Raw genomic sequence first — 288,358 nt, 5'->3', positions numbered from 1 at the left:
CTTCTCTTCCAAATCTCAGAATTATGCCTTCCACAGGTCACACGCACAATGCCAACACCATCCCTCTGAGCCCTCCCCCTCACCCCTCCAGGCACACAGAAAAACTCTCTGTGAATGCCCACACTTTCTTCTTGCCTGCATCTCTCAGCTGGACTCTCCCACATTGTTTAAGACCCAATTCAAATGCCACCACCTCTTAGAAGTTTTTTCTGACCACACGGACAGGTTTGCCATCCCTCCAGCAGGGTTATAAATGCACCCGGTGAACCCCTCTGTTTTCTTTGCTGTCACACTGCCTACCACTGTCTGGTCTCTGGTGAGTCACTCCAGCCAGTCTGTGAAACCCTGCAGCTGGCACATGGAGGTGCTTAGTAATCATTTATGGACTAAGTGGACAGATGAACTCTTAATGATGTTATTTGTGAGTAAAAGTCATGTGCAGTGTTGTTAGCCACCGTGATGTTAGCAGTTGATGGTCCCCATTGCATCCCCAAGCCTAGTATATGTAATTCCAGGAGGCTCACCCAGCAGGCGATCTGATGGAGAGGAAATTAGGTTTCCTGTCCCCACCAATACTTCCCTTAAGGGGAACAAAACATGAAGTTTATAGGCTGAGAGCCACTGACTCCTAGCAACTGGGTCCCCAACATTGCTTGCCTTTAGAAGTTTGGCTCTTTCTGTTCTAAGACTATTCGTGGTCAGTAAGCCTGACAGCCACACCCCAGAGGACATTGAGAAACAGTACTGCTGTCAGAAGGAGAGAGACCCTCGGGTGGCTTGTCCAGCCAGGGCCTGAGCAGAAGAAAAGCAAGGGAGCCAGTATCACGCAGCGGCAAGGTGCCCTTTAGCATCAGGAGTGGGCTCAAAGAAATTAGTGGTTTAGGTCACCTGGTGAAAATAACGAGGCTGACCCCAGGAAACACTAATTATAATCAGGTCAGCAGGACTCTGTTAGTGAAAAGAGATCTATGCAGCCTCCTGACCTCTATTCGGATGGTTATTTGCTACTTTTGCAATGATTAGCAATTGTATGCCAAGCACCTTCACAGGGGGTGAAACATCTTTCTCACTAAACACTAGTTTATATTAAAAACTACAAACACCAGATGAATTGGAAGTTTAACAGAATTAACGAGCATGTCACAAAATTAAGTTTTATCCAGTCCAAATCCTTCCTGCAACAATTATGTTCCGGAAGGGGCAGGGAGCTTGCAGTTATCAAATAAAACTGGCTAAATAACAAAACACAATTCTCCCCGTGTCACTGCCTCAAATTTACTCTGCTGTTGCAAGATGTCATGATAAAGGTGATGGCAATCTATATAAAATATTGTTATTGGAATAGTCTTTGAAAGTTGCAGTGCGACTTAGTCTTTGCATTTGTCCGGTGGTCCCTGAGGCCGGGCTGGACGTCTGGCGCTTTGGCGCCCCCTAGCCATCCGGCACTGAACAAGTTTCTCCAACTGTAATGCGAGGGAAAAAAGAAGAAAACCAAGAATAAAACATATTTTTTAAATCCTTTCCAAAAAGACATTCTTTCTTATCTTCCCCTCTCCACTCTCCAGATGATAAAGCTGAGTAAAAAGTGCTACACTAACTAGTCAGTCCAGGCTCCGCTGTAACATTGCACTAACCAGAACTGCAGACCTGCGACCTCAAGAATTGCATTTGATGCCGAACCCAGCTCTAATTTCAGAGTCAAGGTCTCTGCAAGTATTTAAGGAACGGATGTAAACCTGCGGGATTCGTTTTGTTTCCTTCAATTTTTCAACGAAATCAGAGATCCTGTTCGTGAGTGTCAACGCAGACACTAGAAGGAGGTGATACAGGAGAAAGGAAACAGCAAGTGACGATTATGGCGCGGTTTCCTGTAAACAAGGTTGAGTGTAGCCACAGCCTGAGCACTGTGGGGGAAGAGCTCATAAGATAATGACAGGGCTGGGCCTTTGTCACCCTGGGACCCTCCATTGTCCTTGTCTTTGGTATCTTTTTCTTTGTAGAGATCCAATTATTTATTTATTTAGTACAAGAGGGAACGAAATTGGTCTTTCCATTCCAAAAGGAGGATGTATAGATATGTATAAAAGGAAGATGTATAGACATGGGGGAAGAGGTGGACAGGGGAAAAAGGGGAGAGGACCAGAGAGAGAAAGGGAGGGAGAAGAACAAGAAGAGACACTGGGCGAGAGATCGATTAGGAGAGACAGAAATGATGAATGAAGATTAACTTCACCCAAGGCTTCATGCTGGAGGGGAATGGAGGAGCTCCTGATTTGTTGTTGCTACCCCAAACTGCAAAGGACTCCTTCAAGTCACCTATCCACCTCCTAAGGCAAGCGTCCAATTTCAATAGCGTTCAGGAAAGTCTCCTCCCGCGGAGGTCTCACAGCTTTCCACTCCACCCCCACAAACTCTTTGGAAAAGCGCCTTGAAAAATTTAATCCTCAATCCAATCCTGGACCACCAGCGTCCTCTGTTGGTCACCGAAGGGAGGGGGTGTGCAGACAAAATTGAAGACGCTCGAGTGCCAGAGAAGACCGACAGGAGTTACAGCGACCTCAGCGCGCATTTGCGCCCCCGAACTTTACTGAAAAATGCTTAGATTGCAGAGATAAACGAGAATCCCAACACATCAAAGAGAATACAGTATTACGAAGTCGCCTTCAAAAAATGACAATGAAAATTGCCTATTTTAAGGACTATTTGGTTAATTACGCTTCAGCAGTGCCCACTTTATTGTCTTTGCTATTCTTTTGTCGTGAGTGTAAACTCTATTTGAAAATGTAATCAGGGAGAATATCCCAAACAGGAAGAACAGTTGTCATTTAAAATAGGTGAAAAGCCCTGCCTTAAGGACGCATTACCTTGCCTGTCCACTCTTAATTGGGGACTTGCGGTGTAGCAACACGTGTGAGTTTTCTTGTGTTGAGAAGCAAACCTCGAATGGGGCAAAGGCCCCGGGCGCATCTTTAGATGCGTATTTGTGGGCCCCGGGGACATCTTCAGATGCGTATTTGTGGACCCCGGGGACGTAAACAGCCCAGTGGGTGTAAATTAAATCCCGCCTTGGCTCCCTGAGACCCAAATGTAAATCAGAAATGTCCCAAGACTTCCCCTGCCAGCGGAATTAAATTTTAGAAAGCTCCACAAGGTACACACGAATGCGGAGCCATGCATGCCAGTTTCCTCGACACCGGCTCGCCGCAGGGCGACCTCACCCCGAGAACGGAAGGGGGAAGGGCGGCGGGGTCAAGGAGATCGGGGGTGCTGAGTTAGCCAGGAGTGACTGGGGTGACCGGGGGCACTGAGGTGGCCTGGAGTGCCGAGGTGACTGGGCACATCTTGGTTCCTGTAGACGACAAGGTGACCCGGGCTCCGGGCTTGCGCAAGAGGAGCAGGTGTCCGGGTGAGTCGCGAGCTGCACGCCCCCGAGCTCGGCCCCGGCTGCTCAGGGCGAGGCACGCGCCCCCGCAGCCGTGCCTGCGCCGACCCGCCCCCCTCCCCAACCCCCACTCCTGGGCGCGCCGTTCCGGGGCGTGTCCTGGGCCACCCCGGCTTCTATATAGCGGCCGGCGCGCCCGGGCCGCCCAGATGCGAGCGCTGCGGCTGGGCGCTAAAGATCGGCGGCTGCCTGCCTGGATTCCACAGCCTCGCGCCGCGTACTGTCGCGCCATCCCTGCGAGCCCCGGCCTGCCAAGCAGCGTGCCCCGGTGGCGGGCGTCATGCAGCGGGCGCGACCCACGCTCTGGGCCGCTGCGCTAACTGTGCTGGTGCTGCTCCGCGGGCCGCCGGTGGCGAGGGCTGGCGCGAGCTCTGCGGGCTTGGGTCCCGTGGTGCGCTGCGAGCCGTGCGACGCGCGTGCACTGGCCCAGTGCGCGCCTCCGCCCGCCGTGTGCGCCGAGCTGGTGCGCGAGCCGGGCTGCGGCTGCTGCCTGACGTGCGCGCTGAGCGAGGGCCAGCCGTGCGGCATCTACACCGAGCGCTGTGGCTCCGGCCTCCGCTGCCAGCCGTCGCCCGACGAGGCGCGCCCGCTGCAGGCGCTGCTGGACGGCCGCGGGCTCTGCGTCAACTCTAGTGCCGTCAGCAGCCTGCGCGCCTACCTGCTGCCAGCGCCGCCCGCTCCAGGTGAGCCGCCCGCGCCAGGTGCGCTGCTCGCAGCAGCCCGCTCACTGGCGCGGAAGGGCCTGGGGGTTGCTGGGTGCCGCTGCCGGAGACTCGGGTTTTCTTCTCACTGGAGATAGTATGTGGGGAAACTGAAGGCGCTCACCGGAGGGACCCTCCCCTGCCGGCCCTCTACTTGCTTGATTCTCTTAAGTGCAGAGTACTTGTAAATTGCAAAGCGCTTTCAGTGAAAATGGGTTAAAGGTTTCCGGAGCTGGGGGGAGCGGTACCGACGTTTAGCTCTTGGAAAGATCCTGGACACAGGAGATTCTCCTCGCGCCGCACGGGGGTGTGGACCGCAATCCCAGGGATGCTTGGGGATGGGGACATAGGCGGATTTGGACCAAGGAAGGTGGGCAGGTAGGTTGTAGGAAATAGTACCTCTCTTTTAAAATACTGACTTTGAACAGCCTTTTTGTTTGCAAAGCGATATCTAGTCCCGGTGTGTCCAAAAACAAGTAAAGTGGATTCGGGTTTTGGTATCTTCTGCGGTTGGAAAACCTGAAGTTGAAAAAGAAGTAACTTCTTAAGGTTACCCAGAGGCCGCAACAGAGTGTAGGTTTGAACCCCACGTGCCACTTTTAGTACCATACCATTCTTACAACTCAGGCCACCTCCGCACCTGTGCGGACCTCAAACAAACGTCCAGGTGCGTGGCGGGTGCGGGCAATGTGGACTAAGTCAATTTCAATGACAGGGAAGGGAATTGGAATCAGTCCTAGGGCTGTCTCCCTTCTTAATCTGAAATGGGGGGGAATGAGATGTTAAGGGGAGCCCCAGAAGAGGAAAAATGCAAACATTTGGCAGAGTTACCCTCTTGGCTCAGCCACTACCAGTCTATCAGGCAGGCAGCGACTCTGGTAAGGGCATCACATTGTTCCCTTAAAAAAGCGGGGCGGGGGGGCGGGGGGCGTTGTTTAAGTGGATTTGGCAGGCGTTCATCTTTCAAGCATTCTTAGCCAGCCTCACTTAGTTATATGAGGAAATAAAGTTCCTGCCTTGCACAGCTGAAGGCTGAGAGAATTCTCCCCATCCTAATCCCCCCAACTCCCCAACGATCACGTTGGACAGATGTCACTAGGCAGGCCCCCATCTAGGGCTAGCAGGATGAACAGTCTCTTTATAATTTATGTAGCTGTAGAGTTCCATACCCAGGTAAAGTTATTTTCTGGCTAGGCAAGGCTGGCTCTGTTCACCCCTGAGAAACACTGGATTCATGGAAAGGCAAGATTCCAGATGCCTGAAACATACACTGGCTGTGGTCAGCTGTTAAAGCTGCTGGAGGCATTTGTCTCTCGGGACAAAGTTATGTCATTTGCCAAGTGTTGTACATTATTGTGCATGTTGGGGTGTTCAAAAAGTGATCTTAGAAATACCGATACACATTGTCACTTAGGCTTCAGCAATCATGATTACCGTCTTAGTAGCTCTGTTGTATAGGTTAATGTGAGCTATAAGATTATAAAAAGATCTAAGTGACTTCTAGAATGCATTTGACAAAAAAAGGTGAATTTGTGACAGTCAAAAGTCACAATTATCTGTTGCTTAAATAGAACTGTTTTCTCTTCATGCCCTAGTCTGCAGCCCAGGCATTAAGAAGAAACCAAGGAAATTTAAATTACTCAAGGTTCTTGGAAAAGAAATATAAATATGTTTATTTACATGTTCTTAGAATATTTACATTCTTAGTATCTCTTTTATCTCAGTATTTCCTTGAAAAAGAAAGAAAGCTAAGATTAAAAGAAATTGAAACCAAATCCTCACAGGTAGGGCGCTCCTCTGCGAGGCTCTGGCCTGGACCCTGGGAATGTGTGCTTCTCAAGGCGTGAAACCCCTTGGGGAACTTTACAGCAGGACCTCAGTGAGCTGTTTGGTAGGTGAGGAAACTAAGGCCCTGGTGAGTGACCTGCCAGTAGCCACTTCCAGGGGAGAGCAGAGCATCTGCAACCAAATCATTGCAGCCCTGGTAGCTTTCTAGAATAGATTGTGGACCAGATGGGCCACCTGAGCTCCCTGCTAGGGTTACACATTATAGTCTTGTTTGTTGTAGTAGAGAAATTTCATGACTCTCAATTGTGGACTTAAGCCGAAGCCCTTCAGAGGTCTGTGCTGGGCTGAGCTTGGCATGGTCCACAGGCTCTGGGAGCATGGGCTCTGAATGTAGCCTTTGATCCCCATAGGGGTCTTACAGCCCCTCCAGGTTCATTCTGAAAAAGGAATGGAGTGAGAATCCTGCCCACAGATCCAGTCTCGAATTTAGTCATATACTTAAAATTCTAATTCAACTGTTAACATTCCAGCATCTATTTTAAGTATCAGACTTTCTTCATTTAGCACTTTTTATTATAAAAAGGAGATCTGCTGGAGGGGGATTTCTCCTACCCCATCCCCACCCAGGGAAAGAAAAGCTCTTTGGCACTTAGAAGTCTGAGCTGTGAGTGGGACTTTGGCACTGTCTGCATCCATGTGCTCCTGTGCTCACCAGGGATGAAGAGGACTGACTCAGGCAGGTACCAGCAGGATGCACAGGGTCTGTGTAGACCTTGAGTTTTAGAGATGTAACGGGGACCTAGAAAACAAGCCACCAACATGCTTGCATGATTCTGAGCCCCTGAGGCAAAACGCTTTGCAGGTAATAGTTCAGTTTTCCCATCTGAGCTGGACACCAAGCTCTTATAAGCATGTTTACCTGATAGCATTGAGGACGGTACTGGTCAACCTCGGAATTCCCATAAGGGCTTGTTACAACTCAGACTGCTGCCGCCACTCCAGCGTTTCCAGAGTGGAGAATATGCATTTCTTCCAAGTCCTCCAGGCTGCCGCTGCTCCCACGGGTGGGAGGACCACACTTGGAGTTCACTGCAAAATTTCTGAGCCAGCGCCGCAGCAGCCTCCTGTGACTCGGGTCTGCCCCCTGCTGGTGGAAGATGAAGCATACTGCCTTCACCTTCTACTGAGGGGCACTTAAGCATTTGTCTGCCTTCTTTAGTTGCAGCTACTTAGGAAGAGCCCCTGTCAGATTGACTTTCAAACAGATAACTTCTTGAGGTAGAGCAACTACCATGTAGCGAGTGGTACTATGGACTAATATTTCATCGAGGTATTTTTAAAAAAAAACTTATTTGGATTGTCAACTAATATTGTCATTTACATGTGACCTGGTTGCAACATTAAGATTTTTAAAAGACTGTTGATAGATGTTGATGACTCTCACGTGTTTGTCTCCCTTGGGCGTTTCAAGGAAATGCTAGTGAGTCGGAGGAAGACCGCAGCGCCGGCAGTGTGGAGAGCCCGTCCGTCTCCAGCACGCACCGGGTGTCTGATCCCAAGTTCCACCCCGTCCATTCAAAGATAATCATCATCAAGAAAGGGCATGCTAAAGACAGCCAGCGCTACAAAGTCGACTATGAGTCTCAGAGCACAGATACCCAGAACTTCTCCTCCGAGTCCAAGCGGGAGACAGAATACGTGAGAGCTTTTCCTCTTGTTAAACGAGGAGGGCAAGACCTGCCAAGCCTGGGTACTCAGAGCCTCTTGAGGGCAATTCTTACTCAACAAGCCCCAGCATCTGGCAGATGGGTGGGCACTCCCTAGCCCCTCTGTGCCTCACATCTCTCCTCTCCTTACATAAAGAATATTGACCCTTTTGGAGAATCTTATGAGGATCAAGCTGAAACAACACTCTTAAAAGCATATGGGATGTCATAAAGACCTCTAGAGATAATGAAAAATATTCTCATAAAGATAGTTTTATTTTATTTACTTCATCCTCTGTGCTTGTTGACCTGCTATTGGTTCTATACCAGCTTCTGTGACTTACTCTGGGAAGAGCAAAAGGGAGACAGGGAGTGATGGTTAGCTTATTTGAGGGACTTTCTTGCTAAATCAGGCATAAGGTATCTGAGGAGCAAATTACAGGTCCCACTTTGGGCAGTCGTGCGGCATTGTAAGATTTTTAAAGCACACATTCTAGAGTAATAACCATGACTGTGTTGCTCCGGTCCTTCCTGATCCCCAGGGTCCCTGCCGGAGAGAAATGGAAGACACACTGAATCACCTGAAGTTCCTCAACGTGCTGAGTCCCAGGGGTGTGCACATTCCCAACTGTGACAAGAAGGGATTTTATAAGAAAAAGCAGGTAAGTGAGGTCCTCAGTGTGTTTTCTTCCTCTTCGGGTTCTGTTGACGCAGAGGAGAAACCCACCTCACCAGCCCCAAGGCTCTTCTGGCCATAGCTCTAACTCTGAGCCTGTGCAGCGCCAGTGCCCAGGACTTGGTGCCAGTCTCAGGAGGTAAGACCAAGGGCTGTTTTGACTTGTTGCTCTGAGTGCTGCTATATTGGCCATAATCCTCAACCCTAGTGCCTTTCCACCACCCACTTCCCGCTCCTGCCCTTTCAGTGGTTCACCCACAGGGTGGACAAGGTACTGCCCAGGGGCACCCTTTATAAACTGCAGGTGAACATGTTGACACATTTGTTAATGCTGCGTCCCATTTCAAACAACTATTACAGTCAGTTTCCAAGAAGTGTGACATGAGGTCGTACCACAAAAAGCTTACCTTGAAATCCCACAATTGTCCCCTTTTCTACTGATGCCTTCCTGATAGTGAGCAGGTTGCAATATTAAGATTTTGAAAAGACCGTTGCTAGATGTTGATGACTCCTATGTCTCTGTCTCCCTTGGGCTTTTCAAGGAAATGCTAGTGAGTTGGGGGAAGACTGCAGCATGGCCAGCTTGGAGAGCCCAACCATCCCCAGCACACACCAGGTGTCTGTCTTACATGGAGGGGATGGAACTTGAAATCAGACACTCGGTCCATGCTGGGGACGGCCAGGCTCTCCAAACTGGCCATGTTGTGGTCTTCCTGTGACTCACTGGCCTTTCCCTAGAAATCCCAGGTGAGAAGAAGGCATGAGAGTCATCAACATCAAACAGCAGTCTTTTCAAAATCTTTGTATTGCAACACAGTCCTATTCCTGGAAAAGGAATGGAGTGAGAATCCTGTCTATACATCAGTCCCAAATGTAGTCATATGCCTAAAGTCCCAATTAAACAAGCTGAAAATGATCAAACAAATTTAAGGTATAGTAATATGAAGCTGTAATAAATATGCTTCTGTAGACTTTGTGTTATGTGATGGCACTGTTTCAATTGGCTTTCTAATTGGTATCTACAGAATTGGCCTTCGGAGACCTAAGTGAGCCACAGTGGCCTCAGGGTGACCATATACCAGGATTCGTAGTAGTGGCCACAGTCAGAAAGCCTAAGCTTTCCTCCATTGCCATGGCTTATTTATACCCACATTTTACATCAGTCATTCATTCAACAAATTCATACTGAGAAGGTGTCGTGTGAGGCTGGATGTGGGCTCCAAAGGCACAGCTGTGGCATTCCCAGGCAGAGGGGATATTCTCAGTCCCACATTTGGCAGAGAAGTCGGCAGGCCCAAGAGGTTCTGCAAGGACTGGTGTCCACCTTACACTCCTAGAAACACAAAACTGCCCCCACCCCCGCTTTCTTGGAGAAGGAACTTACACCTACACGCATGCACAGGTACACAGTCAGCGGGCCTAGGCATGCGTGGCTCTTACGCAGCCTTAGCTGAAATTTCTGTTATGCTTTCTCAGCATAGCAGAGTCATGCTGGCAAACCATCATGGGCCCTGGTCACCGACCTGACACCAGACCCAGGGGCGTTCACCTCTCTGTCTTCTGTTTCTCTCCCACAGTGTCGCCCTTCCAAAGGCAGGAAGCGGGGCTTCTGCTGGTGTGTGGATAAGTACGGGCAGCCTCTCCCAGGCTACACCACCAAGGGGAAGGAGGACGTGCACTGCTACAGCATGCAGAGCAAGTAGACGCCTGCCGCGAGGGTGAGCACTCAGGAGGGGCAGCCTGGGGCTCCAGGGCCTCACTGTCCTTGGACTAGCCTCATGGGCTGGGCTTGGCCACCAGCCCTTCCCCAGGCTTGCAGACCCAGGAACTGCAGCTCAGGGCCAGAAAGAGCAAAGCAAATAGGACAGAGCCCTCAGAAGGGTGCAGGGAAAGGGAGACCCCTTCAACCCAACCAAACAAGTGTGGGGAAGGAGGCCGGCCAGTGTGCCTCAGGGATGCTCTGCTTTATTTCAGACACCTCTCAGCACCTAAGCTGTCATTCATCCACATGCAAAGTGAAGATTTTCAAAGTTAGGCTTTGCCCGTGAAGTCTGGAGGTCCATTTATCTTCACAGGGAAACTGTTTTAATCCGCAAGAACCTGCTACAGATACGTGTATCTAAATTTAAAATGTGAATGTGAGACAGCTGAAATAGCTCAGTTGGGAGAGCATCAGTCTGAAGATGCGGCTTTTTTTTCTGTAAAATATATTATGAATGTTCTGTTAGTCTGTGGCTAATATAATTTTAATAAAGTTCATTTAAATCTGGTAGAAAAATGAAATTTTAAACAATCATTTTAGAGAATGCTATTATACCCAGTATTCTGTTTTCTTTTAATAAATGAGGGAACTATTGGGGGAAAGAAATAAATACATTTTCTTTCATTTTATTAAGACAAATTTAGTAAGCAAAAGAAATTTGCACGTTTAGTTAGAAGGGTTTCTTTCTTCCTTACAAGTTGGAAAAACATAATTCTAATTTGAGGGTAACTCTTTGACAGTGAACCCTGTGAACAACAGATGGTACTTGTTGTTGTGTTTAAAAACATGGGTTGAGACCCTAGCCCTGCACTTGCAGGCCTAGTGCCATTAGCCTGCAGGCTGTGCTGGATATCTCAGGGCAAGAGTTGAGCCCTTTTGATTTTGGGGGGATTATTTCAATATATTTCTTTTTCTTTTTGTTTTAGTTAATGTGGAGCTCAAATATGCCTTATTTTGCACAAAAGACTGCCAAGGACATGACCAGCAGCTGGCTACAGCCTCGATTTATATTTCTGTTTGTGGTGAACTGATATTTTTTTAAACCAAAGTTTAGAAAGAGGTTTTTGAAATGCCTATGGTTTCTTCGAATGGTAAACTTGAGCATCTTTTCACTTTCCAGTAGTCAGCAAAAAGCAGTTTGAATTTTCTTGTCGCTTCCTATCAAAATACTCAGAGACTCGAGCACAGCACCCAGACTTCATCCCCCCGTGGAATGCTCACCACATGTTGGTCGAAGCGGCCAACCACTGACTTCATGACTTAGGCGGCTGTGTTGCCTATGTAGAGAACACGCTTCGCCCCCACTCCCTGTACAGTGTGCACAGGCTTTATTGAGAATAGGGAAACCCTTACACCCCGGTCATCCGGACATCCCGACGCATGCTCCTGGAGCTCACAGCCTTCTGTGGTGTCATTTTTGAAACAAGGGCTTGGGTCCCTCAACCAAGAATAATGTTTATATCTTCATTGGCCTGTACTGCTTGGGGACTATTGGAGAAAATAAGGTGGAGTCCTACTTGTTTAAAAAAAAATATATCTAAGAATGTTCTAGGGCAATCTGGGAACCTATAAAGGCAGATATTACGGGCCCTCCTTTTCAGGAACCTTCCTGAAGACGTGGCCTAGTTGAAGGCCCAGGATGGCTTTTGCCATGGCCCCATGGGGTAGGAGGGACAGAGGAGAGTCAGCCTCCCCATTCAGAGGCATCACAAATAATGGCATGATTCTTCAGATGATTGCAGAAAATAGTGTTTCATAGTTCAACAACTCAAGACAAAGCTTCTTTCTGAGGATAAGCTCTTTAAAGGCAAAGCTTTATTTTCCCCTCTCATCTTTTGTCCTCCTTGGCACAATGTAAAAAGGAATAGTAATATCAGAGCAGGAAGGAGGAATGGCTTGCTGGGGAGCCCATCCAGGACACTGGGAGCACCTAGAGATTCACCCATGTTTGTTGAACTTAGAGTCATTCTCATGCTTTTCTTTATAATTCACACATATATGCAGAGAAGATATGTCCTTGTTAACATTGTATACAACATAGCCCCAAATATAATCAGATCTATACTAGATAATCCTAGATGAAATGTTAGAGATGCTATATGATACAACTGTGGCCATGACTGAGGAAAGGAGCTCGTGCCCAGAGGCTGGGCTGGTCTCCCAGAGGCCAAACCCAAGGAGGTCTGGCAAAGTCAGGCTCAGGGAGACTCTGCCCTGCTGCAGCCCTCGGTGTGAACACACGCTGCACAGAGGTCTCCTTGAAAACAGAGGGGTCTCAAGACATTCTGCCTACCTATTAGCTTTTCTTTATTTTTTTAATTTTTGGGGGGAAAAGTATTTTTGAGAAGTTTGTCTTGCAATGTATTTATAAATAGTAAATAAAGTTTTTACCATTAAAAATAAAAATCTCTTTCCCTTTGTTATTGACCATCTCTGGGCTTTGTATCACTAGTAAAATAATCCTGAAAGGGGAAAATATTTTAGCTGTAGTGGGAAACTTCATAAACACAAACGTTTCCCTGCTTTCCTCTCTAGCAAAAGAACCCAAGTCAGTTTCCATGGCTTTGTGGGCAACCTATGGAGGCATTGGATCATATCCGCAAGATGGTCCAATTCTAGGAGGTTGTATTGTTGGGACAGTCTGTGGCCCAGGTTTGATCAGGTCAGCAATGTGCACCTATGTGACTGGTCCTTGCCTTTTTGGGGTTGTGCCCTGTATTGTTCCATCTAACACTAGCAGCCGTCCACGGACAAGCAGGGAAGGACCAGAACAGACACTCAGCAATTAAGTCTCATGCCCTTTACTGCTGTGTCCCCTTCCCATCTCCAAGCAGAGAGTGGCCCTTCTCTGCTCCAAGTAGAAGTGGTTCTGGGATCTAAGTCCCCTATCTGCAGCCTTGGAACAATTGTTACTTGTCAAAGCCACTTTAGACAAAAACACTGAGCCTGTGGCTTCAGGGCATCCAAGGATAAATTGCTGTCGAAGAGTTACCTCCTGTCTAGCACCATGTCTGATTTGTTGATGAAACATCTAAAATACCCTTATCACATGTGTTGTATGTGATGAGCAGCAAGTTGGTTCTGTAAGTGTTCAGAGGATGGGGATTATGGGGTGTGGTCTCAGGCTGATCACATGAGAAACCAGGAAAACTGAGAAGGCAGGCCCCTTGGGGGTGCTGTGACTGCAAAGCTGTGAAGATGGAGGGAGACAGTGAGCAGAGGGAGCCCATTGCAGGGAGCAGTCACCAAGTGCTGTGGAGAGTTATGTGGCAGAATCCTGGAGCACCTAGGAAGCGAGGCCAAGTGTCTGGAAATCCAGGCCCAGAGCATGGCAACCCCTTGGGAGCTGCTGAAGAGCTATGAGCTGCAAAATAATGCTTGCCTTCTAAGCCCACTAGGTTTGTTTTCCTGGGAGCCACCAACTCATGTGCCCTTTCTTGTCCTCATTTCTTAACCTCTAACTTCTGCTGCTTCCCACACTTCATGATGATGCATTCTATGTGTCAACTTGACCGGGCAATGGGGTGCCCAGATACAGCATCTGTGAGGGTGATACTGTGAGCATAGTATCTGTGAAGGTGTTTCCAGATGAGATTAGCATTTAAATCAGTGGACTCAGTAAAGTAGATTGCCCTCCCCAGTGTGGGCAGGGCAGCATCCACTGATCCATTAAGGTTCTGAATAGAACAAAAGGCAGAGGAAAAAAGAATTTGTGCCTTTTATCTGCCTGCCTGGGCAAAATTGCACCACCAGCTTTCCTGGTTCTCCAACTCGCAGGTTACAGATGATGAGACTTAGCCTCTATACTTATATAAGCCAATTTTTTGTAATAAATCTTTTTTGGTGGATGATTAGAGATAGGTAGGTAGGTAGATAGACTAGATAGATGACAGATTAGATAGATGATAGATAGATAGATAGATAGATAGATAGATAGATAGATGATTGATTAATAGATGATAGATATAACCTGTTGGTTCTATTTCTCTGGAAAACCCTGACTAACACAATACCTATGATCACCTATTCCCTCTAAATGCTCTCCTGCCACTTCCAGTAAATACCTTAAAATTGCATACTCTCATTCTCCTCCAGACCCTCCAGTTCCTCTACCTCCCTGCCTTGGCCTCCCAGGTAGACTCATGGGGCCTCTTCTGATCCTCTGCTATCTTCCTCAACCAACTTCTGCTCCCTCAGACTTTTGCTTCCACTAACCCCTAAGGTCACATGTACCCAAGCAACCTGCACACACACACACACACACACACAGAAATGAACAAGTAAGGGTGGTCTCCTCCATGGGAGTCAAGGCAATGCAGGTGCTACAACAATAGCTTCCTAAGATTCAGTTATCAAATCAGCACACTTTAGGAAAAATAACAATCACCGGTGTTAATGAGGGTGTCCTAATGGGATTCCAGGTTCTCTGCTGTGGCAGCCTGTCTAGAGGGATGTTTCTGATCTAATCAAACTCCTTGAACTAGTCATCCCACTGCAGAAAGAAATCCCACAGGCATCATCAGAGACATGCACAGACAGTTAAGTACAAGGGCATTTTACACTGAAATGCATTGGTACAAAGGAATATTATGCTACCACTAAAAATGTTTTTGAATAGGAGTTACAATAAGAAAATGTCTGTGGTGGGCTAAAAGAAAAGCAGAATGCAATTATATTGCGTACACACACACATGAAACCAAAATGAAATACATCAAAATATTAACCATGGCTATGTGAGTGTAGATAATGTCCTTGTTTTATTTCTCTTTTGATACAATCTCAATTTCCACAGTGAACATGATTTGTTTCTTTTCATTCAGAAAATCTTGCTGCATTTGTTATGCCCCTGCCTCTACTTCATGACTGAGCAATGAGCTTACATTTCCATCAGCCCACTGGTCATCTCCAAGAAGTATGGGTGTCTCCTACAGCCCTGACCTCCTGGTCCAGCCACCTTCCCAAACCTTGGAAATTGTCTTGGCTTCTCTCTTTGTCCCACATGCAGGCATAATTCTTTATCCACTTTTTATACTCTAGAAGGGCACACAGCAGTGAACAAGCCATATAAAATCACTGCCCTTGTAAAGAAAGACAATAAACAAGATTAGTCAGTGGGATAGATAGGGTGCTCAATAGTGTTAAGTGCTATGGGGAAAAAAAATAAAGGAAAATGTGAAGTGACAAGTATTGTTAGTGCAGGGGTTTTTTTTCATCTTCTCTCTCTCTCTCTCCTTCCTTCCTTCCTTCCTTCTCTCCTTCCTTTCTTTCATTTTTAGAGAGGTTAGCCAAGGAAAGCCTCATTCAGAAGGTTACTCTTTTGTTTGTTTTTAATTGACAAATGATTATTTGTACATATCTATGGGGTACAGTGTGCATGTGTATAATGCATGTATACATTGTATAATAAATCAAGTCAGGGTAATTAGTATATCCATCATCTCAAACATTTATCATTTCTTTGTGGTGAGAGCATTCAAAATCCTCTCTTAGAACTATTTTGATATATGCATTATTGAGGAGCTCTCATGACCTAATCACCCTTAAAGGCCCCACCTCCTACCATCACATTGGCCATTAAGTCTCAACACCCAAATTTTTGCAGGGACACATTCAAGCCATAGCAGTATGAAATATCCAACATTTGAAATGAAGAATAAAGCAGATGGAATTTTTAAAAATGATACAGCTAGGCCAGGCACAGTGGCACACTTCTGTAATCTCAGAATTTTGGGAGGCCAAGGTTGGAAGATTACTTGAGCCTATGAGTTTGAGACAAGCTTGGGAAACATGGTGAGAACCTATCTCTACAAAAAATAAAAATAAAGAGCCAGGCATGATGGTGTGCACCTGTGGTCCCAGCTGCTTGGAAGGCTGTTGTGGGAGGATTGTTTGAGCCCACCATGTTTGTGCCACTGCACTCCTGCCTGAGTGACAAAGTAAAACCCTATCTCAAAAAAAAAAAAAAAAAAAAAGAATGGATACAGCTAAAGGACAATTTAGTAAAGGGGAAGAACAAGTTGAGGAACTCTCTTAAAAGGAAGCAGAAAGAATAATGACTGGGAAATACAAAAGATCAGTTGAGAGAAATGAAGGACAGAAACAGATATAGGTAACAGAAGTCCTAAGAAATACCTAAAGAAATTACAGAGATAATTTTTGCTAGGATTGAAAAAAAAGGAAGACTTTATATTGAAAGACCCCATAGAATGTAAAAAGAGATCATTTCAAAAGCATTGCTTGGTAAATTATGGTGAAATCTTAAAACAGCAAAGTTTCAGCACAGAAAGAACATACCACAGAAACCACATTTTTAAAGAGTGACTCTAGACACAGGAAGATGAGGGAAATAATTTAGAAGCTAGAGTTTTATACCCAGCTAAACTGTATTTAAAAGTGAGGGCATGATCAACTATTCTGAGGCATTGAAAATCCAGGATGTTTGCCACACAAAAGAAGCACATTTAAAATGTTTTTGAGGAAGACCTTCTATAAGAAGGGAACAAATCTTGGAAATGTTGAAAACATGTGTTAAGTGAAAGAGAATAAATAATGTGGTACACCAAATTTCTAGTGGGTACCAAAAACAGCTTATCTAGTTTAAAAAAAAAAAAAAAAAAAAAAAAAAAAAACCATAGTCAGAAATTTATAAATACAAGGAGACTAGGATAAACAGAAATAATAAACCAAAGTGACATGAAAAGATTCCACTGTCAATACTAAAAAATTCGTGATCCTTAGTCGGGGAAAATGCTGCCCCCAGAGGACAACTGGCAATGTCTGGAGTCATTGTTAGCTTTCACAACTTGACAATGTTACTGGCATCAAGGGGATCAGGGATGCTGCTAAACGACCTACAATGCACACTAAACCACCACCCCCAAAAGAATTATCCCATCAAATTGCCAATAGTGCCAAGATTGAGAAACCTACATTTAAACAGATGTTAAAATTGACCACTACAAAGACAGATTTCATGGCTAAAAATTACATATTTTATTACAACAGACAATGATTGAAAGAAAAGCGATGGGAAAACACATATCAGGCAAAAATTATTCAAGACAAAGCTGGTAGTTATTTATATCAGACAAAACAATTTTAAGACAAAGAATATTTTCATAGAGTTAGAAAAAGTTACTACAAAATAATAAGAAGATAAGTTAATCAGGGACATTTAACAATTCTAAGCATGTGTGCACTTAATAAAATATCTTCACACTATTTTAACTAGAATTAAGTTAATTATAGGAAGAAATTTAAATGTTTGCCCTGTTTTCATTATTGATAGTTAAAAAGACCAAAATATCCATAGGGATTTAGAAGATCTAACAAGCCTAATCAAAGGAATACATTTAGAGCAATTAAAGAATGTATGTTCCTCTCAAGAACATAAGAAGAATTTTTAAAAATCAATTGCATATTAGATCATAAAGGAAACTTCAAAAATGGAAAGAATAGATGCCATGTAAACAATATTTTATAACCACAATGTGATTAAATTTTAAATTAATTACAGTGATAATCTTTGTAAATTCCCACATTTTAAAAAATTTAAAAAGCACACAGATAAATAATAATTCAAGGTTAAAGGACTAATCAATACTAAAATTAAAAACTGTGCAGAAATTTAAAACTGCCTTGAAATTCAAACTCCCTAGATAATGCTAATGATGATCATGAAAGCAAGCAGGATCTGAGGTTCAAAGGAAATAGAAGCCTAAAGCCTACATTAGGTGAGGACAGCCTGAAAACTGCTAAGTGATCACCTCAAGGGGTTAGAATCAATCCAAGTAAAAAAGTTCATAAAACTAAGAGTAAAAAGCAATAACAGAGGAAAAAGAAAATGCAATAGAGAAGACCAACAAAACCAAAATTTGCTTCTTTGAAAAATCTAACAAAATAGGCAAAGATTGGAAAAGCTATCAAGAGGAAAAGTTACCATTATTAACATTATCAGTGAGGAAAGGGATTTGCATAAAAACCAGAATGAACAGATTAGAAGAAAATATTAGCAAAACTATTTATTATCAAATTTGAAAATGTAAAAAAGGTGTAAAATTTCTTAGAAAATATTATTTTCGGGAATAAATTGAAAGCATAAATATTCCTGTAACTATGGCACATTTGAAGAAATAGTTTAAACATTCTCACAAAGAAAACACCAAATTATTTAAGTTCTACCAAGTACTTGAGAAACAGATCATCCAATTCAACAAAAACTTTTAAAGAAGCTGTAAAAGGGAAGACTATACCTCAAGTTATTCTACAAAACCAGTATAACCCCAAAGCCAAAATCAAGCAAAGACAAATACAGGCCTATTTTGCTCATCAATGAAAAACCCCAAGGCAATTATTAATAAAGCAAACTCCATAGTCCCTATTAAAGGTATTTCAGTATTTCCAACTTGGGTTTACTCCAGGTTATAAAATAATTTAATATTAGAAAACATATGTATGTCACCTATTAAAGAGAGAGTGATATTTAATGGAAACAGTAAAAGCAGTTTACAAAATTCAACCCAACAAAAACTGTTAATAAATTAAGAATGCAAGGGAACGTCCATTATCTGATGATGTGTATATACTGAAGAACAAAACCCAGCAAGCACCATTTTAATGGAGAAACATTAGAAACAATCTCTTTAAAATAATAAATCAGACGAGTATATTCACTCTTACCATTTCCATTCAACACAGCATGAGAGAACTGAGCTTGTACAGTAAGACAAAAAAGAGACTTGACAGTTGAAAAATACTGTCACTACTTGCAGATATTTACATGGAAATTATAACAGAATCTACAAATTATTCTAAATAATAAAAGTATTTAGCAGTATGGCTGGGTATAAAAATACGCAAACATGAATTTTATTTCTATCTACCAGCAACAGCCAACCAACTATAATATAAAAAAAGACAATGTAAAATTATCTCTGAGAACATGAAATACCAGCTACCTTTTCCCTGCCTGGGCCACTCTGAGGTGTGACCCTCCCTATCTTGATGCATTGAGCCCAAGTCACCTTCTGTGGTGTTCAGTGTGGCTTGGCCTGGCTTGGCCTTCCCACCTTCTGGGTCCCATTGCCTCATAACCATATTGGTTTTTCATGAGAACGTTTCCTAGTAAGTTGCTTCCATGAGTCTTTCCCTTGGTATCTGCCTTCTGGGGATCGAATCTAAGAAACACATGTATGAGAATATTTTTGCAGCACCGTAGACAATTTTTTAAAATCTGAAGATAACCTAGCTCCCATCATCAGAAGCCTGGATAAATAAAGTGTGGTGTATTTTCAAGAGAGAGGACCCCGTAGAAACCTAAATAAATAAACAGCAGGTGCATAAAACAATTAAGAGACTTGTAGCTTTACAGCATCAGTTTAAAAGCCAAGTCCTTCAAGATCACTTTCTGCATGGTACACTTTTTATGATGTTAAAAACAATAACTAAAATCATCTAAAATAAAAATATATGTTTAAAAAATAGATATAGATAAGATAAAACATACACAAAGAAAAGCAGTGAGTGATTAATTCCATATAGGTTGTCAGAATTCTGTTGTTAAGTTGGATGGGTAGTTGATGGGTCCTTATTGCACTATTAAAAAATAGAACAAGTAAACAAGAGAGGACCAGATGTGGCTCAATAATGAGAGTGTGTTATAAACCAGTTATGATCAGCTCTTGCAGTTGATTAGAAAGTGTTCAAAAGAGAATAGGACAGAAGGTGGAGTCAGCAAGTACAGGTGATTCTTTCCAGAGGTTGATTCTTTGTCCCTTGTGTACCCCAATCTGCCTCCTTCTACTTTGATCTTCAGCATTTGCGACATAAATAATTTAACCAACTTCTGTCTAGCTTTCTAGCCTCCTTTATTTTCTCAAATCCCATGACAATCATTCCTTTCAGAGTCTTCTTTCTAAATCTCGACACTGACAGAGTTGCTCCTACTGAAAAATCTTTCTTTTTAACAGATTTATTGAGACAGAATTAACATAAGATTCACTCATGTTATGGCTTTTAGTATAGCTTTAAATGTACAGCTGTCACCACAGACAAGTGTGGAACATTTTCATCACTTCACCAAGAAACTCTGAACTCTTTATCAGTCATCCTCCATCCTCCCTCTCCAGCCCTAAGCAACCATTAATCTACTTTCTGTCTCTATAGATTTCCCTATTCTGCACTTTCCTGTAAATGGAATTACAATGTGTAATTGCGTATAACTAACTTCTTTCACTTAGCATGTTTCCAAGGTTCATCCAGGTTGTAGCATTATCAGTTTTTCATTCTTTTTGATGGTTGAATAATATTTCATTGTCTAGGTATACCACAATTGACAAATGTTTATCTATTTGTCCATTGATGGACATTTGATTTATTTGCACCTTTTGGCTATTGTGAATAATGCCTCTATGAGCATTCGTATATAAGATTTTGGATAGACATACATATTCATTTATCCTGGGCATATACCTAGAAGTGGCATTTACCCAGGAGTAGAATTGCTGGATCATTTGGTAGCTCTATGTTTAATCATTTGGAAAACTGCCAGACTATTTTTCAAAGCAGTTGCACCATTTTACAATCCCACCAGTACTCTAGGAGGGTTCTGATGTATACAGATCCTCATTAACACTTATTGTTATCAGACTTTTTGGTTCTAGGTATCCTAGTGGATGTGAAGTGGTAACTTTGATTTGTACTTCCTTCATGGCTAATAATGCCGAAGACTTTTTCATGTGCTTATAGGCCATTTAATACATCTTCTTTGAAGAAATGTCTGTTCAGAACTTTCGCCTATTTTTAATTGGGCTGTGTGTCTTAATATTATTGAGATGTAATTGTTTCTTATGTATTTTAAATGCCAGTCCCTTATGAGATATATGATTTGCAAATATTTTTCTCTTTCACTTTCCTGATGGTGTCATTTGAAGCACACAAGGCTTAAAGTTGAGGAAGTCCAATTTATCTATTACACTTTTGTTGCTCATGCTGATGGTATCATATCTAAGAATCTTTGCCGAGTTCAGAGTCTTGAAGACTTACCTCTATGTTTTTTCCTAAGAGTCTTTTTAGTTTTAGGTCTTACATTTAAGTCTTTGATGGATTTTTGAGTTAATTGTTGTTATGGTATATAGTAGGGGACCAACTTCACTCTTTTGCCTATGGATCATTTGTTGAAAAGATTATTGATTACTTTTGGCATCCTTGTTAAAAATCAGTTAATTATTAATGTATGAGCTTATCAAGGGACTCTCAACTTGTCTATCCTTGTGCCAGCACTACACTATGTTCATTACCATTACTTTGTGGTAATTTTTGAAAACAGAAAGTATGAGTCCTCCTACTTTGTTTTTTTCTTTTCAGAATTGCTTTGGTTTTTCTGGGTTCCTTGCATACATTGTGAACTGTAAGGTCAGATTGTCAAAGAAGTCAGCTGAGATTCTGATAGAGACAACATTTAATTTGTAGATCATTTTGGGGTATGTTGCCATCTTGACAATGTTAAGTCTTCTAATCCATGAACATGAAATATTTTCCCATTTAGTTAGAGCCTCTTTAGTTTCTTTCGGCAGTGTTTTATAGTTTTCAGAATATACATTTTGCACTTGGTTTTTTAAATTTATTTCTAAATATTTTATTCTTTTTGATGTTATTATGAATAAAATTGATTAATTTTATTTTCAAATTGTTTATTGCAAGCATATAGAAATACAATGGATTTTTTTAATCTTGATTTCATATCCTGCAATGTTGTTGTACTCATTTATTAGTTCTAATGGACTGTTAGTATATTCCTTCGGAATTTCTAAATAGCAGATGGTGTTATCTTCAAATAGAGATTCTTTTACTTCTTCCTTTCCGATCTGAAAGCCATTAATTTATTTTTCTTGCCTAACTGCCCTGAATATATCCTTCGGTACAGGTAGAATAGAAATGGCAAAAGCAGATATCTTTGTCTTATTCCTGATCTTAGGCAAAAAGCCTACAGTCTTCCATAATGTCAGCTGTGGGTTTTTCCTAGATCTCTTCTATCAGCTTGAGGAAGTTCCCTTTTATTCCTAGTTTGTTGAATATTTTTATTATAAAAGGGTATTTTTGTTTGTCAATTATTTTCTGCATCTACTGAGATGATCATGTAATTTTTGGGGTTTTATCCTATGATTTATTAATTTTATTAATTAAATTTTAGATGCTAAAATAATACTATTTTAATTAATTAATTTTCAGAAGCTAAAATAACTTTGCACTCCTGGAATAAATCCCACTGATCATGGGATGTATTCCGCACTGATCAAGATTCTTTTAATATGTTGCTGTATTCAATTTGATCACATTTTGTTGAGAATTTGTGTGTCCATACTCATAAGAGATATATGATCTATACTTTTGCTCTGATGTCTTTGTTTGCTTGTGGTATCTGGGTAATACTAGTCTCATAAAATGAGTTGAAAAGTTTTCACTTTTTATATGTTTGCCTATCTCCAAGTTCACTAATTCTTTTTTCTGGAAGTTCAAATCTACCATGGACTCCTTTTAGTGAATTTTGTATTTCAGTTACTGTACTTTTCAACTCCAGCATTTCCATTTAGTTCTCTTTTTTTATAATTTTCTGCATTGATATTATCTATTTGATGCAACATCATACCTTTCTTTACTTCTTTAATCATGTTTTCCTTTAAGTCTGTGAACATATTCATAATAGATTTCATATTCTGAAATCTATTTTTGTTAAATCTGGCATCTGAAAAGTACTTTGTGCCACTCGGTGTTGTTGTTGTTTGTTTGTTTGTTTGAGACGGAGTTTTGCAATTATTGCCCTGGCTGGAGTGCAATGTCGCAGTCTCGGCTCACCACAACCTCCGCCTCCCAGGTTCAAGCTATTATTCTCTAGCCTCAGCCTCCCAAGTAGCTGGAATTACAGGCATGCGCCACCACAGCCGGCTAATTTTTTTTTATTTTTAGTAGAGATGGGGTTTTGCCATGTTGGTCAGACTGGTCTCAAATTCCTGACCTCGTGATCCCCCCACCTCAACCACCCAAAGTGCTGGGATTACAGGTGTGAACCACCGCACCTGGCCTGCTTTTTTACTAGTGTATAGGATCTACTTTACTATTTATTTGCATGCCTCATAATTTTTACTGGAAACTGAACATTTTAGATGATATATTGTAACACTTCTGGGTCCTGGTCTCTCCCTCACCAGGGCTTGGTACCGTTACTTCTTGCTTGTTTTTTAGTAATTGGCTGAATTCTTTTAGTGAAGACTATTCCTGCGCGCCACCCCCAGGGTTCAGCAGGTGATGTTCCTCCTCAGGCTGCTTAGCTATGGGTATGTCCACAGGCACCCTGGGATGGCAGTGGTACAGGTAGGACTCTCTTCCTCTTCCCAGGCCATGCCCAGCTATTAAGCTCCACTGGTTACCAATGGCCTCCTGTATTGTTTTCAACAATTCCCTGGGCATAAACTGTACCCAAACTGTACCCAAAAAATACAGTCTGTATTCCATACTGTAGCTCATTTGAAGGAATAGTTTCTGAAGCCAGAGTTTGATATTTGTTCTGATCCCAGAGTCTGATATTTGTTCTGGTCCCAAGAGGACTCCTCCCAGCTGTCATCCCTCAGTTCTCTCCTGCAAACTAGCTGGGCTACAGTCTAGGCTGTATCTTCATTAGATCTATACATCCCCTTCCAATTGTCTGTCATTACAATCTCCATTTTCTTGAGAGTGCCTATAGATTTAAACTTCTCCAGGTTCTCCTGCAAATGATGTTGGTTTTCATGAGAAGAGAAAGGAGCTACCTGTTCCATGTCCTGCATCTCCCTTCAAGTGAAAATCTCTGAGTCAGGGCTCTGGACTGGGGGTAGGGACAATGACAGTCTTCTCTCTAAATGATTCCCCTGCACTGAGAGCTAAGTACTTCCTGGAGGGGGTATCATATCCTTTGGCTTGCCTCTTCTAGTGTGAAACCAGAGTCAGGGCACGGGAAATAAGAGCCCTAGTGTTCTCGGTATGCCACATCCAAGTTAGAGACTCCATTCCATGAGTTGGGGCTGGGCAGAAGTGAGCCCCCTTCGACTTCCCCTCCGCTCTTCTCTTCCCTTCCCCTTCCTTAAACTCCCCACCTCCTTGCTCTCGACTGTACCTGTCTGGAGCTTACCTTAGCAACAGGTAGCTGGGGGCAGGATGAGAGACACTGAAGTCCTGACCCTCCTGGAAAGACAGCCCGCTGACTGGCAACTGGGAGGAGAGGGAGCTCTGTGTTCTTAGCTGCACCAGTCTGGAGTGCAATCTCTACCCACCGAGCTTAGAGGGGAAGGGAAGAAGGGATTTTGGTTCATATACTACACTCTTATCTTTCTTACTGAACTTTCACAGATTTTCTTGGGTAGATGTTTTTTCACTTGTTGTTTGCCTTTAGAACCATTTTAGGACTCTTTGAATGGTTTTGTTTTGTTTTTTAATATTTTTCACCAGTTTTACTAGGGAGCAGGTTGGTGAAGCATCTCACACTGTCATGCTGCCCCCAAATCTTAAAAGTTCCCCATTGCCTTCCAACTAAATCAAAACTCTGAGCTTGACATTTACAGCCCATAGTGGAAACTCCTAGCACACCTCACCTCTCATTAATGCCCAAAAACATGCCCTGTGTTCTCACTACACCAAACAGCTTACTAAACCCTGCATGCACAATGTGCTCTCTGGTTCTTGTATATTCCTTTGTTGAAACTAGTCCTTCCTCCATCTTGCTCAGGTGAGCCATCCTATCTGCCCATCCTTCAAAGTCATGGCCTGAAGGCCATTCCTCTGAGAAGCCCTCTTATCCACTGCATACAGAGTAGTTTTTCTCTCTCTCCTCTGAAAACCCCAGCACTATCTCAGTATGTTTTAATGGACTTGACTTACTTTTGTTGTTGTTATTATCTTCCCCACCTCCTTCTCCTACAACTACCAAATCCGTCAGAAGACAGATTCTTCCCTGTTTGAGGTTGTCACCTCCCTAGCACTTATATCATGAATAACATTCATTAATTATTTTTTAAATTTTAATGCATGCGTGCATAAATGAGATTGGGTAAATACAGGGCAAACCAAGAAGGAACTGCTGCAACAGTCCAGTTGTGACATGGTAAGAGTTCAAATCAGAGTATAAAAAGACCAAGTAAGAGTCATTAAAGAACAAAATCAGCAAGATTTTGTCTCAGTTTTAGAGTAGAGGGAGAGACTACAAGGAAACATTAAAGCCAGGGAGGTACTGGATAATTTTTCACTCTCTCTATAGCCATGATGTGTGGATAATTCTGGATTTGAACACGTTTACCTTGCCCAAAAGTTTGCCAATGTCTGTCCATCTTACTTGCTGTCTTGCAAAACAACACCATACTTCAACATCTTCTCACACAGAAGAAGGGTTGTGCTGTAGACATGAAGTATGGAAGTTTGGAGAAGAAGCTGGTTAGAGGGCTAGGAGTTCAGATTTGACAAGTGGAGTTTCAAGAGAGAGAACAATGACCAAGTGGAATATCATGTGGGAAAAAAGAAATTTGAGGTGAGAGTGCAGGACTACTGAAGGCTAGGTGAAAGCTCTGAGAGTCCAAAGTAGAACACCAATGCAGGAGAGGGTTAGTATGTCCCATTGTGAAGGAGCACTCTTCTTTCAAGGAGAGAATGAGTTTTTTTGTTTGTTTGTTGTTTGTTTGTTTGTTTTTAGTATTTCAGCTAATGTATGTGTCCTGTAAGCATTTCCTGACATTCGTACCATTCTAATAGGACAATAGAGTAATGGCACTAATGAGATCTTTCAGACTAAATATTGGTCCTCTATCATCTCTGGACTAGAGTGGCAGTGACTCACAGAAGCTCCTACATTTTCCAAGATGCCACAGGGGCAGTCTATATTATTTCTCCTAGATCTCCCAGAGCATCCTGCTCTGTCCTCTTGTCTTACATCTCTGGTGGAAATCCTTTGCACCAACAGTACACAGATAAAGGAGGGCCAACCATTTTGTCTAGAAAAGTGGCTCTAACTCCAAGTCACTCTTCTCAGACCAAGCCAGTATCTCTTCATTCTCTTTCCAAGTCCCCTTCCAGATGGAGAGACTGAAGCTGACAGCATCCTTCCTACTCAGCAGTGGTACTCAGCCCCTGTACCATGCTGGGGACACAACTCACATTGTAGTCCCTGTGAATGCCCTATCCTGGAGCCCATAGAACACAACATGAAAGATGCCCCCTGGAGTTTGCAAAATCTATTGTCTTGGCCAAAGAAGCAGTAAGAGAAAGGCAAAGTGTGAGTGCACATGCTTCCTGTGGAAGCCAAAGAATTATTAAGAGAAGTAGAGCAATGGTTTTCAAAGTAGCCTCAGTAAAGTCTAGAGCTTTCAACCAAAGGCCTTAAGGACAATTGTTAAGGTGAGTCTCTGAGTTTCACCATGATTTTTTAAACATTTAGTCAAGTATTCTTAAGTACAATATAACAAGACTTATGAAATTAATTTTATTTTCTAAAACTTTTCTTCTTGTCATGACATTTTTAAATACCATGTATAAATACACATAATCAGTATCTATGTAATGACTGTCTATGAGAAATTCTTTGTTTTCTATTTCTGCTGTAAATGTATTTTTCTCATATAACAGTACTGTAACTAAAAGATAATTTTTATAGAAGGAAGGGAGGGAGAGAAGGAAGAAAAGAGAAGAAAGAGGAAATGCCACCACAGCCCTAATGCTCCTACACAAACAAAGCTAAAATCTGAATGTTTTTCAGCCTGTTGTTTTTCCACTGCAGAACCAATGTAAAACTACTAGCAATGTTACTATAATCTGGATCTTAGCATTATATCTTGGTGATATAGTATTCTTTTTATACATTGTTGGATATGATTAGATAACATTTTCTCAAGAATTTTTGCATCTATATTGATGAGAGATACTGATCTGTAGTTTTAATTTCTTTTAATGTCTCTATCTGGTTTTTGTATTAAGGTAATACTGACCTCATAAAATGAGTTAAGTGTTAATTTGTATCTATTTTGAGAAAGAGATTGTGGAGCACTGATATCATTTCTCCCTTAAATGTTCGGTAGAATTCACCAGTGAAACAATCTGGGGTTAGTGCTTTATTTTTGGAAGACTAATTATTGATTTAATTTTTAATAAATATCATTCTATGTAGGTATTTATTTCTCCTTGTGTGAATTTTGGTAGTTTGTGTTCTCAAGGAATTAGTCCATTACATCTATGCTATCAAATTTGTGGGTGTAAGGTTTTCATAGTGTTTCTTTATTATCCTTCTAATGCCCATGGTACTAGAACTGATGGCCTCTCTTTTATTTCTGATGTAGGTAAAATGCGTCTTTTATTTTTCTTGGTTAGTCTTGCTACTGGTTTATCAATTTTATTAATGTTTTCAAATAACCATATTTGGTTTCATTGATTTTCTCTATTGTTTTCCCGGTTTGGATTTTATTGATGATTGCTTTATTTTATTCTTTATGCATGCCTTAGGCTTAAATTGCTCTTCATTCTCTAGTTTCCTAAGGTGGAGGTTTAAATGATTGATTTTAGATCTTTCTTAATTTCTACATGTATTTAATGCTATGAATTTCCCTGTAAGCACTACTTTAGCTGCATCCCACAGGTTTTGATAATTGTATTTTAATTTTCATTTAGCTAAAAATAGTTTTTAATTTCCCTTGAGACTTCTTTTTTAACCCATGTGTTACTTAAAAATGTATTGTTTAATCTCCAAATATTCTGTGATTTTCTAGCTATCTTTCTTTCTGTTACTGATTTCTAGGTTAATTCCATTGTGATCTGAGAGCAGACATTGTTATTATTTCTATTCTTTTAATGTGTTGAGATGTGTTTTATGGCCCAGAATGTGGTCTATATTGATGACTATTCCATGCAATCTCGAGAAGAATGTGTATTCTACTGTTGTTGGATTAAGTCATCCAAAGATGTTCATTATATCCTTGATTGATGATGCTGTTGAGTTCAACAATACCCTTGCTGATTTTCTGCCTGCTAGGTCTGTCCATCTTTGATAGAAGGGTGTTGAAGTCTCCAAACTATAGTAGCAGATTTATCTATATCTTTTGCAGTTCTACTTGTTTTAGCCTCATATATTTTGATATTCTGTTATTAGACACACACACATTAAGGGTGATTGTGTCTTTTGGATAATTGACATCTGCTTCATTATGTAATGCCTCTCTTTAATGCTGATAATTGTCTTTGTTCTGAAGTTTTCTTTGTCTGTAATTAACATAGCTAATTCTGCTGCTGTAATTAGATTTAGGGTAATATATATTTCTCCATCTCTTTACTCTTAACCTATAGTGTCATTATATTTTAAGTAGGCATCTTATGAACAACATGTATGTTGATTTTATTTTTCATTTTTTAAAGCACACAGACAACCTCTTTATTTTAGTTGGGACATCTAGTACGTTTAAAGGGAGTACTGATACATTTTGTTAAAGCCAACCACATTTGTAAATGTCTTCTATTCATTGAATTATTATTTGTTCATTTTTCTTCCTTTTTCTACCAACTCTGGTTTTAATTGAGCATTTCATATAATTTAATTTTCTGTCCTCTCTTACATATCAATTGTATTTATTTAGTGGAAATTATAACTGGTTGTGATAGTTAATTTTATGTGTCAACTTGGTTGCACCACAATGACAAAAATGGGGTCAAACATTATTCTGGATGTTTCTGTGAGGGTGTTCTTGGATGAGGTTAACATTTAGATTGGTGGACTTTGAGTAAGACAGATGGCCCTCCGTAATGGGGGTGGGCATCATCCAATCAACTGGAGCCCTAAATAGAACAAAAGACTGACCAAGCAAGAAGGAATTCTGCTGGCAAACTGCCTTTGCATTCTAACCACAGCAGTGGCTCCCTGCTGGGTCTCCAGCCTGCTGACATACCCTGTAGATTTTGGACTTCCCAGCTCCATAACTACATGAGCCAGTTCTTTAAAATAAATATCTCTATATTCACATCTCATCGGTTCGGTTTCTCCAGAAAATCCTGACTAATACAGATTTTAGTACCTGGAGTGGTTCTAAAGGAACTCAATCTTTTTTTTTTAGATTTCAAAGTATTTATTTATTTATTTACTTATTTATTTATTATTTCAGTAGATTTTGGGGAAACAGATGATATTCGTTTACATGAATAAGTTCTTTAGTAGTGATTTCTGAGATTTTGGTGCACCCATCACCTGAGCCGTGTACCCTGTACCCAATGTGTAGTCTTTTATCCCTCACTCCCCTCCTGCCCTTTCCCCTGTGTTCCCAAAGTCCATTGTATCATTTTTATGCCTTTGTGTCCTCATAGCTTAGCTCCCACTTATGAGTGAGAACATACAATATTTGGTTTTCCATTCCTGAGTTACTTCACTTATAATAATGGACTCCAATTTTATCTAAGTTACAGCAGCACAATGCACAATTGCAAAAATATGGAACCAGCCCAAATGATGAGTCTGAGTGCTGAGTTTACGGCCCTTCAATCAACAAGTAGATAAAGAAAATGTGGTATATGTATGCCATGAAATACTGCTCAATAACAAAAAGGGATGAAATAATGGCATTTGCAGGAACTCAATCTTTTTTTTTATATATACTTTATGTTCTAGGGTACATGTGCACAAAGTGCAGGTTTGTTACGTATGTATACATGTGCCATATTGGTGTGCTGCACCCATTAACTCGTCATTTCCATTAGGTATATCTCCTAATGCTATCCCTCCCCACTCCCCACACCCCACAACAGGCCCCGGTGTGTGATGTTCCCCTTCCTGTGTGCAAGTGTTCTCATTGTTCGATTCCCACCTATGAGTGAGAACATGTGGTGTTTGGTTTTCTGTCCTTGTGATAGTTTGCTGAGAATGATGGTTTCCAGCTGCATCCATGTCCCTACAAAGGACATGAACTCATCCTTTTTTATGGCTGCATAGTATTCCATGGCGTATATGTGCCAAATTTTCTTAATCTAATCTGTCATTGATGGACATTTGGGTTGGTTCCAAGTCTTTGCTACTGTGAATAGTGCTGCAATAAACATACGTGTGCATGTGTCCTTATAGCAGCATGATTTATAATCCTTTGGGTATATACCCAGTAATGGGATGGCTGGGTCAAATGGTATTTCTAAGGAACTCAATCTTAAGGGTGAGTTTTCTGAATTGGTTCTGGAATTTCTGGAATTGGCTACCTATTTTGATTATATTTAAAGACACTAATAACTGCATTTCTAGTAATAAAGAGAATACTGATAGTCCATGGCATAATGTTGCAGCAGAGATACACAAAATATTACCATTGGATATTCTCAAATGCTTGTAAGAGGCAAGGATCTGGGTGACTATGTATACAGTATCTTCAAACATTTTTGTCTAACTAACAAGCGTAATGACATTGACTGGTTGTTTCTAATTAAGCTGGATAAAGTGGGGAAAGAAAAGGATGAGCTCAGGGATTCAAATTCCCAGCTCAAGCACTATATAAATGACCTGAAAGCTTAGATATCTACTCTGAAGGAGTCCCTTGTCTCCTGTAGCTCCAAGACCAGGATTGGCGAAAACGAAACCCTGTGAGTGACTTACAACAAAAATTGAATTTCCAGCCTCCACTTTTAAAGTGCTTTCTGTTAAAGTGAGGGCATTGATAGGGAAAGAACGGGATCCCGAAAGTTGGAATAGAGATGTATGGGAAGACCCTGATAAAGGTGGAAACACTGAGACAGTAATTTCTGCTGAGTTTTCTTTTCCAGTAGAAGCAGACTCTGCACCCCCATCTGAGGGGATAAACTTTGTATTGCCTGAGGATACTGTAATGGCCTCCCCTGAGGCAGTTGCCATGCAAGACAATATTGCTTCTCCTCAAGACTCACCCCTACCACGCTTCTTTGGTTCTAGACCAGGTCCCATAAGACCCTTAAAAGTAAGGTACAAAATGTAACCCACGAGGAGGCACACCACATTCCAAAAGAACTACTTGAATTTTCTAATATATATAGATAGAAATGCAGGGAATATGTGTGGGAATTGATATTAGAGGTGTGGGGTAATAGTGAAAGGGACAAAAAGTTGGATCAGGCTGAATTTATTGATATACGCTTACTAAGCAGAGATTCTGTGTTTAAGATTGCAATTCAGGAAGCTAGAAATGGCTCCAACAGTTTATTTAGTTACTTGGTTGAAACATAGACCAAAAGTAGCATAGACCAAAAGATCTTGAACTGCAATATCTGCCTTGATTTACAGTAGAAATGAACTCAAAGGCTTAGGGACACTAGAAGGAATGTCTAAGGAATTGAATTAGAAGGAATTTGTTATTTAAGACCTTCTTACCCACCATGGGCAGGTCCAAAGGGCACACCTTGTACCTTGATCGTGAAGAATACATTTGTGAGGGGAGCCTCAGCATGGTAGAAGAGCTCTGGCATTGCTCTTCTCTGTAGGCCAGACCGTACAGTTGGAACCGCAGCTGCTGAATTGGGAAACATAAATGCAATGGAAGTAATGAGATCCCAAGGGTAGCAGAGACCAAGTGGAGGCACTCAACCAACAAAGGCAAGGTAGGTGCAGTTACTCTAACAGACAGCAGAGCCAAGGCAGCACTCAGAATAGTCAGGCTCCTGTGGATATATGGTGTTGGCTACTTGATCATGACATTCCTAGAAGTGAAACTGATAGGAAACCTACTAAATTGCTATTGACTTATATAAGCAGGAAAGTTCAAGGACAAGTGAACAAAAATCTAATTTGAATCATCAAAACAGAGGGTCTTGGCATCTCAATCAATTCTCAGGCCAGTTTATAGACCTAGAACCCCTTGAATGAAGGGGGAGGCTGGGCCTCCTTGAAAAAGGACCCCAGTACACTGTTGAAAATATTTCTCCCAGTCTTCTCCAAAGGGATCTAGAGGCTTTCACCAGGGCAGTTGTGGATTGAGGGAAAGGAAGTAATCAGACCTTTCAGGAACTACAGGGTACTGGCTCTGAACTGACATTGATCAGTTCAGAAGCAATATTGCATTCCCAGAGAGATGGCAGAAATTAGTGCCACCATCAAGGATTTGAAAGATGCAGGAGTGCTAATTCTCACCACATCCCCATTGAACTCTGCTATTTGGCCTGTGCAGAAGACAAATGGATCTTGGAGAATAACAGTGAATTATTATAAGCTTAATGGAGTGGTGACTCCAATTGCAGCTGCTGTGCCAGATGTGGTTTCATTACCTGAGCAAATGAACAGACCTCCTGGTCCTGGGCTGCAGCTATCAGTCTGTCCCTGTCCCACATCAGTCTGGCTGCTCCTCTTGATGAGTCTGAGTGCTGAGTTTACAGACCAGCCCTATGGGCATGGCAGAGAGGATGGCAACCTGGCAGCTGTGGGGTTGGAGTGTTAAACGGGAGACCCAAGATAGGGAGCTGGAGCTCCAGGAAAAAACAGAATGTCAGGGAGGCCTCCAGCCCCACAGATGAGAGAAGCAGCCTCCAAGAAGTGGCCTGGGGCAAAGAGAAGTGTGGGCTTTCCCCCCGACAAAGAGTAGGGGGAGTCCAGGAGACAGGGCTGGAGGCAGCCAACAGACCAGGATGGAATCCCCTGCGATGAGCAAGGTGCCAGGAAAGATGTGGAGGGGAGGAAAGCAGCAGTCAATAGGGTGCTCAAGAGTTAGGAGGGGCAGCGTTGGGCACACCAAGCAGGGCACAGTGTTAAGGAAAAAGAGCTCTGAGGAGCAGAAAAGAGAGCTGCAATCAGGGCTCAGTCATGGAAACCGAAGTGACAAAAGGATGCTGGGAGGCCTGTGGAAGAAGGAGGCTAGCAGAAAGGGAGGGCAAGCAAGGGAAAGGCTAGGGAGCAAAACAAGGAAGCACTCTGTCTTGTGTTTAAGACGAAAGAAACCCTGTTCCTATTTATAAGTTGAACGGAAGGGACAAACCAAACCAAGAGGAAGAGGCTAAGGACCCTGGGGAGGTTGGGGACTAAGGAGAGGTGGGACACAGGAATGCCCAGCCTGCCCGGGCAGAGGAGGAAGGTCCCAATGCCACTGGGAAGTGGAAACCCTGCGGCAGCTGGGACAACATCTAGGGTAATTGGGACAAGGGGCTCTGCGGACCCAAAACGCCATCTTGATATCACTAAAGCACAAAATGTATAAGGAAGGTGAGGGTGAAGGACAAAGGGATTTCAGAAACAAAGATAATATCACTAAATAAACATCCACAGACATAACAGTATATCCATGCAGAATATTTATTGTAAATGTTTCCATTATAGACACGTGTTTAACAACATATCCAGTGTACATTTTAACCGGTGGCAACATCACCACAGGTAGCTTTGATTACATAATCAACACTTTAACTTTTCCTACACATGTATATCAAATGTGAATGATGGAATATACAAGTTAACTGTCCTCCTTTAAACTACCTGAAAAACTACTCCCTCTTATTTCATTTTGCATTTTCTAGGCAGTATTTTTCCATGATCTTTAAAAACAGACGCAGGAGCTTTGGAAGAACAGAAATGCAATTACTTACATACGATATGATGAGAAGTGTTTCATGATATACAAGTTGACATAGTACAAGTTATTAACATAGTACAAGTTTTTACTGTGTAGAAAAAATAAACTTACAGTGAATAAATAAACTAACAGCTTTATATATCAAGTTATATATGGAGTATAAAAAGTAGTTATATATATATACATATACATATATATAAGTGTGTGTGTTCTACAGTATAAATATACTATATACTTAAATATTTCGTGTGACAGAACATTATTTCATCTGTTTTCAGTTTTGTACATTAAAATACGTCTGGCAGTTGGGGTCTCCCCTGATCTCTGGAGACCCTGGGATCCTCTTCCCATTCCAAGGGTAGACGCACCAGCAGAGCCTCTCCTCTCCAGCCAGGGATGTCTCACACTGCAAAGACAAGACCAAGGTCAAGAGCAGCAGATGACAAGGTGACAGGGGAATGTAGAGTCATAGCTGGCCCTTTTTTCAGTGCAGCCAAGCACTGCAGAGCCAAGCCAATAGTCCCGGCTGTGAAACCAGCTGCCAATGATGCCGGTAAATCTCACGCCCTCCTGGTTCTCATCATAAAATAGAGACAGTGACTGAGTGGCACATGCAATAATGACTTCTTACGTGTGTTAAACAGCACAGCGTGTGCACAGCTGTCTGCTTCATAGCCCAATGTCAGGGGAGCCCAACCCAGAGGGAACATGTCACATGTGTACCCCACTGTGCATTGCCTGTGAAGCAGGGCCTAGTCCTCAATTTCTCTCAATAAAATCTACAGAACCTGTACTTCACTGAGGCTTAAAGCACTCCTCAACATGAAATCTTGGTCTGTTTGATCTCATTTATTATCTGGCAGGCCACAAAAATGTTGTTGTGTTTTATTAGACAGTTCAGAGAGAAAGTGTAAAAGCTGTACAAATAGATACTTGCTTTTCTATGTTAAGTATGTTCCCTTACTCTCTTGTATAAGTGAGGAACCTGAGATCCAAGCATTATGGGGCCTAGGAAAGTCTTCCATAGCTATTGGCTTGCTGAGTGATGGAGCTCAGGCTCAGCCCCAGGGCCCCTGGTCCAGTGCAGGCTTTCCTCCTCTGGTGGTGACACATTGACCTGTTCAATAGGCTATCTTCGCCTAGATGTTCCAGGTTCCCAGAGGGGTGGATCTGGCTCAAGACAACCAGTTCTGGTGTCTACTTTGGAGGGGATATTCTTTGCCATGAATGACCATGGCTTGGCAGGAATGTAGGGCAGGAGTCCCTTTCACCCTGACGACACACACTGGCAAGGCCACCTACCTGTCTGCTGTGATAAAATCCATTCTTGTTGCAGTTTGGCAGGTAAAATTTGGAAATGTCCTCTCCTGATGTCTCCTGTGCCTTGGTTAAACTCTCTACGACTCTGTAGAGTTCTATTCGGCAGGGCTCCTAAGAGAATAACTTTACATTAGTATATCTAACAAGACACGGTGAATTATCAGCTTAGACAATGACAGATGGAAGAGGTTTTGTAGAAGCAGGGGTGGCCCTATGATCTGGCCATGGGGACCTGGGACTAGGTGTCATGTGATGTGCTCCCACTGGGCCTCTTTTTCCCACCTGTGGTTAGTCTGTCTTGAGTTGTTCAGATAAAGAACAAGAACACCATTCTCTCCCTCACCAAACACTCTCCCAACACCTGCACAGAAACATCCCCAGGCAAGAACCTCACCAACACCACACAACTCTTCCCAACTCCTCCTGCCACCTACTGAATACTTTGGGCACCCGCCATCTGGTTAGAAGAAGAGTGGGCATAGCTCTTAATTAAGAATTTAGCAGAAGAGATTTCTAGATTTTGAATAACTTTCCTCTGCAATCTACAATGTTATTTTACATAAACTAAATCAAGTGAGGATTAAGGCATTCATTTGGATAATTTAACAATTAACTTTCCTCCATTTATCGTTATTCTCAGATTAAATTCCAAAGTGTTGAGAAAATGGTTTAATCCTCCCTTTTTCTGGGAGGGCATGTTTGTGGAAGTAATTTTTTTTCTCAAATCAAGTCACTCCGACTTTGATTCTCTGTCGCCCTCAAGTGGTAGAATTCAAAACAGACATTAATTAAGATAATGGGGAGTTGATGTTTGGGAAGATGAAAATTCTGAAGGTAGATATTGGTGGTGGTTGCAGAATAACGTGCATTACTTATTGTTACTTAATGCCACAGAAATCTATGCTTTAAAATAGTTAATGATGTATATTACTTAATGCCACAGAAACCTATGCTTCAAAATAGTTAAAACAGTAAATTTTATGTCTTTATTTTGACAATTTTTTTAAAGGGAAGCAAATGATACAATGGAGGTGAAAGCAGTCAGGGCCTTGTACTAAGTTTTGGAACAATGTAACTCAAAGCTCTGACACCCTTATTTAGAGAGGAGCTCAGAGACATGAAGTAACCTATTATCAGGAACTACATTTTCTTTGCATCCAGTAGGCATCTCTCCTGAAAGTCCTTGTGTTCACAGCTTGAGAAAGTTTAGCTGAGAAATGGCCACTAGGTTTGGGGGGAAAGCATTTCTTTCCAGGACATCAGGACCAGGAAGGAGTGGACCAGGTCTGCTTGTCACAGCCAACTCAAGCTACAGCCTCTGACAGGAGAGTTCCCACCACCCACCTGCTGGGCCTCACCTTCCATTTTTTGACGTTGGTGACATGGACAGCCTTCGAGCTATCATAGGTACCGATGGCATCCCAAAGAGTGGAATGATCCTCTTCAGAAGGGGCCATCAGATGGAAATTATCCAGGAGCTCCTCCTCAGTTATCTCTGTGCTCTCTGGGCTTTCAGGGCTCCCTGCCAGGAAACATTGCAGACCCCATGAGCCCTCCCAAAGCATCCGCACCTCCGGGCCCCCACGAGATCACTTCCTTCCCTCAAAACCAGTCTGGGCCATGAGGACGGCCACATTCCTTAACCCGATTTTCACTGACTCTCACTGTAAAGGACCTTGTAATGGTTTCCAGGAAGAGAAATGACAACAGCAATGCCAGCTCTGTTCCTGACAGTTCTAAGTTTTGGGGACTGGCAAGGATGCCCCACGTTTCCGCTTTTAAAGCAGCAGGGGAGCAGAGCAACAAACGCATTTGCTGAGGCTGAGAACAACCCCAAAGAAGCCAGGATTAGAGTTCAATTCCTAACCGCATTAGTGGGGCGCGTCGTAACCTCAGCTTCCCCATCCTTAAAATGGGGATTTTACTAATATCCCTGAATGAACGGTACAGTTCATCTAGAAGTGGAGTCTAGAATGCAGCTCTCCTGACCCAAAGTACTACCCTCTTCTATTTTGGGGCCCCTGCCTTCCCACATCCTAAGGGACTTCTCTGCAACACCCCCAACCCACCCTCGTGCCAAGAGGATCTTGCAGATAGAGTCCAAAGGTGCATGAACAGAATCAGAAAACGGGCTGTAAGGGACCCCCTGTGGAAATTCATCTCCTTGAGGATCAGTGAGAGGACTCCCTTTCATTTCCTCTAAAGGGCAGAGAATCCGCAAGGAAACCCTGTTGCCTCCTTGGAAGGGTCACTGACTCTCACACACTCACTCTAACACCCTATCAGGGTATGGAAGTCCTGATTCCTCCGAGAATGGCACAGGACGTGCAAGCAGCCCAGATGAGGAGATAGGGGCTGGAGTAGAGAAAGAGGCATTTCCTCCACTTCCCGCTACAAACAAATGCCTGCTTAAATCCAGGAAAGAACCTGATTGTCATGTTCTTAGGGGGCAACATACACATCAAACATTGTTTTTCTATGGCAATGAATGGAAGTGAAGCTTTTAGCCTCAACTCTCACATTATGTTCTGTAAACATCTGGGTAGCACATACTGTATCCAGGACGTATATTACAAAGGACATTCCAAACACCTCCTGGGGAGGCCAGCAGGAGGGATTCCCTTCTTAGGCCTTCCCGGATGCTCCAGCCACTGGGGCTGCCCACGTGCTGGCAACGAGACTGGTGGGGGACCCAGGGTGGCAACCCGACTGAGGAAAGCAGCCCCACCGCCTCCCTCTACTCTTGCTGTCTGGGTATCTAAAGATCACTGGGCTACGACGAGGGCCAAGTGCGAGCTTCCTCCTTGAGTCTCCACTAAGCTATGTGTGCCCTGGAACATCTTCCTTCTTTTCCCAGGGCACGTCCTGCCAAGACCATGCAATGATCGGTCTCCACTCCAAGCTCCTTCCCCAACTACGTGCTCTGGTTTCAAGCGCTAATTGTGGACAAGCCCCTGCCCGGCTCCAGCCCCACCCAGTAGTTAGGGGAGTGGGGACGGGAGGTGCCGGTGGGCCAGGAGGTGCCGGGGCAGGGGCGGGACTGTGGTACCTGCAGCCTCGGCATTGGAAGCGGAGGCGTCAGAGTCCTGCACGCAGGCGCCTTGGCCGCGGGTAAGGGCGTGCAGGGGTTGCTGCTCCCCCGGCAGCGCGCGGCAACTGAGTCCCCGGGCGCAGCGTGCAGTGGCCACGCCGCACGCGGCGCCCAGAGGCAGGGCGCACATCGGGCAGCAGCCGCAGCCCGCGGACCGGGTGACTTCCGAGCACGAGGCGGGCACCGGCGGGCAGAGAGCGAGCTTCTCAGCGGAGCAGGGCGCGCACTGCCACGGAGCGCTGGCTGTCACGCCGACCTGGACAGTCAGCAGGAGCAGTACCAGCCAGACGCGAGCAACGGGGACCTCTGACATCTCCAGGCGCGGGCAGCAGACAGGAGCCGAGGCTCTCTGGGCTGGTGGCGGCGGGCGGTGGCCCATACTCTGGACAAGCGACAGTGGAGCGGTGGCCAGTGCTCTCTGGGAGGGTGGCGGCGGCGCGGCGGCAGATGCTTGCTGGATGGGATGGCGGTGGCCGATGCTCGCTGGACACAGCGCGCGCCTTATAAAGGGCACAGGCCGCGCCACTTGCACCAGGAGGTTAATGATTGGCAGCGCGGCACGCTAGGAGCTGAGTGTTCAAAATAAGTTTGTTTTGCTAGTGCGCCCAAGGCCCTACGCAAACCGCAGGTGGGAGGAGGGTAAACGGTTTTGATTTCATACTGTTTGTCCTGTTGTTAGGGGGTTCAGGCCCTGAGTTAAAGTCCAGTTCTAACAAGTGCTCAGCTGGGAGGGGGATGGCGTTTGTTTTTGTTAAAACGACAGCCCAGGCCCAGCTGGTCAGGCTCTTTAATTGACCCAGAAAAAGCCCTAGAGATCTCCTGCAAAGCGTCTCCTGCAAAAATGAAAAACTCCTGGGTAACACCAGCCCACCCAGCAGTTCTCAAATGCAGAAACCAAGGTCCCGCGTGAGGAAAGGCGAGATGGGGTTAGAATCCGGGTCTCTGCAAGCCCTAGCAGGTTAGCTGTGGAAAAGCCCAGAATTGCTTCTTTCTGCAGGAAAAAGTCTCCAACCTGCAAAGAAAACAAAAACAAAACAAAACAAAAAAACACAGTTCATCCTAGGGCTCTGCCAAGCTCCCCAATCTCACTCTACCTCCAAGAGCCTTTCTCCTCTTTGGAGGGGCAGTTAAGAAGGTCTAACAAGGCCTTGTCAGCAGTGGAGCCAGGATCCCAGGGCACCTGTGACTTTCAGGCACAGGCCAGATATTTATCAGTAGCAAATGCAATGGTTTTCTCTTTAGTTAAAATTCTCATGTATTGGATATTCTCTTTCACAAGAAAGAAGTCACAAGAAGAAAATCCTTCAGAGAAAGTTAGAATCACGCTTATCTCCAGGAGTTGCAGGCTCTCCCCATGACTCCCTCCATGGCCTTCCAGGGGAGAGCTGTGATCAGGGAGCATGCCACGCTCTAGGCCTGCCCCTTGGCCTCTCCTGTGATCCCCAAACCCCACATTTTCCCACCCACCTGGCACCATCTTTGCCTCCCATTCCAGGCACAGGCTCTGGGCTACTCTACCTCCAGGCCTGGGCCTCCTGTTGTCCCTTCAGATCCTTTAGGAGTGGTGTTGCCAAACTGGGAAATTGGAGGTGGCTTGTCCAGCCCCTTGCTTTATAGAGGAGAACACTGAGGCCAGAGAAGGAAGGATATTGCCAGCTCCAAGTCACAGAGGCTATAATGGTGCATCCTGAACAAGAATTCACTTTTCTGATGCCCACACAGTCCTGCTTACCGTAAGCAAGCCCTAAGTAAATGCCTTTCTCTGTAATCTGGCTAAAACACTCTAAAATAGTAGAGCATTGCTGAATCACCTCAAGCGACAGTCATTCTTACTTTCAAGGAAATGATCCCTGCCGTGCCCTTCAGGGCAGGTGTAAGGGCAGGTGAAAGTAATAACTGTCCTGAAATTCTGAAGCTGGAGCTAGAGCGGTCTGCTCGAACAATGCCACCCTCAGCTGTTTATCCTACAGATGATGAGACAGATGTGAGAGATCATTTTAAACTTATGTGAAAAGATACACGAGCCAATCCCTATCCTGAAGCCATACTGCAAACAACCTAAATGCCCATCTCTAGGTGCTGGATACATAAATCCTGGGGCATGCTTCCACTGGAAGACAGAGAGCTATCAACAAGAAGGAGCAACTCTGATTTTCTGATAGGGAAAAATCTCTAAAATTCAAGTAAAGTGATTCAACTTAAGTAAAATCTCCTAGCTAAGTACAAATACTTAGTGTGGTACTGTTTGTGTACAATAAAAATAAGATGAGTGTATGCAACTGATTCTACATTTATTGCATGTTTTGGGAGGAATACATAAATTGATAGCAATGCCTTCTTGTGGGTGGTGGTGAAAAATGTGACTGAGGGACAGACTGGTTTTCCTTGCATACCCTTTCTTAACCTTCTGAATTTGTAGATATACTTACACTGTCTATTACACTATCAATCTAAAGAATAACCAAGGGGCCGGGCGCAGTAGCTCACGCCTATAATCCCAACACTTTGGGAGGCTGAAGTGGGCAGATCACCAGAGAACAGGAATTCGAGACCAGACTGACCAACATGGCAAAACCCCATATCTACTAAAAATACAAAAATTACCCGGGCGTGGTGTCAGGCACCTGTAATCTCAGCTACTCAGGAGGCTGAGGCAGGAGAATCGCTTAAACCCAGGAGGCAGAGGTTGCAGTGAGCCAAGATCGTGCCATTACACTCCAGCTTGGGAGACAAGAGCGAGACTCCGACTCAAAAAATAAAAATAAAAAAATAACCGAGTTGAAATTAATTGATGACCTCCTTTTCTCACCACTTTCCTGTTTCTGTGGCCTTCGGAAAGTGACTTGGATTTGCCAAGCTGGCTTTTGTTCTACCTCTAAAATCTCCAAAGAGTGATGGCCCCAGCATCTCCTGCAAAAATCAAAATAAGGTAAGTGAAGTCATTGCTGTTGGAAGTTTATGATTGTTTGTCATTATTTCTGTACAGAGCAGAGTTTGGCATTTGGTAAAGGAACTGACCAACAGTTTTGAATTTTTTGACATTTTTAGGGTAGATCCCTAAGCAATTTGATTTCCAGAAGAAGAATGTGTGCTCTGGATTTTCTCTCTGACTTCCTCGGTTTGCAATCCGTGCCCACACCTGAAATGTTTTCTTAATGAAACACATGAAAGAGGCAATTCTTTGGTAAATATCTGGAGGCCACCTGCTGCGTGCCAGGCAGTGTACTTGGCCCTGGATTGTTGTGCACTTGCTCAGCATTCGTCCCACCCATCCTCCCTGAGGTCTTACTTCTCCTGCATGTAGTGAAAATTCGTGCCCTCAAGGATCGATTTCCCAAATGTTTTCCTTGCTTGCTTCATAGCGACAGCAAACCAAACAGCCCCCAAACGAGACAGAGCTCTCCTCCTACTCCTGACCCTCTGTCAACACAGATGGAGCCAGGCCCCTCCCTACAGGCCTGTGTAAGCCGTCTGTCCATCTGTCCATCGTGTGTGGGAGTGAGCAGCCCTGCCCTGGCAGGTCAGAGTCACAGCCGATGATGTGACTGCTCACACAGCCATTTCTGGAAACATTCGTGAATCCCCAAGCCCCACTGCCCCCTGGCAGGGGTCACAGCCTGGCCTGCCTTTCTCTGTAATCTTTGGTGCTCCCAGTGCTGACTCTCATGGCTGGCTGGGGAGGCTGGGGAAGCCTGACCCTAACCCCATGACTTTGGTCTTGCTGTTCTTAGCGCCTGAACTTCCATCACCCTATTATGCTCATCAAGTCCATGGTCTCTTCCATCCATTCCGGAAACTCTTTCTTGCAGGAATCTATCCTGATATCCCCCACCTCCTACAGCTGCCCCATCAGAATGAATTGCTCTTCCTTTCAGCTTCTCCATCTCAAGCTCCCAAGCTTCTGTCTGCATTCTTTTCCTCACCCAACAGTGACCGCAGTGGCGTGGAGGAGAGGTACTCTTCCAATGTGGGGCAGGTACTGAGCTAGGTGTGGGGGAAAGGGGTGATGGAATGCCCTACACTGAGCCACAGTCTTGCCCTCATTTAGCAGGATGATGGTCTGTCAAGGGCGGGCTACTTACAACCTACCTAGGATAAGTGAGGTGGGAAGAGACAGTAGATCTATTTGTGTCTGGGTATGTCTCCATAAGCTGCTGGCCATGGCTGGTCTTGGAGGGTAAGTGGCCTTCCCCCAAGCAGCAAAGGAATGGGGTGTTCAATGTGGGAGAATAGACATGATGGTGGGGTGATGGCAGACAGGTGGGAAGAGTGCAGTGTGTTCAGGGAAGAGCCAGTAGTTCTACCTGCTGGGAGCTGGAATAACAGGCAGGGAGTGGCAGGGGAGCAGGCACAAAGAGGCCTGGAGGCTGTGCAAAGGGGTTTAGACTCCTCGTTAAGGCAGCAGGCCACCACCACAGGGGTATAAGCAAGCTAAGAGAGTGGACATCCTTAGAAAGGAAGTTCTGAGTCAGGCACAGTGGCTCCTGCCTGTAATTCCAACACTGAGAGGCTGACATGGGAGAATTGTTTGAGGCCAGGGATTTGAGACCAGCCTGAGTAACAAAGCATGACCCTGTCTCTGTGAAAATAAAAATAATTAGCCGGGCATGGTGGTGCATGACTGTAGTCCCAGCTACTCAGGAGGCTGAGGTGAGAGGATCACGTGAGCCCAGGAGTTTGAGGCTACAGTAAGCCATGATCACACCACTGCACTCCAGCCTCGGTGGCAGAGTGAGACCCTGACTCAAGAGAAAAAAAAGAGAGAGAGGAGAGAAGGAAAGGAAGAAGGAATTGAAGAAAAGAAGGAAGGAGAGAGAGAGAGGAAGGAAGGAAGGAAGGAAGGAAGGAAGGAAGGAAGGAAGGAAGGAAGGAAGGAAGGAAGGAAGGAAGGAAGGAAGGAAGGAAGGAAGGAAGATTGGTTCTGGAAGATCACCAGGGAGGGAACCGGCACCTGGGGACCCCTCATTTCTGCACCCCTTCCGAGCATGAGCCACACACCCAGACAGAAGCTGAGGATTGGCCATGAAGAAGGCAGAGACCCACCCTCAAAGATGTAGAGGGGGAAAAATAGTAAACAAATACTTTAACAAATGCACTGCAGCTTGTGATTAATGCATGAAAGAAAGAAAAGAGCATCAGGAAGGGGACTATGGAATGATGCTTCAGATGGGATGGCCCACATAGTGACCAAAACTGGTGAGAGGAAGAGTTAGAGACAGATAAGAAAAGCCAGAGAGCTATATATGAGGTCCAAGCCTTGGCTAAAGGCCCCTCGGACTCCCTGGAGCCACCTGCACAACCGTGTGCTTCTTTGGGAGTCATCAACGACTCTAAGGGGCCTTTGACCACCCAAAGGATGAGGACCATTCTGGGTTCAGTTATATCTTCATGGCACTACTCCTTCCTCCTATGACCCCTTCTCCATCCCTGGGGACCCACCATAAATGTCCTCGCCTCTGCACAGCCTGACTTCAGTGGCCCCCTGTGCATTCCTGATGCTTAATGTCACATTGGGTTATACTCATGCTGAAGAGCTAAAATAAATGCTTATCTACGTGTGTGTGTGTGTGTGTGTGTGTCTCACCTGGTTTAGTGAACAGGGGACAAGCACATAGATGTCCCTCGGTCCAGCACCACACAGGCACCAATAGGTGCCCCATGCCCATTTGATAAAGAACTATGAATCCAATTTCACAGGGCACTGGAATCAGAGCTCGAGAGCAGGGAGGGGAGGGGGAGCTAGTGTTTCATAAATGTTTACTGTACTGGGCATACCTCATGCCAAGCCACACAAGCCAAAGTTGCCAGTAGGTCTCATCACCACCAGCTGGAGGTGAAGCCCCTTCTTCACCCAAATCAAAGCTTTTACCCTTCCTGCCATACCATACAGGCATTTTATATAGGCTAGAACCAAAAATGTCTGTATGTGCAGGGGCAACTGGGAGCATATTTTGGGAGGCAGGGATGAACGGGGGTTGGGGTAAGTGTGGAAAGCTTTCAGTGCTAGACGTGGAATTTGTATTAAATCAACTGAGCAAAAAAAAAGGTGTTAAATCAGGGACCAGGAGACCACCTGCTTCACTGCAAATTCTCTGTGCTGCGAAGAAAAGGAAACCACTATCAGTGATTCAGAAAAGGTGAGAGACACATAATCATAGCAGTCCCATTGTGTCACTCCAGGGGGTGCCTATGAATAGGGCCATACACGGCCTCTGCCAGTAATTTTATGGCACTTCATAATCCATCTGTCTTTTCGTTGTGGGAACTGCAAGAACAAGTGTTGACCATTGAACTCAACAACTCAACTCTGACAATTGTGTTAGCCCGTGAAGGGGAGGTCATGAAAGCTGGGAAGTATCAACAGCAGAGCAGCTCTGGAGCAAGACTGTTTGTTTTTGTGCCTTAGGTTTCTATGTCCTAGCATGCTGCATAAAGTCCCTGGCCTCAGTTTCTTCACCATAAGATGGGGATGATGGATGTCTGGTACAAGAAAGCACTGCATGAACAGGAGCTATTGTCATCCTGAGCTGCACGGTGGCTCGTTACTGCCAAGGGCAGAGGCTGGAGAGCCTCTGGGGTGGTACAGTCACACGGGCACTTCCATCATCTGCTCTTCCCAATCCTGCCTTCATGCAATGTGCTGCTTACTCACCAGCAGCTGAAAATTGGGCAATCGATGCTCTGAAAAACAATACAAGAGTCAAGGGCAAAGTCAAACTTTCAAAGGGAAGAAATGCTGCAATCCAGGGACACCTCAGAAAGGAAGTTGTTTTTCACATGGGGGAAAAAAAACAAGGTGATGTTTTGCTTATGTTCCATGATCAACACAGGGGATGATGTAAATCTGTGCAAAGGCCCAACGTGCTGCCCTTATCTCCCAAGCTGATGAAGGGCACCGCTTGGCAAACTCATGGGAAAGTTTGAAAAAATAGCTCACGCCCACACTCCCCACTAATCAAAGTGGAAAAGTCACCTAGCTCTTGTCACGTCAACAAAACCCAGTTTCTAAACACAGGAGGAGGACAAATGTGTCCAGGCAAGAGCCTAAGGGGCCCTGTCAGAAGACCAGGGTCTGAATCTCAGTGTTGGTAGTGGAAGCCGAGGCCATCCTGAAGCATTTGCATTCAGGGTGCTGTGGGTTGGGTGAAAAAGGGCAGGTGCTCTTCATCTTCATTCTGTTGTGCTTCCCCCACATCAAGGCTGCTCAGGCCACAGACCCCTCCTAACCACTTACCTCTGTGTAAAGTGGGGTGGTTTAGACCAGGGTCACTCACTAATTGGCATTTCTACCTAGATGAGTAGAAAGGCCCATCCCCAGGCCCTACACCAACCCCAGACTCTGGCCTCTGGGGGCACATGCCATACTCTGTTACTTGGCAAGCCCCCTAGGAGAATCTGTTGTATGCTCAACTCTGAGGCCATGAGTTCACAAAGCACTTCTGGGCCCGCACTTACACAAGAAAAGTCCATAAGAAGTGAGAGATTAGGGTAATGGATACATTTGAGGGAAGAAGTGAAGAGGCAGAGCTATCATTGCTGTAGCTGGGTGGTGAGGGCCTGGGTGGTGGAGGGAAATGAGGAGGAGCCACCAGGACACCAGAGTTCCCTGTTGCTCACTCCCAGGAGACACATGCATCTCATTCCCCCAAGAATCTTTGCCACCCATATACAAACTAAGATGATTTGGTAGATGACACTTACCTGGACCATGCATGGGCTTCAGGAAAGTCACGACTCTACTACGTTAGGCATGGTGTTGTTTGATTAACCCTGAATTCACTAGATTGTGGTAAGTGTCCATCATTTTGATGAGGTGAAAATCCCATACCAGGTTGGCCCCGTGAACTCACCCCATGAACCCCATGGGGATTCTCTCAGCAAGAAACCTCAGTGTGCTTGTGAGGCCATCAGTCCAACGCAAACACCAGGGCTGCCACTCACCCAATCCAATCCACAATAGGTCACCCCACAGGGGCAGCATGCCTGGCTAATTTTTGTACTTTTAGTAGAGATGGGGTTTCACCTTGTTGGCCAGGCTGGTCTCAAACTCCTGACCTCAAGTGATCTGCCTGCCTCGGCCTCCCAAAATGTTGGGATTACAGGTATGAGCCACTGCGCCCAGTAGGTACAGTAATTTTAAACCAATACTGTGTTAGGTTATTTTGTACTTAGTTGATTATTAATGAAGTTTATAGTTAATATGGTTTGGCTCTGTGTCTCCACCCAAATCTCATGTAAAGTTGTAATTCCCACTGTTGGAGGACAGGCCTGGTGGGATGTAATTGGATCATGAGGGCAGTTTCTAATTGTTTAACACCATCCCCCTAATGCTGCTTGTTTGAAAGTGTGTAGTTCCTCCTCCCCACCACTCTGCCAGGTGAAGATGGTGCTTGCTCCCCCTTTGCCTTCTGCCATGACTGTAAGTTTCCTGAGGTCTCCCCAGAAGCAGAAGCCTGTTCAACCCACAAAACCATGAAGAGATTAAACCTCTTTTCTTTATAAATTACCCAGTTTCACGTATTTCTTTATAGCAGCATGAGAATGAACTAATACAGAAAATTGGTGCCAGGAGTGAGGCATTGCTATAAAGATATCTGAAAATGTGGAAAAGCAATCCAAAGATTACTTTGGAACTGGGAAAGGGGCAGAGATTGAAACAGTTTGGAGGGCTCAGAAGAAAACAGAAGATGAGGGAAAGTTTAGAACTTCCTAAAGACTTTTTGGATGGTCATGACCAAAATGCTAATACTGATATGGACAATTAAGTCCAGGCTGAGGAGTTCTCAGATGGAGATGAGGAACTTATTGGGAATTGGAGTAAAGGTCAATCTTGCTATGTTTTAGCAGAGACTAGCAACATTTTGCCCCAGCTCCAGGGATCTGTTAAACTTTGAACTTGAGAGAGATGATTTAAGGTATCTGCTGGAAGAAATTTCTAAGCAGCAAAGCATTCAAGACATAACCTGGCTGCTTCTAACAGCATCAGCTCATATGCATGTGCAAAGAAATTATCTGAAGCTGGAAATTATTTTTAAGAGGGAAGCAGAGTGAAAAAGTTTGGAAAATTTGCAGCCTAGCCATGTGGTAGAAAAGAAAAACCCATTGTCTAGGGAGGAATTCAAAGCTGCAGAAATTTGCATAAGTAAAGATGAATCAAATGTTAATAGCTAAGACAATGGGGAAAATGCCTCCAGGGCATTTCAGAGACCTAAGAGGGCAGCCACTCCCAACACAGGCCCAGAGGCCTAGGTGGGGCAAATGGCTTTGTGGGCCAGGTCCAGGGCCCTGCTGCTCTGTACAGCCTTGGGACATGGTGCCCAATATTATAGCTGCTCTAGCTCCAGCCATGGTGAAAAGTGGCCAAGGTACAGCTCAGGCCATTGCTTCAGAGGGTGTAAGCCCCAAGCTTTAGGGGCTTCCATGTGGTGATGGGCCTATGTGTGCACAGAGGGCAAGAGTTGAGTCTTGGGAGCCTCTGCCTAGATTTCAGAGGATGTATGGAAATGTCTGGATGTCCAGGCAGAAGTCTGCTACTGGGGAAGAGCCCTCATGGGGAATCTTTATTAGGGCAGTGTGGAAGTGAAATGTGGGACTGAAGACCCCACACAGAGGGCCTACTGGAGCACTGCCCAGTGGAGCTGTGTGAAGAGGGCCATCACTCTCCAGACTCAAGAATGGTAGATCCACTGACAGTTTGCACTGTGCACCTGGAAAAACTGCAGGCACTCAATGCCAGCCTCTGAAAGAAGATGATGGGGTTCAGCCCTGCAGTCCCACAGGGGAAGAGATGCCCAAGGCCTTGGGAGCACACCCCTTGCATCAGTGTCACCTGGATGTGAAGTCAAAGGAGATTATTTTGGAGCTTTAAGATTTAATGACTGCCCTACTGGGTTTCAGACTTACATGGGCCCTAAAGTCCCAATTTCTCCCTTTTGAAATGGGAGCATTTATCCAATGCCTGTACCCCCATTGTATCTTGGAAGTAATTAACTTATTTTAGTTTTACAGGCTCAAGGTGAAAGGGACTTGTCTTGTCTCAGATGAGATTTTGGACTTGGACTTTTGAGTTAATGTTGTAATGAGTTAAGACTTTGGGGGACTATTGAGAAGGAATGATTGTATTTTGCAATGTGAGAAGGGCATGAGATTTCATAGGGAGCAAGAGCAGAATGATACAGTTTGGCTCTGTGTCCCTACCCAAATCTCATGTTAAATTGCAATTGCCAATGTTGAAGGAGGGTCCCAATGGGAGGTGATTGGATCATGGGAGTGGTTTCTAATGGTTTAGCACCATCCCCCTAATGCTGCTTGTTTGAAAGTGTATAGCACCTCCCCTTCCTCTCTCTCTCTCTCTCTCCCTCTCTCTCTCCTGCTCCACCATGTGAAGACAGTGCTTGCTTCCTCTTTGCCTTCTGCCATGATTGTAAGTTTCCTGAGATGACCCCAGAAGCAGAATCCTGTACAGCTTTCAGAAATATGAGCTGATGAAACCTCTTTTCTTTATAAATTACCCAGTTTCAGGTATTTCTTTATAGCAGTGTGAGAACAGACTAATACAATAGTTTTTCCCCACCCTGTGGTGTTTTACAAAGAGTACTGGCCACTTGTTTACATCCTGGGGTCAAAAGCAACCTAGAGCACGCTGATTGTGTAGAAAACAACATGTTATCTGTTGTGGTGGAGTTTCCACAAAAACATATTCAGTGGAAATGGGGGCAGAGAAGGGAAATGCTGGTGGAAAATCATAACTGTAACAATGTGAGTAGAAGATGTAGTGACAGAAGGTGCTAAAAGTTGTTGAGTTTACCACATGCCATGCACTGTCTTGAGGATTTTCTACACCTTATCACAAGACCCAGCAAGGGGCTCTCATTGTCCAGGGTTGTGTGTCCCCTCCAAGGCCCATGTCAGCAAGATGACAAGAGCTGGGCTCTGAACCTAGTCCTGCCACCACTGCCACAAGCCACTGTATGTAACCCTAATGGGGTTTCAACATGGCTGACTAACAGCCATACCCAAACTGGCAGCTTGGACTTGGATTGCATATGAATTCAGAGCCCACATGTCTTGTGCAGTGAGGGGTTTGGGATTCTGTGCTGCAGAGCTTTCCTGGGATCCAATGAAGAGAATGTGTCGGGCTCTAGGCTCGGACCCGGGAGCTTGCAGGCACATGCATGGCTTCTCCCCTGGTGGCTATCCAATCATGGCCATGACAGGAGCTGACAGCTGCCACCCAGTGCCAGGTTAACACCACTCTGTGGAAACACACTTTGGTTTCTCAATTATATTATTCCCATACGCAAACAAAATATCCTTACACCATGCCAAAACCAGGATACCTATGTGCCAGGAGATCACAGAGACCTGAGATTCAGGAGGTCAGGGCGACCCTTAAATCAGGAGGTCAGGGCAACCCTAGAGTCAGGAGGCAACTCTGGGGACTTGGAGGTCAGAAAACCCTGGGGTTGGCCTGATGGGCAGAAGGGGCCCTGGGGGTGGCCTGGCTAGTTTTGTGCTGCATTTTGGGAGATGAGATGGGGTCCGGGCAAGGTCCTTAGCAGCAGTGTGATCTCAGGCAAGTTGCCTGATAGCTCTGTGCCCCAGTTTTCCCATTGGCAAATGGAAGAGCACCTGCCACAGCAAATTTTTCTGTATCAGTCCTTGTGATAGAAAATAATTACACTATGGGAGGTCAGGGTTCCTCACCGGGGAAGAGGGTTGTCATGGTAGTTATCTGAGATCCTGTTTTCTTCCTTGGGCTCAGCCCTGTGCTCAGGAGGGCCCTCTGGGAAAGTCATTGTGATTTCTTTGTCCTCTACAAGATTCAACATGGCCTCACCCTGATGGCTCTCTGATGCTATCTGCCCCTCTCTCCTGCCCTCTGACCCCTTCTAACCAGGACACACTCTGCTGTCCTCTGACTCCCCAGCATACTCTCCCAATTGTAAGGTCTGACCCTTAATTCCATCAGCAAAGTCTCTTTTCCCATGTGACAGAACAGATTCACAGGTTCAGGGGAATGGGGCATGGTCATCTCTGCAGGCCACTGTTCTGGGGCCAAGTGATACTTCTGACAAATACTTTCCAAGTGCATCTGTTTCATCCTTGCCTGGGACTGTTAAGGTCTTACGACAGGGAATTTCGACTCCTACACTTTCAAAAGTAATTCAGGACTCCAGTCTAAGAACAAACCACTCTGTCCTCAGTCACTCCCAGGTGGCACAGTGCAGGGAACAGAGACCTGAGCAGGAACCGGGACCAAGCAGCCCCTGCTGCTTCACTCCAGTACTCTGGACAAGCCTCTCCCTTCCGCTGCCCTCAGGTTCCCATCTGGAAAATGAATTGACTGTGCTAAGGGAGCTTTACTTTCAAAAACTCTTATGCATTAGGTGTTGTTTTTAGAAAAATGTGAAGCAATTAAGTGATATTAAAGTTTATCCATCATCCTGCCATCTGGATATCACCAATGCTACCATTTCTGTGTGTCTCTTTTTGTAGTATATGTGTGTACATATGTGCCTGTGTCGATTTTGTTCTTTTCTTTTTTTTTTTTGACTGAAGCCTCCTCCTCCCGGGTTCAAGCAATTCTCGTATCTCAGCCTCCTGAGTAGCTGGGACTACAAGTGCACACCACCATGCCTGGCTAATTTTTGTATTTTTAGTAGAGATGGGGTTTCACCATTTTAGCCAGGCTGGTCTCGAACTCCTGACCTTAGATGATCCACTCGTCTTGGCCTCATTCTAATTTATTTCATCAGTGTGCTTTTCCTGGCTCTGCACCCTGCATCTACTTGAGCTCTTAAAGGTAACACTCCATGGCTACCAGTAACAGGAAATAGGGAACGACTCAGTTTGATTATCTCCTGACATACTCATACAAGTGGAGTTGCTGGTTCAAGGCCATCCATACTTTTAAGTGTATCATACGTTAACACCAACTTGCACTCCAGAAAGGCTGTACCCCAAGAGCCCCACCCCCAGGGTAGAAGACTTTCGAGCCACCCTCAGCACTTGAACCTGGGGCCAGTCACCCGGCTGTGTTGCTCTGTGCCAACCAGGACAAGCTGGGATGGGTCTCGTCGGGGTCTGCTCTCTGACAAACCCTCTCTAGCGCTCTCTGAAGCCTCAGGAAGAACCCATGATTCAGGGATCTCAACCTCTGTTGCCACTTATTGTTCTGAAAGCAAACAGTCAGAGGGTGATGGTGAGCATCCACTGCAGGCCTCAGCTCTGCATGCTGCACACAGGCCTGGGTGCTGAGAGCCCCTTAGCTCTGCAGCCGTGCCTCCTCATTCTGGTTCCTATGTGCAGATGTTTCAGAGCTGGGAAAGCCCTCACATAGTATTTCATTTTACAGAGAAAGGAGAGAGCCAGAGACAGCATTCGTTCACCAAAATCACACGGCAACTTAGTGGCAAAATTTAGAAAAACAATCCAGAGTAGCAAGGGTTAGAAAGCACTTATTTTGGAGTCAGACGGTCCTGGGTTCTTGTCTTGGTTCTGCTAAATACCACTAGGTGAGCTCCAGCAATTTGCCCCACAACTATGGGCTTATTAAAATAGGCTTACTGGCCGTACATGGTGGCTCACACCTGTAACCCTGGCACTTCAGGAGGCCGGGGCGGGTGGATCACGCAGAGTTCGAGACCAGCTTGGGCAACATGGCAAAGCCTGTGTCCACAAAAAAGTACCAAAATTAGCCAGGCATGGTGGCACACACCTGTAGTCCCAGCTACTTGGGAGGCAGAAGCAGAAGGATCCTTTGACCCCGGGAGGCAGAGGTTGCAGTGAGCCGAGATCACATTGTATTCCAGCCTGGGTTACAGAGCAAGGCAAGACTCTGTCTGAAGAAAAAAAAAAAAAGGTAAGTAAATGAATAATAAAATAACATAGGCCTACTAAACATTTTGCTTTGGGGTTGTTAGAAAACTGAGATTATGTCTAAGAACAAACTACCACAGATCATTCTAGTCATTACTAAGCTTCTGAATTGCTCTTTTTAGTTTTATCCTCCAAAAAACATAAGGCATGGTTAGAGATTACTATTTAGTATAGATCAGCTTTAGTATAGATTGGCAAAGATTAATTTACCATTACTCTGTGGCACGTGTTGCCTTTCATTCATGCAGTGGTTCCTAAGTGGACCTGCAACAGAGCAGCACCTGAGAGTCGTTAGGTGATACCAATCACGGGTCCCTGCGCAGGCCTGCCCAATCAGGAACTGGGGCTGGCCCATCGCTCCGTGCTCTAACCCGCCCTCCCCTCCCGAGGGTTCTGAGCAGCTCAAGTTTCAGAAGCACTGAATGAAGGACTGGTAAGCAGTCTTCTGCAGAGAAACATAAATGGCTGTGGGTCCTCTCAGATTTTCTTGATATGGAAATGTGTTTCTTTTTTTTCAGTTGCCTTGTGGATTGAGTTGGGGTGGTTATTGCCATTCCTTTAGGTTGTTGTGATGATGCACATCAAACAGTATTTGGCACAGGTGGCTTATTGCTGGGGGCTGGGCGGGGGGGCCACAAGTGCCCAGCCAGCCTTCACTTCCCGCAGGCTCAGGTGCACACAACAGAAACCAACAAGGGGAAGGCCTAGAGGGCAAGGAAAACCTGCCCCACACCTGCGCAATGGCGTGGCCATCAGGCTAACTCGGGCTCAAGTGGGCTGCTGCACACCTGCCTGGGCCTAAGTGGGGACACAGCAGGTATTTCTCAGCGCTGAGGGCCACAGGGTGAGCGCTACAACTGCCCACTTGGAAGCCAGCCCCAGAGGCAAAGCAGGATGGAGCCTGGGGTGCAGGTAGGTGGGGAGGCGTGCAGCCTGGGAATGAGATCTAGTTGAATACAGTAAGAGGTGGTAGGTGAGTAGGAAGAGAAGGCACACAAGGCTGCCTGAGCAAGAGGTTGGGTGAGGACTGGCTTTAGGCCTGGCCCTGTCCTGAGCTGGCACAAAGCTGTGGCCTGGTCCTGCCTGCCTGTGGGTTGGGCAGGCCAGGCACTAACACCCTGGGGGCCTCGGGAGCCTTGCCCAGAGTCTCCTCTTGATGCCCATGTCATGGCCTGCAAGAGAGATCTTCTGCCAGAGTCTCTGGGCCTCCACATCTCCCCAGCCTGGGCTCTGAGGCCCCAGGTGTGTCCCAGGCCCTCCAGGTTCCCCAGAGCCCATGCACAATCTCAGTGACATCAGGTGGGGTCAGGCATTGTCCTGAGACACTGGGCATTGGTTCTCCTCCATCTCCTGCGTTGGTCTGTCTCATGAGGCCTTTGGAACCTCAGCATTAAGAACCACCTTAGCCACAGCCCTTAGGGAAAGCCAGGCCACCAAGGGGACCAGCAGCCCCAGGGCACAGTGACAGGACACCTCATGCTCTAGATGCAAAAGGAAATGCCGTCTTGCAGAAGTAGATCACAATCCGACCTGAAGTTAAAACCTGTCCTTAGCACCCTGCGTTGCAAACAGCTCTGGAGCCTACAGCTCCACCTGCTGGATGGAGAAGTAACTCCTCTCCCAACCCAGCCGCCCTAGGCACCCCATTCCTAGTCTCCCTGTGTCTGGGCTTCTTCGTCAGAGAAGTAGGGATTCTTTTTCTATTTTTTATTTATAAATAGAAAATGCACGTGTAGGGTTTCAAAAGTGATCAAAAGTATAAGAGCATAAAGTTTCAAAAGCATAAAATGCACACTGACCGCTGCTGTCCTCCAGCCCTTTCCCCACCATAAGGAAATGTTGTTTTTAGCTGCTTCCAATATCCTTCTACAGAGTAACTCTCTAGAAGGGGACTTGGTGTCCAAATAGAATACTAACTTACAAATTCGAGTGCTACCAAATTGCCCTCCATAGAAGATGTTTCAGTTTTCCAATTGCCTTCCACAGAAGATGTTCCAGTTTCCTCTCTGTGTTATCTAAAGTTTTCATACTTCTAAATTTTTGAAGTCCAATAGATAAAAACAAATGGGAATTTGGTTTCATTTTGATCTGCATTTTTATTACTGAGAATGAGGTTCAGAATGTGTATACTGAAGGACCAGTTTCTATGAACTGTTAAGAAACTTTGTGGATTTATCCATCAGGTTGTTGGATGTTTTTCTAAATAGGAAGATTCATTGCTTGTTTATCTTTTATAGAAATTGTGGTTCATCTTTTATCTTTGCATTGGTGTATCTTTTTTCTTTCCTTTTTTTTGCAGAAGTTTTTGTAAGTTTATATGTAGTCCAATTCTTTTCTTTTATGGCCTCTATGTTGTGAGTCATAGCAAAGCCTTACATAAGTTTATAGATAATGCACTGCTAGTTCCTTCCAATACTGTTATGGCTTTCTTGTCTACATGTAAGTCTTTAATCCACTAAGAACCTGAATTTGTTTCAGATTTTTAAATTTTTTTTGTTTTTTTTTTTTTCTGGTAATTTGTGAATTTTTAAAATCTTAGATTCCTTGTCATTTATTTTAGTGTAAGCCATGAGTTAGAGGGACTTGGCTTTGCTGTTATTGTTTTTTTCCTAAGTGGCCAACCAGCCAGAAAGAGCATGTGATGAAAGAGAACAAAAACACATTCTTATCATTTGAGATGTACCTTTTGCCAAATGACATCGTATGCATGTCTGGGTCATCTGTTCTGGGCATGTATTTATAAAACAATACTAAATGGTTTTCTCTGTAAGCTTTCAATATATTACAATATTTTATCAGAAAACATCAAATTATCAACATTTAATTACTGATTTTTAGATCACTTTTATAAATAAGTTAGTTAAAAGTAGTTTCTGTTACTAAAAATATACTTGTATTACCTTGCAGTTTCTGTTTGATAAAAGTCCCAGTCTGTCTTCTCACCCCCATTTCTTAACTTTACTCTGAGATCTCGATCTCTTTTTTGAAGCTGAAGAATTTAAAGTCTTTCCAAGTGCTGATTATCCTCCAAGTAACAAGATAATCTTCTATGGGATTTTGATTTTTTTTTTTTTCTTCCCTGTGATCTAGCATGGGCTTAAAAAGGTGAATTAGTCTCAGTTACTGCTTTCTGTTTTTCTATATTTTTTTCCTAGGATTTCACTCTATGAATGTTGATGCTGTATTGTCTGTAATCATAACAGCTATGCATTTTGTTTTTATTACACTATGCTTCCAGTTTTGGTCTTGTTTAGTGTATTTTGCCATAAATTCAACCTTTTCCAATATAAATATTGATGTCCACATTTTTTCATTTGTACTTCTATGGCATTATCTTTGCCCATAATTCTACTTTGAAGCTTTCTGCAGTACTTTGTCTTAGATATGTCTCACTGTATGCAATGTGTAGTTGGATTTTGCATTCTAATCCAATCTCAGTGTTTTAATAGGTGAATTTATTGTTTGCTTTTATTAACATGACAAATGTATTTGGCTTTTAGTTCTTTTAGCTTACCAAAGGAGTCATATCGATGGTAAATAAATACGTGAAAAGATGTTCAACTTCGTTATTCATTACAGAAATACAAATCAAAACCACTATGCAAGATGCTGCTCGTGCAAATGAGATGTCACTACTCGCCTGTCAGAAAACTTTTTTAAAAATTAAAACTTGGCAGTGCCAAATGTGGGTAAGAACATGGAGCAACTGCCGGCTGCGGTGGCTCACGCCTATAATCCTAACACTTTGGGAGGCTGAGGCGGGTGGATCACCTGAGGTCAGGTGTTCAAGACAAGCCTGGCCAACATGGCAAAACCCTATCTCTAAAAACACAAAAATTAGCTGGGTGTGGTGGTGCATGCCTGTAATCTCAGCTATTCGGGAAGCTGGGGCAGGAGAATCGCTTGAACCCAAGAGGAGGAGGTTGCAGTGAGCCAAGATTATGACCACTGCACTCCAACCTGGGTGAGAGAGTGAGACTCTGTCTCAAAATAATAATAATAATAATAATAAAATGTGGAGCAACTAAACTGTAAAGCAGCAGTTTTTCAACTTGCCTGTACCATTGTTTCAACCCACCAGCAATGTAAGGGGTGCTGGTTGGTGGGATGGAAGCATGGTGCAGGCATGCTGGAAAGCAGCTTGGCAGTTTCTGATGCTGACTCATGCTCTGGAGTAAATCCTATCCTTCAGGTTATTCGGAGTTCACACAAATCCATTTTTAAGGGTTTTGCTGAAGGAAACAATGTACAAAATAAACATACCCCCAAGAGCGACACAGTAGAAGCTCTGTAAATGGTCATGATCAACTCATCATCCCAAAAGGAGGAGGCACTCCCTCCCTCCTTTCCAGCCAAGCCTGAGGGGTTTGGGATGTGAAACCAGACCTCCACAGAACAGTTGTTCCTGGGGAAGCCTTGGTTTCACCAACTCCAGTTCACACCTCATTGTTGCTGCTTCTGTTTCAGGCCAATAAACCTTCTGGGTTTGAGTATTTCCTTTGGTGACTTGACTACAATCATACTTACCTCATAAGAATGCTATAAGAAATCAATGAGAACAGATTTTAAATGTTCCAGCACACTGTACTGAATAGATGGTTCCAGGAAGAACCTTCCCTAGACCACATTTTTTTTCTAACCTCTTCTGCCCTGGCCTCATTCTAAGGCCTTGGTGGGAAGTTAAACACATAGCTCTTTCTATACTGTCTCATTATGCCACATCCAAATATTCTATTGTGCCTGTTTTGTTCACAAGAGTCAGTGGGAAATCATCAAAGATGTGGAAAACTATGTAACAACGTGTATTATGATTCCATTTATGCAGATGCCTAAGTTTTCTACTTTATATGTGGAATGCATGTATCATATTTGCTTACACGGAAATATGCTGGAAGGAGAGGTAACACGTTGCTAAAGGAAGCTACCTAGAGGGAGAAGGACTGGAGAAAGGTTAAGACTGGACTTTCAACTGGACTTTCTAGTATAAGTTGTTTGTTTCTATATTGTTTGACTTTAACAAGATGATTCGTGTAGAAAATGAGAGCTGTGTTTAAGTGCTGCAGCCCCTTCCCCTGAAAGCTGAGGGGAGGGTGGTTGAGGAAGGGTCCCCCAAGAGTGGATGCAAAAACCATGTCAGAGTGCTGGCTTTGAAGTATACAGAACTCATCTCTTGGGATGACGTCAGACTCTTTCCATTCTTTGTCCAGCTATCTGTGCTCTGAAGAGTGAGGGGAGCCCCGAGGCCTCACATTGGGGGTGAGGCGGGGGAAGTCACAGGCCAGGGACTCTGGCTTCTCCTTAAATGCAATTTTCACTATCTCTATGTCAGCCAGTCCCTAAGATGGCCATCGGTGACCATCACAATTTGGTAGTCATACCTGTGTGGGGTTCTCCCACATTGAAGAAAACTGACTAGTGCAAGCAATAGGTTTAGCAGAAAGGAAGGAGTGTGACTTCTGAAGTTCAGTGTGAGTTCTGAAGTTACAAACACATTGCAGCCTCCATGCTGTGTTCTTTTGGCCCACTCTCCCTGGAGGAGACTAGTTCTGTATCTGGAGGATACTCAACTAGCCCCTGGAGAGGCCAGGCAGAAATAAACTGCGGCCTCCCACCAATAGCTAGCACCAAATTGCAGGGCATGTGGGTAGTGAGCCACCTTGGCATAGACCCTCTGTCCCCAGTCAGGCCTTCAAATGAATGAAGCCAGTACCTCAATGAGAGCCTCATGGGAGACCCCAAGCCAGAACTGCCCAGAGAGGCTGCTCCCAAATTCCTGACCCATAGAAATTACAATTACAGATGTCTGGTGTTTCTTTTTGTTTGTTTTTGGTTTTTTTGTTTTTGTTATTTTTTGGTTTTTTTTGAGATGGAGTCTCTGTCGCCCAGGCTGGAGTGCAGTGGTGCAATCTCAGCCCACTGCAAGCTCTGCCTTCCAGGTTCACAGCAGTCCCCTGCCTCAGCCTCCTGAGTAGCTGGGACTACAGGCGCCCACCACCACGCCCGGCTACATTTTTGCATTTTTTTTAGTAGAGACGGGTTTCACCGGGTTAGCGAGGATGGTCTCGATCTCCTGACCTCATGATCTGCCTGCTTCGACCTCCCAAAGTGCTAGAATTACAGGTGTGAGCCACGGCACCCAGATGTCTGTTTTAAGTCACTAAGTTTTGGTGTATTTGTTACCCAGTAAATAACTAATAGACTTTCCCACCACTTTGGATGAATATTCCTAATCCATCTCAGGTTTAAAGCAAGTGCTCATCTATCTCTTTGTTCTAAGAGGAACTTAGCTCTCTATTACTTCACCATCATTAAAATGCTTTCTAGCTGTGCCTCCCCCAAAATTAACTACCACATAATCCTCTCTGTGCACAAATGCGTACAATAATTTAGCAAAGTGGTGATGTCCTTGAACTTATGACACAGGTGACAGCCCAGGAAGAAGCCACAAGCCAGTCCTGAGCAGGCAGACTCCTAGGTGCAGTCCTCAGGCTTTTACCTTAGACTGGAGTGGACCTGTTTTCAGGAATGCTGATGTGCTTTTCTGAGTCTCTCCCAGGTACATTCTGCATTCTTGTGATTGCTGGCTCTGTCCAGGCAATGGACATGCACTTGCTAATCATACACTATTGGCAGGCATGCACCAGGAAATGTCAAAATCATTCCATTTTTAACATTCTCTTCTTTTAGAAAAGTTCCAGTTTTTTCTACACCCTGAATGACAGTGGCTTCCTTAATAGATTTAGGATGTCATTGCCTGCAGCAGACATTGTAACTGGGCACTGTTACTCCTACTACCAAAAAATAAATGCAGGAAATTGTTCCATTCAAGTGGGATTAAACATAAAATGGAAAACCTGGTATTGCTTTGGCAGTTACCTCAATTGGTAGTAAATCAGCCAGATGTGCAGAGATGCCAGTTAGGAGCGTGCATGTGTGTCTGAGACACCGAGAGATCATTACAAAGCAATTGGACAACTCAATCTGCTGTCAGGTCACTTTGACATGGACAGACTTCAAGGGGCACTGCAGAGGCACATACCTTATGGTGAACACAAATGTGCTTGCCGGGTATAGTTCATCAGTATCTGAGAAAAGGGTGTGAGTGCAGGAGCATGATCCACTTAAGGCATTCTTTTGGAAGAAAACATTGACTGTGATGGAATTGCTACAGTCCCTCCTGGGGCTCGGGGTTGGGATGTTACCTCCAGGGCATATACCACCTACTGCGAGCCACCTGCCCAATGAGCTTCACCTGTTCATAAAAATACTACAATATCTGTCAGCAGTTTTACCTTTTTATGTTGTGAGTTGACAAGTCAGGATGATTTCATTGACAACGACTTACAGATTTTTCCTGTTGGAAAAAATTTTTTACCAGAATGTTATCTATGCTTCAATCCTGTTCTTGAAAAATACATCTCTGACGCTTACTGTTTTGACAATAATAACATCCATGAAAAGGCAAGCACAGAGGGGTGTGGTCTAGCCCTGTGCAGGGTTCCATCTCAGGGCCTGCAGTTCTGCCCCTGTGTTCTGCACACTCCCTTATCTGGGTGACAACTCAGGTCTGCCTCATGGGGCCGTCATACTCAAGTGAGAATGTGCCTGGGGTCAGAGTTTAATGCCTGTCTCAAGGCTCCCCACGACCTTCTAGGACTCAAAACTCTGTTTTTACTTTGCAGGATCCAGGATTGAGCTCCTCCGAGGATGACAGCCTCTTTCTAGCGACCAGCAGCCCCACCTTGAGAAAGCCCCTGAAACACAGCACCCCTGAGGAGGGAGCCCTGGGTGGGACCACAAGACCATCAGGAGGTGCCTCCTATCTCAGTGGGTCCCCAGTGCCTGCACACTTCTCTCAGGGCCTTGCATCCCACCCGGCAGGGGTCAGCCCTCCAGCCACTGTCAGGAAAAGGAGGCTTTCTACTATCTGGGCCTCCAAGGAGTCCAGCTTGGATCTCTCAGCTCCTGGGGAAGAGACGCCCACATCAGCCTTGTCAGCCCAGCAGCAGCAGCAGAAGCAGCAGAAGCAGCAGAAGCAGAAGCAGAAGCAGAACCAGAAGCAGCTGCAGCAGCAGCAGCAGCAGCAGCAGCAAGAGTCCCTCCGGGCAAAGAGCTGGCATCAAAACCCTGGATTGCCTGGGATCCTGAATACAACTGGGAGGAAGAGACGAGACCCGAAGAAGCGGGCAGCTGCGGTATGCATTATCCCTGTCCCTGTCCCCATCCCTTACCCCCAGGAGTTCTGAGTCCCTGTGAAAGATTAGGAGAGGGGGCACTGCTTGGGCCATGGAGCGCTCAACACCCTCCTTCTCCCAATTAATGCTCCCATGACGTGGCACCAGGGGCCAACACACTCATACTCTGCACATGAGGTCACCTGGGACAGGACCAAGGTCGTCCAGCCTTTCTGACACCTGCTGCTGCCCTGTCCCAAGATAGCTTTCGGCTCTGAGGGCCCCTGCGACTGATGCTGCCTGTGGTGAACGTGAGCTTCCTGGCCTCGTGGTCTGGCATCCACACCCAGGCTGCCACTGGCTGACTGCTTTGTCATTGCTCTTTAGCTCACAGGAGTCTGGGTGGTGACTCTTTCAGCTTTGGGGGCTTTGCAGACATATCGGGGTGACAGGGAAGGCCTGATATGTCATTTTGTTACAGAGTAGCAGAAAACAGCCTACTCTATTGAAACTCTGCCTCGCTGTGCTGAGTCTCTGGGCATCTTCCTATGCTTTGAAGAGGGAGCTGTTAACATTCCTGGAGCACTTCTGCATTTCTAAGGCCCTGGCTAGGGTGGCTCTGGTGTCTTCCCGGGGGCCACTGTGACAGGGATGTCCCACCTTCACCATAGCCAGGTTTGTAGGCCCTTGCCACAGCTGGAGAACTAGCAGGGCACACACTGTCCGAGACCCACTTTTGTCTCTCAGAGGCCATCCTCTTCCTTTGCTGATTGGAGATGCTGTGAAGCTCAAATGACCCAATGAGAAGATGATTGCAAGGGCTCTGATCCCCAGGGTAGCAGGCAGTTGGGAGGTGCGCTGGCCCTCTCCTGGCAGAATTCTGCCTCCTCGCCCAGTTGCTGGTTTAGCCTCTGACCTTGTTCTGGTAGCTTCCTGAGAAGGGGCACTTTTCCGGCCAGCAGGCTGGGAGCCCTTTCTCAGAACCGGAAGGCCCTGTGTGCCCCTGTCCCCGACTCCCACCTGCCCAAGCCTCTCCAGGTCCCTTTTGTGGTTCTTGGTGGTGCTGAGTTTCATTTTGGAGTGAGTAGTCTTGCCTCAGGTGCTGGACACTCCCTGGGCCCGTCTGATTCTGTGAGACCTTCCCATACGTTTCCTTCCTAACCTCGGGCTCTGTATTCTTTCTCTGTCTGTGATCCTCTGCAGTTGGATGTTGGACATCCTGATTAATTCTCCGAGTTTGTTTTCTATTTGCTATTTAGCCCTTTCTTCTACTTTTTAGGAGAGTTGCTCAGTTCTATCTTCCAAAGTTACTGCGTGGTGATGTTATTTTCTGGGGTATCCTCCTCGCCACACTCCCCCACGTTCTTTACCCTGGCTTGCTTGCTGTCTTCTCTCACCTTCTGAGGGTGTTGATTTTGCAGTGGATTTTTCCAGCCTCTCTTCCATGCCCTGCTGTCCTGTGGCTGTGCCTGGCTGCTGCCTCCCGATTTGGAGAGGCCATCACGGGGCTGGGTGGGAGTTGATGGAAAGTCCCGACTTCTGAGTGGGAACTGTCCACCAAGGGCCACCCGGGGGTTAACTGCTTCTTCACTGCACCGTATCTGCCACCTCTTGCTAGTCAGCATCCTCATGCTGCCAGGGGAGGTGGGACTGGCTGGGGTATTCTGGGAGCTGAAGGTAAGAAGGGGTCTGAAGGTCTCACCATGGGTAGAGCTTGTGGGGAACAACAACTCACGTGGAACCCATGTTGTGGATGCTCCCAATGGAGCATCCCAGCTGTCCCCAGCTGAGCCTGGATCCCCACGAGGCCCCTCTGTATGATCAGAGGTTATTGCTTCTTCCTCAGTCGCTGTGACAAACTGAGTTTCTGGGAGTCCAGACAGGCAGTGCCTGTACCACACAGCCCTCTGAGAGCCTCAGCTCTCAGCAGCCTCCCTGGAGGTCACCCTCTGTGGACGGACATGAGCGCTGGGCACCAGGAAGGCAGCCCCCACCTCGGGGGGGGGGGGCACTGGGAATTCACTGGTCCTCCTACCAGATGATCACCTGATCTTGCAGACCCCAGCCTGGCCCTCTCTGCCGGCCAGCAGTAGTGTTTGGAGCCTTGGCCACTCCATCTCTGCTCCAGGACGCCCCCTGGTGGCTTCTACTGGCTTGGGCTCAGGCCTTCAGCTCTTACAGCTGGCCCTCTGGAGGCTCCTCTCATTCCTTATTCTCAGTCCCGTGGGTTTGCTTCTGTCTTACACTTTGGGGGCATTAGAAAGATGCTGACCACTGACCCACGGTGGGCCTGCCATTGTTGACCAGTGGACCCCAGTCACACTCCATGTGATCTGGCTCAGTCATCCGAAATCCCCAGGTTCCAGTCTCTACTCCATCCTGGCATTGTGTTTAGTGTCAGGAGTTTACCCATCCTCGTCTTCCCTGTGCTGAATTGGGGAGGCCTCCTTTGTTCCCTGTGCAGCTGCCCTAAGCACCCTCCTAGAAGAGGGGGCTCCAGAGAGCACAGTTACAAAATCCCATCTAGACTGACCTATGCACCTGCTCCCATGCAGGCTTGTCTACTCCATGCTCGCAGCCTGTCTGCCCCATCCCTGGCACTTTTTGTTCCTGTCCCCTCCTTTGTCAGACACCTCATCTGTACCTTACCCCATTCATCTATACACTCATCTGTCTCCACACCAAGCGTGGGCCCTCTGGGTGGCACAGTACCCCATATGAAGTATGTTTGAAGCACATAAGCAGAATTATATAGGGTTGGCTGGGCCAGCTGCAGACCTTGAGCAGGCATTTATTTTCTAAAGCACATTTTGCAGCAGAAGAGCTTGTCTCCAGTAAAGATGGATGCTGCTATGGGGTGATGCCTTTCCTTTAAACAGATGGAGCGAGTGCGACAGTGGGAGATCTACGTGCTTCAGAACATCGAGGAAGCCACCCAGCACGAGCTCACCATCGAAGACGACTGAGTGCTTGGTGCCAGGACAGGAAGGCAGGGTGCTCCAGAGCTGCCTGCCTCGGACTGGCTTAATCGTCCACATGGTGCCCTCCTTGGGCTGGCCCCCAGTGTTGCTGCCCTTCTCCGTAGGGTGAGAAGAATGGGTTTGAGAAGATCCTGTTACTTAGATTATAAATGTGTTTGTGGGAGGCACTGACATTGAGGAGGGTCAGCAGAGGTGGCAGGTTAAAGAAGACAGAGCTCTGCACGGTGTATAACTTGAGCCCTGGGTTTTCTACTGCCCAGTTCTAGCCTTGGGGACAACTCTCTGCTTGTCTGAGCCTCAGCTTCCTTACCTGAAACATGAGGAAACCCCATCCCAGACTGATGAAAAGAGTGTGGAACTGATGTCTAGGCGATGGCAGCCGTAGCCACTCAGCCCTCTCAGGAAAGAGTTGGGCCAATGCCCTGTGAGCATATTTGGGATAGCAGGATTGAAGGCCCGAGGCAGGAACTGGAAAGTAAATCTCTGCACTGGATGGTGGGTTTCCAGCCCTATGGTCACGGTGGTCTCATTGGAGCACCAATGGTGAGGGACGTATGTTTCCTTCCCTTATGTGGAGAGGGACCAGGTTTTGAGAGGAGGGGAGTGCCCATAGTCCCACCCATGGAGGGTACCTACCTCTTTCCTCAATAGGCTGTAGGAGAAACCAGACTATGGGATCCCAGGATGTTTGTAGATAAAGACAAGCTCAGGGGAACTCAGAGGCTAGTCCACCCACACTGCATGGATGGGAAGGCTTCAGGAGTCACCACACCTGGTATCAGGGGCAGGGTAGGTATTCTAGTGAGCCTGAAATGCTACTCTAGGAAAGCCCCGAAACCGTAATTCTCACCTGGAAGGCATTCTGGAAATCTGAGGATGCTGGCTGTGCTTGTTTTAGTGTGTGGGGCTAGAGGAACTTAACCTCTAGCAGTTGCATGGGCCAACCCCCTACACTCTCCCTCTCCAATGCTTGCTCCCTGCTTAACATCAGGGTCCCACCCAAGTGATCAGTAATATGAAGGTAATACATATTGTAAGGAAGAAGAAAGAGATGTCCAGGCAGCTTCAGTTTAACACAAAGCCAGCATCAAATCTCCCAAGTACAGGCATCTTAGCAAGACCTGTTTGTGTGGACATGTTATGGTTACTAAATACAGAGCTAGTGTTTATTCATATAAATGTTTGCATCCTCCACTCTAAAATGTTTGCTTTTTTCTTCCTAAAAAGAATGTATACATTTCCAGCCTAGTCCAACACTGCCTCCCTTCAAATGTGTGGCAGGTGGGCTGGCATTTAGAGTCAAAGTGAGAAGGGGGCAACCCTTAGATGAAATCTCAGACTGGCTTAAAAGATGGGACATAATAGATTCTAAGGGCATGTGAGGTCTAGGATGTTCAGTTTTAAGAGACAGGTGAAAAGTTTAGATCTGCAATGTGGGTAGAAAATATTCCTGATCAATAATTTGGGTTCTCCCTGGAAACACCCACATTTCTTTGGAGGTTTCCAACAGAGAATGAGATTCTTCACAGGAGGGATTAGATATAGTGGCTGCAATTAGATAGTAACTTCACATTTCATTGGATGTTCTATATGAGTGATAAAAATTTATTTACTGTGTAGTGTGTTTAAACATTTCTAAGTTTTATGAACTAGTTTACTTTTTTCTTTTTTTATAACTATTATAGACTATTGGGTTATAAAATTATTCATTTAAAAAATGTTTATTTTATAAATTAAAGAGTACAAAGAAGCAGAAAAAAAACTGCCTATAATTGCACACCATAGAGATACATGCATCAGAGTAATTCTTTACAGTCTTTACTATTAAAAATAAACTGTTTTCATGAGAACTATTCCCGTGGTCTGTGTTTGATGCAAAGTGATTCAGGCATGTAGTCATGTGAATTCTATCTCGTTTTTCAAAGAATGAAATTCAAATTCAAAATGAGACACTGGAGGAAGAAAAATAATGTGAGTGACTCTGGGGAAGTGTGTCCTTGAAAGATGGGGAATTACCAGCACTCAGAAGAATGTTTTCACATATAAGACGATTTCCTACACATCCTGCATCTTCTACGTATTAGCAAAATGTACTTACTATGTTTTTACATATTTGGAGTATATGCAGTTATCCATAGGCACTCTAAAGTGTTCAGAATGCAATCTCTTGGATATTTCACAAATAAGATGGTGCACAGCGCATGTTCCATCCATGGGAAGATACCTACAGGAAGCAGTTAAAGCCAGAACAAGTCTTGCTGCCCCAGCGCCTAGACATGCCTATGGAACTGAGTCTCTGGCTGCTAAAAGCTTTCCAAATTCTTGGGGACAGGAGACGAGAAACTTGGAGACAGGGCATTCTCAGACTGAGGGACGTGGGGAAATGAGTGCTGCCTGCTTATGTTAGACATAAGGCAAGATTTCTAAATTAACGATCATCTTTGAGGAAAATAATAAACAGCTAAACAATAGCCCTGGCAATGACACCCACAATGCTCACTTAGAGGTAAGCATAATGTAACTTGCAGCACTTATTTGGGATAATATAGATCCTAACTCTCACTGTGTATGTGAACCCGTATATTTTGCAGAAAATGAGATTTTGAAACCTGTCGGGCCTCTGAACCCAAGCTAAGCCATCATATGCCCTGTGACCTGCACGTATATATCCAGATTGCCTGAAGCAACTAAAGATCCACAAAAGAAGTGAAAATAGCCTTAACTGATGACATTCCACCATTGTGATTTGTTTCTGCCCCACCCTAACGATCAATGTACTTTGTAATCTCCCCCACCCTTAAGAAGGTTCTTTGTAATTCTGCCCACCCTTGAGAATGTACTGTGTGAGATCCACCCCCTGCCCGCAAAACATTGCTCCTAACTCCACTGCCTATCCCAAAACCTGTAAGAACTAATGATAATCCCACCACCCTTTGCTGACTCTCTCTTCGGCCTCAGCCCGCCTGCACCCAGGTGAAATAAACAGCCTTATTGCTCACACAAAGCTTGTTTGGTGGTCTCTTCACACGGATGCGCGTGACAAAACCTATGAGGAAAGGAAGTGCATTCTTGTACAGTTTCTATTCAACTTAAAATGCCCACAAATTCCTCTTTATTGATATCAAACCCTTTATCCCTAAAATAAATATCGTATTTACGCACAATGCCTAAACCCTTCTGCCTCCTTGTAGCCAAGTGTGGTTCAAAGACCTGATTTCTGGGCACTGCCAGCACTGCATTATATGACACACCTATGTTATGTGTTTAAATCATCTAACTATCAGTTTTCTATTGTATACTACTTTCTATTAGTGTTTCTGTTACATTTTAACTTTTTATGGCAACATAACAAATGACCACAAATAGCACTCACAATATCCATTCATTATCTCACAGACCTGATGGCTCAGCTGGGTCTCTGCCTGGGCTCTCTCCAGGTGAGACGGTGGCTTCTTACCTGGAGAATCTGGGCAGGAATCCATCTCCAGCTTCCTTCAGGTTGGCAGGATCCAGTTGCGTGTGGTTGTAGGACTGAGGTCTGCTCCCTGTTCCCCTGCTGACTGTCAGCTGGGGGCTGCTCAGCTCCCAGATCCTGAAGGCTGCTGCATTCCTCATCACCTGACCGCCTCAATTTTCAAGTCTCCAGGGACTGAACAAAACCTTTTCAGGGTTGGCATCCCTCTGACTGGCTGTTCCTGCTGCCAGCAAACGTTCTCTCCTTTAAGGGCTCATGAGAGGTCCAGCGTGCCAGATCACAGAGCCCATTGCACTGTTGGAAGTGGTAGTGTCTCATCCCACTCACAGCTTCTGGAGACTGGGGGCATGGAATATAGAGGAGTGTCTTTAAAATTCTGTCCAGCACAGTTCCCAATTTTTCCTCATTTTAAATACCAGTGATAACCTTTGCATTAGAAAACCTCGTACTTGTGTCTACCAATTTTGTTAGATAGGATCCAGAAGTCGACTGTGTTAAAGGATGTGAGAGCTTTATGGTCCCTGTTATGTTTCAATATGGTCCCAGGAGCAGTGTCCAAGTGTGACCTCACTGTCATTTCGCCAGCATTATTGTCAGAGGCATTTAAACCAGAGCAACTCCATCTTAAATAGGAGCTGGGTAAAATGAGACCTGCTGGGCTACACTCCCAGACAGTTAAGACATTCTAAGTCGCAGGATAAGACAGGAAGTCAACACAGAATACAGGCCATTAAGACCTTGTTTATAAAACAGGTTGCAGTAAAGAAGCCAGCCAAATCCCACCAAAATCAAGATGGCCACAAGAGTGACCTCTGGTCGTCCTCACTGCCACCCTCCCACCTGGGCCATGACAGTTTACAAATGCCAGGGTAATGTCAGGAAGTCACCCTATTTGGTCTAGAAAGGGGAGGCATGAATAATTCACCCCTTAGTTAGCATATAATCAAGAAATAACCATAAAAATAGGCAACCAGCAGCCCTTGAGGCTGCTCCATCCATGGAGTAGTCGTTCTTTTATTCCTTTACTTTCCTAATACACTTGCTTTCACTTTACTATATGGATTTGCCCTGAATTCTTGCGCAAGATCTAAGAACCCTCTCTTGGGGTCTGGATGGATGGGGACCCCTTTCCTGTAACATAATACATTTAAAACATTTGGCACATTGAAAGATGACTGTGGTCCATCATTGTTTTCAATTTGCATTTAACAGTTTCATTGAACATATATATGTCCATATGTTTTTTGCTTAGTTGTATTTCTTTCTCTGATAATTCTGAAACTGCTTCTGAAAATTCTGTCAGAAAATTATGACAGTGAAAGAGATGTGAGCTAACCCACACCCCACCTTGCCTTTCCCTTAATTATTCCCGGGCTATTGGGCCAAGCTAACTCTGAGAGATGTGGTTTTTTTCTTCTTTCTTTCTTTTTTTTTTTTTTTTTTTGAGAAGGAGTCTTGCTCTGTCACCCAGGCTGGAGTGCTATGATGCGCGATCTTGGCTCACAGCAACCTCTCTCTCCCGGATTCAAGCGATTCTCCTGCCTCAGGTAGGAGATTACAGGCTTGCACCACCATGCCCGGCTAATTTTTTGTATTTTTAGTAGAGACAGGATTTCACCATGTTGGCCAGGCTGCTCTCCATCTCCTGACTTCAGGTGATCCACCCACCTCAGCCCCCCAAAGTGCTGGAATTACAGGCATGAGCCACCATGCTTGGCCAAGAGACAGTTAAGCTATACTTTAAATGATAATAGGCCTCCCCCTAAACTCAGCTGCTTTTGTAAAGCTAATGGGAGGCCATCAGGCTGGGGGTGAGGAGAAGAACCCAGGTCCTGCTAAGGTGCAGACATAAACGAGTGTCAGCTATTATTCTGGAGGTTATAAGATACGCACCTTCCCCAATTACCCCTGCAAATCACACCACTATTGTAGATTGACTCTTAAGAGTATCTTTTCAGGTTTTTTTGCATGTCTGACATCCATGGCTCCACTTGGACCCACCAACCCTGTTCCTATGGCTCCACCCAGAATCCATTCAGCCTAGAGGACAGCTCTGACCCCCTGTGATTTCATCTGTGTCCCAATCAGCAGCAAGTACCTGTTACCTCACCATCCCTACCTCTTTCCCCAGACTGCCTTTGAAAAACCTCTCACCTGTGAGCATGAGATGATTCCAGTGCAAACTCTGTCTCCCATGTGGCATGACTAGCGTTGGGTCTTTTAAACTCATTCTCTACTACAATGCCACTGTCTTTATGCAGCAGGCAGGAAGAACCTCAGGTGGTTACGATTCCGTATGTGCTTTTTGAATATTTTTCTACTGGACTATTGCAGTCTTCATAATGATTTTTTTACTTCTCTTTATTAGGAATTGATTTCATTTGAAATTGAAGAGACAATCAGAGAAAAACTATAGACCACATATGATGGTTAATGTTGTATGTGCTTGGCTGGGCCATGGGTCCCAGCATTTGATGAAACACAGCGGTAGATGTCCCTGTGAGTAGATGTTGCTTTGAAGGTATCTTTTAGATGCAATGAACATTTGTAATCAGTAGACTTTGCGTAGGGCAGATAGACCATCACAATGTGGGTGGGCCTCCTCCAATCAGTTGAAGGCCTTTGAAAAAAGACTGAGATCCCAAACGAAGAAGGAATTCTGCCTCTAGACAGCCTTCCAACTCAAGAGGCAACATTACCCCTCCCTGGGTCTCTGGCCTGCTGGCCTTTCCTATAGACTTCAGACTTGCCAGCCCCACAATCATGTGAGCCAATTCCTTAAATTCTCTGTCCTGTTTTTGCCCCCTCTCTCTTTCTGATAGCACACACATGCCCTCTTGGTTCTGTTTCTTTGAAGAACCCCAAGAAAACACACAAAGGAAAAACAAGCAGATAGAAGATTCTTCAGTGACAACAATGGAAGCCATCTTCACCATTCAACTAAACTTGAATGGGATGGTATTATCAAACTTTAAAAAAAAAAGTTTTCAACTGATCGTGTAATCAGTTTTATCCTTTAAGACAGGAGATGAAATAAAGTATTTACAGATGAATGTAAAATGAATTTATCATTGCATCCTGAGCTACAGTAACTTCTGAGAGACCAAATAAGCAATACTATCTCAGCAAGATATTCTAAGATACAAGAAGGACTAGTAAAATGGAGAGTCTATATTACATTTTAAATATTATCTAAAATGTAATTGTGAGATTCAAAAAGGCACAGGACAAAAACATTGGATAGGAATAGCGTGTAATGGGCTGGGCATGGTGGCTCACAGCTGTAATCCTAGCACTTTGGGAGACTGAGGCGGGTGGATCACCTGAGCTCAGGAGTTCGAGACCAGCCTGGCCAACATGGTGAAACCCCATCTCTACTGAACATACAAAAATTAGCCTGGCATGGTGACATGCACCTGTAATCCCAGCTACTTGCGAGGCTGAGGCAGGAGAATGGCTTGAACCCGGGACGTGGAGGTTGTAGTGAGCTGAGATCGTGCCCCTGCACTCCAGCCTGGGCAACAGAGCCAGACACTGTCTAAAAAAAAAAAAGGAAAGAAAAGAATAGTATGTAACGGGGGTTAACAGTTCATGTGTGGTTTAGTCTAAGTGAGGTCACATAGTATTTAATACTTTAAATAGTAAAACTTCCCCCAGAAGGTATGTGAAACACGCAAGAATATCTTCAAAACATCCACATAACCATTTATTTTTCAACTGAAATGGCCACAGAGTTTAGTCAAGCAATTTTTTTCCTTTATTTTTGTTAAATAAGATTCCAGAAAGTATAGTGCAAACACTCAGTAGAAAAGTTGCAATTAAGAAATGTACATTCACATTTAACATTTCAGTCCATTCACTTTTTTAAAATAAAAATAGGACAAATTATTCAATTACTTGTCTCAATTTAACAATCTTGAAAAAGACTGGAAGGTACTCTACAGTGTTCAGTTGACATAAAAATAGACCCGTATTGATCATACAAATCTATCATGAGAAGTTACCCAGTGAGAGTGAGTTATTGTAATTCTGAATGTAGTCATCGTGTTTCTCACTTCTACAGAAGCATCCTCAGTGAGTTGTATTGTGCGAGAAAATGACACCCTTGCCCCCATCACTCTCCATTCCATAGAGGGACACAACCCTATCCGGCCAAACCCAGAAGGACGCAGGCGCTGACACAACTTCTCTCAGACAGTCGAGAAAATCCAGAAGTGGGCTTTGGGCTTACCTTAAATAGGAATGGAATCTACCACTACCAGATGGTCAGAATAAGGACATTATTGTTTGAGCGGGGGGTGTGCAATCAGTATAAATGAAGATGGCAGAGGAAGAGGAGTGATGACTGAAGGGAGGTGGTGCATAATAAGTGCATGAGCTACACAAAGCTCAGGCTCCACGGGCCTCGCCATGGCTCCCGGGGATGCTCTGCAGCCAGTGGGCAGATGACCTGAGGTCGGGCCTGGGCCTGTCCCTTTGTGCATGAGGTGTGATTTCAAATTCAAACTAAGTTCCACACCATTAGGAGTTTTCACGGCATGCAGTTCCCGAGTGCAAATGGCTTGCATATGTGTAGTTTTTACAGGTGGAAGGCAAGACCATACATCTCTCCCACACTGGGCATGTGCCTCCTCGTGGACAGTTGTATGCAAGAGGCGGCGATGGGCTCCCTCAGGATCCCCCAATGTGGGAATGGTCCCCTGAGACTTGTGCTTCATGTGCCTGGGGCCCAGAGTTGGGTGGGGGGTTGCTGGTGGGAGGTGAGAAACAAGTTCTGGCTGCCAGCTTCCCACTGCGCTCACCTGGGAGGTGGATACCCACAGGCAGGGTTCTCTGGGCTACTGTTGCACAGTCCTGCATGAGATATTTACTCAGTCCACAAGATTTGATAGATCTCTCGGGAGTTCGTCTAGGCTATTATCTCTGTTTAAACATTAATTCTCAATAAGTGTCTGAAAGCTCTTTTGAAAGCAACCTATCTGAAGGTCTGAACCGCCCGGTACCAGCAGGAACCAACGCCCAGGAGAGGGTCAGAGCACATGTGCTCTGGTGGTTGTCAAATATCTCACCATCCATCATAAGCCCTCTCTTGCCTTCTGAACACTCCTGCTGAAATCGACCCTTTGAACATCCTCTAATCCCTGGGAAGGCACCCGGACCCACCTATACCTACTGTCACCAGTAGCATATGACAATAACATTAAATGGCCTACAGCAGAGGAAGACGAAAGTAGAAGTAGCAAATCCAACCAAGGACCTTCCCATAGCTCACAGAACTGAGCAGGGAAGAAATGGTGTGTAGTTTCAGGGTGTCTGGAGGTGACACCATTTCTTCCCATTTGATGTCAGAGAGGCCTTACAGAAAAAGATGGCAACAGCTCTCCTTAAGGAGATCCTGTGTATGTGAAATTAGACACAATGACAGGTTTCGCTCAAATATAGTTTTAGAATATAGTCTGATATGACAAAGTAGGGATTTTTATTTCCTTGCTGGAGATCAGTTGTTAAAGAAGGAGGAATTCCTTTTACCCAAAAGGAATTGCATTGCTTTAATTTAGCAATGTGAGGCAAGGCCTGCCAGTGCCAGTGAGGACTTGGGCACCTGCTCTGAGGGCGGGCAGCTGGAGCAACTCACCCATCACGGGGACAGCCTTGGCTGCATTCAGAACCCACCTGCTGAGGTGGCCCCTTGCATGTGGATGAGCTAGAGTTCTCCATCAAAACCAACACAAATTTTGCAGATGTTGCTGTTAGCAAAGAGGCACTAAACATAATGAAAAACACAAGGGCTTGGAACTGGATAGAGCAGGAATGGAACCCTGATCCTGCTTCTCAGGGCTGTGTGACTTTACTCAAGTCCCTAACCTCTCTGGGCCTCAGATTCTTCACTGTCAACATAAGGAGTATAATCGTACCTTCCTTCATGGGCTGTTTGAAGTAGAGAGTGAGGTGAAGCACACAGAAGGTGCAGTTACTGTAAAGCCCGACTTAGATACTAATGACGAGTGTTTCCTTTATTTGTGGTCACAGCAAAAGGCCCACAGAGACTGTGGTAACCAGGCGGGAGAGTCATGAGCGCCCTTCCCCTGCGGTTATTGATGTATTAATAGAACATATTGAATCTAGTGACGGGTAGAAGGAAATTCACTAATTTCACAAAGAATGAAGGAGTTGTACCTAAAATGAGTGACCCGTCAGGTACAAAAGATACAGCGTTAGGTCAGGTGGCTGCCACTGTGGTCAATTTTCTGATTTTCTTTTCTTTTTTTCTTTCTTTCTTTTCTCTCTTTCTCTTTCTTCTTTCTCTCTCCTTCCCTCCCTCCCTCCCTCCTTCCCCTCTCTCCCTCCTTCCTTCCTTCCTTCTTTTTTTTTGAGACAGAATCTTGCTCTGTCACCCAGGTTGGAGTGCAATGGCACAATCTCGGCTCACTGCAACTTTCGCCTCCTGGGTTCGAGCGATTCTCCCACCTTAGCCTCCTGTGTAGCTGGGACTACAGGCTCCCACCAACATGCCCGGTTAATCTTTTTTTTTTTTTTTTTTTAGTAGAGACGGGGTTTCCCCATTTTGATCAGGCTGGTCTTGAACTCCTGACCTCAATGATCCACCTGCCTCGGCCTCCCAAAGTGCTGGGATTACAGGCATGAGTCACTGCGCCCAGCCTGATTTTCTGAGTTCAAAGATGTTTTTCCCAGTCCATTGTGAAGCACAATCCAAGAAGGCCACCTGTCTATTTTTGCTCTTCCACTGCAACAACTGAGAGAGACGGAAGCTGACAGACACTCACTCAGCTGGGAAGGCCTGGCCTCCAAATTGGCTCCCAGTAACTGGAGGGGAGCTGGAAGCCCGAATTCCTGCAGCCGTGATCACCCTGAGGCTCTCTCTACAGCCTCTGTGCACGCCGATAACCTAAAAGAAAAAAATAACCAACAAAACCAAAGAAAATGGAACCTAGTTAGTGCCTCAATGCCCCTGGACTTCAGTGCTGATGTAGGAGATGATAAAGTTGACTTGATGTCTGAGATGCTGCTGCCCCTGCCCAGACCTTCTCCTCTAATAGCAAGGATTTTCTGAGGGAAATCACATCAGGGCACTCGGGGATGGTTTCCCCAAATGCCCTGCGCGGCAGTTTTATCTGACTGTATTCAAATTTAATTTTGTTCCTCATATGAATCCCATGAACAAATGATTAATTTTCATTTGGCTTATGCTACGCAACACACAGATGTGCATGACACACACGACAGAAACACGCGTTCACACACATAATGCAGGCACACACATTAAGCATGGCCTCTAGTGGAGTATCTATTTTTTAAGGTAGTGAACAGAATAAATTTTCAGGGAAATTTAAAAATACAAATATATGCATCATTTCACAATGGCATGTTGTTTAGGGAAGTCTAGCCCCAAAATGTGTGGCACACCTGAAATTGAATCTGGTGTTTATGGAATGGACCACGGAGGTGACAGATATCCTCACATCCTAGTACAGGATCTGCTTTCACTAAGTGTATGAACACACAGAAGGATAAGGCAGGAAGCCCCAAGAACACGTTCCAGTGTGTGCCCCAGGGCACCCCTGGGTGAGCAGAGGGCTCCAGGCTCCCCACCGTGTCTGTCTGGGGCTGTGTTCATGGGCACTTGGCCCTGTGTGGGAAGAATGTCTACGTGCAGGAAGCAGCCGCCCTGGCTGGGGCTCTGCCCCCTGCTGCTGTCCCCCAGCCCGCCCTGTCTGCCTCCAGGGACCCCTCTGCCTTCACAGCCCTGGGAGCCCTGCATCCAGCGGCCCACGCCCGTGCTCTCTCCCAAGGGCAGGGCCTGCCCTTCAACTCCTTGCTGTCAGTTCACACAGAATCAGACACTGCAGCTTACAGACGAATCCTGTGTGGCATTCATTCCCCAATGGCAGGGCCTGACCACACTCAGATCACCCAAATCCATCTGTAGAAAACCACAACTATGAGAAGAGCCTTCCTTCTGCTGAGCCCACTGAGCCTTCTTCAAAGTCTACCCGGGGCTCCATCCTGGCCTGCCCTCCATGCCACGGGAGCAGTCCTCAGGCCCTGCCCCTGCTCCTGATGCCCCCACCCAAGGGGGCTCCTTGGCTCCAGCTCCTCCCCACAGGTTCAGTCCAGCTGGAACGCTGGTCTCAACCCACCCAGCTCAGCTTGACTTGGTGGGTGCAGTGAGCGCCAGGACTGAGAAAGGCTGAAGCAACTCTATTTCCCCTACTGCCCATTTTCGCCAACTATGGGCACCTGCCTGCAGCATCTCCTGCCTGGTACCAAAGAGCATGGAATGATTTGTGCACCGATGGTTATTTGGGGTATGTGACCCCTCTCTTGGTCACCCCCAAGCTCAATTTGAAGGCCTGAACCATCCAGTTTGACCTTTTCACACCCAGGTAAGCCTAGCATGGGGACCCCAGGCCTGAACAGGTGTCCTGTTCAGGGGGCTCTTCTACCAGGATGGTACCAGTGTTGTGGAAGGTGAATGGGGACAGCCTTCAGAGTGCCACCATTTCCTTAAAATGGCCTATCACAGGTAAGCCTTGATATGTTATCCTTTAGACTCTGCACCAACCAACTGCAACGTACCACCGTTGGTCAGTGTGAGGCCAGTACTGAGACTCATCAATCGGAACAGATCTTGGATGGAGTGGGTGCCTTTGCCTCGTTCCTTCCTCATCCAAGCAAGGGTGTGGTGACAATGACCTGACCGGGGTTTAACGCCGGCTCTGTCTGCTCACCAGCCCTGGGGTGCTGAGCTCGGACCAGTCCGGGCAGCCCAACCCACAGGAACTGAGGTTTCAGAGCTGGGTCTTCGGGAAGGGGTGGGGGCTTTGGGAGTGGCAGCTCCCCGCCTCCCACCACCCCAAGCCAGAGAATGGGGCAAACTTGCATGCGTGGCTTATCTCTAAATTACCAATCTGCTTCAGACCAGACTCATCTCTGCAGTATAAAGTTATTGCTTCTATGACAGGTGTTCCAGAAGCCCTGGTGGCTTTAAAGTCTGAGAAACACGGGCTGCCAACTTGGGTTGCTGGGTCTGTGGGGGCGTCCTCCTGCAGGATACAGACACCCCGCAGGTGTGGACCACCCGGGCCGGCATGGTCCCTGCAAGTGACTGGAAGCATTCCAGGGTTGTGTTCTACTCTACGGCGTCAGGCGTGAAAGGCATGCAAGGGTTGCGAGGGGAGCACACAGGGTCATTTCCAAAGGGCCACAGCATGGCCAAGCAGGGGCTGAGGTGGGTGTGGGGCTTGTCTTCATTTTTGGTACGAGTAAACAGGCAGCACCTGTAACTGGTGCACTATTTACAAAGCCTCTTCAATAAATAATTTAGAGAGAATCCTACCCGAATGGCTCTAACATTTGTACATGAATATTGTACATGATTAAAAATAAATAAGGCAATATAATACAGTTTTCTCACAAATAAAAAGGAAGTTGTTTTTCACCAAACCCCAAGGAACATTATGGCTAAACACAGTTCCTGAACTCCCAGGAGGTGGCTGGGGTTTGGAGTTGCTGATGATGGAGATGTTTGCCCCTGAAGTGGAGACCTTGCCAAGCCTGCCATGGGGTCCTTTCCAGAACAGTCGTGAGCCCGGAGACGGGAGCATGGTCCCCGCGATGGCCTCCTCTTGCTGCCCTAAGTGGCCACATCTTGGGCAGCTTCCAGGATGTACATGTGTGACCTCGCAGCTCTGTGGACCCCAGGCACGGCACAGTGTGGCTGGCTCTCTTCTCAGTCTCACAGGCCAAACCAAGGTGTCGCTGGACTGGGCTCCACTCACGCCTGGAGGCTCTGGGGCGAATCTGCTTCAGGCTCACTTGGGTTGTTGCCAAACTCAGCTCCTTCTGGTTGTGTGAGCGACACCCGGCTTCCTCGCTGACTGGGGCTGGGGTTGTCGAGTAGCCTCTGGTGTTGGCTCCTGGCCCCTTGTCTTTAAGCCAGCAATAATGGCACCATCTCTGTGACACTTCGAATCTTTCCTGGCTCTCCTGCCTCCCTCAGCCATTCCAAGGGGCCACCGAGCCCACCCAGATAATCCAAGTTCCCCTCCCATCCTTAGATCCCTGACTGTAATTCCACCTGCAAAGTCCCCTTTGCTGTGTAACAGCACCCGGCCCCAGGGCTTAGAACTGGGGCATGGACACCCTTAGGGTTCACACCTCTTGTCTATCCACCACCTGGATGGCCAAAGGTGGGCAGCGGCACTGGGGGCAACAGGATTGGCTGGCCAGGGGCTCTGCGCCCTTCTCAACAGCTCGTGGGTCAAGGACAGCAGCACGATGAGCCGGGGGAGCCAGGGTGGCCACACTCACCACCACCGCAACTACACCCTCATGGGCTCCCTGTGGCTCCTGTCTGAACTGACTGCTTCAAATCCGACTGGGATAGACAGAGGAGATGAGAAAATCCTAGTGGAAAGGGGACCATAAGGACAAACTATTTGTCCTGAAGAGGGGAAAGCACTGGAGCAGGGACAAGGCAGGGCCTGGAGGAGGGGTTGACAGCAGTGCCCCAGCCAGGTTCTCAGCCCACAGCCGGCTCAGAAGGACCCTGGGTCCTCAGGATGAGCTCAGGAGCCCTCAGGAGCCCTCGATGACAGCCTGGAGATTCCACATAAACATAAGGTCCTGTGGATGCCCTAATAGCAGCTAGAGGCCCTGCAAGCACCTCCTTCTGCCCCAGGACCTCACAGGAGCCCAGCCCCCAGCGGCACAAGATGATGCCAGAACACCAGGAACGTGAGTGGGCAGCGACATGAGGACCACCCAAGGAAAGTAAAAGGCGCCCGAGCTCTGCCTTCAAAATCTCCAGTGGGGCCATGGGCTCAGCCTACCTGTGGGGTCATGTGGCCTGGCCTGGGAGCTCCCTGTCATAGCCAGGGGAAGGTGCTGGAAAGGCATTGGTCAAAATCACTCTGCAAGAAGGTGTCTGGAGACCATCCTGCCTCTTGCACCATCACAGAGGCCACAGCCCTGACCAGAGAGAAAGAAGGGTGGACAGTACTCCCTACAACCCTGTCTAGACACCTAGTGCACACCCTAAGGACAGGCAGACGGAGGCCCCTACATGCAGCCTCTACCCACCTCCCCTGCCTAAAATCATCCACCCTGCCCACCTCTGTCTGGACTCCTGTCTCAGCTGGAAGTACCAGGCATCACTGCACTGGCCACCCTGCAAAGCCCCCAGGGTCTAGCCTCCCCCAGCTATGGCCCAGGCACCTGCCGCCCCCACACAGCCACACAGCTGAGGCAGGGTCAGGCCCTCCCTGTGCAGGGGGCTGCCTCTGATGGTAGCAGCCAAGGATATCACCCACCTGTGCGAACAGGGATTAGCCTGCAGCAGGTCCCACACACGGGTCTACACTCCAGGGAAGGAAGTCTGGGCTTCTCTCTGCTCCTATTCTGAAAAGTCGGGGCCCTCAGGAAAGGGTTACAGCTGTTGAGGAGCAGTGAGGAGGGGGACCCCCAACCCTGCTGGCTTTGAGCAGAGGCAGGGCTCAAGCCTCATGTGCAGTCCACGGAAACCTCTCTGACCACACCTCAGAGCAGTGGGTCTTTAGATGTTCCCCTACTATGGTGCCTACCCAGAAGCTTCCCTCCCACTTCTAGCCACCTTCCTCCCTGTGACCGAGATCCAAGGTTTCTACACGCCACTGGATAGTCCCTTCCCACTGGCCCTCCTGGACCCCTGTCCCCCTCATCCTCATTTTCATCTTCACTGTGACTATTTAGACATGCATGTGGGAGGCTGTCAGACGTCAACACGATCACCTGCAGTCAATTTCCCTGCAAATTACAACAGGGACACCTGCACTCACACACATCAGCCAATTCTGAAACTTCGTCCTGGAGGGTTGGTTCTGCTGGAGAAACAGCATCTTCCATCATGGGTGTGAGGGCCGCTCATATTCAACAGAAGTGGAGCCTCACACTGTTGTTGCTAAATGTAAAGGATCCAAGACGCCACAGGGAAGGGAAGAAATGACACCCTTCGTCTTCTCTGAACAAACACAGTGCCGGTGCAGGATGGGGAATGGCCAGGTGTTTTAGGAGCTGGAAGCCATTGGTGGAGGGGTGGAGAATGCACAGGTGCAGCAAGAAGCCGATGCTGGCCATGGTTGTGGAGAGGGGGTCACAGGGCCCCCTGAGAACTCCAGAAGACCTGCCTCTGGCTCTTAGCAAAAAACCACGCTTGAAAGCCAGCAGCCACCACTATCCATGCAGTGAGAGGCAGCTTCTCAATTCTCCCCAAACCGTCCAGTTCAAGTGTGGACAGCTCTGTACTGTGCCCGTGGTGTGAACAACCCTAGGCCTTGTGACCTTCCCAGAGAGGCCTGACTTTCCACCCTGGCTCTTGAAGCCTCTGCCCAGGGCTGGAGCCACCTGTATGTCAGGTCCCACCTAGGCAGGCTGGACAGGACCGTCTCACGGCACACTCTTGCAGAGCTCCTCGGTCGCTCTGCCAGCCACACCTCAGCAGCTCTTGCTGTAACCCTGGTGGATGCTCTGAAGGTCCTGACGTTGATGCCGACCTGGCCAAACCTGAACAGGCCTTCTGGAAAGAAACAGTGCTCCTTACGCCACGGAGGGAGGGGTGGAGTGACACCTCTCCAGGGAGGCCTGGAAGTGTGTGCAGTCGGGTGTCCTCCCCTCACCGAGTAACTGCTGTGCTGCATCTGCTGGGTGGTTGGTCCTCGGGCCACAGGCCACGCCTGGACAATGCTCCTCCTCCACCCTGGCCGCTGGCTCCATGCTCTGCTGGTCTGGCTGGTCCTGGTTGGAGCCACCGTGGCCTGTGTCGCCCCCGGAGCATTCCCACCCCAAGTGCACCCCAGAGGCCCACGTGGGCTCCACTAAGCCTCCTTCCCAGCTGCTGCAGAGGACAGATACTGGCCTGGGGAGTGTGGAGGGAGCCCAGCCCTGACTGAGACGCCAGGCATGGGGCACACCGGGGGACGTCTGCCCTGAAGGCCAGCTCTCCCATATGGACCCATTTTCCGATCCAAGCCCAGGGACCTGATTTGGGAGCCGTTTCCATCAGTCCTGCCTTCTAGAAAGTATGTCAACATCTCGCCTTTGCCCTTGACACTGACTTTGCCTCGGCACACAAAGTGGTAGGGGCATCTTCTCAGCAGCCGGTGGACTTCCTCAGTCACCTGTTGATGGAGAGAAGGGAGCATTACTCCAGGGCAATGAGGGGGACTCCTCTGGGAAGAGACCAAAACATTCCATCCTGCATCTGTTGCTGTCCACCCTGACTGCCCAACCCTGGCACGGGGATGTGGCTTTCTCAGCTCAGCCTGGCAGCCAGGGCCCCTACTCTTGCTGAAATCGCTTGGGTCACTATGTAAAAAAGACACTGCCCTGCAAAGACAACCCAGGGGACTCAGAGGAGTCTGAGGGACCAGCCCCAGGGGAGTCTCACAGCCTGTTCCCTGGACAATAGGAGGAGGCAATGTTCAATGAGCCGGAAAGGGTGGCCCAGGGAGCGCCCAGACAGGCAGGTAGGTGGACAGGGCTTGCAGGGACCTGGCACCAGGGTCTGGATGTAAGCTTCCATGGTGGCTCCGTGTACTCCATGCCAGAGGCTGCGTGGGACACAGCTCCAGATGCTAGAACAGAGAAGAGCAGGGTTGACTCTCTGGGTTCAGGGCTCTTGGCACCTCAGCAGCCAGGGACATTTACAAGTAGGGCATACAGAATATAGGGGGCAAAAGGTACACCCCTCAGCTGGAAGGGGCAGCAAAGAGTAGAGTCCAGGGCAAAGCCTGACTTCCAACTCACTGCTGGGGGCAGTAGCGGCGGTGTCGGTGGGGGTGCAAACCATACAGTTCACAGGACCCCAGTGCAGCTGCCTCTGCAACCCTGAGTCAGGGGAGGGAGGGACCAGCATATGGAGGGCAGCGAGCAAACCGTCCAGAGAAAACAGGGACATTTCTTGACAGGCTCAAAGAATTTCTGCTTCGCAAAGTTAGGAAAAAGATAAAGGATGAGAAAATAGTTTCTACTAGATACAATCAGTCCTGTGAATAGAGGACACGATTGGTATCTCTGCGTTATGTTGGAGGTGTGATCTTGGAATTTCCTCTCCCCGCTGTCTCCCTGGCTGCTCCTCACTCTCCTACACACAGTCCCTTCAAGCCCTGGCATCTTTTGTTAAAAGAACTCAATCCATGCCAAGCCCACCTTCTAACGCCCAGAGCGGGGCAGGGTGGCCCCCGTCAGTGTGGCAGGGGAGGCAGGACAGAGGCCCTGTGAGTGCAAGGGTGACATCCTGGGCAGCCAGGAGACACCTGGCGGGGGATTGGACAGAGGTCACGAGTGAACAGTCTGTGCGTGAGGCAGGGGCAAGATAGGACAGTGGCAGGCTCAGATCTGATTTTAGAAACTTAAAAATGCAATGTTGGTTCAGGGCTGGGGCCAGGCTGGGGTGGGCAGGATGGGGCTACCATGAAGTTCTCCCCTGGCAAGTCCGGTTTTGGGGGAATCCTGCAGAAGAGTGCAGGATACAGTCATGGTAAAAAACAAAAACAAAAACAAAACAACAACAACAACAAAACCGTGTGTGTGTGTGTGTGTGTGTGTGTGTGTGTGTGTGTGTGTGTGTGTGTGTGTATACAGCACAAAGTTCTGGAGGTGGACGGTGGTGATGGCTGCACAACCATGTAAATATACTTAATGCCACTCAACCGTACACCTAGCAAAAAGATGACAAATTCTATGTATACTTTACTGTGATAAAAGAAATTTTGAAAAAGAGAATGCAGAAGTGCAGCACTGCTCCACGGAAGCCCCGTCTACGTTCTGAGCAGGAGAGGAGAGCTCCATGAATATTTTGGCCTACCTGTCCCTTAAACTGCCCCTGTGAATAGCTGCTGTCACATGCCTGGGGGCCAAGCCCTCCCTCCATGGCCCCTGGAGGCCTGCAGTTCCCAGGGAGGGTGGCTGCAGGGCTGTGTGGCCCTTCACAGGCTCCATCTTACTTGTAAGGGCTTCATTCTGGTGGTCCTCAAGACCGAATCAAGTTTCAAATTTGTTCTCAGGGAAATCCCAGAAGCCGAATAACACTCCTCCACACTGAGGAAAAGCAGAGGCTGCTGCCTTCTAAACCTTTCCATGGCTTTTAGAGGGTGTCAGCCCACCTGAGCTGCCCACAGGTTCCTCAGATGAGGTGGACACGCGTAGCACCCTCCCTTCAAACACACAAGGAAGCCCTTCCTTCCCATGGCAGCCGGTGGAGGCTGGAGTCCTGGGATGTGCAGCATGAATGACAGCCGCCAGTCTGCTGGGACCAGAAGTGGGACCCAGTGACTCAGTGCTCCCACCGCTGCACCTGGTCACTCAGGAGCCAGCCCCTGAGACTAAATGACAAACCAGACAGCAAAATCAAGATGCCCGGGCCAGGATGCCCTCCAGAGCAGACAGACTGAAATATGCAGCTCTTTCTGCCCTGCCACGTACAGGCTGCAGACTGGGGATTCAATCCTGGCCCCCTGTGCCTCAGTTTCCTCACCTGAAGAATGGGCACCCATGCCTTGGGGGTTTCTGGGTGAACTGACCTGGATTCTGCCCTGGACCCCTGTGCTGTCCATCCGACTGGCCACGTTGACTGTGTTTCCCCAGATATCGTACTGGGGCCTGCGAGCGCCAATCACTCCAGCCACCACGGGGCCAACATTGATGCCTAGAAAACAGCCAGCGCATGACCTGTCAGTGGGAAAAGTGTAACTCACCCCACCAGGGCCACCAAATGCACCTGATGCCGCTCCTGGTGGAGAAAAGGTTGCTCCTTTCAGGGCTTTGTTTCCTGGGGTCACCTAGCACCAGGCTCCTTCCTGAAGCATCACATACAGCACAACAGAGAGGCAGCTGCCCTGCTGCACAGGCTCCCCTGGGCAGGGTCCCCTCACGACACTGTCCACTGCACTGGGGAACAGCACTGGCTGTTCAAAACGAGTCCTGATCCTGAAGAAAAGTCCCCTTTCCTGGAATAGCAGCCTCTGTGCTGAACCCTGCTAGTGGAGCCACTCAGAAGTGTGACCTTTCAGTATCTGGGATTACAAGGTGTATCCCCAACTGCATCCTCTCTTGCAGAAAAATAGCGGCTCCGGACCTGTTCTCGGAATGTGACCTTATGGCTATTTTAGAGTATGGGTCCCAGAACTACGCAAGATGGTGCAGAATGCTCTGAAGGGAGGAGAGGAAGTACCTTCTCTTTTTGTAGCTCAGTGTCCAACTGGCCTCTGGACAGCTGCAGACCAGCTGGACAGCATTGCAACAACCCAGGCACACCCGAACTTGAGTCACTCCTTGTGCAACTTTCCGCAAAGCACTCACCCTCTCTGAGCCTGGTCTTCCTCCCCTGTAAGTAGGGCACATACCAGCCTGTGACGCCCGGCCCGTCCTCGGCAGGACAGAGAGGGACCAAGCTTGCTGTCAGCTCTCCTGTTACGCCTGCAACTGGGGCTTTCTGGCCTCGACCGAAGCCACTTCCTATCTTCCCCTTCTGTATTTGTGGACTAATTTTTCTGAGCTTGTCCTAGAAAATTCCTCCGACGTTCTGGGCAGTGGGGAGCTGGCATGCCATGGAGGAGCATGAGAGCAGGGGGCACAGTGGTGTGAGCTGGGGAAGGTGGGCATGGGAAACTCAGAGAAGAACCCCAAAGGGCCATTTCCCAGATGGCTGGAGCTGGTGGGAGTTGGCGAGCACCCTCTGCTAACCCCAGACGCCCCACCCACATAAAGAACACCAGGCTAGCACCAGCCTGATGGGCAGAAGGGCCCCGAGAGATCCTTGTCCAGCCCCACTGCATGACTAGACACTGAGGTGCAGGGCCGGGCTTGCCAGCCGGTCCTGTCATTGGAAAGTGAGGAGCAGAGTTTCCCCGATTCACCAGCAGATCGATTTCCAGGTACATCAGTAGCTCTGCTGACCAGAGCCCAGGGCCCAGCTGGCTCACTCTGCCCCTGCTCTGTGGCCAGACACCATGCCTGAAGCCGAGCTTGCTTTTCAGGACATCAGAACTCCACGTGCTCTAAGTGGATCAACCACCACCCTTCACACTCACACGTGGCTCCAAGGTTTGTTTTTAAGGCTACTGGATGTTTGAATTCTAAAACAACCACGAACCTCTAGTTTAACTGTATCCTGGACTAGTAGAATTTTTCTCGTAAACTGTCTACATCTCAAGAAAACGTGAATTTATGATTTAAAAAAAACCAACAAATCATAGTTTTATAAAAGTTAGAAAGGAACTGGGGCATCCAGTGGTTTTTCTTCCTCACGACACAGGTGAGGGAAGGAGCCCGGAGAAGACACAGGGCGGCCAGAGTCCACGCAGTGGGGCTCCCGTCAAGGCCTCTTTCTGGACAGCCCATGTGGCCTCAACTATGTAGCTGTGGCTGGTGAACAGGGAAAGGGGCATTTTATTTCAGCTAAGTGTGGACTTGGAGGAGCATCTGAACGTCTCCAGGATAATCAAGATTTCTAATGTGTTTCCTGAGCCAGACGATGAATCTTCAAAGTCCTAAGTTACTTTCTGAAGCATCTCCACTTCCACCAGCAGCTTCCAGGGGCAATTCCGTACACAGGTCCCCATGCCCTCCTGGGCAGCACCACCCTCCTTCCTGTAAGACCAGGGCACCTCATCAGCTGATCCCACCCCTAGGTGGGTATAGGAAGGTGTTCCACATGGATGGACAGGATAGGTTTAGAGTCACGTACCAACTCGGAGGACAAAGTCATTGTAAGACTGGTAGTTGATTTCATCCAGAACGTCAAACATCTCAATGGCAAAGTCTGCCAGCGTGCTCAGGTGGGAGGAGATGGACTTCTTAGCCTAGATATAAACAGACAGGGTCATTACATCTGAGGGGCACTAGGCAAGAGGGAGCCAAGGACCAACCTGCAATAGCCAACAGCCGCACTCTCAGGGGCAGGCATTCTGGGTGCCTGGCTATGGGCACATTTATCATTCCATTCTACAGGGAGGAGACTAAGGGAGAGGCAAGGTATTGGCCAAGCCCCAGCTTCTGAGGGGCAGAGACAGGGCCCACCCAAGGCTGCCTGCAGGAATGGGGTGGGGCAGCCCTTTTGAGTGGGAGACCAGGTGCTCACTCTCCTGCTTGGACAGCGTTGCTAATGCCCATTGCAAATGAGCAAAACAAGGACAGAGACGCATGCCAGGGAGTAGGCAGCTTCCTTCCTTGAGATTGAGGCTATATCCTCCGGTACATGTGTGACAAGGTCCTTTCTCTTGTGAAACAGTAACAGTTGTAAAGTCTCTAACTTTTATTTTTAAAGGGAATTTTATTAGTCTTCACAATCAGGAAACTAATGCTTTTTAAAAATTAACAGATTTTATTTTTAGGGCAATTTTAGGTTTATAGGTAAGTTGAGCAGATTATACAGAATTGTCATATATCCCTTCTCCCCAGTTTCCCGTTGTTAACATCTTACGTAAGTGTGACACATTTGTTTCAACTGATGAACCAATATTGATATATTATTAACCAAAGTACATAATTTAATTAGGGTTCACTCTTGGTATTGTCCATTCTATGCATTCTAAATGCATGACATGTATCCGCTATGACAGTATTACACACAACAGTTTCACTGCCCTGAAAATTCTCCCTGCTATCTGTTCATCCCGCCTCTCCCCTGACCCCAGCAACCACTAATCCTCTTACTGTCTCTACCGTTTTGCCTTTTCCAGAATTTCATATAGCTGGAATCATACCGTATGTAACCTTTTCAGACTGATTTATTTTAAGTAGCCAAGTGTATTTAAGGTTTCTCCATGTCTTTTCATAACTTAATAGGTCATTTCTTCTCACTTAATAATATTCTACCTATGGATATACCAGAATTTCTTTATCCATTCACCTACTGAAGGATACCTAGTTTGCTTCCAGTTTTTATTATGAATAAAACTGTTATGAATACTCATGGACATAAGTTCTCATTTCATTTGGATATATACCAAAAGTGCAATTGCTGGATCATATGGTAACATTATGTCTAACTTTGTGAGAAACCATCCAACTCTCTCCCGCAGTGGCTGCCCTATATTGCATTCCCGCCAGCAATGAAGGAGAGTTTCCGTTGCTTCACATCCCCACCAGCATTTGTCTTGTCAGTGTTTTGGATTTCAGCCCTTCTAACAGGTATCTAGTGGTATTTTATTGTTGTTTTCCTTTGCAAATCCCTAAAAATATAAGATGCTGAGCATCCTTTCATATGCCTGTCATCTGCATCTCTTTTGGTGAGGTGCCTGTTTGAACTGTTTGCTGACTTTTTAACTGTTGGGTTTTCTTCTCTCTCTTGTTGAATTGTAATGGCTCTTTGTGTACTATAGATACAAGTCCTTTATCAGATACGCGGTTTGCAAAGATTTTCTCCTAATCTGTGACTTGACTTTTCATTCTCTTAACAATATTTTTCATAGAGTAGGAGTTTTTAATTTTCATGAAGTCCAATTTACCAATTTTTTCTTTCATGAATCATGCTTTTGGTGTTGTATTTAAAAAGTCATTGCCAAACTGAAGGTCATCTAGATTTTTCTCCTATATTATCTTCTAAAAGTTTTGTAGCTTTGCATTTTACATTTAGGCTTATTATCGATTTTGAGTTAATTTTTGTGAGGGGTGTAAAGTCTGCATCTATATATATCTATATAAATATATATATATTTTTTTTTGCATGTGGATGTCCAGTTGTTTCAGCACTGTTTGTTGAAGAGACTGTCTTTTCTCCACAGTGCCTCCGCTCCTTTGTCAAAAACCAGCTGACTATATTTCTATGGGTCTATTTCTGGGCTCTCTAGTCTGTTGCACTCATCTATTTGCCTGTTCTTTTGCCAATACCACACTGTCTTGATTACTATAGCTTTTTAAGTCTTGAAGTTGGGTAGTGTCAGTCCTCCAGCTTTGTTCTTCCACTTCAATATTGTGTTGATTATTCTGCATCTTTTTACTTTCCATATAAACTTGGGATCATTTTGTCAACATCACAAAATATCATGGTGGAGTTCTGATTGGACTTGTGTTAAATCTACAGATCAAATTGGGAAGAACTGCCATCTTAACAATACTGTCTCTTCCTATGCAGGAACAGTGACTCCCCAGTTACTTAGATCTTTCATTTCTTCCATCAGAATTTTACAGTTTTACTCATATAGATCTTGTATATAGTTTGTTAGAGTTATACCCAGTATTTCATTTTTTGGCTACTAATATAAATGGCATTTTGTTTGTAACTACAAATTCCAATTGTTCATTGCTGGCATATAGAGAAACGATGAACTTTTATATATTAACTTTATATCCTGGAACCTTACTATAATTGCTTCTTAGTTCTAAGGGAGGAGACCACCCCTCATATTGTCTTATGCCCAATTTCTGCCTCCAAAGAAGGAAGTAAAAACTAAAAGGCAGAAATAAAATCCACAAGCAGATAGTCCGGCGCCACACCCTTGGCCTAGTAGTTAAAGATCGACCCCTGACCTAATCGGTTATGTTATCTATAGATTACAGACATTGTATAGAAAAGCACTATCAAAATCCCTGGCCTGTTCTGTTCCGTTCTAATTACTGGTGCATGCAGCCCCCAGTCACGTACACCCTGCTTGCTCAATCGATCACAACCCTCTCATGCAGACCCCCTTAGAGTTGTGAGTCCTTAAAAGGGATAGGAATTGCTCACTCAGGGAGCTTGGTTTTTGGAGATGTGAGTCTTGCCAAAGCTCCAGCTGAATAAAGCCCCTTCCTTCTTTAACTCAGTGTCTGAGAGGTTTTATCTGTGGCTTGTCCTGCTACAGTTCCAGGGGCTTTTTTCTGTTATTGTTGTTATTAATTCTTTTGGATTTTCTACATATACAGTCATGTCATCTGCAAGCAGATTCCTTCCCAGTCTGTATGCCTTCAATTTTCTTTCTTGTCTTACCGCCTTCCAGTAAAACGTTGAATAGAAATGGTGAGAAAGGGTATTCTCACTATGTTCTCATCTTAGAAAGCATTTAGTTTCCCTCCATTAGGTATGTTAAGCTGTGGGTATTTTGCAAATTTTTAAAAATCAAACTGAGGAAGTTGTCTTCTATTGCCAGTTTACTGAGAGTTTAAAAAAAAAAAAAAAAAAAAAAAAAAAAAAAACCAGGAATGGGTGTTAGACTTAAATAATTGTTCTGCATCAATTTATATGATTATATAATTTTTCTTCTTTATCCTGTTGATTCGATGAATTTCATGAATTCATTTTGGAATACTAAAACAGCCTTGTATAGCTGGAAAAAATCCAATGTGGTTTTAGTATATAATTCTTTTCATTCATTACTGAATTCAATGTGCTAATATTTGTTGGGGGGTTATACATTTATATTCATGAGAAATACTGGTCTGTAATTTTCTTTTTCTATAATGTCTTCGTCTGGGTCTGGTATTCAGGTAATGCTGGCCTACAGAACGAGTCAGAAAATGTTCCTTCTGCTTCTGTCTTCTGGAAGAGATTGTAGAGAACTGGTGTAATTTCTTCCTTAAATGTTTGGTAGAATTCACCAGTGTATGCATCTGGATCTGGTGCTTTCTGTTTCAGAAGATTATTAATTATCGGTTAATAAATCTAGATCTATTCAGAATAAGTATTCGTATTTATTCACAGTTCTACTGTGGAAAAGGAGAGTGCAGGGCTGACGGGAGAAGAAGAGAGGGGGCAACTAGGGAGGAAGGTGGGGGCTGGTGGGGGAGGGACTGGGCTGCTGAGGAGGTGGGCCAGTGGGGAGGGTAATGGAGCAGAGAGGCAGGGTGAGGGTTCTTGGGGGAGGTGTCTAGCAGGGCAGTGCTGGGGCTGGAGGAAGCTCCAGTGAGCAGCCTTCTGTGCTGACTTTCCCTAGGAGATTGTGTCTGGAGAGAACCAGCCACGGAGAGAACCAGCCACAGACAAAAACAGCACTCAAGCTGCTCCCATAATCCAACACAGAGGGCAAACAAACCCCAGTGTGGAACCTACCCAGGGTCCCAAAGCAGTTTAGGGCAGGGCTGGGACCCAGTCCCCAAGCAGGCAGCCCCAAGCTATACTCACCTTGGTCCCCGAAGTAGGCGCTAGCCCCACAGCGGCCATGTAGGTGCTCCCAATGGTCTTGATCTTCTCTATGTCCTTGTAAAAGTCTTTTTCCATGAGCTTTGTTTAAAACATAAAACTGTTAAACATGACATAACATTTGAGAAAAGTTGCTGCAGCCATCAGCCACCAGGAGGAACAGCAGAGCCAGTGAATACATTCAGGAAAGCAATGTGTCTTCTTTGCTTTGGGCAGACAAGTTCTAGGACTACGCTGGCAAGAAGAGGTGAGTAAGGACGGTACAGGACACGTTCCTGTCCCCAACAGGTGAGCTCGCAGCCACCAGGAGAATCGGGTCCAATGACAAGGGGTGGTGGGGCTGCCACAGTGCCTGGCTGGCTGTGGTGGGGGCCTGGAGACACCCACCTGCCTGCTCATCTGTAGACAAGGGTGCCCGCCCGCCTGCCCATCTGTAGACAAGGGCCTAGAGGTGCCCACCTGCCTGTCCATCTGTAGATGAGGCTGCCCAGCCCTGGCCACTGTAATGTCCCAGCCCTGACATTCACAACATGGAGGACAAGCACCCAGCCCCACCCGGTCGCCCTGGTCCCCCATCCTAGGGTCAAGACCCCCTTCTCTCCTGTGAGAGTTGGTCTGGATCCCAAAGGAGACAGAATGCCTCTTCTTCCTGGGATTTGCTTTCTCTCATTCCAGCTACAAAGAATGTGACATATTTTGAGACACGCAGGATTTAATTAGGTGAAGGGGTACCCTGGTCACCCGTCAGTAGGATGCACCAGCACACCCATGTGGGGTCAGGATGGCGATGCAGGGCCTCACCTCGTCAAAGTCGGCAATGATCTCGTTGAGAAGCCGCAGACACTCCACCCCCATGTTGTTGCCGTCCAGCTCGATGTAGAAGTCATTAAAGTTGGGGATGGAGGCAAACATGACGCCCACCTGGGAGTAGGACTGGTAGTAGAGGTCCTGGAAGTTCAAAGGATGGGTCAGGAAGGGTGAGCCAGGCAAGCGCCGAGGGCGTGGCGGGAGTAGTGCTGGGCTAGTGCTGGCCAGGCGCAGGCTGGGTGCTCACCATGTTCCGAGGGTTGGACATGAGGAAGTGCTGGGCGACGTGGGCTGGCAGGAGGTTGAAGAGGATGCGCCTGTTGTCCAGCTTCACCTTCTCCATGTCCTCTCGCTCCTCCTCTGCCTGGGGCATCATGAGCCTCCGTTAGTCCCATCCACTCATGCTGCCTTCACTTGTCCCCACCGCACGCTTCTTTCTAAACATCCAAACTGGACTCCAGGTGTGCTGATGGTCTACACACATGCTCCTGTCCCTCCTCCCCACTGGATGCAAGACTAGATCCATGTTACTGGGTGGGGAAGATCTGCTGATGTCTGCCTAAGTCACCACCTCATCTGCCAGAATATCCAAAGGACAAACTACGGCTTCACCTCATTTCCAGGGTCTGCCCTGCCCTCCGCTACTTCCTAGGGACCAGATGCTACAGCAACTCTTTCTCAGGCACATGCCCATCCACAGGCTCCACCAGCCCCCAGGCAGCTCCCAATGTGCCCTGCAAGGCACCTGTCCTAGAATGCCTCATGCCCAGGTGGGGCAGACACCTTCCTAAGGCTCCTGTTCCCTCTGGAATCTCTCTGGTCTTCACTAGAGCCCACATCCCTCTGGGCACTGAGACAAGTAGAACCCTGCAGGGACCCAGGGCAGGGGCAGATCCAGGGCCAATGAGCTCATCTGAGCGCTGACTTCCAGCCCCCTGGGGCAAGGAGTAAAGACCCCAAGGGTCCCACCATGGGGACACGGCAGAGCAGATGGCAGGAGCAGGTGAGTCCCAGCCCACTTACTGCTAGCTGTAGGACCCTGCAGAGACTGATTAAGCTGACAACAAAGGCCCCATTCATGGACCACTGTGAGGGCTCAAGAAGTGCTCTTGGCAGGGCACAGCGCAGCCCTAGGAGGCAGAAGCCACTGGGGTCCCTGTTTTCCCTCACACAAAATCCAACTTCTGTAAGGAGTGAAGCTTGGGGAATATTCTAAGTATGTGTTAGAATTTATGGAGGCATCAAACTCTTGAATGTAGTAAAAACTGTGCAATGACTGCCCTTGTGGAGCGGCCCATGGCCTGGCCACTGCAAGCCATGGTTTGGAGGCCAGCTCCCCTGGTTCATGTGCCCCTAGCTGACTGGTGACCCGGCCAGCAGATGCAGCCTCACTGTGCCATGGTTTCCTTGTTGTAAAATGGGTGTAACACACCCACTTTTAGAGGGAATACTTGTAGGGTTGTATTTAACAAGGGATGAGGGGACAGCACGCCCCACAGTAAGCCTAAAGAGCACAGCTGCTTTTTGCAGTACTGATATTATCAGAGCTGAGTTGGCCAAGAACATGCCACTAGACTGCACACAATGATTCCACCAGCTTCCAAGGATAGAGGTGAGGAGGCCCCGAGCCTTGAGGGCCAGGTACGAGGATGGGGGTGTGTGTGAAGCCAGGCAGGGCATGCAGGGCAGGCCTGGTGCAAGTGTGTTCTGGGAAGACAATGCCAGTGAATCAGGGTGACCCATGGAGACAGACGGCGCCAGCTGTTTCTTCCTGTCCCTCAAGGAGCGTAGACCAGATAAGGAAGAAGCAGATGAAGAAAAAAGAAACCGAGGGACCATCACCTTCCCGGTCAGACCAGAGCTGCAGTCTGGCTGCCCAGACGGGCTGGAGCCGGGCTCTGCCCACGCAGCGGCTATCTGGGCATGGTGCTGACTTATGCTGGGTCATGCTCAAAGGTCAGAAACCTTCAATTTCCAGCCTCAGATGGTCTCTGGCGCTGCTTTCAACTCAAGTTCCCATCAATAATGACATTCTGGACAAACACCTCTCTATAGGACCCACATTATTAATTACGTGTTAACACATCAGGCTCCAATATACACAAAAGAAAGGTTTGTAAAGGGTGACATAAACAGAAAGTAAAGAATATTTTCTTAAATAATAGCTTTGTTTTATTTATTAGTGGCACAAAAATTTCTGCTCTCTCCAAAATACCATTGTTAACAGTAATAGTACTTTAGTGAAAACAATGTAACTGAATATGCTTTGATTAAAAACCATAATCTAAGTTTATGGCACTGTGAATAAAAAATTTGCATCTACATTCTGCTTATTTCCACATTTGGATTAATGGGCTGTCAGAGCTGCTGTCCTTCCGAAATTGTCATATATCTCTTAATCCATCCACAAATGCAAAGGTCTTTGTTGAAATTTGACTGGGAAACATCCATCTTTCCCTGTGCCACTTATTTTCATGAACCAAGCACAAATTGTATTGTTATATATTTTAACAAATGTGATGAAAATCCACTGAAATTCTCAGTCTATAAGATTTTCCCACCAGGAAACTCTATTTTTAAGAAAGAGTAGTGGGCACCACACATTATTCCTGTCAACAAAATCACGTGTCCATCCAACCTCCATATTCAGAATGTTCTCTTTATGGCAGTTTCTTTCAAAAGGCATTTCCCTTCTCAAGTGTCCTTCTGTTTCAGAAATCACTGACCAGGATGCCTCTAGTGATAGTTACATGATGCCTCAGAGAGTTCACAGCCTACAGTGCTTGTCATTTGGAAAAGAGAACAAAATAACAAACAGCATAACTTGGCAACTCCCCGTGTGCCGACATGTGCTATGAGTGACTCCCACAGTCATCCTGACAGAGTCTTCTATCTAACTAACAAGACCAGTAACCCCAGAACCTGGAATCAATAACGTGTTTCCTACAAGGGAACAGCCAAGGGAGGGTGGTCCTGTCCTCATTCCGTCTCGGAAGTGATGTCCCTGCCTCCCTCCTGCAAGTGACACAGGGCATCTGGCCAGTGTCAGGTCAGCACTGCCAGTTCATTCTTCAACATCAGGAAAGAACGTTTCTTAATTCTCAGATACAATCACTATAAGTAGACTTTCTGATGCCCTCTCCCCAAACCTCACTGAACCATCTGGTGTCCTGAGGTGCACACACCCCTCTTTGCGGGCATCCCAGGGTACACAAATACCTCCTTTTGGGAAAGTGCAAAGGGAAAGGAACTTCTCCAAGCATAGCAGCAGCTAAGACAATAGTCTTCAGCCCTCAGGTTAGAGGAACTTAGTCTCTAACTTTGGGGCTGAAATGCTTCATGTTCAGCTTCTTTGACACTTGGTTTTCCCTTAAGCAAGAGGCACTCTGTGACCCATGCCACCGGGACACAGGAAGATCAGAGCAAGCAAGTAAGAGGTGATGCACGTCTCTGCATGGTGTCACTGCTCCAAGGATGGATGAATCCTGAGATTCAGGGTGGCCCGCGCTGGGCAGGCTGGGCAAGGTGCATGTGTCCAGAGTGGCCCCATAACTGTCATCAAGCGGGCAGAAACACCAGAGGGGTAGAGCTGCATGCCCTGACCCAGTGAGTCTCCCCGGAATGGATGCCAGTGGTTTCTCTCCTCCCTGCAGGGCTCTGGGGTAGAAGTCTCTAAGGCTCACCACTGACTTTCAGGGACCAAGAGGATTGTGCAGACCCAGCCCCTGAAGACCAGGGAGACCAAGGGGGGGCTTCCAGCTGGACCCTCCGTGGCCAGCCTCGACTTCACAGCCCCCCTTCTGTACTGCGGGACTGAGGAAGCTCCAGTGTCCACGGGCCTGACTCTTGGAGGACAACGATGACATGATCCTCTCGCTGAACTGCACCAGACATGTAGTGAGAAGAGGACTCGCCCTCTCTGATGAACACTACTGACACCCTCAGACCTGCGACTGCAGCGCAACCTAGCCCAACTCAAGAGTGCCAGGAGTAGGCAGCAATTCTACAGGGCTGAACTCTGGAATATTTCCCACTTTTCCACTCTCCTTCCCTCCCATGTAGTTAGGTCCCTGAGGTGCCCCTATCGACTACCAGCCTCCCACCTTCCCGTTCCCCAGCAGAGGTGCACGACCACCACATATTCTCCACCTTGTCCGCGGCTCTCCCTCTGGCTGCTGGGGAGGCTGCTTTGATATCTCCCTCAAGTATCAGTATTCCAAGAAGCATTTTTAGGGGTAATCTTACCTCTAAAGTAATTAATGAATCCAGTCTACCTCATCTCCTTGAGCAGTTATCTGCATTTCCTTGAACACCTCACAGAGATGGCGGACTCACTACTGTACATGTCAGCTTCATCCAGCCTCAAACTCTCAAGCCGCTGGACAACATACGTTGAATGAAAATCTCCCTCCCTGGATCTTCTGTCCAGAGGCCCTGGTTCTGTCCTCAGTGTGCTCCAGAGACCAGCTGTACCAGGATGGGAGGACTGAAAAGGCCTCACCTTACGTCCTACTTTCAGTTTCTTTGGTCACTCCTCTTACTGGTGACTGGTCTGAAGGTCCCTCTCTGCCTGGATGTCCAGGCAAGCTGGGCTGTGGCTAAGGCCTCTCCTAGGCAGGGCACTGGGCAAGGCTTTAGCCAAATGTAGGGCTCCCAGCAAACTCCCCAGGCCTCTCACCATGAGCTGGTATTCAACTGGCTGTCCCTGCTCTGTGCTCAAAAGACTGTACTTTAAACACAGAATGACCGTTGTTTTATTTTGTGCAGTTTTTTTCTATCAATTCAGCGGCTGCAGTGAGCACAGAACCTGAGCCTACCAGGGTCCCTCTAGGGCCAGCTCCTAGCTCTGTGTTCTCAAACCGTAGGACCATGGTCATGCACGAAAATGACCAGCTTGATGGGAGGATGAGGCATGGAGAGAGGTCTCAGCTCCCACTGAGCTTTGTGCGGCCACCTCAGGGACCACATATCATGAACACATGTCTGCTTCTCACTAATTATTTTTCCAGCCAGCGCACAGACTTTACAAGCACTGTTTACAGCATGGGGCAGGCTGAGTGTGGTGCAGGTGTTCTTAAGCTGAACACCAGGGCCTCCAAGCCAGCGTCCTTGTTCACCCAGCACCCAGTTCAGCACTTCAGACCCACCAAGTCCTGCCAATGCCATCCCCTAACCCCAGGCCTCTTATGCAGGCCCCTGCTGCCTGCTGCTCCAATCAGCTCCACTTCCCTTTTAGCATAGAACAGATGAAAAGCTCTTTTTAGATCAAAAATGCATTTCATTAAGGCTTCATGATGAGAAATGTGATTTACATTATTCTACTACATTAAAGAGAAATCTCAATTTTAAATTTGAACAATTAAATGAATTAAAAATGTTATCCCTGACTCTAATTAGACAATGAGAGAATAAACCTTCAAATGCTGTAGTTACAATGTGTGGATGCAGGTATGCACATGGACATGTTCACCCTGCCCTGGGAAGTCCATGAGTGGTGTGTGTGTGTGTGTGTGTGTATGTGTGTCTGTAAAGTATGTGTGTTTGTGTGTGCATGCCCACATGCATGTGTGGTTTCTATAAAATACTTAGCATCTTGTTGCATTTCTCTTTCCAAGAAATAAAAAGGCAGACCACAGCCCTCATGATGTGTTTGTCCCATTCATGGCCCCGTGGTGTAAATGAAGCTGTGGTGATGTCATAGCTGGGGGAATTGGAGTTCACGAGCTGCATGGCAAATCAGCTCTAATATACCAGGACTATCCAACATCCACCCCCTACAGAAACGCTGAAGCCGGCGGTGGTGAATGCAGAGGCTGGCTCTGTTTCTGACAATGAAGTCTTTACTCCTAATGAGCTTCTGAGCTGAAAGTCTTGCTGTGCTGAAATGCTTGGTAGTTCTTCATTTCTTAGGATGAGTCAACATAGTAGTTAAAGGCAGGGCTGTGTCCAGTGTTTCAGACAGGAAGCAAGATGGGTATGCCACTTTAAAAGGTAAAGAGGACCAGGCGCAGTGGCTCCTGCCTGTAATCCCAGCATTTTGGGAGGCTGAGGCGGGTGGATCCCCTAAGGTCAGGAGTTCGAGACCAGCCTGATCAACATGGAGAAACCCCATCTCTACTAAAAATACAAAATTAGCCAGGCGTGGTGGCACACACCTGTAATCCCAGCTATTTGGGAGGCTGAGGCAGGAGAATCACTTGAACCCGGGAGGGAGAGGTTGCGGTGAGCCAAGATTGCGCCATTGCACTCCAGCCTGGGCGACAAGAGCAAAATTCCGTCTCAAGAAAAAAAGGTAAAGAGAGCTCGCGCTAACAGTGAAGCTATGAGGCTGCAGTGGGCGCAGCTGGTCCTGCTCCTGGGAGATCTGCTCTCAGTGATCCACGAGGTCCACCCTCACTGTACACGGAGGGAACCAAGGCTGGGAAGACAGCATCCAGCCTCCATAAGCAGAAGACACACTGTCTGTCTATGAAGTGAAGGCCCTGTGACAGTTCTCTTTCCTAGCTTTGAATTTCCACTTACGCCAACATAAAATGTGGGGATAGGATCTGCCGGAAACTGATCAAGCTCAGTTTCAGTGACTGAAGTTTCCAGGGTAAAATGTCAGACATTGAAACCAGAGAATTACCGAAATTATCCTTTACAGAAAAGTCAGCATTTCTTGGGACAGTGAAAGGCCTGGTCCAATGCTACCTCCTCCAGGAAGTCCTCCTTCAGCCCCTTAATTAGAATAAATTACTCCTTTCTGAGGAGCGAAAAACACCTGCCCAGGGTCTTCATGGCATTCTGTCTTCCACTCTCCTTATCGAGTCTCCTCTCCTCTCCTCCCTTGACTAGCAGCAGCAGCAGCCTGTGGGCATGTCTGTGTTAACTCACCTGCAAGATGCAGCAGAGCCTAGGGAGAAGCACAGGCCTCAGAGCTGAGGAGGCCACTGTGAATTTACCCACTCAGAATGTGAGGGAGGCCATCCTACAGGGGAGCACTCTGAAGCTGAAAGGTCCTGGGGAGGGCTGACAGCCTGGCCCTGAGCACATGTTGCCAGCACAAGCTCCCTTGTTTCCACAACCACTAGCCAGGCAAGAGTGGCCCTGGTCACTCCACATGGACACTAACTGTGCTAAACATGTGTGTCTTTGTGATTACAAACGTAACACAAACTGTTATAGAAAATCTGGATTTTTCATTGCACACACATACAGAAAAAACTGCAAAGCAGCCACACGCCGTGATGAAGAGATGTCCTAGGGGATGTCTCGTGGGTCTGCTGTTTCAGACAGCCTCTGGTACCTTAAAGCAGAAGGATCCATTTCCTCATCAGAAAGTCTGGAGTTCCCCACATTTCTCTATCTTTTCGAACCAGGGAGGAATTGAGGTGCTATTTTCCACACTCTTGAGAACACTGAGGTGCCTGCATTAGCAGAACTGAGTTCTGTAGGCTGGTCATAGATAAGCAAAACTGTGCTGCGATCAAGTCAGGGCCTGCACGTGAACTTCACATGCTCAAGCCCAACACGGCATTGAGACACACCACAGACATCTTCTTTCTTGCTGCACGGTGACTGCCACACTGCCACCACACTGCTCTCCACAAACAGTCCACACTGTGGGCAGAAAGCAACTTCTGGGGTCTTTGGAGCTTTTGCTTTATGTTGAAGTTACGCTGGGTCCTTCTAACCCAGATCTAACCTTTCAGAGAAACCCTCCACCCACAAATGCATATGAAATCTTGACTGCTGTGGAGGGAGCAGCATAGGCTTCAGAGCTGAGGACTTCTAATTCTTGGCTGCGTTCACAGGATTCTGCCTAAAGACAGCTCTCACCAGAAAGCCATTCCACTCTGGATGGTACTTAACTTGGCAGGAGAAGGCTTCTGAGACATGCTCTGCATGGCATCCATGAGAGTGCCCATTTAGGGTTTGGCAGATTTCGGTTCTGACCTTTGGCCATTTACTTTGGCCCTCACCTGTTACATGGGGATAATGACCAGTTTTGGGGTCAAAGACACTTAAATGGCCACATGAAGTTCCACTTCTGGAAAAGATGGAGTAACGGGGATTCAATTTGCCCTCCTAGGAGCAACAAGCAGACCACACAAACTATACAAAACAGCAGCTTTCCAAATACTGGACAGGAGGCAATGAAAGATAGCGATCCTTGAGTGATGGGAATAAGTGATGAGGCCTACAATGGCCCAGTATACTGCTGGGAGAGTTTCCAGGCCGCAGATAGAGGCAGTGCATGTGGAGCCTGGGGGTCTCCCAGATTTGACAAGGCTAGGGGGCTTGGAAGCCCAAGGCAGCTTGAGTTCAAAGGGAAAATACCAGAGAGAACAGAGTGTTCGGGTCTCTTCAAGTCTCTAGTTGAGTACTGATTAGCACTCACTTGAGATCCAGATTTGGTAAGTCTTTGTGAGCGTAGTATTTCTTTTATTTTGAAATATTCAATTGACAAACAAAAACCGTATATATCCAAGGGTTTTGGACAAAATTAGTCTAACAATTAATGCTTGTCTGGTTGCCTCAGGAGTGGACACAATTAGTCTGAGAATTAATGCTCCTCTGGTTCTTCTTAACAAAGGCGAAAAGCAAGACCCAAAGAATCTGTATCCTTCCCTGTAAGTTGTCAATTTTATTGAGATAAAACTGATTATAATACTTCCCTGTTATTTTATTCCTTAAACATTTATAGAAACTGGTCTCTATTATTTAATTTCTTCTGATTACTTTTGGTTTAATTTCCTCTTTTCTGGCTTCTTAAGGTGATTTGAGAGAGTCCTTTCTTCTTTTCTAATATAGGTGCTTTGTTTTATACATTTTCCTCCATGTACTGCTTTAGCTGAACCCCACAAATGTTGATCTCATATGTAGTTTCATTTGGCTCATATTACTTTCTAATTTTCCTTTTGATTTCTTCTTTGAACGAAAAGTTATTAAGAAGTACATTCTTCAGTTGAGGATTTCTCAGAGATCTTTCTGTTATGGACTTCTAATTTAACTATATTGTAGTTAAGGAACATACTTTGTATGATTTGAATCCTTTTGAATTTCTTGAGATTTGCTGTATTGTTCATATTCATGTGTCCTTGAATAGAATGCATATTCTGTTGCTGTTTGACGGTATGTTTTATAAATGTCAATTAAGTCAAGTTGGTTGACAGTGTTCTTAAGTGTTGTAATCCTCACTGATTTTCTGTCTAGCAATTCTATTGCTTTTTGAAAGGGATGTTGGAAACTACAACTATAATTATAGATAGAAGAATTTCTTGCAGTTCTATCAATTTTTACTTTAGGTATTTTGATGATCTGTTTTAGGTACATAAATATTTAGGACTATGTCCTCTTGATAAATTGACCCCTTTATTACCCTTTAACATTACTGAAAGACCCTTTTTTCCCTTTGACCAACATTTAATTTCTTGCTCTTGAGATCCAGATTTGGTAAGTCTTTGTGTGCTTAGTATTTCTTTTATTTTGAAATATTTAATTGACAAACAAAAACCGTATATATCCAAGGTGTGCAATATGATGGTTTCCTATATGTATACACTGCATAACAACTACTACAATCAAATTACTTAACACATCTATCACCACCCACAGTTACCATTTGTGTGTGTCCAGGGTTGGGGGAGTGAGGACACTTAAAATCTACTATCTTACCAAATTTCAAGTACACAATACAGTATTATGAACCGATTTTTTAAAATAACAATAAAAACAAGCATCTCAGGAGACAGACACACTTACCCCACCTAGCACTCTACCCTTCCCTTGGCTAATTCCTACTCATCCTTTAAGCCTCAGGGGTGAGGTATTATATTTAAATGATATCACATCCACCTGCCTGCATCAGGGTCCTGTCTACATTTTACATGGCACGCCCTTCACTGTACTGAAATTTTCTGTGGCTTGTGTTTGATTCCTTTAACAGCCCATGAGCACCTGAGGGCGGGGGTTACACCTCAACCATGTGAGCATCCCCAGCACAGGATTAGGTCTACTTTGGTGCCCAATAAGCACCTGTTGGATGAGGCAGGTGGTAACACTATGTGCATAGATAGGTCCAGAGTGGATGCCTGCCAGAGGCTGAGGGTGCACTCTCAGATGGACAAAGGGTGTGCTTCCGGTGGGTGTGGGGCCTGATGGATGTGGGGTCCTGAGGTTACACACCAAGGTTTGGCTCCTTAGGGGTTTCCACAGAAGTGTGCTGCAGGATGCAGCTGGGATACATCTGGAACCATTTGTCCCTCCATAAAAGCTGTTTGTGAGGATGTACTCACCCAAAGGCCAGATGTGAAACCTATGGGCAGTGACAGAGAACAAGATGACGACTAACAAGCGTACAACATTTCGGGATCCAAGAAGCATGATGACCATGGCTTTATATGACATAAACTCCTCCACAACCCCCTGAGACAAGTGTTACTGTCACATGTGTGAAGACAAGTGACCAGAGTAAGAGGTGGAACCAGGTCTCTAACTTGGCTTCTGCCACCAGGAATTCCATGTCTGTGCCATGACCACATCTTAGGAAACCTTCCCTCTAAATGTTAATAATGGCAACTGCAAAATGGGAATTACCATCGAATTAAGCATTTATTGGTAGAGAAATAAGTTGTTTTAACTGCATTCTATACTAAATAGCATAAACATTGAAATTATAATTGCCATGATGATTATCTACTGAATGCAAAGAAAGAAATGACACTGGAACAAAAGCATACAAAAGTTACAGGCAAAGAGGCTGAAGATGCCTCCCAAGGGAAAAGCCTGTTTGTGCAGGTTTGAACAACCAATCCAGTCTCTGTAAATAATTAACCTACCTAGTGTTTGGCCTGGCAATTTTGCAATAGTTTGAGGCACTCTAATGTTTGTACTACATACCTAAATGTCCAAGGGCAAACAGGCAAAGTCTAGAAAGTTCTGTGTTTTGCTAGGGTTATGGGAAAGCAGGTGGCATTTGTTGTTACCTATCTGCAGACAAACATGGCAGTGGACTCCATTTGGGCAACCCTTTCTTGTGACACGCATGCACAAAGATCCGCAGACTTGCCCGGGCTACCCCAAGGCCCAGGAATGCATTCTAGCCCTAAAATTACTGGTATGCTCACTGGGCATTGCTAGGGGGTGTCACTGGATGGAGAACAACATGGCAGGGTCAAATATTGCATTTAATAACATTTAAAAGAACACCAAAGCCAAGAAAAAGCCATGTCAACCCAGATGAGAGAAAATGTCTCTCCCAGAAGTATCCCTCAACTGGAAGAGTCACAGCCAAGGCCCAACTCTGCTGTCTGAGAGAGAAGCCAATCAGGCACCCTAGTAAATAACCTAGAAACCCTAGATCTCATGGGCCCAGGCTGTTCCAATCGTTCTAGCTCATCCCAAGTCCATTCTTCTCAAGCTCTGAGTAGGTTTTTGCGACTAAAAGATCTGAACCCGAGAGGCCAGCTGACGGCTGGGTCAACATATCCTCTCAGACCAGCCAGCTGGATCACCCTGGATAGCCAGCCGGAGCCAAACTAAGACCAAATTCAGCAACACAGCCCATCATAAAGAGGCTCTTTTCCCATTACCTGGTGTGGCTTTAGCAAACTGCAGCTGGCCAGATCTCCCTTCTAGGGCAAGTATGTGCTGTATCTGCAGTCCATTCCCCACCGGTTCTGTCCCAGGGAGGCTAGTCCAAGGACTCTACCAACAGGGTCCTGGGCCTCCTACTTCCGGCCAGGTTTGGCCAATGGGGAGCAGGAGCAGGAGCAGGGGCCAGTAGCGAGGGAGAAGAGCATTCCCGGTTCTTCTTGGCATGGTTGCTGCGGACTGGCTGTGTCTCTCGGCTGAAGGTGGTGAATCCTGTCAGGCAGCCCTCCCTTTTCCCTGATTCTAGGGCCCGTTCCCACTGTGGCTGCCCCGGGTGCCACATCAGCCTGGGGCACTCCTGTGCCTGCCCCTGTCTTTCAAATAGTCCAAGCATCATCAGGGCTCCTGAACTCACCCCGTTAGAGTGTGCCCTCTGCTGTCAGCCCAGGCTGTGATACATGTACAGCCCCCTGGAGACCCACTCTGCACCCTCACTTGATGGCCAACTGTGGCCAGACTCCATACGACCACTTCTGAGGTGCCCTCCTGCCAACCCCTGATCATGCAAGTTGCTTTCCTCAGGGCCCCTGTGAGTCACAGGACTCCCACCTGCCTCCTGGGCTCTGTGTCACACTCCACTGTCAGACCACCTTTGGAGACAGGGATCAGGGCCTATCGTCCTCCCTTTGCAGCTCTACTGCCCACAGGGGGCCTAGAGGGAGCAATGGCCCCTGTGATTGGGCTCTGACTCCTCTTACAGTTTTTGCTGAAGAACTCCCTCTTTCTGCCATGTTCCTTGTCCCTTTCCCCTCAACCCCATCCCTCATCCTCCCGTAGCTGAATCTGAAGCATCGCACAAGGCCCAGAGAAACACTGGCTCTTGTCCAGTATGCCTGGCTTTGCTTCCTCACAAACCCACTGTGGCCGCAGTCAGGCCTTCTGGTGTGAGCACTCACTTCCCGCCACAGCCTGCATTCCTCTGGTGATAAGTCAGATTCAGATGTTGATACGGTTTGGGTACCTGTCCCCGCCAAATATCATGCTGAAATGTAATCCTAGTGTTGGAGGTGGGGTCTGGTGGGAGGTGTGTGGGTCATGGAGGCGGATCCCTCATGGCTTGGTGCTATCCTCACGATAGAGTTTTCGCCATAGTCAAGAGTTCTCGCATGATCCGGTTGTTTTAAAGTGTGTGGCACCTTCCCCCACAACCCCTTGCTCCTGCTCTCACCATGTGACATGTATGTTCACGCTTTGCCTTCTGCTATGAGTAAAAGCTCCCTGAAGCCTTCCCAGAAGGCAAGCAGATGCTGGTGCCTGTTGGTACGGCCTGTAGAACTGTGAGCCAATTAAACCTCTTTTCTTTATAAATTACCCAGTCTCAGATATTCCTTTATAGCAGTGCAAGAACAGCTTAATGCAGATGTATTTATGCCCCCACCAGGGTCCCCTCCCACTCCACAGCAGGAGTTAGGGCCTGTTCTGTCCAGACAGCCCTGCTGACAGCAAGCCAACCACACAGCAGCACTTCCCCAGGAGGGGTCAAAGGGCGAGGATTCTCAGCAACCCCCGCCCACTCCGGAACCTGGAATTCAGGAATGCAGTGAAGACAGCGCCAGATCATGAGTCCCTCGGGAATCTGGGTCTTCTCCACCTGCAAGGCTAGCTCAGAGCTCCATCTAGTAGGATACAGGAATGTCTTCTGCCCAGAACAGGCACTAACTTAATACACAGGCTGAAGAATAAATGAAATGGGAAAATCCACAGACGGGGTAGACTGGTAGTTGCGTAGGGTTTGGGGGTTGAGGAGAAATGGGGAGTGTTAACTGATGAGGATGGGTTTCTTTTGACAGAGATAAAAATATTATAATATTGATTATAGTAATGGTTGCAGAACTGTGAGTATACTGAAAACCACTGTTCACTAAACAAGTGAATTGTGTTATGTGAAATATATGTCAACAAAGCTATTATACAGCGAAGGAAAAAATAAGCCATGTTTTTCACCAAGCATTTGTGAACACATGTATATAGATACACATACAGACTGTGTGTGTGTGTGTGTGTGTGATGTATGTATATGTTCTTTCTTTTGCTTCCTCAAACCAACAACCTAATTTCCATCACTTTAAATATGCATCCTGCCCTGTCATGCTGACATAAACCCACTGAGATGCTTCTGTCTTTTCCAGATGAATAAAACTAGAGGAAACAACTGTGTTCATTTTTTTTCATGAGTGATAACTTGCCTCCGGATGCTCCTCACGCCTACCCTTCACCCTACTCTAACCCTCCCTCCCAGAAAGAGATCCCCCAAAAAATGGCTCACCACAGAGTAACAGGCTGCCAGACAAAGGGCTGCTCAGCCTCACCAAGCACCTACTTTGCACAAGGCCTGTGGCCAAGGACATCAGGAAGAGAATTTCAGTTATTTCTTGCACACCTGGATTAGGGTTCTCACCCCATTTTACTGCTGAAGCAGAAAGACAGCTTGACCTATCACTGGTTAAAGTCACACAGACCCTACATGGAGTTGCCGGAATTCAGGACGAGGACTACCTGATGCCAGGCCCAACCTTTGTCACCCCTGCTACTGCTGACCAGGGTTTTGGTCACTTAACTGCATGGCTTGATGCCCAGTCAGCCTCAGGAACAAAGACAAGAAGTTGACAGGCTTCCCGACTCCAGCAGCAAGCTGGTCCTGCTCCCACAGTGAGCCCTCAGCTGGTCCTGGCCACGCTTCCTCCTGGCCACCCTCTGGGCTGTGCCTGTCTCGTGTCTGCACCCCAACTCTGGGCAGTGCCTGCCTTCAGTACTGGCTGCAGAGTAGGCCTAGGGTGAAAATGCTCCTGTCCCGCCTGGCCCCAGACACAGCGCTCTCCACGGGTTCAGAGCCTACCCAAAGGTCACACAGATGGCAGCTAGATCCCAGCTCAGCCACCTTCTGGCTGCCTGACTCTGGCATGTTACTTTAGTGGCCCCTGCTTTCTTGTCTGTAATTCCAGCTCCTAGGCAGTGCTGTTCTGAACACTGAATGAGATCAAATAGCTCCAACAGTGAAGAGCTATTCTAAAGGTGTCAAAATAAGACTATCTCTTGCTAAAGCTGATATTCATCAGCCTTCATTCCCGATTTTCAGGGGAGGAAACCTAGGAGGAGCAATTTTCCCAGGGTGAAACAGTTTGCAAATCCCACAAATGGGATTTGAACCCAGGTAACCTGGTCCTGAATGCTTGTCCGGAGGCCTGTGGAGTATGGAGTTGGTGTGAAGATGCTCACACCAGCCCCCACACGCTGCCTTGGCCCCTGGCCATGGGGTGGACACAGGTACGCCCCTGCTGTGGCTCTGCGGCAGGAACTCAAGGTGAATATCTGGCAGTCACTGCCAGGATCATGTCCAAACAGAAAGCTACCTACTGACTTCAGGAAAGCGTTACTCCTCTCCAGCCTTGTACCCAGATGTTCGGGACCTGAGGCCAGCTCACATGTTTGTTACCCCATGGAGTCTCCCAAAGAGGGGTGCTTATGCCTCTTGCATCAGAATTTCCCACAGGGTACATGTCAAAATATAGACGTCCAGCCCCCACCTGCTGACCTACTAAATTTGGAGTAGGTGGTGAGAGTTTTGGCATTTTCTTGTGTTTCCCAATGACCCCGATGAGACCTGCTGCCACCACGCAGCCCTGCAGAGGCTGAGCCCCTCTGCACCACCACTGCACACACTGTTCAGGGAAGCGGGACTCACTGCCTCGAGAAAGAGCCGCACTCTGACCATCAGGCAGGTCTCCATCACATGCACCCCACAACCTTCTGAACTGTCTTCCCACAGGGTGTGGCTCCCACTCCCTGCACCCCCCAGCACAGGTTTCCTCCATCCCCGGACAGTGCCTGGCCTTGCACGCTGCTGAGGAGGGCCCTTTGAAGGCCATACGGTGTGTGGGTGTCTGCAGCAGCCCCCGCCAGATGCTTGCTGGAGGCTGCTTCCTCCTCCAAATCCCCCACCACCAGAAAGCAGAAAGGGCTCGTCTTGCCTGTGCGGCCCAGAGGTAGTCCAGCCTCAGCCTGATGTCCACCTGCCTGGCATGCAGGGCCAGCGCACAGGAGAAGAGCAGGATGGCCACAATCGGCTCATAGCTGCGCCCGGAGACGGCACCACCCCTGGGGGAAGATGAGGAAGAAAAGCCAAGTGAGTGCCGAGCTTCCAGGGCAAGACTCTGCCACCAAACCCAAGAACCGTTCAGAGTGACCCTCAGGTGGTGACACCCAAAAACAGCTTGCTGGCATTTACCTTGGCCAAGAATCACTTGCTAGAACTTGGGTTGAAGAGAAACCGTCACCAAACTAAAAAAATGGTATACAATTCATCTTGACTAGTTCTGAAATCAGAAGCTTATAATGCATATCTATACACACAGATTCAGTAGCACCTCTGCTTAGGCCTTTTTCTCTAGGAGCCACACACTTACCCAGTCCTGGTGTATCCGCTGAGCTCCAGTACGAGGATGTAGGACGTGGTGAGCCCGGACAGCAGGATCATTTTTGGCAAGGAGGACACCCGAAAAAATATGGCTAGCGGGAGGGTGCCCACCAGGCAGCAGAGCAGGGCATGGTGCGTAGACTCGCAGGGCAGGGTGGGCAGGGCTGTGCGCTGGCCCCCGGATGAAAGGACCACCAGGGAACTGTTGGGCTTGGAGCTCCAGGCCCAGGGCAGGCAGCCCACCTGGGAAGGGAGGGGTCACAGGGGCTTAGGGGAGGGCGGGTGAGGACCTGCAGCCTCTAAGCATGGTCAGGTGTCCCTCTTCAAGTAGGTCTCCCAAGGTTTTGCTCTGAGACCCACCCCCAGTGCCACCACACCAAGCTGCAGACCTCATGGCAACTCGCAGCACTTAAAGGCTCCCCACTGGTTGCCAGAGCAGGCAAGAGGCTCCAGGGAGGACCAGGTGGGATCAGCCCTGCCTGCTCCCCAGCCCAGCGCCTCCAACCTGCTACTCCTGCCCCCAGTTCCAACCTGTTCCTCCTGCCCCAGCTCCAACCTGTTCCTCCTGTCCCCAGCTCTGTCCTGTTCCTCCTGCCCCCAGCTCTATCCTGTTCCTCCTGCCCCCAGCTCTGTCCTGTTAATCATGCCCCCAGCTCTATCCTATTCCTCCTGCCCCCAGCTCTATCCTATTCCTCCTGCCCCCAGCTCTGTACTGTTCCTCCTGCCTCCAGCTCCGTCCTGTTACTCCTGCCTTCTTCTATCCTGTTACTCCTGCCCCACTTCTATCCTGTTACTCCCACTACAAACTCCATCCTGTTACTCCTGCCCATTTCAATCCTTTCACTCCAACCCCCAGTTCCATCCTGTTCCTCCTGGCCCAGCTTCATCCTGTTACTGCTGCCCAGCTCCATCCTGTTCCTCCTGCCCTGTCCTGTTTTTCCACGCTGCTTCTGTCCTCTGCACTGTATGAAGAAGCCAGGCTCCTTTCACCAGGGAGAGTTTGCATTTTCCTCTGCTAAGTCAAGTCTCTTGTTCCCTCGCTTCTCGGGGCCCCACGCCTGTTCCAGAGGTCTCTGCTGAACTCCCTGTCTCCGCAGCCCTGGGTCCTGGCCTCTGGGCTGCTCCTCCATGCCATGCCCTCTCCCACGCCAGTGCATGCTGCAAGCTGGAGATGCTCACCACACATCCTTGGGCTACTGAGTAGATTAAGACCACTATGAAAATACACAGGACAGTGCGAATCTGAATCGTCAGGCACCCTGGAAAACACTGAATAAGAAATGTTAATTAGAAAATACCCTCTGATTACCAAGGTGAGTCACGTGCACAGTTAATACCTCCTACAGTGGAATGTGCAGATGACCTGCAAGCCGCTAGGTCCACACCCGTTATTCACCCTCCTCACAGGTCTCTTGGCTGTTTTCATTTGTTTATTCTCCCAGGTGAAAAGCTTGCCAAAGTTAAAATAAGTCTTTAAATTACAAAGAATAATACTTCCCTTCCTTCCACCCGCATTGTAACTTTGATTGGCACTGAAGTGAACTGGATAGATTAACTTGGTATTTTCATTATATTGAATTCTTCCATTTCAGAAATGGTACAAATTTCCATTCATTTGTGTCTTCTTTGATATGCTCTAAATACATTTTATTATTTTGCTCACATAGGCTTTATAGAGTTCTTAAGTTATTAGAAATTTTATTTTAAATCTATTTATTATAAAGACATTTTGAAATCATCAAAAAGTGATTTCATGGATAAAAGTAAGAAGTCCTTTTTACACTTAACACTTCTGAAAGTATAAATATAAACTAAAATTAACACCCACAGGGGCCTTACAGAAAACAACTCACCCTGCTAGAGTCCCCGACTAGCTGGGGTGCCCTTGGCGGGCTACACGGTTATTCCCTCAACCCCCACATGAAGTCAGATCATTACTATCTCTGCTCTACAGTTGAGAAAAAGGTGGCACAACTGCCACCCAGTCCAGTATCACTGCTTCTATGGAAAAGGACAGGGCAGTGTGTCCCAACTCACCCAGCTGGTGGGTTATGGATCTGGGATCCAGTTCTAGGTTTCCTAAGTCCCAAGAGACCACTGGGTATTTCACCAACCCAGTGGTCTCTGCTGATCTCAGAAGAACTGCTGCTCTGCAGCGGTGTGAGGCTCAAACACTTTACTGACCATGGCTCACTGCACTTCCCTCCCGGTCCCATCTTGGCCTCTGGGCAAGACGCGGGGGCAAGTCCTTGATCCTCACTGCAGCCTCCCATCATCTGCTTTCCCCACTTCCACCTGGTGTGAGCTCGGTGTTCTAAGGGAGGCCACCAGAGCCACTGGCACGGCCCCATGCAGGAGCCATACCACAGGCCTGGGAACAAGATTTTGGAGCAAGATCCTGCCATCTTTTGCAGGTAACTATTCTCCTTTTGAGAAATGCTCTTGGCTTGCTGCTGGGCCTAAGTAGAGCCTGAACCCTTACCTGTGGGCCACCAAGTTACCGTATGACCTGAGCTGCCCATCATGAACTGGGTGTTACCTGACCCACCAAGCCATAAAGTTAGGTGTGAACAGCAGCCCTCCATCATCCAATATAAGTGCTAATATATATGATCAGCTCCGAGCAGACCCTTAAGGCACAAGTAAGTGACATGACAAAGTGGCCCCAATGACCATAGTCCACAGTCCTGCTACCCTGCCTTCTCTCTCCCAGCCTGCACCTATGGCCTCATGGGGAGCTCCCTCTGATTAGGTGACAGAGTAAGAGAAGCTCAGGCCTTGTGGTAGCTGCAACACTTCAGTCCATGTGACACAGCCCTGAGGGACAATGGTGAAGGGAAATCCTCTCAGTGGGCAGAACTTTGGGCAGTTGTCCTGGGTGGGCACTTTGCTTCCAAGGAGAAATGGCGAGATGTACAGTCATACACTGATTCATGAGCTGTGGACAACGGTTTGGTTGGATGGTCTGGGAGTTGGGAAAGACATGGTTGGAAAATTAGTGACAAGGGGGTCTGGGGAAAAAGTATGTAGATAAACCTCTCCGAGTGGGTGAAAAATGTTAAGATACTTTGTCCCATGTAAACGTTCGCGAAAGGGTGACCTCAGCAGGGGAGAATTCGAATCCAGTGGATAGGACGACCCCTACTGTGGACACCAGTCACTCTATTTCCTCAGCCACTCCTGTCATCCCAGTGGGCTCATGGACAAAGTGGCCATGGTGGCACTTCGGGAGATGATGTCACCTGAGGATGAGAGGGAGAAAAAGCAGGCACCATTTCCTGACCGTCTGCACTCACGGGGGCTAGAATGAAGCCCTTGGGCCGTCTCTGGTGGTGCTGCACTCCCCTCTGTGCGGCGAGGCTCCCTTCCCCCCAACTTAAGGATCTCTGCCAAGGTTCTCTCTTTTCTTCAAAGTCATCTTGTTTAACTCGAGTATCATAACTGGAGGAAATCTTCCTTCCACCACCTCCCACCTTCCACACCTTGGCTTGGGGACCTATGATGGGATGTGGCCTCTACCCTAGCCAGCCTTGGGTGCACGCAACACGCTCCTGAGCCTGTCCCATCCGCCTCCCTTAGAGCTCTAGGAAGACGAGAAGGAGGATAAGGAAAACGGGGCTTAAATGCAGGTCCGGAAAACAGGGCTTAAATGCAGGTCCGTGAGCACCAGGCCAGGGTGGGAGGAGTGCGAGCAGCTTATCTGAGGCACACCCAGCCACCTTGTGGACCACATCGTGCCCACGTCCCCAGGGTCCTGCCAAGGGCCTCTGAATGTGCCTGACGCCTTGACCTCAGCCTGCCCCACCTGCAGCACCCGGGGTCCAGCCAGTGTGCACCTCCCAGGCTTCCTCCTCTCCTCTGCCCGCTCCTGATGTTCTCCAGCCCAGCCATCCAAACCTCAGCCTGCAACCCGGACAGAAAAAGTCCACATCCTGCCCCAGATATTCCCTTTCAACTCTCAGCAGGACCCTTGGGTCAACTCTGCCGCCCTCCACAGATGACAAAGACGGACTCTGCATGCCCTCCCCACTGTTAAGACGGACAGGATTAGGCACCTCCCCACCCTGATTCCCAGGATGAACTCCACCCACTGCCCCACCCCCACTCAGCCTTCTCTGTCTCATCTGACTTCAGAACACACCAACTGAGCGTGTGCTTGCCAGGCCCTGCTCCACAGACTGTACAAATGAGCTCACTGACTCCTCATGTCAAGCCAGTGAGGTGGGGGCCATCATCACCGCCATTTCACAGAGGGCAACCCTGGGCCCAGAGAACTGGAGCCCAAGCCTGGAGTTGGCACATCCCCGACGGATGGGGATGGGGAAGCCAGACAGGGGTGAAGATCCCAAGGGGCCATGGAGCTGCCACACTGCCCTGGGCACCCTGGCTCTGGACACTGTCAATGTCAGGGAGGGAAACATTTCTACTCAGCCTTCTTGGGGATGTGTTCTGGAACTAACTCTGTCTGCATGACCCGCCACATCCACTCAGGCCACAATGGCCTTCTGCTGGGTGGCCCTGACCTACCCCCTGCTGGCCTCCTGCAAACCTCCCTCACCTCCATCCCCACAGCCATTCGCACAGGCCTCTTCTCTGGCCTAGGGTCAGCAGGGATGCTCAGAGCCCAGTGCAGACCCTGTGAACAGGAGCCTAAACACTTGTGATTCAATCAAACCCTGACCCAGTACACACTGGCTGTGAGCTGAATCCCCTCTCCTGTCCTAGCTGACAAGTCTGGGTGCTCAGTCTCTGCTCTGCTTCCTCCACATCAGCTGTAAGCACCACTGATGGTGCTCCCAGGAAAGCTGGACCCCCACTGCTTTTCGAGCCTGGCACTTCCAAACCGCATACTTAGGAAAAAAACGCTCTATGCTCGCTCACAGAAGAGGGTGAGAAGGGAGAGTGAATATTCAGAAGGAAAGGAGCTAGTGGCATCCAAGGCAGAGTTCACCAAGAGAACAAAACACTGGAATACAGAAGAAGCTTCATGGGATAACTGCAGGCTAGCCTCTTTTAATGTCGGCACCTGGAAGCATTCTGGCCAAAGTTCCCAGCCATGAGGGCAGCTCCCTTATTAACAAAAGGGGGATGATGTCTCAGTGCCCCACTTCCACAGATCGTGTGTTTTTTAGAACCAAGGGGTTTCTAAATTTGAATATTATTTTTATGGACAGATTGGGTGCAGATTTTGCTTCCTGTTTTCATGAGCACATCCCTTAGCCTGCCTGAGCCTGCTTTCCTCACATGGGGGAAAGGGGCTGACCCGTCTCACCACCTGGCTTGCGAGGTTCTCGTGGAGTCACAGAAAGCAGTGTACATCCACTCACAAGAACCAGTATTCCTGGGCTGGGACCTCTGACCAGAGCTTTCCAGGCCGGTGCATTCCTTGGCTTCGGCTTTGTGGTCACTCTTCTTGCCCAGTGGCTTTTCACATTTTCTGCATATCTTACACTATTTGTACACCATCGGGTAGGCACACTGGTTCCCACCATTGAGGACAAAGGAATAGGCTTTAAAAACTGTCATCCATCTATCCTGCATTCACTTGAAATTATATGAAAAACAGCAATCTTACTTGAAGTGGTAAATTTTAAAATTTGCCAAACCAAATGTCACTTAATCTATAAAAGTCTAAGAAACAGGAATGAAGTTTTAATAGTTAGCATTTTTTAAATTTAAAAACTCAAGATAGTACCTATGAATAATGACAAAGTTAAATAAATGAAACTATATTTAATCTTTTCAAAAAGTTGCTGTTTTCAATAATTATGCAAAAATAACACTGGGTCTGCCAGAAGTGACACCCCGGGGTCGGCTGAGGGAAACGAGCCGTTTAGAAATGAAGGTGGGAAATGTGATGAAGGAATGAAGGCTTAGGAACTACAGAGTCCTCCCAAGTGAGCCACAGATAGTACAAGGCTGCAAAGCTCAGGTCTTTCCTGCAATAGCCCACAGGACAAAGCAGATGAGGCATCAGGGCCCAGATAGCACAATGTTCCTGGAAAATGTCACCCCTCTCCAAAGTCTGCGACATAAACGCAGAATAAGCATCCCTCTTCTGTCCTGCTGCTAGACTCTCCATTCCAGAACAGGATCGGTATCTTGTGCTCATTTGTTTAATCAGTACCAATCACCAGTCTATTGTGCCCGCCGGGCATACTCCCAGAGGAGTGCATTGTGCCCAGTGCAGAACTGGGTCTTCATGAGCATGTGCTATGTGAGCAGACTCTTTCTTCCTGTCGAGGCAGATAAGGGAACCGAACTGCCTCCCCCAACCCACCCCATTCCACCCCATCCCACCCAGTGGGCAGGCAGAGGCCACCCACATACCTGAACCAGGTGAAGTGCAGGTAGAGGACACAGGCCACCCACATACCTGAACCAGGTGATATGCAGGTACAGGACACAGGACACCCCACCCACATACCTGATCAAGTGATATGTAGGTACAGGACACAGGCCACACACATACCTGAACCAGGTGATATGCAGGTACAGGACACAGGACACCCACATACCTGACCAAGTGATATGTAGGTACAGGACACAGGCCACCCACATACCTGACCAGGTGATATGCAGGTAGAGGACATGGGCCACTCACATACCTGGACCCGGGTGATGTGCAGGTACAGGACACAGGCCACCAGGAAGCAGATGCAGAATACTAGCAGGAGCAGGACGGCCACACTCCTGGGGGACAGAAAACATGAGGGTCACTGATAGGTGGGGATCAGGAGAGGTGGACCCAAGAGATGGCTGAGAATTGGCCCCTCCCTCCACATCCCCTGTGCCCTCAGGAGGAAGCAGCATCGTTAACCTGGATGCCTGCCACTCAGGTCTTTGGGGACTGACACAGCTGGTTCTCTTTTTTAGGAGAGGGCCTGCCACTCGGGTCTCTGGGGACTGACATGGCTGGTTCTCTTTTTTAGGAAAGGGCATCTGGGGTTCCTGAGTGAGAAGGGGGCCCCTCCTGAGTTGACCTCCCACTTCTCCTACCCCCACCGCAGAGATCTAGCTTAGGCTGAGAATCACTGAACTTTTCTGGAAGCCTTTTTCCTCATGATGGAAAGACAGGAGTTTCCCCGACTTTGCAGAGCTATTCTCTAGCTGGGCTTTGTCTGGGAAGGACGTTTTTAGAAAACGCTTAAATCCCAAACAGGCCCAGGAGGCAGGCTGCTGAGTTCAGTGTCTGTGGGCTGGGCAGGATGCAGAGCACCCAGGGCTGAGCTCCCTCCTCCTCCGCAGGTGTGGGGTGGCCTCCATGCGCTTTCAAACTCAGAGGAGGTAGTATTCCCGTAGGTAGCTTTTATTAAGAGATGAGTACGCCTGAAAGTAAAGTGGCAAGTACAGACCTAGTGGTGTCTTTCTTGCAAAAACATAAAAAACAAATAAAAGCTGCCAAACTCACATTGACTTATATGATGTTTAAATGTTATTTAAATTACTGTTTTTCTTCCTTTTAAGAGGCCACTTTTCCTGATTTTAAGTTTTTGAAAATAACATAGATCTAGAAGCCAATGAGCTCATTCAGTGCCATTTCTTCTCAAAAGTTATTGTTATTATTATTATTATTTTTAGAGACAAGGTCTCACTAGGTCATCCAGGCTGGAGTGTAGTGGTGAGATCATAGCTCACTGCAGCCTTAGACTCCTGAGTTCAAGGCATCCTCCTGCCTCTGCTTCCTGAGTAGCTGGGACTACAAGCAAGTGCTACCATGTCCGGCTAATTATTATTATTATTATTATTTTTTGTAGAGATAGAGTGTTGCTATATTGCTCAGGTTGGTCTCGAACTACTGGCCTCAAATAATCCTCCTGCTTCAGCCTCCCAAAGTGCCGGGGTTACAGGCATGAGCCACTACACCCAGCCGAAAGCTATTATTACAGCAATGGTGTATGTTGCATAGATGAAAAAACATGAAACTATGTGGTGTCTTAGAATTAAGTAAACTCAGAATTTAAAAATGGAAAGTGACCAGTCCCATGCCATATGCCATCAAGGCTTGTTACACTACTGACACGAGAAAATGAGGAAATGATGGCTGGCTAATGTCTTCCCCGAAATGTTGAGCACATTGGGACAGTAACTGTGGGAGACGAAGCTTGAGCACATAACAGAAATACAATCACGAACCCCAGAAACCAGGACTTCTTGTTGAGTTCCTCACCTTGTTGACAGAAATACTCACTGTGGGAATATTAGAAGGTAGACAAGGCCAAATAAGGCAGCCAGGATGAGGGTGAGAACAACAGCGCTGGTGAAATACTCGTCCTGAAGCTGGTGGTACTGTGTAAGAGAGAAGTCAATCCATCATGGCTGAAGGCTTCCTCCAGCCACGCAGCGCCTTCGCAAGCAGCACCAGTGGAGCCGAAAACCAGAGTTGCTTACCTTTTGCTCCCGTTCGACATGTTTGTACTTCAGGGTAAAGAAGTTCAGGTCTGCCATCTCCAGCTCTGTCTGGCGGGCTTCTAAGAGGCGGCTGATGTACCTGTTGACACGAGTGCCCGGGGTGGTGTAGACAACGTTGGTAGAAAAAGATGAGCGGTTTCTGAGTTTTTCTGAGGCTGTTCTCAACGCCCTCCGCTGGAGCCATCATGGAAATAAAGGAATATCATCAAATTCTCCACTTACTGAAGAAAAGCACCTGTACTCTCCCTCCAGCCTGATCTGCTGCAGGGTAGGGTCGGGTTTGGGAATCTGACATTTAATAATCATGGCTCTGCCCTGCTGGTGGTGAGATGGCAGGTGAGTCATCTCAGCAGCCAGTGTTGGGGTTCCCACACCTGTAAAGGGGGTTTTATGGCCCCTGCGTGATGGCATGGCAGCAAGGATTACGTGATTAAACACGTGTGCAGTGCGGAGAACAGCACTCAGTAAGAGCAGGTTCCTAAACTCATAAAACCCCAACACATGCAGAAAGAGATGCCCCAGAGTTACAAGAGCAGGAGTCCCACCCCCTCCTTCTAAGACAGAGAAACGGTGGCAAAAGGAGTGGCTTCACCAATCTCTCACTCTGGCCAGGGCTGATGGGAACAGAGAGTGAGCCTCTCTTCCACAGCTTCCACATGTCACATGAGGGATTCAAGAAAGCACCCATTTGCCAAAAGGAAAGTAGAGTCTAATTTAAAACCACTTGCCATCAGCTCACTATCAGTGCTTCATAAACAGAACCTCTGGTACTTAACACACTTGAGAAGAAAATAAGAATATTAAAACAGGCTAGCCATGCGGTTCCAGAAAAGATGAAATGAACACACTTGTTTTTATTCCTACTGAGTGGTAAAAACACTGACAATACATACAAAATAAACACATAGACTGTGAAAGGTGGAAAGAAGGGGGTGATCTCAGGGACCTTGCAACTCAAAGGAAAACAGTGTGGGGTGGGTGGTGTCCGTTGGGGTTTCTTTCTGCCTTATTTATCCCAGACTAGAAACCAGAGAAGCCGGCATCCAAAAACTTTTTTAAAGTGCCCCCCACACAAAAGCCTGTTCTTTCCAGCCAAAAAAAAAAAGGCAACCTAGCAAAACAGAAAACTTTTAGACAATACCACCCTATTGTAGCCAAAGACCATTAAAAAAAAAAAAATCTGTGCCCCCAGCTCCACCCAGGCCAGCAAAGACCATGTGGGGAGCCTCGACTTTGATCTTTATTAGGCTGTGAGGAGGCACACCCAAGGCCCCACTGACACAGTGCCAGAGAAACTTGAATAGGGAGTGGAGATGTTTGTCTCCACTGAGTGGTAATGAGCTCCCACTTGCATTGTCAGTGGAGGCCAAACAAGGAATCTGAACATTCATATCTACTCAACGGTAACAAGGTGCCAGGTGTCACCTTGGTGCCAAATGCCAGGCTGTCATGGAGGATGAGTAGGAAACCTGGAATTCCACCTGCACTGCCCCAATGCTGTAAAGTCTGAAGAGATTTCAATAGGGTTCAGAGTATCACAACATAATACCCAAATGTCTAGGATATGAAAAAAAAAAAAATTCGTAATATCAAACTTTAAAAAATGTCAACTTGAATGAGAAAGACAATCAACAGATACTAACTTCAAGATGATAGAGCTGTTAAAATTATCTGACAAGGATTTTAAAGCAGTCATTATAAAAATGCTTCAATAAGTAATTATGGATACACCTGAAACAAATTATAGAAAGTCTCAGAATAAAAGAAAGCATAAGAAAGAACAGATAAAAATTACAGACCTGAAAAATTACAGACCTGAAAAATACAATAATCAAAATTTAAAATCCAATGGATGAGCTGAACTGCAGACTGAAGTGCACAGAGTAAAGAATTCCTGACCTAGAAGACAGAGCCACAGAAATTATCCAATCTGAACAATGAAAAGAAACCAGACTTTAAAAAAAAAAAAAAAAAAACAGAGCCTTTGGAACTGTGGAACTAAAATGGAAGCTTTAACATTCATTCATGTCATCAGAGTCCCAGAAGGAAGAAAAAGGGTATGAGACTGGACAAATATTAAAAGAAATAATAGCAGAAAATGTCCCAAGTTTGGCAAAAGATATAAATCTACAGATTGAAGTAAGTGAGAAAATCTCAAACAGGGCAAACTCAAAGAAACAGATGCCAACACACATCACAATTAACTTCCAAGAACAAAAGACAAAGGGAAATTCTTGAAAGCAGCATGAGAAAACTGATATCTGATTTTTTGGGGGGAGGGGAAGAAATTAGAATGATAGTGTCATTTCTTCAGAAACCATGGAAGCCAGAAAAAAGTGGGAAAACATTTGTCAAGTGCTCAAGAACCGTCAACCCAGAATTCAATATCTAGCAAAATTATACTTCAGAAGTGAAAAAAAATTATAATATTTTTAGATAAAGGAAAGTTGAAAGACTTTATAATCAACCTAAGAATAGCAAAAAGAAATTCTTGAAACAAAAAAAAGAAAATAGTAAAAGAAGGAATGTTGGAACATCACGAAGACAAATAACAGAAAGGATAAAAATGTGGGTAAATACAATATACTTTCCTTCTTCTCTTGAATTTTCTACATGTTTTCTGGTGGAACCAAAGATTATGAATTGTCTGATATATATAGAGGAAATATTTGTGACATTTATGTTATAAATGGGGAAGGATAAAGGGACTTAAAGAGAGGTAAGGTTTCTACACTAAACTTGTTAAAATGTTGACATCAGTAGGCTGTAATGTTATGTAAAAATAATATATATCTAGATAAACCACAAAAAATTGTATGCAACAAGACGCACTATATATAAATCAAAATGGAATTCTAAAAATTGCTCACATAAACCACAGCAACATAGGAAAAAAAACAGAAATAAAAACAGAAGGTACAAACAGAAAACAAAAAATAAGTTAAACAGCAGACTTACCCATAACATATCAATAATTGCATTAAGTGTAGATATTCTAAATATACCAATTAAAAGAGGCTGTACTAAATGATTTAACAAATATGATCCAAATATATGCTGTCTAAAGAAACTCACTTCAAATATAGCAATATATGCAGGTTGAAATTAATAGAATAGAAATTATACATCGTGCAAACTTTAAAGAAAGTAGGAGTGGCTGTAGTGGTAACAGAAAAAGTAGATATCAGAGCAAAAAATATTTACCAGGGATAGAGAGAGACATTACAAACTGATTAAAGAGTCAATGTAAAAGGAAGACATAGAAGTCCTAAATGTGTATGCATAAAACAATAGAAATTTCAATCACACGAAGCCAAAACTGATAGAATTTAAGGAGAAAGAGCTAGGCGCGGTGGCTCACGCCTGTAATCCCAGCACTTTGGGAGGCCAAGGCAGGTGGATCACAAGGTTAGGAGTTCAAGACCAGCCTGGCCAAAATGGTGAAACTCCGCCTCTACTAAAAATACAAAAATTAGCTGGACATGGTGGAGGGCGCCTGTAATCCCAGCTACTCGAGAGGCTGAGGCAGAGAATTGCTCGAACCCAGGAGGCAGAGGTTGCAGTGAGCTGAGATCGCGCCACTGCATTCCAGCCTGGGTGACAGAGAGAGATTCCGTCAAAAAAAAAAAAAAGAAAAAAATAAGAGAGAGAGAATTTAAGGAGAAATAAACAAATTCTCAATTACAGTTGGAGATGCCAACATCTCTCTTGAACAATCAGTAGGACAACTAGACATAAAATAAGCTAAGACATCATCAAACAACAAGATCTAATTGACATTTATAAAATACTCCATGCAACAATGGCAGAATACATTCTTTTCAGGTACCCAAGAGTATGTATTAAGAGACCTTGGCCATAAAACAAAACTCAACAAATTTAAAACAATTGAAATCATACACATCATGTACTCTCAGACCAAAACAGAGTCAAACTAAAACTAGTAAGTTAGATAACAGGAAAATTTCCAAGCATTTCTAAATAAGCCATAGGTCAAAGGGGAAGTCTCAAGGAAGAAAAAAAATACAGACATATATATATACTCATCTGAATGAACATATGCCAAAATCTACGGGATGCAGCTAAAGCAGTGCTGAAAGCTAATTAATAGTACTAAATACCTATATAAGAAAAAAGAAAAAGTCTCAAATCGATAATTTAATTGCCATGTTAACAAACTAGAAAAAGAAATGCAAAATAGACTCAAAGCTAACTGTAGAAAGGAAATAACAAAGAGAAGAATTCAATAAAAAGAAAAAAAAAAAAAAAAAAAGAGAAAATCAATGAAACCAAAAGCTGGTTCTTTGAAAATATCAATAAAGTTGGCAAATCACTGCAAGGCTGAAAAATAGGAGTGAAAAGACACTAACAAATTTAGAAATAAAATGAAATTTTACTACATACTGTGCAGGCATCAAAAGGTTAATGAAGGAATATTATAAACAACTCTACACACATAAATTTGACAACTTAGATCAAATGAACTATTCTTTGAAACACAACTACCACAACTCATCCAACATAAAGGGTAAATTGAAAAATCCTATAATTTCTAAAGAAATTGACTTTATAATTTAAAAATTCCTGAAGAAGTAACCTCCATGCCCAGATGGTTTCACTGACAAATTCTAGCAAATGTTTAAAGAATTAGCACCAGTTTTAAACAATCTCTTCCAGAAAATAGAAGAGGAAGCAACACTTCCCAAGTCACTTTATAAAGTCAGTATTACCCTGATACCAACACTAGACAAAGATAGTACAAAAGAGAAAACTAAGATAGTACAAAAGAGGAAACTACAGGCCAATATCCCTCATGGATGTAGATATAAAACAATCTAACAAAATATTAGCAAATAAAATTCAGCAAATTCGAATTTTATAGAATAAACAATTATAGGGATGAAAGGCTGGTTAAATACTTGAACATCAATGTAACCACCAGATGAACTGGTTAAAGAGGAAAGTCAATTGATACAGAAAAATCATTTGACAAAATTCAATACCCATTCATGATAAAAATTATCAGAAAACTAGGAATTGAGGGGGAACTTCTCCAACTTGATTAAGAACATCTACTAAATGCCTGTAGCTAACATCATACTTAATCATGAAAGACAGAACGCATTCCTTCTATGATCTGGATAAAGTACATGATGTTGGTTCTCACCACTTCTATTCAACACAGTGCTAAAAACCCCAGTCAGTGCAATAAGGCAAAGGAAGTAAACGGCATACAGATGGGAAAGAAAGAAAATTGTCTCTAGTTTCAGATGACATAATGATCTACATGGAAAATCCCAAGGAATATATATATATACACACACACATATATATATACACACACACACACACACATATATATATATATAATCTCCTAGAACAAATTAGTGAGTTCTACAGGGTGACAGTATAAAAGATAAACATAAAAAAATGGTACTTCTTTATACTAGTGATGTAAAAAGGAAGACCAATATTAAAATGTAGTATCATTTATAATCACTGAGAAAAATGAAATACAAGATGTAAATCTAACAAAACATGGCGAGATCTCGTATGCTGAACACCTCACAATGCTGATGAAAGGAATCAAAGAAAATCTGAACAAATGAAGAGGCATACCACATTCATGCAAACAGAAAGGAAAAGGGACTAGAATAGCCCACTTTTCTTTAAAACAATAAAGTAAGAAGAATCACTGTACCTGATTTTAAGACTTATACAACTACATTAATCAAGACAGTATGGTGTTGGCAGACAGACAGATAAATAGATAAATGGAACAGAATAGAGAACCCAGAAATAGCCTCACATAAGTATGGCCAACTGACTTTTGACAAAAGTTCAAAAGCAATTCAATGAAGGAGGGATAGCTTCTCAGCAAATGGTGCTGGAGCAACCAGATATCCATAAGCAAAAATAAAATCTAAAAAATAAGTGAAACTTACACCTTATAAAAAATGAACTCAAAATGGATCATAGATTTAACTATTAAATGTAAAACTGTAAGATTCTTAGAGTAAAATGTATGTCAAAATTTGGGGACTTGGGCTATGTAAAAGGTTTTTAGATATGACACCAAAAACATGAATCATAAAAGAGAAAAATCAATACATTGGTTATCTTCAAAACTGAAAACATCTGTTCTATGAAAAGACAAGCTACAGACTGAGAGAAAATAATTGCAAACCACATCTCTAACAAAAGAATCATTTCTAGAATATACCATGAACTCTCGAAAATGAACAGCACAAAAAAAATCAAATAATCCAATTAGAAAGCAGACAAAAGACATGAACAGACAGTTCACCAAAAGGCAAGAGAACATATGGATAAAAAATGAGCACATGAATAGATGCTCAACATCCGTAGCCATCAGTGAAATGCAAAAATAAAATCACAGTGAAGTATCACAACATACTTATTAGAATAGCTATATTTAAGAGAGAGAGAGAGAGAGAGAGAACACCAAATGCTGGTGAGGATGCAGAGGAACTGGATCCTTCATACACTGGGGATGCGGATATAAAATAGACACTCTGGAAAACAGTTCGGCAGTTTATGAAAAAAAATCTAAACATGACCCATCAATCACACATCTGGGCATCTATCCTAGAAGAGTTAACGTGTATGTGCACACAAAATTTCACACAGCAATGTTTATGGCACCTTTATTTGTGAAAGTTAAATACTGGAAACAGAAATGTCCTTCAACAAGCAAATGGCTGAACAAACAGTGGTCTATCCATACCATGAAGGACTATTTAGCAATGAAAGGAAGGCCCTATTAACACACACAACTTGGATGGATCCCAAGGGCATAATGCTAGATGAAGAAAAAGCCAACTTCAGAGATCACATACTGTATGATTCCATTGAAAGGGATGATTCCAGGTAAAAACCTCCATATTCAAGGGGAAACTTTGTCCTGAAGCTGGAGATGAGGAAACCATGCTCAGAGTCCTTGCCAGTGCAAATCTCTGCTGCACCCAGTAGCTTTTTCATTGCCCATTCAGGCTACAACCCCAGACAAGCAGACCTTGACTTGAGTCTCCTGCCGGTCACTGGTTATTTACCTGAGGTTGGGCTTGTTCAGAAGACCAATGGTCAGTATCAACTGCTCCCTGGTCTGATAGTTCTGAGAGTTCACGTGAAAGGTTGATGGACACAGATCCACCTTGAGGTCAGGGCTGACGGACACATGTCCAGCCTTAAGTCGGGGTGGATGGACATGGGTCCACCCTCCAGTTGGGGCAGACCCACACAAGTTCACCCTCAGGTCAGGGACTGAAGGACACAGGTTCACCCTCAAGTCAGGGACTGAGGGACACAGATCCTCCCTGTGGTCAGGGCCGATGGACAAAGGTCCACCCTCAGGTGAGAAAATGATGGACACAGGTCTACCTTGAGATCAGGGAATGATGGACACAGGTCCACCCTCAGGTCAGGGAATGATGGATCCAGGTCCACTCTCAGTTCAGGGGCTGATGGACACGAGTTCTCTCTCAGATCAGGGACTGAGGAACACAGATCCTCCCTGTGGTCGGGGCTGATGAACACAGGTCCATTTTCCGGTTGGTGCTAATGGACATGGATCCTCCCTCAAGTCAGGAGTGATAGACACTGGTCCACCCTCAGGTCAGTCACACCTCCAAACCCTGTCACCACCCAGCATCTTCTGCCTGTCAGCTCACCTGCTATGTCCTGGGTTACTGACTGTCCTCCACAGTCATAAATCACAGTCCTGGGCTGTGACGGGCAGCCACGAGAATGGCCAACACATTGACAGGAAAGTGGATGTCCTTCAGTGAGTAGATGATACACACATCTCCGAAAGTGTACCAGGAGGAGCCCAAGGCCACAGGGATGGACAGGAAGGTGAGGCTCCTACAATGTCAAAAGAATCCTGGAGGATGCAGTGATATCACTGACCATATTAACAGTCAGAGGGGGAACCACCAGGCTAAGCATCTTAATACCTACTCAAGAGTATTTTCTAAAATTCAACATCCACTTATCAAAAGAAAAAATCCAAAAGCTAACTCAAAGGGATCACTTTCTTGAAATAATTAGCCATATACTATTACTCCTAACCCAAAGCATCACAATTAGCAGTAAAACCCTATTTAACTATTATAGCCAGAACAAAAAAGAATGCCCACCCTACTGCAATCATTTAACATAGGATGAAAAAGAGAAAGCAAAATTATCACGATTTGAAAAACATACTATTGTAGATCCAAAAAATGCAACAGAATTAAGTAAAACATTATTGCAATCGGTTTCAAAAAGTGTGGCCCAAACAAGCTGAAATTTTATCTTCATTAAATTCAGATAGATATGGTAGAAGTTATATTTTTTAAAAATTCCTAGCCATGTTTAAACAAAATGCCCAGGAGATGGGGTAGGAGAGCCCCTAGGTGGATCAGAAACAGAGAAGAAAAGACATTGAGCATTGAGCATACCAGTGATTTTTTAAACCATGCTAAAACACAGAGCTGACTCCATTAAGGAAACCAAGGCTCAGGTGCATCGGTGGTGGGAGCGAGCACAGCAAGTGCTTGAGAGAGAACAATTTGGCAACAGCTATCCGAAATTAAAACAGATACACCATTTAATCCAGCAATTCCAGTACAAAGAAATACCCCAGGCTATCCTCGTAAGATGTAGTAAGACATTTGTGAAAAAAGGATGTTCACGACACCAGTAGACATGAGACCAACTTCTAGAAATAAAAGTCCCCACCAACCAACAAGCCAGTGTTGAAGTCACATCCCTCCCTCCCTCCTGCAGCGGGAGGCCATCCAGCCACTTAGAAATTACTCCAAGATTTCTAAAGTCTGTCACCTAGTGAAAAGAGCATGGATGACAAAATGATAAACTATTTGCATTAATCTCTGGTGCACACCCAAATTGTTTTTCTAGAAGGAAATACAAAATGGCAAACATCTTGGAGGACTTAATTTTTGTATCATGTGTGAATGTTGCTTTTATTTTTTAATTCAAGCTTAAATATTTAAGAAGAGAAGAACAAAAGCAGCACTCAATAAAAAGAGAGAGAGACCGAACTGGGAGGCTTCTGGGTGTACCTATTAGAGGAGACAACTGTGCTACCAGGTATTAGGAAACTGGAATAGAGGCGTGTCCCACGCTGACTCAGGCAGGCAATGTCATGTTCCCCACCTGGTGAGCCCAGTGGGCGATGAGCATAACAACCCTAACAGGCTGCACACACTCAGGCAGACACTTGACTCTCTGGATTCCACTACACAAAACCATCAGAGAAGTAAACGTACTTTCATGACCAAAAGCTCTGTCCACGATTTGCTTCATTTAAACATAACAGAAATAAACTAAATATCAATGGAGGTTAAGTAAATGGTTTCTCTTTAGGCTGGAAATCTATATAATGATTTTTTAAAATCATATTTTTTGCCACCATAAAAAAGAATGAGTTCATGTCCTTTGCAGGGATATGGATAAAGCTGGAAACCATCATCCTCAGCAAACTAACACAGGAACAGAAAACCAAATACCGCATGTTCTCACTCACAAGTAGAAGTTGAACAATGAGCATACATGGACACAGGGAGGGGAACATCACACATGGAGGCCTGTCAGGGGGTGGGGGAAAGGGAAGAGAGAGCATTAGGACAAATACCTAATGCATACGGGGCTTAAAACCTAGATGACGGGTTGATGGGTGCAGCAAACCATCATGGCACATGTATACTACGTAACAAACCTGCACATTCTGCACCTGTATCCCAGAACTTATAAAATAAAATAAGGACCAAAAAATCATATTTATGATAAGTATTTAATACTATAAGAAAATGTTTATGATATATTTGCAAGCAAAAAATAAAAAAAAACAATGAGCAACCAAACTGCCTGTGTATCATCAACTTTATTTAAAAAATACAGACACACACACTTAAGAAACTGGAAGGAACAAAATGTTCATGATAGCTTTTTTGTGGGATGGTAGGATTGCAGATAAATGCTTTTCATTTTCTCCCTTGTGCATTTTTGTGTTTCTCCATATTTTCCATAATCAATTATGTTTACGATCAGGAGAAACTGCTGAGAGAAGAAACAGCTGGCGTGAATGCCCTGGGGGGTAAGGGCTGATGGCAGGAGCTCATCCTTGCAGCACTGGTGACAGTGGCTGTTGGGCAGGACCTGAAGCTACGTGCACAGTTGCCCCCGTTGCAGGGTGGGAGACCAAATCCCCAGGAGGACGTCCAGGCCACTCAGTGAGGGATGGATCTGAACCTACAGGAGAGGCATCAGATGTGTGGGGTCTGACACATTTTCTCTGCTTGACCAAATTTCAGCCAGGCTCTGAAACTTCTCCTAGGCCCAGTGGTGCACTTCCTTATAAAATCCAGTTTTAGCAGGAACACCCCACCCTCAATATCCTATCCCCCTCCTATCTGATCAGGTTCCTCACCCTCCACCAGCCCCCAGGGGAAGCCTGATCACCTAGACTTGTCTTCAGCAAGAATCATGCTAGGTCAGTTGGCCAGAATCCCCTTACCCCTATGTTTCCTCTCAGAAATTTTCCATCCACTGACCCCTCACTACCCTCCTTCTGTTAGGAGCTGAGTCCAGCCTCTCCCCTCAATAGCACAACTCCACTGCCACTGCTGGGGTTCCTATGCCATAGCTATGGTCCCACATACAGACTGTCTTACTGTGTTTTAGCAAGTGTCATTGAATAATTTTTTTTTTTTTGAGACGGAGTCTCACTATGCCACCCAGGCTGGAGTACAGTGGCACGATCTTGGCTCACTGCAACTTCCACCTCCTGGGTTCAAGCGATTCTCCTGCCTCAGCCTTCGGAGTAGCTGGGACTACAGGCACGCGCTACCACACCTGGCTAATTTTTGTATTTCTAGTAGAGATGGGGTTTCACCACGTTAGTCGGGCTGGTCTAGAACTCCTGACCTTGTGATCCACCCACCTTAGCCTCCCAAAGTGCTGGGATTACAGGCATGAGCCACCGAGCCCACCAAGCTGGTCAAATAATTTTCTTTAACAGCTCCTGCCCTCCTGGCAGAGACTGGGCCCTTGTGCAACACCGCCACCTAGAGGCCAGTCCCCGCTGCCCTGGCTCCCACACCCCGGAATGAGCACAGCTGGGGAACAGGGACCCTGAGGAAGAGGACAGTCTGAGGTGGTCCCAGTCTGTCCAAGAGCCTTAGCAAGCCGTTCCCCTGAACTCCGGACACGTGTGCTCACAAAAGCAGCGCCAAGGTCACAGATGGCACAACGCACTCTCCCACCTGACGCCTAACTCCAGCTCCAAGGCTGGGCTCCACCAAACGCTGACACTGGCAGGCCTGGGCTGAGTCTGGAGGTGCGGGTAGCAGAGGGGGAGAGAAGAGAGTGGTAACAGGCCCGGACGCCCGCAGAGGGTGACTGCTGCAGGTGGGGACTGCTGTGTGCACACAGACTGCACCTATTCCTCTCGTCCTAGGCATACGCCCTACTGGGACTACCGCAGACATCCCTGCAGAGACCACCTGCCTGTCGTGCCCCATCACCACCTTTGATGCCTCCTGCAGTGGAGACGCTATTCTCCTCCCCATTTCTGACTTGCTTTCACTCATCACAAGGCAGCGGCAGTAGGGAGCCCTGTCTGGGGGGCAGATGGTGATGAAGGAGTGACACTGGAACTGTAAAAGCCCAGGCTTCCAGGCTCGCCCTGCCCACAGCACCTGATGCAAAGCTGGGAAACCTGGAGTCCAGGGGTAGGGAATCAGGTGCTGTGGGCAAGGGGTCAGAGGTGGAGACTGCTGAGAAGACAGTGTTTTGGTGTTTTGCCCATCTGGACGTCCTGGGTGGGCTGCAGACCGAGAGTAACAGGGGAAGGCCATCTGCAGGCAGTGCACTCCTGCACAGAGAGGGAGCCAGGAAGCCGCACAGGCACAGACAGATGAGGCATAGGCTTGGACGCTGGGGGCAAGGATGACAGGTGGGTAGGGCCAGGCTTAGTGTGACATCCACCTAAGGAGGGAGGGTCCAGCACATCTGCCCAGAATGAATACCCTCAGAGGCTATTTAGACAGCAGATGGGGAATTTTAGCTTGGATTTATGGATAAACACAAATAAATACATAGATTATGGATAAATACAAAGAATGCCAAGGAGCAAAAAAGTACACTATAATGACTTTTGCAGGAAATAAAAAGTAGCTCAGCTCTGAGCAGCATTTACAAGATTATCCACATGTAAACAGGGAGTTCTGATCTAGCCAAATCGCACGGGGTCCATATTGGGAGGGCAGGAGACAGATCAGTCCCTGGCAGCTCCAGCATGGCAGGTTCCCTGGCTGTTCCTACCTTGTCATCGTCCTCGCAGGTCATGACATTGGAGAAGGGGATCTCGGCCTTGAACATCTTTCGGCAGTGCATGAGCTGCACCAGCAGGTAGCAGACAGTCTTGAACTTCATCCTCTTGGCCGGTTTTATATCTGAGAGAATCAGGCCTGGAAATATCTGTTCAAACACACAAGGGGCAAGAAGAAATGCTGTGAATGAGACACATTCTGCCTCTCGGGCTGGGAATGCGATCCTGACAGCTATAGCCACCCCAGGGCACTGGGATTCATTTGCTCGGTGCCTACTTCACGCCAGGCATAGGGGAACGTGCCAAGAATAGAGCAGCAAACAAAACCACAACCCACGTCCAAAAGTTTCGATTCTCAAACCACACCAAAGGCCTCTAAAAGCCAATGTGATGCATGGAATCCTGAAGCAAATTTGGGGGAGGCTAAAAGCCCTGGTCAGGAAAGACAACCAGGGCTTGAAATAAAGGTCTTTGCTACCTCATTCAGCTTCCAGTATATCCCCTTCTACGGACACGGAAATAAATCGCATGGGGAGGATGGGGAGGGCTGCGCAGTGCACCCAGCTGAGGCTCAGAACCTCAATTCCCTCACAGTCCTCATGTTCTGGGTGAAATTCCATCTGTAAAATCGGATGAACATCACCCACTCACCCCTGGGGGCCTTCTCAAGGTCAAATGAGGTGATAGGAAAGTGGGACCCCATGAATGCCCCACTGTCATTGCTCCTCCTGGCCAGCCTGGCTTCTGAGGGAGGCCAAAGTTTCTGCACCCCCACAGCAGCTCTGACCCCACCTCCTCTCCAGAAATGCGGTACTCCTTCCTTGGTCTCACTGCCTACCTCTCAACTTCACTTTCTCTGGCCCCTAAAGGTAGGTACAAATCTCCACTCTTCAAAACAACAAAACCCCCTTCTTCTGAGCATTCTCACTCTTCCCCTCCCACTATTCAAGATTCTCTAAAGTGGGGCTGTATACTGTACCTACCTTGTCACCCCCTTTCACCCTCAAACTACAGGACTGGATGCTAGTGTCTCTGTCAATGTGACAGAGCCCAGGGGCCTGCATCTACTGGGGTGCACAATGACTAGCTCCCATAAATTGTTCCTTTAAAAAGAGCCAACACAGTAATGGCTCTGCACTCTCACCTGAGCCATCGACCCTCCCCTGAGCCTGAACCCCTCACCTGAGCCATGAACCCCTCACCTGAGCCCTGCACCCTCACCTGAGCCATGAACCCCTGACCTGAGCCCTACATCCTCACCTGAGCCCTGCACCCTCACCTGAACCCTGCACCCTCACCTGAGCCCTACACCCTCACCTGAGCCCTATACCCTCACCTGAGCCCTGAACCCTTCACCTGAGCCCTGAACCCTCACCTGAGCCCTGAACCCTTCACCTGAACCCTGAACTCTTCACCTGAAGCCTGAATCCCTCACCTGAACCCTGAATCCCTCACCTGAAGCCTGAATCCCTCACCTGAACCCTGCACCCTCACCTGAACCCTGAACCCTCACCTGAACCCTGAACCCTTCACCTGAACCCTGAACCCTCACCTGAGCCCTGAACCCTCACCTGAGCCCTGAACCCTCACCTGAACCCTGAACCCCTCACCTGAGCCCTGAACCCTCACCTGAACCCTGAAACCTCACCTGAACCCTGAACCCTTCACCTGAACCCTGAACCCTCACCTGAGCCCTGAACCCTCACCTGAGCCCTAAACCATTCACCTGAACCCTGAACCCCTCACCTGAGCCCTGAACCCTCACCTGAACCCTGAACCCCTCACCTGAGCCCTGAACCCCTCACCTGAACCCTGAACCCTTCACCTGAACCCTGAACCCTCACCTGAACCCTGAACCCTGAACCCTTCACCTGAGCCCTGAACCCTCACCTGAGCCCTGAACCCTGAACCCTTCACCTGAACCCTGAACCCTCACCTGAGCCCTGAACCCTTCACCTGAACCCTGAACCCTCACCTGAGCCCTGAACCCTCACCTGAGCCCTGAACCCGTCACCTGAACCCTGAACCCTCACCTGAACCCTGAACCCTTCACCTGAGCCCTGAACCCGTCACCTGAACCCTGAACCCTCACCTGAACCCTGAACCCTTCACCTGAGCCCTGAACCCTTCACCTGAACCCTGAACCCTCACCTGAACCCTGAACCCCTCACCTGAGCCCTGAACCCCTCACCTGAACCCTGAACCCTTCACCTGAGCCCTGAACCCTTCACCTGAGCCCTGAACCCCTCACCTGAACCCTGAACCCTTCACCTGAGCCCTGAACCCTGAACCCTTCACCTGAGCCCTGAATCCTCACCTGAACCCTGAACCCTTCACCTGAGCCCTGAACCCTCACCTGAGCCCTATACCCTCACCTGAGCCCTGAACCCTCACCTGAGCCCTGAACCCCTCACCTGAGCCCTGAACCCTCACCTGAGCCCTGAACCCCTCACCTGAACCCTGAACCCCTCACCTGAACCCTGAACACCTCATTTGAGCCTGATCCCCTCACCTGAATCCTGCACCCTCACCTGAGCCTGACCCCTCACATGGACCCTGAAAGTGACTTGATCACTCTTGATCATGTCCAGATCACTTTTCTCTGGGCAGGGTGACCTCAAGTGCCCCATGTAAGACGGTAACAGCCTACCTCTGTGCCCAGCACTGCTCGGTTCACAGAGCTCCCCATCCCTGGCCCCCCTGCAGGGTTTCATGCCCACTTTGCAGGGGAGGCAGTGAAGGCCCAGGGAGGGGAAGGAGGACACAGAATGGCCTGCCCTGAGGTGACCCCAGATCTCTGACTAGGGGTTCCGGCTCCCTTACCTAGACCCCTCCCCACACCATAAGAAACAAGGCCCAGGACAGTGTTAGTGGGGACAACTCTCCCCATCTTAGCAAGTTCACAGCCCGGAGAAGCAGTGCTTGGAGAGGAAGCAGGAGGAGTCACATCTGTAAAGCTCTGCACAGGCCCAGCAGCTGAGGATCAACCAAGTAAGGGGGGGTTCTGGTGCCTACCTTTCGGCGATGGGATGGCACAATAAAAAAGGTTTCAATGTTATGAGTTTTCAAGAAACTGTTCCTCTCATGTCCGTAACCTGGTTCTACCTCGTAGTCCCCATTCAAGCACGCTAGGGTCGTCTTTGTGATATGAACCTTCCTACAAAAGAAGGAGGCAGAGGCCGGATGAGTGGAGAGCCACTGTTCAGACTCTGCAGGGCCTCGCCAGAGGGGAAGGGGCGCAGGCAGAGGCTTCCCTGCACCAGGGCGGGCTCCACAGGGAGTATTCACGCTCCCATGCAAGTCCATCCATGCCAGGAGGGAGGGCCCAGGCAGAGATACAGCAGGGCCATCAGGAACCATGCCCAGCAGGACAGCAGGGATGACTGAGGTGGGGGACACAGGGCCAGAGGGAGAGCAGAGGAAGCAAGGAGAAAGAATATGTCAGGACTTATAAGGGAAGTTGAGGAAAAAGTGGCAATGATTTGAAGAAGAGAAAGAGGAGAGGAGACATGGGAGTCCCTCCCAAACCACGGTCTGGTCTGGTCAGCACAAGGAGTGGGCAGACCCCACTGGGTAGCAAGAAGTCAGGGGTGGCCACGGTGTTCACACACGAGGTGGGGTGGGAAGCAGGGTGGTGAGAAACAGGCTGTGGAGCCCAGGCGTTCACGCCTCCCCAACCAATCTTCTGGTGAGGGCAGGAAATTCCCCCACAGTTGGCATTGTCTCAGCAGAAAACTCGAATACCCACAGTCTCTGCTCCTTAGCAGGGAACGCCTGAGCTCGCAGGTTTATGGGGCGAGAAGCAAACTCCTCAGCTTCCGAAACCATTCCCTGCAAACCCAATTCTTCACTTCACCGCACAACCTTCTGAACTCCTCGCGGGGGAAAAGCTTGGGATTCATAATTAAACTCTAAGGCTGGCTGAGGACGAAAGCAGGGAGCCTGGCTCAGATGGGAGGCGGTTGAAGGCAGAGCTGCCATGCTCACTGGGATCCTGAGAGGGTGAGGACAGGGCTCGAGAGGTCATGAGGCCTTTCCCAGTAGTGGCTCCACCAGGATCCCCAGAGGAGCAGGGGAGTGGGAAAGGGAGGGACAGGGAGGGACTGCCAGGCCAGGAAGAGGAGAGGTTGCAAAGGGGCCAGAGGGCAGCATAGGCAGGTTCTCTGACTCCAGCCTCAGCTCGTCCCTGGGCTGCCCCATCTACAGGGACCGATTCCTGCCATCAACTCAGAGTGCTTGGATCCCCAGGCCCAGTCCCTGCTGGGATGCTCTCTGGGTGCCCCCATCAGCAGCTCCCATTGGCCTGGGGCAAGCAGGGCGCTCATGGAAAGCCTCAACCTTGCTGCTTCCTGCCCCTCCGGAGGGGCCCTGGAAGCACCTGGGGACACCGTCACCCCCATCAGCCTGGCCCTGAAAAACAAAGGTCACCGAGGTTGTCTGGAAACTTCCAGGCACCACAGTCTCCAGAAAGGCAAGTGTCTGTGCATTCCTGTGTTCAGCTGATGCCTCATCAGCAATGGAGATAGCAGCTGCATAGCCCGGCCTCAGGAGCCAACAGGGAGAGGAAAACGCCAGTTCTCACTGAAGCCGCTACTTTATGCTGAGCCCAGGGCACACTGTGGGGCGGCCAGTGTTCTGCAAAAGTTGCCTGCTGAGGGGCAGCCAGCGTTCTGGAGAAGCTGCCTGCTATGGTAGCCACTGCGAGATCATACAAAAGGGAGATTACAGGACCCGGGGGTGGCAGAGGGGTGCATGGAAATCTTCCTCAAGATAAGGCTGAGCCTGCCATGGAGCACAGCCGTCAACAGCCCGCAGCACTTCTCAGAGAGCTCAAAGAAGGCATCATCTGTGACCCAGATGTCCATGAGCTCCTAGATGGCTGTGTGGAGCTTGGGGGTGGAGAAGGAGCTCTAAAGTCCCAGCACTTTCCATTTGCATATTTGAGAAAATGAAACCAAAGACAGCAAAAAGAGAAGTGATGCAGTGACAATAAGCCATGAGGACAGCACCATACCATGGGCAGAGGTCCCCACACGCATCTGCTCTAGCCTTCTGGTCCCATGACAGCTTTTTGTAGATGTGCGCCAGGCTCAGCTGGGCCCAGCACAGAGTGGCAGCCAGGCTGGGTGGAACGCCCACCACAGGGAGACTGGTTGGCAGGTGTGGCTGGGACAGGCAGGCTTCACTCACACAAGTGCCCTCAAGAGCACAGCCCAGGACCTGAAGCACGGATTTAGCCCAGGGGTGCACAGCCACCCACCCACCTCCCTCCCCTCCCCACCCCATCCCCGACTTACCCTGGCAGGCCAGCGGCTTCCATGACATTGGCCAAGGTCACATCATTGGACCACACGTCATACTGCCACTTGCGCAAGCCCAGGACACCACAGAGGACCCTGCCCGTGTGCAGACCCACACGCATGTTCAGGTCCACCTCGGTGGCTTCAGCCACGGATCTGCAACACAGACACAGAGCGTGGGGCTGGGGCCCACCTTGTATCCACCCAGGCGCCACCTTGCTCTGCATCACTAGGCTGTGAGCACCATGGAAGCTGGGGCCTTGTCCTTGCTGCATGTGGCCTGAGCGTGGAGGTCTCCTGGCATAGTCAGTGGACACAGTGCCTTCCTGCCCACCTGTCAGCTGAGGGCCTTAGGCAGGAGGGGTGGCTCTGGCCCAAGCTCCCAGCCAGCTCACACCATGTCCACACCAGACCCATGAGTTCCCTTCATGGCCTCCTAGAGGGCCTTCCCTGCCCAGGGCAGTCCCCAAATCCCAGGTGGACCTGGTCATTACCGTGGAGTGTGGCATCATGACAGTTCAGATTAACATAGGGCTCTGTGAGGCCACTGCTCCCTCGCAGGGACCCATGCCTGCTTGCCAGCCAGATGCAGATAACAATCCGCTGGAAACATCCACAGAATCTGCAGCCCAGGCATCAGGCTTCCCACCGCTTCCTGACGCACAGTCGACCTTAGGCCTCAATACAAACTTATCGTCAAGGCCTGGACGCCACATCCAGACATGACGGCCTGGTGACATGAGGGGCATTCACCAGGAGCCGGGGTGGGGACAACAGAGTGCGGCAAGGGGCATTAGGGAAGGGAACAGAGACAGAGCAGGTGGTGAGAGAACTGAAGGCTTCTGGGAAACCCCAGGACAGCCTGGCCGAATCTAGATGCCCATCTCTATGCCTCAGTTTCCTCGTGTGTAAACCCAGTTCCAGCTAAATTCACTTTGACAAGCTCTGAAATCATTTAAACTCTAACCCAGTGCATCTTAAGGCTTAAGAGGCCAACCTCCTCTTTCTATTCCATCCGGGATGGAAATACTAACAAAAGTTCCAAGAAGGACTGAGGGGCGGGCCATCATGTGGTGACAGCAAACCAGCTCAGCCTGGAGTCCCATTCTGGAGGCCTCTGTGTATCACATTTGTCAATAACAACACGGTACGTGCAAGGCATGGCTGTGCCACCCACCCGAGAAGACTGCATGTGGTTTACCTCCACTCCGACTTCCCACTGGGGCCTTCCTCCTGGAGCTCCAGCCAAGGCTCAGGAAGCACCTGCTCAGCACAACCCCACTGCTTCCCCGGCCTCCACTGAAACCCTTGCCAGCCGCCCGTCACTACCCACTTCATCCTTACAAGGGCCTGTCCTTGAAAACCACAGCACTTGGAGGCCCTGGCAGCCACTCCAAGGCAGATGGCTGCCCAGACCACAGAATCACACAAGTCCCAGCGCAGATTTCTGAGTTCAGAAACCTCAGTAAACTCAGAAGTATGCATGCCACCGATTTACAGTACGTGGAAGTTAGACTACTGATATATCTTTAATACCTATGTAGTTTTATATATTTTGAATATACTTTTTTATTTAACTTTTTTTCAGTTGTTTGCCAATCTTCTTTGAGCACTGAAACCAAACGCTGAAATAAAAATTTATTTTTCAAAATTCACAAAAGGAAATGAGTATGGGAAAATGTAAATAACAAAACATACTAATAATGTTTTTGTGCACTGGTTAAGTGTTTGTACCTCTGAAGCCATGAAACGGTAAATGGCAAGGAGACCTCTGGGACCCATGCCCACCTTCATCCCCAGATCCCCTTGAGCTCACCAAAGCTTTAGGCTCCCAGCAAGTGGCACCTCGGCCAGCCTCCAACCAAATCCACGCCACCACGTTCTACCAATACTCTCCATCTTCCATCTTTCCCAGTAGGTTCTGCCTCAAATATCTCAATTCTTGGTAACACCAAATCTGCAGTTAACTGAACAGTTACTTCTAAAAGAATGATGCATCCAGAACTGCTCTCATAGTAACTCCTCCTGGTCTCACCATTCCTGGGATGCCCAAGTTGGCTTTGTCTAAATCCAACAGAACCTTTAACTTCATTTCCAAGGAACAGAATTTCCACGGACTTTCTTGGCTTTATTTGTACTATGTTTTTTTCTTTATTTGTGCTCTCAGGTTCTTATTTATCACACGTGTTTTTTAGGCAGAGGAAAAGTCTGACATTTGCCCACCGCCTACAGCCATGACCTTGGTCCTCTGAGCTGGACCCCAACAGGAAGGAAAAGAGGAAGTGGCCCATCTTGGGCAGAGGGGGCCACTGTTGGCCCCTTGGCATGAGTAAATTCTGGCAGAGCTGAAACCTAGTCACGGCTGCACTGAAGCTCGAAAGCGAAAGGACAGGTGAGCACACATTCATTCATTTGTTCAATGAACGTCTATTGAGCGTCAGCCATTATTTCAAGCACTGCAGCTATAGCTGTGCATACAACAGGGGCAAAAAAGAGGAGAGAGGACACTATAGAGGCTGATTTACCATCACCTAGGCAGAATTTCTAGAAATAACAACAACACACACGCCTGCAGCAGCCTCCAAGCCCCCATCCTTGTGTGGTGGGAAGGGTGGGGCAAATGGTTTCAGCCTCAGGTGGTTCAAGCTCATCCCCTCAACTTGGGCTCCTCCCTTCCCCACCTAAGACTCAGTTTTCCCATCTGTAAAAATGAGCTTCTCAATCTAGAATATAAAGATTCAGAAGTTCCATGTCCCCTAAAATTTTAGGGAAAACCATGTGTGGTGGGTGTAGAAGTATGCACACAGGCATCACCTCTCCCACAGAAAATCCATCCCTAAATGTACCAACAGGTCTGGCTCTGAAAACTAGAATCCAATAATTAGAGGAAGTAATCCTCCAAGTTTCTCCGTGCTGAGAAACTGAAGCATGCTCCATGGCTCACACACAAGCCCCCTTGTTAAAAAGTAAGGTACTGTTGGGGACAGCCCAAGTGCAAGGCAAATAAGGTTAGCAGGCATCCCTTCTCACACGACCTCCAGGGATGCAGGCTGGGGGACAATCGAGTTCTACTGATGACTGCAGCACACACAAGCTGAACCTAGCAGCTCAAAAGTGGGTCAGGGAGGAAAAGCACATGCCATTTACTTCTAATTTAATTCAATGTAGTAAACCAAAAATACACACTGCCAGCAAGGCATCTCAACTGAGTCTATTTAGCAAAAATGGTGGCTTGCACACTTGGTGGTCATGTGGAATAATGAGGTTCCTGTTCAAAATCTGATTCACGGTTTGCCTATCACCTGTGATGGACAAGGCTTCCCTCATGAAGTGGACAGACAAATCCACATTCCTATGGGTACACAGAACCATGTGGCTTCAGACAGAATCCTACAGAATCGGCCACCGGCTCCCTCTTTCTGGGAGTTGATGAAACAATACTTGCAGCGGCTGCTAGAACCCAGTCTATGCAGGCCCATTTAATCTGAGATCTCATTAAATTAACAAAACAACTCAGAGATGCAAACACTATTTCTCCATTTTACTGCAAAGAAAATTAAGGACTCGAGGAACCTGAAGCATCGCCTGAAGTATGGGAGCCAGGAATCTGGCAGGTTCCTGAAATCAGACGCCCCTCAGCCCACTCATGAAACACAGCAGCTGGGGATGAGGTGGCTGAAACCATACGAAAGGCCATTTTGGTAGGCCAGAACTGGCTGGCTAGGAGCAACTTGCTAGGGTGACCTAATACTCAGGGCATCTCTGGGAGAGGAGCAGAGCTGGTGGTGTGTGTCAGAGGAGAGGGATATAAGCAGAAGAAGGTGGGTGAGCACAGACCTCACACAGAGCAATATCTCAGTGGGGGAGAGGGACTCAAACCTGAGTATCCCCCAAGGCAGGCCACAGGGAGGGGTTCAGGCCTCATCTGACTTCACCAGCAGGAGAAAACGCCCCCTTCTTTCTGCCCCAAGAGTGTCACACATGACTTCCATGTATGTAATACAGAGAGGGAGCATTGGGAAGCCTCAGACTGAGCCTCTCATCGCATGGAAGGTCAGAGATTGACACAGGGACTGATGTACTGCCTGTGTCCCTGCAGCCTGGGCATTGCAGGGAGTCCTGCAGAAATCCCATTGGAAATTCAAGGTCAAGGACTGGTCCCAAACCTCAGGACACAGGGCCTGGTCTTGTCAGCCTGGCTGCAGCAGCTGGGAGACTGGTCCTGCCACCCTCATCTTTCCAATGCTCTGTGGGCTCAGAGACAGGATGTCATGAGGTGGAAAAGGCCAATTTACAGAGGGGGAAAACTGAAGCTCCAAGACAAAAGGGACATGTCCAGGGTCACACAGCTCTTCAGGAGCAAGACCAGCAAAGTCACCAAACTCGCTGGACAGTTAGGATATTTCTCATCCCATCTTCATCTCTCCTATAGACAGGAACCACCTGGCCCAAACAGGGAATGTATATCACTTTTAAAGTATTCACTAAGAATCATACCAATAAAAATTAATGGGCACTTCCTTAAAATAGTATACCACACTCCTAAATAAAGCCCAAGTTTGAGAGAGAGGGGGATCTGATCTAGTGATGGAGGTCAGGCCAAGTAAGCTGGGGGCAGGGCCAGACTGCCCAGGGCCAGCTGCAGGAGCCCAGAGCCTTGGAGATGCCCCAGCCCACTGCTCTGGCCTCTGGATGCTTCGGCTCCCAGCGGGCCCAGGCTGGCTAAGCTGGGTAGCTGAGGAAGGTACTGGCCCTGGGATCCCACTTTCAAGTCCAGCATTCTTCACCTTGTCTTTACAAAGCCTGCACTTCAGAGGGCCTCTCTCAGCCCCACCTGGATTCACACTGGAGCCTCACTAGGCCCATAGGCATTTGACAAAATGGGTCCCAGACTCTTCCCAAACGACTGATCTGCATGAAAAAGGACTAGATGCTAAGCGGAGGAGGCCTAGGTTTAGAGATCAGAAAAGGAAGATATATCTATCCATTTTTCCCATAGGAATAAACATTCTTCAAAGTGATAAAACAAGATCTTTCCCACTTGTTCAACAAGGGAAAGACTTCCTCCAACCTCAGAAATCAAGACCCAGCTCTGGCTGCATGCTTGCCTGCACCTGCAGCAATTTCTTACTTGTGCTACCAGCAAAGCATTGGCCTGAAAAGAGGCTGACAATGGAGCCCCAACCCTCACCCTCTATCAGAAAAGCCTCTGGAACCACGGAGTCTGCATCAGATGCTTCAAGAATCTTCCAACCAGCCAAACCATCCTGATATGATTTGGCTGTACGTCCCCATCCAAATCTCATGTCCAGTTGTAATTCCCAATGTTGGGGGAAGGACCTGGTGGGCGGTGATTGGATCATGGGGGCGGATTTCCCCCTTGCTGTTCTCATGATAGTGAGTGAATTCTCACAAGATCTTGTTGTTTGAAAGTGTGTAGCTCTTTCCCCTTTGCTCTCTCTCTCCTGCAGCCATAAGAAGACATGCTTGCCTCCCCTTTGCCTTCCACCATGATTGTAAGTTTCCTGAGGCCTCCCCAGCCATGCCTCCTGTACAGCCTGTAGAACTATGAGTCAATTAAACCTCTTTTCTTCCTAAATTACCCAGTCTTAGGTAGTTCTTTATAGCAATGTGACAACAGACTAATGCAATACACGTCCCTTAGGTGCCTTAGGATTTCCTCTGCCCGCTCAGAATTCCCCAAGCCTGGAACAGACTTCTCTGTGGGCCTTGGAAAGGGACATATCTGACCTGCAGGCCCCTCTCCTTCCTGGTCACTCAGGCACTGAGCCTGCCACCCAGGGCTCTATCAAAAGAGGAAGTCAGTGGGTAACCGCTGAAATTAGTGTCTTGGGGCATAGCCCGCTCCCTTGGAGATGGAAAGGGCTTTCTGGAACAGAATCAGACTCAAGACAGGAAAAAAATGCAGTTGAGAGTGCAGACCTCACTACTGAGGAGTGGCAGGGAGCAAACAGAACCAGTGTGCACAACTGTGAGGCCCAGCATGGGCCCTGAGGGGAAAGGTTAGCTCTTGTCACTTTACCTGTTCACCTGAAACTTTGTGTTTCCAAAGTTTCAAATAAAACACTCCATTCCAAGGTAGGAAGAAGAGAAAGACATTATATAAAGTGTCCTCCTCTGCCTGGGCAAACTCCCCCTGTTGATAAACATATTCTATCCTGCATGTGCAAGGCAGGGACACACACAGCCCAATGTGGCTGCCAAGGGATGCCCCAGATGCCTAGATGGTCCCAGTAGAAGGCCGGCCATGCAGAGCACACACTGGTGGGTCCCAGGGTCTGTGACAGTCTGAGGAGGAAGAAGGGTTTGTTTGGCTGGGAGGCATCTTCCGCACTCAGTCTTTGGTGGCTTTTCTTCTGGTCCAGAGCCAAGAAGCTGAGTGACAGGAACTCCGGTGTGTAGAGCTTCCTGAGGCCCTGGGAACACTCTGGTAATCAGGAGCCCAAGCAGAGAGCAGCTACAGGAGGCCCAGGAAGATGCCCCTGGCACTACAGTAGACCAGTTTCAGGTAGCAGGGCCAGAGATGTGGAGCTGGGGGCACCAAAGCCTGGAGAATCTCACAGACTGAGAGCCAGCAGCTGGAATGCCAGGAGAGCCGGCCAAGAGGACACAGGTTCATGGAGCAAGTGAACCAGAAAGTGGAGTAAACCAGGTGAGTTTGCAGCTCCAGGCAGCTCCAGGCCAGGTGCAGAACCAGAGGGCAGACGCCGGGCTTCCTGGGCAGCAGCCAGGAAGAGGCGTGCCCGCAGAAACAGCTTATAACCCATCAACATGCACATCGAGCAAGGCAGAAACAGGAGTAGAAGGAAGGACAGCAGCCTTTAAGGCCCAGAACCTCAAGCAGGAGATGGGGTGTCACTGAGCACAGGAGCATTCGCAGCCAAGTGAGGAGACCAGGGGCCAACAAGGAGCAAGGAGCACCAGACCCCTCTCAGGAGGACCCCGGTCGGCACAGGCAGGGTCACCAACCTTCAAGGGCACAAGGCCATCCGGTTCAACTCCTCAAGCCACCTGGTCAGCCAGGTCAGCTCACATCATTCAACTCTGCTTGTGTCTGTGCTCAGCACTGAATGGGGGCTTCCCAAATATTTACTAAGCAAATGGACTGACATCTGTCTCCTTAGTGCATCTACCTACAGAGCCTCATTTTCGCCCAAGGAGATCACACAAAACCAGATGTGATATGATATATGATCTATATATATATACAAATAGCATATGATATGATATGTGATGTGACATAATGTGATTTATGACAATGTGATATGATGATGTGATCTATGATGAAATATGAAAGACAATTATACGATGTGTGATATTTGATACAACATGTGACGTTATATGGTAGATGATGTGATATGTGATATGTTATATTACATGAAACACAACATGGCATGTAACATATGACATGATACGACATATGATCTACAAGTGATACATGATGTAAGGTGATGTATGATGTCATCTAAGATGCAACATACAATATATATGATGTGCTGTGATAATGTCCCATCCTTTCAGAGAACAAGTGATGGTCATCACCTCTAAGTCTTCTCCAAGCCAGGCATCCTTCCTTCCTTCCTGCTTCTGCCCAGCATCTCCTCCAGCCAGGCTGCTTTTCTCCGGGGCAATGGCTCTCTGTTAGGCTGTGTGCTGAGGTCAGCTGAGGGGGCTTTTCTACTCTCAGTCCTAGACCACACTCCAGACCAGCCACCTCGGGCTCTTTGGTTCATCAGGGACTTTGGTTCTCACAGGCGACTCTGACACGAAGCCATATCGGAGAACCGCTGCCCCGGAGGGCTCGGCTTTGCTCACACGTCCCTGACATGCAGATGCCAGAAGTGGGCGCAATGCTCAAGGTGCTGGCCTCCTCCCAACAGCCTCTTTCCAGTCACACTGTCTGCAGGAGCACCGCACGGGGCAGTCCACGGGGCAGCCCACGAGGCAGCGATGCGGCACAGGGAGCCAGCAGTCTCGCCCCATCTCTCAGCCTCGCTGGCTGGGTGTTTGCCTGTGCATCCTTTCACCCGCAGCTACCCATCATCTCCCTACACGATTCTTATGCTACTACTTTCCCACTCCAGGTATGAAGCTATGCCCCATCCCTGTTGGCCCCATCTCGTTGGAGCATACCCACTTCTCCACATTTGGAGATGTCTGTTTGGATCTACACTCCATACATTAGCTCAGCCTTCCAGCTCCACACCTTCCCTAACTTGACAAAAACATCTATGTCTTCATCCCAGTCTCTGATAAGGACAATGACAACATAAGACTGACCAAGAAATGGGCAGGCCTGTCCTCACAGGTGTAATATTCATCCCATGAAGACTCACCTGCCCGGATCCCAAGCCTGTCTCCCCACACAGAGAGCACCCGAGACCCAGTCACCTTGCTGAGTGAAGAGAAACATACACATTTACTTCCGTTTAATAGAGAATTCAGCTAGATTGGGGTCAAACCTTTCTGAATGTTTTATCTGGTTAAGCTAAAAATGAATTTATTTTTGCATGACTCATGCATACCTGACAATACGCAGAATTCCTGTGGACAAAGAAATACAGTCACACATGAAATGTAAAGGCGGGGAATCATGGAAGCATCCTTTCACGCTTTCCTGAACCCGGCATCCTCCTAACGCTGGCATCATTCTCTACAGCCTCAGACCCACCAGGACAAAGCGAGGCCCTGAGAGGGGAGCCCACACGGGGCAGGTGGCTCAGCTTCCAGGATTTCGATGTGTAGACGCCCCAGGTCACTCCTCTCAGCCCCACGGTGTACTTACGTGATGGTATCAATCATGTCGAGCCCCATCTCCACGCAGCAGTGGGCATGGTCAGTCTTGGGCTGGGTGAGTCCTGACACGCAGTAGTAGCAGTCCCCGAGAATCTTGATGCGACGACAGTGGTTCTCCTTCAGGGAAGGGGAAGGCACACGGTAAGAAGACAGCACTGCAGTAGCTGTGAGCACCTCTGCTGGCTCCACCACCTCTAGACACTGGTGGCCACAGAGCACTGACAAGACACACTGCACCTCGGCCAACACCTTCCCACCCAGGCCAAACCCTTGTGTGGTCACCACAGTCTTGAGGGCTGGGACCAGGCTCACATCAATCTCCTTCTCCCTTTCCCCATACCTCACATATGGCCTCTTTCCCCTTGGGGGGTCCATCCCTCCTGTCTGCTTCACTGAGCCAACTCTACAGGATGATCCTTCAAGGTCCAGCTGGAATGCCACCTCCAAGGGGCATCTTCCCTAACTCCCTTTATTCCCACAGCACCTCCCTTAACCGCCATGCAGACCATCACGGACAGCCCTCCAGAACGTGCTAGATTCCCCCCAGCAGCTGCTTCTCCCCAGGAAGGGTGGACCTCTCACCCATCTGGGTGTCCCTGGGGCTTCTGACCTCCCCACCCATAGGGCACACTCCCCGGAGGCAGAAGACACTAGCCAAAGCTGAATGTCCATCTGCTCATCTGTACAGTGGTATGAATAGGAACAGCAGCACCAGCCTTGCAGGGCACGTGGAAGGTGGAGAGAGTTAACTCTAAGACCCTGTATTGTCTTACTTGGATCAATCAGTGTCAACTAGGATTATCATCATGACTGTTGTGTTTATTTCAGGGACAACATTAAAACAGCAGCTTTAAAACATTTCCATTTCAGGACCCCTTTATGTCTTGAAATCACTGAGGACTCACTAAAAACAAAAACCTTTTGTGTAGGTGGGTTATAGCTACTGACATTTAACAATAAGAATTTTTTCGTGTACAAATGCATTTAAAATAATAGTGAATCCACTGCAGGTTAACACAAGTAACATTTTATGAAAAATTATGACATTTCCCCAAACAAAAGACAATGAGTGAGAAGCACAGAATTGCAGTTCACTTCTGCGAGCCTCTGTGGCGCCGCCGTCTCGAGGGCAGACAGTGGATTCTGTGACCCACTTCTGCATCCAGCCTTCATGCTGTGCTCTCTCTGCAGATGCCCGGGAAGGAACCAGCCTCACACAAGCACAATGCTGGATGAGGAAGGACCTCACAAGTCCCCTGAGATGGTTTTATGAGGTCACAGAACTCCTCCAGCCACTCTGAGAACACATCGGTGGCTTATATTTAATGTGATCTTTTGGTTTCTTACAAATGACTGGGGCCGCAGGTCCTCTCGAATGCTGAGTTAACACAAGTGCATTTGGGATGAGAGTTACCAGCTCTCATGATCCCTGTGCTCACCTGTGCCCCACATTCTTAAAGAAGAGGAACCAGGGCCAACACAGAGTGAGTCAGGGCAGGGCCAGGCCACACCGACCGCTGGGAGCCCCAGTTCCCAGGCTGAGCAGGGATTGGCCAGCAGCTGAATGGCCTGTCCACGGAAGTATCTTCCCAGAGCTGAGTAGACAGCTGATGACCCTGCTGCTGTCCTGAGCTGCCCTCAGGCCCGGAGTTGCAGGGACCTTGAGAGATGATCCTGGCCACTGCCCAGCATCAGAGACGGGGGCACTGTTGGGCATACAGTTGGCTCTGTGCCCAGCTCCTTCCACCGCTGAGCCTCCCTCAGCACTCCAAGACTGTGGACAGGAGATAAGGGGAGGAGGTGATCAGAGACTTCAGTCTGTAAGATGGACACTGAGGCCAGCCTTGTAAAGCCCAGGGGCCAAGTCTGCTCCGTCAGGGCCCAACAGGCTCCTCCTGCTGACAGGAAGCTGGTCACAGAGAAGCTGGTGATAGTCCAAAGACGTCCAGGGTCTGGCCGCTTAGTGTCTCCTCCATCTCTGCATGACTGTGATAACTACTTAGCCCTTAGAACCCTGGCCTCATCTGCAGAAGGGGGTCTTCCCACCTGCCCTCATCCCCTGGCAGGCTGAGCTGCAGCTGACATGAGCCTGTGTCAGGGGCCTGGGAGCACGAGTTCAGAGCTGGGTAGGTAGGTCCACTCCACCCAAGGGCAGGCTTCTTGGCCCAACAACTGCTGTTTCCCAGGCGTCCAAATGTTTCAAAGGGGTCAGGATGTGCCTGCTTGGAGGCTAGCTGTGGGGACCAGTGATGATCTGGGCAAGGGTCTCCGTGCAGTGGCTGGTACCATGGCTACTGTCACTGCAGCAATGACAGGGCCTGGGACCACAGTCAGCGCTCACAGAAGGGACTGTGTCCTGTCCCAGAGAAGGTGCAGCCAAGAAGCCACAAAAGTGACCCGGACACAGGGTTGCTGCCTGGTTCCAGTGCCAGCCCCCCAGGGCCCAGCCTGAATGACCATTCACTGGACCCCAGGGTGCGCTGCCAGCGCCAGTCTCTGTCCTGCAAAACTGAAGACAGGGCCCCTCACTAGGGATGCGACCGGCCAGTCTTCTCAAGCCATCCTCACCAGAGCCTCCAGGCCCACAGTCAGCTCTGGGCTCCCTCCTAGGACACTGCTCTGTCCCCACTGGCACTGCCCTGGCATGCCCCGTGCATTCAGGCCTGCTTCCAAACATCCCCCAAATGTCCCCAACGGTCAGAAGCAGGCCTGAATGCATGAGGCCTGCCAGGAAGGAGAAGCGGCCACCCCTCACACTCAGGCTTCCTCCGCCCAGCCCTGCCGCTTCCCACCCCCTCCCTGAGATGAGAAACCCCGTGAGCACTCACAACCTGTGACGATGGCCCTGACACATCAGGATTTCTTCTCAGAGGTCCCAAAGGAGGGCTCAAGACCCCTCTGGGAGCCCACAAGAGCCACAATGCCCACTGGCTGTTGGAACTCTTCTTGCACATGGTTTTGGAAGGGTTGCCAATCCCCAACTGTAAGGACCTGTGCTCTTGCATCGAGAGGACTTTGATGCGGGTCCCTGATCATCCCTGCATCTCATGCGCAGGAGTGGACTCAGGGATTGTGGGCAACTGCCAGTGTCCCTGCCCCCACCTCAGCTCTGAGCTGTGTTTCCAGCATCTTTCCAGGGTCTGATGGGTACCAGGGCCTCCTGGTCATCTCTGTGAGTCCAGAACAAGCCTATTCCTGGAGTGGGACAGGTTGCAGGACAAGGCTGCTAAAGGGATGAGTGTGCATGAGTGAACAGGCCAGTCAGATCTGATGGTAGCAGGGCTCCAGGGTAAAAGGCAAAGGAGGGGCCTGTCAGTACAGCTGCTCCAAACAGCCCACCCTGTCAACCCAACTATCCTATTTGACACCAAGACTTGGCATGGCCACCGCAGAAAAGGACATTGCTGTGGGGCTGGCTGGGGTGGAATCATCAATTACCATCCCTACAGGAGTCCTATGTAAAAGGAGGCATAAACAGCACATGGGAATGAAGGCCAAAGAGACACCCACGGAGCCTCAAGTGTGACCGTCACTGCATGGTGTGGGCGAGCTGTGAGTGGGGAGAACCTATCTCTGCATGAGGACCAAGGGCAAAGCCATCTAGCACAGACTATCCACATGCACACAGTCATGTGGAAGGCCTTACAAGCACATGAGGGCTTGTGTATTCTGAAGAAATTGTCCAGAACAGTTGTCTTTAGAACAGCAATCCTCTCCTGGAACCTGGACAACATATACTATACACACACGTGTGCACAATTCCAGCTCACCCAGCATCACACATGAGTCTCTGGAAACTGTTCTGAGATGCAAAGCTGAGGACCCTCCTGGGCCCTCATGGTGTCCCTTTCCCACCCACCTGCATCACGCTGGCACTAGTGGAGACAGTTTAGGACAAATGTTGAATACACTGCTTTATTTTGTCTTTAATCTCAGAGGCCCTGGCTTTTGTTAGCAAGCTTAAGAGATCAAAAAAGGTATTTCTAATTGGTTTTAGTGTTTCTGATTTTAGACTCTTTTGTATAAATATGCAAAGTCAGCACCTAGAGTCCACTGCAATAAGCACCACAGGAAGTGTTGTGTCTTCTCCAAAAGAAGAAAGAAGATGAGATGGAGGGTTGGCAGGGGCTCAGAAGCATGTTCAGCCCTAAGGGACAAGAGTTGCCCCCTCCCTCCCAGGCTTGAAAGGGACAGGACTGCAGGCAGGTGATGTGACAACAGAAGCTTCTCAGTACAACAGAGTGGCTACAGGAGAATTCAGATAGGAAAATTTCCTGATTCACTCCAGGTGTGGCCTAAAGGGCTGCAGCCAGCTCACAGACAGTCTGGGCCCATCATGGTCTTAAGGGTCTGAGCAGGTAGCCACAGGGAAGGGTCTAGAACAACAAGAACTCACATAGGCCAGTACATTTTGACCCTGCCCAGCCCCAGGACCCATCCCAAAAGGGCACAGAGGTAACGTCTAAAAGAAAGCAGAGAGTCGGTGGCTCAGGAAGATCCACTGCCAATTCCAGAGCTCTGACATGTCCAGGCTGCTCTAGGGCCAGTTCTAAAACAGTAGAGTCCAGAGAGGCCAGAGGACGACGCATGGACTCACACACTGCACCCCAATTCTGAGAAAACAGGTACCTGGGAGAAGGAGAGGATGAGAAGCCTGAATCAATCCAGTTTTTGCCTGAAAGTGACCGCATCCAAAACCCAAACCGGCCAAGTCCAATTAACTCTGTAAGACTGGAGTGTTTGGCTCTCAGTGGAAAAACGAAATAAGAAATTTTAGAAAACTCTAGAGGAAGCTTCCTGCTACAGAAATAGGGCAGAAGAGCTGAAACATAAGAACTCTGCAGACACCTGTCCATCAACAGGATCAAATCAGGTCCCCGGAAGCCTCCCCGCCTCAGGGGAGGACTGAAGAATCAGCATGCCCTGTTGGGAAGCGCTCTCCAGGAACAGTTTCACAGTGAATGCACTACCAGCATCAAAAAGGAACAAAAAGGAACCATGGAGGGGCAAAGGGAAACCCAACACAAACGTCTAACTATACACACAGGACGAACAGTGGGCAGGGGAGGGGTTTCTCCATGTACCTCGACTTCAGTTTTTTACTGTAGAACGAACCATGCAATTACTTTACGTGCCTAAAAAGAAAACTTAAAAACAGTGATACCTAAAAGATCAAAACCAAAATGAAATAAACCTGTTACCAGCATGATCACAGAGAGAAGAATTATTCCAAGCGATGAGAGAACACATATTTGACTGTATGTCTGGCAGAATATAATGCAAGGACAAAAATAACCACAAAGAAATCTCCAATTGCATTCAGCAGACTTATTGTTGAAAATAATATTGGCAATGTTATTTTGAGCCTACTATATATAGAAGGATGAAACAAATAATATTACTGTCATTAGAATTTTCAGCATCACCAAAAAGATACAAATATAAAAATCCAAGGAGTGAAGTGAATTGGAAATATCAATATAAACTCATAATTTATTTTTATTTTCCTAAAAAAAAATCCTATCTCAGTGCCCTAAAAAGCCTCGGACCAATTACAACACAGATTATAGGGCTGAAAAACCATTTCCCACTGAAAGAAACCAGGACTTCTAGAAAAATGCTTAGTGTGAAGATGCTGCTCAGAGATGACTGACCTTAAAAAAAAAAAAAAAAAGACAGAAAACAGAAAGTAACCTGAACAGGCTCCCACTTGCCAAAACAGGAAAGTTAACACCAAAAATAAAAAAAGATGGCAATCGATCAAAACACATCAAATTTTGTAAAATCCATGACTTCATAACGGGGTGCTGATTATTATTTTGAAAACTGATACGTAAAAGTAATCAAACATTTACTATTTTTGAGAATAACCCAGTAGCTGAATAAGTATTCTTTTTTAGAAAAAATCATGAGCTAATAATGCTGAAGAAATTAGGGAATTAAAAACCTCCATCTTGCAAAGTAAATGCAACATAAAATGTCAGCCATGCTTGCAAGGCAGCTGCTATAAAACCATTGGGTGCAATGTGGATGGGAGACCATTGATGGACAGGTCACACGGATAACCACTCCACCATCAATCTCAACCTGGCAAGAAGAAAAGCAGCCAGCACCTACCTGCTAGAGAGAAGCAATGAGAAGTGCACAGCCACCCAGGAAAGGGTTATTAAAACAACAGCAACAACAACAAAAGCAGATCCAAGAAACTACTAAGTCTCCTGAAGATCTACCAGTTCACAGAAGCCGAGGAGAGGGCAGGAGGAGCACATAAAAAAATGTCACAGAGGATGGGGGGCCAAAACGGGAGTGGCACTGTTAAAGATTAAAAGGGAAATCCCAAGACTAGCTAATTCCTAGAAACAGTAAATACTTTCACTTGCAAACCAACCCATCCCCAGTCCATGCCCTAACCACCCTTTGTCTAATCTAACTCTCACCTACCTGCCCTAAATCACCCACTGGCCAGGTACCAACCAGGGCCCACTCCTATAGCCCAGAGCCCATGCACATTATTCAAACTATCTAATCCTAAACCTGATAAGCTGCTTAACCTGCCCCACCCCTTCCTTCCCCTGAAACCACAATGAAGGCTCAAGGCCACACTGTCCCCTTCCTCCTTCTGCCTGCTGATGACCTGGGTGCTCACTGTGTGGCCCTGTTTGGCATGGCGTGTATGCCCTCTGGTCTACAGGCTGTGAGTAATAAACTTCCGTCAACGACACGGCCTGTCTGTGTCATTGTTCAGTCACCTCCAAATATTAAAATCCGGCAAGACAATCAAGACATATGCCCATCTCATTTGTATCCTGGTTCGAACAAATCAGCCAGGATGAAAAGACATTTTTGAGACACAAGGGTGAGCCGAGCCCAGACTGGGATTAGAGATGATGTAACTTTCATCAGTTTGGTTGGGTATGATAATGATATCGTGGTGGTGCCAGGTGAAATGTTCTCAGATGACAGAGTTAAAGGATTTATGGAGGAAGTGAGATGACATCTAGGATTTGAGGGAAGGCAGAGGGTAGAGACCAAACAAGACTAACCAGACATTAACAATTGCTGGAGCTACATTACGGGTGAGAATTCACTTCAGGCCTCCTGTGTGGCCAGTTTTTTAGCAGCTCACAGAACTGGGGTGTGGGAGCAGCAAAGGATGTACAGACTCTCCAGTGTCCTTTTCACATTTTATAGTCACAGAAACCAAGACATGAGAAGTAAGGACGACGTGGGCGTAGTCCTTGCAGCTGCCTGGTGATTCCTGGCCTCGGAAGCAAGCCCAGTGAAAGGATCCACAAGGAGAGCAAAGGCTGGGAGGGGCTCAGGAAGTATGGAAGTGAATACACAGCTCCATGAGCCTGAGACTTTACAGGGACAGCTCTGTCTCCTGGGTCGGCTTCCATAAGTCCCTTTTGGAAATATCCAGAGTAGACACAAAATAAATGAAAAATAATGACCTCACTAACACAAGACATAATAATGTCATCTTTTGGCAATTAAAGGTTGAACGAAATGGTCAGATTGTGAGATAGAGGAGGGACCGCTCTTAGGGGTCTGCAGGACCCCACAAGCATGGAAATAAAGGAAAATCCTGAGTTCCTTCAAGGGAAATTCCAGGCTCCCAGCTAGCCCTGAGAGGTAAATGAGCAACTTGATAAGCAAGAAGGTTAACAGTAGCTTAAAACAATAGCCAAGGAAGTTAAAGTCACAGGATGTTTGGTTCCCTATAGAAAATAAAGATAACATCTTAACATATGTCCCTGAGTTGTTTTTTAGAAATCTAGACCCCAAATGGATATGCTGGCAACCTCAAATAATGGAGAACTGAGGACTGAACTCTGACTGCCAATCTTTGTCCTAAATTTCTTCCTTAAGGGCCTGGAGGAAGTCACACCCACAAGCCAGAGCTGACATTCTTTTCTGTGGACTCTGACATTTTAAACAAAACTTCTCTTCTTTAACCAATTAAAAATCAGAAAATCTTTGATTCTACCTAGGAGTCCTATTTAAGATATCCTTATTCAAGATATCCTATCTTTTTAGGCCAAACCAGTGTATAATTACCACGTATTGATTTACGATTTTGTCTGTAACTTCTGCTTTCCTGAAATTTACCCCCGCCTTCAAAAACCTTGCTTGCAAGCCATTGGAGAGGTTCTGTCTTAAGCGGGAGCTGCTCAATTCTCCTTCCTTGGCACCCTGCAAATGAAGGCCCTTCTTTTTCCTGCTGTAGATATTTCTCCCTCCATGTAGATAGTTTGGCTTTACTGTGCTGGGCAATCACACCTAGGCTCAGTTGAGTAACAACTGCACCGTAAAGCCATGCATGTTTGCCTCGTCATCTGTGACCAGGAGGCCCAGAGCTGTGTCAGCCTGTAGGAGGATTCTTAAACCCGGCATGACACTTGTCCTATATTCCCTTAAAGCAAATTATATGAATGCAAGTGATCCTAACTTAAACACTCATGAAATCATTGCTCAAATACTCCTGTGTTGGGTCCCCATGGATCAGAATGTCTACTGATGTGTCCATGTTTGGGGTCAGCACAGGCTTTCAGAGGCCATCAACTGCCTCAGCATATCCCACAGGATTACTGAGATCCAGGTAGCCTCAAGCCCAGTCCAGGGAATGGGAATGTCTCATGGGGGTTGTCTAACCTCACCACACTGACCAGTCTACTCTTGTACTGATCCCCATCAGGGACCTGCTTGTACCATCTGAAATCTGAATGCGCGTCTGGCATGCGCCAGGAAACAGTCACTGTGGGGCTGAGAACTTACAACAATGTGAGGTGCTCTCATTGGGAAAAAACGTTCCCAGAAGGGTTCCTGGAGTTATGACCACAACTAAGGGGCTGTGTTCCCATCCACCTAAGGAATGGGAGCAGGATGAGCCCCAGGCGGCCCAGCTGATAACCGGCCAAGCTGGGATTGTCTTATCTCTGCAGATGGCACACAGTGAACCCCTCCATGCTGCCCCACAGTCTTCTGGAAATGGATGAAGGAACTGTGTGCTTAGTTCAACCAGTTCATGTTCCCGTTAAGAAAACTGACATCCGGAGAAGGGGCCCTGTCCCTCTGCAGGTGAAGGTAGAGTGAGACTGGGCTTCGGCAGGTGTTTCTCATTAATACAAAGGGGTGTGGCCAGTCTCCCAAATATACATGGGTATTAAAGCAAATGTAAATCTAACAAGTATCCAATAAATGGGGAAAAGGTCAAAAATATTGTTCACATCTGTGACTATCAACCATGGCTAAGGAGATAAATAAACCATCAGCTACTATCAAGACTAAGGCAAACATGTTCTGTGTTTGTTTAACTTCCCACAGAGGCCTTCATAGAGAAAGATAGGTTTGGACTGCAGCTGTGTGTAATTTTCCAAGCCTGCCCTTCACAGGGGCCACTTGCATCACCAACACAAGGGCCTCAGACATACAAGTATACCTGTGGTACACACATCCCATGTGGTCCTACTTCATGGGGGCCACCTGCATCTCCAACACCAGAGACTCAGAAACAGGCCCTTGCAGCCATCAATTATACAACCTGGAGCCTAGAGTCTAAACATGACCCAGCCTGGCTACCAGTGGGGGGCTTCAGTATGCATGGACATCTGGCAGCCACGACTCACTATAAACCATTAGAAAGAAAGGCAACTCTTTCCTGCATATAATGCCCCTATGGAGACCAAGGCATTTAAAAGACATGCTCCATTGCTGCCATACAGCCAGATATAACGTGAGCACATCTGAGGGACACGCATCTCACATGCTCCTACTTCACAGGGGCCACCTGCATGTCCAACACCAGGGAGTCACACACAACACCAGCACACACGAGGCACACACATCTTCCTACGTGCTCCTCAAAAATTGACCCATGCAGATTAGAGTAAAACATACACTTGAATAATATGTAACACCATCAATGCACAAAGAAAATACAAACAAGTAATACAGAAAAGAAAAAAAAGGAGCAAACTGGGTCATTCCAATTTTGAACTTCTAGGCAGTTACCTCAACAAGGGGAAACAAGATTCAAATTGAACTTCTCAAGATGAAAACTAGAGTGTCTGAGATGGAAACTATACTGGATAGAATTAATGATGGGACATACACCGCACAAGAAAATAGCTACTATCCAAATGAAATAGAAAGGAAAAGAATCCAAAAATTTTGAAGAAAATCACCAATGAGCTGCAGGCTCCCTCAAGAGTGGAACTCCTTAATACATGTGGAATTGATGTCCCAGAAGGAAGAAGAGAAGAAGCCATAAAATGTATTTGAAAAAGGATCACCTAGGTTTTTTGTTTTGTTTTGGTTTTTTTTTTTTTTTTTTTTACCAATTTAACTGTAAAACTACAGATGCAAGCTCAACATACTGCAGGCACAGGAAACATGAAGAAAACTCAAATTCACATCAAAATCAAATTTCTTACAACTAGTGATGAAAAGAAAAAAAAAGTAGACAGAGAAGACCTATTTCAAACAAAGGAAGAGAGTTGATGGCAGACTTCTTGTCGGAGACAACATGAGAGAAGACACTAGAACAACATCTTCAAAGTTCTGAAGGAAACAAAGCAAAACTATCAACCTAGAACTCTCCATGCGGTGAAAATACATTTTTTAAAACTGAGGCAAAAAAAAAAGAGTCTTTCAGAAGTATAAAAACTGAAAGAATTCATCACCAACATACCAGCGCTATAAGAAATGCTTTTTTAAAATTCTTTTATTTACTTTTTCACACACAGTGTCTCACTCTGTCACCTAGGCTGCAGTGCAGTGATGTCATCATAGTTCACTGCAGTCTCAAACTCCTGGGCTCAAGTGATGCTCCTGCCTCAGCCTCCCAAATAAGTAGGACTACAGGTATGTGCCACCACACCCAGTTAAGTTTTTTTTTTCTTTTTTTCAGTAGAAATGGGGTCTCATTATGTTGTGCAGTCTGGTCTCAAACTCCTGGCCTCAAGTGATCCTCCCACCTCAGCTTCCAAAGTGCTAGGATTACAGGTATGAGCCACACCCAGCCAAAAGGAATTATTTAGGCAGAAATATAAAACACAAAGAAATATTGACTGCATAAATGAATGAAAAGCAAAGGAAATAGTTACTACATGAATAAACAGATCAGATATTTTTATTGTTCAAATTGCTTTGAAAGAGAACTGTGTAAATAAAATGTAAAATGGAGTTTATAACACAAGAAAAAGTAAAATGTACAGCAACAACATCATAAAGGCCAAGAAGGAAGAAACAGATGTATACAATTGTAAGTTTCTTATGCTGTAATTAATAAATCATGTGATGGTAGACTGCTAAAAGTTAAAATATTATAAACTTTAAAGCAACCACAAAAATAACAAAACAAAGAGTTATAAGCCAATAAAGGCAGTGAGATGGAATCATAAAACATAATAAATTGGCAAAATGGCCAAAGAAAACAAAAAAGGGAATAAAGAACAAATGAGACAAACAGAAAACGAATGGCAAGGGGACAGACTAAACCTAACCGCATCACTAACACAAATAGTCCAAATACCCCAGTTGAAAGCAGAGATTATCACCTTAGGTAAAAATAAAATAAAATAAAAGCAAAACTAACTAGGAACAAACTTTAAATAAAAAGAGACAAACAGGCCGGACATGGAGGCTCACATCTGTAATCCCAGCACTTTGGGAGGCTGAGGCGGATGGATTCCCTGAGGTTCGGAGTTCGAGACCAGCCCGGCCAACATGGTGAAAACCCTTCTCTACTAAAATTACAAAAATCAGCTCGGCATGGTTGCGGGCACCTGTAATCCCAGCTACTCAAGAGGTTGAGGCAGGAGAATCTCTTGAACCCGGGAGGCAGAGGTTACAGTGAGCCGAGATCATGCCACTGCACTCCAACCTGAGCGAGACTCTGTCCTAAAAATCAAAAACAAACAAATGAACACACACAAACAGACTAAAAATAAAAGGATGGAAGAAGACACAGACTTTCCATATCCATGGGTTCTGCATCTATGGATCCAATCAACTGCAGATGATAGAATGTAGTTAGGTCTATCAAGGCTGCATCTACACTGAACAGGTACAGCTTTTTTTCTTGTCATGATTCCCCAAACAATACAGCATAACAACTATTTACATAGCATTTACACTGTAGTAGATATTATAAGTAATTCAGAGAAGATTTAAAGTATACAGGAGGATGTGTATAAAGGTTATATGCAAATACTATGCCATTTTTTATAAGGGACTTGAGCATCCAGATTTTGGCATCCAGAGGTAGTCCTAGAACCAATGCCCTGTAAGTATCGAGCGACAACTATTCTTTCTGACAATAGTCAAAGGAAAGTTGAAATGGCTCTATTAATATCAGACAAATGGGATTACAAAGCAAAAAATATTACCAGAATAAAGAAGGTCATTTCTTAATAATAAAATAGTCAATTCATCAAGAAGACATAACCATTATAAATATTTAAAAATTGAATAACAGTTTAAGAATACATGAAGTAAAAATAGAACTGAAAGAAAAAATATACAATTATGTTGGAGATTTCCATACCCCTCTCTCAATAATTGAGAGAAAAAGTAGCCAGGAAATCAATAACATATGAACAATCCTATCAACCAATTGACCTAATTGGTACTTACTGAACACACTATTAACAATAGAATTCTACAAAATCAGAGTACTAACCCACCAGAGTAAGCCATATTCTGGGCCATAAATTTAAGAGGATTCAAATAATAAAAAGTATGCTCTCTGACCACAAAAAAACTAAATTAGAAGTAAAAAACAAGATCTTTGAAATATCCCTGAATCATCTCTCTAAATAACCCATGGGTCTAAAGAAAAAAAAAAAATCAAGAGAAATTAGAAAGTATTTTAAACAGAATTAGAAAAACACACAACATACCAGAAATTGTGGGATACTGCTAAAGTAATACTTTCAGGCAAGTTTACAACAATAAATTCTTATATTAAAAGACATAAAAAATGTTTAATTAATGGTTTTGGCATCCACCTTAAGAAACTACAAAAAGAAGAGCAAATTAAACCCAAAATAACCAGAAGTAGCACAATAACAGAGATATGAAAAGAAACTAAATAGAAAAATAGAGAAATCAGTCAAATGAAAAGCAGTTATTTTAAAAAAACCAGTGAAACTGATAAACCTCTAGCCAAAATGATCAGATAAAGGAGAAAACAAAACTTACCCAAACCATGGATAAAAGAGGTGACATCACTATAAATTCTACAGACATTAGAAGGAAAACAAGGAAATACTATGAAGAACTACCACCAAGCTTATTTAAAAAAAAAAAAAAAAAAAAAAAAAAAAAAAAAAAAAACTGACCTGACTAGCTCTATTTAAAGAAACTAAATTTATAGTTAAAAACTTTTCCACAAAGAAAATATCAGGTCCAGACGGATTCACTGGTAAATTCTACCACACATTTAAGAAAGAAAGAATACCATTTCTACAAAAACTATTCCAAAAAATTCAACAAAAGGAAATATTCCCAAACTCATCTATGAGTTAAGTGTTATCTTGACACCATGTACAGAATAAGAAAAGCCACAGACTAATATCTTTAAGTAACATAAATGAAAAATTTTCTAAACAAAATTTTAGAAAAGCAAAGCCAACAATAAATAAGGATAATACAAAACAAATCCTCCTCAACTTACGATGGGGTTACAACCCATGAATGTATGGTAAGTTGAAAATATTGAAAGTCAAAACTGTGTGACTGATCGGGAGCTGTGGCTTGCTGCCGCCTCCCAGTATCACAAGAGGAAGGCACTTTGTATTGAATGTGTATCACTTTCCCATCATCTTAAAGTCAAAACAGCATACGTCAGACTATCATAAGTCGGGGACCCTCTTTATGTCCAAGTAGGGCTTGTCCAAGGAACAAAAGGATGTTTAGATATCCTACCATCAATCAATGTAATTCATTCTACGAGCAGACTAAAAAGAAAAACCATATGATCCTTCCAATAGATGCAACAGAATTAGACAAACTTCAACATCCATTTCTGATTAAAAAAAAAAAAAAAAAAAAAAAACTCAGCAAATTAGAAACTCAGCAAACTAGAAATAAAAGGAAAACTTGCTCAACTTGATAAAAAGTATCCACAAAAAATCCAACTGGTAATATCATATTTAATGATGCAAGACGGAATGCCTTCCCCTAATGTTGGGAACAAGACAAGAATGTCTGCTCTTGACACTCCTATTCGACATTGTACTGGTGGTTCTAGGCAGCAAAAGAAGGCAAGAAAACAGAAATAAAAGGCACCCAAGCGGGAAAGGAAGAAGAAAATCTGTCTTCATTTGCAAACAACACGATGATTTATGCAGAAAATGTATGTATACGGAAACCTACTAGAAATAAGTGAGTTCAGCGGAGTTTCAGAACAGTTTACTAATACAAAAACTCCACTGTACAGTTGGCCCTTGAGCAAAACACAGGTTAGGAGTGACAACCCCCATACAGTTGAAAATCCATGTATAACTTTTGACTACCCCCGAAAACATAGCTACCATTGAGCAGAAACCTTACCAATAATATTAACAGTTGATTAACACATAAATAAGCTAGTATCTATTTAGGTTGGTGCAAAAGTAATTGTGGTTTTTGCTATAAGTAATTTAAGTAACTACAGTTTTTGCTACTACTTTTTTTTTTTTTTTTTTTTAGGTGATGTCTCGCTCTGTCACCAGGCTGGCACGATCTCAGTTCACTGCAACCTCTGCCTCCCGGGTTCAAGTGATTTTCCTGCCTCAGCTTCCCAAGCAGCTGGGACTACAGGTGCGTGCCACCACACTCAGCTAATTTTTGTACTTTTAGTAGAGACAGGGTTTCACCACGTTGGCCATAATGGTCTTGATCTCTTGACCTCATGATCTGCCTGCCTCGGCCTCCCAAAGTGCTGGGATTACGGGTGTGAGCCACCGTGCCCGGCCTTGCTATTACTTTTAAAGTTAAAAACCACAATTGCTTTTGTACCAACCTAAATACATGTATAATCCTTTATGCACTCATGGCATATGCAACCTTTTCTTAACGTTTTCAATATTTCTAGGCTACGCAGTTCATCTGTGAGTTTTTCCAAACTATCACAAATCTCCAAAGTATTTTCCAATATATTTATTGAAAAAAACCCATGTATAAGTGGATCCACACAGTTCAAATCCATGATGTTCAAGGGTCAACTGTATTTTGCTATACTAGTAATGAACAATCAGAAATTAAAAGCTAAAAATCAATAGCATTGGCCGGGCGCGGTGGCTCACACCTGTAATACCAGGACTTTTGGAAGGCCAAGGCAGGTGGATTACTTGAGGCCAGGAGTTCGAGATCAGCCTGGACAACATGGTGAAACCTCATCTCTACCAAAAATACAAAAATTAGCTGGGCATGGTGGTGTGTGCCTGTAATCTCAGCTACTCTGGAGGCTGAGGTAGGAGAATCACTTGAACCTAGGAGGCAGAGATTACAGTGAGCCAAGATCACACCACTGCACTCCAACCTAGGCAACACAGCAAGACCTACCATCTAAAAAAGAAACAACTAGGAGCTACTTAGGAATAATTCTGATAAAATACATAAAATACATATATACTGGCCGAGCATGGTGGTTCATGCCTGTAATCCCTACAACTTTGGGAGGCCAAGACAAGAGTATCTCTCGAGCTCAAGAGTTCGAGACCAGCCTGGGCAACATGATGAGACCCAGTTTCTACAAAAAAAAGAAAAAAATTAAAAATTAAAAATTAGCTGAGCATGATAGCATGTGCCTGTCGTCCCAGCTACTCAGGATGCTGAAGCAGAAGGATTGCTTGAGCCCAGGAGGTGGAGGCTGCAGTGACCTGTGATTGCACCATTACACTCCAGCCTGGGTAACAGAAAGAGGTCCTATCTCAAAAAAACAAAACAAAACAAAACAAAACCACGAAAAAAGAACTACATATACACTGAAAACTATACATTTCTGAGAAATGCATAGAATTTTTTTCTATATATTTTTTCTGAGAAAAAAATCAAAGAATATCTAAATAAATCTAAATAAACATATGGTGTTCGTGAATCAGAAGACTATTTTTTAAATGTTAATCCTCCCAAGATTGGTAACATAGATTCAACACAAATCCCAAACAAAATTCCAGCAGGCTTTGTTACAGAAACTGACAAATTGATTATAAAATTCACATGGAAAAGCAAAGCACCTAGAATAGCCAAAATCACTTTGAAAAAGAACCATAAAGTTGGATAAAACACAGGACCTGATTCCAGACTAAACATTATAAAACTACAGGGCCAGGGTATGTGGTTTTTGATGTCAAGATAAACACATAGGTTAATGGAACAGAATTTTTTTAAATCCAGAAATACATTCAACTACATATGGACAAGTGATTTTTCTAACATTTTGGAAAGGGAATTCAGTAGAGAAATGATAGTCTTTTCAGTAAATGATTCTGGGACAATTAGATATCAAGATAACAACAAAAAAAATCCAGCTTTGACCCATACCTCGAAACATATACAAAAATTAACCCCAAATGTATTATAAACTTAAATGTAAAACCTCAAACTATAAAACCCCTAGAAGAAAACACAGGAGAAAATCTATGACTTTGGTTAGGCAAAGATTTTTACTTTATTCTATGTAAGTATATATTTATTTACTTTGCAACCTTACTCTGAGATGAAGGGATATGCAGGCTTGGCTTAGATAGCTGGCAAATGAAACAAATGACTGTGATTATTTGCGTATCTTTCTCATGTGAGTTTTCCTTAGGACAATGTGTACTTGTAAAGCTATGGAAATTCACAGGCGCACAAAAATTATGAATACACTATGTTGTGTTTATACCTTATTAAACATTAATCTGATAATTGCATCTAATGCTTTGACTTTTTGTGGACGATGTTTGTTTTCAAGTTTGGATGCAGAGCTTATAAAATGGTGAATAAGTGAAATAGTATTCAATTTACTTGTGATACAGTATGTGCTCTATAAAACAAGTATTTAAGGAAAACTTTTGTTCCCCTGCTGGATTGTGAGGCAGACTAAGTCACAGATTGTATTCTCCTTACATATGCACGTACCAGTGATTAGCAGTTTCCTGCACACAGCAGAATGAGAGGACATTTGCAGAGTTAAAATGGAATCCAACTGAATTATAATGGTAATAAGGATAGCGTTATTTGACAATTCTCTAAAACAGACAAAGCTGATAAACGGACAATTTCTAGCATCAAATGTTATCTGGTTATATAATTAAGAACTTGATGGGACTTTTAAAATGAGTTTATCATACCTTTATGTTGGAGGGTCTCAATGATTTTCAAGTTGGATTTTCAAATACTCGCATAGTTTTAAAAACACTGACCCCGCTGATCACAGCTTTCCTGGTAACAATGGTAATGATCATACATTGAGTGTAAACCCTATCCTAGGCACTGTGCTAGAGGCTTTAGACTTTTTATTATTTTTCTTTCCATTACTTTACTTCTCACTAACCAATCGAAATAGTCATATTTAGTCTCATTTTTGAATAAGGAGACTGAAATCCAGAGAGATTTTGGATGGCTGCTCACAGGGTGTGGTAGGTTGAAATTCCATGCCTCCCCAGCCCTCCAAAGACATCCATAGTCAAATTTCTGGAATCTGTACATGTTAACTTAGATGGCAAAACACAAAACAAAGCAAACAAAAACAAAGATCTTTGTAAGGTAATAAATTAAAGATCTTAAAATGGGGAAACCATCTTGGATTATCCAGATGAGCCCTGAATACAATGACATGTATCCTTATAAAAATGAAGCAGGAGGAAACTTTACACACACACAGAGAAAGGGAAGGAGAGAGGGAGGGAGAGAGAAAAGGCAGAGAAAGAGAGAAAATAGAAGAATGAAGAGGAGCAGGCAGCAATATCAAGACCAAGGGAGACTGGAGTGATGTGCCCACAAGCCAAGGAATTCCAACAGCCAAGAGAGGATGTAAAAGTTAAGGGACGAATTCTCCCTTGGAACCTCTGGATGGAGTATGGTTCTGCGAATATCTGGATCTTGGCCAAGCAATACTGATTTCAGAATTTGGGCCTCCAAAACTGTGAGAAAAGAAATTTCTCTTGTTTCAAGCTACCAAGTTTGTGGTAATGCACCACAGTAGCCTTGGGAAGCCAACGCACAGTTATAGCACTTTGGGCAAAGATTTTTTAAACACAACACAGAAGTTACAATGCATTAAAAAAAACTGATAAATTGGACTTCATAAACACTAAAACTTTCTGCTCTTCAAACAACACTGTTAAGAGAATAAACAAGCCAAAGTCTGAGGGATCATATATCTGATGGAGGACTTGCATGTAGAACATATAAAGAACGCTCAAAACTTTACAAAAAGAAAAAAAATCAACCCAAATAAAAGGAAGCGGTCAAAAGGTTTCAACAGACACTTCACCAAAAAGATATATGAGTGGCCAATAAGCAATGAAAAGATGCTCAACCACATCAACCATTAAAAAATAGGAAATTAAAACCACAATAAAATAGCACCACATACCTATTAGAAAAAAACTAAAATTAAAAAGACTGACATCAAGTGCTGATGAGGATGTTGAGCAACTGGAACTCATACACTGCTGATGGGAATGTGAAATGCTACAATAACTCTGCAAACATTGTGTCTGTTTCATAAAAAGTTAAGCATACATCTACCATGTTTTTTAGGCACTCTACTTCCAGGTATTTACCCCAGAGAACTGAATATCCATACACAGACTTGTATATGAATGTTCATAGCAGCTTTATTTGTAATAACCCAAACCTAGAAATAACCCAAATGCCCATCAAAAAGTGAATAAACAGACATGCTTCAGTACAGCTACAAAATGGGATGCTTCTAAGCAATGAAAAGGAATGAAGTACAGACACATGCAACAAATTGGATGAATCTCAAAACAATTATGCTCAGTGAAGAAAAGCCAGACAAAGTAGAGTACATATTGCCTTGTTCCATATATATAAGATTCTAAAAAATTCAAACTTATTTGTAGTGATAGAAAGCAGATTAGTAGTTGCCTGGACACAGGGAGAGAGTAAAATAAGAAGTGGGAGGAGAGAGGCATTGCAAAGGGTCTGGGAAACACTGAAGGATATGCTCAGCATTTTGACTGTGGTGATGGCTTCACACATGTGTACATATGCCCAAACGAACAGAACCGTACACATATGCAGCTCATTATCAGTCAATCATACCTGCAAAGTAAGGAGTCCTCTGTGCCACTAAGGACAGTGGGAAGCCGAGGAAAGATTTGAAACAGGAAGCAGAACTCCTCGTGCTCACCCCACGAGGAGCTGCTATGGAAATCCTGGTGAGGTGTAACATATCCCAGAGGTACTGAACCACAGAACTCACACACATTATTGGAAGGCGGGCACTAGTTAGGCCACACGTGGTGCAGTTTGTTGGAAGAAAGCAGCATGCCAGGTTGCGGAAAACAGAGTGTTATGTAAACCTTTCCTAGGAAAACTGACAGATTCACTTGGTCTTCAAAAAGTCATCCAAACACATTTGAGAACTTTTCTTAATAATTTTCCTAAAGACACCAAAACATGTCCCATGGGCTGTCCTGCCTTGGGGAAGGGTGGGGGTGCCTCCTCATATACCGCCCTTCCCCCAGAAACCACTCACCCTCCACCTCTGGTAGGGTCTGGGCAGGTCATTCTGCAAGGATCCCAGGACAGGGAAACACTTTCCCTGCTGTGTGAAGAAATGTGTGTTTCCATTCTGCTCATTGTAAACTGTGCAGGGGCCTGGAGGGGCTCTAGTAGGGGCAGGAGCATGGAGATGGATGGTGGAAACCGAGGTCTTCATGCAGGGAAAGCGACAGGCTCACTTGGCTGGAAGGTTAGGGTGTGAGGAAAACCCATGGGGTCAGACTGGAGAATGCCAAGGGACCCACCTCTGAGGCCCAGTGGTCTGTATATGAGCATAAGCTTTAGAGAGTGGCTCTCAGCCTCTGGCCTGCAAAATCCAGGGCAGTTAGCAAAATGCAGATTCTTTATCCCTAGGACTCTGATGAGTGGTTCTGGATATGGCCCAAGAATCCACCTTAAGGTGTCCCAGGTGACATGACACTTGCTTCTCAATCATGTGCTGAGAAACAGCAAAGAACCACCTCACCAGGAGCCTGCCAGGGGCACCCTCATGCTCAGCCACAGCTGTGCATATGCGAAGTGGGCACCGGGAGTCTTGGAGAGCTTGGCATCCTCCCTCTATCCCCACAGGGCACTCACTACCACCTGGTGACAGCCAGTCAGACTTGTGCTTGCTCTGCAGATGCATCTCTCCATGAGTGGATTCTGGAGCCTATTTACAGCAACGGGGAGGGTAAGGAGTGGCCGGTGCTCTTCAGAGCCATCATGCGCAGATAGCTGAGCCCTAATAAACCCACAGCCAGCTCTCCCAGGTACTGATCCTGCTCCCAGCCCAACTCAGCTTCTCCAAATGAGGTTCCCGGCCAACAAGTGCCTATTGTAGGCCACCCCAGCCCCTCCTCTGGCCATTCTCATATGTGGACCCCATCAGAGGTTCCCCAGCCTCAGGTAACAGGCCAAGGAGTCTAGAATCCACTGGAGTGGACACACTGGCAGGGCACCGTCCCACTTAAACAGGCAGGGATAGCCATTGTGTGCCAGGCTCCATGGTCAGCACTGGGACTCAGTGCCAACTCAGACATGTGTATGGGCTGTCCACAGGCCAGTGCCTCCCTGGAAAACCGCCATACAGTGATGAACGAGTAGGGTTAGCTGGACAGGATGCACCCATGCCACAGAAGGCTGGTGAAAGGTCAGAGGCCCAATGGGCAGAGACCTAGAGAAAAGATGGCCTTTGGGGCTTTCAAGGATGAGTAGGAGTTCTCTTCTAGGAAGACAGGCTTTGGAGCCATAATGACACCGCTTCCAATCCTGGCTGTGGCTCTGGGGATGTTGCTTTATCACATGAGCCTCATTCTGCTCACTCTTAGAATGAGGATGACATCATGTCCTGGCCAGAATGTTACAAAGACTTCTGTGAGGTCACCAACTTGGCCTTTGTCTCCTCATGTTGCACAGTTCAGCCAAACTCAAGACTTTCAACTAAGGCTCTTAAAGTTCCACCCTGATTTTGAGGGCAAGGGTCAAGAGAAGAAACAGGCCCAGCCCCTTATGCCTGTATCTGCTCACATCGGAGCATCGCCTTCTGGCCCTCTAGTGCTATAAAACAATTGCTGGTCAATATGTGCCCCCACCCACACACTGCCGAGCCCTCTACACCCCAAGGCTGTCACTCTGTGATGGCATCAGTGCACTAGGGCAAGGCCCCATCCTCCTTCCTGCCTGGCTGGCGAGATCCCTAATCGAGCCCCCGTCTGCTCCCACGTGATCAAGGGCTTCATATCCAGATGGATCCCACTTACAATAATGTGTTCCTAGAAACCAGAAAATATTCTCTTCAGCTCAGACTCAAATGTTGCTGGGACTGAGCAGCCACTTTACACCAGAGTTGTAGTTATTGGGGGTGATGCTATTTATGCTGCTGCAGGGACTGCTGGTCCAGTTCTCTCTGCTGTGCTCCTCATGGGCACCTGGAGCTCTCAGCTGGAGGAATTCAAGGGCTACATGAAGGCACCTTGCAGCTGTAATGATATCCTAACCTCTGCCAGCACTGTCAGCCCTGCTATGCAGAAACAGCGTCCCCAAGAACAAAGGCGGCCAGCAGTACAACCTGGAGGCTCCATGGGGCTGACTCCCAGGACACTCCACCACCCAGAGGCCAACACGTCAGCCACTGCCCAGCTGCTGGGCAGCCACAAAGCAAAGACAGGGCGCATGGATGTCTTTAAACGTAACACTGTTCAGGTGTCATGGTTTAGAGCAGAGGCTGGCACGCTGAGGCCGTGGACCACTCTTTGTTTTGTAAAGTTCTACTGGTGCACAGCCACACCCATTTGTTTAAGTATTTGTGGCTGCTTCCATGCTCCAACGCAGAGTTGAGTTGTTGCAACAGAAACCATATGTAACCCACAGAGCCTGAAATATTTACTATCTGCCCTTCACAGACCTAGTCAGCTAACCCCAGGCAGAGAGCCTCACATTAGGGGCTGCTGGGTCCAGAGCCACCAAGCCTCTAGGAAGTAGTTGGTCCTCCCTGACCCTCAGTCTCCTTCTCTTGGACATGGGATAACACCACAATCCTGCATGGTCACTGGGAGGAACAGATAGCAGAGTGCAGGTCTTTGTGCTGCAGCAGGTGTCCGCAATACACACATCTGTGCACACATGGGAAGTCAAGAGGACAGAATCCCCTGACACAAAATCATGTCAGCTTAGTCCCCATTTCTCATGAGGTGACAGTGTTCCGTGCTGCCAAAGGACTCCAGGAGAATGTTCCCAACCAAAGGTGGTGACCCACAGGGGACACACAGGCACTTACATGCATGTACAGATACACAGTCACACAGGTACACACATACATACATACTCATATATATATCACATGCATGCTAACCTACACACGTACACACGTGTGTTCATGTAAGCACTCACACATGTAACACACCTGCACACATAACGCACATGCATTTGCAGGCACACAGGCTCACTCATATACATTCCCACACATGCACACCCATGTTCACACATTCATGTGTACACATGTGTGCACATGCATGCTCACACATGTGCACAATCACACACGTATGTACAGGCACACACATCTCAACACATCTCTCACTCCACTTGACCCATCAGGCCTCTCCACCATGTACATCACCCACTCTCTGATGCATGCACATTCTTCTTGATAAAAGTATGTAAGCCAGCATCCCAGGCATGAATCAGTATCCTGGCGAAAGAGCCAAGTAGGTTTCAAGGAGTCACTTGGAACATGGAAACACTAGATGAGAGAGCATGTGATGATGCCTCGAAACAGGCCCAGAGCCCCCACCCATACACCCTGGACAGTGGCACAGATAGAAAGGAACAGCAGATGCCAAGGCCTGGGACCAGGGTGACAGCCCAGCACCATGAGCAGCAGGCAGCTCTCCGTGACACCTTCAGCCTCTCCTAGGAGCCAGCACTTCTTTATCAAATGAAGAAACTGCAAAGCAACTGGGCTGAAATAAGGTGCCTCATAAGAGAACGAGAGCCCTAGGGAGTCTACAGCAGGACTGCAAAGGGCCTGCGCTGGCCCAACGTGGGTCCTGTCCCCTCACGGACAAAGGTACTGATCTCAGGACTGCCAGGAAGACAGAATCAGATGGTAGGAGTGGAGGACCCAGCACCAGCTCCAAGCACAGTGAGAGAGAAAAGGCCCAGGTGGGGCCAAGCGGGACCCTCCAGAGAAAAGCTCCCAAGATGACCAGCTTCCTGCTGAAGGGGTGGGAAGCAGGAGCAGGCCCAGGACACAACACTGGCTGCACAGTCCAGGGGACAAGCCTAGTGGACGGCCCAGATAAGACTGCAAGGGCACTGCAGACCAGAAGCTCTGCAAGGGCATTGCCCAGCAGAAAGATGAAGTGGGCTTTCCCAAACGGGCTGCTGTGGAACATTGGCCCAGGCTATCAACGGGGTGTCACTGCCCACAAAGATTCCTGTGGGGAAAAAAAGGTCTTGAGATCCAGTTGTAAAGTCAGTTTACTTTTCCACTGTTTCTTGGAAAAGTAAAAGGTGCGGATCTTTTCCACTGTTTACTGGAAAACTAAACAGTGACTTTACAACTGGATCTCAAGATCTTTTCTTCCCCACAGGGATCTTCCAAAGGGAGTAGTGTCCAAAATCCCCCATGCCCACCCTCTTTCCCCCCTACCCCTCCTACCTTAACCTCTCTCCCTCATCAGGTGTCTGCAACAGGCTCCCAAGTTTTCTCCCACCTCCAGTGGGTCCCCCTAACTGCTGCCACGTATGGCAAGTCTCACTGGCCTCAGCTCATGTGACTACCGCCTGGCTCTGTCCTGCCCAGCCCTGCCCTGTGCTCAGAATGCCCCTCAGGACTCTGCACAAGCCAGCCCCCTATTAAGGTGCCTTCCTCTCCCCTCCTTCATTGAGGGAGCATCCACATTTTCCCCCAAGATGCTTCACTGCCACCTCCTCTGAAAAGGTTCTGCCTTGCTGAACAGAGCTCACTGCCCCTTCCTCTCACACTGACCTCAGCGCCCCTCCCTGACCACCTGGAGGCTGGACAAGAGGTGAACTTGAACTTGGCTCCATCTCACTGTGCTCCTCTCACACCCTCACAGGGCAGGGATGCTAGGTGTCTGGGGTCCAAGGAAACTCAGGTGGGTCAGTGGCCCTGAAAAGCATCACATCCTGGGCTCTCCTGACACCAGACTCCCTCCTCCCCTTCCCCCTTAGAAAGAGGAGACTTTCTGTGTCCACGGTCAGCCGTCCTGCAGAAGCCGACCCTTCCTGCACAGGCTGGGCGTGAAAATCTCAGGGAGGATGTGCCAGGTGAATGGCAAGAGGGGAAGTTCCATCACATGCAACCAGGGCACATTCTAGCTTTCAATCTGATGACTGATGAGCAGTACAATGTACCCGTGGGCAGCAGAGGAAAAGGAGGGGTAGGATATCGATGCCATGCAATAGATGTGCTCTCCCTGGGCCTGCAACATCTGTTGGCTTCTGCAGCTCAGATCCCAGTCCCACATGTCCTGTCTCTAAACACAGCACATTCTGTGGGGAGAAAGGGTGACAGTGCCAGTCCCTCAGAAGCCTTATGGCCAATGTGACTAAGTCCCAGGAGCGCAAACCTCTGTACAAGGAGGTTTGGCTGGCTTGCTCATCTTTGCTTCCAAACATGCGCATTACAAGCCAAGGCTGTTGGTATGGCCTTGGCCCAACGTTCAGCAGAACGTGGCTGCCAGATGTGACTGATCCAAGGAAGGTCTTTCAAAACCCCAGCACGCAAGGGTGGTCACTGCCTGCACCGGGCATCAGGAGGCATCAGCAACTGGGCCCCCAGCAGACAAGTTTCAATCCCAGGAGGGTGGCAGACCCAGCATCAGGCCCGCTCCAGTAGAGCCCAGAACGAGGGGTTGCAATCACCAGCTCTGTTTGCAGTGGGACACAATGGCAGCAGGATGGTGCACAGGGCAGACCCATATCTACATATGGCCTGCACAACGAAGCCTTCTGCATGGAAGTCCTGATTCGACAGCATGCTGGCCGTGCTTGTGCAAGCATTTTCTTATCTGGTAAATGCAAGGTTCCGGTCCAAGGAAAGGAATCAATGAATGGTGAGGCTAAAACCAACAGGTGATTTATAACCTTGCTGGAAGAAATGCTTAGCAATCAGTCTAGTTCATGGTCCAAATACAGAGAATCCACTGGCATATCATCACTCCAGAAGCAATTCTAATTTAATTCGAACAAAGAAAAACGCTGCACTTACCGTGGCTAACTCGTCAAACTTGCCGAAGAGCTCATTGAGGAGTTTCACCAGCTCCTGGGCCGTGCACTGGGATGCCAAGCCCGTGAAACCCACGATGTCAGCAAACAGGATGCTGCAAGAGAAAGGGGTGCCAGGCTGCCCTTCTCCCAGTCACTCAGGAAATAATTCCTAGAAGTATATCGACGTTTACATCTCCAAATCACTGTAGAATCAATCACCCCATTTATTCCTCAATGCAGACTAGAAATGAAGGCTTCCTGGTTCCCATCATATAGGTGAGAAGACTGAGGCTCAGAAAAGCCACAGAATGCCTGGCCACCGGGGGAGTAAATGCTGAGGCCATTCACAGCTCGCCATCCCCCATGCTGACCCCTCACACCACATAGGGAAAGCCCATCTCCCCTCCGCTAGACCTGCCTCTCCTTCTTGAGGAGGTTACGATGTGGCCAGTGGCACCGAGCAGAAGTGATGTGCTTTTAAGCATGTGGGCCCCTCCACACCCCTATATTCCCCTTCTGCCCCCTGAATGCAGGAAACTCGCGGGCCCCGAGTGTGGTGTCAATGCTTCACAATGAAAAGGGAGGGAGTCCCCGAATTCCTGGGCAAAGGGGCTGCCCCCTCAGTCTGCAATGACAGCAGGAAACACACTGTCTTGCATCAAAGCCTCTATGTACTGAGTGTCTATTTATGATAGCACTGGGGTGAGCCCTAAACAACACAGTGTCTACCCACAGGGCAGAACTTTCAAGTTTTCTGGAATAATAAGACTTTAAAAAGATGTTTCCAATTGTTTTCTCTTCTTGCAATATTAAAACATGCTCTTTGAAAATATCAGAAAGAAAATTTAATTGTATATTTTTGTCTGTAAAAATGTTGTAGCTTTAAGATATCTCTCCACAGGGTCCCAATCATTTAATCACATTTTTTCAAAGTGTTCTCGGCTTTTTCTGTAACTTTGAGGCTTCCTGAACCCAGAACGCCCCCAGCACCACTATAGGAAATAAACGCAAAGTAAAAGAAAATGACCTATTTTGTTCACAACACAGGGTATCTCCAAAGATGGGCCAGCCAGCAGGGACAGGAGGGGGACAGGGTTCAGAGCCTGGACTCCAAAGGGCACTATCCAGCTTCACCACTGACAGCAACTTATCCAACTGTTCTGCATGTCCGCCATGTAAAATGGGAATAAGACTAGAGTTCAGGTCATACCTTGCCCCTAGTAAGAGCTCAGTGATTATTTATAATCATTTATAATACTTTCTAAGTATTCTAATTCATTTATTCACTTGCTTATTCAACAAATATTTATTGAGGGCTATATGTGCTGGCATTGCTTTAGGTGCTTGGGATTTAGCAGTGAATAAGATTCATGGCAGGGTATGTTGGCTCATGCCTGTAATCCCAGCACTTTAGGAGGACAAGGCAGGTGGATCACTTAAGTCCACGAGTTCAAGACCAGCCTGAGCAACATGGCAAAACCCCATCTCTACAAAAAATACAAAAATTAGCCAGGTGTGTTGGCATGCACCTGCAGTCCCAGCTACTCAGGAGGCTAAGGTGGGAGGATCGCTTGAGCCTGGGAGGTGGAGGTTGCAGTGAGCCGAAGCATGCCACTGCACTCCAGTCTGGCAGACACAGTACAACCCCATCTCAAAAAAAAAGGATCTGAATAAACCTCACTGCCCTCAGAAAGACTCCATTCTATTCAGGGAAGGAGCAAACATTCAGAGAGCATCAAAGGTGACACATGTAACTAACTATGGAAAAGCAGGGAAGTCAGATATGGACCTGTGTATATGTCAACTAGGATTGCTCATGGGGGTCCTGAAGGAGGGGAGCGGGGGAAAGGGACACACAGACACTGGGAGAAGAGGATTATGCGTGATGGGAACAGCAGGTGCTGCCCTTATGATTTTTGCTGGATACAGAATTATCTTTTTATTTCAACCTTTGAACATGCCATTCCACTGCCTTCTGGCCTCCCTGGTTTCTGATGAAAAATCAGTTGATAACCTTGTTGAAGATGCCTTGTAGATGGTAAGTCGTTTTTCTCTTGCCGCTTTCAAAATTGTCCTCAAGTCTTTGGTTTTTGACAGTTTGATAATGACATGTCTCAGTATGGGTCTTTTTGAGTCTACCCACCTTGGAGTGCACTCAGCTTCTTGGACGTATAGGTTAATGTTTTCCAAAAACTTTGGGACATTTATGGCCATTATTTCTTCAGATATTCTTTCTGCCCCTTTCTCTTTCTCCTCTCCTGTGGGACTCTCAATATGTGTGTACTGATACGATTGATGGTGTCCCTTAGGTCTCTGACATTCTCTTCATTTTCTTCATCCTTTTTTTCATTCTGTTCTTCAGACTGGATAATCTCAACTGAGCTACCAAGTTCACTAATTCTTTCTAAAGTGTACTCTACATTATTGTTGACTACAGGTAAAATATTGTACAGCAGATATCTACAGCTTCATGGCCACTGACTGGTAACTCCCCATTTCTTCCTCCCCCAAGACCCTATAACCACAAAGACACTCTTTAATTCTATGATTTCGACTATTTTAAATACCTCATATAAGTGTAATGTTGCAGTATTTGTCTTTATGTAACTGGCTTATTTCACTTGTATAATGTCCTCAAGTTTCATCTATTTTGTCACATATTGAAGAATTTCCTTCCATTTTAAGGCTTAACAACATTTCATTTTATGTACATAACACATTTTCTTTTAACACCTTTATTGAGATATCACTGACATAAAAATTGTGTTTACTCATGTGTATATGTGGTGTACAATTTGACGTTTTGATAAACCTACATAGGTTGAAATAATTGACACAATCAAGGTAATTAAAATAGCCATTACCTCTGCACAGCTACCTGTGCATGAGCAAATTTCAAGTATACAATACAGTATTGTTAAATATTGTGACCACACTGTATGTTAGATCTCCAGAACTTATTATTGCTGCCTAACTAAAATTTTGTATTCTTTTACCAACATCACCCCATTTTCCTCTGCCTTCATTCCCTAGCAACTGCCATTCTACTTTGCTCCTATGAATTTGACTATTTTAGTTCCACATACAAATGAGATCATGCAGATATTTCTGTCTTACTTAGGTTACAGTAATGTCCTCCAGCTCCATACATATTGTTGAAAATGGCAAGATTTCCTTCTTTTTTGTTACTTATATGTGTTGCATATTTGTATATATGCACATATATATATTAACTGACACATAAATGTACATACTTATGGGTTATGGTATGCTACTTCAATATATGTATACAACACGCAGTTATCAAATCAGGGTGATTAGGATATCCAGTACCTCCAATTTTTATTATTTCTTTGTGTTGATAACATTCAAATATCCTCTCTTCTAGGTACTTGAAAAGTGCAATAAATTATTGTTTACTATAGTCACCCTACATGCTATAGAACAATAGAACTTATTTCTCCTATCTACCTGTAATTTTGTACTCATTAACCAATCTCTCCCTATGGCTTCCTTCCTCCTACTCTTCCCAACCTCTAGTAACCACTATTCCACTGCCTACATCTAAGAGATAAACTATTTTAGCTTCCATATAAAAGCGAGACTATGTAGTTTTTTTGTTTTTGTTTTTGTTTTTTGTTTTATGTTTTTGTTTTTTGTTGTTGTTGTTGAGACGGAGTCTCGCTCTGTAGCCCAGGCTGGATTGCAGTGGCTCAATCTTGGCTCACATTCAGTATTTACCTTTCTATGACTGGCTTATTTCACTTAATATAATGTCACCCAGGCACACCCATGTTGACATGAATGAGAGAATTTCATTTTTTATGCCTGAATAGTATTCCATCCTATAAATATACCACATTCTCTCTACCCATTCATCTGCTGTTGGACACTTAGGTTGATTACACATCTAGGTTATTGTGAATAGTGCTGCAATGAACAGGGAGAGCAGATATCTCTTTGACATACGGATTTATTTTCTTTTGGATATATACCCAGTATTGAGATTGCTGGATCATGATAGTTCTATTTTTAACTTTTTAAGAAACTTCCACTCTATTTTCCACAATGGTTGTACTAATTTACATTCCCGCCAACCAGTACAAGAGATCCCTTTTTACTGCATCTTCACCAGCATTTGTTTTTGTCTTTTTGATAACAGCCAATCTTACTGAGGTGAGATGATTCTCATTGTGGTTTGGATTTGCATTTCCGTGATGATTAGTGATGTAGACCATTCTATCACATACTTATTGGCCATTTGGATGTCTTCTTTTGAGAAATGCCTATTCAGATGCTTCACCCATTTTAAAATCAGATTATTTGTTTTCTTGCTATTGAGTTGAGCTCCTTGTATATTCTGGATATTAATCCCTTGTCAAATTAATAGTTTACAAATGTTTTATCCCATTCTCCTGTTGTCTATTCACTCTGTTGATTGTTTCCTTTGTTGTACAGACACTTTTCGGTTTGATATAATCCCATTTCTCTAGTTTTTATCTCATTGCCTGTGCTTTTGAGGTCTTGGCCATAAAACATCTGTCCAGACCAATATCCTGAAGTATTTCCACTATGTTTCCTTCTAGAAATTTCATAGTCTGGGTCTTATATTTATGTCTGATCCATTTTAAGTTTACTTTTGTGTATGGTAAGAGATAGGGGTCTAGTTTCATTTTCTGTATATGCATACCCAGTTTTCCCAGCATCATTTATTGAACAGATTGTCTTTTCCCCAATGTATGTTCTTGGCATCTTTGTCAAAAATCAGTTGGCTAAAATTACATGGATTTACTTCTGGGTTCTCCATTCTGTTCTATTGGTCTATATGTCTGTTTTCATGCCAGTACCATGATGTTTTAGTTAATATAGGTTGGTAGTATATCTTGAAGCCAGGTAATGCAATGACTCCAGCTTTCTTCTTTTTGCTCAAGATTGCTTTGGCTATTCAGGGTCTTCTGTAGTACCATATGAATTTTGGAATTTTTTTTTCTATTTTTGTGAAGAATGTCACTGACATTTTGATAGAGATTGCACTGAATCTGTAGATCACTTTGGGTATTATGGTCATTTTAACAATATTCTTCCAATCCATGAATGTGAAATGTCTTTCAATGTTTATGTGTCCTCTTTAATATCTTTCATTGTTTTACAGTTTTTATTGTAGAAATCTTTTACATCCTTGTTTATATTTATTTTATTTTTTGTAGCTACTGTAATTGGGATTGCTTTCTAGACTTCTTTTTCAGCTCATACATTACTAGTGTATGGAAATGCTACTGATTTTTGTACATGGATTTTCTGTTCTCCAACTTGATTGAATTCATTTATCAAATTCTAAGAGTTTGGTCCTGCCATGGGGAAAGTGGGGTCAGCCCCAGCAGTCACAGCCTTGGCCAGCAGATGGGGTAAACACATCCCTCTCACATCCCAGGCCCACCTGTCACAGCTGAACCCTTCAGACCCGGGCAGTCCATGCCTAGCCAGCAACTCAGCCCCAGGCCATACGAGCCCCTACCCAACTCAAGACCAAGACTCCGTGGCAATTCACATCCTGCTTAAGCCCCAGGAGTGGTGCCTGCTTGCCAGTGCCAGTGGCTGCAGACCACACCATGATTGCTTCTCAGTTACAGTTGCAGGAGCCCACCCCTGCTTTGCTCCAGTTCCACAAGCAAATAGCCCAAGTTTCCTGAATGCCTATGACTGGCACTGCTGGATCCCAAAACAATGCACACTCTGCTAAAAGCTAGGATTTAAAAAATGGCATCTTGCTGTAGCCACTTAGGTTGTAGAATGGGTGTGGGACCCAGGGCAAGTTCCCTCCCTGGAGCAGTTCCTGCTTATGGCCTCCCAGCTGCTTCCTAAGATGGATTCAAAACTTAGGAGGGTGAAGGTGCCCTCCTATTGCCTGGATCTCCAGTGGGAAACTGGGTTTCAGAAAGACTCTCACTCACCCCTCCCATGGGTTGCCTGTTTTCCTTCTGCTTCCTAGTTTTCCCCTTTCCATTTAGGAGGCCTTTTTTTGTTGCTGTTCTTTCTTTTCTCATTGCTCTGGGTAAGACTTCCAGTTCTATGTTGAATAGAAGTGGTGGGGGTGGACATCATTGTCTTGTTCCTGATTTTAGAGGGAAAGCTTTCTGTTTTCCATCATTGAGTAAGATCCTAGCTGTGGGCTTGTCATATATATAGCCTTTATTTTGTTGAGGGGTTTTTTAATCCTAATTTGTTGAGAATTTTTATCATGAAAGGGTGTCAAATTTTGTCAAATATTTTTCTGCATCTATTGAGATGATCACATGATTTGTATTCCTTATTCTCTTAACATGTTGTTATCACACTAACTGATTTTTGCATGTTGAACTATCCTTGCATTCCAGGGATAAATCTCAATTGATCATGGTGTATGATGCATTCAATGTGATCCTGGATGCATTTGCTAGTATTTTGGCTGAGGATATTTGAATCTGTATTTATCAGGGATATTTTCCTATAATTTCTTTTTTTTTTTTTTTTTGTAGTGTTCTTGTCTGACTTCGGTATCAGGACAATGATGGCTTCATAGTTTGAAAGTGTTCCCTCCTCTTCAATTTCAGAGACTTGGAGAAAGACTGCCATTAATTCTTCAAATGTTTGGTAGAATTTACTGGTGAAACCATCTGGGTCTGGACTTTTCTTTGTTGGGTTTTGATAACTGATTCAATCTCCATACTATGTACAAGTCTGTTCAAACTTTCTTTTTTTTTTTTTTTTTTTTTTTTTTTTGAGACGGAGTCTCGCTCTGTAGCCCGGGCTGGAGTGCAGTGGCCGGATCTCAGCTCACTGCAAGCTCCGCCTCCCGGGTTTAGGCCATTCTCCTGCCTCAGCCTCCGGAGTAGCTGGGACTACAGGCGCCCGCCACCTCGCCCGGCTAGTTTTTTGTATTTTTAGTAGAGATGGGGTTTCACGGTGTTAGCCAGGATGGTCTCGATCTCCTGACCTCGTGATCCGCCCGTCTCGGCCTCCCAAAGTGCTGGGATTACAGGCTTGAGCCACCGCGCCCGGCCTGTTCAAACTTTCTACTTCTTAATGACTTCATCTTGGTTGGTTGTGTTTCTTGACATTTTTCAAATTTTCCTAGGTTATACAGTTTGTTGGTGTTCACAGTAGTCTCTTATGATCCTTTTTCATTTTTGTGGCCTCAGTTATAATATCTCTTCTTTCATTTACAATTTGATTTGAGTTTTCTCTCTTTGTTTTCGGTCTAGGTAAGAACGTGTCAAAATCTTATTTACTGTTTCACAAAGCAACTCTTGGTTTTGTACATTTTTTAATATTGTTTTTTATTTTCTGTTTCATTTATTTCTGCTCTCATCTCTGTTATTTCCTTCATTCTAATAATTTTAGGCTTAATATGTTCTTTTTTTTGGCTTCTTGAGGTGCAAAGTTAATATTGTTACTTTGATATATTTCTTTTTTAATGTAAGCATTTATTGCTATGAACTTCCCTCTTATTACTGCTTCTGTTCCATCCCTTAAGTTTGGGTATGTTGTGTTTTCATTTTCTTTTGTTTGAAGGTATTTTCAGGTTTTTTTGTTTGTTTGTTTGTTTTGTTTTGTTAAGATAGGGTCTTTCTCTGTCACCCAGGCTGCTAGAGTAGAGAGGTGTGCTCATAGCTCATGGCTGGTCTTGAAATCCTGAGCTCAAGCAATCCTCCTACTTCAGCCTCCTGAGTAGCTGGGACTACAGGTGCATGCCACCATGCCTGGATAATTTTTAAATTTTTTTGTAGAGACGAGGTCTTATTATGTTGTCTAGGCTGGTCTTGAAATCCTGGGCTAAAGCAAACCTCCCACCCCAGCCTCCCAAAGTGCTGGGATTACGGGTGTCAGCCACTATGCCCAGCCTGGAGGTATTTTCTAATATCCTTTTTGATTTCTTCTTTGACCCAATAATTGTTCAAGAATGTGTTTTTAATTTCAACACTTTTATGAATTTTTCAGTTTTCTTTCTGTTATTAATTTCTAGTTTCATCCCACTGTGATCAGAAAAGATATCTGATATAATTCTTAAAACTGTGAGGACTTGTTCTGTGACTTAACATACGACCTTTCCTGGAGAAAGATCCAAGTGCACTTGAGAAGAATGTGTATTCTGCTTTTTGAGTTTTGTAATGTCCCCTATATGTCTGTTAGGTCTATTTAGTCTATAGTGCTATTGAAATCCTCTGCTTTCTTTTTGATCTTGTCTGGATGCTCTGTCTGTTATCAAAAGTAGACTATTGAAGTCTCCTACTACTATTGTTTTTTTTTACAGTTCTGTCAATGATTGTTTTATATACATAGGTGCTTTTATGCTGAATGCATACATATTTACAATTATTTTATCTTCCTGAGAGTTGACCCTTTTATCATAATAAAGACTTCTTGTCTCTTTTGGCAGTTTTTGACTTAAAGTCCCTTTTTTTCTGATACAAGCATAACCATCTTTGCTCTATTTGGGGTCTCATTTGTATGAGCTATCTCTTTCCATCCCTTCACTGTCAGTTTATGTACATCCTTAAATAGACAGCATATAGTTAGGCTTGGTTTTGGTTTTGTTTTTATCCATTCAGCCATGCTATGTGTTTTGACTGAGGAGTTTAATCCATTCACACTTTAAGTATTGATAGGGAATGGCTTACTATTGTAACTTTGTTAAATGTATTCTATTTGTCTTGGATTTCTTTATTTGTTTTTTCCTCTCTTTCTGAATTCCTTTGTGTTATGTTAATTTTTTGCTTTGATGTGCTTTGATTCCTTTTTCTTTCTCCTTTGTGTAGTTTCTATAGCTATTTTTTTCTTTGTGGTTACCTTGGTTCTTATAAAAACTATAACTGTCCATTTTGAGCTGATAACAAGTTCAATCACATACAGACACTACACTTTAACGTCTTCATAATTTATTTTATGTTGTCACAGTTTATATTTATTCATATAGTATATATTTTAAGATACTTTCAGTTATTTTTAATACTTTAGTTTTCTTAACTTTTATGCTAGAATGAAAAGTGATTTATGCACTACAATTACAGTAATACAGTATTTTGTATTTGTTGATGTATAAATCTTTACCAATAAGTATCATATTTTCTTATGCTATTGTGTTGTTGTTTTGCATCCTTTCATTTCAATGTAAGAACTCCCTTTTGTATTGCTTGTAAGGCAGGTTTAGGGGTCATGAACTTCCTTCCTCAGCTTTTAATTGTCTGGGGAGGTCTTTATTCCTTCATGTTTTTAAGGAGACTTTTGCTAGGCATAGTATTCTTGCTTAGCAGTTTTTTTCTTTCAGCACTTGAAATATATCATCCCACTCCCTTCACGCCTGCAAGGTTTCTGCTGGAAAATCCATTATCTTATGCTGGCTGTATGGTATGTGACAAGTCACTTTTTCCTCTCTGTTTTCAAAATTCTTCCTTTGTCCTTGACGTTTGAGAATTTGGATAAATGTATCTTGGTGTGAATTTTGGGGTGTTCATCTTATTTGGTGTCATCTGAGTTTCTTGTAACTGCATGTCCATTTCTTTAACCAGATTTGGGAAATTTTCACTGTGTGTGTATATATATTCATATTTAACAATACATTTTTACATCATATATGTAATATATGATGAAAAAAATATATATATATATAAAGTGTGTGTGTGTGTGTGTACAAACTTTCTGGTCCTGTTGCTCACTGTTCTTCTGTAACTCCCATAAGGTGTATATTGGTCCACTAATGATTTCCCATAACTTTCTTAAGCTTTCTTCAGTCTTTTCTATTTCTTTTTCCTTTTGCCCCTCTAACAGAATTATTTCCAGTGAGTCCAGTGACTTGTCTTCCAGTTCATTGGTTCTTTATTCTGCTGAATCCTTCTAGTGAATTTTTCAGTTCAGTAATTGTGATCTTCAGTTCCATGTTCTCTGGCACTTGTTAATATTTTCTATTTTCTCACTTTGTTCATGCATTATTTTTTTGACCTCAATGAGCATCTTTATGGGAGTTATTTTAAATTATCTATCAGGTAAATTATATAACTGTTTCATTAGTCAGTTTCTGTATATTTATCTCATTCCTTTGTTTGGAACATCTTTGTCTAATTCGTAATCTTCCTTAACTCTGTGTTGGTGCCTTGAGATTTAGACAAAGCAGGTACCTCTCTCAGTCTTCATGGGCTGGCCCTGTACAGGAGAAGACTCTCACCAATCACCCACAGATTCTGATGCTTTACCAACCCTTTCTCTCCTGAGAGAAAAGCAGGCAGCTGTTAATTTTGTCTGCTCACTCTGTGTTGAGCGGGGGGTGGGGGGAAGCTATGGTATCTATCACCCCAAACTACCACCTCTGTTCTCTCCTGGGTAGCCCGACTGTACAAGACCTATCAAGAGATCCAGGGGAGAGACAGATGCTTGTTCTTTGGGCAGCCCCATAAAAGTTGGGGCAGTGGTCACACTGACTCCTTCTCTCCCCAGAGGGAAGCTTAGAGCTGAGATTTTTCATCAGTTCACTCTATGCTGAGCAGGGGAAAGGGTCAGTGATGTCTGCCAGCTCTAGCTGTCAAAAGGCTCTTGACTTTTGATGCCTTTCCTGCAGTATGGAGAGGCTCTGGCTCCCCTTGAGGTGCTCCCAGGATTATTCTGGTGGTCTGTTCTTCCCATCAGGGGACTCGGTCAGTGTGTCATTCCTTATTTTGTAACAAGAGGCAGTGAGAGAAATGAGAAAAGTCAAGGCAGACATTAGTGTCAGCTAATCCCAGGTCCTGTCCCAGCCTGCCACTCACTGGCCAGGGAGTCATACGTACGTTTCACTTTGTTGAACCTAAATTTCCTCATCTATAAAATGGAGGTGACAATGCCAGCAGTTCACAGAAGCATGATGATATTAAACAGAACCAAGTACTTAGCAGAGAGCTGCTGAGCACAAATTCTGCAGTCATGCTGGGCTCAAATGCTGGCTCTTCAGCTACTTTCCACCCACTTGGGCCTTCACCCCACACTGCTTAAGCATCCTCCTCTGCAAAAGGAGGACAACACGGGTCCTTACTTAACAGCATGACAATGGGCAGTGAACACATGTGCTCAGAACAGTGACTGTTGAGCTCTCAACGAGACAGCAATTAGCCATACTGGCTTGGCATACAACGACGACTGACTCTGATGGACCCACAAACCTCAACTCATTTCCAATGAATGAGGGCTGGTTTGCAGGGACCCAGTCTGTGGTGCTCAACATAAGAAAGAATGAGAGTTTCTATGGACCTTTTGCATCTTCAGAGGCCAAATGGGCAGAGAGGCCTGACACCAACACCCAGAAGGGCCAGCAAAAAACAGCAGAAAAGGAAAGTGCTTCAGGTCCCTCAAACATCATCTCCTACCTCAGTGATATTTACGTAAAGCATTAATCCCAAATAGGCAACACTCGACCATTCTAAGCACATTATACTTGCATGAAAATTATTTTTAAATGGAATTCACAATTTAATAAAATAAATACTTTTAAACAGAATCTTTAAAAACAAACAAGCCTCAGAGTGCCTAAAGCAAGTTGGTTCACTCTGAAGGCTTAGTTTCCTCACCTATAAAATGGGAACAATCCCTGCCTCCTAGGGCTATCAGGAAATGAATAGAGTAAGACAGAAGAGCACACATATCCCAGACCTGGCACCAACTAGCTCAATGCTCAGCTACTATTCTGACATGGCAAATTTGAAGCCCAAAATGTCACTGCTCAAAGCCAGTTTTAGGGACAGATATTTTTACCCTCTCCAGTCAACAGAGGAAGTGTAAGCATACTGAAATAAGAAATGGGAAAGATAACTGTAACATGCATCACCCAAGAAGCCAACAGCCCTTCTACACGTGGGACCTGTTTCCCTGCTAGGCAGTTGTCCACCTGAACCTCCTGACCACATCTGCCTTCACAACTGAGACCCTTTGTACACACTCCCCCTGTCTCCCCACCTCCACCATCACCTCCTCGCCTCCTTGCCTCCTCCATCACCTCTTCACTCCCATCATCAGTTACCCACCTCCACCATCACCTCCACCATCACCCCACCTCCACCATCATCCCCCACACCTCCACTATCACCTCCTCACTTCCATCATCACTTCTCCAACTCCACCATTACCTCCACACCTCCATCATCACCTCCACACCTCCGCCATCACCTCCATACTTCCACTATCACCCCCCACACTTCCACTATCACCTTCTCACTTCCGTTATCACTTCTCCAACTCCGCCATTACCTCCACACCTCCACCATCATTTCCGCACTTCCACTATCACCTTCCCACCTCTACCATCACCTCCTCGCCTCCTCCATCACCTCTTCACTCCCATCATCAGTTACCCACCTCCACCATCACCTCCACCATCACCTCCCCACCTCCACTATCACTTCCTCACTTCCATCATCACTTCTCCAACTCCATCACCTCCACACCTCCATCATCACCTCCATACTTCTATCACCTCCCCACCTCCACCATCACCTTCCCACCTCCATCACCTCCTCACCTCCACCATCACCTCCCCACCTCCATTATCACCCCCACACCTCCACTATCACCTCCTCACTTCCGTTATCACTTCTCCAACTCCGCCATCACCTCCACACCTCCACCATCACTTCCACACTTCCACTATCACCTCCCCACCTCCATCATCACCTCCACACCTCCACTATCACCTCTTCACCTCCAACATCACCTCCATACTTCCACTATCACCTCCCATCTCCATCACCTTCTCACCTTCACCATCACCTCCTCACCTCCACCATCACCTCCCATTCTCCACCATCACCTCCACGTCTCCACTATCACCTCCTCACCTTCAACGTCACCTCCATACTTCCACTATTACCTCCCCATCTCCATCATCACCTTCCCACCTCCACCATCACCTCCTCACCTCCACTATCACCTCCACACCTCCAATATCACCTCTGCACCTCCACTATCATCTCCACTATCACCTCCATCACCACTTCCCCACCTCAACCATCAGCCCCCACACTTCCACTATCATCTCCTCACTTTCATTATCACTTCTCCAACTCCGCCATCACCTCCACACCTCCAACATCACTTCCACACTTCCACCATCACCTCCCCACCTCCACCATCACCTCCACACCCCCACTATCACCTCCATACTTCCACTATCACCTCCCCACCTCGACCATCACCTTCCCACCTCCATCATCACCTCCTCACCTCCACCATCACCTCCACACCTCCAATATCACCTCCGCACCTCCAAGACCACCTCCATACCTCCACCATCACCTCCCCAGCTCCATCATCACCTCCCCACCTCCACCATCACCTCTACACTTCCACTATCACCTCCACACTTCCACCATCACCTCCCCACCTCCACCATCACCTCCCCACCTCCACCATCACCTCCTAACCTCCACCATCACCTCCCCAACTCCACCATCACCTCTTCACCTCCATCATCACCTCCCCACTTCCACTATCACCTCCCCACCTCCACCATCACCTCTTCACCTTCCACCATCACCTCCCCACCTCCACCATCACCTCCCCACCTCCACTATCACCTCCTCACCTGCATCATCACCTCCACACCTGCACCATCACCTCCTCACCTCCACCATCACCTCCCCACCTCCACTATCACCTCTTCACCTCCACCACCACCTCCCCACCTCCACCAACACCGCTTCACCTCCATCACCTCCCCACCTCCACCATCACTCCTTCACCTCCACCATCACCTCCCCACTTTCACCATCACCTCCTCACCTCCACCATCACCTCCACACCTCCACTGTCACCCCTTCACCTCTACACTTCCACTATCACCTCCACACCTCCACCATCACCTCCACACCTCCACCGTCACCTCCACACCTCCACCGTCACCTCCACACCTCCACCGTCACCCCTTCACCTCCACACCTACACTATCACCTCCACACTTCCAACATCACCTCCACACCTCCACTATCACCTCCACCATCACCTCCTCACCTCCACCATCACCCCTTTACCTCCACCATCACCTCCCCATCTCCACCATCACCCCTTCACCTCCTCCATCACCTCCCACATCACCTCCCCACCTCCACATCTCCACTATCACCTCCTCACCTCCACTACCACCTCCACACCTCCACTATCACCCCCTCACCTCCACCTATTACCTCCTCACCTCCACCTATCACCTCCTCACTTCCAACATCACTTCCCCACCTCCACCATTACCTCCACACCCCCATTCTTTCCCCACCTCCATCCATTCCTTCCCCACTTCTGTCATTACCTCCCCACCTTCACCATTACCTCCACACCTCAGTTTCCCAGGCTCCCCGCTGTGCCGGGTCAACACCAGCCCTACCTCACATTGTCGTGCCTCTGGATGTAAATCTTGTGGAAAATCCTGTCAGGGGGCTTCAGGAAGTCCTCCTTCATCTCCATGGCAACGTTCCGGGGCAGGAGGCTCATAAGGAGCCGCTCCTGGACAGAAGAGAAGGGACCGGATTAGACAGCAGGGCCCCCTCCCTCCACTCCTCCTCACCTCACCCTCCCTAGTAAGGGTGCCTGGCCTCTGAGCCTGGGTAGGCCCACGTCCAGGCCTGGACTGCCACTGAACAAGCAACTCCCTCCAGGAGCACTAGCCAGGGCTGGCACAGCCTCCCCAACACCCAGGCCTCCCTGCTGCGCCCCTCACGTTACTCCCTGGGCACGCTGCTGAGTCTTGACCTATGTTTCAGCGAACAGCAGGGTTACAGCTGCGAAAACACTGCTGTCTCCACCAGGGCCCCAACCTGGTCTCTCTCCCTCCCCCTACTGCTCCAACAACACCCCAGAAAGAGTCTTCCACATTGGCTTAAAGAAACAAGCTGTCCTCCTGAGGTACCCAGAAAGTCCCCTTGTTCTTACACAGATAGGCGGCCCAGGGGACCATGTGGCATTCTTTCTTGGTTTTTGTCTTCTTATTTCTCCCTTAGCTGTGTAAGTCAAGCATTTTCTTTTTTCCCCCAAGAGAAAAGAATAAATGTTTGGATTTTTCAAAACAAACTATGCCATCCTGGAGAGTCTTTACCCCTTCCTAGGCCTCAGTTTCCTTGTCTGGACTGAGGGAATAAGTAGGACTTTCATTCTCATCCTCCAGTTGGATGTTCCCTGACCCCAACCCCAGCTGGCCCTTGACCTGTTGGGCACACCCCTATGTCTGAGAGACCATGTTCCAGAAATATGGTGTGAGGGTCCCCGACTCATCCCTCAGTCCCTCCCATGCCCCTCCCATCTGCTTTGAAACGAAAAGCAAAAGAGCAGAGTTTAAATCTTACGTAGAATCAGGTAGAACATCCCACTGACAAGCGAGGAAACAGGCTGGAGAGGGGAAGAAGCCCCACCCCTCCCATCGTGCCCTCCGGCTCCGAGCCCCTCCACAGCGGCCTGCCTTGCTCAGTGCCAACAGCATTCCCTCCCTCTGAGGAGCCTCAGCAGGAGCCACGCAGGCACCCAGCACTGAGACGCTTCCGCCTCCTCTCCATCCTCAGCCTCGCAGGCCTGCCGGGCACAGCCCTGGGAGTCTCTCCTGCGTAGGCTACATCCCTGACCCAGGAGCAGCCGCCATCCTGTGTGACTTTTTCAGAAGGAGCACAGGTGCCCAGACACCTTCACACTCAGGGGCCACAGGAGCAGCCACAATGAAAATAGCCACCCAGATCCTGAAAGCCCAGTTGGCCATGAGGGTCTCACCCCTCTGCTCCACATGGCAGATAGCGTTCCATGTGCACAGCCCATTTTACAATGGGAGAACAAATTTGGTACACCTGAAGTTTCCCCTGGTAAGTTACTTCCACATAAACTCCGGAGGAGAAAGACCAGGTCCAGCCCTGCCTGATGCCAAGTGGGGCTAAGTCTATGTCTCAGCTGCCTGAGTCCTGGCCCCAGAGTCTGTGGCCTGGAGGTGTGCCCTAAGCAAAGCCAAGGTCTACACTGAGAACCTGCCCCTACCAAGGGTCCCACTGCAGTCCCCACCCGAGCCCTCACTATAGCCCCCAAGTAGCTCCCATGAAGCTCTGCCGCAGCCACCATGTGGCCTCCACCTTGGCGCCCACCTTGGCTCAGGGGATGACAATATCTGAGGAACTGAAAAATGCAAAATACTGAACTCCAAGGAGAATAAAAATGTGACAGGTGATGGGGGAGCATCCAGAGTCACAAGCGCTGATCCCAGGAAGGAAAGAAAGGCTGCTGGGAAGCCCCTGGCACACACCCCAACTTCCTGCACATGGCCCCCAGCATGGGAGACTGGAGCTCACGTGGACTATTCAGCCGTGGCATAGGGTGCTGCAAGAACCAGCTGTGGCAGAGTTACCCAGCCATCAGCTGGCTGTCCCCAGTAGCCCTGCTCCACTGCTGGCCTCACAAGAGAGCCCCTTATTTTCACTGGGGTTCTTGGCTACCTGGAATAAAGATCATATTTTTCAGCCTCCCATGCAGCTAGATATGGCCAAGGAGACATAACTTGAAAGGTCATGTGGAAACTTTGGAAATGTTCCTTAAAAACATATTGTTCTAGCAAAAACCAAATAATCTTCATTAAAAACTGGGCAAAGGACATGAACAGTCACTTCTCAAAAGAAGAAATACAAGGAGCCAACAAACATGAAAAAATGCTCATCATCACTAATCATTACAGAAATGCAAATCAAAACCACCATGAGATACCATTTCACAACAGTCAAAGTGGCTATTATCAAAAAGTCAAAAAACAACAGATGCTGGTGAAGCCACAGAGAAAAAGGAACATTTGGTGGGAATATACTGCTGGTGGGAACATAAATTAGTTCAGCCACTGTGGAAAGTAATTTGGAGATTTCACAAAGAACTTAAAACAGAACTGCCATCAAATCCAGCAATCCCATTACTGGGTACATATCCAAAAGAAAATAAATCATTCTACCAAAAAGGCACATACATGTGTATGTATATCACAGCACTATTTACAATAAAAGACATGAAATCAACACAGGTGCCCATCAATGGTGAGCTGGATAAAGAAAATGTGGTACGTATGCACCATGGGATACTATGCAGCCATAAAAAAGAATGAAATGATGTCCTTTGCAGCAACATGGATGCAGCTGGAGGCCACTGAAGTAACACAGGGACAGAAAACCAAATACCACATGTTCTCACTTATAAGTGGAAGCTAAACATTGGATACATATAGACATAAATATAGGAAGAACAGACACTGGGGACTCCAAAAAGGGGGAGACAGGGAAGGAGGGAGGCAAAGGTTGAAAACTAGCTATTGGGTACTAGTATCTGGGTTATGGGATCAATCGTACCTCAAACCTGAGTATCACACAGTACATTCACATAACAAACCTGTACATGTACCCTCAATCTAACATGAAGGGTAAAATTTAAAAAAAAAAAAAAACAGCTTGTCCCTCTTCCCTTCTTCTCCTGCTGTTGTTGGGAACACAGTCGTAACAGCCAGATCTCCACCTACCATCTTGGTTTAGGAAGACGAAGGCAACACACTAGGGACACAGGTGGTGAGCTGGATGGAGACTGCTGAGGGTTTCATGGATCACACCTGTCGCACCACCATAAAGTGCCTACCCTGGAATGTATATGTAAGACAAAAAGAGCTATGTCACTTCTGTAAGCCACTGTCACATGACATTCCTAAGGACAACTGCATTTCCAACCAAGGGCTCAGCATTAGCTCCGTCCATTGGATTTGCAGCAGCACCTAAGCCAATATAAGTTAATAACCACAGACTAAGGTACAAACCCTTTCCCACAGGAAGCAAGCAGCCATCTGATAAGACTCAGCATTCATTTCTGATTAAAAAAAAAAAAAGATGAAATAGCTCATTCACATTATAAATATTCCACCTGAAATGCACATCCAATCTCAAAACCCTCAAGGCCCAAGCAGCAGTAAACATTAGTGCCAAGAACAGATCATGTCAATAAGCTCTAGCCAACAAAGTACTTTAAAAACCCAGAAATCAAAAGTATAAAAGCTAATATGACTATGGGTCATACAAAGTACCCCAGTGTCCTATGAAGGTTATATAAAAATCTTAACGCATTTATCTTGACTATCAAAATGTGACTGACTTAAATGTACTCTTAACAAAAACTAGATATTTCAGTGACAATTGTGAAGATTCTACTTCTGGGAACATGGTGAAGTATTTTTCCCTATTCCTCCTGCTGAACACAACTGAAAGTCCTGGATGTTACACATCAAACAAGCAAGACTAAAAGTCAGAGGGAAGAAGGCAGAAATCTTGAGACCAAGAAATGACATAAAGGTGAGTTCCTGAGGTTTCTTTAGCCTCACATATGCCAGACTGAGTGCTGGAGAAGTGGTCAAGTCAGCAACACCAATAGGCACAGACCAAAGGAAAACACAACAAAAGCACCTCTCTTCAGCCAAAGGTCCAGGACTGGGCAGCCTCACAAGAAGAAAACTTTCAGACATAAACCTACCTACTCCAGGCCAGAGACACTGAAAACTCTGTGCCCCAGCCCCACCTACTCCCAGAGTGAGCCAAGCCTTTCTTCTCCACCTGCTGGTAACAAGCATCCCCCAGCTCTGAGTCAGTGGGAACCAAGGGGATCTCATTCTCCTCCCACGAGCCAGGTGCTATTAGTGGGGACCATGAGGGACTAGAACCCTCACTCCTGCTCAGCAGTGAGAAGGAGCCCTCCCCACATGGTGTCAACAGAGGCCCAATGTGGAGCCTAAACTTGTAACTCCATCTGGCAGTAAAGAGACAGCAGCCCTCCTTTCCCAGCCAGAGTCATGTCACAGAAAATCATCAAAAACAAAACGTCCAAATAACACACAGAGCTTCATACATAACATTCCAAATGCTTAGGTTCCAGCAAACTATCACTCATCATACCAAGAACTAGAACAAGCTCATCAAGTGAACAAAGACAGTCAACACACATCAATACCAAGACAGAGATGCCAAAATAACTAATCAAGACTGTAAAAAAACCATCATAAGAATGACTAAATAAAGAACTATAAATGCACTTTAGAAATATAGATATAAAAATCTTTTACAAGATAGCAATTCAGTGATATGCAACAAGAAGTATATACCCCAAACACATGGGGTTTAATCCAGGGATGTAATGCTAATTCAAAATTGAAACATCAATCAGTGCTACACACCACATCAACAGAATAAAAAAAAAAAAACACATAGCAATTGATATCGAAAAAGAATTTGACAAAATTCAACATCTATTTATGATGAAAACTTTCAGAAAAATGAAAATAGAAAAAAACTTCGTCTCCTTGATAAGGAATATTCAGAAAAAGCCTACACCTAACATTATACTTAATAGTCAAACATTGAATGCTTTCACTGGGAACAAGGCAAGGATGTTGGCTCCCATTACTCATATTCAACATCTCATGGGAAAGTCTTATTAGTGCAGTAAGTTCAGAAAAGGAAAGAAAAGGCATACAGATTGGAAAGGAAGAAATAAAAGTAATATGATGGTCTATATGGGAAATACAATGGATGTTACAAAAGCAGAAACAAAAGAAAATTGTACCAAAAAGATTCCTAGAATAAGTAATTAAGTTCAGAAGGTCACAGGACACAAGATCAATACACAAAAGTCAATTACATTTCTTTTTTTTTTTTTAATTAAAATTTTATTTTTTGTTCATATATATTCTAGGGTACAAGTAAAATTTTCACAGTAATCTTTTATAATATATATAATTTTATTATTATTATACTTTAAGTTCTAGGGTACATGTGCAAAACATGCAGGTTTGTTACATATGTATACTTGTACCATGTTGCTGTGCTGCACCCATCAACTCGTCAGCACCCATCAACTCGTCATTTACATCAGGTATAACTCTCAATGCAATCCCTCCCCCCTCCCCCCTCCCCCCTCCCCATGATAGGCCCCGGTGTGTGATGTTCCCCTTCCCGAGTCCAAGTGATCTCATTGTTCAGTTCCCACCTATGAGTGAGAACATGCGGTGTTTGGTTTTCTGTTCTTGTGATAGTTTGCTAAGAATGATGGTTTCCAGCTGCATCCATGTCCCTACAAAGGACACAAACTCATCCTTTTTTATGGCTGCATAGTATTCCATGGTGTATATGTGCCACATTTTCTTAATCCAGTCTGTCACTGATGGACATTTGGGTGTTGATTCCAAGTCTTTGCTATTGTGAATAGTGCCGCAATAAACATACGTGTGCATGTGTCTTTATAGCAGCATGATTTATAATCCTTTGGGTATATACCCAGTAATGGGATGGCTGGGTCATATGGTACATCTAGTTCTAGATCCTTGAGGAATCGCCATACTGTTTTCCATAATGATTGAACTAGTTTACAATCCCACCAACAGTGTAAAAGTGTTCCTATTTCTCCACATCCTCTCCAGCACCTGTTGTTTCCTGACTTTTTAATGATCACCATTCTAACTGGTGTGAGATGGTATCTCATTGTGGTTTTGATTTGCATTTCTCTGAAGTTCTGGCTAGGGCAATCAGGCAAGAGAAAGAAATCAAGGGTATTCAGTTAGGAAAAGAAGAAGTCAAATTGTCCCTCTTTGCAGATGACATGATTGTATATTTAGAAAACCCCATTGTCTCAGCCCAAAATCTCCTTAAGCTGATAAGAAACTTCAGCAAAGTCTCAGGATACAAAATTAATGTGCAAAAATCACAAGCATTTGTATACACCAGTAACAGACAAACAGAGAGCCAAATCAGGAATGAACTTCCATTCACAATTGCTTCAAAGAGAATCAAATACCTAGGAATCCAACTGACAAGGGATGTAAAGGACCTCTTCAAGGAGAACTACAAACCACTGCTCAGTGAAATCAAAGAGGACACAAACAAATGGAAGAACATACCATGCTCATGGATAGGAAGAATCAATATCGTGAAAATGGCCATACTGTCCAAGGTTATTTATAGATTCAATGCCATCCCCATCAAGCTACCAATGACTTTCTTCACAGAATTGGAAAAAACTGCTTTAAAGTTCATATGGAACCAAAAAAGAGCCCGCATCTCCAAGACAATCCTAAGTCAAAAGAACAAAGCTGGAGGCATCACGCTACCTGACTTCAAACTATACTACAAGGCTACAGTAACCAAAACAGCATGGTACTGGTACCAAAACAGAGATATAGACCAATGGAACAGAACAGAGTCCTCAGAGATAATACCACACATCTACAGCCATCTGATCTTTGACAAACCTAAGAGAAACAAGAAATGGGGAAAGGATTCCCTATTTAATAAATGGTACTGGGAAAATTGGCTAGCCATAAGTAGAAAGCTGAAACTGGATCCTTTCCTTACTCCTTATATGAAAACTAATTCAAGATGGATTAGAGACTTAAATGTTAGACCTAATACCATAAAAACCCTAGAGGAAAACCTAGGTAGTACCATTCAGGACATAGGCATGGGCAAAGACTTCATGTCTAAAACACCAAAAGCAACGGCAGCAAAAGCCAAAATTGACAAATGGGATCTCATTAAACTAAAGAGCTTCTGCACAGCAAAAGAAACTACCATCAGAGTGAACAGGCAACCTACAGAATGGGAGAAAATTTTTGCAATCTACTCATCTGACAAAGGGCTAATATCCAGAACCTACAAAGAACTCAAACAAATTTACAAGAAAAAAACAAACAACCCCATTAAAAAGTGGGCAAAGGATATGAACAGACATTTCTCAAAAGAAGACATTCATACAGCCAACAGACACATGAAAAAATGCTCATCATCACTGGCCGTCAATTACATTTCTATATACTAGTAATAAACACATGGACACTGATATTTAAGATACAATACCATTTACTGTTGCTCAAAAATGAAATACTTAGGTATAAATCTAACAAAACATATATAGGACTTGTATGTTAAAAACTGTAAAAGACTGATTAAAGAGATCAGAGAAGATCTAAATAAATGGAGAGACATACCATGTTCATGGATTGGAAGACTCAACTTAGTAAAGATGTTAACCCTTTCCAAATTGATATACAGTTTTAATATAAATCCTATCAAAATCCCAGCAAATTCTTTAGTACCTATAGGCAAAATTATTCTAACACTTAAATGTAAAGGAAAAGGAATAAGATGACCTAACATAATTTTGAAAATGAACAATAAGGTAGAAGAAATCAGCTTACCTGATTTCAAGGCTTGTTATAAAACAAAAATAATCCAGACAGTGTGAAGTTGGTTGACAGATAACACATAAGACAATAAAACAGAATCTAGAATCTACAAATAGACCACACAAATATGCACAACAAATTTTTGACAAAGGTTCAAAAGTAATTCAATGGAGGAAGGGTAGTCTTTTCAACAAATGCTACAGCAACTTGACATTCATAAACAAAAACAAATGACTCTTAACCTAAACCTCATACCTTATGCAAAAATTAAATTAAAATACGTTATAGATTTAAACGTAAAATATAAAACTTTTAGAAAAACACATAAGAACTAAGGCTAGGCAAAAAGTCTTTAGACTTGACACCAGAAGTACAAAAGAAAAAATTGGTGAATTAAACCTCATCAAAATTAAAAATATTTGCTCTCAAAAAGACTCTACTAAAAGAATGAAATGATAAACTACAAGCTTTGAGAAAATATTCACAAACCACATATCCAAAAAAAGTACTGTTATCTAGAACATATAAAGAACTCTCAAAGCCCAGCAATTTTAAAAATCCAATTAGAAAGTAGGCAAAAGACATGGATATGTTGCTGGGTACATAAATGGTACAACCATTCTGGGAAAGTTTCACTATTTCTCAGTAAACTAAATAGGTAACTTCCATATGACCCAGCAACTGTACTTTTAGGTATTCGTGCCAGAAAAATTAGTACCTATGTTCACTCAAAAACCTGTGCATGAATGTTCATAGCAGCTTTATTCCTAATAGGCCAAAGCTGGAAACTACCAAGACATTCTTCAATGGGCCAACAATTAAACAAACTGTGATATAGCCACACCACAGAATGCCACTTAGTAATAAAAAGAAACAAATATTGATATATTCAACAATATGGATGAATCTCCAAATAATTATGCTGAGTGAAAAAAAGCCAATCCCAAATGTCTACATATTGTATGATTCCATTTATATGAACTTTTTGAAATTACAGATTTATAGAAATGGGTTAACAGGTCAGTGATTGCCAGGTCTTCAGAATGAAGGTGTTGTGGAGGGAAGTGAGTGTGGCTATTTAAAGAAAACAAGAGGGATCCTCAGGGTGATGGATGTTCCATATCTTGGCTGTCCCAATGTCAATATCCTGGTTGTGATATCGCTCCACAGTTCTGAAGATGTTGGCATTGGGGAAGCTGGGTAAAGGGCACATGGGATCTCTCTGTGTTATTTCTTACAACTACATGTGAATCTACAAGTAGTTGAAAATAAAAACAGTTTAATTTTAACTAACAAAAAAAGACTCTGAATATGGAGAAACTAGAGGCTTTGCATATTCCTGGTAGGGATGGAAAATGGTGCAGCCACTTTAGAAAACAGTCGAGCAGCTCCTTAAAATGCTAACCATAGAGTCACCACAAGACCGAGCAATTCTACTCCTAGGTATTTATCCAAAAGAAATGAAGATGTGTTCACACAAAAACTTGCACGTGATTTTTTATAGCAGCATTACTTATTATAGTCAGAGTGGAAACAACCCAAATATGTATCAACTGTGAACAGATAAATAAAATGTGATGTATCCATACAGTGGAATATTATTTGTCCATAAAAAAGAATGAAATACTAAAACATGCTAAGATCTGGATGCACCTCAAAAACATTATGCTAAGTGGAAGGAGCCAGTCACCAAAGATCACCTATTATACGATTCCATTTGTATGAAAGGTCCAGAACAGGTAAATCTATAGAGAAAGAAAACAAATTAGCGGGTGCCTACGTCTTGCTGGAGGGTAGGTGTGGTTATATATGGAGAGTGACTGCACAGAAAATAAATTAGCGGGTGCCTACGTCTTGCTGGAGGGTAGGTGTGGTTATATATGGAGAATGACTGCTAATGGATACAAGGTATCTTTGGGGGATAATAAAAATATCCTAAATTTAGATTATTGTATACTAATTTTCTTTCATAAGATCATTTGACATATGTATGAAATAAGATTAAGGTGTAATAAGATTAAGATTCTTGTATAATTCTATATAATAATAGCTCTAAAATACAGGAAATAGCATTTAACTGAACTTTATTCAATTGAACAAAGTTTATTTAATTGAACTTTATGGTATATAAACTCAATAAAGATGTTTAAAAAATGGAAAAAAAAAAAATCACAACTGTAGTGGTTTGAGAAGGTGCTGTCCGTGGGCTAGCCCTGTTTAAAAATCCATACTGCATCACTTAAATGGAAGTCTTCTTTCTCTTGATAAATTTCTTCACATGATGAGAACTCAAAATTGTTCCATTTACCTTGTTAGGATAACAAATTGAGTGTGTGCTTTAAATAGCTGCATATTATTTTTGGAATTCTGATTTAATAATGGCATCTGAGGAACAGCCAGGGCTCTGGGAGGGGCCAGCTCCATATGATGGAAGAGGAAGCTGGGCTTCAGGGATACAGGGCTTCCTGGACAGGGTGCAGGCAGAGGAGGAGGACGCTGAGGGTGACCTCCTATGCCTCTCACCCTGTGCTCTCCAGCTGTGAAAGACACAGACCTCAGGCTAGACCCTTGTTGGGGGCCATGAACACCCTGAAGCCCCCAAGTGGTCTTTACCACACAGTGGAGCTGCACTTCCAGCCCATATCCCCATCCTCTCCAAGCAGAAGGAAGGCAGAGCTCACGCTCACCAAACGAGGACCTGTGACCACCTCCACCTCAATTTGCTGCCTGAATGCCTCCTTCAGTTCCCACCTCCTTGCCTCTACCTGGCAAATCCCTACACGTCCCTCAAAGCCCTGATCATTCTTGCTCTTCCCCATAGTACGTCCCTATTCAGTTCAGTCAAGGCCGCCTCCTGAAGCCCTGGCACTGGTCACTTCTGAGAGCATCTCTACAGCCAGAACAGCCCTGGTACCCTCCGCCCTGCCCCAAGCCTGGTACCCTCCACCCTGCCCCAAGCCTGGTGAGTGTTCTCAGCCATGGTGTCCTCCATCCACACTGCTGGTGGAGTTCAGGGCCCTTCCCTTCTCCTAGCACCAACTCCAGGCAGGACACTTCTGGAAGGTGAGGGCCATCTCCACTTGTCCTCACCCATACCTCTCACCCCCAAGTTGACTGGCAAGGTCACAAAAGCATGTGCATGAGATGCACACACAAAGAGGCCACTGCTGGGAGTGCTGGGCCAAGGAAGCTACAGGATCAATTCCCCAATCACACTCTATCGCATTCATTCACTACACACCTATTAACGAGGACTCATGACTGCGCCTCTACCAACCATTGTTCTGCAAGGTAAAATCACCAACGAGACAAACCAGAAGGAGGTTGGAAAAAAATAAACAATAATGGCCTCTAAAGTTGTGGCAGTGCTGCAAAAAGGAGTCTCCTTCCAGGGTGGACAGCAGGCCCTGAGCAGAGGAGCAGGCTAAGGGTGCAGTGTGGTCAGGTATAGATAGCACTGCCCCTCATCACCCACAACCAGCCACACTCAGGGCTGGTGGATCCGAGGCCTGGAGCCAGTCAGGGAGCTGCCCAGCCACAGTCCATCAGAGCCAGCTGAGAATCTGGCAGGATCCTCTCTCCTGCCTCCTGCCACGTGCAGCTCAAGTAAGAGTGGGGATAGGAGAAAGGGAGGAAACCCAGCAGGAAGGGGCCGTCCCCCAGCCCAGGCCTGCTTGTCCACCAGCTGCACACGGGTGGCGATGTGTACTTCTATTTGCACTTGGCCAGCCAGGGAGCCCAGAGCTGTGCACTCACCACTCCAGGCACACTCATCCAGGACTCACATGCAGCATCTCCTTATTTTTAAATCATACACTTGACTTTTATTTGAAATAAAATAACATGTTGTTTTGTGGCTGCTATGGACTAAATAGACCCTCCCCTCCATATTCATAGGTTGAAGCCCTAACACCCAATGTGGCAATTATATTTGAAGACAGGGCCTTTAGGGAGGTATTAAATTAAAATGAGGTAATTGGGTGGGCCCTAATCCAATGTGGCTGCATTTCTCTTCTCCTCCTAAGAGGAAATTAGGAGACACAGAGAGACACCAAGGGTGTGTGCACACAGGGAAGACCATGTGAGGACACAGGGAGAAGATGGCCATCGGTAAGTCAAGGAGAGGGGCCTCAGATGGAACCAGCCCTGACAATACCTTGATTTTGGACTCTGCAGCCTCCAGAACTGTGAGGAAATACACTTCTCTTGCTGCAGCCACCCTGTCTCTGTTACGCAGCCTGAGCTGACCACACCAGCCCCGGGCTGCCTCCCTCCAGACTTCTGCCCATGAGAAAGACAATTTCTATTTTGTTTAAGCCACCATTTTCCAGGTCAGTTACTAGCAGCCAAACCATATTCTAACTGACGTGCTTTCCCAAGGGGCCACTTTACTCCAGACAGGCTCTCTGAGCTCTGTCTTCCTCAGCGGGCGGGGTCAGAGCCTGCCTTCCCGTTGCTGCTCTCCCCCACTTGCAGCTCTGCTCCCCGGGCTCTTCCAGGAAAGCCCGGTGGGAAACTGCAAAGCTCCCTGCAGCCTGCAGCTGTGTGTGCCGAGTCCCTCACCCTGTCAGAGGTCCCCTCCATGGGTCACTTCATGTCACTATACTAGACATAGCTGGGCCCAGTTCCCTAGTCATCAGAGGGCCATGCTGCACATGTAGCAGATCTGCTCTCTCCCTCACAGACTACCAGATGCCCACAGCACAGCAGATCCCATGTCCTCATCAGCATGGAGGTAGGCCCTGGTAGGCTCAGGGACCCTTCCTCTCCCAGCCACACCTGGGCTCTATACCTTGGCATGTGGCTTCTGAGCCTGGGCTGTTCCATCAGGGAGAACCAAGAAGACCAGTGTGTCCAGGAGCCACACGTTGGCCACCACCTCCATCTGCCATGCAGACTTCAAACAAACTAGGAAAAAGACAGATGTGGCAAGGCCACTCAAGATGGCTCACACCTTTAATCCTAGCACTTTGGGAGGCTGAGGCGGGCAGATCACAGGAGGTCAGGAGTTTGAGATCAGCCTGACCAACATGGTGAAAACCCATCTCTACTAAAAATATAAAATTAGCTGGGCATGGTGGCACATGCCTGTAATCCCAGCTACTCGGGAGGCTGAGGCAGGAGAATCGCTTGAACCCGGGAGGCAGAGGTTGCAGTGAGTCGAGCTATGCCACTGTACTCCAGCCGGGGTGACAGAATGAGACTCTGTCTCAAACAAATAAGCAAAAAAAAAACCAGACACATGTGGCAAACAACTAGGTCCCCACAAACCTCCTCAGAGTCCCCCAGGACATGCCAGAGAGCCTCCCACAGACAGTCCAAGGCGACAACCAGCTCCGGCATCTTCCTCGACAATATTGCAGCACTGGCCACAGAATGACAGGGAGGAGACTCTGGGATTCCCGGAGCTGATACAGAGCAAACTATGCCACACAAGCCACAAAAACCAAGCAGAAGGAGGTGACTGGGGGGCCCAATGTGGTGCTCCTGGAGAGCTAAGGAGACTGAAGAACCCAGCAGGCTGTGCCAGCCACAGGGCAACAGGATGCCTCAGCATGGAGCCAGCTGTGTGACATCCATGCAGGAGGGGGATGCCTCCAGTACCACTTTTGACGGTCCCCAGAAGTGATGCTGGCATTCAAGGCAGGAAGGAGGCTGGGCAGGGGCTGCTCCAGAAGGCCATGGAGCAGGTCACCTCCACTACCCAGCATATGACCAACAAATTGGGAGCCGGGAGCATTCTAGAGCCTCTGATACTGATCACAGACACCCTGGACCTCAGTTCCACTTGCATGGGTGTCCTGGCAATGGCAGAGGGCTGACAGCACACAGGAGCCACGTCGCCCCGACCAGGCAGCATGCCCTGCCCCTCGCTCCTAGAACCTGGTGCATGAAACAGCAGCAGGGCAGGGACCAAGCGTCCACCCGACGCCCACCCAATCCACTTCAACACCAAGAAGCCAAACCGCTAATGAAAACAGGACTGAGAGAGAGGCTTTCCCTGCCATCCACGTGACAGGCCTCTGTGAGATGTGGGAATCCGAGCTCTGTCCTCCCTAATCACCAGCCAGCTCGACCTGGGCTCAGAGAGCGAGCTTTCCACGCTGTGACTGATCAAATTGGAATTGCGTTTTCCTTGAAGTTCTGTCTAACTCATCTGTAAAACCATCTGGGCTTGCTGCTTACTTTTTGATGAGCTTATAAATTACTGAATCAATCTTTTTAATAATTACAGGATTTTTCAGGCTTTCTTTTTCTTTGGGGATCATCTTTGGTAACTCACACTTTCTCTGGAAATTTGGCCATTTTGTCTCTCTTCAAATATACTGGCATAAAATTATTCTCAGCATTTCCCCATTATCTATTTTTAATCCCTGCTTTATCTGCAGCCTTTCTCATCCCTCATGCTCCTTATTTGTGTCTGCTCTTTTTCTTCTTGATCAGTCTCTCTAAGGCTTTTCTATTTCAAAAAAACAACTTTTGACATTTTTGTTCAGAAACAGAAAAAGCCCTGTTAAAAGAACCTTCACACCCCTTTGGAGCATTTTAGCTGGGTTATTTGTAAGCCTAAAACGTCTGTGTGAGCATTTTTTAGCTGAGGAAGTCTGTGGCCACTAAAGGAAGAAACAGCCACGTGCTTTCCTTGGAAGATCCCGGGCTCACCCTGGCTCTGCCACTGGCGACTCTGTTATTTGCTCCGTTATCTTTCCTGGGTTATTTAAATTTTCAGGGACACAGTTCTCAGATTTATTAAGCAGAATAAAGTCCTTACATTTCTAACCATGATACAGAGGGCTGAAATTAATTTTAAAGAGATCTGACAACTCAGAAAGAACATCTTGGTACCTTGACCTTCTTCTATTCTGCCCAGACCCTGCAGGCAAGGACAGATGAAGGGCAGGGGCCCACGGTGACCCTTTGTTCTGTTTCTTTGTTTTGCTGTGTTGAGAGAAGGGGTCATTTTAGCTCATTCAAATCCCCCGAAAGGAATCAGTCTCAGGCACACTGACAATTCAGGTAAACCTTTCCTAAGTACAGCAGACAACTTTCCAGACAGACAGGAAGTAGTGCAATGAAACAGGCAAGCCCCCATTCCCCACCCCACCCTTGTCTTCCAGAGCCTCTTGTTCTATGGGCTGCCCTGAGAAGGTAGAGGAGAGGACAGTGAGAGCTACTGTAGTATTTCCCCTCATAAGAATGCTGGCAGAAGCCTAGCCCCTTGAGACTGGCACCTGCCTCAGCAGGAGCAGACCAGACCCTTAAAGCCTCAAAGATTCTGCAGGGCAACCGCAGGCTACTGGAACTAAACAGTACAGGAGGGAAAGGAGAAAGCTCCTATTGGCTGTATCTGTTGTCACCTTCTTCATGGGTTGCTGCAAAAGTTAGCAGTAAGTAGGCACAGAGCACCCAAGGATGCATCCTGGCTGGTAAAAGCCAACACTGGCATCATAAACCAGGAAATTAAGAGGTGCTCCCCAGGGCTTAAGGTGAAGCACACGCTACTACTGGTGTTGAAACATAACTTATCAAACTGGGCAAGAACGATCTGGCATTGGGGAACAGAGGCAGCCAATGTGTAAACAGAGTGGAGAAGAGTGTGACAGCCGGCGGCCTCCACCCCTGGCACTGCCAGGAGGCTCGGAGCAAGGGCACTGCTGCTACAGCCATCTCCATCTGTTCCATCAGTTCCCATCCTGGATCAAAACTGGTTCAGCTGGGACAGGATGAGAGGTTTTAATGTTAGGAATTTGCATTTCAGAATAGCAGTCCCCCGTTGTGCTCTCCTGTAAACCCAGGCAGTCAGCACGGGCCATACAGTGCAGACCTGTCCACAGGCACATCCCTAGGAGGTGTTTTCTGAGCCTCCTGAGCCGAACTCCTGTTTTGTGAACTGAGCACAATGTTCTCCCTGCTCACAAAGCCGCTGACCACAGTGCCTCTGAGTTATGCATTCATCCCCCAGGAAGAAACAAAAAGAAAACCACCGCCGAACTCCCCAATGTGTCTGCTCCCCTGCCTCCGTGCCCTTGCCTATGCACCGACCCTCAAAACGTGTTCATGCTGTCTCTTTCCCGCTAGGCTCAGGAGCTCCCCTCTGTGAGCACAGACACACAGAAGCCAGCCCTGACCCCTCTCCACCAGCCAGAGCCATCTCCTTCCAGCTGAGGCCACAGGACATGAAATGATTTCCCTCAAAGCATTGTGCATGGGAGCATAAGGCTCAGAGTCTGCCCACACGCCTCCCCTCGACTCGACCTCACTCAGCCCACATCTTCCAGTCCCTCTGGACGTGCCTTGCGTTCCACCGCCTCCTACCAGTGATGCCCACTTCAGCTTCCAGGACCAGGGTACACTGACCAGAATCCCTCTCAGGACTGGGGTATGTCCCCCACAGATCCCATCCTGAAACCAAGGTGTGTCCCCCAGATCCCCTCTTAGGACCAGGGTACATCCACCCAGAAGCCCTTCCAGACTAGCGTGTGTCTACACCCAGATCCTCTCCCAGGTCCAGGTGTGTCTCCCTGGATCTCCCCGCAGAATCAGTTCATATCCCCCCATCTCCCCTCTCAGAACCTCAGGGCATCCCCCAATCCTCTCCTATCACTCATTGTGTTGCCTGGATGGTCCAAGTGGCTGCGGAAGGCTCTGGGAACAGGTATTGAACGGAAATGTGTCATGAATGGAATTAAAACATGAAAGGCAGATGCTCACAACTAGCCACATGGTAAGGCTCCCTCACCTGTCATTCAGGAGACTGGCATTTCATGCTGACACAAGTTAGGCCTGAGCAGGGCTGCCATGGCCACCTCCAGGCTCTCTGGATGGCCAGGCAGTCCCCAGGCAGATGCTGAGGGACAAAGTGCCTGTGTCCCTGAGAGACCCAAGAGCCGGCAGGGCCCTCTTGGGCCCCAAGTGCTCCCCTCTGCCATCCCAAAGAGACAAGGCTCCTTGCACTGACATCGGGCAGCAGGTGGCCAGGAGGAAGCTGAATGCTGATTACCAGCCCATCTAGGCAGACAGTTATTGTGAGATACAACTCTGCAGGCTCAAAGGGAATCGACAGGAAAAATACAGCAAAAGTCAGGACAGCTGAGGTCTGAGGATACACTTGGTAAAGTCACGGAAGGCATGTCCTCAATCAGCGCTCAGGTGTCAAAACATCAGCTCAGCTTTGAAGCAACAGAGGAAATCATGAAGGAAGATGATCCCTCCATTTGAAAACACAAAAGATTGAATTTTTACACAAGGAAAAGCAAAGCTAGAGGAACAGACCTGGGGAAACGTGGGGATGAGGCATCAGTGTTTCTGTTATACAATGAGCACTTCATCTGACTGCCAGGAAAGTCAGAATATAACGGGATGGAGGGTTGGAGCATACTAGTCACACAGAAATACAGAAGGTGAACAAGCATGAAGGAGTTGCTGTCAGCCTTAGTAAACAGAAAGGGGCAGGGGAAACAGGAGGTGCCAAGTCCTCACAGAGAGAGAGGGAGGCAGGGAGGGAGAAAGGCGGAAACCAATAGGCAGAAGGAGAGGGAGAAGGGGAGAAAGACAGGGACTGCAGAGCAGCTCATCAGATCGCCAACCCACCTACAGCGCTGGGCGAGGCCTGGCAATCTGCATTCCTAACAGGCTCCCCGTTGGCCTGGGCTGCTATAGACAGCAGAATGTAAGCAGACATCACTTATAAAGATGTAAAAGAGCACAAGTTTGGGAAAATACCTCAGAAACTTGGGAGAGAAATGACATATTTACACTGCTAAAAATGTTACTCAGTGAATACTTCATATGCATGAAGAAAAAACTCTTTTAGAACGTGGTATCTAAATGTCAGACACTGAGAACACTGCAGAACATGCATTAACGGGAAGAATAAGCAGATGTTTTAAATCACATTTATCACACCAGTAGCTATGTCTGTGCAAAATGATAAGCAAAAAGACAGAAAATAAAATTACATACACACCAAAACGGCAATCACGTGGGAAAAATACACATAAAGACAAAATCTGAACAATAAATAGCATTCGGCTGGGTTAACTGGATTGGGTGACATTTTGAAAATGTCTTGCTTAAGAACGTACGCTCTGCAGTTAGAACTTGGACACATCTCTGAGCCTCCCTGAGTGTGGACTGCCTCCTCCATAGGGCTGAGGAAAAAAATCCCTTGCTCACAGAGCTGTTATAAAACCCAGTGAAATGCTGCACATCAAGCAGCAAAGGCTAGACTAGACAATACTGGGAGGAAAGAGAGTCCTTAGGAGAGGCAGCAAACATCAGAAAATAAATGAAAAAAGACCTACACAGAAGCAGGAAAGGAAGGTATGGAAAAGGAGATGGGAGGGAGATAAAAGAGGAAAAGAAAAGGATGATTCGGAAATGCACACAAGCAGGGCCCATGAAAAGAGCCTTTGCCTTCTCCACTACGGAGGATGTAGTTAAGGGGAGAACAGGGCTTCCAAAGATTCATTTCTGGGATTTTATGGAGGTAACAAAATAAGGCTATACACCTGTCACAAAGCACAAAGGAGGTATCTCTCCCAGTGTGACCGACTCCAGTCTAAGAGCAAATGCTCAGGATTCAGCTTCGAAAGATGCTCAATTTATACACACACCAACACATTCATGCACACACATAGACAACACATCAACATATGGGCATATACACATATCCCTGCATATCACAGACATACACACACAGACATACAGGCATGCCCACACAGACACACACATCTACATGAATACAAAACCACACATACATGCAACCACACAGATGTACAGACAGGCACATACATGCACACATACACATGAGCACAGGCATTCACAGACACACATGCACACATGTACAGAGGCAAAGGCAAATGTGCACATATCCACACATGCATCTCTACAGGGACGCACATGTACATATATACACAGACGTGTACCACTGCCCACATATCATCCACATGGACACGCCCTCCTACATGTTCACATACACGGCAATGCACACACCACCTAAACATACATATGTGATCTATTTCTCAACTATATCCTACTTTTATTGTAACTATTAGGGATCGCAACAATGTCTATACGTGAAATGTGTTTGTAACTTTTTACATTTATATTTGGTATAATATCTTGTATTCACATAGTTGAGAAAGAGATCCTACATGTCAGCCACAGGCCTGAGACATCAGCAGTTTGGTGTCACAGAGGCCTGTGAGCCCCAAGTCTGGGGGAAGAGTCTAGATCCTTCCAGTGGAGGCACCTGGAATGTGCCAGGCTTATCCCAGGGGCTCCCAGATGGTTCTTCCTAAGCCCACGTGCTGGGCACAGGCCCCAGGCAGCAGACAGGCAGCACAGAAGACGGGTCACAGAGGGCGGTGGGAACCTAAGCATGGCTCCCTCCAAGCCACTGCTCTTTCCCTCGTGGCTGTGTCATCCTGAAAATGGGGTGATGCCAGCCACTGGAGCAACCCCAAGGGCTGTGGGTGCTGTATCATGACCACCGTGACCCTTCTACAACTGCCAGCACAAGGGCACCTCTGCCTTCCACAAGTGCCAGCATGCTCTGGGGTTGGCCACACTGAGCCAAGGGCAGGGCTGGTGGGAGCCTCAGGCCAGTGGGTCACGGCCACCTGCACGGTCACATTCACCCGAGGCCCAGCCAGGACCTGCCTCGTCCTCCCTGGGCAGCTGACTTATTCCAGCTGTAACCGGAAGTCAGTGCGCCCAAATGCTGTCCCCAGAGCAGCCCCATCCCAGCACTATCCCATGGACAGCAAACCCAGCCTGCCTGTCCATTTGCTAACTATAAAACCTCAGGGCATCTCCTCCACAGCCTCAAATACCAACATGTACCACTGGGAATTGTGGCCCATGTCACCACAAGGTAAACTGAGCCCCAGGAAGGCAGCTTCCTCTACCTCCCCAGCACCACAGCCAACCCCTCTAGGCTGACTGGCCCAAGCCACTGACCTGCTTCTCGTTCTCATCCTCCAGCCTCAGTCGGTCCTCAATGCAGCTCCGGGCCTGCAGGAACGCCTTCCTCTGCGAACGCTCAGTCAGAATCCGCACGAAGACCCCATACATGTTCACACCGACAAAGAGCAAGGCGTTGGCGCCGAGCTGCAGGGAGAGAAGGAGGCAACATGTGGAGCCTGACATCCCACACACATGAAGAGGGCCCAGGCTGCCCGGAGAACATAGCAAGAGCTCTTCAAAAGCCACACTGCCCGCGGCCAAACCCATGGCGTGGGGCCAGGGACACAGGGAGCCAGCTAGGCAGGAGCTCGTCCTCACCCTGTTCGGGTGGCCGTGAGACAGCATGTCAGGGGACAAGGAGTAACCAGGCCTAGTATCAAGGCCAAATTGTGTCCCTCAAAATGCATAAAGTCCTAACCCCCAGGACCTCGGGATGTGACTAATTGAAAACAGGGTCTTTACAGAGGCAATTAAGTTAAAATGAGGCCATCAGGGTGGGCACTAATCCAATCTGCCTGGTGTCCTTATGAGAAGAGAGATGAGGACACAGACACAGGCAGTGGGAAGACTCTGTGAGGGCACAGAGAGAAGACGGCTGTCTGAAGCCCAGCAGCGAGGTCTCGGGAGAGCCCAGCCCTGCTCACAGCTTGATCGTGGACTTCCGGCCTCCGGCTGCGAGATTATCCGTTTCTGTTGTTGAAGGTGCCCAGTCTGTGGTGCTTTGTTATAGCAGCTTCAGAAAACCAAGACCCTTGGAGAATACATATGTGTAGAGTGGCTGTTCCCACAACACCTGCACAAACTCCTCTGGAAAGACTCAGGAAAGGTGAGCTCACCAAAAAAAAAAAAAAAAAAAAAAAAAGACCAGCCCGGATGTTGATTTGGGAACACAGTGAGCACCAGCACAAGATGGGGAAACGCAGTGTCCAGAGCCCGGTCTCTGCACACTCCCTCAGTCCTGTCCCCACTTCAACTTCAACAGATGAGACACAAGGAACGGGCCAGCCTGAGAAGAAGCCAGCGCTAGCAGTGCACCCACACTCCAGGCTCAGGACCAGGCTCAGACCCAAGCATCAGGCACCTGGCGCCAGCCTGACCCAGGTTTCCCCTCCACTATCACTTTCCGCTCCCCACTGCCTGCCACCGGTCTCATCTGGTCTGTCTCTACATCTTGCAGACCACTGCGTCTGGACACAGGCCCCTCTGACGAGCCATGCAGGGCTATGGCATGTCCTGCCAGAGGCCCTGAAGAGGGGCTGCAGTTTTTAAGTATTGTATAAAACGGGTGTCCCTTGGTCACTTGCAAAATTGGAGAATTTCTATGTCTGATTAAGCCCAGGCATTTCTACCTGTGCCCCAGGGAGCAGAAACCTGCAGGCTCCGGCTGTCACTATCTCACACGGATTAACCACAAACACCCCCACATGTGAATGTGTGCTACACACTATGAAACAGAACTAAAATCAAAAACCAACTCACCCAGTAGTGTGGGGAGCAGCTGCCGCCTAACAGGGAGCCAAGAGAGTCCAGGAGGTGGAACCATGAGACGGGAGAGATGGGTGTCACCCCGATGGGGCCAAGCTACAGGCAGCAAGACTGGAGCCCCCAGACGGATTTAGGTGGGAGACCTGGTAGCTCCTGGCCACCTATTGGATGCTGGGACTGAGGAGCAGGCAGAAGAGTTGACACTGATCAGGGGCAGGGGCCACAGGGAGGGGAGAGGACAGATTTGGAGCACCTTCAAACCCGAGGTGTATGACATAGCCTCAAAGGCATGTCCATCAGGAGGCTGGAAAACCAACCTAGGACCAATGGTCACATGTAATCTGGAAACAACATCAGAGCCACTCTCAAAGAGGTGACAGGGAGGGAGGACGGGGAACGCGAATCTGCAGGGCCCCAGCTGACAGCCATCCTCTGTCTGACACCTCCACAGGGGACCTGACCCTCACCCAGCACATCTCCCCACACACATCAGACACACCCCCACCTGACTCTGCGGGGCTGATGACATTAAACACCACTCACTGGCAAAGGCACAGGCAGGAAGTTGCCCCTGCTGGACAGCGCCACCTTGACCACAGCCTCTGCAAGCCAGAAATGGGATGGTTGTCGCCTGTGTGGGGTCAGAGAAGGCAGCAAGACATCCAATAGGATGGCATCTCCCAGGCCCTCAGTATCAAGAAGGTGACCTTGAAATCTCCACTATGACCCTGAAGATCTCCACAGTACCTGAACATGGCCATTTAGCTTCCCTCTCGGTGCATTTGACAGAGCTGTCATCATGATGTGGATACCATTGAGATCTGGCTTTTTCCACAAACAAAATGCAAAGCATGTTAGGGTGTGCTCAGTGCTCAGAATCACCGAACACCATGGATGTCTGGAAAGGGTCAGGGCCGGAGCAGGGAGCTGGAGGACCCAGGGGCCAAAGGACATGTGGGGCACTGGAGCTGCCAAAGCTAAGCCAGCGAGGTCTGCAGAAGGGCCTGCACAGGAGGCCACCACCCACTTTCTTTTTTTTTTTTTTTTTTTTTTTTTGAGACGGAGTCATGCTCTGTGCCCCAGGCTGGAGTGCAGTGGCCAGATCTCTGGTCACTGCAAGCTCCGCACCACGGGTTTACACCATTCTCCTGCCTCAGCCTCCTGAGTAGCTGGGACTACAGGCACCCACCACCACGCCCGGCTAGTTTTTTGTATTTTTTTAGTAGAGACGGGGTTTTACGGTGTTAGCCAGGATGGTCTCGATCTCCAGACCTTGTGATCTGCCCACCTCAGCCTCCCAAAGTGCTGGGATTACAGGCTTGAGCCACCGCGCCCGGCCCACCCACTTTCTAAAGGAAGTGAAAGGCAGGTGAACTCCAGCCCTTAAAGCAAAAATGATAATTAGGAACAACAAAACCTCCCTTGGAGATTTTCCACATCTTAGCTTCCTTTCTCCCCTGGTTTCCTCCTGGAGCACAATGGGCTTAGATTACAAGTGTACAACAAGGAGTCCATGGTGGTGGGGACATAGCACAGCTGGCAGGTCAGTTGTCACGATGACCGACCCTCCCCATGTGTATCAGAGCTGTTCCGTGTAGGGTAGCAGCCCATGGAGGCTTGGGGGAATGGCGGCTGGTCCCCCTCATCTCTGCTCTACATGGAGGTGTGCCTGCAAGGCCTCCCAGGGCCCGGGGAACCCTTTCTCAGAGGGAACCAGCTGCTCCTCTCTTTCCATTAGCTTGCCTCCCCATTTCTGTTAACTACAATCTGTCCTCACTAGAATGGGAACCATCACTACCTGCCCTTGGGCTATCTGAAGGGCACTGTCATCAATGAAACCAACACTCACATTGGAAGCTTCAGACCCCCGTGACCCCTGGAAAGGAAAAGCACCATCAAACAACCCAGTCCTCTATGAGCTGGACACTGCCTCCCTTCAAAAAACAAACAAAAAACAACTACAACAACAACAAAAAACCCCACGGAGGAGGAGGGTGGTTGAGAAGGGATTGCTGCAGAAAGGACACTTCAGTAGGGCTGGGTGTCATCTGCCAAGTGCTCCACACCCGCCATGAGCACAGGGCTCACCCGCCGAGACACCCATGCCCCCGCATTTTCCCAGATGAGCATCCTCAACCACCAAATGCATCCACTGTGTTGGAACTGAGAGTTCCAAACCTGTCCCCAAGGTCTGGAACTCTCGATTCTCTCCATGAAGCTCTCTGAACTCACCGTTAGAGGGGCATTTAGGTCCAAAAGATGCATGTCAGGCCCAGGGCAAGGCAATCATGATATGGCTTAGCACATGTCACAATGACAAGAAAGGCAGGCTCGGGTCACCACGAGCTACTCAGAGATGGGGGCTCCAGGGGCTGCAGGGGGAAAGGCGGCCTCCCCACCACAGCCCGCTGGTCACTCCTGGGGCAGAGGATGCAACCCCAGCCCAGCCCAGGCCATCTGTACACCATCACCACGTTCCCTGACCACATGGTGCCCCAGAGTCACATGCTGCCCACACCAGCCAGGCCCTGGGTGGTACCGGCCTGCTGGTCTCCCAGTATGGACACCCGTTTAGGCCCTCACCCCAGCAAGGGCTGTGCTGGGCTGCAAGTGAGGACAGGAATCCAGGTATCCTCACCAGGGTCACACCCTGCCCTACCCCTGCCTGCTGCCCACACCACCTCTGTGCCTCAGTCTCTGCATCCAACAGATGGGCAGATTGATGGCAACTGTAGTACCTACCAAATGAAGTTATCAAGGAGACCTAAGGAGAAACCCAACAAAGGACACTGCGTGGGACACAGGTTAGACTCTGAGGTATCAGGGTGAGCCTGGAGCACCACGCAGTGCCAGAAAGGAAAGCATTACACACGCAAACACACACACACACACGAAATGATGGGGGTGTGTCAAAGGACACAGCAGCCAACTGAAAGAGCCCCCAATGGCCAAAGAGCCAGCACCTGGAAACACCCTGAAGAAACCTTCATGGGCCAGATTAACTCAGCCAGATAGCCGGGAAGAGAAGGGCTTCCCAGGGAGTCAGCTGGACTGAGCACCAGCATGCACGGAAAAGGCAACCAGGAGGAACAGGACCTGTCTGCAGACCCTGGGGCATCTCTACTTGACTGTGCACCACCTGAAAACATCACCAGGGCCGGCTCCTCGCTATAGGAGGCAGGTTAGACTCTGAGGCACCAGAATGAACTCGTGTTTGGCTTAATTCACAGGAGGGTACCTATGCAAATGTTTATAGAAATATGTGTGCAGGCCGGGCACGGTGGCTCACACCTGTAATCCCAGCACTTTGGGAGGCTGAGGCAGGCAGACCCCGAGGTCAGGAGATCGAAACCATCCCGGCTAACACGGTGAAACCCCATCTCTACTAAAAATACAAAAAATTAGCCAGGCCTGGTGGCGGCGCCTGTAGTCCCAGCTACCCAGGAGGCTGAGGCAGGAGAATGGTGTGAACCCGGCAGGCGGAGCTGGCAGTGAGCCGAGACTGCACCACTGCACTCCAGCCTGGGCGACAGAGCGAGACTCCGTCTCAAAGAAAAAAAAAGAAATGTGTGTGCACATATACACTCTAGCTCTACCTAATGAGAGAAAACTAGAAGCAATGGCTCCCCAGGAGCAATGAGGACACCAGGAGGCCAGGTAATGGTCTTTAATAAAATTCTCCAATAAAAGGAACTGGGCTCCCTGGAGAAATGACTGATTCTTGGGCTCAGGCAGAGAAAATATCTGCTAATCAAGCAGATGGGCCTGGAGCACCTTGCAGGGCCAGAAAGTAAAGCAAGTGTCACAAACACACACACAAATGAAGGGAAAGGGGAGTGTCAAAGGACACAGGAGCCAACTGAAAGAGCTCCCAATGGTCAAAGTTGGAACAATTTGAGCAACACAAAGCAGTATTGAATTGTAACCCAAAGTATAAAATAAACATCAGTACTGATATAAATCAATGATTAAATAAAAAGTAAATGAAGGACAACAGATGAATAGGCAAAAATTTGGAGCATTCCAAATCATTTATAGCTACTCCGCCCTCAAGAACGTAAATTCCCCACTCCTTCAGTATGGGCTCGGCACAGTAACTTCCTTCGGAAAAGCACAAAATGGAAAAGGAAGAGAAAAGAGAAAACCTCTACGGAGGAGAAATCTGCCAATACCACCTTAGCCAGCTAGTAACCGCCAGCTCTGGCCATGATGAATCCTGTTGACAGATGTGCCCTGACACAATGCAGTGAGGGTGTGTCCTCCCAGGCCTCCTGCTGAAAACCAATACCCCAGTCTAACCAAGAGAAAATCATCAGACACTGGAGGGTCACTGGACTAGCATCCATCATGGTCACTGGGCTGACACCACTCGTGGTCACTAGACTAGCACCCTGGAGGAGCCCTGCGCCCCTTCCCCAACCCAAGATGTCCCACAGTCCTTGGAGAAAGTATCCCAATCTGACATCATCATCCCACACCCCCAGGTACCTGTCCTTCCTCTCCTCCAGAGACAGGTGCCACTGCCCAAGCCAAACCCACAAGTCCCCTGATCTTCTCTCTCTGTCCTTTTCAAGCCTTCATTGGGTCCTGCCCCTGACACCCCTATGCCACCAACTTCTCTCTAATCCCATTGCCTGACACAACCCACAATCAGGCCATAGTCAAAGTCCCCGTGAGATACTCCCATCATCCCAGATACTGGATGGAGCGCCACCTCCTTGGCACGCTAGAGAGCCACTGAGCCCTGTACTCACCTCTGACCTGTCTGCCATGCCATGCACATACATGCGAGCACATGCCCTGGCCATGCCACAGCTCTGGGCAGAGCATGCTCTCAGACCTACAACCCTCACTGCACCCTTGGCCAAGAGGGTTTTCCCTCCTTTCACAAAGCAGCCTCCTGATCCCTGGACTGGTCTGGGTGGTCCCTTCTCACCCCAAGATCACTCCTATTGGGTATGAAAACCTCTCCATTGAATTTGCTCCCATTTTCAATGTGCCATCACCTGGGCTGCCCCAGCACAGTCCCTCAGCCTGGGTGGCATTCAGACAATCCATGGGGACAGGAGAACCATTGCAGGACAGTCCTCCAAACCAGCCTCTCCTGAGCAGAGCGTGAGTGTAGGCACAGTCTGGGGGCCTACTGGAGGGAGTGCTTTCTCACATGAACTAACAGCACTCGGGCCACAGGCCAGCAAAGGAGCTGACTCCACACAACTGCTCCCTGCACAGCACTGGGCATGTTCTCATTGGTGAATTCCCAGACTGCGATCAGCCTGCCATCTCCCAGGTGTCTGGATGGTGGGGTGGTCCCTCTGCCCTCCTCCCTGACTGAGCCCCCAGTGGACACCACCCAGTCCCTCCACGGTGCTCACCAGCGGCTCAGTGCTGGTGTGATGCCATTCTCTTTAAACCATGGCTGCTTCTTCAGTGTCTCACACAAGCGGGTTTTTAAATTAACGTAATTGCTTGTTAGCTTCTGGTGTTTGAATTAATAAAAGCGTTTTAGAATTAGCATCCTCTGAAACAGGGCCGGCAGAATGCTGATAATTGTTGAAGCCAGTGATGAGTACTCAAGAAATCACTGTGCTGGTCTCTCTACTTTTGTGTATATTTGAATTTTCCATAATAAAAATAAAACAACACAATTTTTTTTTTTAAAGAATTTGACAGGCTCTCTCTGAGCTCCCATCATCAGGTTTCTAACGCGTGAAGCTATGTTCACCAGACCTAGGAAAGGATTCTCACGGGGACCTGGAAAAGCAGCCATCTTCGGTGCTTCCTGTGTAACCACTGGCACCTCAATTCCAAGGGGGCGTTAGGGCCGCATGCAGCCTGTTCCTCCATGGTGCCCCTCTCCAAGCCAGCCCAGTCTCCCCTCCCGGGTCATACACACTCGCGAGGTCAGCTTAGGAGGGAGAAAAGATTGGTAGAATCTGACATGAGGACACTAGCAGGAAAGTGAGGAACACAAGGCAGGGAAGTCAGTAAGACAGATGCAAGCCCCCAGGCGGCAGAGCACCCTGGGGACAGCTCCCATCAAAGACAGTCCGCTCCCCACATGTCTCAATACATCCCTGCCCAGAAGATCAATGAATGACACAGTGACCATCTGAGCCTCCCAGAGAGGGTGACACCAGAACCTCAGAACAGCGCCACTTCCAGCTTGTCCACTCCCACCCACAGCACCTGTGACACCAGCCACAAGGAGCCACACCATCAGCTGAGCTCTCAGGCACTGCCCATTTCTCACCCTTGAACAAACTGAAGCCAAGGCGCTTGGCCTAAAAGATGTGCCCACCTGGGCCGGGCATGGTGGCTCATGCCTGTAATCCCAGCACTTTGGGAGGCCAAGGTGGGCAGATCACCTGACGTCAGGAGTTCAAGACCAGCCTGACCAACATGGAGAAACCCCATCTCTACTAAAAAATACAAAATTAGCCAGGCATGGTGACGCATGCCTGTAATCCCAGCTACTCAGGAGGTTAGGCTAAGGCAGGAGAATTGCTGGAACCCAGGGGGCAGAGGTTGCAGTGAGACGAGATCGTGCCATTGCATTGCAGCCTGGGTAACAAGAGCAAAACTTCATCTTAAAAACAAACAAACAAAAAAAAGATGTACCCACCCAGCAGGACCCTGCCAGTGACGAGATCCCACCTAGCACCAGGACATGATCAGCGCTCATAAAACATTTCTGATGTCTGCAGGTACAGATTTTTAAAAATTAACTCTCAGAGGTATTTCAAAATCCTCAGGCTAAGCCAATGTTTCCTAAAATGTGTTCCTTCAGTTAATTACTGACACTGCAGGGTAGGTAGGATCTGAGAAAACAGCTGTCACAGAAAACAAGTTCAACGAACAAGTATTTAAGATCCCTTTTTGAGGCCACGGTTGTTTCAGAAAGGCAAAGCGTTCTCTTAAGAAGAGGCTATTCCTCTTACAGGGGAATGAAGGCAAAGGCACTCATGACTTCCGGGAGCATCACCACTGAACGTGGCTCCAGCACTGGCTCACTGCACTGGCCAGCACATGGTGCACACAGAGGTGACCAACCAGAATGCTCACTGACACATGCTCCCTGGGGAACAGAATGTTCCAGAGCAGGCTGCCCTGACTCCCAGCGCATGCCTGCAACTGCCTGGCATCTCCTGAACTTTCCACCATCCTCCTAAGCAGACTCGCCCTCATCAGCTACATGCTTATTACAATAATGCTGTTTCCAGAGACTAGACAATAGAGCTGAGAAAACCCACAGGTGCCCCTACAGGCTGGGAGAGAAGCCCTCCTTGAGTGTAACCAGGTGATGCTTCACATGGAAAGACCGGATGCTGGCCACAGGCTGGGACCCCTAGACCTGACTCCAGACTGTGCGGTAGGTGGGGCGCATGGGGGGTAAAGAATGCAGTATTAAACAGGTTTAGCGAGAAAGCACTGAGCCCAGTTGCCAGGGAAGGGCACTAGAAGGACCATGTCCAGGGACAAGAGGTCAAGTGAGTCCTTAGGGCTAGTGGGCAAGAGACAGCCAGAGGACCACAGTTAGAGATATACAGCAGGGGGCAGCGGGGGGCTCTGTCCCAGGCACAGCCCTGCTGTGAAGTGGCCATCCTCTTTGTCCACAGTGGGTGTCTGACATCCCCACACTCGGACATGTGATACCTTGGGCCCCGTGCCACCTGCTGTGTAAACAACAATGCCCCATCCATCAGAAGCATCAGTGCTCCTGGGAAGTGGGGGTCACCAGAGCCAGGGTGTGCCACATGCAGCAGGACTGCAATCAGGTGAACCAGGTCAGTAAGAAAAGGGCACTCAGGGCCTGGCATGGTGGCTCACACCTGTAATCCCAGCACTCTGGGAGGCCAAGGTGAGGGATCGCCTGAGCACAGGAATTCAAGACCAGCCTGGGAAACATAGTGACACTCCATATCTCCAAAAAATAAAATTAGCCAGGCATAATGGTGCACTCCTATAGCTCTACCTACTCTGGAAGCTGACGCAGGAAGATCACTTGAGCACAGGAGTTCAAGGCTGCAGTAAACCATGATAATGCCACTGCGCTCCAGCCTCGGCTACAGAGAGAGACCTTGTCTCAAAAAAATAAATAAATAAATAAATAAAAGCAGGGCGTGGTGGCTCATGCCTGTAATCTCAACACTTTGGGAGGCCGAGGCAGGTGGTTCACATGAGGTCAGTTCGAGACCAGCCTGGCCAACATGGAGAAACCCCATCTCTACTAAAAATACAAAATTAGCAGGGCATGGTGGTGCATGCCTGTAATCCCAGCTACTCAGGAGGATGAGGCAGAAGAATTGCTTGAACCTGGGACTCGGAGGTTGCAATGAGCCGAGACCATGCCATTGCACTCCAGCCTGGGCAACAAGAGCGAAACTCCATCTCAAAAAAAAAAGAAGGGGGAAAATAAAAGAACACTCAGATGGCCAAGCACCGGGGAGCCAGGCCAGTCAAGCACAATGCATCTGCATTTTCTCAGGCTGAGCCACTTCCCGAAGGCTGAAGAGTCTACTTCAGAGAAGAGTCTACTTCGGAGAAGGAAACAAGGAAACACTGTACTCTGATAAAAGAGCTGCTCTGTATTTTTAGAATCAAAACAAAAAGTTGTACTCAGATTCAGAATGTGCACCAGCATGGACTTTCTCCTCTATGGGGCTCGGAGGCTGTAGTGTAGGGCTCCCAGCATTTCTGGGGACCCCATCACACTGCTGGCAGCATCCTGTCCACCTGCTCCCAGGTTCCTCTGAATGTTGCCAATGCTATTGCACTTGTATGCACACACAAGCATACATGCATGAAAACACATGCACATGTAAGAACGTATGCATGCACACATACACATGGGCATGCCCTGACACACAAACATACACATCCACACATGATATGTACACACAGTCACACGTATCCACATGCACATGTGTGCACACAGGCACATGCCCACACAGAAGCCCCACCCAGAGAGCTGTGTTCAGGCTCTACGAAGTCACACCCAAGCTCTGGGAAGCAGACAGCTCTTCTCAGCTCCAGGCTTTCTTCCCAACCCAAACTGAAGGCAGAGCGAACACTAAAGCCTGGAGATCAAAGCAGTTCCTGCCATCCCTTTAATCCAGGGAGATGGGATTGTTCCAGGGTCTGCGCTGCCTTCAGCACAAAGCCAGAGATGGGCCGCGGCGGTGGGCTCCTATTCTTCTTGCCCTGCCCCCAGGGATTCTCCCGCACCTCCTACTTCCTTCCTGGGGCTAGCATCTCTGCACAGCAGAAGGAAACACGCATGGGGTAGGAGGACAGATGGGACCCCCTTAGCAAAATAATGCAGAAGACACCCCATGCTCCACTGAGAAAAGAGCCCAGGTCAGCCTGAAGAGGGCACAAGGAGCCGAAGGGTTAAAGGGGACAGAGGAGAAACACTGGGAGGGAGAACAGGAAGACTGGGTGGTAGAGGCAGGCCTCCCACCCCGCCCCCCAGGTGCCTGCCCTGGCCTGCACTGGAGAGGGGCACAGCCAAGTGGCAGGCAGCCCCACTCCCTTCCCTAAGGAAGGCTTTAGAGTCCTAGCCTGTCCCTGCCTCCAGAGCTCCCAAGTCCCATGTAGACACGCCTGCCCTCCCACCAGCCCTCACTACACCTCCGTGATGCAGGTAAGGCTGGCAGCCTGGCTTCCCTTCACAGGCCAGATTCTGGGATTGCCAAGGTCACTGAGCTGGAGGTGCGGGAACTGGGCTTCAACCCAGGTCTCTGTGGTGGTGCTGCTGAGACACAGGGCACAGGCTGCCCTCCCTCAGAGACCAGGATGGCACATCTACTCATAAGACCCACATACTAGTAACAGTGAAGTGAGCGTAGGTGAGCGTGAGCATGTGAGTGTGCATTAGTTTACGAGTGTGCATGTCAGTGCACTTACTGTATCAGTGTGCAAATGCGCATTGCTTTGTGTGTGAACCTATGTGAGTAGCTGAGCATGCATGTATTTGTGAGTGCACTGTGGGAGTGTGTGAGCTAGTGTGTAGGTATAAAATGAATGTGAGGGTGCATGTGAATATGTAAGTGCATGCACACAAGTGGGCATGGATGTGTGAGTATGCACTAGTTTATAAGTGTGAGTTTCTGTGTGATTATGTGCATGCATGTTTGGGGGGAGAATAAGCGTGAGTGTATGCATCTGGGAGGGTTTTTGTGTGGGTACGTGCATGTATGGGTGTGTGTGTGTTTATGTGTGTGTATGAGCATGTGTTTATGCATGACCATGTGTGTTTGCATATGTTCATGCAAAGAGGAGGGATGGATATAACTCATATGCTTACATGGAGAGCAGGAAAGGTCTGTTCCCATTACCTTGCTCAGCCCCTCAGGGTAAAGAGAGGACCTGTGGTGGTGTGAACTCCCCAAGGGGGTTATGTGGACATGGCTAGGTGGCCAGGCTGCTTCTCCTGACCAAACCCTTGCCCAAACCCCTGCCCCTGCCACTTCAGCCCCCATGCTGCTTGGGGTTCAAAACCCAGCTGAAAAGGGGTCAGCCTGGCATCATGGCCACAGGGATGCCTGTCTCCACTGTGGACGCATGGCCACCTCTGACTGGGGCTGTTCCACAGGGTGTTCCCACTAGTACAGTTTGGCAGAGAACACTTGGGCTGAACACACTATGCCAGCCACCTGCATTTTGGGGGTCTCTCCGAACATTTGAGCAAGACCAGCACCTCACTGCAACTATTCAGTTTTACTAAGTCAGAGACTAACTAGTAGGTCATCAGCTACATACAGCTATGTATGTAAGTGACAGTAAGGGGTAGGTCCCACTTCACTGGGCCCAGAACAGTGTGGAGAGGACAGGGAACGCCTCCCAGGCATAATCCATTCATATTAACTGGAGGATGTATCTGTTCTACGAAACCACAGGAGGGAGCTACTGTTCCCTTTGGTGAGGGAGAAACTGAGGCATGGGGATCATCCCAAGCCCAAAGTCACACAGATACACTAGAGCCGCTGAAATGCCAGGAGAGTCACCCACCTCACATGCCCACCCTCTTCCGTCTGAGTCAGGAAATGGTCCAAGGACATTTCTGGGCATCTGCAGGAACCTGTGAACCTAAGGAGTTGATTCCTGGCCCTCTCAACCTCAGAGATGTGACAGGAGAGGGACATCGACCTAAAACCACCATGAACCCCAAAAGGGCAGGCAAACAACTCTAAAAGCCAGTGGTGACAGTGGCAAGCGGACACCACCGACTGGAGCCTGCTAAGTGGTCCCCTCGGGTCCTCACACAGCCCTCAGCCCACTCCAACCTCCTTGTGGCCACACTCAGCACTGCTCTTGGGAGAAAGGGCAAGTCCACAGTGTGGTTTTGCCCCACTTGGGCCTTTGTGGGACTCGCCCCACTACTCTCGCTCGCTCACAGCCCTGTGCTTGGTCCAGTGATCCTGGCTGAGCGCCTAGTCCACAGGGAAGCCACCTCAAGCGGTTAGGCCTGGTCTGTCCCCTGTGTACACCTTCAAAGGTCACCTGAATATTCCCCCCTGCAGGATTACAGTCCGAGTTATTGACCAGGGTCTCGCCAGTAGCCTGCAGCTTCTCAGAGGAAGGGAGGTCTTATTCCCCCGGTAAACCAGCCCCCAGCTCAAGCCTGGCACCTAAACACTGTGGGGTCATGGGAACCATCGAAGAGAGACAGGGAGGCCCCAGCAGCTGCAGACTCCACCCACTGTGTCTGCTCCCAGCTCTTCTCAGGTCCGTGAAGGAGCTGCCCCCTTGCCCCTCAGTCCATCAGTGCGACCAGACTCAGCACGGGTCTAGGACTCCTTCCACAGTGCAGCCCCTGCTGGGCACATTGTGGAGGGGCAGAGAAAAGCCCCTGGGCCCTCCAGCCCACCTCAGAGGTGGAGTGAATGGGAGCCCCTGGCCCAATGTCCAGGACCATTCTCCCTCTCTTTTGTCCAGACCCATTTCCTGCTCACCCTCATCCCAGCTGCCCTGACAGGGGCAATTCTGGAAGCTTTTTAAATTAAAGTTAACAGCCCTTGAGGGAGGATAAGCCAGGGGGTGAAGGGAAATGGACCAGGGGAACCACCCACCCCTACGAGAAAAAAGGGGGGAGCAGGTTCCAGGGGCATGGATATCCCCTGCTGTTGTTCCCTAACCACTAAACACAGGTCTGGGGGCAATGTGGAGCTGGAGGGAGCAGCAAAGCTGAGACAGGACTGAAACCAGAGTCGCGAGCACAGGAACGTGGGGGCCATGCCCAGGACAGCAGCAAAACTGACCTCAGAAAGAGTGTCCAGGCAAGGACAAGGAGACTACCTTCAGGTCACCAGGCTGCCACACAGCAGGGGGCAGGGAAGCCCACTCCCTGCCTTCACACAGTCTGACCCCTGTGCCAGGAGGAGCAACCCACCTGTTACCCTCCCTGACCCAGCTCTAACCCTAGCCCTGTCACTGTAGGCAGTGGCTCCACCAAGGCAGATGGATGCGCAGCAGATGGGTACTCCATGGTGACAGGACCAGGCTGCGGGCCACAAAGATAAGGGGGCGGGTGGGAGGGGAAGTGGAGGAGGGGTCTGTGGGGGAGTAGGGGCCAGCCACAGGAGGTGGGGCCCAGCCAGGGGAGGGACCAGCAGCGGGAGGGGCTGGTTGGGGGAGGAGGATCCCAGCTGCAGAGGAAGGCCCAGCCAGAGGAGGGGCCCGCAGGGGAGGTAGGGCCAGCAGAGGGAGAGGCTGGGGAAAGGGAGGCAGAGCATGGGTAAACTGGGAGGAGACAGCGTGTTGGGCAGTGGGCACAGGGAGCGCAAAGGCTTATGGGGCACAGCCTGAGGGCTGGCAGATTGGTGTCACCAGCGCACACCTATGCCGCGAGCTTTGCTATAAACAACCAGGTCATCCAGGGCCCTTGCGCTCTACGATTCTGCATGCTGTGGTTAGGTTGTTTCACCTCCAAGCAACCAAGCCATGGTTCTGAACCAGAGCTCAGACATAACTGGAGCTGCACAGGGAAATTTCAGCTGACTCCCATTTCTCCATGATAATCGTGATTTCTGTTATCCTGCCTACAGCCAAGAACTCGGCAGAAACTGAAATGTATTTCATTTACATTGATAAGCAACCAAATTGAAAGCATATAATTTGCACACTGCAACGGATCCCTACTTCAGAAAAAAATTAAGTAAAAATACAACATCCTGATTCACACTGGTCAAAAAGCGGGTATTTCGAGGCTATGCAGAGTAAAGTAGCAACGAGAGGAAGCTCAGAGCTGGCAGAGACCAGGTCTTCCTCTTGCACACATGTGCTGCACCCTGGTTCTCCCCAGGCAATGCAGGGTGCAGGGTGGGAGGGGGACCCCTGTGGGAAGGACTGGGGCCCTGCCCAGGCCCCCCTTTCCCAAGATTCCAAGCTACTCCCTCTGAGGCTCTCTGAGTCTGTGAATGGCATCACAAGGGGCCAAGCCCAGACATCCAGTGTCTCCCTTTCTCCGCCTTCCTCATCCCCCATGTTCCTTGGCACTCACCCCTACCCCACCCCCATGATCTACAGCCCACCCCGGCAGGCCTTGCCCACTACTGACTGTGAGCAGCCATGGATGTCTTGAACAGGATGCTTTCAGTTCTGACAGGTGCTCAGCTAAATAAAAATGAATTGTATTTCATATAGGTACAATCAGTGACCCAAAAGCAAGGGGCTGGGAGAGGAAAGAAACTCAGTTCTGTCCATTTAGATTTATGGGTACCTCCTCAGTGCTGGCCCAGGTAGGAACAAGGCTGTTCCCCTAAAGACCTCTCTGCTCAGGGACATCAGCATGAAGCACTCCTCCGGGGGAGGAGCTAAGCCCTAGCTACTCAGTTCCACCTGTGCTAACAGTCATGCACGCTAGCTTTCAGAGTTCTCTCCTCTGCCTCCCAGAGTCCTGGGGCAGCTTGGGCTTTACAGGAGAGGAACCAGATGCCCCAAAGCACCCAGGCTGCATTCCCAGAGCCCTGTGCACCCGAAGTGGAACATGAATGCTCTAGGGAACCCTGAGAGTCTTGCTTCAGAGGGGCAAAGGTTCTGGAAAGAGAACACAAGAACTTTCTCCATAGCTCAGAGCAGGGACTTGAACCCAGGCCTCAGAAAGCACAGGCTTTTTCCAGGCCTCCTTGGGGTTACCCTTGACAAGAAGGCATTTGGGTCTCAGAGAAAGGGGTGGGATTCAAGGGAGGGAGCTCCTTTGCCCCAAGGAGTTAACCTGACTCTGGAGCCCACTGGGCTGACTAGTCACTGGGCTCAGCACCAGGAGATCACCGTGGAGATCTCATACTCTGAAGCAGCATCCTGCTATGTAGGCAGTGAGGGAAATCCCCTGCAAAGATTCCTTCGTTCATTCACTCCATCTTTCATCCTCTTTGGGGCATCCACTCCATGCCCAGCATGGCTACCACCTGCCCAAAACTCAGTACGGAGGACAAGGTGCTGTCAGTGAGTGACTGCACTGCACAGTGGCACAGGTCCGAATAGGCGGTGGATGGTAAAGCAGTGAAGAGCAGCAGAAACATCAATGCTGTGTAAATGTGTGTGCCGTCTTCTTCACCATCTCAAGCACCAAATTGCAGAGCTCATAAAGGACAGATTTCACAGGCTCCTGGAATTCTCTAATTGGAAAACGGAATCCCTGGGGAATCATCTGCCCCATTCCCCACACTGTAAGTTTCCCTGCACTGATCCCCATGTGTTTGTCAATATCACTACCACCTGTATAGACATGTGGACTTGAATAGAACATTCTAAAGAGGCCAATATGTGCTTTTCCAATATGAAGTGCTTGTCTTCACTACAACCCTGCAGGGGGGCCATTCTGCCCTTTACACAGGTGAGAAACCTGAGGCTCAGTGAGGGAAGGCTTTGGATTGCCCAGGGAGTCACAGCTAGCAGGAGTACCCAGATGTCTGCTCCCTAAGAATCCTTGCTCCCAGGATGGGCTTCCTTCCCCACTACAGTGACAGTCATAGGGACTCATCTTATCCCAGGGGGAGGGGCAGAGCTGTGTCCAAAAACTCCTTTACAGACTCTCTCCCCTCCCTCTCTTTTTTAATCTTTAATTCTCTAAAAGAAATGACTAGAGGCTATATAGGAATGTCTTTATTTTAAAAGAGAAAGACAATAATGCAGCCTTTTATTACACCAGCTGACTCCCTGGTGTAATAACACAGAGAGAATGCAGTGTGGCTGGGAAGGGACCAAGCTCAGCCGCTCCCTATTCCCGAGCTGCCCCGGCATCTGGTCAGATTGGGGAGTCTTGCGGTTGCAGGTCTGGCTGCGGGGGCCAGCAGGAGGCCCAGGCTAAACACAAACAGATGGGGGGTGGGGGCGGTAGGAGATACAGGAATGCCCCCTGAGAATGGTCAGGCAAGGCCCACGTGCTGCCCACAGGAGGCTGTGGAAGAGGTTGTGGAAGAACCCCAGCCTCCTTCCCCTCCAGGACATGCAGTCCTCTGGCTCCTTTCCCCTTTCCTCAGCCTTTAGCCATCCTTCTGTGCCTCTGCCCTTCACCTCCACCTCTCTTCCTCTTCCTCCGATGCCCTCTTTGACAATTCTCCATGTACTCCTGTCTTCTTCCCTCCCGCCCCTTCCCATGGGTTGAGCACATGCTGGTCTCTCTCTGACCCTAACACACAAGTCCAGTGATGTGTCTATCCCTGTGCCAGGTTCAGCATCTCATGGCTCCTCTGTGTGCTGCCCCTGGCATCACCGTCTAAGGACACCTCCTTAGATCTTTGGGTGCTGGTCCCCTGGGGCCAGGCTGTGGGACTCCTCACCACCGCCCCCCAGTTATTCTTCCCTAATCTCCCTGGATTCAGCTTCCCTTCCAACCCCTTACCTCTCCCCAATTTGCTCCCACCACTGCTTCCTTTCCTGAGATGGGCTCCCCCACCCCATTTGAATTCATACCATCCCCCTGCTAAACTGCAGCTACAGGCAGAAACAAAACCCTCCTCAGGGTCTTCCAAATCTCCCCATCCCCCACTCCCCATCCCCATCACCGCGGCCTGTTGGAGATGGGCACAAATGGAAGCTCTAAAAGCCCTGCCGTGGGGCAAAACACCTCTGGTCCACGTCCACCTCCCGGCAGTTGAAAGAGCAGGCTCCTCCAGGGCCCAGGAAGAGCCCGCGAGAGGCAGACAGCGTCTTCGTCCTTGCAACCATCTCGCCCGCCCGACTGGGAAGACAGTGACAAAGTTCGGGCGCAGAGAAGGCAGGGTCAGGGCAACCGCCGAGTGGCAGCGGCAGGGACTAGACTGTGTTTGACCTTGGCAAACCCCACTCTTTCTGGGCCGGAGGCATGTCCACAATATGGTTGCCAGCAAGGCTGGAAGAAGCGAAGTCCTTTCCCACCACCCATATATACTCCCCTCGGGTCTGCAGGGCGGGGAGGCGAGCCCCGCACGCGCTCTAGGTGCGAAGGAGAAGAGCCCCGCGCTGCGCGCAGAGCCGGCCTTGGGAGCCCGCCCTGAGGGTCTCCTCCCCTCGCCCACTTTCAGTCCCTCTGTGGGGATGGGTGCGGCAAAAGACCGGCGGACTCCTCTGGCCGCCGTCTGGCCACTCATCAGCTCCCTGACCTTGGCCAAATCTTTCTCTCTCCACACCTGTCTCCCCTCTCCACACTTCACGCCAGGGGCGCTTTGTGGATTGTAACTCTGAAGAGAGCCCTGGCCAGAGGATGCCAGCCCCGACTGCGTCCCCAACTCACTGGAGTGACCTTGAACACACCCCCAGTCGGAGCCTCAGTGTCCCCACCCGCCGCATGGGAAAAAGCGCGCCCGACTCCGGGCGATCCCAGCATCATCCCAGCAAGTGTGTCCGAGACCAGATGAGGGGTGCGCGGCTGTACTTACCGTCCTCCAGAGACGTGGGCGCTTGGCGGGGACCAAGGTGGCTGTGACCAGCAAGTGCGACGCAGCCACCACGAGCCCAAAGCCGATGGCCAGCAGGCTGCGCACGGGCAGCAAGGCATAGGACACGAAGGTGACCAAAAGGAGCTGCCAAACCCCTTGTTCGGCAGCCGCTGGCCCCCCAGCGGCCCCGGCGGAACCCCGGGCGGGGCCGCCCAGCGCGAAAGGACAGCAGAGCAGCGCGAAGGTGAGGCTGAAGAGCAGCGCCAGCTGGCCGACCTGCTGCAGCTGGGGCACCTGCAGGGACCGGACGTTGGTTACCACGAGCAGCGCCAGGAAAAGGACGCAGTGCACCGGGTGCGAGCCCTTGGCCAGGCCGGGCGCGGGCCCCGGCGCGCCCAGCAGCTCAGCCAGCGCCAGCGCGCCCGCCAGCAGGCTGAGAACGGCCAGCGCCTTCAGCGTGGCCGCCTGCTCCAGCCGCAGCGTGTAGCCGCGGAACAGCGCCTCCAGCTCTGGGCAAGCGAACTCCTCGTCGCACGCCCGGAGCCCGCGCCGGCGGCTTGGCCCGGCCGCCCGCTCGGCGCCCCCGGGCTCGCCCGCGCCGCCTCCGCCGCCGCCTCCGCCGCGCGGCGCCCCCGCCATCTCAGCGCCATGCAGCGGCCGCGGCCGCGGGCGCGCCCCTCGCCGGCCCGGGGCGCCGGGGCGCGGGCGGCGGCGCCGGGGCGGGCGGGCGGCGGGCGGCGAGGCGCCGGGGCGCGGGGCGGGCGGAGTTGGGGCGCCGGCTGCCCCGCGCGCGCGCCCGGAGCGCGTCCCCTCCCGCCCGCCGCGCCTGCGCACTGGAGCCCGCCCGCGCCCCGACCGCGGTCCTCGGCGGCGACCGCGCTGCGACAGCCGAGCCCCGGGAGCCGCGAACCTGGGCGCGCACAGCCCGCGCCCCAACTCCTGGTCCTGCGTTCCCGCCCGCCGGAGGAGCCGCGTGACCTCGAGTACCTGCCTTGTCCCTTCCAAGCCTCAGTTTCCCCACCGTGCACAGTGGAACCCACCCTCTTGGCGTCACCTGGGGAGTCAAAAATGCTGAAATCCTGCGAAATGCCCTGTTGCGGGGGGAGTTAATCCTGGAAAATATGTGCCTTCCCCCCTCAATAAAACCAGGCCACTCGATTTGAGAGGGGCCCCGCGTCTAACTTCGAACCCAGGGCCATCGCCCCTGCGAGACAGGGAATCGATGTCCAGGGACCCCCGGGGTCAGGAAGAAGGTGGAGGCCTGGGGCGTACGTCCCTTCCACGCGCACGCGGGACCCCCCACCCCCCGCCACTCGGGTGTGGGCTGCGGGAGCTGTGCTGGGGCGGCGGCGGGAGGCGTGAAGTCCAAGAAACAAAGTCCCGGGAGTCGGCCCGAGGGGTTCCTCGTGGGTACTGAACTGAACCAGGATGGGGTCCTGGCAGTGCTGTGTCCTGGGAAGAAGGTGTGAGGCTGTAGGTGCAGAGATGGGGCAAGAGATGAAAGGAAAAGGGGCGCTGCTGTTTGCCTTAACGAGGAGCGTTGCCCAAGAGAGAGCGAAACGTTTTCTTCTAGCAGGACAATTGGGAGAAAAGGACCCGCTGACGCATGGGGGTTAAAACCCGCAAGTCGAATTCCACTGCTTACATTCATTCACTGTGAGGGAGACAACTTTGTGCTGGTGCTTCAAGTACATGATGTCATTTGGTGCTCAGCCGGCCTCTGGGGTACAGGCCCCTAGGCTGCCTGCATCCCCCTTACAGTGAGGATCCCTGATGATCAGCTCCCTCCAGGGGGCCTGGAGAGGAGTAGCCACTGCAAGAACCCCTGCCTCCTCCATTACCCGGCTGCTTCTCGTCCCCTCAGTATGGCTAGACCAGGAACTGGGATCCCATGAAATCATGGAGACCAGGAAGCTAGGCCCCCTGCAGAAGGCCCCACTCCCAGAAACCCGGATTTAAGGGATCTCGCCCAGGCATTGGTCTATTTTAGAAATGCCCCAGGGATTCCAGTGACTCTCAGGGATTCCACGTGTTGTTATACCGAACAAAGATTAGAATTTGAGGCATTTCCATTTTATCTGGAATCCGTGTCAGGTTGAACCATACAAAATTGCCATTTTTGTAAAACGGCCAAAGTTGTCACATGTCAACTCTTTCATATACTTCAACTTAATAGTTGCAGATGATGACACCTCTGGGTTTTGTCTAGAGTAGGGGCACTTTCCCATCCCTTGTCCCCAGTAGCTCACACCAAAGGCCCCCAGCAGACACTTGATGACAGCTGGTCCCTCCTCCTGGAATAGCATCCCCAACAGAACATCCTTTCTGAAACCTTTCTGGTTCCTTCTGGCACAGCCCATGGCTTTCTCCCCAGTCCCAGTCTTCCAGGAAAATTCATACCCACCGCTCTGTAGCCTCATTTTCAGTTCATTTGTCTTCCTCCCCTCTTTGAGCTGAAGCCTTCAGAGGGCAGCACTGGCTCTGAAAAGATGGCATGGCCCAACCTCTGTCACTGACTTGAGAAGGCACCTTCTTCTATCCACTAGTCCCCTGCTTATCCCCAAATAGTAGCAAAGTCTGAAGATTTTTCTTTTCAAGTGTTAAGACTGAAGTGAAGATTTTCTTGTTAAGTGGTGTGGTATATTTTTGTATCCTAACAATTTTATTAAAGAAAAGCTAAACAATATCCAAAAATGATCAAACTACATGAAAATGAAAAACGTATGATGAAGTTATCTGGGTGCAAAGTTTACAAATAAATGGCACCTTCTTTTTACCTGTTTTGGCTCTCAACTCTGTCCTCACTCAAAGAATGACATTCAAACGGGTGCAGTGGCTCATGCCTGTAATCTTGGCACTTTGGGAGGCGAAGGCAGGGGGATCATTTGAGTCCAGGAATACAAGAGCAGCCTGAGCAACATATGGAGGCCTAATCTCAACAAAAAATTTAAAAATTAGCTGAGTGTGATGGTACGTATCTGTATTCCCAGCGGCAAATGAGTTTTAAGAGAGGCTAAGGTGGGAGGAATACTTGAGCCTAGGAGTTTGAGGCTCCAGTGAACCATGATCTTAAAAAAAAAAAAAAAAAAAAAATCATTGGCAAGATTGGCAGCAATTGCTTTCAAACGAGGTTATAAGGATTTAGATTAGGGTTTGGACGGAAAGAGGTTTACTCATAGGTACAGTACCCTTTGCTTATTGCCACACATGCTTGTCCTGATAAAGGATCCAGGGCTACATGGTGTGGTGTGATTTACATGTCATTCTCATGTCTGTAGTTCTCATTGATGCTCCATGGCATCTTGGGAGGCAGATTTTATCACCCTCATTTTGTTGATGAAGAAGCAGAGATCTAGAGATGCTCTGGAGCTGGCCCCAAGGCATAGAGAGGACCAGATTCTGGTGGGAATCTGGGGGTCCTCCAACTCGTGTTGTTAAACCCTGGGAGGGGTAAGAATTGAAAATTGTTATTGTCAGTGGTATGGACTTGAGCTGTAAATATGTTAATACTATCTCCGCATTTCCCAGGTAGGAAGAAGAAGGCCTTCAAATGGGCAGTCTGCACCAGGCATAACAGGGAAATTATCTGAGATACAACGAAGTGAATGCAAGGTGTCCTCTTAGTGGGTGTCAAAAGTTGAGTTGTGGTCCCCTCTCCCCATCATTCATATGCTGAAGTCCTAACCCCCACCTCAGAATGTGGCCTTATCTGGAAATAAGGTCATTTCCAATGTAATTAGTTAAGATGAGGCTACACTGGAGTAGTGTGGGCCCCTCCTCCAATATGACTGGTGTCTTATAAAAAATGTGGACACACAGACAAACAGGGAGAACGCCGTGTGAAAATTGGAGTAATACTGCCACAAGCCAAGGAACTACCAGAAACCAGGAGAGATGCTCCCCTGGAACCTTCAGAGCAACCAGCCCTGCTGACACTTTGATCTCGGACTTCCAGCCTCCAGAACTTCAAAACCGTAAATGTCTGTTGTGTAAGCCCACCCAGTCTGCAGTGGGTTTGTATGGCAGCCCAAGCCAACAAATACACCTAACATATAGTCTACCCTGGCTAAGGTTTTGTGTTGCACTGGGTAAATAAAGAACAACAGCCAAGGGCGGGGGAGGGGAGTGCTGTGAGGACCACAGTGAGCGATTCTGCTCTTCTGGGGAGCACCTGCCTCCTTCATCAGAGGCCAGCAAATAGCAGGGTACCATCATTCGCGACATTGTGTCTGCACATCTGGGAGAATGGGCATGCAATTACTTCCGTATAGCCACAGATACACTTCTCCTCAATAAAAACAAACTCGTTGGATAATTTGAGCCTGCTTATTCACATGGTGGGGGCTCTAGTTCTTTCCCCCTCTCTCCCCAATATGGGAGGCTGGTGCCTTATTCAAGACATAACTGCAACGCTTCTTTTTTTTTTTTAACTTATTTTTTTAGATTCAGGGGGGTGCATGTGCAGGTTCGTTACATGGGTATATTTCACGATGCTGAGGTTTGGGGTACAGATATCTCCCAAGTAATAAGCATAGTGCCCAATAGGTAGTTTTCCAGTCTATGTCCCCCTCCCTCCCCATCTAGCAGTCCCCAGTGTCTATGGTTCTTATCCTTTTGTCCATGTATATTCAATGTTTAGCTCCCGCCTATAAGTAAGAACATGTGGTATTTGGTTTTCTGTGCAGTGCTTCTTGCTACAATAACACCACTGGGTGTGGCTTTTCACCATTTATAAATCTCTCTAGTCTACCTTTGCATTGGAGCCCCATAACTGTTGAAGGTCCTGGCCTTTGTAGAAACTAAATGAATTGCCCAGATCATGGAGGTGGTGCAGGGTGGGCCCAGCATGGAGCCTCAGCCCATCCAATCCAGTTCACAGCCACCACAGGGGAAACTACATGATATCATGGCTAAAAGAGTGTGGACCCCTGAGGTGGGTTGTTGGGCTAACATCTCAACACTACCCCTCCAAACTGTGACTTTTAGCAAGTTACTCAACCTCTCTGTGCTTCTCCTCTTCTGTAGGTTGGGAATTTAGCACCTAGCCCCCAGGGTTATCATCGGAAGAGAGGCCCGCATGCACACAGAGCCTGTACTTTATATGCACAAAGTACAAAGCACAGCAACCAGCCCTGTCAACAATTTTTCCTCTAACAATTCAGTGTTCTGGGTAGACAGAAATGGGTGAGTGTCATTCAAACTCTTAGAGCGAAATATATCCATTTAGGCATCTGGACAGCAGCCATGACAGCCAGGGAAGCCAGCTAACCAGCTTCTGTCGTGGGAGAGCCCATTGATTTCCACTCACTTTGGTCAGACATTTGGCTTCCAGATGAGTGTGTATCGTACTCCACTCCCGCTTTGTCTTTTGGGACAAATTTCCCTTGTGAATTTGTAAAAGAGACAGCAGCCTCTATATGGTCGATTAACTCTGAGCCACTTGTGGAAATGAGGCTGTTTAGGAAACAGGTTGTTGATTTGTGTCTATAGGATAGTCAGTAAAGTTAATTTTGTCACAGCACTTTCTAGGTAATCAAATGATCCAGACAACAGGCTCAAAACAGTGAAACACTGGAAACCAGCTGACATCAGTGAGGCTCAGCCCAGACAGATCAGGCCCTAAGATGCAGCCTCCTCGCCAACTCTTCCCTTCATAGGGGCAGCTCCCAACACCTGACTTCATCTGATGCAAGACACAGTGTGGGACCCAGCCCTTCTGAGTATTTCCTCTTGGAGTATGTGGGGACAAATGAAGGGGTCTTTAATTCCCTTGTAGATGGCAATTAGAAACCATGGCATGTATATCTGTTTAGGACTCCTTCAGTCAAAAAGTGACAGAAAACGCCAACTCAAACTACCTTAATCCAGAACTATGACTGTGTTGGCTGTCATAGTAGAAGGGCCAGCAATGGCAGAATCACGTCCACAATCAGCAGGAAACAGCTGAGCTCAGTCAGACCCACAGCTCTGGCGTCTGGGGAGAGCCACTGGGTGGTGACTCCTGCTACTGGCCCAGGTCACCCTGCCTGGTCTGGCCAGGCTACATGACCATGGTGAGGATTGCTGGTCACCCATTTCCTCCACTCCTAGAACCTGGGAGGGAGGGTACCACCCAGGCAGCTGGAACCCAGTGGAAGGGTCCCGGATCTAAAGGCAGGAGCTACAACTGGGTAAAGGGGCTGGAAGGTGAGTCAGCAGCAGCCCGTGTGCATAAGGGCAGCAAGATCTGGTCTCACTAATTCGGCCACTCCAAGCATCACGGTTTTGCACTCTGTGGAGTTCCCTTGCATCATGGGAAGCAGACTGAGTAAGAGGACTGAGTGGGCCTTCAGAGCTGGCTCTGCCATTCACCTCCATGTGACTGCGGGTAATGCTCGTGGGTCCTGGAGGTCTCATTGTCCTCAATGCCATGCCCCAGTCTCAGGCTGGACTAAGGGACATCAGGAGTCAGATAAACATGATTTTGTGTCCTGCCTTGCAGGGAGAACTTGTTGGTAGAAGGAAGTTTATGTATGGTCCTTGTCACTTATAATACAGCACTGAGCAGAGCAGGTGGGGGTCCACTCTATCAGGAACCCTGGCCATGTGGGAGAGGCAGATACTAACCCAAGAATCCTAAATATGTGACCATAAATATACCCGGTTCTTCTAGAGAAAGGAGCCAGAAGAGCATGGCTCTGGCATGGCTTGGGTGCACCCCAACATGCAGAAAAGGGGTCATGATGGTGAGGTGGCAGCTGGTCAGCATCTGGCCCTCATGCTGCTCTCTGAGAAGACTGAATGAGGAGGCTATTGCCAAGGTCCAAATGTGGGAGGTGGGGGGGTGGGGGCTGCACCAGGGTAAGGCGGTGCAAATTGAGGGAATGCAGCAATGGATTTAGGAGATAACAGTGCATGAGGAGCTGCAAGTTATCAAGGCCATGCTGTGTTCTGTGAGAGTTCTCAGCCCCAAAAAGGAAGGGCTAGAATAGCAGCAGGGAGACCTGTATTCCCAGAGGGGCAGGGCATGGTACCCTGACACTGGGTGGGCAGAAGCTTCTCTCCCCTCCTACACGGAGCTGGAGTCCCTGTGAAATTTCTGTGTTGCACTGCTGAGACCACAAGTAGTCTCACAGCAGTGGATGTCAGCCATGGGCCAGGGTGGAAGGGTCTGGATGACCCTGGGATGGGGACCATGGTGGAGGCTAGAGACTGTGCATCAGGCCAGGCCTGAGTGCTGGACATTGGATTGATTACTGTAAATATGATCTCACTCAACCCACAGCTGGAGATGCCTCTGGAACCTCAGGCCCCATGTGGCACGAGGGCACTGATCTCCAGGATTCCATGAGTAGCCATTGCCAGCATTCTGTGGTCCCCAGTCCTGCTGGTTTACAACATGACCTTCTCCCCTGGGGCCAGCAGAGGATTTTCCCTTGTGTTGAAAGAAAACCAGTGTCCCCAACATCTGCAAGAATGGGTGGGGCTTGCATTTCTTTGATGGCCTCTTACTCCTGTCTTCTCCCACCATGCACCTTCCCCTCATCCCTTTATCCTCTAACATTCCTTTATCTTCTAAGAGCAAACAAAGCTCTTCTGCACAGCAAACTTCACAAAGGATGAGAGAAAGAGGGAACACAGCACTGCTCAGGGGAGATATTTTCAAACTGAACGTAAGATACGGAAGTCCTAAGACTTCATTTGCCAGGACTCTATAGCCCCAGTGCACTAGGACCCTGATGTCCCACAAGTCCCTTTGAGACCCTTTCTTCCCCCCCACCCTCCCCATTTCAGGCTTACTGATGCACCAGCTTCTTTAACTTCCAGCAAAAACTTTAACATCCCGATACTATCCTTATGCAGAGCCCTGAAGCCTATCTGTTCCATTCTGTTTCAACTCTTGGGTGGAGACAGCAGGTAATTCCAGCCCACCCATGCCCACTCGGTTTTCCTAAGGCAGAGCTGTCTTCCCTGATGTATGTCACACACCACTCAAGAGCCTAAAGCAGGTGCATCTTGGTCTTGTTCTTTTTAATTGCAATTTCTTTCTACTAAATTCAAAAGAAATTAGATTTACAGCAGGTATGCTAAGGAACTGCAATTCTCCACTTCTGAGTGTGAAGGTGAGCTCTCCTGTCTGGTGGAAAACATGGTGTATGGTCCCTGGGATGCTGCAAATTAGAAATCATGGCATGTATATCTGTTTAGGACTCCTCCAGTCAAAAAGTGGAGCTAGCTGGGGTGATGTCCATCACCCTCAGGGGGCTTCCTGAGGTCCATCTCTGTCCATGTTCTATGTGAGTTTCCATCAAGGATGTCAGCCTTGAGTGTGGATTCTTGGGACAGGCTTTTCCTTGTCCCAGATGGTCTTGGGAATGACTGCTGACTTTATAAGTAGTGCCCAGTCTTTGCCACATATCCTGTTTGGGTGTGTTTTCGATGGACAGCAATTTCTTGGCAGGCATGACCAGGATGCCCAAAGGTGCTCAGGGAATGTGGCATTGAGAGAAGCTGCAGCTGCCCGAGGGTCCTTCCCTGCTGAGCATCACATCACTCAGGAGAATTTGTACAACCAGGCCACAACTTGCCTGCTTTCTTCCAGCACCTCCTGGTTGATTACGAACAATGTTCACACAGCTCTCTCAGGAAGGATGCTTTATGGTAATATCTGGAGTCTGCCAGACAGGGGGAGTATATTAGTCAGGGCATCCCAGAGAAACAGAACTAATAGGATATGTGTATGTGTGTATGTGTGTGTGTGTGGGTGTGTGTGTATATATATATATATATATATATAAACACACACACCCACACACACACACATATATATTTGGAAAAATAGATTTATATTACCAAATTGGCTCATGTAATTATGGAAGCTGGTAAGTACAAAATCTGAAGGGCGGGCTGGCAGGCTGGAGACCCAGGGAAGAGCCCATGCTGCAGTTCAAGTCTAGTGTCCATCTGTGAGAGAATTCCTTCTTCCTTGGGGAAGGTTGGTCTTTTTGTTCTCTTCAGGCTTTAGCTGATCAGCTGACATCTACCCACATTAAGGAGTGCACGCTACTTCACTCAAAGTCCACTGATTTAAATGTGAATTTCTTCCCAAAACACTTTCACAGAAATGTACAGAATAATGTCTGACTACAAATTTACCTGGGCACTGTGGCCCAGTCAAGTTGACAATAACCTTAACCATCATGGAAAGTCTGGCAAAAGTCAACAGAAGGGAAAAATTATGGATATGGTGACTCTATTTTCGTGAATCAAAATCAAGCCACATCCAGAGACTACCAGTGGTCAAATTGTTTGAAATTAGGAATGTTTTCCCAAATCCAGGACTTGAGGTTTGTGAGGTGAAGGTGAAATTGGTCTGGTGTCCTTTTGAGTGTCTCTGTAAGGGTGGGAAGTGGGAAAGAAACTTCCAGAGAGAGCAGAGTCTCATTGTGGACACAGCCCAGAGGAGGGCTGTTGCTTAGCAGAGACTGCTGAGGGATAAAGACACTGGGGGAAAGGCTGGACAGGGGATGAGAAACCACAGACACCCTGAGCCTGCCTCCCTTCTCACCAGCATCCTTGCTTTTAAAGAAACAGGGCTTGGGCTTTCCTGGCCCTGGTCCCCTTGGCAATCGGCTCAACATGGGGGACTCTAGTCACGTGCACACCCATACCAAACTCAACTCGCGCTCTCCCTGGCCCCTGAAGCTGAGCTGAGATGTGTGCATCTCAAACAGGAGCTGGAGCCAGGGTCTCCCCAGGCAGAGGCCCCCTGAGGGCAGCCTTGTGAGAAAGGTCAGTTACTTGCCTAGGACACACTGTGCACAGTTGCGGAGACACAGAGCTAGAGGCAGGGCCCACCCTGCCCTCCAGGAGCTCACAGTGCGGGGGCGGGGGGGGGGGTGGGGGAGGGGGAGGTGGGGAGGCAGGAGAGCGAGCAGCACCCAGGGCTGTAAAATCTGACACTGGCGAGGACACTGATATCAGGGCTTGGAAAAGGGGCCACTTCCCACTTGGAAGCACCCAAGAAGGCTGCGGGCAGGATTGGGGGGCCTGCAGGCATCCTCAGAATGGGCAGAGTCCCCTGGCCAAATGAGGACGGCAGAAAGAAATTCTCCAAATCCCCAGCGACTTTCAGGGTCAACAACGCTCTTGGTAACAGAAGCTGGGGTTGTCTTTCTGCTGTGTTACGTGTCCTTCTCCCAGGTGGATCACCCACAACTGGGACAAAAGGCAACAGGAATGGGGAGGGCTCAGGTGCTTTCCCCAAGCTGGCGGCCTGGACTCAGTTATTTATGGTAACACTGGAGACCTAAGCTGATGAGCGCTAAGTGGATTTGTGTAAGCCATCCTGGGGGCGGAAGATGGAGAGGAGGCCAGGAGGGCCGGACAGTCAGCCTACTCTGAAATGCACTGGGAAAATATTCAAAATAGGGTCTGGCTCGGAAGAGCGGAGCACGGCGGAAAGTCGGCTCTGACAGCTGCGTCTGAAAGGCCGGAGGAGCTTCAGCCTGAGGATTTGCACTAAAAATAGAATCGCTGGCTTGTGGGTAGAGAATTTGACCCAATTAGAGATTACCAGTTTCAGGAATTACTGGAAAAGAAATCTCATTAGATAGGTTAAATATAGGAGCCAGAAGCTTAAAAGGCCATTTGGGATTAAGAGGAAAACCAAAACCTCAGAAAGATTTTAAAATAAATGTTGCATCTCCTTTAAGGGAAAGGGACTTAGACTGTATAAATGCAGTGGCTGCACTGAAGGGACCTGAGAGATGAGCCGTGAGGTTCATGGAGAGGGCCAGCGTCTCAGCAGATGGCTCGGCAGAGCCTCACTCCTGTCCCTGGACCTGTGTCCAGCGTGGTCCCCGCTGGCTGCTTTCAGGGTTCTGGCTAAACTGACCCTTCTCATGCTAAAGAGCCAGGAAAGGGTGGCAGCTCCGATCACATAGAAGGTTCGTTATAATGCCCATGTCAGCATGTGATGAATAGGAGCCAGGACCCCAGCCAACCCATTCTGGATTCTTTGCATCTCCATACACCACCTAACCCCAGCCAGGAACCCGGCAGCCACACTCCATGCCTCCCTCTCCTTCCCATACCCAATCTGTCACCAGGTCCTATAGATGTATCCTGAAATAGCTTCCTCCTGTGCGTCTCCGCCCCTTGCCCACCGCTGCTGCCTTCATTCAGGTCTTCGCCAATTCCTGCCAGGACCTCTGGAGCTGCCGCCAGTTGCCCTCTGCCTCCAGCCTCCTCTCCCTCCGCCACTCAGTAACCAGCATATTTTTCCTAAAATGTAGAGAAGGTCTTATCCATTTCTTGCTCTAAAAAAATTGATGACTTCCTAGTGCCTCAAAGCATCCCCTAGAGTGTGTTTTTACAGCACACAAGTCCTGGGGAAAACCCTAAAAAAAGAAATGCTGTGTTTGAATGCATTGGAGGAATGCTGCAGCCAGGAAACCCACTTATGGGAATCCTGGTGGAATCCTGACAGTGCTATCTCAGCCCCGGGCACTCCCTCCCCCAGCACACCTGCCTTCCAGTCACCTGCATCCCCCACTGGGGACTCTTGATCTGTTCCTTGCCTTCTCTATATGTACCTTGCTGTTCTCCATGGGAGACTGGGCCCCCTCCGAATCACTTGTCGTCCTTGCAAAGTATGTAGGAAAAAACCACTATTTTTCCCAACTGTATATTTATACTCAACACAAAATATTTCTGGTTATCAAAATGTATGAGTTTTCTTCCACACCACCAGCTGGAGTGGAACAATTCAATTCAATTCTGACACTATCTAGCTGGAGTTGGCCTCAGACCCCACAAGTTAAGATCTTGGTCCCATAGACTGCCACTACTTCAGGCACCAATCTCAAGTAATAGGCCCTCAGGTCACCCACACCTTCCGTCCAACTTGATTACAAATTGGAGGTTCTCACAACCCCTCACAACCCCCATCTCAGTTTCCATCATTTGCTAGAGTGGTTCACAGAACCCAGGAAAACAGTGTATTTATTAAGTTACCAATTTATTGCAAAAGATGTATGAAAAGATAAAAATGAACAGCCAGATGAAGAGATCTGAAGGGTGAGGTTTGGAAGGGTTCCAAGTAAGGGAGGAGACCACCCCTCATATCATCTTATGCCCAATTTCTGCCTCCAAAGAAAGAAGAAGTAAAAACTAAAAGGCAGAAATGAAATCTACAGGCAGACAGCCCGGCGCCGCACCCTGGGCCTGGTAGTTAAAGATCGACCCCTGACCTAATCAGTTATGTTATCTATAGATTACAGACATTTTATAGAAATGCACTGTGAAAATCCCTGTCTTGTTTTGTTCCCATCTAATTACCGGTGCATGCAACCCCCAGTCATGTACCCCCTGCTTGCTCAATCAATCATGACTCTCTCACGTTCACGCCCTTAGAGTTGTGAGCCCTTAAAAGGGACAGGAATTGCTCACTCAGGGAGCTTGGCTGTTGAGACAGGAGTCTTGCTGATGCCCCCGGCCGAATAAACCGCTTCCTTCTTTAACTCGGTGTCTGAGGAGTTTTGTCTGTGGCTCGTCCTGCTACATGAGCACAGGAGCTTCTGTCTCTGTAGAGTTTTGGCGTGTGCCATCCTTCTAGCACCTGGATGTGTTCTTGTTCACCAGTGCGTGAGCTCTCTGAACTCTGTCCTTTTGGAGGTTTTATTATATAACCAAGATTGATTACACAGTTGGCCATTGGTGATCAACCCAATCATCAGCCACTCTCCCCTCCCCAGAGTTCAAAGGCAGGGCTGAAAGTTCCAACCCTCTAACTACAGGATTGGTTCCCCTGGCAACCAGTCCCCATCCTGAAGCTATATAGGTGTCCCCAGCCACCAGTAATCTCATCAGAATACAAAGACACTTACCACTTCAGAGATTCCAAGGGTTCTAGGAACTGTTTGCCAGGAAACACATATGTGTGGACAGAGACCAAATATATGTATTTCTGTGGGGCGTGGTGGCTCACGCCTGTAATTCCAGCAATTTGGGAGTCAGAGGCAGACGGATCATCTGAGGTCAGGAGTTTGAGACGAGCCTGGCCAACATGTTGAAACCCCGTCTCTACTAAAAATACAAAAATTAGCCAGGCATCGTGGTGCACACCTGTTAATCCCAGCTACTAGGGAGGCTGAGGCAGGAGAATTGCTTGAACCCGGGAGGCAGAGGTTTCAATAATCCAAGATCGCATACACACATACACACACACACACACACACATATATGTGTGTGTATATATATGTTATTAATATTCGCACATACTTTTACCATTGCATTTGCCAGAAAACTTTCACTTGCAACTCAAAGGAATAGAAGCCCAGAGCAGTGGGGTTGGCTCATGCAAACCTTTGCCAAGCCCTGACAAACTTCTCCTGACCAAGTCTCTGTCTTTTCTTTCACCAGCTTTTCTTCTGGTGCTTCACACAGGCAGGGGGTAACTGGTTAGTTATTGCTCCTTAATTAACATTCACAGGGAGAAACTGCAAGAGTCAAAATGCTACTGAAGTCATCATGGGAGAATTAAAACTCCAAGGAGATGCCATTACATGTGTGCCCAGGAGAATGGCTCAATTCAGAAGTGCTGACAAGGATGCAGTAATATAGTTTGGATATTTGTCTCCTCCAAATCTCATGTTGAAATGTAATCCCGTGTTGGAAGTGGGGCCTGGTGGGAGGTGCTTGGGTCATGGGGGCGGATCCCTCATTGCTTGGTGCTGTCCTTGTGATGGTGAATAATTTCTCATGAGATCTGGTTGTTTGAAAGTGTGTGGCACCCTCACCCATTCCTCACTCTTGCTCCAGCTCTTACCATGTGATGGTCTCTGCTCCCACTTCACCTTGCATCTGAGTAAAAGCTCCCTGAGGGCTCCCCAGAAGCAGATGCCAGCACCATTCCTCCTGTAAAGACTGTAAAACCATGAGCCAAATTACCCAGCATGGGTATTTCTTTATAGCAATGCAAGAATGGCCTGAAACATGCAGCAACATCAGATCATGCTGGCTCTTGGCTAGTGGAGTGGGAGAAACATGGCCCCAAAACCCCAGCCTCCTGTGCCCCTGGCCCTGGGCCACACACCTGTGCCCTTGAGCATGCCAGGCAGGCCTTAGAGATGCTCCTGGGTGCTGTATCTTAGTTTTAGAGGGAGTTACTTGGAGGGGGCATTCACTTTATGAAAATCTGCCAAGCTCAGTGTCTGCCAGTGCACACTCCACAGGTTTATTATTTGCCCTTGACCTTGCCAACCTGAAATAATCAAAAGGGCCAGAATCCCATCTTAAAGAGTTCTTGAAGCAAAAAGCTGGAGATGGCCACAACAGGACACACAAACTCCAGATAAATGGGGTCAGTGCTCCAAAGTTAAAAGCAACATTATTGCTTATATAGGAAGAAGATGAAGACATTTTATAGCATCACGACATTTTCTATACAAGGCTGGTTTATGAGTTATAACAAACTGATTAGTTATTGTTTGGCTTTTTTTTTTCCCCGTGTGGTTTGTTTTCTTTAGAACTGGTTTTCATTTTATTTCCAAATTAAAATATCATATTTATATAGCATATTTAGCATTTTTTTTTATTTGAGACAGAGTCTCACTCTGTCACCCAGGCTAGAGTGCAGTGGCATGATCTCAGCTCACTGCAACCTCCACCTCCCGGATTCAAGCAATTCTCCTGCCTCAGCCTCCTGAGTAGCTGGGATTACAGTCATGTGCCACCACGCCTGGCTAATTTTTTTGTATTTTTAGTGGAGATGGAGTTTCACCATATTGGCCAGGCTGGTCTCAACTCCTGACCTTGTGATCCATCCGCCTCGACCTCCCAAAGTACTGGGAGTACAGGTGTGAGCCACTGCGCCTGGCCTTTTTTAAATTTTTTTTTTTTAATCAGTGTTGACCAGGCTGGCCTCAAACATGTAGCCTCGCCTCCCCAAGTGCCAGTGCAACTGTCCTGAGCCACCGTGGCTCCCTTAGCATTCTATCTTAACGCAATGTGATAGCCGTGAAGTTTTGGGTGAGAAAGGTAAGAGAGAGGTTAATCCACAATGAAAATCAGCAGCAGAGAGAAAAGGGGTCTTCCTTGTGCCCTTTGGCCGTTTACAATGTTTTCCAAAACAATGCAGGTAATAGAAAGACTTAATTTTGTAATCAGAGGAACAAAAGTTTGCATTTGCCTAGGTTACAGGTGTTGTCACATGACTCAGGCCCCATAATCAAAATAATTTAGAGTTTTAACAGCTTGAATTTTGAATTACTTACTTTCACACCCTCTTTCTGCTCACCTGTCCAGGTGAGACCCTAATCTCTAGGTCTCAACCTTTTCATCTGTAAAGGGGAGCGTGACTCTCAAATGAAATGATTAATTGACCTTTGTGGAAGTGCTGAGAGACTGGGGAGTGAGGGAAACCAGACTGTCACAGCCAGGGCCTTCTGAGGACAGGATCAGCCACTGAGAGGGGTGGGAGATAGGAAGAGGAGAGGGTCAGCTGCAGCAACAGTAACAGTAGGGGAGGGGAAGAGGAGACCATCAGCCCCGCTGGGGGGAGGGGGCAAGAGAGTGGGTGAAGGGAAGAAGAGAAGGTGAGCCCCACTGTAGGGAAGTGGGCATGGGGAGAAGGGTAATTGCCTGATGGATTCTTCCTACCTGCCGCTCAGATAAAATCAATTCACTGAGACAGTGGCATTGCAGTAGAGAAAAGGTTTAATAATCACAGAGCTAGCCAAACGAAAGGGTGAGAGTAATTACTCAAATCAGCCTCCTGAGAACCTAGAGGCTAGGGATTTTATGGATAATTTGGTGGGCAGGGGTTTAGGGAATGGGTGCTGCAGATTGGTTGGGGATGAAATTATAGGGGTGTAGAAAACCTGTCCTTGTGCACTAAGCCAGCCTCTGAGTGGGGGTCACAGGACCAATTGAGTCATGAGTCATGTGTTCAGGTGGAGTCAGTTGGCCATTATAATGCAAAAGTCTGAAAAACATCTCAAAAGACCAATCTTAGTCTCTATAAGAGCAGTTAGGAGAGTCACCAATCTTGTGACCACCAGCCACATGACTTCTTAGCAGCAAAGGATGATGGAAAAGCAAGCTAGAAAACAATGGCTGGTTATCATTTAACTCTGCCTACATTTTAGCTGAATTCAGGCCCCTCCCATAATTCTAATCCTGTAGACTTCCATTAGTTTTACAAAGGTAGTTTCACTCCCCAAACAAGAAGGGGGTCAGTTTTAGACAGAAACTATTATCATCCTTGTTTCAAAGTTAAACTATAAACTAAATTCCTCCCGTAGTTAGCTTGGCCTATGCCCAGGAGTGAGCGAGGAGAGCCAGGCTGTGAGGCTAGATGCAAGGTGGAGTCAGCCAGGCTAGCCTTCTCTCACTGCTGTAATCTGCAAAGGCAGTTTCAGGAGGAGAGGACTGGCCCCACTGTTGGAGGGCAGGGGGTGCAGGAGGGTGCTTCTTCCACTCCTCCTTTCTTCCTGCCTGATGTCTGTAGAAAATGACAACTGGAGCCACCACTTTGGACCCAGGAATGGAATTCCATGATGTAGGTGGGTGAGCCTGCCCTGGACCACTCACTTCCATTTGGATGATTATGTGTGAAGGGAAAGAAAACCTTCTATTTTATACAAAAAGGCATGAGGACTGTTATAGAATAAAAGAAACATACTGACCTCCAGTTGCAACCCAAGAATCTTGATTGGATCCCAGTTTATATAAGCAAGCCCATAATAGAGCCTTTGGGGAACAGTGATGGAAATGTGAGCATGGCCTGGTCTTGAATGATACTAGAGAATGACTAAGTGGTCAGTGGACTTAATTTTCTTAAGATGGATAATGATCCTGGGAGGATGAACTGATGTCCCTATTTTTAGACAATGCATGCTGAAGTGCTCAGGGATGAAGTTTCACTGTGTCTATAACTTTCATGGAATTGGTTCAGTCAATGAAAACTCTTTCCACTTTTTGGTATGTTTGAAAGTTTTTGCCAGGCATGGTGGCTCAAGCTGTAATCCCAGCACTTTGGGAGGCCAAGGTAGGCTAATCACCTGAGGTCAGGAGCTCAAGACCAGCCTGGACAACATGAGGAAACCCCATCTCTACTAAAAATACAAAAATTAGCTGGGCATGGTGGCGTGCACCTGTAATCCCAGCTACTTGGGAGGCAGGAGACTCTCTTGAACCTGGGAGGTGAAGGTTGAAGTGAGCTGAGATCATACCACTGCATTCCAGCCTGGGCGATGGAGCAAGACTCTGTCTCAAAAAAAAAAAAAAAAAAAAAAAAAAAGGTTTCCTGTCAAAAGTTAAGAAAGGGAAGAGGGAGGGAAGAAAGGAAAGAATCTGCTTAGAGAATCAGATCAGAAGTACCCTTGGCTATCAGTAGAAACCTAAATACTCTCTGTGGAAAAGCATCCAAAATTTAGGCCCCCAGTACTCCACAGATTAAGATAAACACACTAGAGATAATCAAAGATATAAGGAAACAAACTACTGAGAGTGACAGCCAGCAGAAAAACAAACGATAGATTTAGATCTTCAAAGACCCAAGATGTTGTAATTATCAGACAGAGAATATAAGATAATGGTGAGGCCAGGCACATTGGCTCACTCCTGTGATCCCAGCACTTTGGGAGGCTGAGGCAGGCAGATCACCTAAGGTCAGGAGTTCAAGACCAGCCTGGTCAACATGGTGAAACCCCTCTCTACTAAAAATACAAAAATTAGCCATGCATGGTGGCAGGCACCTGTAATCCCAGCAACTAGGGAGGCTGAGGTGGGAGAACGGCTTGAACCCGGGAGATGGAGGTTGCAGTGAGCTGAGATGGCACCATTTTACTCCAACCTGGGTGACAGAGCATGACACTGTCTCAAAAAAAAAGATAATGGTGAATCACATTTTAAGGAACTAAAGGTGTAATTACAAAAGTGAACCACCAATAGAGAATGTAGTAAACAGGAGATCATAAGAGCAGTCAGAAGAGAAAGACTTGTCACCTATGCAAGAGCAATAGGTGAACTGAAAACAAACTTTTTGACAGCAACAAAGAGAAGTAATAAAACATGGATTATAATTTCAAAGAACTGAGAAAACAATACCTCTCAACCTAGAATTGTGCAATTTGCAGAATAAATTATGTAAAACATAACAAAGACATTCCAAGAAAATCAAAAACCAAAAGAATTGTACCAAAATATTGCACTACAATAATGAAACTTCTAAAGAAGTACTCCAAGAGGAAAATAAAATGAACCCAGAAAGATGATCTGTATTATACAGTGAACTAAAAGATAAATACCCAGGGCTACAAACAAAATTAAGCAATATATTATTTGCAAGAGCTCTACAGATAATAACGCACACACGTTGCACGTCAAGAAACAGGAAAGCATTGCAAACACTGGTCAAAGAATGCTGGCTGGCAATATTAGTACAAGGCAAAATCAACTTTAATAATGAAATAAGAATACAGAAATTCACAACATAATGACCAAAGCTTCAATTTGTCAGGAAGATATAATAATTCTAAACTTTCAAGCTAAGAGCGAACTCCACGTATATGAAGTAAGAATTGTTAGAATTACAAAGATAAACTGACAAACCTATCATTAAAGTGGTGTATTTCAATCCACCTCTCTCAATTACTCAGGATATAGCTGACAAAAAATTAATAAAGATAATGGAGATTTGAACAACACCGTGAACAAATTTGTTTTATTTATTGTGTATCACGAGCTGTGCTGTACACAATTAGAGAATGCACATTCTTCTAGGCATATATGCAACATTTACAAAAATGTGATACTAGCTTACAAAGCAAGCCTCAAAACTCTCAAAGGCTCAGATTCCTACAGACCAGTTATCTGGTCACAATAAAATTAAAATGTATTTTGTTAAAAAAAAATTGCTGAATCCCATTACTGGGTGTACACCCAAAGGATTATAAGTAATTCTACCATAAAGACACATGCACACATATGTTTATTGCACCACTGTTCACAATAGCAAAGTCTTGGAACCAACCCAAATGCCTATCAATGATAGACTGGATAAAGAAAATATGGCACATATACACCATGGAATACTATGCAGCCATAAAAAAGGATGAGTTCATGTCCTTTGCAGGGACATGAATGAAACTAGAAACCATCATTCTCAGCAAAGTAACACAAGAAGAGAAAACCAAACACTGCATGTTCTCACTCATTAAGTGGGAGTTGAACAATGAGAACACATGGAACCAGGGAGGGGAACATCACACACTGGGGCCTGTCAAGGGATGGGAGGTTGGGGGATGGATAGCATTAAGAGAAATACCTAATGTAGATGACAAGTTGATGGGTGCAGCAAACCAACACAGCACATGTATACCTATGTAACAAACATGCACGTTATGCATATGTACCCCAGAACTTAAAGTATAAAAAAAAAAAATTGCTGAGATGTTCCTACATATGTGTAATTTTTAAACACATTTCTAAATAAATCGTGACTCAAAATGACATAACAGAAAAATCATAGATACTTAACACTGAACAAAAATAAATGAAAAATATCAAAACTTAAAAGATGCAATGGAAACAGTACTTAATAAGAAATTTATGGTTTCCAATACTTAAATAGGAAGAAAGAAGGCTAAAAATAAAAAAGGTAAGAACCCAACTTCAGAGGTTAAAGAACTATAGAATAAATTTAAATGTCATATGAGAACCATGTTAGTAAAGAAAAGTCTGAAATTAATTAAATAGAAAACAAGTAAACAAATTTTCCTTTTAGCTTTATTGAGGTATAATGGTCAATTAAAAATTGTATCTATTTCACGTGTACATGTTTTAATATATATACATAGCAAAATGATTACCACAATCAAGCTAATTGATATATCCATCCCTTCATATAGTCACCATTTTTTAGTGTACAGTGAGAACACTCAAGATCTACTCTCCTAGCAAATTTCAGGTATATAATACATTATTATTAACTACAGTCACCACGCTGTACACTAGATCCCCAGAACTTATTCCTCCTACACAATGGAAACTTTGTACCTTTTGACTGACATTGCCTCATTTCCCCTTCCCCCCAGCCCCTGGCAACCACTATTCTACTCTCTGCATCTATAAGTTCAACATTTTTGGATTCCACATATAAGTGAGATCACTCAATATTTGTCTTTCTGCTTGCCTTATCTCATATAACATACTGTTCTCCAGGTTCACCCACGTTGCTGCAAATGACAGGATTTCCTTCTTTTTATGGCTGAATAGTATTCCATTGTGTACATATGCTACATTTGCTTTATTCATTCTTCTGTTGATGGACACTTAGGTTAATTCCATATCTACTGTGAATGATTTCATGTTATTGTGAATGATACTCCAGTAGAAACAGGAGTGCAGATAGTTCTTTGAGATACTGATTTCATTTCCTTTGGCTATATACTCAGAGGTGAAATTGCTGGATCACATGGTAATTCTATATTTAGCTTTTTCAGGAACCATAATGACTATGCCAATTTACATTCCCACCAACAGCATACAAGGGTCCCCTTTTCTCCACATCCTCACTGGCACTTGTTATCTTTTGACTGTTTGATAACAAGCATGAGGTTGTATCTCATTGTGGTGTTCATTTGCATTTCCCTGATGATTCGTGATGTTGAGCATGTTTTCATATACCTGCTAGCTATTTGTATTCTTATTTTGAAAAATGTCTATTCAGATACCTTTTCCATTTATAATTGGCTTGTTTTTCTTTTGTTTTGTTTTTGCTGTTGAGTTGTATGAGTTCCTTACAAATTTTGATATTAAACCCTTATTGGATACATAATTTGCAAATATTTTCTCCCATTTCATGGGTCACCTTTTAATTTTGTTGATTGTTTAATTTTGTAAAATTGTTTTGCTTGCTGACCAGAAACTTTTTAGTTTGAAGTAGTCCCATTTTTTATTTTAGCTTTTATTGCCTGTGCTTTTGGTGTCAAATAAAAAATAAAAAAAAAAAATCATTGCCAAGACCAATGTCAAGAAACTTTTCCTCTATGTTTTCTTCTAATAGTTTTATGGTTTTAGGTTTTGTTTTAAGTCTGTAATCCATTTTGAGTTGATGTGTGTGTATGATGTAAGATAAGGGTCCAGTTTCACTCTTTTGCTTGTGGATATCCAGTTTTTTGGCACCATTTATTAAACAGACTGTCCTTTACTCATTGTGCATTCTTGACACCTTGTCAAAAATTTGTTGACTGTATATTCATGGGTTTATTTCTGAGTTTCCTATTCTGTTACATTGGTCTATGTGTCTTATTTGTGCCATCAGTATGCTTTAAAAAAAAAAAAAAAAAAGTCTATTGTAGCCTCAGGGCTACATGTGCAGGTTTTTTATATAGGTAAATTGTGTGTCACAGCAGTTTGGTGTATAGATTATTTTGCTACCCAGGTAGTGAGCATAGTATCTGATAGGCAATTTTTCTATCCTCACCCTCCTACCACCTTCTACCCTCAAGTAGGCCACAATGTCTGTTGTTCCCTTCTTTGTGCCCATGTGTGTTCAATGTTTAGTTTCCACTTACAAATAAGAAGACATGGTATTTGGTTTTCTGTTCCTGCATTTATTCACATAGGATAATGGCCTCCAGCTCCATCCATGTCTCTGCTAAAGGACATGATCTCATTCTGTTCTATGGCTGTGGCTTCATAGTATTCCATGGTGTATGTGTACCACATTCTCTTTATCCAGTCCATTGATGGGCATTTAGGTTAATTCCATGCCTACTATTGTGAATGGTGCTGTGATAAACATATACATATATATGTCTTTATGGTAGAATGATTTACATTCCTTTGGGTATATACCCAGTAATGAGATTGCTGGGTCAAATCATAATTCTGTTTTAAGTTCTTTGAGAAATTGCCAAGCTGCTTTCTACAATGGCTGAACTAATTTATACTTCCCACTAGCAGCATATAAGCACTCCCTTTTCTCTGCAACCTCACCAGCATCTGTTATTTTTAAATTTTATAATAGCCATTCTGACTGATGTGAGACAGTATCTCATTGTGGTTTTGATTTGCATTTCTCCAATGATTAGTGATGTTGAGTGTTTTTTCATATGCTTCTTTACCATGGGTATGTCTTCTTTTGAAAAGTGTCTGTTTTCATCCTTTGCTCACTTTTTAATGGGGTTGTTGGTTGTTTGTTAATTTAAGTTCTTTATGTATTCTGGATATTAAATGGCCTTTGTTGGATTCAGAGTTTGCAAATATTTTCTCCCATTCTGCAGTTGTTTGTTGACAGTTTCTTTTGCTGTGCAGAAGCTCTTTAGTTTAATTAGGTCACATTTGCCAATTTTTGTTTTCGTTGCAGTTGGTTTTGGCGTCTTCATTATAAAATCTTTTTGAGAATGGTATTTTGTAGGTTACCCTCCAGGGTTTTTATACCTTTAGGTTTTATATTTAAGTCTTTAATCCATCTTGAGTTGATTTTTGTATGGTGTAAGAAAGGTGTGGTCTAGTCTGAATATTCTGCATATGGTTAGCCAGTTATCCCAGCCCCATTTATTGAATAGGGAGTCCTTTCCACATTGCTTGTTTTTCAACTTTGTCGAAGATTAGATGGTTGTAGCTGAGTGGCATTATTTCTGGGCTCTCTATTCTGTTTCATTGGTCTATGTGTCTGTTTCTGTACCAATACCATGCTGTTTTCGTTACTTTAGTCTTGTAGTATAGTTTGAAGTTCAGTAATGTGATGCCTCCAGCTTTGTTCTTTTTGCTTAGGATTGCCTTGGCTATTTGGGCTCTTTTTTGGTTCCACATGAATTTTAAAATAGTTTCTTTCTAATTCTGTGAAGAATGCCATTGGTAGTTTGATATGAATAGCATTGAATCTGTAAATTGCTTTGGGCAATATGACCATTTTCACAATATTTATTCTTCCTCTCCATAAGCATGGAATATTTTTCTATTTGTTTGTGTCATCCCTCATTTCTTCAAGTACCATTTTGTAATTCTCATTGTAGAGATCTTTCACCTCCCTGGATAGCTGTATTCTACATATTTTTTTCTTTTTATGATAATAGTGAATTTGATTGCATCCTTGTATTAGGGTTCCCTAGAGGGACAGAACTAATAGGATATCTATATATAAGAGATCCTAGATATCTATATCTATATATAAGAGAGCCTAGATATATATATATATATATATGAGAGTTTATTAAGTACTAACTTACACAATCACAAGGTTCGACAATAGGACGTCTGCAAGCTTGAGGAGCAAGGAGAGCCAGTCCAAGTCTCAAAACTGAAGAACTTGGAGTCCGATGTTTGAAAGCAGGAAGCATCCAGCATGGGAGAAAGATGTAGTCTGGGAGGCTAGGCCAGTCTTGCCTTTTCATGTTTTTCTGCCTGCTTTATATTTGCTGGCAGCTGATTAGATTGTGTCCACCAGATTAAGGGTGGGTCTGCCTTCCCCAGCCCACTGACTCAAATGTTAATCTCCTTTGTCAACACCCTCACAGACACACCCAGGATCAATACTTTGCATTCTTCATTCTAATCAAGTTGACACTCAGTATTAACCATCACAAGTCCACCCCTTGTCAACTTAAACCCATACACATCTCCTGAGATCATACATAATCTTCAAATAAAGACAATAATAAGGTCATAATTATGCCTAACATGATACAACTACCCTTTGTACAACCAGAAACACACCGATCCCCAGCCCAAATGCTATTACATAAGGTTAACAATATTTAAATACTAATATGAAGTCAATAAATCTTATGCCACATGATAAAGGAAAAGGAAATAAATTGAAGTTTTTTTTAGCACAACTGTTTACATGCACAAACATGTTTTTAACAAAAGAAGAAGGAAATACTCATGACAGTTACAGTTCTCATTTCTGCAGCTGGTCACATAGTCATAGCTGGTATTGATGACTACCTTCTTCTACCACCCATTCTGTATTCCCTTTGCTTTCAGCAAGCACCTCAGCAGGTTGTGTTTTTTTCCTGGTGGAGTGACCCAAACCTTCATTTCTGAAGGGTCTGGACCATTTGGGGTCCTGCCTGGATTGGGCTGTTGTAGTTTCCCATCGACCTTAATCACAAGGCATGGAAATACTAAGAGACGCCCTAATGGATCTCCTGTATTCCATGCACGAGTAGTAGAATGATTTCTGCTATGGAGTAGTAGAGTGATTTCATGTTGATAGTCTGGGTCAATCACCCCAGCCAACACTGTAACTCCCTTCTTAGCCTTTTGACTTAAAGGAAGGAGGAGCCCACAGTGGCCAGGTGACAATCTTAACTTCTGGTTTAATGGAATCATTGTTGTGTCTCCTGGTGTCAGCATTCTTCCCTCTGGAACTAAGACCTCTAGGCCAGCAGAACATAATGTCACAGGAACAAGAAGCAAAAATTTTGCTAGTGTATCACTAGGGGTGATGGTGAGTGGTGCCACTTCCACTTCCACCACTTGATTCCTGGACCCATGAATCCTGGCTATGGGAAAAACAGTGCCATATGTTGGACACTGATTCAGAACATACATAGCCTTCTGGAGAACTTTGCCCTAGCCCTGTAAAGTGTTGTTACCTAGTTGGTGTTGTAATTGTGACTTCGAAAGGCCATTCCACTATTCTATCAGTCCAACTGCTCAGGATTTTGGGGAACATGGTAAGACAAGTGAATTTCATGAGCATGAGTCCACTGCCTCACTGTTTTAGCTGTAAAGTAAGTGCCTTGGTCAGAGGTAATGCTGTGTGTAATACCATGATGGTGGATAAGGCATTCCATGAGTCCACGGATGGTAGTCTTGGCAGAAGCATTACGTGTAGAATAGGCGAACCCATATCCAGAGTAAGTGTCTATTCCAGTGAGGACAAACCTCTGTCATTTCCATGATGGAAGAGGTCCAGTATAATCAACCTGCCACCAGGTAACTTGCTGATCACCCCGAGGAATGGTGCTATACTGAGGGCTCACTGTTGGTCTCTGCTGTTGGCAAATTGGGCAGTCAGCAGTGGCCATGGCGAGGTCAGCCTTGGTGAGTGGAAGTCCATGTTGTTGAGCCCACACATAACCTCCATCCCTGCCACCATGGCCACTTTGTTCATGGGTCCATTGGGCGATAAAGAGGTGGCTAGAGAAAGAGGCTGAGTGGTGTTCACAGAATGGGTCATCCTATCTACTTGATTATTAAAATCCTCCTCTGCTGAGGTCACCCATTGGTGAGCACTCACATGGGATACAAATATCTTCACAGTTTTTGACCACTCAGAGAAGTCCATCCACATACCTCTTCCCCAAATTTCTTTGTCACCAATTTTCCAATCATGCTTCTTCCAAGTCCCTGACCATACAGCCAAACCATTGGCTACAGCCTATGAATCAGTATATAATCACACATATAGCCATTTCTCCTTCCATGCAAAGTGTACAACCAGGTGCACTGCTCGAAGTTCTGCCCGCTGGGAAGATTTCCCTTCACTGCTGTTCTTCAAGGATGTCATAGAAAGGGGCTATAGTCCTGCAGCTGTCCGCTTTTGGGTGGTGCCTGCATATTGTGCAGAACAATCTATGAACTAGGCCCTAGTCTTCTCTTCCTCTGTCAACTGATCATAGGGAACTCCCCATGAGGCCATCGGTGCAGGATGAGGAAGACAAGGCAGAGTGGCAGGAGTAGAGACCATGGGCATTTGAGCCACTTCCTCATGTAACTTACCTGTGCCTTCAGGACATGCTCGAACCCAGTCACATATATGCCACTTCCATTTGATGATGGAATGCTGCTGTGCACAACCCACTTTATGGTTAGATGGTTCAGAAAACACCCAGTTCATGATAGGCAATTCAGGTCGCATGGTGACTTAAAGACCCACAATCAAACGTTCAGTTTCCACCAAAGCCCAGTAACAGGCTAAGAGCTGTCTCTCAAAAGGAGAGTAGTTATCTGGAGAAGATGGCAGGGCCTTGCTCCCAAATCCTAGAATCCTCTGCTGTGATTCACCCATGGGGGCCTGCCAAAGACTCCAAACAGCATCCCTATCTGCCACTGATACCTCAAGAACAATTGGATCTGCTGGGTCATATGGCCCAAATGGCAGAGCAGCTTGCACAACAGCCTGGCCCTGTTGCAGACCCTTCTCCTATTCTTGACCCCACTCAAAACTGGCAGCCTTTCAGGTTACTTGATAAATGGGCTGGAGTAACACACCCAAATGAGAAATGTGTTGCCTCCAAAATGCAAATATACCTGCTACATATTGTACCTCTTTCTTGGTGGTAGGAGGGGCCAAATGCACCAAGTTATCCTTTACCTTAGAATTAATATCTCAACAGGCCCCACACCACTGGACCCCTAGAAATTTTACTGAGGTAGAAGGACCCTGAATTTTAGTTAGATTTATTTCCCATCCTCTGGCATGCAAATGTCTCACCAATAAGTCCAGTTGTTTGCTACTTCTTGCTCACTGGATCCAGCCAGCATAATGTCATCAATGTAATGGACCAGTGTGATGTCGTGCAGAAGCAAAAAGTGACCAAGATCTCTCTGAATAAGACTATGACACAAACCTGGAGAGTTGATATACCCCCGAGGTAGGACAGTAAAGGTATATTGCTGGCCTTGCCAACTGAAGGCAAATTGCTTCTGGAGGGCCTTATGGACAGGAATGGGGAAAAAGGCATTTGCCAAGTCAATGGTTGCCTACTAGGTACCAGGAGATGTGTTAATCTGCTCAAGCAATGAAACCACATCTGGTACAGCAGCTAAAATTGGAGTCACCACTTGGTTAAGCTTCTGATAATCCACTGTCATTCTCCAAGATCCATCTGTCTTCTGCACAGACCAAATGGGAGAGTTGAACAGGGATGTGGTGGGAATCATCGCCCCTGAATCTTTCAAGTCCTTGATGGTGGCACTAATCTCCACAATCCCTGCAGGGATGTGATATTGTTTTTAATTTACTATTTTTCTAGGTAGAGGCAGTTCTAATGGCTTCCATTTGGCCTTTACCACCATAGTAGCCCTCACACTACCAGCCAGGGAGCCAATGTGGGGGTTCTGCCAGCTACTAAGTATTTCTATGTCAATTAGGCATTCTAGCACTGCAAAAATTACCCAGGATGAGTCTGGGGACCCACCGGGCCCACTAAAAGTCAGAACTGAGCTAAAACTCTATTAATTACCTGACCTCCATAAGTCCCTACTTTAACTGGGGGACAATTACATTTTGGGTCCCCTGGAATCAACATCAGCTCAGAGCCACTGTCCAGTAGTCCCCGAAATGTCTGATCATTTCCCTTTCCCCAGTGCATAATTACCCTAGTAAAAGGCTGGAGGTCTTCTTGGGGAAGGATGAGAGAAAGATTCACTCCATAAATTGTTGGTAATGTAGTGGGTCTTTCCTCACGGGGACCCAGCCTCCCCTTCATTCAAGGAATTCTGAGTCTGTAAACTGACTCAAGTCTGGAAATTGATTGAGGGGCCATGGTTTTCTGTTTTTATAATTCAAAGTAGTCTTTTGTCCATTCAATCTAAGTTTTTTGCATATATAAATTAAGTGGGAATGCAATAGACTTCCTACCAACTTCACTTCTGGGGACACTGTGATTAATTCGCCAAAGTCAGAGCTCTACATGAGTCAAACTATTCTGATTGCTGTTTTGTCTTTGCTATCCATTATGGTAGCTATGCCTACCTTGCCTTTGACAGTTGAGTGCCACTACTTCGCTCTCGCCACATCCAGATCTAATTATTCTCATTGTATTTAAATTTTGTAGTTGAGTGACTGCAATTCCCACTCTGACAAACAGAGAAGAACAACTACAGGCCTCTTCAAAGATGCAAGTGCTGCCCTCACAAATCTATTTTGTAAGGCATTGGTCAAGGGTATATCTTTTGGACCTTCCCAGCTGTGATGAGTAGGACTAAAGTAACTAATCCACTCCACCATCCCAATCTCCCTAAGCCTTTCAATCCCTTCCTCTACACTAAACCAAGGGAGATAAGGCATTTCCAGCTCACTCACAGTGGGCCATCCTTTCATCCATATTTCAGCTAACCAAGCAAATAAACTATTAGAACCTTTTTTAACTCCCTGAGCTGCAACATTAAATGCAGAGTCCCTACTTAGTGAAACCAAATCAATAAATTCAGCCTCATCCAACTCTATGTTTCTTCCACTATTATCCCATATCCTTAATATCCATTCGCATTCCTGTTCTCCAGATTTCTGTTTACATAAATTAGAGAACTCAAGCAGTTCTTTTTGAGTGTAGCATACCTCCTCATGGGTAACACTCTCAACCTCACCTCTAGGGACCCACCAGGACTTTAGTCTAGTAATAGGTCTAGAAGCAAGCAGAGGTGTTGGGGGTGGCTTCTGAGGAGAATCAACATTATTTTGCCTGGTAACTATATGGGGAGTTGCCAGGGGAGGCCATCACTGTTGCCTTAGGCAGGGCAGAGTTTATCTCCTCAGACAGATGTGAAAAGGCTGGTGACAGCATGGGTCGGGGAGGGGATGTAGCCACTACTGGGGATGGGGAAGCTATTTCTTCTGGTAAAAAAGTTTCGTCAGAGTTTACAAACTCAATATCCCCAGCTTCTTCAGGGTCCTCCTCCTCATTCCAAGTTGCACAGTCCCATTCTTTTCCAACCAATGCCCTCACTTTAACAGTAGATGCCTGGCAAGGCTGAGTGTGCACCTTTCGTTGCAGGTCTGCCACTCTCATAAGAGCTTGTGTCTGTTTTTCCACAATTTCAGCTATTTCTCTACAGGAGATAAGACTCTCACTCAGGCAATCTTAGCAGATTTGAGGCTCAGTATCTGCTTCTGAAGCCAACAGACAGAATCTCTGAGTTCATCATTTTCTTTCTTTTTATTTTTTTGAGACGGAGTCTCGCTCTGCCACCCAGGCTAGAGTGCAGAGGCACAGTCTCGGCTCACTGCAACCTCCACCTCCCGGGTTCTAGCAATTCTTCTATCTCAGCCTTCTGAGTAGCTGGGACTACAGGCGTGTGCCACCAAACCCGGCTAATTTTTTTGTGTTTTTAGTAGAGACAGAGTTTCACCATATTGGCCAAACTGGTCTCGAACTCCTGACCTCGTGATCTGCCCGCCTCGGCCTCCCAAAGTGCTGGGATTACAGGTGTGAGCCACCGCGCCTGGCTGAGTTCATCACTTTCTTTCAGCACTTTGTCCACTGAACTTAGGAGCAACCAACCAGCTTCATTATGTTCCTTGGTTCTCCACATATGGTCAAAGGTATTATGTATAAAGGCACTAAACCCCTAGCCTCTCACAAGCGATCAGGAGTGTCAAATACTTTTATTTTGCATAAGCCTCTGAACAGTTCATGCCAAGAACTATCAGAACATTTTTGGATCTAATCATATTAAGCAGCCAACTCCAGAAACCCCAAAATCAATGAAAGAACTCCATCCTTAATATTCTGTTCCTCTAGAACCACTCCTGGTACCAAAATCTGTAATAGTTAGGGTTCCCTAGAGGGACAGAACAGATAGGATAGATATATCTATATACAGGTGAGTTCATTAAGTATTAACTTACATGATCCCAAAGTTCCACAGCAGGCTGGCTGCAAGCTTGAGGAGCAAGGAGAACCAGTCCGAGTCTCAAAACTGAAGAACTTGGAGCCCGATGTTTGAGAACAGGAAGCATTTAGCATGGGAGAAAAATGTAGGTTGGGAGGCTAGGCCAGTCTTACCTTTTCACATCTTTCTGCTTGCTTTATATTTGCTGGCAGCTGATTAGATTGTACCCACCAGATTAAGGGTGGGTCTGCCTTCCCCAGCCCACTGACTCAAATGTTAATCTCCTTTGTCAACACCCTCACAGACACCCCAAGATCAATATTTTGCATCCTTCAATCCAATCAAGTTGACACTCAGTATTAACCATCACAAGTCCACCCCTTGTCAACTTGAACCCATATACATCTCCTGAGATCATATATAATCTTCAAATAAAGACAACAATAAGGTCATAATTATGCCTGACATAATACAACTATCACAACTATCCTTCGTACAACCAGAAATGCATCAATCCCCAGCTCAAATATTATTAGATAAGGTTAACAATACTTAAATACTGATATGAAGTCAATAAATCTTATGTTGTATGATAAAGGAAATAAAATGAAGGTATCATCTTAGTATAAGTGTGTACATTCACAAACATGTTTTTAACAAAAGAAGGAGGAAATACCCATGACTCAAGTTGGACACTGTTGGTGTATAGAAATGCTACTGGTTTTTGTACATTGATTTTGTATCCCGAAACTTCGCTGAAGTTGTTTCATCAGATCTAGGAGCTTATGGGGTTTTCTCAACATAGAATCCTATCATCTGCAAAAAGAGACAGTTTGACTTCTTCTCTTTCTGTTTAGATGCCTTTTATTTCTTTATCTTGCGTGGTTACTCTGGTAAAGACTTTCAGTACTATGTTGAATAGAGGTTACCGGAAAGAGCTCCCAATCCAGACCCCAAGAGAGGGTTCTTGGACCTCTCACAAAAAAGAATTCAGGATGAGTCTATAAAGTGAAAGCAAATTTATTAAGAAAGTATTAAGAAAGTAAAGGAATAACGAATGGCTACTCCATAAGCAGAGCTGCCCTGACGACTGCTGATTGCCTATTTTTATGGTTATTTATTGATTATATGCTAAATAAGAGGTGGATTATTCATGAGTTTTCCAGGAAATGCCTGGGCAATTCCTGGAACTGAGGGAACCCCTTAAAAGGGGTTCCTCCCCCTTTTAGACCACGTAAGGTAACTTCCTGATCTTTTCATGGCATTTGTAAACTGTCATGGCACTGGTGGGAGTATCTTTTGGCATGCTAATGTATTATAATTAGCTTATAATGAGCAGTGAGGATGACCAGAGGTCACTTTCATCTCCATTTTGGTTTTGGTGGGCTTTGGCCAGCTTCTTTACCACAGCCTGTTTTAGCAGCAAGATCTTTATGACCTGTTTCTTGTGCCAACCTCCTGTCTAATCCTGTGACTTAGAATGCCTAACCTCCTGGGAATGCAGGCCAGTAGGTCTCAGCCTTGTTTTACCCAGTCCGTATTCAAGACAGAGTTGCTCTGGTTCAAACGCCTTTGACAGGCTGACCCAAAACCCTGTGGAAGGTCACCAGTAACAGACTGGGTTGGGGCTGAATGGGATAACATGCAATGTCAGACCCCAGGATTCAGTGATGTTCCATTTCAAAATCTGGGCAAATCTAGTTTCTTAGAGAACTGACAGGTTGGCATGACTCTGTTTTTACAGACAAAAAAACTGAGCTGCAGAAAAGTTTAGGCTGTCATTCACAGACTGAACCTGTTCTGTGAAGGTCTCAAGAGACCCTTAAACTATTTTTGTATGTGTGTATTATGTATGATTGTGTACATGTGTGTATATGTGAATATGTGTATGTATTATGCATGTGTATGTTATGCGGGTGTATGTGTGTATGTATGAAAGTGTGTTATATATGTCTGTATATGTGTGTATGTATTATATGAGTGTATATTATGTATGTATGTATTTTGGGAATCACAGAACCAAGAATATTACCCCAATTTTTTTGCTGTAATTCAGAGTGCTTCTCAAATGTGAGCCAGCATCAGAATCATCTCGTCTAGATGGCATGCAAAAACTTGAATTGCTTCCTATGCCCTCACAAGGTTTCTCTTTTAGTTGGTCTGCAGTGGAGCCAGAGAATATCTCCTAGATGATATGATGCCAGGTACCGCGCTTTAAGAATCCCCACTATATTTGTTATAAACTTTCTGCTTAAAGAGCCTATATCTTACCTATTTCCTTACTCTGTTTAAAAGATTAGAAGGACTAAAATCTAATTGAAAAGCTGGGAAAATATTTTTAAATAGTTAAAATTTGCATTTTCTATTAGCTGAACAGGAATAAAAATTAGCAATTCTATTTGATAGACATAATCTGTTCTATTTATAGCTATGTAATTATAGAAGCAATAACTCTTCCTATTAAAATTCCCAGTGGTATATGTATTTACTCTCATTCTGAGCAGGTCAGCTGGGATTAAATCGTAATGACCCAATCCACACACACCCAACCACCAATGAACAGAGGACTCATAATTCATGTCACTAAATTGATTTAAAAGCTGGAGAAAGGACTTTAATGTTTACCTAAATACTTTGCATAACCCCAAAGAGTCATGTTGATGATTTAAATGAGTTTTATACTATAGAGTTACAGGATGAGTAGAGTTTCCATGGGAGAAGTACTCGTTCTCCCAACACTTTCTAGCTCATATATTTATATGGATGAAAATGTAGAGCTTTTGGTGCATCAAGAGTCTTAAAATTATTAATTATATAGACAGGCTTTTATGAATTAATGTTAAAAGGAAAAAGAAAATTGTACACTCAGTATGAGTCTAAGCACATTAAAATATCCAGCGTAGAGAAGATATGACTTCCTATATAGATGTCTATGTTTTCTCCAATAAGTAAAAATCATAGTCACTGACACTTAGAGCCTGCACTACATGCCAAGCCCTGCTCTGAGCACTTTTCATATCATAGCTCATGCTGCCCTCATGGTGTTCCTGGAGGTAGGTGCATATGGGGACACTGAGTCACAGAGCTGTAGGTAACTTCCCCAAGGTCCCACAGTGGTAGCCCAGGCCCCACATTGTTGCTGTCACTCCTGCACCAGCCTCTTTTTAATGTGACTAACTGTAAAGATGCAAGTATGCTGGCCAGGTGCGGGGTCTCACGCCTGTAATCTCCATGGGGACTTTTCTCTGAGACAAATAACAGAGTCAGGAAAGGCCTTCTTAGCCTCTTGGCCCAAGGACAGGGGATCCTTCACACCAGAACAACACTGTGCAGGTGGTTACCTGCCCCCAGGAGATCCACACTCGGTTTTGGGATGGAGTAGCCTTAGCCCCACTTTGTGGGTCTGTAAGTTGAGGTCCAAAGAAACAGATATTGCCAAGGCCACGCAGACAGTGAGAAACCTGTGTTCTGATGCAAAGCTGCCATTGATGCACCCATGCTCTCATGTAGGTTCCAATGGATACATGCAAGCACACACATGCACACACATACACACACACCCAAACAGGCACACACACACACATGGTCTGGCAATCATAAGGAGGAGGATTCTTGTGAAGCCATATCCCCTCCTGATGGGTCTCCCCTGTCAAATGCACTCCCCCACCCCCAAGAAGCACCCCACTCCACTGTACCTTGGCAGTCTCCACTAGGTCTCTAATCTTTCCTGCAATATTTCTGTTCACAGTTGGTGGTGGGTATTCTGGCCTTTTGGGGTTCTTAGAGCGAGGGCCTTTTGCACCCAGTTTTCTCCTGGGCTCTTCTGCACCTGTGTGGTGCACATGAAGGGCTGCTTCCTTGCTGATGTGGTACATTGTTTATCTTCTACCTCCATTACTGTGAGAGGGGCTATGGGGTTCTTCATCTTCATGGAGCCAGGTTTCGGCTACATCTGAGCCCTCCAGCAGCCTGGGTCCTATCCTTTGGCCTTAGCTCAGGAGGCTTTTGGGATGGCTGGACTCAAATGGTTTCTGATAAGACTCCTCATCTCTAAGGTTATGTTGTCAGCACAAATGAAGAAGGATGTTCCTGGTGCTTCCTGGAGCAGGAAGGAGCATGACTTTGGCGGCTCTGAGTTGAACCTACTTTCCAGGTTATTTACCAGTTATTGACATGTGGCCTTTGGTGAGTTCCATCGTGAGATGGATCTCAGTTTCTCCACCTGTAAAGAGAGGGTTGATATACTATTATAGGATTAAAAGGAACTGCCTGTGTAATGCACTTACCAGGGCATGTAGAATCAGAGCCCCTCCTGCCTGCTGATGAATCAGCAGCCTGAACATTCTCCAGGGGCTTAGGTTAACTGCATTATATATCTTTTAAATGAACTTTTCTGATTCTAAAATAGGAAACTAATACACAGTGCAGAAAATATTTTTTAAAAATAGAGAACTATAAGAACATCCACAATGATATCCCTTTTTAATTTGAACTAATTTACTAGTGAGACAGATATTTCTCTATCTACTTCTTACCCTTTAATTTTTTTTCATTTTATGTAAGAATGTTTGCTATTGGCCGGGCGCGGTGGCTCAAGCCTGTAATCCCAGCACTTTGGGAGGCCGAGGCGGGCGGATCACGAGGTCAGGAGATCGAGACCATCCTGGCTGACACGGTGAAACCCCGTCTCTACTAAAACATACAAAAAAAACTAGCCGGGCGAGGTGGCGGGCACCTGTAGTCCCAGCTACTGGGGAGGCTGAGGCAGGAGAATTGCGTGAACCCAGGAGGCGGAGCCTGCAGTGAGCTGAGATCCGGCCACTGCACTCCAGCCTGGACGGCAGAGTGAGACTCCATCTCAAAAAAAAAAAAAAAAAAAAAAAAGAATGTTTGCTATGTTTTCTTGTCTTTTGCCAAGATATGGTGTTTTAAAGACAAAATTCAACAGAACTCTATGTATCTTAAGGATAGTAACATTTTATTTGTTGTTAAGATTGTGAATAATTTTCTGGTTTTTTATTTACATTTTAATTTTACTTGGTCTTTACTTTTTAAAAAGATATTTACCATTTAACATAAAATGTATATTTACCATACAATTCATCATTTGAAAGTATACAATTCAGTGGTTTTTAGTACATTTACAAGGTTTTGCAATCACCACTAATTCCATACTATTTTCATCACCCCAAAAAGAAACTCTGTACCCATTAGCAGTCATTCGCTGTTCTCCCCAGCCCCTGGATCCTGGCAAACATTAATCTACTGTCTGTCTTTGGATTTGTCTGTCCTGGACATTTCATATAAGTTGAATTGTATGTTCTGAGGTCTTTTGTGTCTGGTTTCTTTCATTTAGCACATGATTTTCAAAGTTAATCTGGCTTGTAGCAAGTGTTGGTATTTCATTACTTTTTATGCCTAAATAATATTCCATCATATGGATATAACACATTTTATTTATCCTTCCATCAGTTTATGGGCATTTGGATTACTTCCACTTTCTGGCTGTTGTGATTAATACTTTTATGAACATGTGTATACAACTTTCTGCATGAACTTGTGTTTTTGATTCTCTTGAGCATATACCCAGGAGTAGAATGGCTGGGTCCTCTGGTAACCATATGTTTAATATTTTCAGGAAGAGCCAAAGTGTTTTCAAAAGTGGGTTCATCATTCACATTCCCACCAGCAGTAAATAGGGGTTTCAATTTTCCATATTCCCACCAACACTTGTCATTTATTATAGCCATCCCAATGTGAAATGGTGTCTCATTGTGCTTTTTATTTGAGTTTTCCTAATCACTAATGATAATGAGCATCTTTTCATGTATCCAGTGGCCATTTGCATACATTCTTTGGAAAACTGTTTATTCAAATCCTTTCTTAGTCCAGGTGTGGTGACTCATGTTTGTAATCCCAGCACTTTGGGGGTTTGAGGTGGGTGGATCCCTCAAGCCACGAGTTCAAGACCAGCCTGGACAATGTGGAGAAACCCCATCTCTATGAAAAATACAAAAATTAGCCAGTCTTATAACCCAGTCTCAAAATAAATAGATAAAAATAAAAAATACAAAAAAGGTTGTGCACATGTACCCTAGAACTTAAAGTATAAAAAATTAAAAATACAAAAAAATACAAAAAATCCTTTTTAGGTGGGTTATTTAAATTGTTGAGTTGTAAGAACTCTTTGTATATTTTGGATACTAGACAATGATCAGATATATGATTTACAAATAATTTCTCCCATTCTGTGGACTTTCATTTTCTTAATAATGTCCTTTGTGGCACAAAAATTTTAAATTTTGATGTAGTTCAAATTACCTATTTGTTCTTTGGACATTTGTGCTTTAGGTGGCATAAATAATGCTGAGACCAGCTTGATTGGGGAGACCCTAACCCAGAGGTGCTAGAGGAATTAAAGACACACACACAGAAATATAGAGGTGTGAAGTGGGAAATCAGGGGTCTCACAGCCTTTAGAGCTGAGAGCCCCGAACAGAGATTTACCCACATATTTACTAACAGCAACCAGTCATTAGCATTGTTTCTATAGATATTAAATTAACTAAAAGCATCCCTTATTTTAGTTAAGGGATGGGCCAAATTAAAGGAATAGATTGGGCTAGTCAACTGCAGCAGGAACATGCCCTTAAGGCACAGATTGCTCATGCTATTGTTTGTGGCTTAAGAATGTCTTTAAGCAGTTGTCCACCCTGGGCAGGCCAACTGTTCCTTGCCGTCATTCCCATAAACCCACAACCTTCCAGCTTGGGCATTAGGGCCATTATGAACATGTTACAGTGCTGCAGAGATTTTGTTTATGGCCAATTTTTGGGGGGCCTGCTCCCAACAAATAAGAAACGGCAGCCTAATTCAAGGTCACAAAGACTTACATCTGTGTTTTCTTCTAAAAGCTTTATAGTTTTAGCTCTTACATTTAGGTGTTTGATTCACTTGAGTTAATATTTGTATATGGTGTAAGGTAAGGCTCAAAATTCGTTATTTTTCATTTGGATATTCAGTTGTTCCAGTGTCATTTATTGAAAAGACTATTCTTTACCCTACTGAACTACCTTGACACCCTTGTTGAAATCAATTAACCATAGCCATGTGGGTCTATTTCTGGACTCTCAGCTCTATCCCATTGATGTATATATTTGTCCTTATGCCAGTGCCATACTGGCCTTATTATCACAGGTTTGTAATACCTTTTTGAAATCTGGAACTATAAGTCTTATAACTTTGTTTCTCTTTTTTAAGGTGTTAGAGCTATTTTGGACCCTTGTATTACTGTATAAACTTTCAGATAAGTTTGTTGATTTCTCCATTGGAATTTTGCTAGGGATTGCATCAAATCTGTAGATAATTCAGAGTATTGGCATTTTAACAATAATATGACTTCCAACTCATGAACACAGAATGCCTTCCCATTCCCATTTATTTATATTGATTTTGCACATTGATTTTGTATCCTACAAGTGTGCTCATCTTGTTATTAGCTCTGTTAGTTTGTGTGTGTATGTGTGTGTGCATGTGTGTGTTTCTTAGGATTTTCTACATACAAGATCATAGTATCTACAAACAAAAAGTATAAAGAGTATAGTTTTACTTTTTTCTTTCTAATTTCAATGCCTTTTATTTCTTTTATTGCTAAATTTCCCTGGCTAAAACTTCCGGTATAATGTTGAATAGAAGTGATAAGAGCACACATTTTTGTTTTATTTCTGACCTTAGAGGAGAAACATTCATCGTTTCACCATCACATGTGATGTTAGCTGTGGGTTTTTTCTTAGATGTCCTTTATCATATTGAGGAAGTTTCCTTTTATTCCTAGTTTGTTAAGTGCTTTATTATGAAAGGGTGTTGTATTTGGTTAAATGCTTTTTCTGTAATTATGAAATGATCATGTGTTTTTCTCTTGTGTTCTGTTAATGTGGTATATTGCATTGTTTGATTTTCTCATATGTTGGACCATCCTTGCATTCCCAGAATAAATCCCACTTGGTCATGGTGCATCATCCTTTTTATAAGCTGTTAAATTAAGTTTGCTGGTATTTTTCTAAGGATTTTGCCTCTTATTCATAAGGAATATTGGTCTCTAGTTTTCTTTTTTCTATCTGGTTTTGGTACCAGTGTAATAGTGGCTCCAAAAAGTTTGCAACGTATGTGTGTTAATTTTTCCTTAAGCATTCAATAGAATTCACCAGCAAAACCATCTGGCACCAGGCTTTTGTTTGTTGGAAGTTTTTTGGTTACTAATTCAATTACTTTATTTGTTATAGATTTATTTAGATTTTCTTTTCTTCTTGTGTCAGTCTGTGTTTTTCTAGGAACTTGTTCATTTCATCCAGCTTAACTAATTTATTGGCCTGCAATTCTTCATTTTCATAAATTAAGTCTTTTTCTTGGTCATTGTAGCTAAAGGTTTGTCAGTTTGTTTATCTTTTCAAAGAACTAAATTTCAATTTTAGTGATTCTACGTTTTTCTATTCTCTATTTCATTCAAATATTTATTATTTCCTTCCTTCTTCTTGCTCTGCATTTAGTTTGCTCTTCTTTTATAGTTTATTGAAGTGGAATATTAGGGTGATGACTAATTTTATGTATCAACTTTGCTAGACCAGATAATTTGGTAAAACATTATTTTACATGTTTTTGTGAACATATTTTTTAGATGAGATTAACACTTAAATCCATAGGCCTTGAGTAAAGCACATTATCCTCCATAATGTAAGTGAGCCTCATCCAATCAGTTGAAGACCTTTAGGGGAAATTTAAAAAGCTGACCTCCCCCAAGAAGGAGAAATTCTGTATCTATGCCACCTTTGGATTTGAACTTCAATATCAACTCTTTCCTGGGTCCACCCTACTGGTCCACCCTGGTCCACCCTGCAGACTTTGGATTTCCCAGCCCCCACAATCATGTGAGTTAATTGGATTAAATAAATTTCTCTCTTTTTTCTTTCTCCCTCTCTATATGTATGTTTGTGTGCTTATATGTATATGTATACACATGCACACACACATATATATGTATATGTACACATCCTATTGGTTCTATTTCTCTGAAGAACCCTGAATGATACAGTTTGGTTATTAATTTTTTTAAGTATAGGCCTTTACAGGTATAGATTTCCCTCTAAGCAATGATTTCACAACATCTCGTCAGTTTCAATATGTTGGATTTTCATTTTTATTCATATCAAAGTATTTTCTAACTTCTCTTCTGATTTTTTTAACCTATTGTTTATTTAGGAATATGTCTAAATTTACACATATTTGTGAATTTCTCAAATTTCTTTCTCAGGTCAATTTCTAATTTTATTCCATTTTGGTCAGAAAACATATTTTGATCTCAATCCTTTAGAAATTATTGAGAACTGTTTTACAGCTTAATATATGGTCTAGTCTAGATATCATTTTATGTGCATATGAGAAGAACATGTATTTTGCTGTTGTTGGGTAAAGTGTCTTTACTTTTTAAGTAGCCAAATATGCACCTTCCTTTTTAATTTATTTACCATTTTTTATAACTAGAAATCTTTACCCATGCTGAGAATATGTAAATGTTTACCTCTGTGAATTTAGCTTTTAACAATGACTTAATTGGAATGTAGGTAGGTATATTTTCTCAGTGGGGCACCAAAGAACTCCTAAACACCTCCCAAGAATAAGAGTCCACATTAAACATCCACCAAATATGTCAAAGCCTAAAAAAGAAGCCAATGTGGTGACTACTCAATCTTCAGTAAGTTATTTAATGGATAATTAATATCTTTCTTTTACTACGTCTTTGTAGGTAGCAAGGTAAGGGAGCTGTTTTGGAAGCTGTTAGACATTATTAAAATTGGTGGTATAGCTTGTTTATTATTTGTCTGGAGCTGTAGTAACAGCAACAAAGTATCACAGTCTGGGTGGCTTAAAAACAGAAAGTTGTTGTCTCACAGTGCTGGAGGCTAGATGTTCAAGACCAAGTTGTTGGCAGGGCCAGTTTCTTTTGAGGCCATGAGGGAGCATATATCCCAAGACTCTCTCCAGCTTCTGGTGGTCCATTGGCTTGTGACAGCATCACTCCAGTCCTCACATGGCATTCTTCCCATGTGCACCTGTGTTCAAATGTTCTCTTTTAATATGGACCCCAATCATATTTGATTAGGGACCCACCCTGACTATGTATAACTAGTTAAGTATAAATTAATTACATTTGCAATAACCATACTTTCAAATAAAGTCACATTATGAGGTACTGGAAATTAGGATATCAACATGTGATTTTTAGGGGTACAAAATTTAGCCCATAACAGCTTAAATACTTTAGGAACAAGTGTAGACAGTAAGAATATGGATTGATTCATCTTTACTTATATAAACCCATGTAACCACCACTCAAATCAAGATAGCAAACATTCCCAGCACTCCAGCTGGCTCCCTCACATCCCTCCAGTTAATTCTTTCCCCAAAATAACCACTATTTTAAAGAGACTTTATTTTAAAACCAAAGATCTATTTTTATTTTCCAATGTCTGTTTGAAATGATCTCTCCAGGGCCCTGCATTCCCCCATTGCCCGGCCTTTCCTAAGCAAAATGTCCACTCCCAAGTCTGTCTGTTCTGTGCCTAACACCAGAAGAGTTATCAATGTTTTCAAGTCAATCAGGGGCTATCCTGCCTGGCTTCCCTGCTGGCACTGAGGCACTGTTCAAGTATCAGTTTTCATCTGGTAAAAGTCTGGGTTAATAGAAAAGTCAAATTAACTGACAAAGTGTTCCAGAGCCAATGCTTCCTATTACATTCCCCTCTGCACACCACCTCCAAGGACATTTCCAGTAACCAGGTAATGGGGCTCTTTCAAGCATGTGAGAGAATTTACTCCCATTTATTCTGAAGTATTTACTCATATTGGGCTCACACTATCGTTTTTAATGCTTTTTGTTGTTGTTGTTCTCCAGTCTATTTATTCTTGCTTTTTATAGATCTTCATAGCTGAATCATCCAAAACATAGAACAAAATTCAGCAGCTATGATGACAAATCTCTTGCCACCCCTTGAAGATTCCTCAACTGTGCTCCGTGCTCCACTGACGTGTCTAAAGACTCTTCAACTGGTTAACTCAAAAACTTCTCAAATTTGGTCTGCAAAATTTAAATCCCATGTGTCTCCCCTAAACTGTACTTTTTTGTTATAATTTGTTGTGTTGTGTTGTGTTTTGTCTTAGTCTAGTAAATCATTCCTCCACCTACTCAGTTACCCAAGAAAAAATTCTGGAAATTATGTTAATTGCTTCTCTTTTCCTAAATTCACTCATATACCTAACTATAGTACTCGATCTATATGACCTCCTGGGTCCCCTACTCCCAGGTGCAGACCCAAAAGGGAAATCATGCTCTGGGTTCCACCTATCATTTTGGCTTAACCTCTCCACTGCCCACTACCCTCACCCCACTCTCTATCTGAGAAAGTCTTGGCTTATAAACTTCACCTTAGGGAGTTCTACATGGATGATCCCCTTCCCTGGATAAGTGGGCCCCATCCTCTGAGCCCAACTCACAGACACCCAAACTCTATTCCCAGAGTAGCTCCCGTTCAGTGGTCAAGAGTGTGGGCCATGGGGCTGTGCTGCCTGGCTCAAGACCCCTTCAACCCTTGTAGCCAAATGACCCTAAACGAGTCGATTGACTGTTCTGAGCCTTGACTGCTTGTCTTAGCCCATTTTGTGCTGCTATAACAGAATACCACTGGGTTTACTTAGAAAGAACAGAGGGTTATTTCTCACAGTTCTGGAGGCTGGGAAGTCCAAGTTTGAGGGGCAGCATATAATAAGGACCTTCTTGCTGTGTCGTAACATAGCAGAAAGCATCACATGGCAAGAGAAAGCAAGAGATGAAACTCACAGCCTCAAGCCCTTTTATAATCAGTGGACTCCTCTTGACCTAAACACTTCCCATTGGGTCGCTTATCCCAACACAGCTGCATTGAGGATTAAGTTTTCAACACTGGCTTTTGGGGGTACATATTTAAACCGTAGCACTCCTCCATCTGCAAAATGGGGTCATAATAGCCTACCTCAAAGGATCTTTATGAGGAATGATGTTTTCCTGCTTAGAACAGCACCAGCAAATGGTCACTGCTCAATAGATAATAGTTGTTAATATTCTGTTATATCTTTCTATTAAACTGTTAACTATGGTGGAGCATCCTCCATTTAAATATCTTCATTTCTCATGAGGCTGCGACTTCTCTAAGAATAAGAACGGTTCTCTACCATCCCTCTAGGCAAAGATCCAAGACAAGGAAGGCATCTCGCTTGACCAGAAGAGGTTGATTTTTGGTGGGACACAGCTGGAAGACAGATGCACCCTGTCTGACTACAACATCCAAAAAGAGTCCACTCTGCACTTGGTCCAGCACTTGAGGGGAGGTGTCTAAGTTTTCCTTTTCTTTTAAGCTTTCAAGAAGTCTCATTACACTCAGTGCCTGAAGCATTGTCAGCAAGAAGTAACCATAAAAGACTCCACTATATTTATTCCATTTTTCATATAAGATGGTTGCTTGAACTAATTTTTTTGCTTTGAATCTTGTAAATTGTAAATAAGAATGAAACAATGTGCATGCTTGGCCTCCCCATCTTTCCACTGGACAGCCAAATGACATGTGAATCTGTTGGCTCTGCAAGCTCCCAGATCCCTAGCTGGACCAGAGAATCAGGTAAATTCATTTGGAGTCTAAGGATTGCTGCTTTGAATCAATGATCCACTAATTGCAGTCTTGATCTTTGTCTGAAGCTCGAGGTTGTAACTACAGATGGGAATTCCGATTGTTGCATTTGGAAGCCCAGCTCTAGCCCCATTCTGACATTCTTAGTTCCAAGCCCCTGACTGGGGCTGTTATTTAGGCCTTGGGAATCTCCACTGGAAAATGGGGTCACAAAATCTCATCTCATTGAGGCAGGGATTTATAAACAATTCATAAATATAATACAGAATTAGAATTCTTACTTAAAGGGAAAAACACTTAAGCTATAAAACATGGCCCTGACTTAGCCAGATGCATAAAATAGACTAGGAAAATTACAATGATAAAGGGACTTTGTCCTTAAAGCTGGCCCTAAATTCCCTATGAAAAGATGTCTAAGGTTTTACTGGATGAAACAGAGAAGACCAGCAGTGTTCCTTGAAGCTTTACCTGTGTCTGTATGAGCCCTGTAGCCCCCAACAAGTTACCTGTCATGCTGGCCCAGCAGCTCCCGCAGCTGATAGCCCCTGATCCTGAAGCCACCAGGCGTTGGCCCATTGTGGTCAGGAGATTCGCCCTGAACAAAATTTTCCTTACCCAAAACAGAGCCCCACCTTCTGTGTCCCCCCCATCGCCACCTCCACCCCTGGAGCTAATTTTGCCTTAAAGAGTCAGACAGAACGAGGTGACCTGTCTTCTACCTGGCAAATTTTCCAGTGTTGGCCTGGGACAGCCAGAGCTCAGGAAGCAGCAGTGAGAGTGAGAAGAAGCCTCTGTGTCTGTCTCCTACCCCAAGTCCTCTCTCTCTCTTAAGCACACTCTTTCTCTTTTCTACCCTACCCTCTTTTTTGAAGGTAGAGCAAATTCCCATTTTGTGGAAATCTTCCCACTGGCAGTGCCCCTACAGAAAGTACCTGATGGCAAGGCCCCTGCTGTGGCTGCCCCACAGGGCCAAAAATGGTGTCACCTCTTCACCTTCACCAGAAGCAGAGCCTAATATTGCATTTGGGGTTCTAGTCTCAGCATCTAGTCCCAGCAAGCCATATTCATATTCATAATCAGCTATATATGGACTCATTCTATTTAATACAAAAAAAAAATAGTGACTGCCGGCATCCATCATAACTCAGAACCGAAGAAGCTTGGAGCTTAAAGATGGAGAAAGATGGGTAGCCAGTCTGTATGAGATACAGTTAAGTAGAAGTTTGCAAAAAGGTTAAGGCTGAGTCTGACTTCCCTGAGGAGGTGACATTCAACTTGGGTTTTGAAGAATGAGTAGCAGTTTTTCCAGTGAAAAAGAGCATTTTATGTGGAAGTGAATGTGAATATTTTGCTAGGGGGAAAAAAAAAAACAGAAGTGTATGATTAAATAGAACATAGAAATAACATAGCCTTTGGAGTCAGCAGTTACTCTTTTTTTTTTTTTTTTTTTTTTTCTTTTTTGCGGTGGAATCTTGCTCTGTTGCCCAGGCTGGAGTGCAGATGCTCTTTTGAATTCTCTTTGAGTTCTCAGTTAATCTCTTTGATACTCATACTCCCAAGCTGTAGAACAGGGAAATAATACTTACTTCTTAACAGAGTAGATTTTTCAATGAATTAATATATATAAAATTTTAACTGTGAATTTTTATAAAGCCATTAGTTTAATATTGTGTTATGAGACATTCTGGATTCAAGTTCCTCTCACTGATAATACATCTTTCTCCTTTGAAAACAGGCTTCTGACCATCAATTGGTTATTTGATTGATCAATTCATTCATTCCCCATTTTCCAATATCTCCTATATTAGCTTTTGGGATGCAAAGGTAAATGAGACTCAATTCTTGGCCTCAGGGAGCTGCCAATCTAGCAAGGTTGTAAGTGTGAACAGACCATACCCAGGTGAGCTAGCATGGCTTTGCATGATGAGCTTCTTAGCCAGTAGGTACCTGAGCCTTGTTCTGGGGTTGGTGAGATCTCCATTGAACTGTTGGAGTCTGTGGGTCTACTGAGGTTCCTGGGAGACTTTGGGCATCTGGGAGAGCTGAAAGCTAAAAATTGGTCTAATCAATAATAAATTCACTTTAGTAGCATTTATTGAGTAGGTGAGAAAATAGTATTTCATGCAGACTGGAAGCATTAATAGACAGCCAAAGGGAGAAAGTGGCATTCTCTCTCTCTCTCTCTCTCTCTCACACACACACACACTTAAATGACTATTATGGACTACCATGAATATAATGGAGATAACCTAGGTATCTAATAATCCTTTCTAAAGCAGGATTTGGTGCCTTAGTTTGTCTCTCTTCTCTATTATTATCTTAGTGAGGAAGGAGGGATACATGCTTGCCTCCCATAGCAATACAAATGCCCTCTAACCTTAGTATTATAAAACAAGAGTGGTAGGCTAAAGATGGAGTTTAAGTCAGTATCTGATCTACCTCTTAGAAGCTGTACGAGTGTTGGCAGCTCACTAAGGCTGGTACTTGGCCTTCCTACATCACTAGGTTGCCACGAAAAGTAAATCTGTTTCAGTTGAGATTCTCTGGTTGTAAGTTACAAGAAGCAACTCAAATTAAGTTGGGTAAAAAACAAAAGGGGAAAGGATTTCATTATCAGTTTCAAGTATATCTCATAGAAACCAAGAGCAAACAAGGAGCCAAGGTTCAGAAAGGAGCCACCTGGCTCACAGATGGCACCTGGGGGCCCACCACAATTCGGTGTGAGGGAGGTTCTAAGCTAATCGCCTATAATTAACTGTACATTACAGTCCACACCCTGACTGCACTTGTGAACACTCATACCTAACAGGATACAACCACCTTACCTCTAACTGTGATTGAGTCCACCTTTCCATAATGAGAATCAGCCCAAGGTCCAAGGTCACATCCACAGACAAAGCCCTACCACCATTGCTCTGTGCTCTCTCTCTCTCTCTCTTTCTTTTTTTTTTTTTTTTTTTTTTTTCCGAGACGAAGTCTCACTCTGTCACCCAGGCTGCAGTAGAATGGCTGTGATCTCAGGTCACTGCAGCCTCTACCTCCTGGGTTCAAGAGATTCTCGTGCCTTAGCTTCCGAAGTAGCTGGGATTATAGGCACCTGCCACTATACCCGGCTAATTTTTGTATTTTTAATAGAGACAGGGTTTCACCATGTTGGCCAGGATGGTCTCAAACTCCTGACCTTAAGTGATCTGCCCACCCTGGCCTCCCAAAGTGCTGAGACTTTGGGCATTGAGGCACCATGACTGACCACACTGTGCTCTCTCTAGGGATGAACGTCCATCCTCTGGTTTGATCTTCATCCAGGAGAGGGGTCACACTTCACCACCCTGAAACCTGTGAAATAAAGGATAGAATTTTACCATTCAAGAAAAATATAATGGCCAAAATAATCTCTCACTTATTAAAGAAGAGGCCATAAAATAAACCTTAACAAACGTAAAAGAATTAAAAATTATACGAATGTGTTCTCAGACCACAATGGAATTAAATCGGAAATCAGTACTGAAAGATAACAGGAATTGCTCCAAACACTTGGAAACTAAACAGCACACTTCTAAAGTTAATAACGGACCAAAGAAAAGGTCTCAGAGGATATAAAAGCATACATGGAACTGAGTGAAAATGAAAAAAAAGACAACGTATTCATACCCGTGGGACCCAGGGTAAACAGTGCTGAAAGAGAACTTCATAGCACTACACATTTATATTGATATAAAGGAAAGTCTCAAATCAAGCACCTAAACTCCTACCTCAAGGAAAAGAAAAATAAATAAACCCAAAGAAAGCAGAGAGGGGAAACTAGTAAAGAAAACAAGAGAAATTAATGAAATTAAAACCAGAAAAATAAGAGAAAATCAATGAATCAAAATTGGGTCTTTGAATAATTAGTAAAATTAACAAACCTCTAGCAAGACAGATGAAAAAGGAGGACACAAATTATCCAAATTCAGAATGAAACATAAGAGATCACCACAGATCTCTCAGTCTTCAAAAAGGAAAGTAATATGTATTACAAAATTCCATACACATGAATTTAAAAATGTAGATGAGGTAGATCTCAAAAACCAGAAACTACAGAACCCACACATTACAAAATAGATAATTTTGATAGCCCTGTAGCTATCAATAAAATTGAATTTGTAATATAAAACTTCCCCACAAAAGACATTTCCAGGCCCAGATAGTTTCATTGGAGAATTTTTCTAAATATTTAAAGAATTATCACCAATTTTACACAAATTTTTAAAGAAAATAGAAGAGGAATGAACTCTTTTCAGTTAATTTTATGAGGACAGAATTAACCTGATACTAAAACCAGATAATGACAGTACCTTCCCCCCCAAAAAACCTAATAAATAAATAAATAAATGAATATCCCTCATGCACGTAGATGCAAAAAATCCTCAACAAAATATTACCAAACAGAATTCAGCAATATATTAAAAATATATACCTTATGACCAAGTAGAATTTAATCCAGATTTCCAACAGTAGTTCAATATTTAAAAACTCCATCAATATAATCACCATATTAATAGGCTATTGAATAAAAATCACAAGATCATATTAATTAATGCGGAAAAAAGCATTTGAAAACATTACTAGTTTCTGTAAAAACTAAAAAAATAAAAGTACAGAGGAACTTTTTTTTTTTGAGGTGGAGTCTCGCTCTGTCGCCCAGGCTGGAGCGCAGTGGTGCAATCTCGGCTTACTGCAAGCTCCACTTCCCGGGTTCAAGCCATTCTCCTGCCTCAGCCTCCTGAGGAGCTGGGACTACAGGCAACTGCCACCGTGCTCGGCTAATTTTTTTGTATTTTTCGTAGAGACGGGGTTTCACTGTGCTAACCAGAATGGTCTCGATCTCCTGACCTCGTGATCTGCCTGCCTCGGCCTCCCAAAGTGCTGGGATTACAGGCACAGAGGAACTTTATCAACTTTTTAAAAAATTTCTCAACTTGATAAAAAGGATTTATTTTTTAAAAATCCTAAAACTAACATTATACTTACTGTGAAACAGTGAATGCTTTTCTGTTAAGGTCAGAACAGATGAACCAAAGATGTCTGCTCTCACCTCTTGTAGTCAACAAAGTGCTGGAGGTTCTACCTGGAGCAATAGGGTAAAAAAGGCAAATGAAAAGCATGAAAATCGGAAAGGAAAAAGTAAAACTATTTCTATTTGCAGATGACATGATTGTCTACATAGAAAATCCCAAGAATCTATGAAAAAAACTTAGAAATTAATAAGTGATTTTAGTAACATGATAGAACACAGTATCAACATGCAAAATCAATTGTATTTCTTTATGCTAGCGATGAACACATAGAAACCAATTAAAAATACAATGCTCACTTATAATTGTTTTAAAATGAAATAGGTATGTATAAATGTAACAAAACATGTACAAAGCATTTATGTTGAAAACTACAAAATTCTGGTGGAAGAAGTTAAAGAAAACCTAACTAAACAAATCAAGAGACATACAGTGTTTTGTATTGGAGAACTCAGTATAGTAAAGATGCTACTCCTACCCCAAGTGATATACAGGTTTAATGTAATTCTATCAAAATCTCAGCAAGACTTTCTAGATATGGACAAGATTTTTCTAAAATTTACGAGGAAAGGCAAAGGAACCAAAAATAGATAAAACAATTTTGATAAAGAAAACTAAAGCAAGAGGAATCACTCTTCCTGCTTTTAAGACTTATAATAGCTACAGTAGTGAAGATGGTGTGGTCTTGGCAAAGAGACAGACACATAGATCTATGGATCAGAATAGAGAACCCAGAAATAGAACCCAGAAATACTACTCAAGTACAGCCAACTAATTTTTGAGAAAGATGTAAAAGCAATCCAGTAGAAGAAGGATAGTATTTTCGACAAATACAGCTAAAGTAATTATACACCCACAGGCAAAATGATAAACACTGACCTAAGTCTCATACTTTACACTATAAAATTAACACAATATGGATCCAGACTTAAATGCAAAATGTAAAACTATAAACCTTTTAGTAGAAAATCTTTAGGACCTAGGGTTTGTTACAGAGTTCTCAGACTTGACACTAAAAACACAATTCATTACAGAAGAATGGATAAATTTAACAATAAAAATTAGAAACCTTAACTCTGTAGAAGACTGTTGGATTAAAAGACAGGTTATAAGCTGTGCAAAGAAAAAAAAATGCAACTATGTATCTGACAGAAACTAGTATCTAGAACATAAAAAGAACTCTTAAAACTCAAGAGTAGAAAATGGACAAAAGAAATGAAGAGGTAGGATATCATGGAAGAGGATACTCCACAGGCAAATAGGCACATATAAAGATGTTTGATATCTCTACACACTAGAGGAAATGCAAATCGAAACCACAAGGAGATGTCACTTTACACCTATCGGGATGGCTAAAATAAAAAGTAGTGATGATAACAGATGTTGACAAGGACGCAGACTGGATCTCTCATGATGCTGATAGGAAGGTAAAATAATACAGCTACTCTGAAAAATAGTTTGGTAGTTTCTTTAAAAACTAAACATGCACTTAAAATACAACCCAGCAATCACACTCCTGGGTATTTATCCCAGAGAAATAAAAACTTAAGTCGACACAAAAACCTGTACATGAATATTATTAGCTTTATTTGTAATAGCGCAACCCTGGAGACAACCAAAATGTCTTTCAACAGGTGACCAGTAAAATTAAATGTGGTTCATCTATTCCACAGAATATTACTCAGTAGTGAAAAAGTATGAAATAGTTTGGCAAGATCTCAGGGACATTGTGCCAAGTGAAAAAGAAGCATACCCAAAGATCGCATTCTTCATGATACCATTTCTATAATATATAATTACAGCGTATAATTATGTTACATATATATAATTCTCAAAATGACAAAATTATAGGGATAGGGAACAGATTAGTGGTTACCAAGGCTTAGGGAAGGTTGTGGGAAGGAGAGAGTAGTTGTGACTATTAAAGGGATCTCACAGAAAAAGGGATAGCACAGAAAGATCATCCCCATAAAGGAATATGTCTATAATTTGATTGTGGTAATGTTTACATGGATCTACACACATGATAAAGTGATACAGAACTATGTGCACATGCATTGTACCAATGTCAACTTCCTGGTTTTGATATTGCTCTACAGTCAGGTGGGATGCAAGCAGGGAAACCAGCTGAAAGGTACAGGAGACCTCCCTGTACTATTTTTGCAACTTCTTGTCCATCCACAATTATTTCAAAGTAAAAAGTTTTTTAAAACCCAACACTGTACAACTTTTAAAAATAAAAGTAAACTACTGGCTTCTGCAGCACATGGATGTGTCTCAGAAGATTATATTGAGCAAAAGAAGCCAGGCATAAAGAGCACCTGCTGTATGCTTACATTAGTGAGAACTCAAAGAACAATCACTACTAATCGATGGTGACATTAATCAAACAGCAGTTAACTTGGTTTTGGAGAGATGAAGGAACATGAATGAGACATAAAATATAAAAATGTTCCATAGCTCTTCACTTGGGTGCTGATACGGTAGTACAAGGTATGTAAGTAAAATAATTAGCAAACTGTACACCTAAGACAAATGTGTGTATCCATTACATTAAAAATAAAAGGAAAGGAAAAATTCTTGTCTTGTTTTGTTAATTTCTAAACTACCAGGACTGGACCCTCCCTGAGGGGCAGGTCATTATTCCTACCCACCTGGAGCCATTTTTCTCTCTTCTAGGTCTTGATCTCAGGCCACAGACAGGGCAGAGGAACTGTTTTTTATCTCTTCCCTTCTAGAATGTTCCCTTGCTCCTACACAGTATTTCTGTGCTAATCATTTGTACTGCTATTTTTTAATCAAAAGCTTCATCACATTTGTCTAGACCAGTGAATCTCAAATGTGGTTCCCCACATCAGCAACATCTAGGAACTTGTTAGATATGCAGATCCTGGACCACACCCCAGACAAACAGGAACAGGAATTCTAAGGATGGGCCCGGCAATATGTTTTTTAACAGGCCCTCCAGGCCATTCTGTGGTACACTGGGAAGGCCTCTGACCTCAAATCACTATTGCAGGTTGGGTCTCCAGGAAGCCAACTCTGAGACAGGGTCAGCAATGGGAGGTGCTTTGCCGTGGCTTAGAAGTTGGGATCCCCTTAGCATTTCCAGATATTCCAGTGTGTGACCCTTCTAGTCACCAGGATCACCCATTTACAGGTGCCTGCTGGAGCTTTATCTGCAGGAAGGGGTGAGCAGGGAGTCTGACACTTTATCAGGGTATATTCTTAGATCTAGACATTGGCAGACCTTGTTTGATGGCCTTGCTTCCTCTGACTTCCTTCAATTGAGCGGCTTTACCCTTGAGCTGATCTCTTCTCCATTATGCTTTACGGAGGCTACAGGAAGAACCCAGCACACTTTGCTGTCAAGGTGGCCTGAGTCCTTACTTCACCACCTTGTGATAGAGGCTGAGAGCTTGTCAGGCTGTCCAGGAGGAATTCAAAGGTCTCTCTACCTCTCTTAAGGTCTAGACTGTAGCCCCAGTCCTGAGAATGGTTTCTGGCTTGGTTAAGAATTTTTGGGGCCAGGCACAGTTGCTCATGCCTGTAATCTCAACACTTTGGGAGGCTGAGTTGGGAGGATCACTTGAGCCCAGGAGTTCAAGACCAGCCTAGGGAACATATCAAGACCTCATCTCTTCAAAAAATAAAACAAATTAGCCAGGTGTGGTGGTAGACACCTGTAGTCCCAGCTACCCAGAAGGCTGAGGCAGGAGAATAGTTTGAGCCCAAGAGGTTCAAGGCTGTAGCAAGCCATGATCACACCATTGCACTCCAGTGTAGGCAACAGAGCGAGACCTTGTCTCCAAAAAGAATTTTTTTGGAAAGTTCTAAATTCTAGAATCCAATTTAAATAGGCTTAGGAGCAAAAGTGTTGAGGGCAGAAGTTATAGACAGAGTGGGGTTTCTCAAGGAACTCAGGAGACACTCAGCAATGCACTGGGGATGGACTGTAACCAGCAAGAAGAGGCAGCCAGAGTCCAAGGGACCTTCTTCCTCACCTCTCAGCCCTTTTTCTCTTTGCACATGTGTTTTGCTCTTTTCTTTCTGCAACCCATATTTTTCTCTGCTTCTCGGGGTTTATGAAAGGTCTAAAGAAGACCCCTCAGACCAGAGTTTATATTTCTTTTATGTTTACTGCAGTCTCATTGTCTGGCTGCTGTGGACTCCCTGTCCCTTTCTCTACACCCAGCAGAAACAATGAGATTGTACTTTTGGTCAGGTGCCACCCCTCCCAGTTATCCAACCAACTGCAGCTGGGATTGGGGGCAGGAAGCAAAATCTCGGGGGTCCATCTTTCAGGATGATGAAGCAATTCTTAAACAACTGGGGCAGGGCAGACAACCCACTCTTTACTGCCATATCCTGTAAAGATGCATGCAAATGTGCTTAGAGAGTTTTATGGCTCGCAAGTGCAATGTTTTCTTCTCATCAGAAATTATAGAATCAATTTTCTTCACCGGATCTCTGTGATGTCTAATTCATTTTGAAAAGGAAAACAAAATTATTTAATTTTCAGGGGTTTCAGTGTGAAGGGTAAATTAAATAATAACATGGAGCACGTCATTTCTAGTCATTCTTTTGCCTTCACCCCTCTCCCAGAAGCCACTTTTCTTTTCCAGTCATTAGAGATTATTTCAAATTATCTTAAGAAGAAAAATGCCGCTCTAACAACTATAAATGGCTTATATTGTCACTCTCAACCTTTTAAAAGATGTTATATTTTGCAAAGATTAAACTGCATCAGACTCAGAATCTCTGGGAACTGAACAGGCAGACTCCTCCAATTAAGCCTCCTTCCCACATCTGCTGCAATATTTTGCCAATAAGTCATTCCAATCCAAATATAGTTCTGATTCTCACAGCACTTTCTGTAGCAATTAAGTGTGTATTTTTTAACATCCCCATGTTGTATTTGGCACTTACTTCCCGCTGGCCTCCGCTCTGTGACCACCTGCAATCTAATTCTGGCCTCCCCCTGCACTCTCCGCAGGCTCTAACATGGTTGCCGCTTGCCCTTGCCTTGCTTTGCAAATCTACAGCAAACAAAGAAAATCAGTGGCTTCTGTTCTTGGCCACCTGGGAGATAAAGCAATCACTCTCTGTGCCCCCTCTCCACTCATAAGGAGGGGAGTCACTACCTCTTTCCTAGACCTCCTTCTGTGGCCCCACACTAAATGTTCGTCTGCCTACTCCAGAGCTCTACCTGGAAAATGATGCCCATGGTCAGTTACATCTCCAGGGGTTCTCAGTATCCTACAAACGCTAGCTCAGTTTCGCCTCACAACATTCCAGGAAGTATTATCACTACCAGGCCCTGGTGCAGGCTGGGTGGCCCCTGAAGTTGCTTCTGAGATGGGGACTCATGTGCTGGTTGCTTTTGGCAGAGGGGAGAAGAAAAGCAAGAAGGAGGGAGCAAGGGATCCATGCAGCACTCCCAGGGCACCAGGGCCCCACAGTAAAAACCTTAGCAGCCCCCCACAGGAAGCTAAAATCCACATGGCCCCATGCAGATGTCTCACTTGGGCTGAGGAAGCAGGTTGTCATCCCTACATCAGTCGGTCACTGGATGTGGCATAGCACAGGGCCACCACTGCCTCTGGCAAGCAGATGGCTGGGGCTAAGGTCATGCAGCAGGTGAGTAGAGAAGCAGGTTTAACCTCACACTCTGGCTCTGTATGCCCCCGCTGGTGTCCCCTGCTACCTGCCCCACTCCTGCCACTATCCCCCTGGGCCATCAGACCATGTTTCCATGCTGCAGATGTACCTTCATCTCCCTTTCTCCGGAAATCCTAACCAAATCATATTGGGTTACACTTTCTGGACACGCTGCCACCCATCACCCTACCTCTTGCTCTGGTGTCATGGTCTCACCTTGCACACTCATCAATTCTCATCTGGACTAAGCAAATAACCCCCAAACACCCAGCCCTACTTTGAGTTTCTCCCCTCCCTCCCTGCTGCTCCATACCAGGTATCCTGAACTGTAGCTCAAAGTTCTCATTAGGCTTCTTCCCAGAAAAATCCAGGGACTCCAACTGCCTAGACCTATGAGCAAAATCCAGCTCCCTGGTCTGCTCTCCAACTTCATCCATCACTGATGCCATTCCTAAGTGTGGGCCATATGGGCCACCCACTGTTCTCGGATGCCTCTTCCCACAGCTCCCTCCCCATGGAGAGTGCCTGTTATCCACCCTGCTGGCCTCTTCTCTAGAATATCACTCAGAGGCTATAAGCCAGGAGAAGAGTCCATTGTAGAGGCAGCTCAGGCCTTGGAAATATTGCAGGGCATGAATAGGAAAAAGAGATGGAGCTTTAAAAAGAAGAAAATTATTCAGAAGTGAGAAGAGAAAAACACACTATAAAAATTCATAGATAAATGCAACAACCTGCCTTTCATTACCTTGCTACATTCATGTTACCTTAGTTAAACGGGTTAAGGAACCTAAGACCAAATTTCTAGGAAAAGGTGAAGTATTGACTAACATTTCTTACCTATTACAGGGGTTGGACAGTGTCGCCCCAAAATTTATGTCCACTCAGTACCTCAGAACATGAACTAATTTGGAAATCAGGTCTTTGCAGATGTAACTAGTTAAGGACCAGTATAAGGACTGGTGTCCTTATAAGAGGAGGGAAATTTGGACTCAGGCACACAGGGAGGAGGAGACTATGTGACGATGGAGGCAGAGGTTGGAGTGATGCAGCCACAAGCCAAGAAACACTTGGAGCCATCAGAAGCTGAAAGAGGCAAGAAGGATCCTCCCCTAGAGCCTCTGGAGAAAGCCATATCCTGCCCAGACCTTGATTCCAAACTTTGGCCTCCAGATTTGTGAGAGAGTTAATTTCTGTTGTTCTAAGCCACCAAGTCTGTGGAAATTCGCTATGGCAGCCCTAGCAAACTCATACATCTGCATATCAAGAATTACCATAAAACAAATTATGCATGAGCATTGCAGGCATGCAAAGGATGGCACCCCATGCAAGACAGGCACCTTTGAAGAACTCAGAGTATCTGGAGTGGGTGTCCAGACTCCTCCAGTGTCAAGAGCTTGGTCAGTGCAAGCCATGGAGGCTGAACAGCTGTTGGCCACACCCTGCATCCCTTGCACACCCTTATTCTGGGCATGCATTGTGTTTTGGGATGAATATTTGTGTTCCTCTTCTTCAAAATCATACACCGAAGCCCCAGTTCCCATTGTGGTGGCATCTGGAGATGGGACCTTTGAGAGGTGACCAGTTGTAATGAGGATGGAATGTTTATGGGTTAGCATTCCTATGAGAAGAGGAAAAGACACCAGAGCTTGCTCTCTCCACCATGTGGACACAGTGAGAAGGTGGCTGTCTGCAAGCCCAAAAGAGAGCCCTCACCAGGAATCCAATCTGCCCACACCTTGATCTGGGATCCATCCTCCAGAACTGTTAGAAGTAAATGTCTGCTGGTTAAGCCCCTCAGTCTGTGGTGTTTTGTTTTGACAGCCCAAATAAACTGAGACATGCCACAGTCATCCTGGAGGTCTCAACCAAATGGCATCCTGGGCAGAGCAGCTGCAGCCCATTGTCAGGTTCTTATGATGGGCAGTGCAATGGGTGCACTTGATTCAGCACTCCATGACAAGCCTCTCACATCCAGCATAACCTTCTGTCTTGTAGACAGCAGTGTTCTAGGGAAGGACATGCAGTTAGTTATCCATGGTCTGGAGCAAGCGTTCATACCCACTGTTGGCATTTTCCTTGCACCATGAATTTTCTAAAGTTTCTTTTCTTTTGTGACTATTTCTGAAACACGCCTGACTTTATCCACTCTGAAGATAGTGAACAAAGAAATACATTGAGATGATGGCTAGTATTGCTTATTACCTTTTGAAGTATTAAGAATATATAAATTAGGTTGATGATATTGCAATCATTTTTACAAATGGACTTCTCAATTACTTTCTCTACAGATTATCATATAAATTGTTCTTTTGGTATTGAAATTTCTCTAAAGAAAAATGTACATTTTGGGGATTATTCTACAGTTCCTCTTAGCAACAAATAGACTTACCAAGTTTAAGTACAAAACTGTCTTAATGATTTTTTTAAAATTATTACTGTAAATATAACAGCCTCTCTTCTGTTCCCATTCACATCTCATTTCACCTTCTCCTTCTCCTCTACTCAAGACATAAAAAATCATTTCTCTTTTAATGAGGAAGAATATTAGAATTGTTTTCCATTTACCTGTGTTTCACTTTGAGAAGCTCAGGTGGATAAATCACTTGAGCCCACGAGTTCAAGACCAGCCTGGGTAACATAGCAAGACTCCTATCTCTACGAAAAATGAAAAACAAAAATGCTCCAGGCATGGTGGCACATGCCTGCAGTCCCAGTTACTCAGGAGGCTAATGTGGAAGGATCACTTGAGCCCAGGAAGTCAAGACTGCAGCGAACTGTAATTGCATCACTGCATTCCAGCCTGGGTGACAGAGACACACCCTGTCTCAAAAAATAATAATAATAAATTAAATAAACTATATATAAATAAAATCAAATTCAATATCTATTCTTAATTTTCAAAAATGTTCTTGAGCTAGTAATAGAAGAAAAGCATTGCTTAACATAATAAATAATCCACTTCAAATGATTTTCTAACATTTTACTTCATAGCGACACATTGGAGACATTTTTATTAAAATCAGCAATAAGCTAAGAATATCTGCTACCACTAATAAATTCTGAACTTTTCCTGGGCTTTCTAACTAATGCAGTATAAAAACAGGGATGGGGGAAGTAGAAACATTATTAAGGAGGGACCAAAAATTTTACAAAAGATATAAGGCTAACTTAGAAAATACTTGCTTTGCGTTTATTTCGCTCTTCTTTTTCTACTTTCCTAATATGAAAGATTAGGCAGGGTCTCATTCTGTCACCCAGGCTGGAGTGCAGTGGTACAGTCATGGTTCACTGCAACCTCAACCTCCTGAGCTCATGCAATCCTCCCACCTCAGCCTCCCAAGTAGCTGGGGTTACAGGTGCGTGCCACCATGCACAGCTAATTTTTAAATTTGTGATCCTTCTGCTTCTGCCTCCCAAAGTGCTAGGGTTACATATGTGAGCCACCACCATCTGGATTCTTTTTTAATATAATCATTTAATCATATAAATTTCCCTCCGAGCACTGGTTTAGCTGCATTCTACAAATTTTAACATGTTTTAAATTTTGGTCAGTTTGAAATATTTTCCTGTTTCCCTTGAGACTTTCTCTTTGACTAATGGATAATTTAGAAGTATATTGTTTAATTTCCCTCTTTTATTTCTGTTTTTTATTCTGGTTTTTTGTTTTTGTTTTTGCTTTTGTTTTTTGAGATGGAGTCTTGCTCTGTTGCCCAGGCTCGAGTGCAGTAGCACAGTCTCAGCTCACTGCAAGCTCTGCCTCGCAGGTTCATGCCATTCTCCTGCCTCAGCCTCCTGAGTAGTTGGGACTACAGGTGCCCACCACCATGCCCAGCTAATTTTTTGTATTTTTAGTAGAGACAGGGTTTCACCATGTTAGCCAGGATGGTATTTCTAGTTTAATATCATTATATATAGAAAGCATTCTTTGTATGATTTCAATTCTCTTAAATTCGTTAAGGTTTAATTTTGACCCAGGATATGATTTTTTGTGGTGAATGTTTCACGGACACTGGAAAAGATGATGTATTCTTCTATTTTGTTTTTCTGTTTTGTTTTGTTTTTCTTTTTCTTTTTTGAGATTGAGTCTCACTCTTGTCACCTCCACTGAAGAGCAGTGGCATGATCATAGCTCACTGCAGCCTCAAACTCCTGGGCTCAAACAATCCTCCCACCTCAGCTTCCTGAGCAACTGAGATTACAGGCATAAAGCAGTGCACTCAGCTCCTATTCTGTTTTGTGACAGAGTCTTTTATATATCAATTAGATGCCATTGGTTGATTGTGTGGTTCAATTCTTTTAAATTCTTGCTGATTTTCTATTTGTTTTATAAGTTACCAAGAGAGGAAGGTTGAAATCTCCAGCTGTAATTGCAAGGTTGTTTATTACTCATTTTTACTCCACATATTTTTAATTTCTGTAATTTTTTAAATGCATGCACATTTAGGATTGTTACATTTTCTTGGTAAATTTACCCTTTTTGATCACTATGTAATGCCACTCTTTGTCCTCAGTAATATCTTTGCTCTGTCTGAAAACAATACAGTCACTAGATTTTTCCTAATTGAAGTTTTTATATGATATTCTTTTCCTGCCTTCCACTTTAGACTTAAATATACCATAGTATTTAAAGTCAGTTTCTTCCAAACAGCAGACAATTAGGTCACTTTTAAAAATTCATTCTGACATTCTCTGTCAACTTAATTGCTGTGTTTAGGCTACTTACATTTAATGTAATTATTGCTAGGTTTGAATTTAGATCTATCATTTTATTTCTTGTTTTGTTTGTTTCTTGTGGTTTTCATCCTTCTGTTTCCCTTTTCCTCGTTATGTAGATTATTTGAACTTTTTTTTTTTGAGACAGAATCTCATTCTTGCCCAAACTGGAGTTCAGTGGCATGATCATAGCTCACTGCAGCCTCAAATTCCAGAGCTCAAGTGATTCTACCACTTTAGCCTCTTAAGTAGCTGGGACTACAGGTGAGTGTCACCATGCCCAGCTAATTTTTTGTTTCTTTTAGTAGAGACTGGGTTTTGCCATGTTGCCCAGGCTGGTCTCAAATTCTTGGACTCAAGCAATCTGCCTGCCTCAACCTCCAAAAGTGCTGGAATTACGGGCATGAACCATCATGGCCAGCCTATTTGAACATTTTTAATAATCCATTATCTGTTGTGGTTTTGATTATACCTCTTTGTATATTTTGTAGCATTTGTTCTTAGGATTACAATATGCATAATTAACTTTTTCCAGTCCACTTAGAATCCACATTTTACTACTTCATTTGGAATACAGAATCTTTATCATGATAGAAACCCATTTGTCTTTCCCCTGTACGTTGTTGTCTTATAAATTACATCTACACACTTTGACAATTGCAGCTAGAAATGTTGTAATTTTTTATCTCTTTGTCAATACATTTTAATGGATTCAAGAGAAAAATAAGCTATTATATTTACCCAATTATAAACCATTTGTGTTGCTCTTCCTCCACTTTTTTTTTTTTTTTTGACAGGGTCTTGCTCTGGGTCCAGTCACCCAGGGTGGAGTGCAGTGGCACAATCTTGGCTCGCAGCCTTGACCTCCCAGGTTCAAGTGATCCTCCCACCTCTGCCTCCAAGTCAGTCACATGCCACCACACCTGGCTAATTTTTGCATTTTTTGTAGAAGTAGGGTTTTGCCACATTGCCCAGGATGGTCTTGAACTCCTAAACTCAAGCAATCCACCTGCTTTGGCCTCCCAAAGTGCTGGGATTACAGGCATGAACCACCATGCCTATTCCCTCCTTTTCTGATGTTCTATTTCCTTCTAGTAACTTTCCCGCTCTTTGTAAATAACTTTCTTTAGCTATTCTATTAGAATGGGTTGGCTGGCATGTAGTTCTCTTAGATTCTCTTCATCTGAGAATGTCTTTATTTCACTTTCATTCCTGAAGGATATTCTCCTTTTGATGTAGAATTGTGGATTGACTGTTCTTTTCTTTCAGATCTGTTTTTCCACTTATTTCTGGTTTCCATAGTTTTGGTGGGAATCTACATCATTTAAACCATTGTTTTCCTATAGGTACTGCATCATTTTTCACAAGCATTTTCAAAAATTTTTTGTCTTTAGTGTCTCTATGATATGTCTTTGTTGAGTTTCTATGGGCTTATTTTGTTTGCAGTTTGCTTTGCTTAAATCTGTAGGTTGAGATCTTTTACCATATTTTAAATGTTTTCAGCTATTATATCCTCAAATACATCTTCTGCAACACCCTCTTTCTTCTCCCCTTCTGGGAACCTCAAGGCACAAATGTTAGACCTTGTAGCATTATCCCACAGGTCACTGAGGTTCTGGTACTATCTTCTTTTTCAGTCTTTTTTCTCTACGGTGTTAGAAATTGACTCTTCTCTCATCTCTACTCTGCTATCCAGTGTATTTTTTAATTTTGGTTACTGCATTTTTTCAGGTTTACAATTCCCTTTCAGTTCTCCTTCTTTTATTTTATTACTTTTCTGAGATTTTCTTTCCTTCGATGTGTTTCAAGATTGTTTACTGTTACTTCTTGGAGCATTTTCATAGTAGCAGTTTTCAAGTCTGTTTGATAATACCAATCATTTCTGTCATTTTGGCATTGGCTTCTGTTGATTGTCTTTTCATATATAAATTGATATTTTTTCTGGTTCTTTGTGTGCAGAGTAATTTTGGAGTGTATCCTGAACATGTGGAATTAGGTTAGGTTCAGGCCACAAGTTCCAACTTGCCTTCAGTGAGTCATATTGTTGGTGTCAGTTATATTTTCAAAGCTTCTGTGGTGCTGTTTTGATCTGTCCCACCTGTGTGCCATCCACTGGCCAGGCTGGGTTTTGGGCACTGGTTTATCCCGTATTTCAGGTCTCAGAATCTTCAGCATGTTGTTTAGAGTCAGGTCCGTGTAAGCACAGCATGGGAGTAAACCCAGGAGTTCACAAAACTCACAAACAATGTTATGGATCTCTCCCTGTTTGTGAACTCCTTGGTACTTTCTGATTCCCTGTTGATATCACTTTGGAACCTGATGCTGTGGTTATTCTGCTCTGTCATGCACTTCTTGTGACATCTTGGGTCAAGTCCTGGAAGACCAAGGAGAGATGTAGCAGGAGTTTTCCCCACTCTCTTGGGATACCAGCTCCTCTGATTTGGGAGGGAGTTTTCTTTCTACAGAGTTTTAAACACATGGGGACCCTGATGCTCCTGCTGCCACCGTGGCTGCTACTATGGTGGTTGTCCTTCCTACCACTTTTGACACTAGAAGATTGATTGGGGCTGGAGCATGGGAGAGTAGAAAAAAGGAAAGGAAAATGGTAGAAAGATTTCACCCACTCTTTCTGAGTGTTATAGTTTCTTTTTCCATTCTTTGAGTCAGAGCTAGAGGGCTTCTCCTGAAGTTCTCCCTGCTCATTTCAGTGCCCATTTCTGGTGTTTCAGCTGCCTTGAATTTAGTTTGGGGATATCAAGGCAGAAAATAGAACAGGAACCTATCACTGGTTTAGTGGTACTTCAAATTCTCATCTACTTCCCTATTCATCTGCTATTATTTGCTTTACAGGGTTCTCATCACTGCTCCATGCACTCTGTCCAGGCATCCTAGCTGCATTCAGTGGAACAGACAACCAGACTGTGCTTCCTCCACTTACCTATAACTGAAACACAACTTTTTTTTTATTTTTATTTTTACATTTGAATCTTTATCCCTATGAAATCTGTAGTGATGTTATAAGACATGGATTCTAACTATATAATATGGCTAGTCCATGTTCCAACACAATTTACTATACAGTTTATCTTTTTCCACATGCTGTTCCTTGGATTAATTTCACATGTAACTTTAATGAATTCAAAGAAAATGACAATGAGAGTTTTTAAGTTATTAGCAAGGTCGTCCAAAAGTTTGCTAGGAAAACAATAAGTAATTGAGTCGACCAAAGAAATTTTTTTAGAAAGAGGAGTGATGGTATGTGGGGTGGGTTGCCTTCCATAATATAGAAATAATCAACGAATGGATGGGCTACTGGTGTGATCACAGATAGATCAATGAAGCAGAAGAGAAAATAGAACAGAGAAGGTGTACATATATACCTACCTTCCAAAACACAAAGGAAAAGGCAGTATGTGTGTATGTGGGGCAGTGTGGTGGTACTGGGAAGATTTTATTTATGTGTTGGCAAGGAAGTTCCGAAAATGACAAGGGAAGTGACCTAAGAAGCCAAACATACCTATATATGCTCAGCATTAAAGAGGTATGGATACACATGATTAATAATCTGCAAGACACAGAATTGGGCTAGGAAAGAAAGACAGAAATTGGGGCTGGGCCAGGTCCTGTAGAAGACCACACCTACTTTGATTACTCTCTGTTAAAGACACCCATTTGTCCTCCAAATCCAAAATCCCTGCCAGAGGTTGAGGGTAGATGAATGTGTCTTTGCTCAAACAGGAGGAAATTCAAAATAAGATTGATAACCAGGGACAGGGAAACTGGTTTCCCCAGTTGAAGTGTCAAGAAGGGGGTGGGGCGGGACATGTTTAATAACAACATGGGAAAGATAAGCACAGAAAATTAATAAGACAATCAATTGCTAATCAAAAATCAAAACACAAAAATCCTCACTATTTTCAGCTTTTTATGGAGACCCCTTCAAGATTTGACTCTCGTGAAAATTACCTCCAAGAAACTGCTGGCTTTCAGCTTTTTATGGAGACCTCTTCTAGATTTGACTCTCATGAAAATTACCTCCAAGAAACTGCTGGCTGCATTCCAGGGTTTTAATCACATTAAAATGTAATCTCATGCATTCTTCCTTAGGGATTGTAAAAGAAAAAGAGAGAAAGAAACCAGAGAACAAAGAAAACCTTTCAACATTGAGTATAGTGGATAAATCATTTTGTGTTTATGGAATTCAGGTAGGTTGTCGATGTAAGGAACACTTAAAACTTAAATGTGCAGTATGGAGTCTTAAACCCTCTTGAGAATGAAATGAAATAAAATTAAGCTGAAAACATATAGAACCGTATCTTTAATATTATATTATCTCTAAGTGATGTAAGCTAATATAAACCATTTAAGTCCACTTAGCAAACATAGGACTTTGTAAATGTCAGGTCATAGTTTCTTAGATGCAAATGACCATGCTGAATGCAGGAGTAGCCCTACAGTCTTCTGGCTGAACAGTCACCAAACTTGGCTTATCTTCTTACCCTGGGGAAACACCATCTCACCAGGGGCTCATTCCATTGTGGAGAGGATTTATTTATTAGACAGTGTTCCTACAGTTTCACCAAAATCTGCCTCCCTGTGGCTTCTGCCCTTGTGGCCCTAGTTGTACCTGCTGGATGCAGCTAGAACATCTGCTCCAGATCTGCCTGCACACTGTCTGCTGTCTAAGGACACTCTCCTAAGAGTGCTCCTGATGCCTTGGGCCTGTCCTCACACAGTAGGGTTTACCAACCACTCAGGATCTCAGTGATTTTCAGATGGCCCCTGTCTCTCTTAAGGAGGAGGGACAACACCATCAGCAGCAGAATAGTGACATCTAGCATCTCATGGTGTGGTAAGGGCAAACTCTGTTCTGCATAGGTCATATCTGTTGTGTTCAGGTCACATAATGGTCTGTGAGAATATTAGTCAGCCCTGGACACTGCAACAAACACCATAGACCGAGTGATTTCAACAACAGAATTTCTTTTCTCACAGTTCCAGAGGCTGGGAGTATGAGACTAAGGTGTTGGCAGGGCTGATTCCTTCAGAGGCCTCTCTCCTTGGCTTGTAGATGGCCGCCTTCTTGCTATATCCCCATGTCTTCCCTCTGTACGTGTCTGTGTCCTAATTTCCTCTTGCTATAAGGACCCTGGTTATATTGGGTTAGGGTCAACTCTGAAGAACTAATTTTAGCTTAATCATCTCTTTAAAGAACCTGCCCACAAATATGATTACATTCTGAGGTCCTGGGGTCCATTCTTAAGTCCACGTCAACATGTGGATTTGGGGGAGAAACAATTCAGGCCCTAACAATGCGGTAGACTTTTGTTATCCTCATTTTATGTATGCAGAGCATGGCGGTGGGTCACGTCTCCATTTCCTAGAGGGTTTTCTTCTATTAAGGCAATTTAAATCTTTGCAAACTATTTCACACAGTGTTGATTAAGATAGTGGCCTGCTAAAACTTCTTCCTACAAATTGATGTCAATCTGCCCTTCTCACCTCTCAAACTGGGACAGTTGATTTTTCAAAAGCATCATGTAGAAAGGAAGGAAGGAAAGGAGGGAGGAAGGTTTTAAAAAAATGAAAGGAAGGAAAAAAATGAGTGCAATTGATTTATTTACACTTTACCTCTTTCTTAAACTGCATTAAAATCTTAAATATATCTGATCCCTGCTTCCCAGCACAGAGATTCGGAAACACTGAATTTCCTGAGTGGCAGGAGTGTCTTGTCTTTTTTTTTTTTTTTTTTTTTTTTTTGAGATAGATTCATTCTGTTGCCCAGGCTGGAATGTAGTGGCCGGTCTCAGCTCACTGCAACCTCCACCTTCCAAGTTCAAGCGATTCTCCCACCTCAGCCTCCCGAGTAGCTGGGACTACAGGCATATGCCACCACACCCAGCTAATTTTTGTATTTTTAGTAGAGACAAGGTTTCACCATGTTGGCGAGACTGAGCTCAAACTCCTGACCTTGTGATCCACCCACTTCGGCCTCCCAAAGTGCTGGAATTACAGGCGTGAACCACCTTACCCGGCCTCAGGAGTGTCTTGTCTTTGTTGTGTTGATGAGATGATGCTTGGTGGCCCCTATGTAGCTTCAGGATGGAGCTGGTGGCCAGAAAAACCAAGCTCGGGGTTGGAGGGTTGAAACTTTCACCTTCAATCCATCTCCAGGGAGGGAAGGGGGCTAGATACCAAGTTTAATCACACGGGCAGTGATTTAACCAAGCTTGCCGGTGTCAGGGAGCATGGATAAAAACTGAACATCAGGCTCAAGGAGCTTCCTGATTGGTGAACTCGTAGATATACCAGGAGGGTAAGGCACCCCAACTCTGTGGAGACAGAAGCTCCTGTGCTTGGGACCCTCCTTGACCCCACCTACAACCTCTTCATCTTGCTGTTCATCTATATCCTTTATAATAAAATGGTAATGGAAAATAAGCATGTTTCACCATTCTGTGAGTCATTCTAGCAAATTCGCAAACCTAATAGTTGTTGTGGGAACTTACGAATTTGCAGTGGGCAAAGTAGAAGCAGGGACCCCACTTGTGACTGGTGTCTGAACTGGGGCAGCCTTATTGGAGATTTTATCCTTTAACCTGTGAGAGCTGCACTAACTCCACGTGTTTGGTGTCAGGTTTGAATTGAATTGTCGGACACTGGCTGGTGTGGGAGAATTGGTGTTGGAACACACAAGCAGCACATGCCGCTGAGCGAAAAGGCATAATGGTTGCTCAGGGGATACAATGTCTGCCCTAACAGCTGTTAAGAAAGACCAGAACTGGATGGTAGCTGAAGCGGCAAAAACAGATTTTATTCAGAAATGATTGCAATAGGGGAAAAGAAACGTCAGCATAGAACTGGGCTCAACTCTGAATACAGTAGGGACAAGTAGGAACCTATACCCAAAGAGCAGGTTGCAAGGGTCAGTGGATGGAAAATCACAAGAGGAAACATCAGGGTAGCAGGGATCTGGCTAAACTGACCTAGCAGGATTCTTGCAGAAGACAGCCAGGGTGGTCAGACATCACGTGGGGGATGGTAGAGGATAAGGAACCTGATCAGATTGCAAGATTGGGAGGCTTCTCTCTAAACTGGCTTATTAAGATTCTTGCTAAAACCAGACCTGGCAAGGACAAAAGCCCAAGGACAAGGCCTAGTGGAGAATGGGGCTCATAGGAGCCTAATGTCTGTTCAAGCAAGGTCTTTGTCACAGCAGATGTTTCTTCTTGGGATTGACACGGTATTGGGAGCCTTAAATGAGGTAAGACAGAGAATTACAAATATGTCTCTGGGCGTGTCTGCCAGTAGACATATCTCTATCACTCAGTAATCCAGACATTTCTGAAAACATGAAAACTTTGGGAACTGGAGTGAGCAAGAATATCTCCAGGCCCCTCCGTAGGGAAGATTCTATGAGAGGGTTTATTTAAAGAAAGAAAGCATACGATGTGACTGGAGATGCCAGTGTGGAAAGTGGGGCCTGGACCCGGAGGCCCAGGCTTCTTGACCCGCTTGCAGACATCTGGGATGCTCAGAGCTGGAAGGAGCTGAGGGGTTTTTTCCCCAAATAGATGGGGTTGGTAGCACTGATTAGAATAAACACTTACAAGAGCATCTTGATTAGATAAGCCCCCAGCTGGCTTTTGCCATAGTCATTCACCTTAGAAAACAAAACACTCACTAAAAATAGTTCTGTCCTAGAACTCAAGAGGCAAATAGCTTTTGGAGACAGGTTTTCTGGAGATTCAGTAAAATCACCACTGGGCTCAACCCAATTTGATGAAAATTCACTGAGTTTCTCCTTGGGATCAGCACCTTGTGAAGCCGTGGTAGAGTGGGAGGTGGGTCTGATTCCGATGGACACCTGACCTTCAAAGAGGCCCCCAGTTTATAGGGGAGGTGGGAAAGAAGCAGGGCATTGCTGCACCACGCAGGCTTCTAGGCTAGTGGCCACAGCAGTGAGCACACCTCTTTCCACAGCCCTTCCAACATATAGACAAAGTGACTCAGCCTGGGGCCAAAGGAGGAGAGGTGGCCAAGTGCAGACCTGCCACCTGATGCTAGGTTGTGTCCCCTTGCACTCCGAGGCAGGAGTGTCCTTAACCTTACCTCTTTCAGATGTTTAACACACACATTTTCTCCACTTAGCTTAAACAGGACACTTTGTCCTCCAGGCTCTGGACAGAGATGAATGGGGTGCCTTGCTTTTATGTCAACAGTGGGGCAGCACAGAGCAGTGAGCTATTAAAAGAGCCAAGTTCCAAGGCTCTCGTGAAGAACTACTTCATGAACCCTGGATGTGCTGTGCAAGTTAAGGTGTTCTCATGCTGCCACTGTGATCAGGAGACACCCACTAGATGCCCCTGCAGGCCCTTGTTCCCCATACCCACCTCCCACCCTCACCTGGTCAGCTGTCCCACGGGTCACTCGCCCCTACCTGCTTTTCTCCCACAGCACTCCACCCCAAGTCTATACTGTACCCCTCCTCCTCCGTGTCCAGTCTCCCGGGCAATGGAGATGGTGACAGGCATCTATGTGCCAGGCCGGACACAGTAATAATGATGGGAGGCTCACAGTCACTCCAAGGAGGCCTAGGTGCATCAGGAGATCTTGGTTTCCCATTACACTGAGGCCGGCATTCCCCAGTGTGCCCAGAAGCCTGCATTCCCCGGGCACCCTAGCCAAAGCTGCTCCTGCCTCCTCCCATGGCCCCGGTTCCATCAGTAGAGCCTCTTCCTATGAGGATTAGTCAAGCTGTATGCCCTCAAGGCTAACCTGGCACCTGAAGCAGCGTTTTGCCTTTTCAGCCCGTACTTGAGACCTGGGCGGTGTGAGCCCGAGAGACTGCAGACCTGGGCATGCAGCTGCTCACCTGTAGGTCCCGGCAGCATCTTTTCTCCATTTCTCAACTTTGCTGACTTTACTTCCTCCCAGGCTCTGACGCTGTGATATAGAGTGTCATGAGCCCACGTTCCTTTCTTCTGGAGTGAGGAAGTGCATCTCAGAGGGAGAGAATTCAGGGAGGCCAAGGCCTAAAGTCCTACCACTGTCCCTCCATCTGTTAGGGGAGGGCATGCTGATAAGACTCCCTCCCATAATAAAGTTCTCTCCTGTCCTCGGGAGGAGTGCTCCCAGAAACATGTGCTCTGGGTGATCAGTGTTGTGCCTGCAGCTCCTGTCTGAGTCACCCCCGACCTAGGCCACCTTTCTGGCTTTACTGGGGGAGGACACAGAGCAGGTGTCCAGGGAGACCGTTCAGACCTGGTATGAGGCCAAGGCTGCTGGCTAGAGGCTTGTGGACCAAACCCAGCCCGTGGAAATAGCTTCTAAAGTTTTGTGGGGTTTTTTGAGCAATTATTTAACAATTGTGAGTTTTTACATGAAAACCTAGATTCTTGTTGCGTCTGAAAAATTCTGACGAATTCTTACGGCAGCAAGTCTCATTGACCCGGTGCAGCCCACAGTGACCCCCTGACCTGCTCCTCTCATCGTGGTCCAAGCCTGGCCCTGGGGACCTCGCATGTGCAACCCCTGGGAAAAGGACATTGTGTAGCTAACTTCCTGGGCTTGTGTGCGTATTTTCCAGTATTGTCATTAGAATGGAACATATTTCATTTAACACTATGTGAGCTTGAATGATTCATTTAAACATTTAAACCCTCTAACCAAGGGTGTGAGGCCTCCCACTGCTCCCTTGCCTGGGGGCTACAGTAAGCAAGTTGGCCTGCTGCCAAGAGCCTGTGCTCAGGCCTGCCCTCAGACTCCTCTGGCGGCCACAGCTTGGACCAGATGCCAATGTTTCTGGAGATTTAGCCCTGAAAATTTACTAAAATGCTATCTATACCAGCAAGTGCCAGAGTCAGCCTCAATGGTCCACATGGGGGTGGGGCAGGGACAGTAATGTGTCATTCAGTCAGCCAAATCTGTCTTCATTCCTTTTCTACATCACCCACATATAAGCAATGTCTTCATGGAACTCAGTTTCCTGGGGAAAGATGTAAGTTGATACTTCCTCCAGTGTGTAGGGCACAGCCACTGTTCCCTGAGGGGTCCCAAGAAGCCTGACAGGCCGGACCTGGGAGTGGACAAGCACCTAGGAAATGCACACACTCTTTGATCTTTAACAATACTTAGTTTGAAACTGGCTCAATTGTCCCAGAGAACTAATATTGTCCCAGAGAACCATCCCTGATCTTAAAACTTGAAACTCACATTTGTCTCATCTGAGTTCCTTCCTCAGGAAACCAATCCTCAGGCAAGGGACTGAAGCTCACCAGATCACTGCATCCAGGACCCTCATTCATCATGATTGCTTCCTTACCCCTTCCTATTTCTGTTTTCCTGCCTTCCCCACTAAATAAACCCCCAAATTTTAGTCGGTCTGAGAGACTAATTTGAGACTTTACTTTCCATTCTTCCTGGCTGCATTACCCAGTTAAAGCCTTCCTCCCTGGCAATACTTGTTGCCTCAATGATTGGTTTTCTGTGCAGCAAGCAATAAGACCTAGATCAAACCCCTGCATTTCAGTAACACTTTCATTAAATGCCAAATTGGAATGACCAAGATGTGGAACGCTGACAACACCACATGCTGGCGAGGCTGTGGATGAACAGCAATTCTCATCATTGCTGGTGGGAACGTGGGAATGCAAAATGGTACAGCCACCTTGGAAGACAGTTTGATGGTTTCTTAAAAACTTAAACATATTCTTGCCACAAAATCCAGCAACTGTGTTCCTCAGTATTTATCCAAATGGGTTGAAAACTTATATCCACACAATAACCTGCACAGGGATGTTTATAGCAGCTTTATTGATAATTGTGAAAACTTAGAAACAACCAAGATGTCCTTCAGTAGGTGATTCGATAAATAAATGACAGTACATCCAGACCATGGAATACTATTCAGCACTAAAAGAAATGACCTAGCAAGCCGTGAAAAGACATGGAGGAACCTTAAATGCATGTTACTAAGTGAAGGAAGTCAATCTGAAAAGGCTGTACACCGGATGATTCTGACTATATGACATTCTGGAAAAGGCAAAATTGTGGAGAGAGTAGAAAGATCAGTGGTTACCAAGGGCTAGGGAAAGATAACAATGAACAGGTGGAGCACAGAGGATTTTTAAGTCAGCCTGAGGCCATAATGGTGGATGTAGGTCGTTATACATTTGTTCAAACCCACAGTATGTACAACACAAAGAATAAACTGTAATGTAGACAAATATGGACTTTGGGTGATGATGTATTGATGTGAGTTCATTGACTGTAACAAATGTACCTTTCTGGTTGGGGATATTGATAATGGGGGAGGCTGTGCATGTGTTGGGGAAGGGGGCATACAGGAAATCTCTGTATCTTTCTCTCAATTTTGCTATGAATCTTAAACTGCTCTAAAAAAATAAGTCTTAAAAAAATTGAACCTTAGGAAGTATGCTCAATTCTACCACAAGTACTTTCTTAAAATTTCATACAACTTAAAGAAATCCACAGGGTCACTATGGGTATAATCCTTTAAGAGTTAGTTCTAAAGCAATAAGATCACATAAATGGAATTTGAAGACTTAAAAGAATGAATATCTGGGCATTGTGCTAGCTTGCTGCTAATATTAAAAAACAGTGAATTTAAAAAATACTTCTTTAAGATCGATAATATGTATTTGCGACTAAAAGAGCCAGGGGGAAAAAAAGAGTGAGAATGCTAATAATGATGTTAAGAACAATACCCTGAGCCCTGGTTGCAACAGCAGTACAGGAGCTATAGTACGTGAGCTGAGTGTCTGTGAGGCCAAGCCCCAGGTTCTGGCTTTCTGGTTTTTTCTGAGATTTATTCCCTGCAGAGGTGAATCTAGTTCCCACTTTCCAAAGTGTGGACAGAAGCCCAGGGAGCCAGACATCCAGGGCTTGACTCTTATCAATGAGGGAACAGGCAGCCACAAAGCTTCCCCAGGGACTAGCTGCTAGCTGAACTTGCTGAAGGGGCTAGGACTGGAGCCCCACACCCTCTGTGAACCCCTGGATGAGCACAGGGGCCTGGTCCCTCTTGAAAGGGGGCTAGATAAGGCCCAGTACCACAGAAAGAAAGATGAGCCACAGATGTGCAGAAAAGCAGGTGTGGGGATGATGACTGGGGCTGAGTGGGTGTTGGGTGGCACAGTGGGTGCTTGGCCACCATTGTGGACACATTGGCAGGGCCAGATAAAGGAAGTTTTACAAACTGCAGAAAGCGACAAATGTTGGCCATCTGGACCCAAGCCATGTAGGCTCCAGGCCACA

General features: G+C 45.9%; 4 protein-coding genes across 9 annotated transcripts; 2 read left to right on the top strand and 2 right to left on the bottom strand.

Annotated features, from left to right (window-relative positions):
* Positions 1-3,587: 3,587 nt before the first annotated feature.
* On the top strand, positions 3,588-12,475 carry IGFBP3 (insulin like growth factor binding protein 3). Of its 2 annotated transcripts, none has more exons than XM_050783436.1 (5): positions 3,588-4,125; positions 7,403-7,629; positions 8,180-8,299; positions 9,891-10,031; positions 10,288-10,988. In XM_050783436.1, exons 1-4 carry the CDS (start codon positions 3,723-3,725, stop codon positions 10,014-10,016), a joined length of 876 nt encoding a protein of 291 aa, XP_050639393.1. In that variant the 5' UTR covers positions 3,588-3,722; the 3' UTR covers positions 10,017-10,031; positions 10,288-10,988. The 2 variants fall into 2 exon arrangements, with proteins under 2 accessions (XP_050639393.1, XP_050639392.1); XM_050783435.1 differs by lacking the exon at positions 10,288-10,988 and adding an exon at positions 11,002-12,475 and having other exon boundaries at positions 3,590-4,125.
* A 20,868-nt stretch (positions 12,476-33,343) lies between these two features.
* Positions 33,344-38,687, bottom strand: IGFBP1 (insulin like growth factor binding protein 1). Its single transcript, XM_050783437.1, has 4 exons — positions 38,004-38,687; positions 36,313-36,476; positions 34,937-35,065; positions 33,344-34,040 (listed from the first exon to the last, which is right to left on the bottom strand). The coding sequence occupies exons 1-4, from the start codon at positions 38,422-38,424 to the stop codon at positions 33,909-33,911; spliced, it is 846 nt and encodes a 281-aa protein (XP_050639394.1). The 5' UTR covers positions 38,425-38,687; the 3' UTR covers positions 33,344-33,908.
* A 14,090-nt stretch (positions 38,688-52,777) lies between these two features.
* CCDC201 (coiled-coil domain containing 201) lies at positions 52,778-64,872 on the top strand. Its single transcript, XM_050783474.1, has 4 exons — positions 52,778-52,838; positions 59,609-59,923; positions 59,978-60,121; positions 62,980-64,872. The coding sequence occupies exons 1-4, from the start codon at positions 52,821-52,823 to the stop codon at positions 63,064-63,066; spliced, it is 564 nt and encodes a 187-aa protein (XP_050639431.1). The 5' UTR covers positions 52,778-52,820; the 3' UTR covers positions 63,067-64,872.
* A 5,418-nt stretch (positions 64,873-70,290) lies between these two features.
* ADCY1 (adenylate cyclase 1) lies at positions 70,291-219,031 on the bottom strand. 5 transcript variants are annotated; one of them, XR_007724071.1, is made up of 21 exons: positions 218,377-219,031; positions 200,024-200,173; positions 180,227-180,345; positions 165,857-165,968; positions 140,402-140,529; positions 131,593-131,751; positions 129,311-129,452; positions 126,289-126,444; positions 113,920-114,114; positions 113,720-113,817; positions 112,137-112,221; positions 106,708-106,797; positions 105,518-105,771; positions 105,083-105,209; positions 89,725-89,841; positions 89,472-89,618; positions 88,653-88,751; positions 84,300-84,414; positions 82,135-82,259; positions 77,890-79,731; positions 70,291-77,548 (listed from the first exon to the last, which is right to left on the bottom strand). XR_007724071.1 is itself a non-coding variant. In XM_050783368.1 (20 exons), exons 1-20 carry the CDS (start codon positions 219,013-219,015, stop codon positions 79,429-79,431), a joined length of 3,360 nt encoding a protein of 1,119 aa, XP_050639325.1. In that variant the 5' UTR covers positions 219,016-219,031; the 3' UTR covers positions 70,291-79,428. The 5 variants fall into 5 exon arrangements, 3 of the variants coding, with proteins under 3 accessions (XP_050639325.1, XP_050639326.1, XP_050639327.1); XR_007724072.1 differs by having other exon boundaries at positions 70,291-79,130; positions 79,231-79,731; XM_050783368.1 differs by having other exon boundaries at positions 70,291-79,731.
* Positions 219,032-288,358: the final 69,327 nt, after the last annotated feature.

The sequence above is a fragment of the Macaca thibetana genome, chromosome 3 (genome assembly GCF_024542745.1).
Source record: "Macaca thibetana thibetana isolate TM-01 chromosome 3, ASM2454274v1, whole genome shotgun sequence".
NCBI classification, from domain to species: Eukaryota; Metazoa; Chordata; class Mammalia; order Primates; family Cercopithecidae; genus Macaca; species Macaca thibetana.
This window is presented reverse-complemented; position numbering and strand designations above follow the sequence as displayed.

Coding starts and splice junctions, on each gene's coding strand:
- CCDC201 (XM_050783474.1), top strand. Junction 59,924..59,977: donor CGCCCACATCAGCCTTGTCA/GCCCAGCAGCAG, acceptor AAGCAGAAGCAG/AACCAGAAGCAGCTGCAGCA. Junction 60,122..62,979: donor CGAAGAAGCGGGCAGCTGCG/GTATGCATTATC, acceptor TCCTTTAAACAG/ATGGAGCGAGTGCGACAGTG.
- IGFBP1 (XM_050783437.1), bottom strand. CDS start 38,424: ATGGGCCACCGCCCGCCGCCACCAGCCCAGAGAGCCTCGGCTCCTGTC. Junction 36,477..38,003: donor TTCCAATGCCGAGGCTGCAG/GTACCACAGTCC, acceptor GTTTCCTGGCAG/GGAGCCCTGAAAGCCCAGAG. Junction 34,041..34,936: donor GATTTTATCACAGCAGACAG/GTAGGTGGCCTT, acceptor TTGTCTTTGCAG/TGTGAGACATCCCTGGCTGG.
- ADCY1 (XM_050783368.1), bottom strand. CDS start 219,015: ATGGCGGGGGCGCCGCGCGGCGGAGGCGGCGGCGGAGGCGGCGCGGGC. Junction 126,445..129,310: donor TGCCATCCCATCGCCGAAAG/GTAGGCACCAGA, acceptor GTGTTTGAACAG/ATATTTCCAGGCCTGATTCT. Junction 82,260..84,299: donor TGACTTTGTCCTCCGAGTTG/GTACGTGACTCT, acceptor GCTGTTTTCTAG/GCATCAATGTTGGCCCCGTG.
- IGFBP3 (XM_050783435.1), top strand. CDS start 3,723: ATGCAGCGGGCGCGACCCACGCTCTGGGCCGCTGCGCTAACTGTGCTG. Junction 4,126..7,402: donor GCCAGCGCCGCCCGCTCCAG/GTGAGCCGCCCG, acceptor GGGCGTTTCAAG/GAAATGCTAGTGAGTCGGAG. Junction 8,300..9,890: donor GATTTTATAAGAAAAAGCAG/GTAAGTGAGGTC, acceptor TCTCTCCCACAG/TGTCGCCCTTCCAAAGGCAG.